Source organism: Aphelocoma coerulescens, chromosome 2 (genome assembly GCF_041296385.1).
Source record: "Aphelocoma coerulescens isolate FSJ_1873_10779 chromosome 2, UR_Acoe_1.0, whole genome shotgun sequence".
Taxonomy (NCBI): domain Eukaryota; kingdom Metazoa; phylum Chordata; class Aves; order Passeriformes; family Corvidae; genus Aphelocoma; species Aphelocoma coerulescens.
Window position 1 is genome coordinate 143,845,435 of NC_091015.1, and position 288,358 is coordinate 144,133,792.

A 288,358-nucleotide genomic window follows, 5' to 3' on the forward strand; every position below is an offset into this window, starting at 1 on the left:
CAGCTACCTGAGAGGAGGTCATAGCCAGGTGGGGTTGGGCTCTTCTCCCAGATTACAAGTGACAGAACAAGAAGAAATGGCCTCAAGATGTGTCAGGGGAGGTTTAGATTGGATATAATGAAACATTTTCCCCAGAAAGGGTTATCAAGCACCAGAACAGGCTACCCAGGGAAGTGGTGGAGTCACCATCCTTGGAGGGATTTGAAAGACATGTGGATGTGGCATTTAGGAACATGGTTTAGTGGTGGACTTGGCAAGGCCAGGTTAATGGTTGGACTCGGTGATCTTAAGGGTATTTTCCAACCTATATTATGCCATTATTCTATGATTCCATGTTCCTGAATGCACCTAGGTGTGCTTTAAGTTTAGCACCTGCTTTGCATGGTCAGCAAACTGCTTCTGAAATTGGCAATTTTGTGCTTTCTGTTTCTCCTCTCATCCAGCTCCTGGATGAGTGCTGGCTGAGTGAGTACTTCACGTCTTTCTCACTCAGCTGTCTCATTTCTTTTCTATTCTTTTCTTTTCTTTTTCTCTACTTCTCCTTCAGTTGCTATCCAAGATTTCTAGTTGTGATTCCCCTGCTTCCTCTCCTGTCTTATATTCTCTGCCACAAGTATTGATTTTCTCTTCCTGTTTTCCTAAATCCTAGGCCCAGTGAGTCTCAAGTTATTCACACACTTGCAGTTAATGTGAAACATGAATATCTGACTCTCAAGGTCCTGTGCTCTGGAGTAGGCACTCAAGCAAACCCAAGGCTTTTGGATACATCCATCACTGTGCAAAATGAGGAACACACAGCTGCCCAGTTCCCATCAGCTCTGAAGTGTATTTATTTGCTTTAAAAGGCACAAAATCTTAGGGAGCTGAAATGGAAGAACAGCAGTGACATATAAAGAAAGAAAAATATTTGCTTCCTGTGCAGATTAGCTTCATCCAAGCTTAGACTTCAAAAAGATTTTGTAACTTTTAAACAAAGCAGTTCTCCTAATCACATGTCTCTTACAAAATGACAGCACCTAATCCACTGTAGACACCACCTTTAGACTGGTTTTGGTATAATTCACTCACTGTTCTGCTGAAGACATCTACTGTTGCAAGGAAAATACATTGTAAAATTATGCACAGCTTATAGTTTTGTTATATAATGCATGGCCTGGGGAACTATGATTTTTCTGTAAGTTACAAATAATCTTCCACTGTGAGAAGGTGATACCGTGTAGTCTATAAGGGAATACACATTCCTGGCAGTCAAGAGACATGGCAGTCCCAAAAAAGGGAGCAGAGTATGTGTTCCCCCACTGTGGAATGGTGCCAATGGTTCATGTCCAGCAGTGATATGGTATAATCACACAAAACATATAATAACAATGCATAAAACTCAACAGCCAGATTGACATGGAGAGCTTCTCAGTCAAATGGGAGGAATGAATTGTAGTGCTAAAGCAGAACAAGAGTGAGAGGCACTGCTGGCTGCAGAAGGTGAGCACTTAGGGATTTTCACACATAGAGCATTTAATTCAAGGTCTAGAGAGAGCTGCAGAGCTCTAGTTAAACCAGCTGACTGCTCAGAGGTAGGAACTCTTGTAGTGTTCATGCCACCAGCAACAGGGGCCTGCCTCCTCCTCCAGGAGCACATAGGACCACAAAGCACAGTGTCCTGCTTCTCAGGCAATCCTGTTGGGTGCAGTCCTTCTTTGCAGGGATCCTGCTCAATGTATACCAGGCAAATTTCTTGTTCCAGTGGTGCTGCTGTGATGACGTGCCAGTCTTGATCTTCTGAGTCATAAAAGCCAAATTCTATCATCTACATTAATGTTGTTTGTAACTAGTTTAAGTTTCCATCTTATGCTACTTTCCCTTATATAGATATTTTTCTTCCCTTGGTGTTTACTCTTTCTTGAGGTATTTTTAGAAACCTTTTGTATTCCTTTTCTCTTCCCTGCTAAGCAGGCGCCGGTCCCTCCTGTAGGATAGTCTCCATTAGTCTGATCATTGTCTCATTTGCTCCTGTTTCAATTAATCCTTCTTGACAGGGGATGCCCAGGAATGTACACAGTGTTTCAGATGGGATCTCACAGTGTGAGACACCAATATTCAGAATTTGCTGGCTTCACATATTTGTTTTTCTCAGGATTGTGTCACAGCAGTGGTTCACACTCATCTAACTCATACCACTGTAGTAGGCATTCCCCCAAGCCATTCCCATCTGCTGTTTCAGAATCAACAAAAAAAATTCTTGATCCCCAAGTGATTGTGCCCTTCACAGTATTAATGTTCAACACATTCCTACTACCTATTTTTCAAGGTCACCTTTTATTCCTTTGTGATACTCTAGATCTGCATTGTGCTGACAATTACAGTCTACTTATGTCTCTAGAAAAGGCCACAGGAAAAGATGCAGTATTTGCTGAAGTCTCAGAGGAAAATATTTAATTAGATGAAACCCAGTCTGATCTTTGATAGGCTCTAACAATGTACTTCAGCCCAGTAGTTTCCTTTTCAATATGATCTGCTTTACCTTCTCAATGTGAAAGCCTGGTGTAATTTTTGATCCCATTTCTATCCTCTACCTTCCTGAGTTATATTAAGCATTTTCCATTTGACAGGGTATCAAAATACCAGCTGACACTCAGTAGAATTAGATCAGTTGGGTTCTGGTTTTTTGGTTGGTTTTGGTTGTTGTTGGTTTTTTTTCCCCAGGGGAAATTCATTCTTCTATCAGCCTGAGATAATTAAACTTTGTAAACCCATGTGTCTTTCTTCCTGTTCAGCAATTATTTTTATATCTTTTATTATTCTTTCCTTTCAGTTATGCCTGTTCTTTAAACTCATGCCTATCCTTGAAGTCAGGAGTACTGGTCCTGCCCCAGTACACTATTTTTTCCTTCCTGAAACATCATATTTGCTATTCTCAACTCATAATTGCAACATTTTTAACTTGATACCACAACTGTGGCTACCAAAACTGCGGTTCACTTTAACTAATTCTTTTAGAATTTAGGAGACAGAAGCCCATTATTAGAGTACCTGAAGTTTTGTTTGCACCTCAAATGTTATAATTTCCTTTAATTGCCTTGCTTGTTTCCATACTTTATTTCATTTTTCTTATTGCAAACTAAGTCAGTGTATGAATCGAATTTTAAAGCTATTTAGTCCCTGCTCCGTTGTGGCTCCACTTCATCTTTCTGTGTTATTCTTCCTTATTATACTACTGAAAAAATATTTTATTTTTAATTTTCATTGCAACATCTAAAATTATTATAGTTTTTGGCTTATTCTTATTTTACATCTCCACATCCTGATGTACAAAACATGATTTTATTTGCTCATAAGAATTTGTTTGTATTCTTTAAGGACCATCGCTTTATATGCTCATAGTATTTGTTTGTATTCTGTAAGGACTATGCCTAATGTCTTCTTTGAGAGGATACTCAGCCAATTAAGTCTGGAGTGCTTCTCTATCTCTGTAAGTTTGTGTCTCCCTACAAGTAGCTTTTGTATTTTTGACTTAAAGAAGTACCAACATTAATCCTTATTCAGTTCTCTGAGTTTTTCAGTTCAGTCAGCTTCATCACTTTTTCTTTTTCTTAACCAAAGCACATGATTTAGGACTTGCAATTTTTGTTTATTGACCTATATTTGGCAGTCTTTCCAGAAAATATGAATGTTTAATATTATATCTGAAGTTATATTTTATAATCAGGCCTTTTATAATTTCCTCCTACTTACTGAAGTCAAGACTAAAATAGTATTGCTCTTGTTGGTTCATTAGCTTTTTGAAAGTATCTCCTGGCTAGTATATCTAGGAGCGGCTAACATCCAGTTCTTCAAGCTGAACTTGGGAACTTCATGATTGCATCAGTTTGAGTCACTACATCCTAAATACTGATTCAGTTTGATGACTAAGACATACACTGATGGTCTGCTCCCTGTTCTCAGCTCAGTTTCTGGAGATTGTATCTTTTCTGTCTTACTCTATTTTTAGTTGGTGTAATTGCTCTTCTGTTTTTCAGTGCAACCATATCCTCTTCATTGTTTTATTTCTGCTTTGTACTCCTGTATAAGCTTTTTCTTTTACTCTTCCTTCCTCACTGTTTTCTTCTCTTGATACCACACTTCTCCTGCTCCCTTTCACAGACCACCACACATGTTCTGTCCATATTCAGTGTTGCTGCTTGCCTGTGGGTGCTCTGTTCCATCAGCCACATCAGGTGGGGCTTCATGCATAGATAGTTGCTGTCAGGTAACTCCTCTTGCAACTTATGCCATCTTTGTCATCACATCCATTCCTGGAGACATCTCTGCATCTGCCTTAAAAAGTTAATTAAAATTGTGATCATTGAATTTCTTGATCCATTACATTTTTTTCACAGTCGTTGCAGGGAATTCTAAATACCCATTTTATAACCTTTATTCATTGTTTTCCTCTTGTTTGGCCCAGTCTAGTCAGCCAAAGAAAATCCTTTCCACTCCCTGTGTACTGCAGTTAAGTGGCATAATCCTAGAGCTGCCCTCAGTGTCCTCACATGTCCTGCAGGTAGCGACAGATCCTGAAATGTGAGGAGTTTCCTCCTTGTGACCTGTCCTGGTTCCAATGCAGCTGTTGTTTAATGCCATACCATTACCACAGCCAAGACACTTGACACCGTGCCCAGGCTAGAATGCTCCTGGCCCTGTGTTTAGAAAGCTAGAAACACTAAACAAAACATTATTTGGGGGGATGGGGAGTCATTACACTTATTCTGCCAAATCTTGGGGTCGCTGATGCTTTGCCATACATAACATCTATTGAGTTAACAACATTAAAGGCATACTTTTCCCACTCATTCTGTGAACAAGAAAATACCATTCCTTGCTGGTGCACCCAGAGATGTTCTGGAGCTTGCTAGTGAAAGGTGAAGTTCCTACTAAGATCAAATCCAGGCTTCTGTCATTGATGTAGAGAATGGGATTCTGCATTCTTAAGAAATTAGGTATTTCAAAGATGGCAGGAAGTACTATAATTTAAGTCATCTTTCAGGGAACACACCTGCATTTATCAGAGCAATGAATGGAAGAGCATATTCTACATCTCATACACATGCTTTGGTATCTTTAAATACCCAAATGTCTTGAAATGCTTCAGTAATGCTTCAACATTTTTCCATAGTGTTTTAGCATTAGATTTCTGTATAGTGACATAATACAATAATCGCTTATTTTCTTGAAAAACTAGAGTAATCTTTGTATTCCCTTTGCCCTGGGACATCTTTGTCAATCTGTCTATCTAATCTGAAATAAGTGACAGTATGGTGGTATAAGTGGTATGAGTGGTATTTCTGCATAGTGCCTTCCAAGACACAGTAGACATTCTTCTTCTGGATCATTGTTTTGATACTGGGAGCTTGGATGCTGCTCTAATCAATTAAAAATACAGTCTGCCTTCTTGATGTGTGTTACCAGTTCATCAAACACTTTTCAAGTGAGTAGCCCCTCTAGCTGTAGTCTCCAGAATGGAGATTAAATGTTTTGGGGAAGTCCATTTTGCCATGGAGCAGCCAAAGCAGATATCACCTCACCCCTACATGTTACACATTGAAACCCATCAGAACTCTTATTGTAGGAACAGATTCCTCTAACTGCAGTTAAATCTGGGCTATCAAAGCAGCAGGCAGGATGGTTATTGTTCTCCTCAGTGTTTAGATTTCTTTAATTTACCAGGGAAGTACATCAAAAAACATCAAAGCAGATTCTGAGTAAAGGGAAAATGCCAGTTCCAACGGTGAAAAAATGTGCAATTTACAGAGGTCATTCTGCTGGAATTATCCTAGCAAGAGAGTTCCAGTAAATCTCCTAGTACAGATCTGCTCTATCTTGGCAGACTAAAACAGCTACCTGGGATTTAAATTAAGACTTGAAGCCTGCTCTGCTACAATAAGGTGAGCTTTAATCCTGGAGGTGCAAATTGCATTAGAAATCCTGGAACATGGACAATTTCTGGTGGCCAGACATATGAACCAGAGGTCTGAATATCTATTGACTCGTGTAATACCTGAGATCAGACCAATCCACAAAGGCCTGCAGCACCCTGTTCCCTTCCAGACATCAGTGGCCCTGTATTCAGAAATCATCTTTGAGCTGCCTTCCTCACAAGATTTTACCTGATGACCACCATCCTTGGAAATGGATGGCTGCATGCAAGGGTTCCCCACTCCCCCTTAGAGCATCTGGTTCCATGCAGTGTTGGTCAGAATAATTTCAGGCTGATTTCTTCTACCTGGTGGTAAATCCTTAGTCTTCTAAATGTGGTTTTCAAATCTCTCTACATTGCTCTGTCAGCTAGTCCCGTGTGTTGGAAATCAATGTTAGGTAACACCACTGTCTTCTGAAACTTCATCAGTGTGATATGCTGTACACCCTAACCCTTGGCCAGGCTTGCTCAGGACAATGCCTCCATGTCTTCATTTTCCGGGGTGCTTCTTCCACTCTGAACTTACTGGATCCCCCTGAATCCCCAACAAAGCACTATTGATCAGCCACCATGCCAAGGAAATTTGTCAGGAACATTTGTGTTGTTTCTCTTCTAAAGCCCTTCATTTTTCAGCTGACATCTGAGTGTTAGAAGTCCTCAAAACAGAGGACTACTTGTCACTGTAACCTGAACCTGTTTTCAGCTAAGGCACTGATGCATGCTGTGTTTTCTTGCCTAGCACTACAAGGCTCCAGGAAAGACTGTCCCATTACACTGCTGAACCCTTTCTGTTTGCTCACGTCTCCTCGTTTTCCTCTCCCATTAGTCATCGTCATGTCTCTCTTTATATGACATCTCCCGTGGTCATGATGGCTTTATAGTTACACACTCCTTGAAGCCCAGAGGCTAGTGCCACAAGCTCCCACATTCACAAGCTAGGAAGGGTCTGCCCAGGCTTTGCAGCATGACCCAGGGTCTGTTGGAGACCTGCACTGTCCTGGCCCAGCACCCGAGTGCTCCTCAGAGCAGACTCACACTAGGCTTAGGTCTCATAGGCATCTGACCAGCCTGTTTACCCTGCTCCAAACACTCTCTTCCCCACCCTCCTGCTTTTAAGGATTCCTGACATTTTTGTTACTCCAGGCTGCTCTCCTTCTTTCCCATTGGATGCACCATGCTCAAGGCTCATTAAAGTTTTGAATCATGACCTACCCCTCAAATGTGGACCTGCCTTGTCCACAATTCCACCTTGGCTTTGGTCCCAGCTTGTTCTCTTGCAAGCCCTCTCTACTTCCATTACTTCTGCTTTCCTCCAATTTCAGCTGGTCCACTGTACATCCTTGGTAGCAGATATAAGTTGCAACATATTTGCCTGGCTTTTCAGGTCACCAGCCTCTGAAGGCATAGTCGTGCACCCTGGGAAACAGTAATGCAGTTATGGGCAGGTTGGTTATAGTCATTCTGCTGACAAAAAGTGGCACAGGTGGCATAAGAAACAGCATGATGATAGAGAACTGCTTTGTCTCCCGTACATGTTAGTTTTTTACTGGGATGTTTCTTGTGCAAGTGTTTTATGGAAACACTTCTTTGTTAAGACTACTTCCAACTAATATTTCCACATGCAAATCTGCACACTTTACAAGCCCCTTCAGACCATATTTGAGTTGTACCTTTTTCTATTCCTCCTGCCGTGTGCAAAGGGTGGCACCCTTTGATACCTCTGAGGGAGAGGGAAGCCCTGTTTTATACTGCAGTGTTAGAAAATGGGGCTTCACAGTGGGTGCTGGCAAAAACTCAATTTTCAGATGAATATTTTGTGTAGTTGCAGTGACGATAGTGGGTAATTTCTGAAGAGAAGCCATAGGTCTTACTGTGGGAATTTTTAACTCTCTGCACCATGGTAAAACACTGGTATGCAGTGCAGCAGAAAGCTAGCAGAGTTTGTTTAAGGGTCTCAGTAATATGAAAACTACTGACACTGGTTTAATAGCCACAGGCCTGTCTGAGGGGCTGAGAGATTTCTTAGCAGCAAATGAAACACTGCAAAAGGAAATGAATGTGCTTTGTGCGTATACAGGAATGCACATCAAAGGCAGACCAAGGCTGGGTGATAGGCCCTTGCAAATCAAACAGGCTCTGGAGATTGCTAGTATCAATAATATTTAATATGCAAGGTATCTTTCACTCCCAGTATTCTGGGAAAGTGGCTATTATCACAGCTCTGCTGTGATAACGCCTCCCTGAGCTTCTGGGAAAACAGCTCTTTCCTCTTCCCTGGAATCTGACCATCCTTTACATGGCACCCACTGAGTCACTTGGCATCTCAGTGTCTCTGGCCAAGCTCAGTGTCTCCCTCCCTCACTCCCCAGCACTAATGTTTTTCCGGGCAGGGCTCTTGTCTCTCTGGGGTGCTCTGCTGGGGTGCCTTGGGCCACCACTGCACTGCCACCATTGCTCATTGCTGCTTATGCCAGGAATTTGTTTAGTCTGTACAGAGCTGTCTTTGTCATCAGAGCTGGGGACATCATTCACACAAACAGCGTGGAAGGAGCTGGGTGGTGGCTGCAGCCTTGTGGGTGAGCTGCTGGCAGGTTCTGCCCAGTGAGGGCTCTCTGGGGGATGGCCACAGCCCCATGCAGGTGATGGAATTCCATGAGCTGACTTGAAAGGCACTTCTCATCGGGTCTGGCTTTTGCCAGGCATGCACCTGGCAGAGAAGGCACCTGCTTACAGCTTTCAGGAGCTAGGCCTTAAAAAATGACACACGTGGGCTGATGACTGCAAAGAAAAGTAATGATCACTACAAGGAGGGGACATAGTAACATGCCCTAGCTTGGGAATTCAGAGTCCTGCTGGCCCCAGGGCCATCTTCTTCTACACCATCATAGAGCTCTGGAAAGGCAAGAGACGTTAGCAAGTGACAAACCTACAAGCCCAGCATCCAGGTTGTTCCTAAAATACAAGGTATTTGGGACTAAATGACTTGTTAGTACAAAATGGTTTACTGATGCTCAAACCCACATAGCCAGCAGAATGAGCAGAAACAGTCACTGCCTATGGCTTCACATGTGTCCAATTCTTTTCCTTATTTTAACTAATTAGTTAAAATAATTCATTTAGCTTTCTTTTGGCCTCCAATCCCCTGATGTAAGCACATAGGAATATGCCCTGTTTCTCATACATTCACCCAGTCTGCTAGCCCACAATGACAGCTTGACTTACACAGAAATAATAAACCCCTCTTAGCTATGCCTCAGTTAAAAGAAGTGCACTGTGCATCATGGAAAAAAAAAAAAAGGAGCCCAGCAAAACACTTAACAACTGGGACCTAAGACAATAAACGTAAGGCTCTAAAAATTAGACTTGGCAAAACTCTAATGCAGATAAAATCAATAAGGAAAGGATAAGAATATATTAACACAAAATATTTCCTGGGGAAATGGAAAAAGTTTCTTAAGAGTAGATCTCAACATCAACAGAGTTATCCAAAGGGCAAGAAAAAAATCTGTAGTCTTTCAGATGTTGGCCAAAAATGAAAGAAAAACAGGCGCCTTCTGAGTCAGGTCTGGCAGCAGCAGCCACCAGTAAAAGGAGCTCAAGAGGGGTGGCAGCTGGAAATCACTCAGCTTCTGAAGCCCCTGTCACTTTGCTGCCTCTAATCCTTCTATGGCCACCAGATTCAGAAGGATGTAGTTGCAACCTGAAGTTCATCCTTCCAGGCAGGAGAGACAGTGATGGTTCCGAGGAGCTGCACAGCCTTCAGGCCTGCCCACTCATTCAGGGCTTCAACTGGGGTTCAGAGTATGCTTCTGCTCTCAGTTTTTGGTAGGTCTTGCTTGGTGCTGCCTTCCTGTTCCTTCCATCTGCTGATGCTCTCCCACCATTACCTCTGCTGGTAGCCCTTCACTGTCACACTGAATGTGTGAAAGCAGCACAGCACCAGCTGTGCCAGTCCCCACCTCTTGTTAGTCTGCTCAGCTGGATGGGACAAGTTATTTCAGAAGTTTTCTTGAGTTATAACTAAGGTAAATCCAGTCAGTAAATCTTTACTGGCATCACTCTGGTACTACTAGTCCTCCTCTGCCTTTCCACAATGGCTTTTCTGTGCTGAGTGAGCATAGACATGTCACTTTGCTGGGAAGGGACAAGCAGCACAGGTGAGCTCAGCTGCACTGCACAGAGGGATGGGATAAACTGTCTGTGAACCTCATGTGAGAAAATGTCTTGTGGATTCAGCTGTTGCATCACTTCTGCTTTGCCAAACAAAAGAACTAATTCAAAAGTAGGTAAGCAGTTCTGCAATGAAGGCCTCAGGGTGTGAAATCTTCAAAGAGGCTGTTTCTGGCAGGTGGAGAAAGAACAGGAGGTGTGTGCCTATGCTGACTGCCAGCAGCTGGACCGCAGCTCTTTTCACTTGGTGATGGGATTAATGCACCAGAGGGATCTGCCCTGGTCTCCATCTTCCAGCTTCTGTTCTTTCTGCTCACTTCTGAGAGCTAGGAATCATGTGATAGATCTACACCTCCCTAGAGGATTTTCATGTTAATGTTAGTCCTGAGGAATAGTGAACTGGAAAAGCAGATTGTGCAAACACATTTCTTGACCATATTCAGCATTATGGAATGGTTCAGGAATGGTGAGATGGTGCTTCCTTAACCCCCACTTTTGATACTAACGTCATAACCAGATGTAAGTGGGCAATAAAAGTTGTCATCTTTTTAGCTGCAAACGCATGGCACTTCTTCCCCTTGAGCTCATCTGTGGCAGAATATCTTTTTACAGCTGTACCCATCACCCATCTCTGGCCCCCAAGCTGTAAACAGAACAGGCTCAAGCAGTTTGTCTCCCTGTGCTGTACAGCCTTTCACTATCAGTGGAGGAACATGCTGTCCAGCAATGAGTTCAAAGAACTGCTGCTGGTTTGCCTCTAATCTTCTGTTTTTCTTTTGGAATATGCAATCAAAACTTGAAGCATTTTTCCTGGCTTATGGTCGTTAACATGTTCATGCTGTCCATCTTGCTCAATGTTTCCATGGTATTTTACTGCACTAATGGATGCTCACGTACATCATCGTAAGCCTTTGGTCACAGGCTGTGGTGCTTCCTTTTTCTGAGCTCTGTCCATAGAGGATCACACAATCACAGAACAATCTGAGCTGAAAGGATGGTTCCTTGCTGTGGCACAGACTTGTAGCTCTGGCACTTCGTCTGGCAATTCAAGCTGCAAATTTCTGAGTCCTCTGTTCAAGACCTAAAGTCAATCAAGAGGGAAGGAGAGCTTCTCTGAGTGGGTTAATGGCACTGGAATCATATTTAGTGACTGAGCACAAGGTCTCTGGTGTCTAGAAGCAGTGGATTACATCTGTGGATTACATTTGTTCCTTGCTCTAGTTGGTATAAGCAATTAGCTGATTTCAGCTCCCAGTTCTGGCAAATCTGTGGAAAATAACACTAGGAATAAATGTGTTTATATTTTTTAAAGTAAGGTCTTTTCAAACTTCTAGAGACGTGCATTTAGAATTAGCTGCTACACAGAGGGATTGGGAGAGCACCCATCTGCTTTCAACCAAAACCAGTCGCTCTTTATCAGCCAGTTTCCTAATCCCACCTAAATTCCCTCTCTGTTCCACATGGTGCTTGCCTACCCCAACAGCACAGCTCACTACAGAGCCATTTTTTGGGTGAAAACACATTTCCCTCTGCATTTCTCAGATCTGGGGGGAGTCTGTCCCCCCACACATGCTGGGATGGCTCCAGCCAGCCACATGGCACAGCCATCCCAGCCATGCTGCTGGCACACAGCCCTGCCCACCCATCCCCATCCCACCAGTGGCTGCCTTACCTTTATCCCCATTAACAGGCACAGCAGTAGCTACGTGTGGTAGATACAGCCTTGTATGTTTGATCGTGTGAGCAGGGCTGATGAATTCTCCTTCAAAACGTGGATTAAGGACACATTTTTCCCCCCCAAAAGCTGCTGTTCCGTGGCATTTGTTCTATAAACCCAGATAAAAATCTTGCTCTTACTTTTCAAGTTTATATTTACAAAAGGGTGGAAAAAGAGGCATAATGACAGTTTAATTAATGTATGCCATTAATCCTGGAGATAATCAAAAGCCTGATAAGTTTTTTAATCTTGTAAAAAAGAATTAGAAAGCACTGAAACATCTTTTGCTCTTTGTAAACCTTGTAATGAGATGCTGCATGCTTGGAGGAGGAGCCATGGCAAGGAGTAGTGCCAGAGGACATATTCTCAGCAGATTTCATCACTGAACTTCTTGTGTGATATTGTCCTTGGCAAAAACTGGAGTCCAAAACCATCAATGTTGTTTTCAAAATTTGTCCTTCTCCTATCAATGTATAAAGTTATTCTAAGAATTTGTGGGTATAAAGCTTTCGCTTCTCTACCATTTTCTTGTAAGTATCATGTATTTAAAGCACTACTTCAATTTCAATGCTTGCAGATTTTACTAATTTCTTCCTAGTTAATCCTGCAGGTGTGAAAATCATGCCAATATACAATATCTGTTATTCAAGCATTAAAAAAAAATGAATACAAGGCAATATTTCCAAAGTGTTAAAAAAAGTAATTATGCAGCCAACTTCAGAGAACTATTTTTTTTGGAAGTCTGTACAAAATTCTTGTTCCAATTCTGTCTATAGCTTTGCACTTTTATGTGTAAAGTGCAGTTTATGTGTTGTCAGTTATTACCAATAAGTGCCAATGAAACAACTTTGGAGGATGAAGTGACTTACAGACATTGTCCAGATTTTGAGGAGCTCAAAAAGAAGTGCTCATTCTTGAACTCAGAGCAAACGTGTAACATACAAGGGCAAAATGTCCTAATGTCTGCACTTCTGCAGGGACCTGGGAACTAGCTGGAGCTGGTGGGAACCATGGTGGGAAGGAATAATAATAAGTATTGCTCCTCTTCCTCTCCAGAGACCCAAAGAAAACTGAATTTGTCCTCTGGAAAGGAGGCCGGGGGCAGCAGTCTGCCGCAAGGGGGGGGGGGGGGGGGGTTAAGGCTGGGTGAGAACATTTGTCTGGCTCCCCAAAAAGACTGAACCAATGAAGGAGCCAGAGCAAGACTGGGTTAAATAAACCCTGAATGGCTGGGGGAGAAGTCCTGGCAGGCAGGCAGGAGAAGGGTGAAGAAAACGAGAATATTTGTGTCAGGGTTGGAAATTGAGGTTTCTTTCTTTTTTCTTTCTTCTTTTCTTTCTCCTTTTTTTTTTTTTAATTTTGTTTAGGGTTGAACTGTACAAGTAGCACTAAGAAGCAGTGGTTGCCCAGGCACAGGTTAGCCAGCAGCTGCACTGCTTGGGTATGCCCTTGCTAGCATGACCAGCCCAAGCCCCTTGAGCACTTTTGGCAAGTGGGCTGGGGAAGGGGGCAGAGGTGGGGTGAGGCAGTCGGGGTGCTGCAGGCCCTGGCTGTGCTCTGATGCAGGCAGAGGCATGGGCTGCCAAGGGGCCATTGCAGCAGCAAGGGTGAATGTGCTCAGCCCCTGCGGATGTCACCCCAGGGCAGATGCCAGAGAAAGAGCACCCCAAGGTGTTTTCCTTCAGACTCTCCTACCCCACGTGAACAACATTTAGTAAATACCTGCAGGAGCCCTGATTTCCAATGCACTGAGACTGAAAGGCTTCAAGACTGAAAGTGTGTTTAAGACCCTGAGGACGGGGAACTTTTTTGCTTGTCCGAGGAGCTCTGCTTTCCACCAGTCTATGAGCAGCTGGGAGAGGGTGCAGTGAATCTCCCCATGAGACACAAGAAACAGAGGCAATGTTAGTCTGGGGACAGGGACAAGGTCCTGCTGTCAAACCAGCCCTGAATGTAGGTAAATGAGGAAAGAAATTTTTTGACCCTCCTCCTGAAAAGAAATTGTTCAAAATAGAAGATGCACTTGAGTAAACTTAGCAAACAGAAAGATAGGTCAGGGAGATAGAGCAAAGTGGAACTTCTGCACATTTTCCCTGTCTTCAGATAAAGCTGTGTTGGTATACACAAGTACAACGACTCCTGAACTTTGGCTCCTTTATTTATAAAACAATATACTAATCTTAATCCCTGGACACACTGACGTAACTGAATGTCATACTTTCCAAATATAATTAATTGCATTCCCATCATAAAATAAATACATTCCAGCAGTGAGTCCCCCAGCAAATAACAGAGCTCCAACAGCTGGGGAAGCTGGGGAAAGAGGTACAACAATTGGGTTGTGTTGCTGAAGCCCAAAAGCCAAGTTTTTGCTGGCAGCATTCTAGGAAAACCTATTATAAATGAAATGCTACCAAAAATGTGCTCTTTTCTTTCTAGTTCTGTGCTGCATGCAAAAACCATTAAAAAATCCTGGGTAAACAAATATATTCTTTTCCATATGACCTTTTCTTGAATGTTTTCAAAAGTATATTGTCTTTTTGGTTTAACACAATATTTGTCAGCTTTTATTTATAGCTTAAAAGAAAAGCCTTCCTCAAACTGTCACCAAAAATGCCCTTCTATAGGCATGCTGTCAGGAGAAAGGCTTTCTTTCTCTGAGTGTCACCCTGGGTTCAAATACGTTTTACTGTAGCTAGGATAGAAGTGGCTCCAGCAATCATTGCATCTTGTATCAGCTAGACATTTATCACTCTGGCCTAAGAGCCGTTTTTAATCTGTATTATGTGAAAGTAAGGGTTAAATACAGTAGATAACCAAGCAGCAATGGTTTGCTCTCATGCACTCTCTCCTTTTTTATTTATTTTATAAAATAAGCAGGCACTAAAAACCTTTAAAGAACATTTTTATTCTTATCTAATGTGTAGGGGGCAAGAGCAATATTTGCAGCAGTATGATAAAACAGAATATTACCCAACTCCACATGACTCGGCATGGGGTTTTTTAACTTGGAAATTGTAATGAAAGGCCATGGTGCTTCACAAACTGGTTCTACTCTGTGGATATCAAAAACAAAAAATTGGAAAGTCACATTGCTAGTAGAAATTCAGCATAATTAAAGCAGGCATGACCCAGGGCAGATTACAAATTGCAGTAAGTTTGGAACCTCCTTTGCTGAGAGTCAGAGATTCCTACAATTTAATGGGGTATCTTCAAATGTAGCACAGGACTTTATTCCCCAATCTGATATTCAGTGACTTACTGAGTTGGAAAGACACAAATACGTGCAGGTTGACAAAAGGTAGTCCTCTGTAAAGTCCACATCTACTTCAGCTGTCAAAGGAAGAAGACTGGTGCCATGCATAGATCCCTGAAAGAGCTCAGCATTTCGTGTTGTCATGAGTTAACACTTCAGTCAAAGCTGACACGCTTATTAATGGCTGCTGCTGAAGGTTACATATGTTTCAGGCTTTGTGACTAAACAGTATTAGGTACAAAAGTGAGGCCAAACCCCTGGGAGTCAACTTTTGCATGTCTTTATCCTCAGTTTGTGATAGTATAGTTTGGGCTTCGGAAGCTTCAAAGTTCACTCATTCACAACCCAATGGGCAGTTTTGTCTCTTGATGAAACAGTCATTAAGCCAGTCTGTCAAGTTCAGCTTTATCTTTTGCATCTTTGTGATCACCCTTTTCATTTTTCTCTTTGTATTTCATGTGGCAAAACACAGCCCCTAAAATGACACCTGAAAAACAGAGAGTGTTTGTCTGTAAAGGGAAGAGAAAACTTTCTGAAAAGATGTACCAGCAAGGGCCATGACACTGCACTATAATACCCACAGTGCTTTACCTCTTGAACAGAAGCAAGCAGCTTTGAGGAAGGACCATGCAGCCTTGGACCAGGAGCATGGATCCAAAATGCTGCTGGGCGGGATCAGATGCCTTGGGGCTCAGTGGCCTTCCCCCAAGGAGAACTTTTCCTCTAGGATCTGACCAGATGGCAAAGTGTCTATTTTAGCCCCCCTCCCTTTAAGCAGTGATTTGTCATGTTTGTCATGTTTGTCTTGAGATGTAGCCCCTCTTTTATATATATATATACATATATATATATAATGTATAGCTTGATCTTTTAAAATCATAATGAGCTCGTTACACTGAACATAAATTTATTTCCTCTTTATCAGTGTTAGAATGAATATGAACCATGTAAACCTACAAAGCTGAAATAGGTGAATAAAATGATAACTAGAAGCTACAGGTACAGATATTTTAAGTAGGAAGCTCCACTATTTTCACTATAATCTGGACACCCAAGACAAAGCTCAAATCCCCTGAGTGGCAAAGGGCAGTAAGTAGCAATGAAGTAACAATATGCTACAAGTACAGCAGTTTCTTCTGTCCTAACTGGTTGTTGTGCCATTGGATGTTTTTCTTATGACCAAAAACTTAGAAGTTTGCAGCCACCATGATACACAATCATGGGATCTTCCCTCTTTCACTCATTCTGCAACATGCATGACAAATCTTCACCCAACAAGTGAACTAGTGTCGGAAATGCAGCAGCACCATCATATCTCAGCAATCTGGCTTCGAATCAACCAAGAAGAAGTGACTTACCAATGATGAGCAGGACCCCAACTAGAATCCCAATTGCCTGCCCAGGGGTTGGCCAGGAGTGCTCACGGTCTACTTCGATAAAACATGAATTTTCACTGGAACACTTGCAGATGCTTACTGCAAAAGGAAAAGCCATGAGGTTAGTGAGAAATTTAATAGTCACATTTGGTTATTTATAAATGTAACTGCTGTCTTGAAATTAATAGTTCTGTGCATAGAATACCTTTAAGATTCACTTTGTTTTCCAAAGAAGGTTTTCCATTGTCATTAAGTATTATTGGAACATTATACTCCTTCTCTTCAAAGTTAGCATGTTTTGGGGACAGGTAAGCGTGAGTAGCTGTAAGTAGGAAATGGGACATTCATGTCAGCACGAGAAAGAAATTGAGTTCAACATTCAGACCAGCTGCAAATGCTCTTTTTTTAAAGGCTGCTTTGCACATGACAGTAATTCCTGTTTTCCTCTATGTCTTCCAAGATCTCATTGGTTTGCAGATATTAAGTAAAAAGGGAACATCTAGAAGCCTAGTCTGGATTTCAGTATAATATGACTATAGAATTTCCTTCCTCATTTCTAGACCAGGCCAAATCTGATCTTGGAAATGTAGTAGGACACACCATCCTTCTAGTGACCTTACACTGTCACATCTAGGACTCTTTAAAAACTGGAAAAGGTAATAATAGCCATTGGAATCAGATCAAAGGTCTGTTGATGTAAGTATCTTGTCTCCAGAATAAATGGAGATTACAATGAAAAAGCAAGCATGTATTTTATTTTCTCCTAATGCCCTCTCACCCTTCAAACATTTTCAGCTCAGGGACTTCTTGAGTAAGATGTAATTTCTTGCTTTGCACTTGTAGAAAATTTCTGCATAGACAACACCCTGTTACAGCAAGTTCCCGAGTCAAATACCTCCTCATTCTATCTGCACTGGAAATAACTCCACAAGCTTCACTTGAGGGTCCCAGGTTTGTTTATTGGAAGAGAGAGCAAAGGATGAACCTTTGGCCACCCTGACCATAGCATTCATAATTTTATTTCTCTCTATTGTATTTTTTCCCTATTTTCTTCCAAGATAAAAGGTGGTAACTTACTTTGCTGCTACACTTTCTTACATCAAGCCACTCTATGACTCTAATTATCCTTGTCACGCTATATAAACTTGTTTCCAGGTTTACTGAATTTTTATGAAGATAGAGAGACTGGAGATCAAAATGTGAACAAATTATGGATTTATACAAGAGCAAAATGATGTCCTCAGATTTCTTCTCTGGTTGTTTCCCGGTAATTATCAATATTTGATCTGCTTTTCTGAACAGTGCTGATAAATTGATCTCACATTTCCCTGGAGCTGCTTACAGGTCTCCTTCCTGACTCATAATGGCCAGCTCAGCACCCATGATTTCAAAAGTGAATTTTGGATTCACTAGCACCTGCCAATTTTATTGTTCAACCAACTCAGTCTTGGAAGAATGTTCTGAAATTCTTCACACTTGGTTCCTACTCAAATAACTTTGTATAATGAGTAAACTGTGCCTCCTCATTGCATAGACATCTGTCTTGAGTTATGCAGATCCCAGCAAAAATCTTTTGAAAAAACACAGGTGAACTCCTTTCACTGCAAGAGCTGACCATTTACTCCAAGTCCTGAATTTTAAATTACTACTTATTCTTTCATAACTTTAAATTTGTGGTAACCCAGCTTTCTCTAGTGGGACAGTTCATTGAACATATTTTATTAATTCAGACAGACTCTTATCAGCCAAGCACATATTCATGTGCTTACTGTCCCCTTCAAAGAGCTCCATTCAGTTTGTGAGGCAGGACTTCCTTTTGCACATGAAATGTCAGAAATGTACATTTTGCAAACTGCTCTATTTCTTTTTCAGCAGTGATTTGTGTTCATTAAACACACATACATTTCATTCTTACATGCTTCTTCTCACAAAAATACTCATGAAATTATAGCCTGCAACATACAATGTTTTATCTCTTGCAAAAAATAATTAATTACTTTGGTGTTCTCAACAGCCTATTTTTTTTCTACATGGAACACTGGATATGCAATAGTAAGAGTGCAAAGGAATTCTGTAGTTCTTCTTATTTACCAGAGTAGCAAGTGAGTCCCATATCATTGTAAGAATGGCTGTATTAGCTTACCATTGAACGTTGAGATTGCCCAATTATTTCCTGTATTCATCTCATTTGCAAGGGAAAAAGTAAATTTTGAATAAAAGAAGTGTTCATCAGCATCAGTAGCTTGAATAAGAGTTCTCTCTCCTCCACTGACCGGGTAGCAGAAGAAAGCAGGATAATCCATAGCTAATTGTGGACGGTTGTCATTCACATCACGTAAGCGTAGAATCAAGAACACTTTGGATTTCTGAGCTACATTATCTGTCGAGTTTAAGAGAATGCAAAGTTACATGCACATCTTGGATTTACCCTCTGGGCTGTTTCATTTGCAGCTGTCATAGAAGTACACCGTGGGCAGTGAGAGGTGGTATTCTGTCTCAGGATGGCCTGAGGGATTTGTGGTAGCTGCCACTACTTTTTAACAAGCATGGCTTATTTATCACCAGTTCTTGCTAACTACAGAACACTAGCAAGGGAAAGGAGGCAGGTCGTATGTAGTAATCTGTCACATCCATCATGTCTGGCAACCAGTCACATCCAGTGACCAGCGCTCTTTGGAGCACTCTTAAGCATGAAATGCTTTGAGTTTTCCACCCCTCTTCTATATACAAGAAATGCAGGTCAAAATTGAAAGATCCTAATGGCTGGAACTAGAAGTCCTAATATATTTCAGACTTAATAAAGGATTAGTTTTAATTATAATAAAATGAAATTCTGTAGAAGGTATACAGGAATACAGTATCATACAGTCACCCCAGGACAGAAAGTTACAAACTACTCTCCAGGTATGTTTTCAGGAAGCCTAACCATGCCTAGGAGAAAGACTAAACTCTTCATAGCTGTAGAGAAAAAAGTGGCAGAAAATATTAATACTGAAAACAGTGAAGAAATTCTAATCTTCTCTTTCTGTCATGTGGCTCAAGAAAATATAAGACCACAGCCGACTTCATGAAAGCTATTTTAATCCTTGTTATCTACAGCATCAAGATTTCTTCAAGAAATTTAAAATCTTAAGAAATATATACTTCTAAGGATATATCACAGGATGTATATCCAAGATTACATGTTCCAGTACTTTTAATGAGTTTAGTCATGGTAGGTATGGTAATTTCTCATAAAAGAGTAAGGACAGGGGATTCCTCTGTGTGTATATTTAGTTGTTTCATCACTTACTTTGCTCTGATGCAACAACCTCTATTGAGTACATTTCTTCTTGTTCTCGATCCAAAAGGGAAGCAGTGTATACCTGCCCAGTGGCTGAATCAATTCTCAGCCATTTTCTCGCGTCACCTTCCAAGGAGTATCTTTGGAAAGATATAGGGGAAAAAAATCACATATACTATTCCAAATCAGGAAAAGATTCTGACAAAGAAAATACTTCTTTGTTGATTTTATGCAAGCAGCTTGATTACAGTTGTACTCCAAGAGAGGGTTCTTGAAAGACTCGCAGTACTATAGTGCTACAGCCAACCAGAAGAGATTGACAGAGGAAGAGAGGCCAAAATCATCCAGAATAAGCGTGAGAGCAGAACTATGGAAATGCTACCACTACTCCAGCCTGTGTACTTGCAACTCCACTTTCCTTTTAAGTGGGGAACCTGGGATGGCACTGAGCTTTTAGTCTAGAACTGTGATTTGTCCAAACCCCATGTCCATCTCACTCCATCACATTTCCCACATCTTGGTTTTGATTGGGGCACAAGCCAAGGGCTGGGGGACAGAGGGACCAGCCAGGCACCCTATTGTGGATCAAGAAGGCGCCAGGACCCCAAGGTGAGCTATGGTGATTATTTTCTGCCAGTGTGGAGCAGCCTGTAACTACCACTGGGGCAGCCTCGGAACAGAGAGTGCTTTAAGCATCACCACATAATTGCATTTATAACATTGTTTAAAAAATCACCAAGGTCTCTGGGTATTTACTTATACAAATTTAACCATGAACATATGACCAGTTAAAGCACAGGCACTTACTTGAGTAGAAGTGACCCGACCTTCTCATTCAATGTTTTTGTTCTTTCAGTACCCTTTACAGTAGAAACAGCATGCCTGTACATCTTCTATTTTTTATACTTTTTACTTTATGCCCTTTAACCTATTTTTAGCAGAAATGTGGTTTATGTATATCTGAATTCCTGTCATCTGTCTCTGTCATCATCCCCCAGAGCTTCTGGACTATGTGGCTGACTTTCAAACTGGTTTGACAGAAGGCCAAACATGATAAGTTCCCAAAAGTTAGGGACAAGTAGAAAGCCAGATGAGAAATCTCTGGGAATAAGAATCCACAGGAGGCCTAAGAGTCATATTGTGCAATTCCATTAACCACTTGATGTTTTGCTGAATTTTAGTTAAATTTCAAGAACTGTTTGTTTTGAGTTGGTCTGTTCAGCATTCCAGCTGGGAATTGTACAGCAAAAGTCACAAATAATTCTTCTATCTGACTCTACTGTGTAAGGTACATTTACACCATGCAACACAGCACAGGAGTTTTCTTGCACAGAGCTTTGCATCCACAATAGAAAGAGGTGTGTCATTTCTGACAGCTAGGAAAGAAAATGAATTAATTTTCAATTGTAGACTTGAGGTTGTGTATTTTGGCAGAGAAAAAGTTGAGGTTGTGTATTTTGGTGGTTTCCTGCATGACATGAAAAGCAGCAACTCTCCTGCTGGTTCAGGGGTACCCAGTATATGCTTCATTTTATTGTTAAAGGCGTTACTGATAGGGAAACCTTGCTATCCTCAGACCAGCTCTACCTTTTTCCTTGCGATATAAATTAGCCTCGCCCTTGTGGTTTCCTGTTTCAAGGCTGATGTTTATCACAGCACAGAGAGAAGTCTGGTCAGAAAAGCACTGCCCAGCAGTCTGCTGCAGGTGGATTGCTGGCCACCACCCCAACACATATCCACCTTCTACTAGGAGATAAGACTTCTGTAGAAAAAGTATTTTCCCACGTGCCAAGTATTGGGCATATTTTCCTTGCACCTCCTTTAGAACAATTTTTGAAACCCTAAATTCAATTAATTAATGACAGTCACTTTTTTTTACCGTACAGAATCCCCTTCAGGATCATAGGCCTCCACCGTCATGACCAGGGTATCGACAGGAATGTCTTCAGACACTTCTGTTCTGTAAACTGGCTTCAGGAAAACAGGTGGCTCATCCACATTTGTTACAAAAACTTTAAATGTGGTAAGAGAGCTTGAGTTGTACTCCACACTTGACACCAGCGGTTCAGGGTTTGTGGCGTTGATCACCAGGTTGTACACAGGCATTGTTTCAAAATCAGGAGCCTGGATGAATTAGAAAGAAAAGGGGTCTTGAAGCAATGGCCCTGCTGCTGTGGGGAGCTCCAATGAGAAATTACGAAGTCCCCCTCTTCTCAAGGAGGAGATTGCACCCCAGATACAGGCAAAATAAGTGGGAGTTGTCAGGAGAAAATGACACTCGGAATGGTAAATTTAAGTGAAACCATATGCCTGTTTAGAGGTCTCCTCAGCAACTGAATTTTCTAATAATGTTGCCACCTGCCCAACTAAGTTTAATAACAATATCCTGTTTACAGAAATAGTATTTATAGCTCTGTATGAGAAGGCCTCAAATGACCTCCGGGTGCCAAAAGTCATGCGAGGGTTGTCACACCACAGAGTTTCTCACAATTGCCTCCTTGGGAAAAAATGAGGCTGAGGCTGATCCTGAAGATGGTCCACCACACACTGCCTCTGCCTGTGCTTGAGCACACGAGCTGGATGCACATTATATGGCACCCCTTGAAAATGACTGATGGGTTTTCTGGACCCATAGTCCAAGCACCTTTGAGAAAGCTAATTTCAAAGGGAGAGCAATATTGCTATTGGAATTCATGGATGCAGCAGAAAGTGTTCCTTATATGCCTGTCTCCAGCATTCAGCATATGGGCTGTATCACCTACTGCAGCACACACTGTCCTTGGCTTTGTCACAGTAATGTTTCCCTCAGCAGGAACAAACTGCATCTCCATGCTGACATTGAGTCGTGCTGGCTGCACTTGTACTTCATTTTGCAAAGGCCACTAATGGCCAGAGCAACTGCAGGGAGGAGAATCTGACGCGTCACAGCCCACCACTACCACCACAGCCCCTGGAAGCATTAGCTGGCTTTCTCTTGTCCAGAAATGGTGCTGCAAAAGCACTCAATATCATTCTTTTTGTCTTTATGGTGCATAAAGACCTACTTCATTGGCCAGAACCTGCTCTGCTGGAGAAGCAGCCAGCAGCAGAGCCAGTGGAGGGAGCTGGTGGTAGTGGCGGATGGTGAAGGCACAGCAAAGGCAGGAGGATTGGTGTGTGCGAGCACTGCACAGGCACAGAGCCTGAGTCCAACAGTGGAGCCTCCTGCAGTCTGCACCATGCTTAGGGTGTTCCCACCCCACCACCAGCCAACACTCCTCCCCACAAATCATTACCAGGGCAGATACTGTGTATGACAAACAAGTGACACCAAAGGAGAAGAATAAAATCCATCTATTCACCTTGTTAATCTTGACGAAACCTCGGTTTGTTTCAGAGTCTGTCTCTATGATGAACGTGTTGTTTGGATCTCCTTCCTTCACTTGGTAAATGATGAGGGAGCTCCCTGTGGCAGGCTCATCTCCATCAGTAGCTTGAATTTCTAGTATCACAGTTCCTATTGGGATATTTTCTGCCACAGTCACATTGTTATACTGAAGAGAGAGAGGTCATTGAAACATGACATACCAAGCACCATTTGTGGATAAAAACTTCAGCACAACCACAAGCTTACGACCCACATACATGGATGTATTTTAATCCACAGCAGCTACATGAGGGAGGGAAGCTTTTTAGCCACACATTTATCATAGGTGATGGGATCAGTGGGATGAGATGGGATCATAGGTGATGGGATCACTAGTGCAGCACCAGTCCCAAATCTTTACATCCTCTCTCAAAACCAGCCCATGATCATGCAGCAGGGATAGTACAGCTCCTCTGCACCCCGTGAGCACCCTGGCCACTCACTGTTAAATATTTGATTGCTTCATGCACCAAGGGCTGTTGCCACATTGGCATCCCAGCTCTGCTAACTCTTTGATGTGTGCCCTCGCCCAGAAGCATCACCTTGAGACCAGGTCCTGGACCAAGACCTCGAGGTGAGATGGTGCAAAACCTGCTATGCAGGCACCTTGTCTGCATGTGACTGTGCTGCCATTTCCACCAACAGAGAGCTGAGCAATGCAGTCTGCAAAGCCCAAAAGCCAGCACAGCTTCCCCAAAAGGACACCTATGCCTGGTGGGCCAGGCAGTTCTCCTGAGCCCACCACCTACATGGCCTGCAGGACTGGTGGGAGCTGGGAGACCTCTGTGTAGGTACTTCAGCCACTCCAGTGTCTGTCAGGAGGCTTGGGCCATCTGGCAGAAGTCACGAAATGTCTGCAGGTCTCTGCCAGATGCCAGCACCTCCATCAGAGGAAAAGGCAAGAGCCTGACACCCATTCTGGAACCAGGTATGTTTTTGGGCATGGATCACAGGACCACTGTTTCTGGTCAAACAATGAAGGGATTTTAATTCCCACTCACCTTCTGGCTGTTTTGGATACACTAGTGCTGTGTTTGTAAAGGTGCTCGGGAGATGCCAGCTTTTTTCCATTTAGCTGTTTGATTAATTTTAAAGCCTTTTCTTCCCCCTTTCCCTTCAGAACTTGCATTTCTGGAATAAACTGCTTTAATAGAATAAGTTCTTTCTGTACACATAGTTTTCCATTGAGAAAATTACCTTAGATTTCATAATTAGCTGTTAGTCTGTCTCCTTGCTCACTGCCTAGATAGAGCTTATATGCAGACTTGCAGCAATATTCTGCCTTTATTTTCACTAGTAGTTACTCTGTTACTTGTTCTGTAAACAGCTAGTTTCCCATTGACATTCTATAGACATTGAAGGCATGCTCAAACACTTGTCAAAAGTTATTGGAACACCCAAAACGGTGTCAAAAGTACTCACATCTGATTTTTCAAAGATGGGAATTTGATCATTGATGTCGATGACATGTACTTCCACGTCACAGATTGTTTGGAATCCTGCACGGAAAGAGACAAACAATGTCACACCAGCCCTTCTGCTGAAAATAACTTTCCTCCAGATGGGTTCACTGTGAGCAAAAAGCAGCACTGCCAGATTGCCCAATCTAAGCACTGAGAGAAGAACTTACCTCAGATATCTCTTAGTCAGTGGCAACCTCACTCTCTATCTCACCATCGATCTTCCCAATTTCTTCAACACTGCCCCATCCTGTTTCATTTCCCTCACTTTTTAAAACCATATCCGTTTACCAGGATGATGATATCTGGGAACTGTGTTAGCCATCTCAGTGTCACTTTTCCATGTCAAAAAGTAAGCCCTGGGTTGTTATGCTACCTTGTCCTCTTGGCGGGTCATCAAGCAGCACCATCAGTTTTGCTAAAGGCAGACTTAAACTTCAGATCCATGTAAATCTAATCGCTACCTGAGCAGGGGCACCCATAGCAATGGCAGGTTGTGATTTTAAAAGCATAATATATCTGGTCATGTGCTATCCACATACATATGGATTTTAGTGCTTTATGAACATACTTCATGAGCTGAAATTTATGGAAAATTCTAAACAACATTGTTTGGGTGGGATTCAAATAAGCATCCAAAACAAACCACCAGCTTCTCCTTCTGCAAGGTTTTCCATCATCTGCCTAAATGATGCCATTTCTTTTACAGACATGTCACACTGCTTTTTTACATGCCTGTTCCTTCATGCACAAGTTTTGCCTGACTCTTGGGACTCCAGCACAAAGCTTTGAGCTTTGGTATGGAGTTCGATTTCCTTTCCATTCAGTGAATCACAAAGGACTCCTGGGAATTTACATAAGGGACAAGATTATTTTTGAAGTTCAATTTCAGCCTAATTTTCTCTTAATGTTTTAAAATATTATCTGGACTGTCTGAGCAGCTGTGTTTAATTTCTTGATTTTTTTTTTTTTTTTTCAGTGAAGTCCCTTTGAAAGACCTGGGGGAAAACCACAGTCATGATCTCTTCATTTTTTCCTCCCTGTGGAAGGAAATCTCTTACTGAAGTGCTTGTTAACAAGCTTCCCAGTCTAGCCACAGTCTGTCCTAGAGCTGGTTGTCTTCCATGCTTGCATTATGAATCATGGTTAATCTCCCTGCATCTCAAGAGCAGGGCAAGTACCATGCCAGAGCAAGACAGCTCTCAGTGCTACTGTCTGTTCAGCAAATCCTCCTTGTCTCCCCACATCCCTTGGACACTGAACACAAGTGATGCCAGTGTGAACAAAGTTATTCCAATGTATAACAGCAGGCTTTACATACCTGGATCTGACACCAGGACCTTCAAGGAATACTTGGCTGAATCACGCTTGCTTAAGGAACGGCCAGTTAAGTGCAAATTCCCAGTGTCTTGCTGAATATAGAAGAGATTATTTGCAGGAAATTCAGGTTCCTGACTTTGGATTTTGAACTGCAGACGAGAGTTAAGGGTGTCCTCCTCATCCATGTCCGTAGCAAACACGGTGCCAATATGACTTCCTGTAGCAGAGTAGAGATCAGAGTCAGACAGAATGCAGTGGTCCTGTTTCTCCACAGAAGTACACAGTGACAACTGCAATACCAGTGCAAAGAGTAGAGCATCAATAAAAATGAAGCTGCATGGAAAACACTGAAAAAGACACAATCATTTCACTTCTGGGAGTCTTTCCTTTAGCATCCCAACGTGCTGTTTTGAGGTCAGGGCAGTTCAAAAGACTGTAACAGCAAACTCGTCAGTCCTGAAACCAAATGACTGATATCAAGGCTTAGGACAGATTTTGGTAATGGTCCATTGAAGTCAAAGGCATTATACTGGAGGAGCAGCTGGCTGGGGAAAAATGGACTCATACCACTTTAAGAACAGTATTTCTTTCTATTAGTAATAAAAGGGATGTTTTTCTTTACACAGTCTAAGCAGTTATCCAAAACTGTGGTTGTGGGAAAATGCAGTTTTATGTTTTAAATGAAACAGCATTTTTAAAGTAGGTGTTTAGAGTCTGTCCTTCTCAGGTTATTGAAATCCTTTCCACATGAATTATTGAAAGAAAAACAGGGGGGTTATTTGCGCGGAAGAACATTTCTCTAGGGCAGCCACATTTTACTCTTTGGGATCAGAATGTCTAGCTTTATTCACACACAGCTGGAAACAACAACAGGACTGCAATGAGGTGTATAAATTAACAGAAGCTCTTTTCTTACCTCCAATTTCATTTTCTTGAACTTCAATTACGGTGAGGGCCTGCTGGCACACCGGGGGATTGTCATTGATGTCTTCCACAATAACTTGAATTTGCAAAGGCTTATCCACCAGTTCTCCCTTGCTATCTTTTGAGACCACGAAGAACGTATACTGCAACAAGAATATAACTATTAGATGGTTTGAACGTCCACTGTGACAGTATTTTACATTTAAGTATGTAACTATGGGAATATGAAATATCCTCTCATGAGTTTGTTCAGTATTTTCACTCTGATTAAATCAGAACTCTTCCATCACCCCTTACTTTTTGAGGCCTGAGTTCTCAAAAGATTTTAAAATTCCTTAATACTTCATGGTGTCCTTACTCTTGCAAAAATTTAGGACAACCAGGAATATCTCATTTTTGCCATTTTGCAAATTCATCTGTCACATACGGAGAGAGAATTTATCCAGCATATCTGGTCTCTGACCTATGCTGTGCTCAAATTTCCTCCAAAAACAAAAGGGAACAGAGGATTTTCTGTCTAAAAGACCCCTAGATGGGTAACTTCCAGGTAACTTTACAGTTGCAACTCCAAGTTAAATTCTGCTTCTGGTGTGTAAAGATACCTGAGGTCCCCGAGGTCTGAAGTAGATCTGAAACATTCAGATCTCCTGCACTCCACAAATCCCACTGCCTACCTCTTACTCGTGCACCTACAACCCTGCCATAGCTGACCCAGGTTGTACATTGTACGTATGCTGTGGGCAGTGTTTGCTACTGCCAGACCCACTGTAGGGTCAGAACCTGAAGGCTGTTTACAGTGTAGTAGTTGGATGAACTTTCACATCTATCACATCATTTCCAACCAAAAGTGACAAGCAACAAAGCTTTTATGTATTCTCCCCTTCCCCGTCCCCCTTCCTTTCTACTGAACTTTCTCATATTTACTCCCACACCAATAATTAGCTTTCTGCTATGATGTCTGCCATCAGTGAAGTTTTATGTGTTTACTTACAATATCCTTTTCTTCCCTGTCCAGTGGTTCAGTCACATAAATATCCCCATTATTACTGATGGAAAATGGGAGCCTCGGCAGCTTCTCTTTTTCAAAAATGCCATAGATTACATCTGGTTCATTTGACTGCACCTAAAAAAACCCCAAAAAATAAGTCAGCAAAGGAAGTCAGAAGTGTAGACTGAGATTTAACAGGGATCATTTCTGGACCAAAACCAGAAACAATCGCATTCCTGTTAGCTTCATAAACCAGAAAATTAACAGTTTGGCAGGCTCTTGGGATGAACTGCAGAAAATCAGACTGATAATCTGCCCCTGCTCTCTGAATTGTGTGGTGAAGCCACTTTACCACAGTTTCTCCATCTGTCCAGATGGGCTACAACACACATCTTTTTGTAAAAGGGTTTTGGGATATGGAGATAAATAGTGATTATGGGAAAAAAGCATTATTTGCATTTGAATATCTTGATACTAATTATTTCCATCTCCTTACACTGTCTGTTCCTGCCTCTTGTTTTGTTTTATGTAATTCAGAGAAGTGGAAAAACAAAACAACACTAAATTGGGAGGAGCTGTCAACTCCCTCCAGGACAGAGAGGCCCTGCAGAAAGACCTTGATAAATTATAGAGATGGGCAATCACCAGCTGTATGAAGTTTAACACAGGGAGGTGCCGGATTCTGCACCTGGGATGGGGCAACCCTGGATGTACAGACAGACTGGGGAATGAGAGTCTGGAAAGCAGTGCCGCAGGAAGGGACCTGGGGTCCTGGTTGGTGGCAAGCTGAATGTGAGTCAGCAGTGCCCTGGCAGCCAGGAGGGCCATCCATGTCCTGGGGTGCATCAGGCACAGCATCACCAGCTGGGCAAGGGAGGGGATTGTCCTGCTCTGCTCTGCACTGGGGTGGCCTCACCTTGGGTACTGCGTGAAGTTTTGGGGACAACAATATGAAAAAGACATTAAGCTATTAGAGAGTGTCCAAAGGAGGGCCACAAGGATGGTGAAGGGTTTGGAGAGGAAGCCTTAGCAAGAAGCAGCTGAGGACACTTGATTTGTTCAGCCTGGAGGAGACTGAGGGGAGACCTCAACACCCTCACCAGGGGAGGCAGAGGGGAGGGCGCTGATCTCTCCACTTTTATGACCAGTGACAGGGCTTGAGGAAGCTCAGTTGGGGGAGGACTATGTTAGATACCAAGAAAAGGTTTTTCACCCAGAGGGTCACTGGGCACTGGAACAGACTCCCCAGGGAAGTGGTCACAGTACCAAGCCTTCACGAGTTCAAGAAGCATTTGGACAATGCTCTCAGGCACATGGTGTGACTCTTGGGGTGTCCTGGACAGGGCCAGGAGTTGGATTCAATGATTCTGATGGGTCCCTTCCAATACAGCATATTCTATGGTTCTGTGATTCTCTGAAAACAAATACCTGCCACCTATCTGTACATAGGTATATGCACACTCTTTACATTCATCAAAGCTTGTGATGCAGGATCTCTTCTGGGGTGTTGCACATTTAAAATGAAATGAAGTACACAGACTGTCAGATTAATGAAGGAGTCAGTATTAACGTTTATATTCTATATAGCAGCAGCTGCATTTCATTTTCCCCTAGGCAGAATCAACTTGCCATTGGCTACCACACTAAATTTATATACAAGTCACTCCAAAATGGGTGCACCCTTCCACATTAGTCTTCTTTCCACCTGTTTTTGCTCTGGACTTCCTTGGGCTGTCACTGAGGCCAGTGGGAATAGCACCAAGCCAGTTACTCTTGTGAACAGGATCAATGGAATCCTGCCATGTTCAAGGGATGACAGCACTGGGGGTGTCATTGCCAAGGCATTTTTCAAAGTCAAGTATTTCTGAGAGGCTGTTGGCCTGTTAGTTAATATGTACTCATGTATACACTGCTATTGGTCTACAGTTATCAGCAAAATATTTTGTGCTTGAACTGTAAAAAGAGGAATACTGTGGGAATGCAGGATGTGAAGGAGGGTGTTTCGGTCTTTTCTAGGTACTTTTGATGTAGAAGTTGTGCTGCATGATACAAAACTGGTCACAGCAGGTGTCCCTGAGTGTGGGGGACTGCCTACAGCAGGGCTGTTGTGGAGCTGGTCCCCTGCCCCGCTCTTCTGTAGGTGGAAGAAGTAACCTCAAAATAAGCTCCAACAAACTCGTGGTTTGCTCAAAGCCTGGAGGAGCCGGGACTGGATTATGCTCCCAAACAAGATCAGTCACTCTAGTGTTCATATTGACTGTATCTCAGTGACCTTCAAACTATTAACTTTCCTACTAACAAAAAGTCAACAAGACCTCCACTAACAATCATTTCCACAGGATGCCATGTTAAAAAAAAATAACTGTGAGGTGTCAAAGTCCTTCTGAAGAACCTGGTGTTGAATGCAGTGAGGACACCTTCACAGTTAGGGGGGAGGAAACAATTGTGTGTCACAAGAAGTTGCTCAGGGAGTGTGGTCAAGGAACCTACCTTGCTGATATTGACAGGGTGGGCCTGGGTTGAGTTTTCTTTGATGTAGATGGTGGGGGGAGCTTTCCACAGGCTCTCCCTCACAGTGATGATCACATCAACACTGCTGGTGAAGGCATTTGTTGTCGTCCCTGCCATGTCCTTCACAGAGACAACAAGCGTGAAGGTGTCCTGCTTTTGAGGATCCAAGTAATAAGAGCCTAGAGACAGAGCAAAGGGTCAAGAGAAATGACACAGAGGCTGTGGGGGTTGTTCATCTGCCCATTGCCTCCAACATGCACTATGGTTCTTTAACTGCTTCAGACTGACTCCTTAGATGGTCCTTTGTGACAAATCTCAGCAAACCACTTCCTCTGGCTCCTCTGGACAATGCTGCATAGCATCATGTGGATGTAATCATATGGGGCCTCTGTGCTGTGGTCTCATTTTGTGCAGACACATCACTGAACAGCCCTCGCCCCACTTAGGCACTTGTTCAGCCCAGCAGAGTAGATGGGTGTTTCTAAATCACTGCAATTTAGTTGGGATCACATGGCCAGCTGAGTTTTCTCTGCATTTTTCATGTTACTGCTTTTGGGTTTCCAGATTTCAAGGCAGAGAACTAATTCCAAGATATTTCACAGTGAAGGCCAGAGGATCTGTCTCTCTTCTCAGTGTACTTTTAAATCTCAATCTCCATTTCTGCTAGCTTCCCTTGAATTTGGTGAGACAAAAAACAAGTTCCCCAAAACCAGGGCTTTAGTGGAGAGTGTCCCACTGACCACATTTATTCAGAAGGTGGCATCAGACCTGTGTTGTTGTTTTGTTGCTATGCACACCCCAGAACTCATGCTTGCTCTTTGCAAGCAAGAATCTTTTTACATACCTGTCTTGCTTGGTGAGATTTCTCCAGTTACACTATCAATCTGGAATAGCATTTCTTCATAAGGGTTGGGAAAATGATGCAGAATGCTGTATGACAGCTGTGCATGGGGAGTTGTAGGATCATCACGGTCAGTGGCATGGACGTGCATGAAGGGCTTGCCTGTTTGGGTTGGAGAAGTAACAGTGGTAAGAGAGGAGACTGAACCTCAACAGATAATCCATTCAAGCAGACCTCTCGAGCCAGGAAGGCAACTTATGGGGAGCTACCATTGTTCCATAATGCATCTCTCACGGGAAGCCATATGTAGAGGTTACACTGCTGTATGCCATCCCACAATCAACCCTCCACCAGCTCTGCTTAGTAGGATCACAATAGGTGTGAAGACCAGTTGAAGAAGAAGGTGACAGAGTTAAACCAGCAGAGAGCTATCTGTCACACAAGAGTGCCTGAACCCAGAATTAAGATCACTGGTGTCTCTCTTTAAGGCCACTTTGCAGTTCTTACACAAATCAGTTTAATCCAAAGCACCTTGATAAAAGTGACATACAGCCTGCGACACAGATATAATTAAAGAACAATCATACAGTGAAAAGAAAGTGGAAATACACGATAATGTAACTCAACTTTTACCTTTTGAGCACCAGTGCAACATTCAAAATCTTTTTGACTTGGATGCAGTTGAGAATACTGTAATGTGTTTCAGAATTATTTTCTGACCCCATGGAGGTTTATATGCACATTCTTTAGGAAAAGTTTCTTCTTGAGTCCATAGTTACAGTGATAACAGCTGTACGAGTCCTTAGTTTAATTTCCAAGACGTCTCAAACTGCTCTTTGATACTTGCATGACTCCTGGACTGTATCACTGCAATCCATGATCTAAGACTTCTAAATGCTAAGGTTCAGCCCATGTTCTAAGAAGCATCAGTCATGGTGAGCACATACCCCATATCTACCCTGGCACTTTATTTCACAGATATGTAAAGATTCACATAGTCTTAGCATTCCTTTTCTGTACAGTGTTTGATAGCCTTTAAATTTTAAATGCCTTGTAGCATAAGGGAGTTGTTTTCAGTGCAACGGAGAGAGCAGCAATATTTACCTGTTAAGTGATACTTGCAAAAAGTACTAAAAAATATTTCTGATTGCACTCATCCATTTACACCACGTAGTGGTCACCTCTTTGCCCTTTCATTATATTATAGAGGCTTTCATCCTGATTTTGTACAGTCCTATGGGAAGGAAAACGGATCATTTTCCATCTTATATAGCACCCGCTTTACCTTCCTGCCTAATTTACCTACCTCCCTATCACCTATAATATTATTATAATATTTAATTATGGTGACAATTACCTGGGCGGGAGTTCTGCCTCACTACTCCAGAGTACCTTGTCTGGTCAAATTCTGGTGGGTTGTCATTGATATCCTCCACATATATTGTAACAGCATTTGGACCTTTAACTACGGTTCCACTTTCATCCAGACTTTCCACCTGATTTGAAAAAAAAAGAACAGCAAAGAAATATTTTCATGCAGATAAGTTAAAAGGCATAAATTAATATCAGGATGTCAAATGCCAGGTCATTCTCACTGTGATTGAAGTCTGGTGAGAGCCATCACTGGGTAGTTCCACATACAAGGACAAATTTGCCACTGTAGCTCCCTGACAAAATTTTGCCACAGTATATAATGCCAAAAAAAAAAAAACACCACCAAAAAAAAAAAAAAAACAAACAAACAAACAAAAAAAAAAACCCACTCCTGCTTCTGATGATGACACCTTTCAGAGGACAATTTCCCACTTCCAGTTTCAGCAGACTACTTGTATTTTTGCACAGCTTAGAATTGATGTTTTTCTTTAAACAGAAATATATACTTTCTAACAAACAAGGAGAAAACCCAACATGATATAGCATTTGTAACTAATTGCTATTATATATCAGGTAAATACCTTGCTATAAGGGTTAGTAAAGAAAAATCAATTCTTATTTCTAATTACTTTTTTTCCAAACAATTCAACTCATTTTACAGCCTTCTTTAAAGCACCAAGTGTATATCTGTCACACTTCATTTTGTTTGCACATAGTAGATAAAATAATGATTATTTATGCATAACCAAGCATAATTTTTTTGTTTTGTCATCACTTCTTGTTTATAAATGATCCACATGCTTAGGGTTATTAACTTCTGGGTCTAGAAAATTGTCCTCTCTAATTCCAATCCAAGGGTGCTTTAGAGCTGAGACCATGAAACCATGAAACCTGACGTGTTAGACTTTAGAAAGACAGCTAAGTCTAGCTAAAAGAATCATCATGTACTTTGTCTGTTCAGATATTGATCCTCTCATGATCATCTACTTCTCAGCTGCTAGTGCCTCAGAAAAAGCCAATACCATTTTGGACATAATTTAAGAGCACAAGGCTGTACTGAGACCCAAAGACTGCCTATCCACTGCCCCATTCTCAATAGTGTTTACACCAGTGAGATGCTCATGAAAAGGTTATAATAGCGCACAAAGTTCTTTCGTCCCTTAGAGTCTAACATCTGCCAAACATCTTTCTGCTGTTATCTGACAGAGGTTAGATCTGTGCCTCTCTGCCTAAATGTCTTTTACTCACACTGTTTCACAGAGTTACAGAATATTGTGAGTTGGAAGTGACCCACAAGGATCATCAAGTCCAACCCTGACATGAATGGCCCATACAGGGATCAAACCATTATTAGCACCATGCTCTAACCAACTGAGCTAATCTCAGTTTGTCACCAGATATATTACAAGCTTTCTATATGATTACATTAGTTTATTTTTCCACTCCAGACATGGAATTCACCTTATCAGTCTTCAGGAATAACAAGAGAAACTCATTCATAAGGCTAGATTTTACTTCAATCAAGTATTCCCATCATATAAGGAGAGGTAAAGGGTTGGTGTTGGCATCACAATTTTTGTTTTCTCAACATCGCCTTCCTCTGCAAAGGAGCATTTTCCTGTTCAGTCTTTCAGAACTACAAAACCGTATGTCTTCCAGCAAATCTCGATATTAAAAATTTTGCCTGTAAACTTAGGCAAAACAAAGGATTCAAAATTTCAACAGGTTTCTATTAATATCAGGTTTACCAAAAGAGAGTGAATGTGAATACTTCTCCCTTCCTATTTTTCATTGAGTTTTTACCTGCAGCTTGTGCACTTGCTTGGTCTCCCAGTCCAGAGACCCATTGATATACAGGATGCCTGACTTCGGCTCGATGTCAATAATTCCAGCTTTTTCACCAGATATTCTGAAACTCACAGCAGGTGGCTCAAGTGTGAACTACAATGGCAAAAAAAAAACAGAGGGAGAAATCATCTTTTTTTTCAGCATTTTCACCATAATAAAAATAATTTCATGCCTTTGTGACTTTTAAAATCTATTGCAAACAGTGTGCTTGGCTGGGAGAATGATATTCCAAGAGTCTGCTCAAACAAATCTGCTCTTGTCTGATCCTCAACAGAGGAGTTTTCACATTATTTCCTGAATGCTGCAAGAAATCCCAACTGCAGCTTGTTTCCAAAGCAAACGTCTGCTTAGGACAGGGCTTTGTCTGAGCACAGGAATGGAAAAAAATGACACACATCCTCCATTTGCCTGGGAGCTGGATCTGTCCTTCTGTGGTTATGGCTTTGGGAGGAAAAGCTCAGAGTCAAAGGAAAATGATGACACAAGTTACATGGAAAGAAATTCTCTAGGAATGCTGATTTTATTAATCCCTGTCTTAGAATATTCTCTTAAAAATGTGTTTGGGGGGGGTTGTCTCCTGCTCCTTGCATGTAGACTCTTGAATTCCCAGAGAGAGGAATTAAAAATTAATTTCAGATCCTCTCAGGGGACTGTTCTTCCCACCAACACAGAGGACTACGCTCCGTATGTGGTCTCTGTGTGCAGGCTATGGGGTTTTTGACCGGGGTGGATAACATGAGACACTTGATTACCTGGTGAAGGATGCGTGGACCCCCTCCTTCTTGAACAGTGAAGCCCATGTCCTTCAGAGGCCCACTTACAAGCAGGCCCTCCAGATTAAGCCACATAGCCTGTGGGAGAGAGAGGGGGATGAAGGGAAGTAGATGAGGGATGTCTGCCATCACCACACACAAACAGCAGCTCTCCACCACTGAGCCTCCTGCAAGTTATTTTGCTATAGAAGAATGGTAGAGACTTACAGGTTTGCACTGAACATCTCCAGGTTCTTTAGTGTACGTAATTTTTAAAAGAAGTTTGATTTATTAATTAATTTGAGAACAAAGACTTGTGCCCTGACCTTTTCTGACCACTACATAATTAAATGAGATTGGATCTGCCTTCAAGAGCAAACAGAAGAATAAAATAGATGAATGTAGACTAAGAGCAAAAAGGGAATTCATAAAATTATTGCTGGATCACCTCTGTGTCCCCAGCAGGACCATCCACATCCCATCCAGAAGCCACAAAGTCCTGTGACAACAAGTGTATCTGGAAACTGAACATCACACCTGGGGATGGGGAGGAGCTGTGGCTCACCTTTTGTAATTTCCCCAGTAAATTCAAATCTTTTTTTTGTATGGGAATGAGGTGGCCCTCCCTGGTTCCCCTATGCCACTCCCCATGCCACAGCCATCTGGGCAAGCCAACTTGAGCCCTGTGCCTTCACATCAATTGCAAGTGAATGCAAACCACAAAGAGAACAAACATGTCCTTCTGATCTTTGGCTTTTACCTGATGGCAAAAATGTCATACAAATCTGTCTCAGCCTCTGTTCTCTTCCTAATGGCTAGCTGTGTCTTAACATAATGGTTTTTTCTGCCAAATTTTTATGAGTTTTATTATCACACACTCCCCAATGCCCATAGACCTCCACACTCCTGCCCTAATATTTCAGGGCTGTTCTTGCTTCCAAACAGAAAAGCAAAGCAAAAATCAGCCTCTCAGGGCAGCATTTGCACACAAGAAAATTCACACTGTTGTTCAGATAATTGATCTATTTCTTCAAAGGCCAGACCAAGCTCCCCCAAATTCCCTCTCTTAACCTCCTATCTTGACAACACTGAGGAGCTGCCTGTCAGAACTAGGGCTCCATTATTTGTCTGCACAGGTAAAATTTCTTTTCTCCCACAGTAAAAATTAATTTATTTTGCTTTACAAATTTAGAGTATCATTGCCACCCTGTCCATCACCCCACAGAGTTGAGTGTGTGCTCTCTGCTGCGTGCATTTTCCTCTGGATTTGATCCTGTTGCTGCTGGGACAGCCATTCAATGTCTCACAGAAAAGCACAGTCCGCATATTACCAAGGGAAAGCTTAATTCTGGCTATGACAAAAACACAGCTAAGTTCAGCACAATTTACCCTAAAGCACTGCTCTGTGTGTGTGTGTCACAAGTGGTGTTTCAATAATTCCACATTCCTCCTAATAATAGCCAGAGATACTGCCTCCCTCGCCTACAAGGCTTTGTGACTCCTTTTGAAAACAGGAAAAGCAGAGAGCTGGGGAAGGAGAGGGAGAGGTGCTAGTGAACACTAGTGTCAGCAGAAGAGTATCAAGAAATGCCATCTGATAGTTATGCATCCAGGAAAATTCACTTTGCAGCTACCTTTTAATATTTTGCCAAATGCTGACTGCTGGCCTCTGCCAGGACCCTGAATCTGACCTGCTATGGCTATTCCCATGTCACACAGGTTGGCACAGCCTGGCTCCTGGAGGCTTCTCCCAGGGCCATTTTGTGGACAGATTTTTCTTTATCATGTTCCCTGCCATGGAGGAGCAAAGGCTGATGCTATAAAACCCAGCAAGTTCAAAGTGCAGCCTATGAAACAAGTCAATGATATCACTTCTGTTGATTAAAATTACTTTATGTGGACCATAAATATCTCCAAACATATTTCTACAGCATGAATCACTACTCAGGAGTTGAAGGGGGAAGAGGCTTTACCTCTTGGCCCATATCCATTGGCATCCGTTCTGAAGACGGCTATAATTCCTGCAGTGGCTTCATGGGGGGCCAGCACTGCCACAAGCAGCCGCTTGTGATATGGGAAGTGAAAAGGAGGTGCTCACTCACCCCTCAAGGTCTCCATATTCTGAGACATTTTTTACTGAACTTGAATTTGACTCATTTTTTCAATCTTTTCTGTTAATTTCAATTGTGAAGTAGAAGTCACCACTGCTATAGCCTTTACAAACATCAGTAAACCTATTGAATTTAATACATAAGGTCCATAAAGAGTATAATTAATATATTTCAGTTCCAGAAAATCCTTTGAAAAGGGATTCACATAGACCAAATAATGAGGATACATATTTAATACGAAGTTTATAAACTATGAGCGGTTATGTGTCTTAGAATACATTTAATATGTCAGCACATGTATGGATTATAATGCAGAACACATGATACTCATGTCTTCACAATTTGGTGATTTGTGGCAGTATTTTTAAATCTTTAATATTGGAAACAGTGATATCTAAAGAGGAAGCAGAAGCAGACACAATAAGGAAAATGGTGACTTCTAGGATTTTTGAAGTTTTTTTCCCTAATGACTGAGATGTCTTCTTAGCTTCCTGTGGGGTCACACACATGTGGCGGGGACACACTCCCACACTCAGAGTTACAGCTGCTCTGCTGGCACCACTGCCAGCCTGACCTGCGGGCTGGCACACCCCATGGAGCTCAGAGGCTCGCAGGCAACCTTTGCCGTTTGCTCACAGATAAACAAAGGAAACTCACCGAGTGAATGAGAAGCAGAAATTGAAGTCCACACAGCTTAAGCATACTGGAATATGCTTTGCTTCAGCTCCTGCAAAGAGATGACAGTCACTTTAACCCCATAGAGTTGGCCCAGTTGATTTGCAAACTAAGGCAACAGCTGAGTTTTCCTGAAGCTGCAGGGAGAGAGCTGAGGAGTGAGCCCCGAAGGAGCAGGTGCAGCTCTGCCCGTCAGAGGCGAGACCACTGGTGCCCCTGGAAGGCTGTGACCATCAGGTCTGCGCCTAACAGCGCGAGAGATGCAACACGAGAGCCCCAAAGAGTTGTCAAAGATTGAACCCAGCACAAAAACTCAAGCCGTGCAACCACACTGTTACAATGATTCTGTCACGCAAACGCATTTTCATTTCTGCTGTACTGAAAGCAATGAGGCATTCACAGGAAATGCTATAACCACTGGACAAAAGTCTTGCAGAGACTATCCTGAGGTCTCTGTCTTCTGGTTCTAAAAAACTGTTTCCTGCAGACTGCAGAGGCAAAGGAAGTCTAAGGCGTCTGCACCCCCTAAAACAACATGGCTACTGGAAACAAAATTTCCAAGTCCAAGGAGCACTCTCTGCCTCAAATTTCAAAGAAATGTTGAGCACACACTTCTGCAATTTGTGTTACATCCTCCTGAAAACTAGATGGCTTTCTCAAAATTAAATCCTATTTCCTCACTGCTTCTAGATTTTAACAAAGAGCATGAGGCCAGTTCTGGAAAGAGGTGAAGCTGGCGTATTGTGCTACTATCTTCAGTGGTGCTTCATGTTATATGGCTCAAACCTACAGGTATCCTTCCACAGCTCTGTCCCATGGAGGCCCCCAAGGCCACACAGTGTGGAGGCACAGCTCCCTCTACATGCCTTCCTGCTTGTGCTTCCCATCACACCATTTTCCACCCTCCTTTTCTTTCCTCGATAGCTGAACGAAAAGGGAACCTGTAAATACAGAAATTGCTACCCACACTGCTGTTCTCTCCAGCACACATTCGTTCTAGGACGTGCCACAGGACTTTATCATCCAAATCCCATTCTGAGCTGGGTAATATTGTGTGTGCAATTACACCCTTTGAAAGTACTGGGCTCTTTCCTTGGGCTGGAGCTGTCTGTGTGGGTACTGGAAGAAAATAGTATGATACACTTTTGAAACCAGAAGTGATCAGGAAAATCATTAAATTTTTCAGGAGCCAAAGGCTGAAATTGAGCACCCTGTAGCTGCTTGGCTGTGATGCCTCCTTAACAGGTCCTTCATAGCCTCCCTGAAGCCAGAGGAAGTGGCACAGGCAGGGCAGAGAGAGGGAGAAGACACTTTGAACTTCCTGAAAGGTAACTGAACCAAAACTCTTGCTGATATTCTGGCAACACAGTCAATGAAAATTCTTTTAGTTATCTGCCTGTACAACAGCCTCTCCCCTCCCCTCCCCTCCTGCTGCTCTCTTCTGAGTATATTGGCCAGTTTCAGCTGCACTTAATAGCCAGGTGAGAAGTTAAAAAAACTCATTCCTTATTAATTTGGGGGGACAGGTGGGACAGAGTACCCAAGGTGTGCCCTCTCCATCCTGTAAGGCTGCAGTCTGTGCCCAGGGCCTCCCTGCAGGGTTTTTTCTGCCCCTCTGGAGGAGGCACAGCTGGAGGTGCCCCTTTGCCAGCCAGTGGTGCAGGAACACCAGGAAGCTGAAAATACTGGGGGAGGCCATCAAAAGGGAGGAAAAATCGTACGGGGTGGTCTGGGATACCAAACCCTGCATTCAGGGAAAAGAGAAGGAGCAAGACCTACTATGGAGAGGAGGAAGTTTCAGGAAGGGACACATCCAGCCCTACTTTAGGGGACAGAAAATGCTGGAAAATTAATTCCTAAATGTGGCTTTGTCATGGCCAGGTTATCCTGTCCAGATCTGACTACCAAATGCAGCAGTGGAAATGTAACCATTTCACAGTTTGCATGACAAGTGCTTTTGATGTTCCTTTCTCTTTAAGCATAAACATCATTTCCTTATGTCATGCCATTTGTGGTGCCTGTTGCAAGTCTTGATCAGTCCTTGAACATTAATTTTTGGCTGGAAATGCTTACGAAGTCTCATGAAGCATCTCACTGCCAAGGACCAAAGCCCCAAAATCCGTACTCCTCTGTCACTCAGAATAGATTTCCAGTATACATAGATTCATACAAAAGTTTTCAGCAATAAGAAGTTTCAGGATTAGAATAGCATCAGCTTAACTAAAAGCAGCTTGAGATCTGGCTGAGGACTGGAGCCATATTTTCTCCTTCATTTCTTAGTTTCATCTCAGTGCTATATCCCTAATAATCCCTCACGGTTCCCATGACTGAAGAAAAATCTCTAGGATAACCATCATACAAATATTCCAGCGACTTTCAATAATAAACATTCAGAGAACAAAGAATATTCCCGGAGGTTAAAGATCAGTAACAATCACGAGTATTTGGTTCCATGGAAAAAAATATTATTTTCTTTAGTTGATTGATTTCAGATGTTCAAATTCAGCAAAGAGAAAACAGAGGAAATTGATCCAAATCAAATATAAACCAGATTAAGCCTTAGCACAGCAGTCATCCATTTTACAGGGACAGCTGACACTGCCTGAAAATCCTTTAGCAAAACCCTTGCTTTTAAAATCTTTCTGTTAGATCATCCCTTACCTGTAACATGAAAAGCTTATTTTGCTCTAAAAATGCTTCTTTCTTTCAGCTGTGGGAATCACCTTTGCACAGGTTGGTGATGTCTGTCTATGCTTATCCAGTTTATAGTCCCTCAGACTTGCCCTCAGAGATTCGGCAGCTCAAACATTAACTGCATGGACAATTATTGATTCTAATGACTAGGTGTGGTATGAAACAGCAGCCCTGTAAGGAAGCAATGTAGCTCCAAGGTAATTTACAGTCTTCAATATTTTTATGTCCTTTGTGATTTTCTTTCTGATTTAATTTTTTTCAGTCGGGCTGTGAGAAGAGAACAAGCAGGGAACAGGTTGGAGCCACAGGTGAAATATAGTCTTTCTGTAGGAGAGCAGGTGGAGAGGAGAGGGCATGGGCCTTGGGTGGAGAGCATGTTTGCTACTTGCTTAGTTGCAGGAATAATTCACATTCAGAAGACAAGAATCTGGACATAAAGGTGGCTTGTTTTCACAGCAGATCCTTTCATGTGAAGGACCCAGCCTAGTTATGACAATACGTCTTCAGTCCTCAACTTGGAAAGTTCAAATTCTCTCTGAGCTCTGCTAAAAATTTACTTTGGGTAACTTTGGGCAAATCACTCTCTCGGCTCTTTTCCAAGTACTTATCTCATAATGGATGCAATCATTCCTTTCCTTTGTGTGACATCTTTCATGTCAGTTTATGTTTGCAGCCTTTCAAGGGAACTAGTCCCCACTAGTCTCTGCATTATGACACCTGCAGTAAAGGGAACTGAAATCAATTGGGCTGTAAAGGATGATGGTAAAACAAATGATAATAAAATATATTTGGAAAAAAAAAGTTTTTTAAAAAATTACAGTCTTTTAAGTGCTATGCTTTCTGTATCTCACTTTTAAATAAAATCATACTTATTTCAGAAGTTTTGAACAGGTTTATTTTATTGTCTTGAGTAATGTTACCTTTCATCCAGGTTCTAACTCCTGCTTTCAGTTTCCTCGGTCTGTCAGATTGCTCTTGAACACTGTTGAATTATTTGTGCAGCACACTATTTTCTGAATTATGCATCTAAAGAAAGAAGTGTTTAGAATTGATCGCAGGTTGAATGTGTACAGTTCTGGGAAAAGTTAGACCTTCTGTTTGTGTTTCAGATCACACTTCTCCCTCAAAATCAGTGTTTGTTTCTCCAGGAAAAAGCCTCTAGGCTATGCTTTCAGCATGCTTTAAAACATAAGTGTTCTTCGTTCACTCATGCACTCAGAGTGATTTGGACTTTCTCAAAGCTGTCTGCTAGCAGTGAGCTATCTTTACAGCACAGCTCAAAACCAGTTTTGAATAAAGCACTAAAACTCGTTGTTGATGATTTCAGAATAAATATAATAAGGAGAGGGAAATTGACTTTCTTGGAAATATGTTGATTTTAAGTGACCTACATGCAGTTTAACTGTGTGCTAGTTGGATATGAATGAGCAGTACTTTCAACATGAAGTGGTAATTTTAAAACAGCAAGACTTCATGTGGCAGAACCGAATTCACATACACAAAATCCTAATGACATTTTTAGCCCTCCTTCACATGACAAGTGCAGAGTAACCAAGTCATGATGTCAGAAGTTCAGTCCATATAAACAAGTCAAGCATTTGTCTTTCAAGTGCTAGTGTCTCTGCTCGTAAGTTCAATTACTGGGCAGTGCAGTGTATTACTTGAAGTACAAATACACAAACGTAAGGTACCTAATATGCTTAATTGAATGTCCCTATTATTTAAAGTCAGAGGTGAGTGTGTCATACCCAGTAAATTTCTCTGGCTGAAAGAGTTTCCCAGGAACAGAGCAACTGCTTACATGTTGTACCCACACAGGAGAAAAAAAAAATCTCCCATGTCAAATGCATTACAAAGTCCAGAAGCACTTAAGGCTTTACAACAGTCATAACATTGTGCCCCAGATAAAATCACAAGAAACTCAGCAGTGAAACTGGGTCCTTGAGCCAGCTGTTTCTCTGAGTAAATCCGATGAAAAAAAGCGAAACGTCCAGGTGTTTATTGTGTGAATCATTGTTCAATGAGTCAGTTTTTCCAGAAAAAACTCTGCTCACATCATTAGTCACATCCTTTTCACCCTTCCCATTTATCAGCTTGGTCATTTCTTCCTCGCTCCTTTTTAATTTTTTCTTTTTGTCTATTTACTTTTACTCCTGGTTTCAACTCAGCTGATATCTCTCCATGTACTCCTTTCACGTCCCAAACTAGCTGGAGCTGCTTGATGTCAGCTTCTTTCCCTTTCTTTTTGTTTAGAAAATATTTCTTTTATGGATCTACTAGGGTATGATAATTTCACAACATAATTAATGTGTGTCAAAATGAGCTAGTACCACTGGAGGCAAAAGAAGCGTAGAAAAGTAACATTTAAAAGAAACTCAAGTTTCTATTGACCTAATTCCTTTACTTCTCATGAGGCAGAGCCACCTATACCTGCAACCTCCCTGATGGTAAAAAATGCAAATAATGACCAGTCTTAGTTTCCATAGCTAGTCCACTGTGGTACTTTCAGCAGCTGCTCATTCACATGGATGCCCTCTGTACACTGCTCAGCCACTCCACCTTTGCTGATGACCTGTGCCCCCATATTCTCCCAGGTGAGACTTTACCACACTGCTGAGGAAAAGTTCCTACAAAAAGTATCTCCCAAACAATGTACCTCTTACCAAAGCACTTATCATGTATTTTCATGTTATCTTCATTGCACTGATAGTTGCACTGACATAATTATGATTTTGTCTGTATATGCCTACTCTATATAGTCAGTTTAGTGGTGTAACCTACTTATGATTGTCTGAGCTTCTTTGTGAGACTGAGAACACTGAGCTCTGATTTAGCAAAGATTAGCTCTGATTTAGTTTATTCTTACTAACCTTCCTAACACCCTTTTTGCATTGGGATGTATGTCATTCAGTCCATTTATAGAGAGACGTGGTCATTCCTGTTAATGCTTTTCTTTGGCTTGTTTCTTATGAAATTCTTCCTATCAGTAATCTTATTTTATGGAAGTCTGCTTTTTCCAAGTCCACTATATTTTTTGTACTTTTCCCTCTTTTCCTTTGTGAGGACCGTGGATTCTCATCATGGTATAATTACCAGATATTTATATCATTGTTATCTCTTGTACCCAGCACTTTAAAATAAGTACATGCATCCCCATCAACATTTCACTTTTTTCCTGACAGTTCTATTTTCCTGACAATTCTTTCTGAAACACTTTACCCTTCTATACAAACAATTCAGTCTCAAATTATTAAGTCAAATCTCTGTAGCTCTCATAGCCTTGAGAACATATTAAGTGTTAAAGGACCCCATATCCCTTCCATATAAGGTGTTCCTCAAACCTTCCTTTGACATCTCTCACTCTCTTTTGGTAACTTTGCCCTTTCTACTCTTGATACCCCAGTTCACACTGATAATTTGTCTTTATACAATGGTGTGAGAATTGTGCTGGGGAGAGTGTACCTAGACAAAGAAGCACAAACCAAGAAAAGCAGATGAGCACATTTTTGTGAGCCAAAACAAAACATTTTTGTCTCCAAAACAAGAGACATCATGGTAAAGGACATAAAGGGGAGAGGTAAACCATGTAGGTATCTGTTGGGACAGGACTAAAGCATGGCACTGATTGTTTAGCTAGTTTCAAATAAAAAAGGGAAGGCAGAGGTATCCAGTAGTTCACAGTACTAATGCTTGATGGCCAGAGTGGGAGAAGCTACATCATTTGTGCGGCCCTGTTCTCCTGTCCAGGAGATATGGCTTTCTAACTGGCCTGGGTGTGCTGTGCCTTGGATGTTGAAACCTTACTTGAATCATCCCTGTTCCCAGAATATGCTCTTTGGTTTTGACCTGCTTATCTTAATTCTCAGTCGGATCAGTTCTCCTGTCTGAAGTGGCAGAAAACAAATGACAGGAGCTAAGGAGAGGTACCTATAAAGGTTCCCCCACAATGTCTTAGAGGCAGAAACACTTCCTGCTTGCTTCCTTCCTTGGAGCAGTCATTATGAATTGCCCATCTGCTGGAAGACATGGACTCCGTTCTTTCTCAGGGAAGTTAACAAACCGTTTTCACCCCACTGAGGAGCACGGTCTTTGTCTGTTGGTGCTCTCCTATATCTCCAGCTTCTGTGTATCCTCAGAGTACTCCATGTCCATTATATTGATGTAATTCTCCTAGCCAGTGTTGTGTCTCAGCCTAGCCCCCACCTCCAGCAGCCCTTTACCCACATGGTACCTCATTCTTGGCTTGTAGCGACAGTGATGCTGCCTTGCAGCTCACCAGAGCTTGGACAGATGTCTCCTAAACTGGTTCCATTTGTTGCTGGGTGTGGCTACCCTCAAAGCAGGAGGAAGCTGAATCAGCAGCATATCTGACTGATGAACAGTGCTCACCTTCATTCCTGTAGGATCTCCTCAAAGGTCTTGGTCAGCCCCATCCCTGCAGAAGTTGCCTCACACATGTGGCACTCTCAGCCTCTGTCCCCAGGCGTGGCAGGGTGACCTCTCCACTGCACATGGGCAGACCATACTGGCTTGCCTTCTGCACCACTGACACAAGAGGCCTGCTGAGAAGTTCCACGATTTGCTGCTGCCGGGTCCTGGCCCCTGTTAGGTGCTGAGCTAACACTGTTGAACTCTGCAGCTACTAAACTTGCACAGGTCAACATGATAGATTTTAGTTTTCCTTTTTCTTCTTGCAAGCAATGACATAATAGAACCAAGTGGCTCTTCTGGAATAAACAATGCATATTCTAGAGATTACTTGTGTTTACTCTACATGCAAGACCTCCAAAGAAGATTAAAAGTTGAGCTCCATACTGTAGCATGGAGATATTCCCTTCCTTTCAGGATGACGGTGTCCTGTAACTAATTCTCATTACGTCTGAGGGTGGCATATGCATTAAAAGTTATAAACTGCATATTTCAAAATTACATTTTTTTCCTCTTAAATGAAGAAGAAACAATTTTTTACCTCTTGCATTTGTAACTCAATACCTATATAGACATGACCAAAATTGCACAGCTCAAAATATATAACACTGTGTAAAATCTAAAAATGAAATGCAAGTCTTCTCTCATCTATAGTCTTTTTACAAAGCATGATAGTATTACGACATGAAATAACCATCAAGCTGGCAGACTGATGCTTCTTTTTTTTTATTCACACACATATGTAAATGCAGATGGTCTTAGAGGAGTCTATCATCTGGATGTATGTGCCCACCTGTAGGAAACTGAAATAGGCACAAACTAGTATCTAGGGCCTTGTTTATCACTGTGATCACAGATTCTGTTGCCTGAACTATTACATATAGCAGTCACTGCATGAAAATCAGAAATAAGCTCAGGAGCAGAGCCCAGATGCCAAGATTCCTCCTTCAAACTGAAGCAGGACTTAGGTGCTCTTCATTCTCTTTCTCTTATCAGAAATCACAGTCAGGAAATCCCCTCACATCTTGGGCAGGATCCATGGCTCTGGCTCCCAGGTGTACGGACAAACACTTTCCTGCAGACATCCAAGCCCCAGAGCTGGGGCAGGTGCTCAAAGTCAGCCCTGTGCTTAGCCTTCTCTTGAAGGGAAGTCCCTAGTACTGCAGCTCTCTGCTTCACCTCCTCACCTTCTGGATTTGCCCTCCTGAGTGTTTTTGCTGGCCCTGTTAGCTGGGTCAGGAATAAAGGCTAAGAGCTTTGGGAATGAATTTTGCTCTGTGCTTGAGAAAAAAAGCCCAGCACTGTTTCAACTTTTTGTTATATCTTGTTCTCAATTTCTTAATTAAAAACTAGTATTATAATACACATTTTGTGAATATGATATATGAAATATGTTAATGGTGCCTAACTTACAAAGTAAAGGCAAACTGAAATTCAGTGGACCATATAGACAAATCTCAAGTGCCTGGGAAGTCCCATGTCCCTCAGCTCAGACCCTGGAAAACTGTCCTTTGAATGAAAACAATTTTCAAAAACCAGCACAGATGACTGGAAACTGATGCTCTTTGTGTCCCTCCCTCCCAACCTCCCAGCTGTAACTACAGAATGATTTTCTGGTACTACCTGATTCTCCCTTTGCCATGACTGTGTAAAACCAGCAACATGATGGAATATCGGTCCAGCACCCTCATCTCAAGTCTGATGACTCCTCTAAAGGGCAGGATTTATTGTTGCCATGCTGGTACAAACCTCACCAATGCAGAGCTTGACCAGTGAAGACAAAACTAGTCAAGGTTTATAGTTTATGACCAACCAGCTTGTTGTCCTGGGATAGGTTAAAGAAAGATGTTCTTTCCCTGAGCAGGGATAAGTCAATTGTGGCTCATTTTCCCCTTGGTTTTAGCTCTTCCCCATGCAGACAGTATTCATACTGACACTGCTTTACATCACAGGGTGGAACTTTTAGAGCCTGATAAGATACCAAGTGTTCCCTTGAGCACAGCACTTCTCATAAATATTTGTACCAGCAAATGTAATAGCAAGAAGAGCAGCGAACTTCAGCTCATCAGGAATTCTTACTGATAGCTGAGTTCCCAGAGTACATTTCCCTAAATGATGTCTGCATTTCCAACACTTAATTAGCTTCCTTGAAGCCTTTGACAAGGGTAGGAATAGATAGCAAGGGACTGTATATTTGCATTAACATGCAATGAAGGTACTTTATGTCTAAATATCAAACTTGGGGTTCATTTTAGCACACATTCTTTTCAGAGGAGCTTCCAGGTGGCCCTAAGTGTGATCCCTGATGGAAAAATTGCCACAAATCAGTTGTGTTACCTCTCATCTCAGCAGGACCATGAGGTCTGGTTGCAGCTGTGCCTTCCACTGAAAGTATTACAAACTTCCAAAGAAGTGACAAAATTGGAGTTGAACTTTCTAGGGTTCTGGCAATTTCACTTCAGAGTCAAATTTCACTTCAAATTACATGGCTCACCTGATAAAACTGAATTGATGTTGAGACTGACCTTTAGCTATTGGAAGGAATTCTAAATGCATTAGAAGCCAAGCCAAGCATAAAGAATCTCACTTATTTCAGTTACCTACTTTGGTAATCAAGACCTAGTCACATGGACGAGCCATTAGAGGATGAGGCCTATGGTCTGCAAGAGAGAAGGGTGCACATTTTGTGTTGCAACCACCTACAGTGAACACTATTTAAAGTACTAATTCCTGTGCTTAGAATAGAAAATATCAAAATATCAAAAATACCACATAATTTTAACTTCTGCCAGCGATGGATGATCAGCTTTTGTTGGCACGCCATACACAAGCTAGGACCTCAAGGGACTGTTCCTGTGACTAAATAACTGTGGTATTGGGCTATCAGTGTATGTACTTAGTGTTCACTTCTGTACTTCCAAAGATTGCAGTGCAACCATTTTAGTTCTTTCTCTGTCTCCCTTGTGACTTATACAGAAATTCCTCCCTGAACATACACCTCTGCTTGACATTTATGGAAACTCCATGACTTTATGCCGTCTCTCATATCCTACCTTAAAGCCTCAAGTGTGCATCTGTCTCATTACCTTTCAAGTTATAAGGACAGTCATCAGGGTAAATTCATCCGTTCAGAGATATCTCTGCCTTTTTGCATCTCAAAGTCAGTGCAGCCAGAGAATGAGCCAGTGCCTTTAACAGTGCCCTTGAGAGGAGGTGCTGTAGTGCTGGCCTTGGCTGCTGGTACCAATATCCGTCTTAGACCACAAAGATCCAAGCCCAGCTAAGCTGAAACTAAATGCTGTTCATTCAAGGGTTAGTCTAATGCTCAAAGACAACAGGACAGACTTCCTCTCGAGGAGCCCAAACACGAGCTCAAAGGTTTCACTCAGAGAGAGAGACACAAAGCCACTTCCTTTTACCATCGACTCCAGCAAGGTCTTGTGTTTGGCTGGGCTCAGGTGAGAGCAGCGCCTCGTGTCTGCTCTCAGGTTTGCATTTCCTTCCTGTAGGTACTGCCCAGACCATATCACCAGCACAAGTACAGCAGGGCAGGGCTGAGCAAACAAGAGTGCTGGCGCCCAGCAACCTCAGTGCTGCGGGTCGGATTCTCCTCCCAGTCCAAAGGGAGACTAGCACACTTTGCAGCACATCTATAAAATAAAAACCAGCCTGATGAAGAACACTTTGTCTGAGCTTCTTTGTCTTAATGTTGTCACAATCCGCTAATGCAAGCGGGGGTTGTGATGGTTCATTTATCGATCTCAGAGTGTAAAAGGACACAAGGGATTTCAGTTTTAATCAAAACAGCGCACCTTTATTAAGTGCCCACAACACAGTAATGCAATAGAGGAGAGAAAGAGAGAGTGAGAGAGAGAGAGAGAGAAACAAAGTAGAGAGGAAGAAAAGGAGGTGGGGCAATAGCTACCAAGGGATGAGATGAAGTCCTTGTGGTCTTCTGCCAATACATTCGTCTTCTTTCCGTGGGGAGATCTCGGGCTCAGTTATTTCAGAAAGTCCCTTTATAGTCCTTTTCAGAAGCGAGGGGCAACTGGCCAAGAGGTTGGGAAATCTACAGCCGTTGTTATGGGGTCCGTTGTTTTGGGAAACAGGTACAGGACAGACATACAAGACAGGTGTACAGGACAGGTCATTCTGCTTCAGTGCAGTCCTTCCCGCCTGGGCAGCAAGAACGGCACAGTCCATTGTTACCTGCACTAATTTTCCTCAGGAATGCATACCAGTTCCCAGTGGGCACACCAGCAGGCAACACTTGGCAGACACCCCACCTCAGCCAGGCCAGGACTCCTGTGTTCAGTCTCTGTACTCAGCGGTGATTGTGAGGCAGATGAGGGATCTTCGGACCGTCTCTTACAAATGTGTCTTCTCTAAGTGCTGAATGGACACAGCAGTTCGCGGGATATCAAATAAGTTGCATCAATTACTGGTTAGTAATACATTTACATTTAGATACTGCATTATAGGAGTTCCAAGTATACTGTAGTCTTGGATTAATCCATTTCTGCAAGATCTCTAAGAAAAACCATCTCCTTTCCATAAAAGTGTTGCTGCCATCAATTCCAGGAATTCAAAAACAGTAATTCAGGCCCCAAAATACCATGGTGGTCTTAAAAACGTCTCAATAACAACAACAATGTGAATTAATTAATTAATTAATTAATGTCTTTTTATTCACCTTTGGCTGTGTGACTCGTAATGTTTCACTATAGTTATGGAGATTAGAGGGAGTTTTTGAACAGAAACCTTCTCACATAGTCATAAATTTGTAGAAGCTATCAAACAAAAATGATTGTTTCAACACAGTGTGCTTAGAAAATAAAAATATAACTTTGTCTGAACTTCCTATGTACTTTTCAAATTAATTACTGAGCTATTTGGAACTACAGAGATATTTATCTCCTATCCTTAACTAATCTAAAGCATAAAGAGCTTATTATCAGTCTCAGGACTTTGAGTTATGTTCACGAAACAGTAGTTCTGGTAGTAAGTTTTTGTGAATGACTTGCTGGAAAGTTAAATAGGACAATGAACAGCTAATGCAGAAAGAGAAGCAATACATTTCCAATGTCTTTGATGTTCATGCAACCTACTGTGACTAGGTCACAGAGGGGAGAGATGGGATGAGTACAGGATTTTGCTCTTTGTGGTACCTGTCTACATTCTTTTTATAAAACTGTCTACATTCTTTTTATAAAACTATAGAGAGGTTTTTGTTCTTTGTTGCCCAAAATGTGTTTAGCTACATTCCTATTTATTTTTAAAAGATTTTACTTTTACTTCAGTCCTTATATTTCTGTGTTTTATAGTTCTTTGTTGATTTTCTCTTAGAATCACAGAATCACAGAATTGGTAAGGCTGGAAGGGACCAGACCGCAGTGGGTTATCTGGTCCAACCTCCTTGCTCACCTACAGTGAGGGAGACTCCACAAGGTCTCTGGGCAATCTGTTCCAGTGCATGGTCGCTCACACAGCAAAGAAGTTCTTCCTCATGTTCAGGTGGAGCTTCCTGTGCATCAGTTTCTGCCCATTGCCTCTTGTCCTATTGCTTGGCACCACTGACAAGAGCCGGGCTCCATCCTCTTGACACCCTCCCTTCAAATGCTGATAGACATTGATGAGGTCCCCTCTCAGTTGTCTCTTCTTGAGGCTGAAAAGGCCCAAACCTCTCTGTCAAGAGTTTTAAGAAAGATGTTCCAGTCCCTTAACCATCTTTGCAGCCATTGGCTGGACCTGGAGTCTTGATCTATTTGCATCTTTTGATTATGGTGTTTCACGACTTATAAAAAAGTGTCTAATATTTTTAAGAGGTGTGTCCATCTCTTTTGCCCTTGCGGTGGTGGTGTAGGGGGGCAGGAATTCCCCAGTCTCATTCACTGCTCAGGCACTCCCAGGTGGATGCTGGTGTGTACCTTGCTCACCCCAGCCAGCTTTGCTGGAGGGAGGGTGTTCCCATTAACACTCAGCTGCAATGGAATCAACTGCAAGATCACCTTGGCCAGACATTGATTCTTTTGTTCATTCTCTCTTTAACCGTAGTTCTGTTTTAAAAGTATATTTTTATTAAGAATTGGATTTTCTTTACATAAAAAAATGCAAATTGTTTTAGCTCAGAAAGAAAGAGAGAAGTACAAGTCTAGTAATGCATTTGATATTCTGGCTATTTTTAAAAGCCGCCTTGACAGAAGTAGCAGGTTTTGACAACGATGTAGCATTTCAGGTAAAAATAAATGCTGAACTTGTGTGTGCATAGATCTACTACTAAATATGGGATTTTTAGAGTTAATTCCTACAAAGTACTAATTACTCTTAGAATTGGTAACTTCATGTCTCTGCAAGCTTTTACTGAATTCAACTTGGTGAGAATGACAGAAACAAATTTATTTTCTTCATTTTGCTTTTGTTCTTTATTTTTGGCTGTTTAAGGAGTCCTGTTTTAAATATGCCACATTTGCAGACTTCTTGCTACTCTTTAAGAGCGAATGTCAGTTGCAATGGGCTTAGGTTTGTTTTTATTTGCTTTTTGCTACTGTGGAAGTTATGTGTCCATATTTTCATGTACATCTGTTCTAGGTTGCCTACAGAAAGAAAGTCAATTTGTTGAGTAAGCACAAGTATTTGACGTAGTAGAAATGCTGCAAAGGACACATGTAAGGGAATGTTGTATAAATGTTAAATAAATCCTGTTTAAATAGCATATCTTTATTGTCTATTATAAATAATAAAGATTTTATTCATATAATATATATATTCATATGTTCTTAATTTATTTTTACATGTTTGCTCTTTATCTCATATGTGTAATACAAACACTTCATATCTTTAGCATAATTCCATGTACCTGTAGCACTGTTCTAAGTTTTTATTACTAATTTTTACCCAGTCTGAAAGAAAATTGAATATTTTATCAGAGGTCTTCCAGAAATACATTTTTGTGCCATTGGGGATCTCTGTAGGTGACTTTTGCTTCAGCAGTCAGTTTCCAGCTGAGTCTGTTGAGGAACACATTCAATGCAGGCAGTTAGGGCAGGGGACCTGTGGTCAGCCAGGTGACCGGACACTCAGAGAGACTCAGAGACAGCAGGAGTCTAGGGCTCAGCAAGGAAGAACCCAGAGTAGCACCCACATAGACTGACAGGGTATAAAAGCCCAGGGTTTTCTTTGTTCAGGGTCCCTCTGACCCTGAACAGCTCTGTTACTCTGTTGTACCACTATTAAATTACTTAAAGAGATCAGAGGTCTGAGACGCTGCTATGGGAGATCCAGAATCAAGCTGCTAAGGAAATCTGGTCTGGCTGCATGAGAGTGGGATGTGCAGGGAGTCAGAGGTGCACCCTTTGGGTCACTGGAGCCGCCTGCTGTGAAGGGGCTTCGGTCCCAGCACTGAAAATCTCTGGTGGTGGGTGTGTGACTGCCAGAGTGGCATCTCAGTGGTCTGGCAGGAAAGTTTCCTTAACAAGCTCCTGGAGCCAGGGGGCTGTAATCAGACCAGCTGATGGCAGCTGGGCAGCTGGGCAGCACCACTGGCTTCATGGGTTTGCTGATAACTTTTGATACAAAGGCCTGTTGCAAAATAACAAAGATGGCAATGGAGAGAGCAGCATTAGAGCTACTGACACAGCCTGGGAGGGCAGGACCTCGGCAGGCAGAGCAGGGGCACAGTGCTGCATGGTCTTCCAGGGGATGTTCAGAGGTGCTGTGCTGGGGAGCTTCTGCTGTGCCAAAATCCATGCAGGTCTGGGGATCTACACAGTAGAAACACTGCAGTATTTTCTTATTTAAAAATATAATTTTTAAATTTAAAAATTTAATTTTCTTTAGCTAGACTGTTATTTACCATAGATTTTAGCATGCGTGTAAACATTTGACTATGGTATTTTATTTCTGTAAATGTGGTTAATATTTCTGAAACTGCTTTAAATACATATTGCATGTGGTGTTTTATTTCTGTAAATGTGGTTAATATTTCTGAAACTGCTTCAAATACATATTGCATGCAGACAACAATGTGACTTCTGAAGACAAGTGCAATTTTTAATCTCATGTTTCAAGGTCAAAATCTCAACACTATATAACTCTATGTCTTATGTGCATTCACTTGCCATCATGCTAAATTGGTTTTTTAATTAGAGAGGGAAGAGTTTTTTGATTTACTTGTAGTGCAGGAAACACTGGCAAAGACTTTGCCAAGGATAGACAGAATCACTGCAGTAATTGCACAGTGGCAGAGCCTGAACATTGTCTGAGACTACAGTTCTGCAGATGGGTTTCCTTACTCTACCATGTAGCATACATCACTCTAAAGTGTTGTAACCAAGATCTAACTCCCACAGGTGGACTGGGAACAAGGATTTTCCCTCTGGAAACTGGAATTGTCACTGATAGCTTGTACTTCAGAAGCATTGCAGCAGGTGCCATCCGCCAGGGATACAGATGTTCTGCACAGAACCTGTGGCACTCATAGAAAATCCTACTTTCCAGGGCATAGTATTTAAGTCTTTTTGTGGATCTGAAGCACTCTGGTCATTTGTCTCTCCTGTTTAAATAGAAATTCTCAATCACTACACTGGTGAAATACTGCAGGTAGAAATTGTAAAAGTAGTGGCCTTCAGATGTGGAGCTGAACCATAAATAAAGTTTGTCTGGACCTCTGCCAGCAGCAGGTCTGTAAGTCTTTAGCCTTCGCATGGCAGAGCCCATGTTTCTTACCATCCTCATGTCCCTGCAGAGCAAATGCACTGTGCTCCACACGTGGCTGGCAGGGCTGGAGGTCACCTACTTCTTCCTGAGGAACATGCTTCCCAAAACACAGCAGGCAGTGTTGAGTCCTTCACTGGCATTCAAAATGGCATCTTTCCACCACATATGGTAGGAAGGCAGTACTGCTCTCAGCATGAAGAGGGCATGAAGAGATGCATGGTTGTTAAGCAGACTGTCTATAATTGGATCTGAAGTTAAGGAAGGGACTACAACTAAAATTAAGACATCATCCCTAGCACTGAAGTTGCCGTAAGCTCAGAGGGATCTCCTTCCAACCAAATTCTATTCATGAAATTACTTTTTCAGAGAAAATGTGAGTCAGCTAGTGGATCTACATGCTATTACATGGTTTGTAGCTCTTTTTAATTGCTTTTGGTAATCTGGACCACAAGTTATTGAAGAAGTTGCCTTCACAAACTAAATGGAAAATTACAGTTGCACAGAAATTTTATTTTTCTTCATCCAATATACCTCCACTTCTGAGAGTTTAGAGAAAAGTCTGTGCTTATTCTCAATAAGATATCTTGTTTCTATGTGTGCCAAAGTGCAGAGCATTTTCAGGCCCCCACCCATGGGAGATAAGAGCACACCTTAAAGGAAGTGGCAGATGGACCAAGTGAAACCATGATGTATTTCCTTCTCATGGGGGAGAATGACATAACTTCTTACTCACAAGCAAAACAACAAATCCTTTTTTGGCACCCAGTGCTTTCTTGATGCAATAAAAAGGATGCTGTCTGGTCCTCAGAACACCATTAGTGTGAGTAAGATCAGCCAGACTACTTGCTTGAGCAAAAATCTGCAAGCATATTTGCTGCAGGCATCTGTCTTCCTCCTCTTTGTATGATGCAACCCCAAACACTGGCAGGGGTAACAGAGCTGCCCTTTTCCAACTTGTCACCTCTTTTCAGGTTTCCATATAAGATACTTATCTACAAGAAGGTCTTGATCTGATAATACTTATGAAGAAAAGTCTTGCTGCACTCAGCATATAGAAGCTGTATCCTGTAACCAAACCTATGTATTTAAATCCCTACTTAGGACGAAAGCTGTGCATTATAAATTGGTAATTTTCAAAATATTGCACGAAAGAGATGCTTAATTCATTTAAATGGAGTGTAGTTAACATAAAAACTATTTATGATGATGAAGGATCTCATAAAACCGAGTGAGTAGAAAGATGGCAGGTAAAGAGTCACAGCTCACTGTGGTCTGAATATGGTGTGTAATGGCAGCCAAGCATGACAACAAACATGGGACTTAGTCAAAAAGTGGACTGAAAGCAGGAAAGAAAATTATGTTTTTTCACTTTCTAATAGAGGAAAAAGAATTATGTTTTATCACTCTCTAAAACTTATCATCTAGAGCAAAATGAACTGCAGCCTCTCTCTCTCTCTTGCAGAGCATTAAAGAAGGAACAGTGAAAGGAAACACAGTTAACTGGTTGGAGCAGCTGCCTTAAGGGAAATACTAACAGGTCTTGGACTTTTCAGTGTGAAGAGGAGAAGGCTGAGGAGGAAATGGCAGATAATTTCAGTTTCACAAAGCTAGTGGGGAAAGTGAGTGAAAAACTGCTGCTCACAAGGTCCCATAGGTGATACTCTAAACAGCATCTCCTGTTGCTGCTTTGCCCTCTTTTCTCAGAGACAGAACAGAGCTGGAAGAACCACAAGCCCAAAGCAGCAGAGTATTTCTTCTCTCTGGGTCCATAGACTGTTTTTTGATAATTATCCACAGCCAGTCTGAAGTCCATAAACCAAGGAATATGAATTTGCTTTGCCAAGCTGCACTGGCAACCTCTGCTCCCAGGGCTTCATCAGCTGGGCACACCATCCCAGACACAGCAGAGATGCCAGTAGAGCTGCTTCTGTCAAAGTCCATGTGCCACACATCCTGGTGGGGCTGGGCAACTTCCGAATACTACTGCTGGCAAAAATCCTACCATGGGTGCAAAGGGAGCATCCCAGCTCCAGTGGCTTACTGCTGAAATGCAGCCATTTGTGACACAAGATTACATCAAGACTAGGAGGAAAACCTTAAAGCACAGATGTTTGAAAATAAAGTTAAAAAGTGACTAAATTGGCATTGTGGCGTCAAAGCTTGAGGGCATCCCACTGGGCACCACTCAGGGATTCAAGTTGTGTAGAGGGGAATACATCCTGAGCAATGTGAGAGCAAAGCTGTGAATTGTAGAAGTACACGTGTTACTGGAAGCCACAGATGGACACAAAAATAGTCGCCTGGCCATGCCAAAGTTACTGCAGTCCACTCTGAGCTCAGTGGAAGTTAGACCACTAAGCAATTCAGTGAAACACACACAGCATCAGAGCGTGGGTGCAAAGCTCAGCGGAACTGGAGGTCCTTCCTCCAGAGGAGCAGCCACCAAGCTCCCCCTCACCCCTGCATGGGAGGGCTGCCTGTCCAGTGCCTTCCCATTGCTCCCCCTGCCTCCCACTGCTCACCACACCTCAGGTGGGCAGTGCCAAGTCTGGTTCAGGACATGGCAAGCCTGGGACACCACACTAAGTGCAGGGGGGGAAGGAAGGCTAGTCCCTGCATGCAGTGACTGCAGATGCAGGAGATGAAGTCAGGCATCCTCCAGTGTACCCATGTGACAGTCTGCATTTTCTCATTGAAAATTCCCACCTGCCTTTCTCCTGTTGGCCCAAAGAGCAGTCAAAGCTCTGCTCTGGGCAATCTGTGTCTAACAGGAGGCTTTTGAGTGCACACATGCAGAGTATCAGAAACAACTCCTATTTTGAAAGTAATTGCATTTTTAAATGAATCATGCATAAATTTCAATACTTGGAGGAAGTGTGTTACACTAATCATTTTGTCAGCAAATTATTAACCATGTTCCAGGTGGCACTGTAAAACAAACCACACAGAACCTGTGTGCTCTCTTGTGGGTGTGTTGTCCCCACTGTCTGACAGCAGGGAACTTGTTGCAGCAAAATTGCTAAAATCACAAGTAATTTGCACACTGAATTTCAGTGGCTCTAGGCAAAAAAACCCCCGTGACCTTGATGATCTCACATTTATGACTACAGAGGACAAATGCAGAAGTATTTGCAGACCCATGTGTGACGTGATCACTGAGGGAGGAGTGGGGCTTGCTGCAACATCTATGGGAGACTTCTGGAGTGACAATACCAGGAGGGGTGGGCGGGGAGGTTGTCAGGTTGCACACTATCAGCATGGGTTCTCTGGTTGTGACATATGGTGGGATTCACCCTTTTTCCTGCAGCCATCCCTACCCTGCATTGCATCCCTATATCTGGCCCGTGGTCCCTCCTGGAAGCGATGTCAGAAACAAGGCTTCTTCACACCTCTCTGGAGCATAGTGAAGAGAATAACACTGTGTTCCCTTTTTTTTTAACTGCAGGGGGTTACATTTAGAGACTTAGAAGTTACTCTATAAACTTCCCACAGAGCCTGCCGCCTTTAAAAGTGCTGGTGGTGTATGACCAACAATGTGACATTTTAGCAAGATTTTAACACAACATGTGTTAAAATGTGTGTCTTGGGTGCTACTGCAAACCTACTGTTGCATGGGTCCTACAAGTGAAAAAACACAAAAGAGTGTTTTGTCCTGCCCTCTCTGTCCTGTGCTACCACACTGAACCAGAACCGGTGGGGACTGCAGGCAAGACAGACAGGTCTCATTAAATATTATTTAACGCACCTGGAAGACGTACCTGATAAAAGCTACACCTCAGCCCACAGCATTTGCCCTCCTAACAGAGCAAGGAGATAGTCGAGGAAAGGGAGCCAGAGGAGGACCAGCCCCACATCTCACACCGGCATTTATCTCCTGTGCTTGTGAGGCAGACACAGGAATGATTTTCATGTTGCATTCAGCTCCACAGTCTTCAGAGGTGTTGCAAGAAATGAGTTGAAGGGTCCACTTTTTGAGATTCAATAGTTTATTAGTCCAGGGATTTCATCAGTACATTGTCTCTTCTCTGGGTGCCACAGCTTTTTCTAAAAAGCCTTACCAGGGAGAAAGAAGAGCTGTAGCAGATTGTAAAGACGCAGAGCTCATCTGCTTCCTTCCTCTGCAGCAGCCTTCTGTAGATCCCGTTAGCATCACCAGCACTGCTGCTGTCAGGAGCCCTTTCTCCCATTTGTATCTGAATCCCAAACAGCCCAAGAGAGAGAACTCAGGTCTTTAAAGCTTTCCGAGGGGTTGATGTTGAAAGGCTTGTATATGTGAGGGTCAAATCCACAGTACATCCATTGATTTTATTGAAAATATCTTTGTTTTACTTGACTAAATTTTATCAATAATTCTCCCAAATCCAAAATCCTGTAGCACCATGCAAATCCACATAGTGCCATAGTAACCAATGAGTGTGTTTTCTCCCAAAGCATACGTAAACTTTTCTTCATGCAGTTCATCTGTCACTGTTAAAGATTAAAGAGCTGGACATGCTCTGTAATTCCTCTTACAAATCTGATCTATCGTCTTGAAGAGAGCTTTTTATAACAGCTATTACACTATAACTGGCATTTTGTGTGTTCTTAGACTTCTTTTTTCTGTATTTATTTTATTTTATTTGGACACTGTGAGTTTTGCTGTTTTGGCCTTGGTGCACTCAGTGCTGTGACTCACGTATTCCACAGCCGCTGCCAGATCTCCGGATCCAACATTATAATTATCACATTAGGATCTGTCATTGTAGCCCTGACTTAATAAATAGCAGAACAGTGATTAGAATCGCTGATTGATCCATTCCACAGTTTTGGACACTCACATCTGAGATGAAAAGAGGGACTGTTAAAGATATTAAAGACTTGAAATGTCAGTATTCCAGATTAAATTAGTATTAATCAGTCATTCCAGGTACACTAGCTTTTATATATAGTAAGAATTGCTGTATTTGGTAATCTGGTGATGATCAGCTAAAACCATGACTCAAATTAATCTCATGTGCTGCAAGGGAAAGCCCCAGCCTTTCCTCCATGCCCAGCTTGCTGGAGCCATTAAAATCAGAGCAAATTATTTGGGTTCCTTCAGGTGAAACTCACAGTGCCATTCAGGAGAGCATGTCAGGCACTGCAGTCCCAGGTGGACATTCAATCCACAGGACCAGACTAGACCACATTCAACACAAGAAAAGCCCTGAAACGTGCAAAGTATAAATGCTCAGCACCAGCTCTCTCACTGCACATCCACAGGTCAGAAGTAAAACACCCTGATGGTGTCTGAGCTACAGCTCCATGGAGGGGATGCGGCTGCTTGTGGATTTTCACCCTACAGCTTCCCCATGCTCTGCCTGGAAACTTAGGGCAAGCATGGAGCCTGCAGGTGAACCAAAAGGGCCAGTGAGAGATTGACTGAGGCATGTAAGGTGGAGGCATATATTTAAATTGTAGTTGTCCAAAGGCAGTACTATGCTGTTCAGAGACCAGCAGCAGCCCCAGAAGATAGAATTGCAGTGATGTCTGCTTGCTGTGAACAGGAAAAGTCAGGTGACATGCCATGCCCACTGCACAGCTCCTTGTGGCAGCTTGTGACATCTCGGGGGAATGGGCCCACCTCACTGGTTTTTTTTCTTTGAAAAACCGTAAGCTTTAGAAAGAAATTTTGTTATCCTGGAAGGAGTGGAAGGAGATAAGCAGGGATATGAAAATTTACTAGGCAAATCCAAATTTCTATCATACCTTCTATGTATCCAGTGATGCTATGAACATGGATGGCTTTTATTCCTAAAGGCTGTATGATCAACATGGACATTTTACATTTCTTCAAAACCTGCTTGGTTGAGATTTGTAGCTTGACAGATATAGAATAGACTAAGGAAATGTGCTGGTTGCATAGAGCTATACTTTCAGTTCATAAATATAAACTCAAAAATTACTTTAATTTGTGCAATTTTGTTTTCATTTTTGAATGGGGCAAAGGTTTGGACAGTTTAAAAGTTCTGAAAACTAAATTCTCTAGACTGCTCGGGGTTGACGTGAGGTTGTGTGCTGACAGCTCAAAAGCATTCATCCAAAACCCAGCAGCATCAATCTTGTCTGTGCTCACTTCAAAAGGTCTCTTTTTTCTGTTCTTGTCAATACTTTATTCTAGATCAGAAATTCCCTTCCAGGGCGATCTTAATACCAAACAAGCATTGAGTCATTCTGCAATGTGATGCTTTACCCCTAGAGAACTGCTAGAAGTCAGCCCCTGAGCAGAGGAAATTGTGGGCAGACACTGACCCTGTTCCCTCCTTTCCAGTGCATGGAAACTGTGGTGCATGAAAACTGTGCAGCCCAAAATGGAGACTCCAACTTTCACCTTATTAGTGTTGCATCTTTTTGCCTTCATCATCTGGGAAGATGAGCTGCCAGGCTGGAGATTTGGCTTTTCTGAGTCATATGTGAGCAAAAATATAATGACTGTACCTCTGACCAGCACAGTCAAGAGGAAAATAGTACAATTATGGCCAACAGTAAGTGTGGATTAGGGCACACCATGCCAACCACCTGCTTTCTGTCCCTGAATGTATGATTTCACTTCTCTTCATCTCCAAAATTGGGGTAACAGTGCTCATCTACATTTCTAAAGTGTTTCCAGGCTAAAGGCCAAACACCTTTACTAGGAGTGATTTATTTTTAACTCTGTCACCACAACCCCATTTGTGTATGTGAGGGATGCTGTGCTCTCGTATCTTTGAGGCTCCTGGTGCTTCCTGCCTTGAGATCCTAGGTTTCTATGCAGCCTGTGTTCAGGGATATAAGGAATCCTCACTGTACTTGTCAAGCAGCAAACTTGCCCAGCATGCGCAATCTTTTCTCACCTTGAAAACATTCTTAGGGATTTCCTACTGAGACTCAAAGGCAGTCATATATTTTATTTATTTTATTACAAGGCATGTAAGTAAAAACTTGCATATCTGAAAAAAAGATATTAGATAGAAAATGGTAATAAAATTAACATTATTATCTTAAGAAAATTGGTAATAAATACATTTCCCCTCGACATTAAAATGCTTGTTATTTTGCACAAAAATAAATACAGCATAGCTCTGGCATAGAGAAAGGCCAAGGATGGATACAAGAAGTCCATGTGGTGTCATAAAAAAGCTCAGGTGATTTTTAAAGGTTTGGCAGCCTGCACTTGATGCACTTTGATACAACTTGCACTTCAATTTTAATTTCACTATGATTTTTAAACGGTCCCATAATATGAAAAGATGAGAGGAAAATTTGTTTGACTATAAGATTTTTCCTTTAAATATTTTCAAAGTAAGAGATGTGTAAACTCACTGAAACTAATCCTCAAAATAAAGAAAAAATACCAAACAGGTGTCTTTGTGGTTATTTTACAAAAATGCATTTTTTTTCAGCTGTGGGTGCTCAAGCCTGACCAGCCAACTGACACAGGACCAATCTCCAGTCAGTTCCTCAATTCTTTACACAGTTTAAAAAAAAGAAATATTAATAACAAGGAGAAATGCAAAGACAGTAGTATTCACTTCCCAAGTCACGGCATTTGAGGTTCTTACACTATTATCCAAAGGTGAGAGGAGAAAGAACAGGTGTATTCCAGAACAGTTCCCAGCATAATTTTGGGTCATTCTGGTCTATACTTTTCTTTTAAAACTACTGACAAAAAAAAAAAAAAAAAAAAAAAAAAAAAGGAAGAGAGACATTTCCATGCACTGTGCTGTTCTTATGCCAGCACATATCACAAGCACAACTGTGAACCTAAGTCACTGATAGCCCAATCTAATATAGATTGATTGATTGTCCCATGACAAAGTTAGATAATGTCCACAAAATGCCACAAGCTCTGGCAGAGTCCAGTGTTCCTAAAGTACTGATAGGTCATGGCAAGACTTGGACTTGAGTTTGAAGGCCATGTTCTTGTTGTTCTTGGCAACTATTTTGCCCCAGAACCGCCTGGCTTTCTTGGGGATGCTCTCTCTCCGTTTCTGTAGTGCCAGTCGCTTCTCGTTCTTTTCCTTGCTGTCCCTCCGGAGCCGGACTTGCCGCACGATGCCTTCAAACAGCTCTTTCACGTTGTGCTGCACAGCTGCTGAGGTCTCAATGAACTTGCAGTCAAACACGACAGCACAGGCTCGCCCCTCTGCAAAATTGCAAAGTGGACACGTTACATGGGGTCACAAGCCCCAGGGAGGAGGGAAGAAGAGACAAGACAAGCTGCCATGTGCGGGGGAGTCAGAGCCACCAGGGAATTCCTCAAGCCTAATATAGGCACAGATAAGTCTTTAATTACCTGATGCTGCCTGCTAGCCCATGATCCATCTGCTCTGTGTCACAGCCCCTTTCCGGGGGGGGGGGGGGGGGGGGGGGGGGGGCGTTAATCCCCTCCAAGTAAAGCCCAGCCCACGCTGCTGGCTGCAAAGGTAGCAGGGAATGGCAGACTTGAGCTGAGACACTGAAGGCTGGGAGGCCAGCAATGCCTCAGTACCACCTGGCCATCTTCGATGCAGACTCCCTCAAGGTGCACTGAAGGGTGATAATGGCCCTCTCCAGGCATATAGCACAGCACTGGAAGCAGGGCACATTCCTCCTTCATGGGCCATGGGTGTAAATCAGAGCCTTGGAACTGTAGTAATATCAGTGAGAACAGACACATGTACAAAACCCTAGACCTGTGTCTATGGCTTTAGGGGTACATCTGAAACCACAGTTCTTACCCCAAGTTACATAAGCCTAAGCTAAACCTGACAGGTGTCTTTCACACACAAGCCAATTTATTGTCTTCTGGCTTGCTGTGAATTCATTGCCAGGGCCACTACAGTGACATGAATTCACCTGCCATCTTTCTAAAGAACTTTCAAGCTGGGCAAAGAGGAATGAGAAGGCAACCCTGGGCTCCCTATGAGCCCCTCAGTTCAAGCCCTTTACTTGGGGCAACTGTGACACGAGCCAGAGGAACTGTGCACATCCACAGAGAAAGGAAGAAAAAGTCTAGCTCAGCTGGGAAACAGAAGAGCAGAACAGCTGCAGAGAGAAGGAAATGCTGAGCAGAAGAACCCATGTTTCTAATGGGCCAAGAGAAGAACATCAAATGCACTGCTATGTGTTATGGTGTGCCACCTCAGCCTTAGGGAAGACTCTCCAAGAAGAGATTTTACTGATTGAGGATGTTGAGAGCCAGAAACAATGTTCCCAACAGTCTCTCCATTCCTATTTATGGGCTTAGTGGTTATTGATTTGTGTGTAGCCAAGGGAAGGCTGATTTAGCATCCCAAAGCAAGGCAGTAAGGAGACCTCTTCTGAAAGGCTGCACAGTTCCTGCCCAGACTAGCAAAATAAAGACTGGGAGGGAATTTTAATTCATCAGGGAGGACAGAGAACTGGTTATAAAGAAGAGAATTTTTGGCAGCAGAATAAAGGGGGATAAACTCGTTATGCATAAACATGCACTGGGAATCCAAAGTGTTTTCAGCTACCAGAGAAATCACATCTTGCAGTGGTCTTACACTAGGAGCTGGAAGGGAAGAAGTCCCATTTATGATGGTACTTAATAGATACAGAAATGGGATTATCTGACATATAACAGTATTACTAAGGAAGGCTTAAGGACCTGGCAGACCCTTCCCAGTACTCTGCCCTCTGTTCCAGTCCTCTGTTGTTTATTGCTCTTTTATTGCCCAGTCCTAATCACAGTGCACTCCCTCAGCCAGAGCACTGCAGTTTGTCCAAAAGCTACTAGATGACTTTTAATGTTTATGTTAGGTTTATGCTCATCATTTCCTTACCTGCCACTGACACTTCACGGCACCTGACAAGGTCACTTTTGTTGCCAACCAAAATAATGGGGATATCTTCTTTCTGGCGTGCCCTGCGGAGCTGTATTCTGAGTTCAGAGGCCTTCTCAAAGCTTGCTCGGTCTGTGATGGAGTAGACAATCAAGTAGGCGTCTCCCACTTGCATGCAGTGGTCTCGAATCCATTCTCCCTCACGCTGTTCAAATTAAATGGTCAGACATCATTATGCCCAGAGCAGGTTTTACTTAGAAAGTAAAACATTAGAGAATCCAAATGCATTCCTGCTGTAAACTGTAATGGGTATGGTTTGAATCACAGTTATACTACAAGTAATTCCAATGTGGTGATGGTATGAATACTTCACCACAAAGGAGGGCAAAAACTCACCCAGATAATTTATTGTGCTGGCTTTAGGCTGGAATGAACATGGTCTGGGGAGAAAGCTTGAATGTTTTGTTTTATCATTAAAAAATGAAGACTTGCACTTCTCAGGCTCACAGTGCAGAGCCATTAGGCATACTTGCCTTGATGTGGGGTAGGGTTACTCCTATATCTTCCCTGATTCTGCTGTACGGAAAACACCTATTTCTTTCCTAAAGGAAACTTACTTTTTATATTAGCAGTTATTCATATACACTTTCCTGTCAGCATTTGATAAAAACAAATTAAAGTACCTTATTATCCCACATGTCGAGCAGTATAACAGTTGCACTTTCCCCATCCACCATCAGGGTTCTTTCATACGTGTCTTCTGGAAAGAAAAGCAGAAATGTTGGTAATATATTATTTTGTGTCATCATGTACGCTACAAAAATCCAAGTTGTTGAATGTGGGTGATTTGTTCACAGAGTTATTGAGCCAAATTTTAGGGCAGCTCACATCTAGTTCTTTCCTCATTTCCATCAGCACTGAACCTGCATTCTGTTCGTTATTGGCTGCCTTACTTTCCATGATAGATGAAGGATGCTGAAAGATCAGGAAACAAAATGTTCATTATTTTGGCTGATACTCTCTTTATCTTATGTGGGAGAGAGAAAATAGAACCAGTGGAAGAAATAACCAAAGGCTGAACATTTGCCCCATGGGAGCAGCAGAATCCAGCAAGGCTGAGTAATGGAAAATATTTGCTTTCACTTTAGCATGGACAATTTACGGGTGAACAGTCACTGCTGCTGAGAGCAATACAGAGAACAGCCTACCAAGTGAGGAAGACAGGGTGTTGTGGGACAACAGCTGCTGAGTTTGAGAGAGACCGAAACTTCTGTTGCGCACTCGTTTCTCTCCCATTACAGTTTCCCACATCACTTTTGATGTTAAATAGCAGAAAAATGAAAAAAACACAGAAGGTCTGTTATTTTGTACTGCAGCCATAAAAATTCATACCTCGATTATAAATGCCATGCAGCAAAATTCTGCCTAGATCTAAGGGGGCTGTTGCCACTCTGAATTTTGATCAACCCTTGCTGTGAAACCTCAGTCTAGCTTCTGCTTCAAATACCAATCTTTCTTCTTTTCCCCAAAGCTGGGGATATTTGGATGAGCAATGAGGGGTTTGGACCCGTTTCTAATCTTGCAGTAGTGGTCAGTGAAAAAAAGCTGGTCTTTGGGTAGTGCAGCATTTAAAGGATCTGTCCCAACCATGCTTGAAGATAGGGCTGTGTCTAACCTGTGCCTCATAAGACTTCTGCTCAGCACTGATGAAGTGTACTTTCCCCTAAACAGTAATCAGAGCCTTTCCTCAAAGCTAGGAGTCTACATCCCAGCAAAAATATGAGCCAAAAATATTACACATGTAAAATAAAGTCAAATGGAGCCCATGCTTAAAATGTCGAGACTAAAAAGACAGAGCTAACTCTAGGAATAGTTTCCCTTGAGGTCCCAAGAGTATGAACTTGTGTTCATAAGTTAGCTTCAACTTACAGTCAGTAGCAAAGCTTCTCCATACAAGCAGCTGTACTCCTCTGCAAGTTGGCTACCCTGAAACTATCCTCTCATGTAATAAAATTTCCAGTGTGTAGGATGAAGCTCCAGTTTGTAAAGCTAAAGTAAATAGTTTCTTTGAGTGACTGAGCATCTGTGTGAGAACAAGCTCCATGCACACCAGAGGACAAAATCCAGAAGACTCCTTCTGCACTGCATTACATATAGAAAAGCTACAAATGCATAATCACACTCCTTGAAAATACTATGCCTAAATAGTCATATTCAGCACTGATTTGCACCTTGGTCAGTCCTAAGGAACTTCTGTAGAATATAAAACACAAGCGCTTAGTTCATTTCATGCTTTTTTCCAAGCTGACACTAAAAAAGGAGAAAAATAACAGCAAGACTTACAATTACCTCTGCAGAGCTGGCCTTGAAAATCTGTCACTGCTATACTCCAAGCAATGCTGCTGGGAGTGTGATGGAAAGAGGAAACCGCACGGCTTCACATGCAGGAAAAGAAAACTGCCTGACAAAGGTGTGCAAAGCAAATCAGCTGCACTTTCTGATGGCTTGTCCAAGGATCCTACTCTACTTCACTCGTTTAGCACTAGGAAAACTTTTATCAGAGATACTCCAGGCTGAGGAGCCGTTAGAACTATGGAAAAAGTTGATGACAGAAGCTGAAGGCAGAGCACATCTAAATCAGTGAAATCCCCTAAAGGCACAAATCTCTGTGTCCCCTTGAGACAGCAAGCAAAGAAAATGTGGGTCCAACCTTCCTGGTACTGGGCTTTTTAAAATCCTGGGCAAAACTTCCCCTAACTGCAGAGTTAGAAGCCTATGCCCCAGAGAAGGTTGGAAGAGAAGCCCAGAAATTCTCTGTTGCAGCACTGCCACCATCACACCAAGGGAATACAGGCAGGAGACAGAAGGGATATGGGAGAGACAAAGAAAGTCCTGCATACTGACAAACGCAGGCAGCAAACTGCATGTCCCCTGAAAGCAACAGCATCCTTAGAGACACAGCAGATTTCTGTGGCAGCACAAACCTTCCACATCAACATCTTGCACACAACATAGCTCAGGAATTGGTGCCACAGCTTCACCTTCTGCGTGATCTGATCTTTGGGATTAAAGAACCCTTTGCAATCCTAAACAAAGCTGGGGAGGATATCAAGGGGGGAAGCTACAGCTTGTGCCTTTCCCCCCGATGGGCAACAGGAATTTTCCTACTCTGTTGAAAGACCTTTATCTTTTTTCCTCCTGAAGGAGCCCATACTCTGCAAGTAACATGAAACAAGGTTTTTACTCAAAATTTTATATGTTTCACTCAAACTCCATCCAGCCTGCACTAAGGCAGTATGTTCATACAGAAAGGCTGAGATGACTTCTAATGGCAAATATTTTGGAGGCAACTTTTTCTTTATATATCATTTTAAAGTATTTAATTCTTGTAAATCATGAGGACCTTCAGTTGTTTTCTCTCCCACAAGTAAAACTGGAGTCAGCCCTGTGATGCCAGTGGTGACACAAATATTGGACCAGCATGAAAGCTGAAGCAGACTCTTGTATTGCATCATCACAGGCAGGAATGAGGCAGTTTCCAACAGGTATTTTGGAATGAAATAGCATGGGAATCTGAATTGCTCTCTTTCAGTGGCTTTCAAGCATTGTTGGAGAGTATCTTACTCATCTTATTTTGCTTTTGTGTTCTCCTAAAGCGATGCTTGAGTTCAATCAATCAGTTTTGATGACCAGACCCAAATGCTTGCTACTCTGGTTTACACTAAATGGCCTCTCTCTTTTTCTGTGGCAATTACTACAGGAAGAGCTGACTGCAAGTGAACACCAACACCCCAGGACATAATTACCTACCTCCCAGCACCTCACAGTCACTGTCAATGCTGTCGTGCACCCCTGCAAAGATGTTGGCCAGCGAGGACTTCCCTACTCCTTGCTCCCCGATCAGCACCACCCGGTAGCAGCTGCTGCCAGACTCGGAGGAGATGACAGAGTCGGATGACTCCGAGGACCAGCTCCTTCTGTAATATTCATCAGGACTGATGGTGTATCGTTTCTGTGGGTTGTACTCATTGGAGTCTTTCTGGACCAGCAGATTCTTTCCATCAGCAGGGATGCTCCATCGCTGCTGCTGCTGCTGGTGCAGACTGCTGTTGTGGGTGCGACGCATGGTAACGTTGTTGAGAGTCATTTTTAACCCCTAGTGAGAAATAGGGAAATCACAAATGTTATCCACAAAATATTTAGAAATGCTTTCTTACTAGCTGCAAGGCAGCACATCATGCTCCTCTGTAGGGACCTAATATGTGAGAAAAGAAAAATTAATGTTTCTGCACTCTTTTGTACTTGGTGGTACACAAAGAAATATTTCTCATTAGTAAGACTTATCCCATTTCCTAGGGATAATACCACCCTCACAGGCTAAATCCTATCTTGTCTAGCCTTTACAAGCTCAGGGCTGTGCTAGGTGCAGCCCAGTCCTGGAAAGAGGGAGACATTGCTGTGTCCCAGGAGAAGGAAGCGACAGTACTCACCACACCTGTCCTGTCCTGCACAGCAGCTGCAGCCCTGCCGAGAGACTGCCTGTGCTACAGGAACGTTCACCATCTTTTGGCTTGACTGGGGACAAGCAGAGGCACTGCTCTCAGTTGCCTCCAACTGCCAGTGCAGCTGGATGTGCAGCATCTTTCTCATTGTCTCAGTTAAGAGTTGAAACTCTTGGGAAAGCAATAAGGCACCACTCACTGCAGTCTTAGACAACCCTGGTATGAAATATTATGCAAGAAAGTCTTGCTGTGATGGGGTGGATTTGGGTCTGGTCTTGTCTGTGGTCAGGTAAAAAAGAATGGTTTTGCCTCAGACAGTGACTTTTTGGCTGGAAAGAGGGAGGACATTGTGAAGTCCAACAGCTTTCCTAAGGAGGTACTGGTTTATAGCTTCTACAGGAGATACCACCGGGAGAAAAGGCTCATTAATTTATAGATATTAAATCAATAACTTCATTACTGCACAATTAATTAGATAGCTTCACTCTTCTTACATAAGCATGGCTCTTAATTACATTTTACTCAGCAAACTCTATTTTGCCTTGCTTGGAGGCACAGAACAGTGATGTCATTCTCACAGGCCAACAGCTACCATTTTTAGGAAAGTACTTTGATGCATTCCAGCTCCCAAAGTGACCGTTATTTAGACATTTTTCTTTTTTGCCCTATATCTGATGTTTCTTGGCTCTTGCCTCCATATCAGTAAATAGGGTAATTGCCCATAAAATTCACCCAACCACTTTCAAAGCTCAGTAATAGGTGGTGAACAATAAAAAGTACAGTAGAAAAACACATACAAATTGTTATTCTTCCTTATAAAAAACTGTCTGAAAACCTCTGTGAGTAAATGCCCAGCAGGACATTGGACAAATATATAGAAAAAGCACTGTGTGAACTTACTGCAGCATACATAATATTTTCTCTGTGATGTGCAGTACTTTGGGGCAAAATGAGATCATTTGCATGGTCCTAGTCACAGTAACTTTGTCATCTACAGATACATCTAAAGAAGAAATCATGCACTAAGCAAAGGCTGCTTCACAAGCAAAATTAAATATTTACTGTGGTTGAATTTTAAAATGCACTTTTTCCTTGCAGTACCCATTGAAAAGACCAGATGAAAAAAGCCAGCTCTGATTCAGTCAGAGAGTAACTCACAACCTGCAACAAGCAGTCACTCACAAAGCCATAATAAACACAAACATTTTACAATTTAGCCTCTAACAAATTGTCATCCTTCATCAAACAAAGCCAAACGAGTCCCTGTCACACACTGCACTCCAAGTTCAAGCTGCTTTTGATACCCCATACTGCATTTAGCTACCCAATTCTCTAGCACCTCCAGTAAAAGACTGGGTCCAAATCCACTCTTACTTGTGCCAGGCTCCTGCAGCCAGTCCAGTCCTTTGCTCCCACTGCCCTTCTCTCTCGGTGGGCTGTGACACACTGAGAAGCTCTGCTGAAGTAAATCCTCTCCTGCTTTGGGGCTGCCTCTTTAATTCTTTCTCAGCAAACCTGGTTTATATTAAGCCCATCTGATCAGAGACAGGGCTTTTCCGTGACGTGGCTGGCCTTTCCATGAAACAGCCAGCCCCCAGCTGGGAGGAAGCAGACATGCAGAAGAGAAAAAACTTGCAAACAATCTCAAAAGACTTACTCAAAATCATGTGATTGTTTTAATGTGGCCAGTAAAATAAACACTTTTGGTTCTTGCGTGATGAAAACAGGAAAGTGGAACAAAAATAAATAATACATGACATTTAGCCTCAGACAGCCTTTAATTCAAATGTTATCAAAATTAATGATGATTTTAAAATTACCTAAGTTTATTTAATGCATGAAATTCTGTAAATGTATTATGTATCTGTTCTCTGTCTGCAAAACACACTTAACCCCCTGCTGGACAAAACATTTCTCTGGAATAAAATATTTGAATATTATTTTGAAATTTTCTTAGGAGTAGGAATATTATTCTAGGGGCTTTGTTAGGGTTTTGTTTGTTTCTTTGTTTCTAAAGCTCCAGTATTTACAAACCTGTTTTTTTCTGTCAGCCTCCAAGTGACTCTACCCAGTCTCCTGAACTGCATAACCAGATCTCTCTCAGTTCTGATTCAATATTTTGCTACCAAGGGCTTGAAAAGACATCCAGCTATGAATTCAGCCTTACTACAGCTGGATGTTGGCAAAGATACATCAGAACACACAAAGTCTGCACAAAGTCACCCAGTGTTAATGCTGTGCACGGGAGCAATCACTATATTGTGTACATGCCACAAGCCCAGGGTCTGGTCCTTAAATTTTGATAGGCTCATAGCTGATTGACAGAAGAAATTTGGCCAGAAGGAAAAAAAATACAAACCTGTTGAAACTGGTAACAACATATTTCTTCATTTAAAAAGAAAGAGTAAGAAACTGTGACAGAACTGTCTGCCAGGGCTACCACAACTTTTATGTAAGCATACATAAACTCTGTACTCACCTCCCAATTATCCAGACTCTGTATTAAATAAAATGAAGTCCTACATCTTTTTTTTATATTTACATATTTACATTTTATATTTACATTTATATTTACAATCTCCTAGTCTCTGAATTTAATAGGACTAGTTCTTATCCTAGAAAGTCTGAACAACTTTGGTTTTAAACAGGGGAAAGAATTTTTTCCATGCTACAGGCAAGCAAATCTTTAACTGACGATGTACCTTTATTGAAGGGAACACTGATACGCAGAAAACATCTCTCATTAACATTGCAATTGAAGTTTCCTGCTTTGTTTTCTCTTTGACTTTATTGCATTCCTGTGTCTTTTGTGAGGATTTTCAGGGACCTCCTGAGCCATTCTCAAGTTTTAAAAGTCAGGAGCTTTTCACAAAGTAATAGGCACTCATCAATGTACATGGAAATTATGCAGCTCTACCAAGCGTAGAATTGAGCAAAAATATGCCCTGATTTTTCTTCACCTGTGTTTCAGTGCTTGGCAGCAGCTAAACTGGCCCCAGGTCCTGCATTTTCGCCTCACCTGTCTCTTACACATCAGTCTCTGGGCCTCTGCTGCTGAGTGATAATCCCAAAGAGTACAAAGTGCCCCATCCCTCTGTGTAGGATGTACAGAGGGGATTGTAGTACTTACTGCACAAAATGTAATTACATCTTTCTCTGGGAGGGTTTGTGGCATGGACAGAACGTTGCAAAACTGCTTTTCCTGTTGGCATTCTCAACTGAAGTTGCTCATTTTTTTGAAACATGCTGGAAACCATGAAGGTGGGTGGTTGGTTGGAGTACTATGCTCTGCACCTCAGGTTTGCTTAGCTCTCTATAAGTTGTCTGTAATTTGTCACCTCTGAGAAAAAAAGCAAAACCTGTCCACTGCAGGACTGGAGAGATTTATGGCCAGAGCGATTTCAGCAGAACTGCAGGCTCTAATGTCTCACCCAAATGTTTAACATATATCATAGCAGAAAGTGCAGACAGAAGAAATAAACCAAAGTCAGAAAAGCCTTTGTGTTTAGTTATAGTTACTGTTAGATTAGGAATTGCTAGATGTCATCTTTCATATCCTCTTTGTAAAATTCAAGGCAGACAAAGAAAACACATCTCTTCAGAACTGCACAATATATCTCTTCCATAAAGCCATCCAGAAGGGTTGTTCCAAATATGGCATGAAGCACTTGTACTTGGGGAACTTGCACGTGTGTTTTGCTTTGTACTTTGCTTTGTCTCTTCTGAGCCTACTCTGGTTTTCCAACTGGACAATTAACTCTCCAGGTCCCATTCTGCACTACGCATCCACAGGATGGAGCATTGCTGTTCCTCAGGGAATGCCATCAGCACTCATGAACTTCACTCACTCTATCTGTGGGAGAAACACTTTCTTACTTGTTTTAAAGCTGGGGAGAGATGCAGCCTTTTTAGCCTCCAGGTACTTACTTACAAGGGATAACAGCAGGTTGATTATTGAAATATATTAACTGAGTCCTTCTCAGGGACAAAAACAATCCCATAGGTTGATGGAGACTGGTGCAATCCTGGTTTGTTCAGGCCTTTTGCACTTTTTGCTGGTCAACGCTTCTGCAAGTCTTGTGCCTGCCCAAGACACAGGCACGAGAAGAGACAAACCATAAGGCCAGTGCTGTCGCAAAGCACACGAGTGCTTGAACATCACTGCCTGATGCAATATTAAAATTCAGAGGCATTGTTTTTCATCCTTCTCATCCACTCTCTGTTTCATTAATCACATCTTAAAGGAATTCTCCCTGCAGCCAGGATGAAGTAAACATTGCAGAGTAACAGCTTTGCAATCCTTCCCTAGCCAATTACAATTAGACCAGGTGATGCTCAGAGCAATTAGGCAGAAATTTTCCATTGGATATAAAAGCAGGGCTTTTTAGCTGACACCTAATTAGCCAGTTTGTATTTATATATATGATGGCAAAAGTAGCTCCTTAAACCACCTGGCGAAGGGTTGTCCATAGAGAGGACATAAATTGTCTTGGAGTGGGAGGGAAATTCAAGGGAGGAAAAAAAAAAAAAAGCAGGAAAACAGAATTCAAATTTCTTTCAATGAAAACTGAATGCAGCATGTCTGAAAGTGCAGTTTCTCCCTATACATTCAGCAGAGGAGTTCACCTTCATTTCTCTGCTCAGAAGACCTGACTTAGTAGACTTTGTTCCCAACAGTGAGTTGCCTGCACAGGCAATGAATGAGGTCTGCCTGCCTTACTCTCCTCCAGACTGTTGTGGCATTTCACATTTTGCTCTGCTTCTCACATCTGGCAGTGCTGGCAGGCCCCTGGCTATTCTCAGCCCTACCAACAACAGCAGCTATGGACAGAAATTAATTTGGGTGCTGGGCTGGATAGTGCTGGACACATTGGGGGTGCCCACAGTAACTGCATGCCCTAGGGAAGCTGTTCCATTGTCACCATTCATTCCTAATACACAAAGAGCCACAGGCAGCTTGGTGAGCAAATGTAGAACAAAAGGCAAAAATAGATGTGGGATGAAACAGCTTTGGGCCCACAGCAATGGGGCCGCTATATTGTTTACACCAACTCTGCCCACAGCTTTGCCTATCCCAATTCATATCCAATGACTGGGTACGAAGTTTCATACTGACTGAGAAAGGTACAAGGGATCAAACACTGAGACTGGGATGTACAAGGTAGGGAAATGAAGGGTTATGTGCCTAAGGTAAATTACTGAGGGTCTTAAGAGGGGGACAGGGCAGAGAAAGACACTGAGAAATTAAGGAATAATAAAACATTGAATTAATTTTAAGGGAAACAATCAGGAGCACCTGAAAGTGCCACCATCCAATCTAAAAAATAGCCATTGCACTTTTCAGTGGAGTAGATTTGGTAGACACTGTTCCCAGCAGTTGCTTGCAGGGAGTACTAAATTTGTTCCACCATCTTCTTTCCCTCCACATGACAGCAGCATTTTTACAATGCTTTAACTGAGCACTAAAAGCAGAACATGATCATTTGGTGATGAGCACAAGGATAGGGAAGGAGCACTGATCTGCACTCCTTGTGCACAAGTTAGCTGTAAAAGCCAGAATTAGAGCTCTCAGGGAAGAGGATTGCCTTTAATCAGCTGACTCATTGGAGAACCCCTTCTTAGTCTATTACTTGCAGATAATCTGGATTCTGATGCACCAAAAGGAAGGCGTGTTCTATATCTGTGTACTGCTTTGATGTCTATAATGGGGGTCCAAAGGTATTTTCCTCATTAACGCATTAAGCCAGCACTTAGCACTGAGTTGAAGACTCAGCAGAAAATGAGAAATGAGCAGCCAGGGGAAGAAATGCAGTTCAGTCCATAATAAAATACAAGTTACTTTTTAGTCTAGTTAACTGAAAAGAAATTAAAACAACTGTCATCTTTGAGGGCAGAAAAAAGAGCAAAGATAAAGAGCAAATGGCAAAACTGTATTGTTTCAGTAAGAGTTACTTAGCAAAAGGATTGCCTATTTCCCACTCTTGCACTCAATGACTGTAATGAATTCTGCCAGTAATTGTCCAGGGATTGGGATTAAGTCATATATGACAGAAATAAATGTGCTTTTTAATGCAAATTTTAAAAAATCATACTAATAATAGTAGGGTGTGAGTTAGCCATAAATGTTCTTCGAATACAGAGCTAAAAAAAACCTTCAGATGAATGGCACCAGCACAGAAAATTTTTTGCCGTATGCCACAGTCCTTGGTGCAATCAGGTTCAGGAGCCATTGTCTCCTTTGCAGCTACAGAAGTCACAGGATTTTATAGATTGATTTTATACCTCTAAGTGAAGATGGTAATTTAACAACAGGCAACTGCTGCATCAGCAAACCATAGGTTAGAAACTTCAGTAGAACAATGATCTGGTTCTGATCTTCAGAACTGTTGAAGGGAGATCCAGAAAAAGGTCTTTTGCTCCAAATGCAATTTCTTCTTCACTGTGGTGTCCAAGACTTTTACACTGAGTGCAGCCAACAATAATTATCAATACTCAGGCATACTCACACAGAAATACAAAGGAAGCCCTCAAAACCCTGTAAATAGAAGCAAATCCACTTTGAAAATATTCCACGTGGTGGCCAGATCTTGACTTTCAGGTCCTGATTGCATTTCTCTACACAACAAGCCATCCTGGGATGGCAAGAGAGCATCACTGAGCTCTCTAACCCCCCATTGGCTTGCAAAACACCTTCTGTTTTGCATCATCAAAAAGTGTTTTGGACTCGTTGGCTGAGTGGAGGAGTTCTGTTGTTGGGTCGGGGCTGACATGGGGTCCTGAGCAAGGTGGAGGAGCCCTGGGAGGGTGGGCAGGGCTGTGGGTGTCTTCAGGACCCCAACCCCCACTTGGTGCACTCCTTGAGGAAAGGTGGTGGCACATGATTGAGGCAGAGCTGAGTCTGCTTGGGCTGGTTTCAGTCCAGGTCACATCAGGGCTGTTACTCTCGTTTGCACCAGGAGAAAAGTGACATACTAAAATGCATGTCACACAAAACACATGGCAGTGGCGAAAGCAGCTCTTCTTCCAAAACATTGGGTCACAGCTGGGTGCCATCTTCTTCCCCAGCTCTCTTTGCTGTGCAGCCAACCAGCAGTAACAAAACCACAGCTAAATATGGTCTTCTTGGGAGCTCTCATCTCTCCCCGTTTACAGTATAGCCCACCCAATGTCCCTGGTTCAGCATTCAGCTGCCTGCTCGCCACACTAGCACCTAGTAAAGTGATGCTTCATGTGATTGCTCAGTGATTCACTGCCTTGTTTGGATTTTCTGGCTCCTGGGCTCATGTTTGTCAGCAAAACACACACTCTCCAGCGTCGGGCTTTAAGCGGATTGGAGCCATACAAAATGCCTTTGAGCAAGATGCTCTACACAGTCAGGCGTAAATAATGTCTATTTAATTGAACAACTGCACCTCTTTTATTTACATGGCTTTACCCTTACGTCATTCATCATGTACTTTCCACTTTCCAAACTGTAAGATGCAATAATGAACATATAACTGAAGAGAAGTTGTTTATTTTCTTTTTGAAGATCTAATTCTTCATCCCTGTTGTACTGTGTTCATGGCAGGACAAATGATCACTGAGGCCTGCAGGTAGGCTTCACTTCACCTCATTTAAACTGCTCGCCTTGTTTCCCAGAGCGAAGCAGACAGGGTTAACCAAGTAGCTCCAGGGTGATTCATCTAACACAGGTTACATGAATCATGGAGATGCCTCTCTCCCCACTGACAACAGAGGGGAGATGAGGCTCTCTGCACTAATGCTGGTTTTAAACTGCACTGTCTGAAAGCTATACTGACAGTCAAGTGAAAGGAAGAAATCCCTAGTGGCCTAAAGGCTAATTTTTATGATGATTTTTACTGATGTCCTTTTCAGGTGGGCAGTAAGACAAGGTTTAAGATTTAGTCATTAAGCATGGTTAGAACTTTTCTGCTCTAGTACAGGAGGTGCATAAATACACAAGCAACTTGGCTATAAAACGGGAGAAACCCGTACATGTGCTATGTTCACCACAGATGGCAACAGGGGTCTTTTCCCAGTAGCTGCTGAGACGCTTCTGGGGAGGAATTACTTCTGCTGCTGTCCACACTGACCAAGCACCAACTGCTGTTTCTTCACAGCCTCAGACATATGGCGACATGGCTTGTGGAATTTTCTGCCCTGCTTCTGCAAGCCAGTGCATGCTATCAGTGCATCGCTACAGACATGTCCTGCTCCATCCAGCCAGTCTCCTGAAAAAGGGAGATCACAGCCAGCAAGTTTTTCAGGGAACATACTCAATAAAACAGCAGCAGTTACAACGCTGTCACCTTCAATCTTACTCCACAAAGCCAGTTCTTTTGCACTGAAGGCTCTTGCATTCTGTAGGAGCCAGAAATGGATGGCACAGCTGCAGCAGGATCTTCCTGAGCCCTCTACCTGGGACACACACATGCAAACACATATGATGATGCTCAAGCTGCTGGGTGATCTCCTACAACCAACACTAGTTTGCCTTTTTCTTTCTCTCTATTGTTTCAATCAAATTTATTCATTTTGAAAGCAGGTAGTAAACAGAGGAGCTGGGCATAGAAAAAAAAGCCATCATTAATAACTCTAATCAACCATTTCGATGTCTAGCAGAACTTCCAATAATTTCACTGCATTGTGCTCCAGTGCAAATCATGTTTCTGCAAAATGTACATCTCTGTGATAATGCGTGCAACAACACCATCCTACTCAGCAGTGGACTCTGCAAGGTCTCTGACGTGTTTTTCCTCCTTCACAGTGGAGGAAAATAATAATAATAATTAATAATTAACACATCATTTAATACTTTCTGAGCATTTGTTACACTAAAATTTCCGATGAATAAGGGAGGACTTGTTCTCATCATCTCACTGAGTGTGACACTGATTAAAAGATGTGACTTGAAAAAAAAATGAGTCAGATGTGTGTCAAGCCCATTTCTCAGATGAACTGCTCTGAACTGAGTACCTGACATGCCTTGTTCCCATGAAGTACAAAATTAGAGAAAATGGTAGGAAAAAGTTTTGATTCCTTGAGCCTGTGGACATAGATAAAGCTCTGTTTTTCACAAATCCTCTGTGTTGGAAGTTTAATCAACCGTCGGGCTGGCAGTTTTAGAAGCTAAAAGCAAAATAGATAATTCAAAGTCAGAAGCTCAAGGAATGTATTTCTAGCATGACTTATAAACTACATCTGATTGTTGCTGCTCTACAAATCTCAGTCCTACAAGCTCTCATTTGGAGCTGAGTGAGTGAGGTGGCTGCACGGCCCCACTGTCCCTCCCACCACACTGTGCCCTCTCTGCAGCCCTGGTCTGATAGATTTTAAACAATTCTGTCACATTGCAAAGTAAGACCCACAAACATGAACTGAGATGATAAAACATATCAGAGTGAACAAAGAGAGAAGCAAGGGGGAACAATACAGACACGTCCCATTGCAAAAGGCAGAAAAAATATTTTGATCTCCTAGTTACAAGCCCACTCCTGGTTGACTTCTGACCCAAGACTGCTGCTGGCAATTACATCACCACTGCTGGCCAGTACAATGCTGCCTCCAGTAGCTCTTTGCCTCGTTAGCAGGGTATGCTGAAGAGCAACTTCAGCTCAGTGAGTCAGTGGAGGGAAATGGGCTCCTTCAGCAGGGAGAGCAGAGCAGCTAAGGTAGGATTTGGCACTGGATTGCCTCCCACACTCTCCCTCACTCACAGCTTAAGGAAAAGATGAAGATGAAATGAGAAGCACCCTTAGGGGACAAAATGTTCTTTCGTTAGAGGATCACATGGAAAAACTGTCTGACAGCATACCTGAACATCTTCAAATATCTGCTCCTATGAAATACCTCTTTCTTCTCTCACACTGGTGTATATCAGAAGCCACCCTTAAAATTAGTCAGTCAGGCATAACTGAGATTTTAAAATATGTCCAAATTATGGAAAGGCAAAACAGCAGTAAAAGTCCACATGTTCCAGAGGGGATGAAGACCCTGTGTCCCATATACCTGCACATTTCTGGTTCAACAGTATTGCGCAACGCCTGTGCCTGGATGCTTCTCACATTTCTCACAAAGAGCAGAATGTATCTACTGCCTTCACTACCCTGGACTCTCTCTGCTGTCTTCACGTGCCTCATAGGAGGCTCAACATCACCACTGGGTTATTTTCTGATTAACCACATGGTTAGTATTGTCCTTATACATTGCATGTAGCTTGTTAACTTGTTAACCTTCTAGCTCAATAAAAAATAAAGGAAAAACTGATGAGAGAAAGAGAACAAGAGACAGAGCATCAGAGAGACATGTCCTACCCTCAGAATAGACTTCTTGAGACCATGTAGGTTCAAGAAGTGTCCCTCATTTGCAGATATTATATCATTTGCAAAGTGTCATTCACAATTTTTACATTGCCAGGATCCCAGGAAAATGCTCTGTTTGGAAGCCCTTGGACTCCCAGTTCCCAGTGTCTCGGTCTTTTATTGCTTACAGTCTTTTATTGACTATACTAAGGAACCAACCCTTCTCTGAGCAAAAGGACTAGGAGAGACCTAAGTGCTGCACCACTTCAGCTTTCCAAATGCTCCTCAACCATCAGCAACATAATAGTCCCTTTTCACCTAGCATACAGACAGGGGAGGTATTTCTTCATCTTCCTGATAAACCAGAATTTTCCTCATGGGTGCCCTTGCACTGGCTGACACCAAAATCCTTGCAGCTCTACCTGAAGTGAGCATCAGCTACTCTGTTCACATCAGGGGCTGTGGAGCAAATGTAAAAAGTCATGTGTGGGCTTGTTCAAATTCAACAGAAAAGGGACCCTGCACATTTGATCAGCTTCAGGCTGAAAGTCAGTGGAATTGAGATAAAGTGGGGATGAGGATATAGATATGAGGACAGCCTGCATCAATAGCATTTTATCAGTGATGAGAGTTGAGACAAGATGAGGTTATTTCTCCCTCACCCAGGAAGCTGTCAAGATTTGGAGGTATCAAACACAAAGTGCAACTTTCTGTGAAGGACATGCCTGGCTTGCATGCGACTGGGTTTTGGATTGTTTTTTTCCCATGTCTGAAGAACACTGGAAAACATTTTGCACAGTGAGGAGAAAAGTTCCTGAATTTTAGAAAAGTGCAGTAAAAAAGTCATGGAAGTGAAAGGGCAGATACTTAACAGACAACATGTGAGAAGTGAATTATTTCATGGGTTGCTCCACGTCTTGAACATGCTTGGCAACACTCTGCTATTGGCCTTACCAGTGTAATTTCACCTCCGGACCATACCAGTGTTTTCTCAGTGGCAGCTGCATGTATCACCGGTCCCTGCTGAAGATGCTTCTCCACCTTCACCAGTTCAGCACCCAATACTGGGAGCTGCCTTGTCCTGGTCCTGGCTTGGTCTAGAAGTAATGGAAGTAGCAATCACATATCATTTAAAAAAAAATATATCAATCCAGTGACAGCCATAGCCATGTGTGAAGACTAACAGCCACACCAGCTCTCTGCATTCTGTAGCAATGCAAAAGACAGACCAAACCCAACCTCAGACACAAGAAAGTAAGATATAGTGTCTTTCAGAGTCAAATGCAATGCACTGTCTCTAATATTAATTACTAATTACGTTAGACCTGCACAAATCACCTGGTAGTAACCTTTTTATTTATTTAAAGTCTGCGTCATTACTTTAGTTATTGCCTTTCCATGATGCACTTGTGGAGTGTATACTTCCCTGCAAATGGAGCAGCAAGTTCCCAAAACCCACCTGTTTAAATACACAAACTCTCCTATATGCATTTGAGGGAAAAGTGATTTATCAAACACCAACACAGAGAAAATTCCTGAGCAGGTTGAACAGACCCTCCTGCTTGCTGTCACCTTGCCAGCTGCAGTGCAGGGAAGGAGCTGCCAAATTCAAAGCTTCATGAAAACACTCACAGCTGCCACAGGAGCTGCCTCCTGCAGGGCTCAGGCAAGCCAGGTACTTCAGCTGCCACCCTGAACAAGCAACAGGTCGCAGCTGAGCCAGGCCAGCCCAGAAAATTTGGGGGTCATCATCACATCATTACATATTCTAGGCAATGTGGCTGTAAGTGACAGAAAACCTAAAAAAGCTCAGTCCAAGCTTTTATTTAATGCAGCAAATCTGAAACATCTTAACGATATAAATAACCCCTGCTAATACTTGGTGTTACCCAACAGCTGAATTAGGTTATACTATTTTTTGGTTTAATTGGGGATAGCCCAATATATAAATAGATTGTTGTTATGTTTAGTTGGGAACAAGGATTAGAGACTGGCTTAATACAGAAGTAGATCCTGATTTCCACTTTGGAAATAGAAAGAGATTAACTTGACAATAACAACAGAGCTCACACACAGTGACGGATCAGCGCATCATGGATCCCTGCACTCAGGGATGTTTGTCAGCCACAGTGGCCTGACACATCTGCTGCTTGTGTCACTTCCTGTGCTAAAAAAGGGCATCACTTAAGTGTTGCAAGACAGGTAAATACTCCTGAAGATGAAGATTGATTATTACTGACCCTGAGGGCATATGCCAGGTGTCAGAAGGCACCTGCTGTACTCTTTGTGCTGCCTTTCATTTGCAAGGTACTCCCTTCACAGCAGCAGCACTTGGTTTTCAGTGGTTGCACGGTGCAGTTTTATTCACAGTCATCTGGAGCAGATCTCTGTATCATTATGTCTTTGGCTTTAAATCAGTAAAATGGCACAGGCATAACACAGTTCTTGTGAGGAGTATTGGAAAAAGCACTTAAATTATTTAAAGAAATCATAACTGATGCAGAAAATATTGCTTAAATAGTAATTTGCGTCTAACTGTTTAAAAGAGGACTTCTGAAACAGCTACAAAGCTGGAGACTGAAACAATTGGAAACAACATCATTATTAGTTGACATACACCATCAGAGACCAAGCTGCAATGTGCCAAGCACTATACAAACATATATCAAAAATATAACCATTGTCCCAGACAACTGTCAGCCTCATTATTAAACTAGAGGCATGGGAAACAGAAGGAAACAGAGAGAGCACTGGTCAATAGGAAAGGCAATGGCCAGAGCAAATCAACATCACAACAGGCATCAAATATATGCAGAATAATCAATTAATTTTATGTAAACCTTAACTGAGAATGAAATAGCTCCGTGATATATAGGGATCTTCTAGACACAAAGGACAGAAGACAAAAAGGTATGGAAGAATGAAAACTGTAGATAAATTCTCCTTCATTGCTACAGATAAGAGATTTTTTGGTGGGGAGCAGAGTTGGGTACATTTCATTACATAATTCTAAATAGCTTTGGGGCTTTTAGGACACCTTTACATTACCTATGGAATTTATCACCCAGTTTCAGGTTGTGTTTGTAATAACAAAACATTTGGCCTCAGACTGAGTCATGCTTGGATTTCTCAAAAACAAAAATCACAGAAAAGAACACCTTGCCACTATTTAGGTTTTGTCCTTTTTTTATTTAAAAAAAAATGTTTAGAACACCTTAATCTAAGCTTCCAGAAGCTAACAATAATTTCTTGATGCCCTTGTACTTTAATACTTTCTTCAATTCCTTTCTTAAATCTTGTACCATAGAAAAAGGAGTGTCAGAAAACTAGTTTCTTACCAAGCCTATTGAGCTGGGCACAAAAACCTGTGCCTGGAAACATAAAATCTTTTCTATTAAAAGACCAAAGACTTTCCTATGTAAGAACACAATGAAACATAAAAACAACCACAATGGAAAAAATGGAATAGATTTACAGTTTTAAAATAGCATTCATGATACAAAAGTTCATGGGTCTATTTAAATTTCAACAAAAAAGTTGGGGTTTTTTTTCATTACTGTAAAATGCATTCATTGTGGGTTTTAAACGCCTTGATTTAGTAGTTGAAGGCAATTTTTATTAATAGCACATGTAATCCCAATACAAGAGATTCCTGTGGCAGATTTGTTGGCTCCTTAAACAGACACCCTTGGCATCAGTAGAAAAAAGGGCTGCGTAAGAACTGCTGGCAAGGGGGGATCCCCATGGCAGCAGGGTCCCTGCTGGCAGTGCCACCTCACTGCTCTCCCACAGGCAGGGTAGGCTGGAAACTTCCTGAGGACAAGGCATGAACGTGGATCCTCTCCCATCTGGAAGGAGATTCCACACAGAGATACTCATGAGCCACGAGGCTCCCTGGCTCTAAAACACCCGGGGCCGTGCTCCTCAAGAGGACAGACTCAGCCATCAGGAGGCAGAGCGAGTGCAACGCTCAGAGGAATGTGAGGAAGGAGAGGCCACCTTGTTGGCTGTCACTGGCTGTAGCTGACAGCTTTAATTTCTTTTGGGTAAACCCCATTTATTCTAAGAACTCTGACATACAGCACATGTTGGCAGAATAGGACTGACACCATCACTGCAGTCCCTCTGGTTACTATGTATGGATTCAATTTATGGCAGCCTTTTCGTGGAAATAGCTCTTGTGAGCCAAGCAAGAAGTGAAAACCTACTCTTGCCACCTTCTTGGGAAGGCAAATAGCCACCAGGAAAACCCTCTGTCCAGTAGAGCTTGACATTATGGTAAAGGTATAATCAAAATAAATGTGCCACAATCCACCTTATCAGAAGCCCTGTGAGATGTGTTTCCTGAACTTACAGATCCTCAAACTCCCACTCTCAGAGAAAGCTACCTTCCACTGCATGGCCACCAAAACAGCAAACCAGCTCAGGAACTGCAGTGGGCAGCCAAGGGTACTCACACCTCCAAGGCAGCTCACCTTTCAAAAACAATGACAGGATTTCCTTAGAGAGCCCTGAGGTTAAAAGGTAGCCATTAGTCCAAGAGGCATCAGAAAACTCTTGGGTAAAATCTTTAGAAGGGCAAGGAAGAGTGAAAAAGCAAAGGGAAGGTTTTAAGAAGAGCATCACACAATCACAGAGCAGGGGTGAAAGAGAGCCCAGAGTTACAATGACACATCTGTCCATCTGACTCTCCTTTGAAAGAATTTAAGGAATGCCAAAAATTGGTTGGATACTGTACTAAAGGCTTACTTTTCCTCTTGTTATAAATTCGATGCTGGTGATTTTTGGCCCTAAGAGATGAATTCCAAGCTGTCCTGAAGGTAAAAAGGCAAGAGCTGTCATTACCAGTGGAGTCTCTAAAATGAGCTGCATAAAGACTAAGACTAACAGATGATAAATTCCAACTGCTGATGCTCCCAGTTCACAGAACAGAGTTGTCATGAGCTACAACAGCTTTCAGGAGAGGGGAGAGAGATGCCAGGATTGCAGAACCCCCTTACATCAATAATTTTATATAGTTTCCAGTGGAAACATTTTGGCACATCTACCCTTGAAAATGTCCATTAAAGCCTTGTATGAAATACATTTACACTTTTCAAACTTTCTTTTCTTTATATATTCTCCTAATATCTTGATAATTGCCAGTGACCTAACTCCAAGGTCATTCCAGTGTTCCATAAATCAGCAAGCAGTGGGAGTGAGGGAGTTTTTCTGGTGCTGTTATCACAAAGAGAATTCAAGGTAACTGCAACTCCCTGGCAGGGATCTGAATTAATGTGGAATGCTTCTACTGACACTCGCTGCCCGGGCATCCTCTGCTCCTTACCAGCACAGCTACCTTCTCTGCTCATGGTATATATTGACATAGGCAGTTCTTGCTCCTGAAAAGCCAGTTCTTAAAACGTGCTTTGGAGCACTTGAAGGCACAGGATGTCCTTGTGACAGAGGGGGCTTGGGGAGAAGACACCCTGCAGCCAGGTCTGCAGCAATGTGACAGATGCAGGAAAGCAGTGACAGCACAGGGAGCCCCAGGGGCTTGCTTGGCAAACAGGGGAGATGCAAGAAGGAAAAAAAAAGCAAACAACTAATGAAAAAGGCACTTGCTGGAAACTAAGCATTGCTAAGCATGGCACAGCATGGAAGGCAGTCCCTCCTCAGCCAGTGCAAGAACTGGGCAGGGTCAGGGAGGGCCCTACAGCCAGAGCACACAGCAGGGATCTTATAGACATGATAAAAGCTGAATGCATGACAGATAAGGCCTGCTGGTAGAATAAAAGATCCACAGTGTCATGAGCATGACACTATACTAAATGTGTGCATCATTCTCCAAAGCTTTTCCAAAAATGACAAATTATCTCAATGCAGATGTTTCTTTATGTATTATTCCCTTTTCATAAGTCTACTTTTCCTCTTACAGGCATTTTCTGGCACTTAGGTAAATGATTAAGTAGATTGCAGAACTGTCAAAGGCCCAGGCAGTTGTCATGATAATAGGGATAGCAGATACTACATATTCTTTCGTCACACAGGCCGTCCTCATGGACCTCGCTGGTGAGATGAGTGTAAAAAGAATTACTACACAATAAAGCTAACTGTAAAAAAAAGAAAAAAAGGAGGATGACAGAAGATCAGAATAAATTATGTGGGATATCAATAAAATGTCACAACAGAAACATGTGTTTCTGTGTTTGTCTTTTTATCAACAAACATTTTTACAGGCAGTGGAATGTTGCATCCCCTGACTGCTTCTGAACCAGTGCTTGAGCACATGGGCATTGCATGAATTTACACGTGCAGTGGTGAATGTGTGAAACAAGATTTACACACAGAGCTACACTACTGTATGCTTTTTTTTTTTTCCATAGTGCTAAAAGATGAGCAGAAGAATCTGTTGGCATTTTAAAACAAGTAAAATGAGACATGTAAGTGAGCTCGCAGATCTAAAAGCTACAACTGTGGGCCAGAGGCTAGAACATATGCAAAAATATTTATGTATTCATGTAGACACAATCAAGTTTCCATTCTAGCTTTTTCTAAGTCAGAAAATAAAGGATTTCAACCAATTATATAGACATTTAAATAGTTGTGCACTTTATAGCTTTCCATTTTGTGTGGTCTTGCTTTATTTCATGTGTGCCATTTACCACCTCCTCTTGCCAATGGTTTGGAACCCAGTTCTAGGAGCTTTCTATTAGTTCACTGCTGCAGTAGACACCAAGCAACAATGTTGGCTGTAACAGCACGTACACTCTAGTCATGATTCATTATTTTTGGTTCCTAAGAGTATACATGATCCTAATCAAATTCATCTGTAAGTGAGTCAAGTGTGCTTGATTAATGCTAACGAGGAAAATCTGAGGGTAGATAGGCATGTAATTTCTGCTTCATTTAAAAAACACATTGGAAACTGAAAACCTATATTGGTGCAAAACCTATTTCTAAAACATTAGCTATATTTTGTATTTGTGCATCTGTCATCTGTAAGTACTGACAGGTTAGGAGCACAGTTTCTCCATTGCTGCTGCAATGTGATTTTTCTTGTGGGGATGTACATGTGCCTAGTTTTGCAGCCACATCACAGTTTGTCCCTGAGGCCATGAAACATTTATAGGGATCCTTCCATGTATTTAAATTGCAGCAAGCAGAACAGTCCCACATTCTGAAAAATTCAATTTAGACATTATGCCCCCACAGATTTCAGTAGAGGGAACCTAAATAACTTGCAGAATTGGGGCCACCATCGCTCACGCAAGAGGTGCAAAGTAAAAAACAGTTTGTAACCATCTGCATTAAAAGTCACCATTAACGGTGACTAATAGACCTCAGCAGCAGCACTGCTCAGAGTTCCACAAGCCCCAGATGTGCCATGACCCTGCCATGCCAGCTGATGTCTGCTAACACAGGTGGGCATGCAGAAATAAGCCCAGTAAGTAACCACGGGTATTAAATAGAAGCTTGTACAGTAACAACTCCCTTATGCAAACCTTTGCTAGAAGCTGCAGTGCCCAGAGAGATGTGCCAGCACCAGTGGGGAAATGTGTTAGTCTGGCATCAGCATAACCATCTGTTCCTGGAAGTGCACGTGTGACTCCACAGCCTGATTTACCGTCACTCCAGTGCCTGCTCTGCAGGTCTGTGACTGCTCTGTCAAAGTATTCCAGTAACCCTGTTCTTTATAAATAGCAGACAGTGTCGCTGCAGCTGCAAAACAGCTCATCACAGGAACAACAAACACTCTGCTACTCCAGTGCTGCAGAGCAGTGAGAGCAGCAGCTGGGACATGATCTTGCAGTGCCTGGGCTCAAACCCCTTGGAGGGAACAAAACAAAACCTGCTCGGCCTTGCCCCATCTCAGCTTTAGGCAGGGAGTGTTCTGCACTGAGGCTGGTGAGGAAGCGTGCAGCATATAGGAAGTTACTAGGGTCACATCTAGAACCTGTAACCTATACATTACTGTGAGTACAGAAAAGGCAATGACTGTATCTGTCCTCATGTCTAGCACAGGTGCAAGGGAGAAAAATGTGTGCGTGAATTCTTTAAGTGCAATACAAGTGGGAATTTGGGTGACCAAGAATAGCAAAACAAGTTACCAAACCCCACTAGAATGACAGGACACCTGAGGGGTTATAGGCATATAGGATTTTGCCTTAGGAATGTTTTCAGGTTCTTAAAATTCTGCACTATGCCCTCAGGTGCCACTGCTGTGGCCAAGATTATCATAACTCTTCTGCTGCGCATCACAGACTGGTCACTGTCTTGACAGCCTGGTCCCTTAGGGACTCCTAACACATACCTGAAGTATTCAGCAACACCCATTTAGCAAAAAACAAACAAAAAACCCCACTCCAAACAGTAGTAATTTCTGTCCTGAAATTAATTCCAACAGGGTTTTCATAGCAGCCTTGTGGACACAGCACTCATGCAGGAAAGGGAGAGCAGTACATATTCCTCTCTTTCCCTGGAAGGGACTCAGAGCCAAATACACCCTGGGCTGCTGCTGCACTGTACCCCCAAGGAAATGAACAGACCCCAAGAGGAAGCTCAAGCCCACCCTCCCAAGCTGAACCTTTTGACCACTACACTACATTCCTGCTTTTATATATTAGAATGTTTCCATGAAGGTTATCAGCCCCATGTGTGAGTTTTGGTAAGCAGCTGCTCTCGGTCACCTGCAATTCTTCTATAAACAGGGGCGTCAGGCATGCTCCTGAGAAGAGGAAGCTGCAGAGCTGAATTCCTTCAGAATATGGAGCTCCCCTATGGAACAATGGCGAAAGGAACTGACTATTGACCAAAAGGTTGCCTTATCTTCCATGCAGGTCCCTCTTTTCATGGCTGAGAGAAAGACAAAGATAACAGAACAGGGTGCATGCAGGCATTAGGTGTGATTTTGTGGTTGTTCTAGTAAGGCTAGGCCTCCGTGCTCCCCCTACACTGCAGCAGAAGAGCTCACATGCTCATATTTGGATCCAGCCTCCTCCCTTTCTTGCACTCCCAACAGGTGCTGGACATGCTGCTGTGATTGCATCCACTGAGCTCTTCAGGCACCAGACAATACTGGTGGGGGATTCTGAGCCCCAGTCTCACACAGCACTCACCAGGCATCAGTTCTGAGAAGCCTTAGAGAACTAGAGCACTCATCCCTGGTTAGGGGCATATTGAATACAGGACCCTTGGGGCCAGCTGTCTTGAAGTTACTTATGCAGGGTCCCCTGCAAAGGGCTTTTGGAATCTGAACATTGTGCCTGCCTTCCTTCTACACTCTTCTCAAAGAGCTGAGCAAATATCTGACTTCAGCTGAGGGGAAACAAAATATTTTTGTTTGGATAGTACCTCCAAGGGAATGAATGCTTGGAGACAACTAGCAGCAAGCTTGCTTGTCCAATGAATTTAATGTCAAAAATTGTAGAGGGATTCCTTGTGGAACAGGGGCATATGATACCCCAGGACAGTCTGGGCAGTCTGGGCACCCCAGGGTTGCTAGGGAAGAACCCCTGAAGGGGGCCTCAGGCTGCAGACAGGCTTGAAGGCACCTGGCAGCAGGCAGCCTTGAAAATCCTTGGCAAAGTTACACACTGGTCAGCTCCCCCACTGCTTAGAGGTCATCTCGTGGGAATAGAGTGTGAATCTTTGCAAAGTAGATATAAGTGAGTGTAAGTAAACAATAAAGCAGAGCACGATGCTTGAATCATATGGGTGTTTGTGTCGTGACTCCAGCCGGCTCCCCTGCGCTCAGAACCCCCTCCCCGCTAAAAAAAATCATTTAAAAGCTGTGTGGATTCAATCCTCTGTGTGTGTCTTGTCTACTACAGCTTGAAGCTTTGGGCACTCATCATTGTCTAGTTGAAGAGGCTGCTCCGAGCTCCATTAGGTTTTATCACTCTCTTTATGGATTTTCTGTTTTGTCTCCTGACTTACTGTTATCCCATCTCCTTCCCATCTACTGCCTTAAACTGTATGGGTGGAACTACATCAGAAAGACCATCTGGGCCGCTCAACCAGCTACAGTAAAGGAGACACAACCTGAGGTAGCATCCCCTGCCCTTGCAAGGGGCAAGCCAAATCTCTTACTTGTGCACTAAGAAAGTTTAGGATGTTGCTTCAAAACTGGACCAAAAATCTATGAGCTAAGTATCAGCCTTTTTAACCCATTTAGTGGAACAGGGAAATTTTTTGGTACGGCAGTCTCAGCTGTTTCAGTGTTGCTGCTGCCCATAACAATGTGGACAGAGGAGCAGCCTAGAGCAGACAGAGCCTCTTGTGGGCCTCACAGTTTAAATTTTTCCCTGCGAAGTATTTTGCAATGACTAACTTTTGCCACAACTGCCTTAATGTGTGTTTCTATATGCAAATCTGTCAGCCTGACAAGAGTCCATCACAGCTTTTGGCTTTGAAAACCTCTCTTCTATATCAGCAATGACAGCAAACAGAAGGCACAACCATCCTGATTAATTAATCTCCACACAGCACCTCCTAGCAACCCAAGGCTGTTATGCTAACACTTCTAGCTGGAGCTTGTAAGTGTATAACTTAACCCCATGGGAATGCACTATCTCACTCTCATGAGCTCAGAATGCTTTAAAGAAAACATTACCTACCTCAACGCTTTCTCTGAGATGCCATCAGAGGCTGGACAGACAGCATGACCAACAGACAGTCACAGCAGGCAGGAAGAGAAGGTCTGATACTAAAACATGTAGTTAATTAGCAACTCTTCCATTCTCCCAAAAGGCTGATGAAGCCACACACTCAGGATTTAGCTCTGTGTCCACTACAGCAAACGACAAGGAATTCCAGAGATTATTGGCCTTTTTGCAAGGCATCTAAACCAGTGCATTTGTGTCAGTGAGTTTGCACAGCATTAAGTGCTGATAAACAACTGGAGACATGCTCATCCAGGATGCAGGGCAATTCACAACTTCCATGGATCTTTGTCACTCTGACATACATTATCTGTGTGAGACGAGTCATCAGGCTGCATATTCCAACAGCACTGGAGCTTTCACCACTGAAGCTTCTCAGATGCATTGGTGAGGGCAATGTCACATCCCACCACTTCCTGCAATATTACATTAAATCCCTCTCCCTGACTTGGCATCAACAGGTTTTTAAGGTGCTGCTTCAGAATGTCTGTAACCTCGTGTTTTTAAAATACATCTTTTACTAGAAAACATTAGTTAAGTAAAGTTAGCAGAGAGGGGCATCTCAGCCATCCCGAAGTAAGAGAAGAAAAGTATCTGTCTCCAGCGTTTACACTTGAGACAAACCACTCCGCCAGCAATGCTGTTGATTTACCTCCAGTAACTGCTTTACACTGGAATGCACATCCACCTGCATTGCTGCCCCAGCTACAGGAGGTCAGTTTACATGTTCCTTGCTGAAATTAATTAACATGAGGAGCAGAAATTTATATAGTAATTAATTAGTTTTCAGCATGCCACATTACCAGAAAGCCCAAGAAATGTTTATAACCAGTGAATCTCCATGAAATAAGAGTATACACAGAGACCACTTGAGATTAAGACTGCTGCCTGGCATCACATATTGGAGCATGAAGTTGCACCTGATAGACTGGGACAACTTTAACAGCTGTAGATTAGCTCTGTGAGCCCAGAGTGGATAAAGGGGTGTCACAGGAATCCTCACTCATATTACCACTGGTTATAAATGGATGTTTCTGTTCAAACACTTGCAAGTAATTTTTAAATTCTAGAAATCTGGTTTTTTTTGTTTTGCATTTAAACATAATAAAATGCATTTTATTGTCACTGAGCTCTTCTCTGGTAATGAAAGGCATGTCAAAGTGATCTGGGAAATGCTGGCACTCCTCCCTCCAGGCAGCACTGCACTACCTACTTAGGAGACTGGCATGGTTCCTCACCAGTCTTGTCTCCTCTGAGCAGCACATCACATCAGTAGCTATAACGTCATCTTCTCTTCAGGTCTCCTCTCACACACATTTCTAGCACCACAAATGTGTGTCTCCCCTCCTAAAAAAGGCAGAGAGACCCTTTATTGAGGACAGCCAGCCAAAAGATTGAGGAAAGTTGTTCTTTCTCAAGTCCAACCACTCACAGCAGCATTAGGTGGAAAACTCAGGGTGGGAGTGGGAAGACATTGGGGAGGGTTTTCACAGGGACTCAGTGGGGTGTCAGAAAGCAGCAGCCACTGCACCTGGGCTGGGGTCACACCAGCAGCATCCCCACACAGCCTCCCAGTCCACAGCCATGGCCACAGTGTGCTGGGACAGTCCTCAGAAGCTGGGCTGGAGGACAAGGGACTGCTGCCCTTGCTCCAAGGCAGTGCACGATCAGAACTTCTTATCAGCACAACTCACCAGCACAGCTGTTGTTCATTGCAAATCACATACTGAATTCTTTCAATCAGACTCCCTAAGGACAAAGGTCCATATGTTTCCTGGCCTGACAAATCATTGTGGGAAGCTGGAGGAGGGGGGAGAAATTACTTTGAATATTGCCTGATTGAAAGAGAGCCATTACCCTTCCTACCCTGCCTTACTCTGCCATGCCCAGGGCTGACATGGGTCTGTCTCCATACCCTGACCTGGGTGCGGATCCTTGCTGGCCATGGCCACAAGCCAGAGAGGGAACTGGAGAGTGTCAAAGGAGCTCAGCACTGAGAGTGCTTTATTTCCAGTCTAAGAGGAACACTTTCTCACGGTAACTTCTCATCTTCCTTCCCAGATCCTGATTTTTTGCTTCCTGACCTATTTCCTTGTAAGAAAGGAGAAAGGAGAGAGAAAGGGCTCCTATTGCAGATGTTCTGCATGGCTCAGTAGAAGCCTGTAGTGGGTCCAGACAGCTCCTGCCTCTCTGGCAACCACCCTCAGCCACACCAAAAAAAGGACCTGCTGTTGACAGCTGCTGGTAGCAGCCAGGGGCTGGACATTGGGCAATTAATTTTTAACTTTTCATTAAATTAGTCTGTGCATCAGCCCCATTGGCAGAGACTGTCTAAAAATTGTACTCATTCAAACACAAGCTCTCATCAGTCCCAGCTCCAGGGAGCTCAGCAAGTTCTCACGGGCTTGGGCAAAGCAGAGCAGCACACAGCTTTGGCTAATAATGAACAACCTCTGCAAGGGATTTCTGGTCACCAGAAGTTATCCACCCAGCATATTGCCAAATGGAATGGAAATAGCACCTACTTTGATAGGCAATTATCACTGATGCAAGAGAATGTTTCCCCACATTTTACCAGAATTTTCTCTGTGGCCTTTCTCAGGTGGTTCTTCCTTGGTTCTTAAAAATGCACTTCAGATGTCGTCACACTGGAATAAACCCAGGCAGTTTTGGTCTGGATGCTGTAGAAGGTATATCTTAGTGGAACATGTACTGACCACATGATGAGCATCTGGAGGTAGAATAAAGTGCTCACATCTGAAGAGACTAAACAAGCAAGACACAGTAGTTTCAGATACCTTCCACAGTAGGTCAGCCCCTGTATCTTGAATTCTGTTCTATTTGCAGCGGAGCACTTCTAAGGTGCAATGGCTCACAGGTAACAGGGAAAAACAGCAGGAGAATGCCAGCCTTGCTTGAACTGACTCTGGGCATATTCATGATTCAACAAAAAAAACAAAAGGCCAAACCTGAAGCATTGATCCTCTTCTGCTCAGTTCTTATCCAAGGATTTCAGGAGAAGCGTGGCCTGAAAGAAGTTTTGTGTGTGGTCTCAAGATTTTATTGCCTAACTGTAATGCAGTAAGAATTAATTACGTCCCACGGGACTCTGACTCTCCCAAATGAAACTCCAAGATCCTGGATCCTGATAGAATGATGCAAAGTGGCCAAATTTAGTAATGAATAGAGTTAGGACCTTCCATGGTCTTAACCATCACTGAGGGAAGGTTTGAAGGTTTTAATCTCATGATGGAACAACCTCTTCAAACTATTATAAGACGTTAATTTAAAGAAGTGCTCAGGCTGTCTTAAATCACTTACAAGGTCCCACTGACTTCTGCTGGCCCTAGAAATGAAAGGAACAGAGCAGTTCTATGCAGTCATTTCTACTTTTTCCTCTTGGCTTATAACCAAACCTTGGAGAAGGATGCCAGCATCAGCCAGATATGCAGAGACACAGATGCTCTGAAACTCAGCATTATGGCATCAGGCTTTTTAGTGTTCTCCCCATGTTCAGAAACCACAGCCCCAAGCCAGGTGCACAGGCATACTCTGCAATGCCTGGGGAGAGCTGAGTACCTCAGCTGGGTCCACAAATGCCTAGAGCAGCAGGAGAAAGGAAAGACATGAGGGCCAATCATGGTGCCAAGTCTTTGACAACTAAACACCGACCTGAGATTATCCTCAGGGAATTTATTCATTCAGGTAGGTGTTTAGTGTGTTTGGCTGTCTCACAGCTCAGCCTGCAGCTGCAGAGCGGTTTCAGGGCTGAGTTTTTCAGTGCCTAAGGCAGCACTACGGCAGTACTTAGGTACCCAAATTCCTTTGCTTCTGTAACCCACAGTGTCTGCACTTGTTTTCTGGAGCTGTCAGGTGCCCATGGGCAGGTGTCAGCTGCAGCTTTGAATTACAAACTCTGGTCGTTCCCATCAGTTATCAACCTGCACGGCTGGACTATTCCTCGCCGAGAGGTATGATCCCATCATAACTCAGGACAGAGCCAGTCACCAGACCAAGGTATCGAGATACCTCACTGATTTCAATGCAGAAACCAAGAGATTGTGCCTTACTGCTGCCTGGAAGGAGCGATCAGATTCACACAAAGTCTGCTTTGTAGCAAAGTCACCTTCCTGGTAACAGGTGCTCCTGATGCATGATTGATCTTTTGTCACCTTTGCTTTTGTGTGTTCCCCGGGCCAGACCCCGTAACCCGGCATTCCCCGGCCAAGGCTCTGAAGCCTCCTCGCTCGCAGCGCTGGGACCGACGGACCGTGAGCAGCTGCTGCCACCCTCAGGTCACCTTCTCAGGAAACCTCGCTTTCTGCCTTTGCTGAAGGCTCTCTAAAACGAAAGGAAATGAAAAGTGAACACCAGAGCTGCCGTATGATAGGACTGTCACAACTTGGCTTGTTGGCATTGCTTCCTGTGGATGCGCCAACAGGTTTAATCTAATATGTTCTATGTAAGAGCAGGAGCAGAGGCATCTCTGACATAAAAGGGCAGAGCAGGAGGACCAGCAGGGCCACAGTCAGAGAATCATAGAATTCTTTGGGTCGGAAAGACCTCCAAGATCATAAATTCCAACTATTAATCTGGCACTGCCAAGTACACCAATAGTCATGTCCCCGAGTGCCACTCCATCACTTTTCCAGGCAGACTGTTCCAGAGTTTGAGTCCCCTCATGGCTGAGTTTCAGGTCCAGGAATGGAGCTGCAGTGTAGACCTGCAGCCAGGGAACAGCACACAGTCCCTCTCTGCTGCATGATGCCTCAGCTCCCCCAAAGCCCTCCCAGCCCAGCACACCTGGGCAGCCAGCCAGGCAACGGCATCCAGCCTGTGGGAACACATAGTTCAAAACAAGCTGTGCCTGCCCCTGGAGCGTGATATCTGCAAGGACTGGAACTGCAAGAGGGAAACTGGAAACCAGAACTCAAGAAGGAGGTGGCCTCAAGTCACCTTAATTCCCCACCACCAATGCCCCAGGTAAATCCTCAGCTGAAATTAGACACCCACACCCTTACACTTCTCTTACCCAGCAGCAATTTTGCATTTGCAGCTAGAACCCCTGCAGCAGCCAAAGCTGGACAAAACCACAGCATCAAGCAATCTTAATTGCTTTTTAACAAGTGTTTTGCTTGCATTTATGCTACCAGGTACCACCTACATCACCTTGTACCAGCTGAGGGGCATAGGCCTTGACACAAATGAGATGAGAGAGCAACAGGGAAGAAAACTGCCAGCACTGCAAGGCAGGGTATCACCCCAAAGGCAAGCCATAGCTCCTTGCTTCCAGAGCTGCTGCACTGCAGCAGGAGTGATGAGCTTGGTGGAGAGAATTTGGCTTATGGCTTATTGGCTTATGTCCTTTGCAGCCAGGGGCTTGGCTTTTACTGCCTAGCCAGTAAAACAAAAAACAACTTGAAGATGGGCAAAATCTTTGGTCTTATTGCTCTCCTGATATACCTGTGGTCTTTTCAGCACTGTGAAAAAAACACCTCTGTAATTCTCCTAGGGAGAGGAAAAGAAATTGGCTGAGGATAACTTTCTGCACATCTCAGTGCAGAACTAAATAAGCCGTGTCCTGGGGGAAATTTTATGTCCTCTGGATGATGTATGCTCAAGGTGAATGCTGGTGATTAAGATTTCTCTTGGAAACTTCTTTCCAGAGGTTGCTTGCATGCCGATGTAGAGGGAAAGCAGAAATTATTTTCCAAACAAGTTTTGTTCATAGGAGTGTCAAGTTCAGCAATATTTTCATCTCCAGCATGTTCTTCCCTTCTAATAATTGTCTGTTGGATTCTGAGACCATCAAGATAATTTCTGGGCTGTGTTTAGATTTCAAATCAAAGGTGAGATTTCAGAACTTGCAACACTTTAGGAGTTTCTTCAACAGTTTCTCAGACCATTAAAGCTTGCAACATCTTTGGGAGGAGATACACAGATTGCTACTGCTTTTGAGTTACGGTTTTCTTTATTGTACAGCTATGAAAAACAACACAGTTTGTCAATGGCTAGACAAAGAGTAGAGTCATTGCTAAAACCATCTTGAGGAAAGCTGGTGCTACAATTTCAAGTGGCTCTCAGGTTTAGGCAATCTTCCACTCTGCATCTGCACGGCGCAGGCTCCTTGGTTAACTCTGGCTTCTGGGAGCTGCCAACACACAGTAAAAGACCTCACAACTCTTTCCAGGCTGCTGATTTCATACTGGTCATATTGAGTGTTCCTCCACAAAGCAGGATTCCTGAATTCTTTCATCACATCAGGTTTTAAAATCTCACTGTTCCTGAGCAGATTCTTTTAGTCTACATCTATCAGAGGTTTCAGATCCCAAGGAGCTCTTGAGAACAGTCAGTGACCACTAGCCAGTCACAGGCCTCGCAGATCTGTATGTCCTCCATATTCCTAATACAGTCCAGGAGATTACTGACATTGGAAGGAGCCTTTGGAAGTCCTCTAGTTTAACCCTCTACTGAGAAAAGGACCAACTTCAATATTAGACCAGGTTACTTGGGATTTTGTTTCAGACTGGTTTTGAAAACCGCTAAGGACAGAACTTCCACAGCTTTCTGGGAGGCCTCTTTCAATGTTAATCTCTTCTGCTGTGTGGAGTGGTGGTTATTAATTATTATTATTATTATTATTATTATTATTATTATTATTATTATATCCAGTCAGATTTTCTCCTTCTACAGTCAATAACTGTCTCCTCTCACTCTTTTGCTGTGCACCTCTGATAAAAGTTCAGATCCACCTTCTCACAAAACCCAAGGTCGGATTACTGATTTCCCCCATATACAGCCAAGTGTTGCACAGAATTTGGCCAATTTATCTTCACACCACTGCTATCTGATTTAGAGTTCCTAACTGCACTTATGAGGTGGAGCACAGATAATAAAGACAGCAATTAAAAGTCAAAGGATCACAGAATAAGCTGAGTTGGAAGTGAGCATCGAGATCAACGAGTCCAACTCCCAGCCCTGCACAGGACCATCCCCAAGAGTCACACCTTGTACCTGAGAGTGTTTTCCACTTTTTGAACTCCAGGCTTGGTGCTGTGACCACTTCCCTGGGGAGCCTTTTCCAGTGCCCAACCACCCTCTGGGTAAAGAACCTCTTCCTAATACCAACCTAGACCTCCCCTGACTCAGTTTCAGGCCATTCCCTCGGATCCTGTCACTGGTCACCAGACAGATCAGTGTCTGTCCCTCCTCTTCCCCTCGTGAGGAAGTTGCAGACTGCAATGAGGTCTCCCCACAGTCTCCTCTTCTCCAGGCTGAACAGACCAAGTGCTCTCAGCTTCTCCTCATACAGCTTCCCCTCAAGGCCCTTCACCATCTTTGTTGCACTCCTTTGGATGCTCTCTAGTACTTTACTATCTTTCTTACATTGTGGTGACCAAGACTTTGGCTAATTTGGAATGACCACTATGAAATTATACAGGATTTCTGTATATGTAGAAAATACCAATTATATCCACATCAGCTGCAACACAACTTATTCCCAGGTTGCTGTCCATCCTCTTAGCTGGATGAAGCAAAGAAATAGAATACGTGTTCACACAAGGCGTCACTCTGATGCCTATGTACAAGGGCATTAAATGTCCACAAGGCAACACTAATCCTGAACATCCGCGGCTTGCAAAACAGTATCTGTGTCCTTTAAGAGGTCATGCTGCAACGAAGGTTGCAAACTTTTTCAGCTGGAGTATACTTTCAAATTGCCAGTGATTCACAAATCAATAGCAAAGAAGTCAATGACTCCAAAAGCTTACAGACATGAGCTGAGAGGAAACAATTGCTTTGACAGGGGCTCCACAGATGTATTGAGTTCGAGTAGGAAGATTTTGGCAGCAGGGGGGTTCTGTGAGAAGCTGCTTAAAGCTTCCTCCATGTCTGATAGAGCCAATGCCAGCTGGCTCCAAGACAGACCCACAGCTGGCCAGGGCTCAGTCACTCAGGAATGGTGGTGAGACCTCTGGGACAATGTGTTTAAGGGGGGGGCAGAAAGGAAGGGTCTGGAAATGTGGAACAGCAGCTGGAGGAGAGGAGTGAGAGCATGTGAGAGAAACAGTGGCAGAGAGGATGAGGACGAGGTGTTCCAGGTGCCAGAGCTGAGGTTCCCCTGCAACCCATGGTACAGAGCATGGAGGACCACAGTGGAGCAGAGATCCACCTGCAGCCCCTGGAGGACCCCACGCCAGAGCAGGTTGATACCTGAAGGAGGCTGTGACCCCATGGAAAGCCCACGTTGGAGCAGCGCCCTGGCAGGACCTGTGGCCCCATGGAGAGAGAGCCCATGTGGAACAGGTTTGCTGGCAGGACTTGTGACCCTGCAGGAGACCAACACTGGAGCAGTCTGTTCCTGAAGGACTGTACCCCATGGAAGGGACCCACGCTGAAGCACTTTATGAAGAACTGCAGCCTATGGGAAGGACTCACACTGGAGAATTTTGTGGAGGACTGTCTCTCGTGGGTGAGACCCCACGCTGAAACAGGAGTAGAGTGTGAGTGTGCCCCTGAAAAAGGAGCGGCAGAGACAACCTGTGATGAACTGACTGCAATCCTCATTCCCTGTCCTCCTGCACTGCTGGGAGGGAGGAGGGAGAGAAAACTGGGGGTGAAGTTGAGCCCAGGAGAACTGAGTGTGTGGAAAGTTGTTTTATTTCTCATGATCCTATTTGGAATTTGAATAGCAATAAATTAAATTGATTTCCCCGAGTCAAGTATGTTTTGCCCATGATGGCAGTGAGTGATTTCTCCCTGTCCTTATCTCAACTTGTGAACATTTTGTCATATTTTCACACCCCTGTCCAGGTGAGGAGGGGAGTGACAGAGCAGCTTTGGTGCGCCCCTGGTGTCCAGTCAGGGTTAACCAACCACAGTGAGCATTTGCTGAAAGCAGAATGGTGAGACCAGGAATCATGGAGTCCTTTACAGCACCTGCAGGAAAGCACTCTCATTCATTTCACCGAACTCAATCCTTCTTTCTGCTTAGTAGCAGTATCTGGCTCCCAACCTTGATTTTTTTTTTACTTTCATCCCCACACATCCTGCTCAGTCAGCAGGACACCATTTAAGCCTTTGTTTGCCCAGTCTTGGTCCTCCCTCCTATCATCTCCTTGCTTTTCTTAGTCCCCTCTACTTTCTTTTCTCTCTCCATGACAATCCTGATCTTACAGGTTTCCTTATCCCATACCACCTTGGCTGTAGTGTTACTGCAGCGAGTGACATGGTTCTTTTTTCCTCCTGGAGGTGCATGGGGTGGCTGATTTAGGACATGGACGAGACAGTTCCTTGCTGTCAACTGCAGCACTCTGCCCTGCCCAGCAGAGAACAACTGGAATCAAGAATTGCAGAAAGAGTCTCTTGAAACAACTCTGGTCAGACTGCATTTAGTCACTCTGTGGGACATGGACCATTCAGGGCCTGATCACTGGTAAAAGCTCTGAGGGAATGCAGATTGCTCGAACTGGTAACACTTTGCAGTTCTGAGTCTCATAAAAGCCTAGGGTAGAAGAAATCGGGACATTTTAGCTGCTCAAAAGAAAGAATATTCCTACTGCCTGTTTTTTTGCAAATATTTATAAACTGGTGCAGAAACTAAAGGGAACAGTGAAAAACATGCTAGTGCAGAAGCCATGCCTTTTCCTCCTATTTTTTCCCACCTCTATTTTAAGTTCTAATCCAAAATATGAAGGCAAGAAGGCATTTCAGCAGAAGGGCTTCCAGTTCTGGAATAAGGACAAAACAAAGTGTTTTCTCCTACTCAGTCTTAGGAACAGATCAGATATTTTTGCTGTAGGTTTTGATGCAACACAAACATAAATCAGCCTGGCAGAACAAAACTGATGCGGGAAAAATTTAGTCCAAAGAGGAAAAGTAGCAAAGGAAAGAGGAAAGTGGTGCATAGCAGGAAGTGTTGGCCAGCTTTTGCATTAGGAAGTACTGTTAACCCCTTCTACATTTGTAGTACATGTATCAAATGTGACATTAGCATGAATAACACACAAAGGTTCATCTACTTAACTCATTGCTTTGGGAATTGAATTTAGATCTCAGATCTGCAAAGTTTTGCATAAGCCCTGATGCCTGCACAGCTCTCTGTTGACTCAGTGAGGCTGTGGAGACCTGTCTGCCCAAACCACCTACAGGATGAAAACCCCATCAAAGGCAACATGTTCCAGGTGGAGGGAGGAAATTTCAGACTGCACTTCTATTGTTGGGCAAATGTATCCCTCAAAAGGAACCTTGAAAAGTCAAGGGTCAAGTGGGAACTCATGCTCTGGAAAACTGAAACCTGGGCCAAGGTAGTGATATGTGAAGAGAAGGAAAAGATCTATGACTAACTGACAGAAAACACCCAAAAAGCTAGTTCACAGGGGTGCAGGCTTTTGTCAGAGTGCCTGACATTTTGCCTACTTGGAAGGAAATTAATTAGAGGAGAATGAAGAGCATATGTTGTCAAGTGGGTGTAAATCAAACTAAGCAAACAAAGGAGTACAGGGAGAACTCAAGATGACATCAAGGCTGAGATAGAAGAAAAGGCTGGAAGCAGCAACAGCCACAGAGGCTTTTAGATGGACACATTTCCTTCAAATCGGCTTGTATTTCCACATGTTGATGAAAAGCTGGGAGAAAGGTAGCAGCAACCAATGTACCTGAGAAGGGACATTTCTAGCACAATACTCTCAAGTTGGCTGCAGTGTTCAGGATTACTTACCTGGTCCCAACTGGTGCTGCTTGTGCCAACACATACGGCCTCTCAAGAGTGGAACACTGCATCACACATTCGTAGTCCTGTGAGTAGCTATGCCTACAAAAGCATTCTTGCTTTAGTACTAAGGAAAAGCACACAAGGCCTCATTAAAAACCATTTTCAATTCAGCTTATTCTTTAGTTACTCTATAAAGCCCAAAGTGGTTTTTCTCATTGTTCTTTATAGCCTTCCCAGATCTTCTAGCCACAAACACATAATTTATTTAAGCCACACATAAACAATCATGATTTACGTCAACTTTTCATTCAGTGGAAAGCACATGAAAGAACTACTTTCCTTCTGTGTGTTACTTGCCTGCAAGGGCTGGAGCATGCCTTCCCAAATTCCTGGTGGTAACCCCAAGCAGTTGTCAAAGCTTGTTCCATATTTGGCATTTTAAGAACTTCCCATGAGTTTTTTCCATTACAGAATCATTCAGTCACTGTTTGACACCTCTCTGTACCAGATGACAAGTGAAAGAACTTTATGACCTCAGAAAAAGGCAGACCCTTAACTGGACTTGATGTCAACCTCTTGTCAGAGTGCAAGACACATCTATGGGAGTTGCCATACAAACCTGTATGACACCCAAGTGAATGGAGTTATAATTCAGTTTGCTATTCTGCAAGTGAATAATCATAAGGGGTCACCATCTCAATGACGAGAAAACCTGTGCCAAGATGGCTGAAAGCTGAATCAACAAAAACAGTCATATGAAACCAGTTAAAAAAAACTTTGCTGCAGTATACAGAAATAAATAAAACACCACTCCTTCTACTTTTTAAAATCAGGGTTGGTCTCAGGCAGGAACATGCAGTACACTTGTCTCTCTGGCAGCATGCCCTGTAACAGAAGTAATTGAAATTCTCCAAAATCCCCTCCTCCCATCTAAGACCTGGCAAGGAATAAACACAATATTGATTACTGTATCTGAGGACTGGCTTACAGGTCTCCCTGCCCAGTGTGATTGAGAGACCTGCAGTAGCCATTCTAAGATTAGCAGACCATTCTCTAAAGAGCAAGCCTTCCTGATCTCTCTTCTGACGGGGTGAGCACTCCTCTCTGTACCACTGGTGCAAACCAGCTCAAATCAGTGCTATTCCAGGGAGTGCCCTACAACAGTCTCAGCTCAGATGGAGCACACCCTGACCTGATAACCCTCAACACCTTGTCCTTGCTAAGCGAAATCCTCACAGCAAATGGGCACCGCAGCAGCTGGATAAACAAGGCCACCACACCACCACACACCTGGTGAAGAACAGGCTCTTTAGCAGCCAGCCTAAAATGTTAAAGATTTAAACTCTACCTATTAGCATAATTCTAATTATTACCAAGAACACAACATGCATGCCAAAAAGATGTTCAGAATTTATGACTTTCTCAATAATTCTCTCACTTCGGTCTTCATTATTTCCTGGTGTCATCCAGCATTAGAGTCAAAGGCAACTCAAAAAACCCTCTGAAATAAATATGGATGACAAATAGAGGTCAGTGCACATGGCTTTCAAGTACCAAAACTGCATTAAAATGCATGGAAAATGTCTGATGATGGGTTAGGATGGGCTGTGACTTCAGTGACAGTCTAGGGAAAGATGGAGTAATAACAATAAGACAGACAATAATTTTAAATGTTTTCTTAATTTTGGTTGGGCTTTTAGGCTCTGTTGCTACAGATACCAAATATCATCATGTGACACAATGCAGGATTATGACAATGGAGCCCTCTTCTTGCTCAAGGTCTTTAAAATTCTGTAAGTTTGCAGTATTTCTGAAAATTATCCATTCTTCTGCTCTTGTAGGCCTTTCAAAGTACTTTGCTTAAAAACTACAAGCTGATTTTGAATGTTTGTGTCTTCAAAGAAGTGAAATAAAGTAATTAAAGAATATAACATAAAAATGCTCAGTACTTCAGTGTTTGGCAAAATGCACCCTTAAAGGAGTTAACAAAATGAAGATAATCCCATACTATGTATGTCTGAGAAATAAAGTTTATTTTCCCAAGTAAAAGCGATAGGAGAATTTCAGAATATTTTGACACAGTATCAAGACATTGCCTCAGATTTTTGGACATTAGTAGCTATTGCTCTGAAGTTCATTAAATTGTGAATTCAAGGGAAAAAAACATCTACCTTGTTATAAAGCTGCATTTATACAGATAGATAACTTCTCATTGTTATAGCAAAAATCCAACCAGAGTCTTGTTAACAAGACATGGATATACATGCATATACATGCATACAGCATTGACTAATTTATAAAATTTGGCTGAAGAGTTGCCAGCTTTACAAGCCATAAATCATTATGATCAAATGAAAACTACAAACCAAAGTAGACTTACAGTAGGAATGTGCATAAAAACAATCTTATTAGTTATGATAACACAGGAACAGAACACTGGAAAGCAAAGTTAGTTTTAAAAATCTGTATTACAATTACAGCAAGTATGATTAACTTAGTAATAACTGTAACTCTGTGTAAACACCAAGAATCACATTTACCCAGAAATCTCAAGGGAAACACACAAAACAGAACTGGGCAAAAAGAACAATAGGTAACTGCACACCAGTTGTTTACAAGGCCTATGACAAGGACGATGCAAGTGGTAGAGAAAGACACTTAAGTCTCATTAGGTGGGGAAGTAGAATTGGTTACATTCTGAAAAATGAAAGAAACATTCTCTTTTATCCTTTCAAGGAAAGGATCAGCAAGAGTCTGATGTTGCCCAGAGAAATGCTTCCACTGCATCAACTGTGACATGGAAAGTGGTTTCTTTGAATTAGGCTTCCCATGGTTTTGTTCAAGCTGGCAGCTTCTAGATATGGGAGGCTTTTCTGAGGAAGTATCTGAAAAAAATGATGCAGTAGACTAATCAGAGAAAACTAGGACAGAAAATTTCAGTGTGAATCAATAAGACAGTTGGTGATAACAAATGAGCACATATAATCGTTCTGTATCAACAAAACCCAAACATATATCCACAGTAAGAGGGGGAAGGCTGTTTCTTGCTCAGTGATTGAGGTTATCAAAATCACCATATGCTAGCATAAAGACAAATCCTTTTATACATGGATGGGAAAGAAAATATCTTATCTGGCAATTTCCTTTCTTCTGTCTTCCTAATTCTGTGACATTTGGCCTGCTCCCATTCTTTAAGTAAATCTGAATCTAGATGTATGTTGCAGCAAAATTCACTCTAGCTTCAATGTTTTCCCAGAGGAATCACTCCAGCCAGCTAAGAATAGTTTGAGTAGCAGTTTAATTGACTCAGCACACTAGATCTGTACACTCTGTACATCCAGATTATGCCAAGTTGTTCAGTATACACAATACTGTATATCACAGTAAGGAAAAGACTATTGCTGTGAAGCACAGAGAGATTAATTCATTTTTAACGTAGGATCCTAAAGCTCCAAACAGTATCAGGTCATTGCAGTGCACATCACACATTGATGGTTTTATGATTCATCTGATGCATGGGATACATGAAGAAATAATTTTGTATGGAAAAAAATTACATCATTACTGTTACTAGTCTCAAATTTGTCACCAATTATTTTCATAGCAGTATTATGTGCTTTTTAGGAAAGACCAGTGATGTGAGCAGCATGACTCAGAGTATTCCTGAGTTCTTTAAAGTTTCTGAGAGCCCATAAAGACTCATATACACAAAACTTTCCTTTTGACTGACATATGACATTTGAAGTAGATTTGAAATATATTTTTTTACTGGCCAGAAGAAAATTTAGAATGGATGCATTTACAGACTCTGCCTTCCTAACTCCTAAAGTACACTATGATCAAGTAGAACAATAGGCTTACAGCTTTGTAGCTGATCTGAAGGCCAGCAGAATAGCAAGCAACCCATCAGTATGATCCATGCACAGGAAATTTCCTCCTTTCAAGTTTTCTAAAGAAGACCCTAGTGTGAATGGACCACAGGAGATGATAGTTGTGAGACCTGTATTACATTGTTTGGCTCCTTTTTAGTTTATCTTTTGAATCATACTTGCTAGATATGGAGGAGACAAATCAGTGAAATTCTTGGCTTTTCTGTGCAGCAGAATCTACCCCCAGTAACCTGGAATCTGGTTCCTTGATGCAGTAATTTGACAGTTTTCTGTTCTAAGGAAAGGCAAAGAGACCTTTGCAGAGGTATCTGCATTCTGGGGTGATCAAACATGAGACCATGACTCAGAACAATTTGACTGGGGAGGCAGTGAGACAGCTTGTCCTCTGCTCTTTAGGAAACCAAACCTTCCCCTCACTCTATCATTACCACCACTTAAGTCTAATAATGGCCTTCAGGCTTTTCCTTGATTTACTGCCAAAGGGTTTTGTTCACTGGGACCAGGACCTACCCTTGAAAAAGTCACAGAATCCAAGAGGCCAATGTTGTGGTTGAATTGATGGAACCAATGTGTGTTCAAAGCATAAGGTAAGAAGTCAAGATGTTAAGACAATTGCAAGCTGCTAAATAAAAATATAAGCACCAGTGTTCATCACAGCAGAAACACAAATATTCTCTGGATTTCTGCACTCCAGGAGCCACACCTGCCTCACTGCATACAACTGGGAAAATGTGGCTAACATTTAACACAAAAGGTGCCTTTCCCACACAGATCCTGTAATAGTACCTAAGTGGAGGATGGCAAATTTAGAAGATTACTTATGCAGAAACAGAATGTCTAATTTTTCAATCATTAAAGAAAGATACAAAGATGATTTAATCAGCATATGGAGCAAAAATAAAGGAGATAATCAAATTCTTATGGCTACAGAAGCCCTGTACTATCACTAGCCATGTCCTCCCCATTTTGGGTAGATTAATATGAGAAAAAAGCACAAGTCTAACCTATTACCTGGGAACATGCAAACCATCAAGCAAAATAGTACTGGGTCTGCATTACTTCTTTCCTTGCTCCTGTCTATTGAGAATACACACTCTTGCACCCACTTCTTGAGTTCTTTTTATTGAGGTTTCTGTGTGCATTTAGACTACATCAGTATTGGTACCACACTATCACACCTGTAAATAGTGTACGTGGATATTTCATGCCCTAAAAAAGAAATATATCCAGGCAATAGACACTCTTTCCTTCAAGAAATTAGGTGAGCTATAAAAATCAAAATGGATAAGATGCAAACATAACTTATGATCATTTATTTTTTTTAATCCTGTTCCTAACTTAAACCTATATACCTGTACACAGCAAGGTATGAAAACAACTTTGATATGCCAAAAGAACAGGAGACAGGTTCCTACAGAAAGGAGAGATGTGAATATTTGCTACTTGGCTTTACAACTGCCAGGAAGTCTTCCAGCATGTCTCAACTATTTTAATCATCGTGCATCAGCTTTAGTTAACAGCTCAGAAATGAAGGCTTATATACAGAGAGTTGGCACAGACTTTCACCTGGTATAGCTGTCCTCAGATAAACTGCTTTATAACTTGACTGGGTAACCTTACCAGGTTTTCATTACTGTCCTTGAATATTTTGAAGCAAAATACCATATTGTGCCATTTGGTTGTAACAAATCATTAGTTGACTTGTACATAGCTAATTCAAGGACTTAAGAGGCATTATAAATGAACTAGTTGTTACTGCAAGGAATTAATCTTTCTTCTCCTCATTTCATGAAGGACTCCTATGGATTAGATAAATCAGCCACTACATGGAAGATTCCATAATGAACCCCTCCAATCCTCTTTTACTGAGCATCAAAGTTTTCTCCAGAGATAGACCATATATTAAGAATGGATTCCTCAGCAGTGGCTAGAGATAATGAAAAACAAACTCACTGTGATGGTCAATCTTTCCCATACAGTCACACTCAAGCAAGTCATGAGTAACACAGCTGGAATCTTCATGAAGAGTAAAGAGATTTTTAAGCTCCTCAATAGAAAAATGTGTGTGTTCAGATGTCTTGGAAAGGTCTACAACTGCCCCAGAAAGGTCTTGTTTGCTGATCTGTCTTTGATAAATCTTTTCTTCTATTGAGCCTGTATTGAAAAGAAAAACAGATAAACTGGGGTAATTTTTGACCAGTATTTACAAAGAACCCAAATCCATTTCGTCACAACAATATACATAGGAGATGTTAAATCACTATTTTCAGTTATTTAAGAAAAAGCAAACCAAAGGCAAGTGAATCAATGTGATGTCTCCATCTAAACTGAACTCAGAACAAACATATATTTTTAAAGAACAAATAATATGTATTTTTAAAGAACAAATTATTTCCAAAAACACTCTCCCCCCTTTCTTTTATGGACAAAATGTCAACATCTGTCTCACTCTGAGTAAGTTGAGTACCATCTCTCACCTGTGGTTAGCAGCCTGTAGATATGAACAGTATGTTTCTGACCATCTCTCCAGACTCTAGCCATTGCCTGAGAAAAGCAAGATGAAGAGCATTAACAGCCTGCTATACAAGGATACTTTAACTAAAGCTTGTAGCCTTCACTGACTGAATTACTAGTTCTGCTCACTTGTTCAGAATTGTCTGGATAATGCATTCCTCAATAACTCTCTGTGATTGTGTAAGTTTCCTGGTATTAATTGTAAACTGTTTTGAAAATATAATTTACTTTCTGCCATTTATGCTTCTCTACCTTTCTGTATACTAAAGTAGGAAAGTAGGTGTTTCAATTGTGTAAGTTTTCTGGTATTAATTGTAAACTGTTTTGAAAATATAATTTACTTTCTGCCATTTATGCTTCCCTACCTTTCCGTATACTAAAGTAGGAAAGTAGGTGTTTCAATTATTTCCTGAAAGAAATCCCCTCTTCATGTTTGTTTTCCAACCATTAACAACTATTTAATATTTCAGAAATATTGATCATTCTCCCCCATCTCCAAAATTGGTTTTTTTGCTACAATACATCTTTAAAAGTGACTTTCACATTTCTTTTGAAATTCTAAAAATGGTTGTTTGCGCCTCCTTTATTTCTTAAACAAACAAAATGTAAAACTGAGTGCTGCTATATGATCTCTTTTTTCTGAAAATGTATGGGTTACACCCACATACTCGGTACAAACACACACAACACAGTTTGCAGTCCCTGGCAAGCTGCAGCAATTCTGTCTGATTTAGCAGACTTTTTCAAGCAACAAGACAAGTGACCACATGAGGGTACTGATTCACCCTGGGAAGAGGAGCAAGGCCAAGAATCAGAGTTTATTTCAGGTATTAAGGACACAGCATTACTCTACAATAAAAAGTTTCTTACTGAGTTCAAAAAAAGATCTTTTAATTGTTATTTTTAAGGACTATTTTAACTGAAGACTCTTACGCCAACTAAACAATCCCTTGAGGCCAACAGTGCCTTTACAAGAATAGCGCAACATTGGCTTTCTTTTCTTTCTTTTGGCATCACTGCCATGTGATTTTCTCATTCTTGCCATTCTGATCAGAGTCTCTCCCTTTTTCTCAGGGATTGCAAATCAACAGCAACATTTGCTATGCAATCTAATCCCATTTTCCTTTTCCTTTTAGAAACACAGCAACTTTCCAGATAAAAAAGACATCAGGAGACAAAGAAGATAAGTGACTCACTCCTCCAAAGAAACCAGAATTTAATCTTTTTATTTTTTACTGCAAGAGAGCTTCTAATGATCCCAAGATATATAATAAGACAGAGAAATATTTCTTCTTTTCTTAGAAAGTTTTCCCTCGTTATTGTACTTGTCCAGATACCGTGTGATAATTGGTAGCAGTAAGACATGCAAAGCCAGGCAGTTCAAAATCAGTCAAGAGTTCATTTGGTGCCCATCCCAACCCACATGTACACAGTTGTTACCAGACCTGAATATCTGTAGCTGGATTCCAATCGATATCATACAGGATCAAATGAGATGCTCCAACCAGGTTCAGTCCTACTCCACCAGCCTTTGAACTCAGCAAAAAGATAAAAGCTGGGCTGAATTTACTGTTAAAAGTATCGACAATATGTTGTCTCTGGGAGACAGGAGTATGTCCATCAAGTCTAGTATAGGAGTATCCATAATGTTTGCATACGTCTTGTAATACGTTTAATGTCTGAGTGTAATTGGATACCAACACGACTCTGTCAAACAGTAGAACAAAGTCATCATTCTAAACCTTGGTAAAATTAAAGTTCAATAACAAATTACTGAAGACATCTAAGAAAATAAAAGTGAAAAATTGTACATCAACCCGAAGTTACTTTTTCTATTAAATAAAACATTTCCTATTAATTAGAAGCACATACCAGATCTGGATGCCTTATACCTACTGTCAAGCATTCAAATGTTAAATAATTAATGCCTCCCTTTGCAACAGAATTTGGCATAATGCACAGATTGCAGGCATTCAGAACCAATCACAAAGATAGATTTTTTTTAAATCTCTGTTTATACAAAATAACTGTTGTTAAGACAGCATTTGCAGAGGATGCTGTAGGAGCTAATAAATAACATATAAATATCTCTACTTACTGATAAAGCTACTATGAATTTCTACAGAAAAATTTAGAAAATTCTAACAAAAATCATAGTGAAAGTCGAGTAGGAAAGCAGAGATTCTTTCCTACATTTTATGGCTGAAAAGAATGGGGATGAAGACTAATGAAAGATAGACACTGGGTTTTTTTAGAAAACAAAATCAGTCTGATCCCTTACACTAATGGCCCAAGCTATGTTGGTCTATTTTCTCTGAAATTTTGCCTAAATAGGTTTCAAAGGTCTGAAAATCTAGAATTCCTATCCTCCCAGATACTGAGGATGATTCTACTCAGTAGACAAATCTTTCGAATTTAAGCCATAAGTAAAAGAATAGGGCATTTTCTGCCAGATCTCGTTTGGAGGTCTTTTGTAATCTAAACTGAATGTAATACATTTCATTATTTTTTAAAAATAATTTTTATTAAAAACAAGTTCTGAAGAACTAGACTAATAATTTCAGGGGAAAATGAAAATATTAACATTTCAGAAGTGGCTTAGAATATTTTTTATTAGTACACTTTACAACTGAACTACATCCATGACTTGTTTGTAAAGACTTTGCAAGACTTTTTTTTTTGTCAATCAACACAACATTCACACCTTTGTTTTCACTCAAAAATAGAATATAAATTTCAGATTAGGACTGGAATTGAGTCTGTATATTGCAAGAACTATTTAGTACCAATGAAAGCAGAGAAACCAAAGAAAAATAAACAAGAACTGCACTGAATTAAAGCAACAAAACTTAAAGGCGTGAAGTAATGCCTCAACTCAACAGTTCCTAAAGCACTGCTACAGGGAGATGCGCATTTTTCTGACACCCCTGGTTTCACTGACCTACACAAAACAAGGCCAGTACATTTATCTATTCAGCTGACATTGGTTTCAATGGATGCTAAGTATATAAAACTCCAGCAACAGGCTCAACTTTCTGATTTGCAAAAAGAGAATATCTTCATATTCCATTCCATCAGTGTCAAGAGAGCTGCTGTTACTTCCCACTACTGAATTACAGTGTGTGCTATTTAAGCATGAGTTGAAATAAAAGTTAAAAGTTAAATACTTCTGGAATAGCTGGGCTTTAAGGCATGAGTCCATAAAAAATTGTCCTGGGACACCGGGTCATGTGAGATTCCCACAAATCAGCAATCGCACAGAAATTAATCATGTGCATCCTATTACCCCATAATAAACAGAAGTTTTCCTACGTGTCAGTGGCATTTACCACAGGGGAAATTTGGGCATGTTCATCTGTTGAGAGTGGCTGCCCTGAACTTTAGAAAAGGCAGCAAGCAGTGAGCAGTTAAGCATAACTAAAGAGGAAATAACTTACAATCTAGTAATGAAAATATTTTAGTGCAATTTAATAGATTAACAACTTACAATATAGTAATGAAAATATTTTAGTGCAATTTAATAGATTAACACATCTTCTCAAGAAGATACAAAGCATTGGAAAGCCTCTGCAAGTACAGGATGCAGCACAAGGGCTGTAGCAAACTATCTTACTTGCTTTACAGTGTAAAAAATACAAGTATCTCTATCTGGAAAAAATACGAAGAGCATCTTTAAAAATTATGTCAAATTCTAGTTCATAATTTAACAAGAAAGCCAGGAGTACAATGCATAAATTAACTTGGCACCCCTGCAAACAGCTGCAATACCTGTATTTTGAATGTTACACCCCCATGTATTTGAAAAGCAAATCAATATCCAGAAGGTCACTCCCATTACCTCCCTTCTACCTTTCTTTCACACTTGCCTTTCAGAAGAGTTGAGCTCATGGATTGCTGCTAACAACTTCACCAGCACCTGCAATTTTCCTGAATCAGTTTCAGAGAAAGTGTCCAAAGTGTAACCTTGTGGGAAGACATCTATTACACCTTCATAGAGGCTGGACTCATCATAGTCCTCAGACATAGGATCATGGCTTTTTTCCTATTGAAAATAAAAGGATTAAAATTCCATATCCCCTCTAACATAATTTTTTCAAAGATTGCTATATTTTTATCACAAAGACAAAAGGAGGCATAAAAAGTTGCCACAAAGCAATATATTATGTCAGCATGAGCATGACAACCTCCCAACACTGGATTGAAAGTAAAGTTTTAAAACAGTTATAGTGTTTATTTTAGCTTACACCCTTGTCCTGGGGTGACTCAGTCACCCTCTAATCTAAGACATTGTTTGCAGCTAAGTAGAAAGTTGAAATACTTAAAACTGAAAAATGGGTACACCTTCTCTACTTGAACAACCACACAAATGTATTTCCCCAGTGAAGACATATCTAAACCTTGGGAATGAGAAGGAAATCAATACACTGTTTATTCTTTCTAAATCCCATAGTATCTTATTATGAAACTTCCCAATCATTCACTCTGTTTAGGAAAATATTGTCATTAAGATTCAGTTATACCACGGGAAATGAAGAAAAGCTAGCAAGCAAAACCAATAAAATAGCAGAAATACAGGTAATATTTTGCTGTACTTAGAAAATCAATGTTCCACAAGGAGGAAAAAGCCAGACTACTCAAATGCCAAAACCACAATAAATGACTTGCACATACAGTCCTTTCCATCCCTATATTTAACACAGGCTTGTGTTTTTGCATATGAAAAGTTTCTAATGCTTATAATACTATGAAGTAAAGGCAATGAACTTTACTTGTCAGTGTTGAAAGTCACAGGGATACTGCACTGTGGATATTCCACCAAAGTGATGAAGTACGTCTTTTAAGAAAGATTTACATTTCCACTCACTTTACTTGGACATCAGCTAGAGGCCATAGAAGTTACTATTACCAAGTTCTAACTATCATACTAATTACCTATAGGAATAAGAACATTTCTACATATACAGTCCCAGAAGAAGTGGTAATGGAGATATCTAGTATCACAGACGTCTCGAGCCTGCAGCTCCCAGTGTCATTAAGTTTGAAAAAGTGAAATTATCATGTGGACAGGGAGGTTTCAGAGAAACCAGTAGACGAAGTACATACAGTAATCTCTAGTTAACAGTGTTCTTTGTAGAAATCACACTTATATGTATTTTTACAAATATTCAGAGTCAAGGTTAAGAGGGAAAATACATTAAGAAAGAGAAAACAGCATAAGGCAATAGGAAACTGGTGAGATACCTTCCCTGACTACACTAAGATTTATTAACATTTGTGCTTTTGAAAGCAGACTTCCTAGAGCAAGTTGTATATGAGAGTATGGAAATGACCTTAAGCAACATGCACATTGACCATAACACAGTTTTAGTGACCTGTGTCTGCTGAAATGGCTAATTGCAGGCACACACCCCCATGCAAATATATACCTTTATAGCTTTAAAGAGAAGACATGGATGATTGCAAAGTTTTTTCAAAGCACCTATACACATTAGGTGAGGACTATTTTCTAGTCTGCCTTGTAGACAGGATGTAATAACATGAGAGCTAAGCAGTTTTCGATACAGTTCAAGCTGCAGCGCTGTTGGTCGGCAGAAGATTATGCTCTCCTTTTTGGGGGGCAGAAATTTGTTTATAACCTCCTGTGTTCTTCTTAGGATAAAGAGTCTAGTGAGGCGTGTGAGCTCTGCTGCTCTTTTTACTCCTAATTCCTTTTCCTCCTAAAAGAACAAAGCACAAAATTAATTATAATCTTGTATTTCATCAGAACAATGTTCTGTATAATTTTAATTTAATATTTAAGTAACGTTTTAAAAGTATGATAGCACTTTTTGACATGGGACTGTAACGACCAATTCTTCTTCAATCAGTACCACTGCATTAGCTTAGTTCTGTGTCTGGTTTCTAAAGTCTTAAACAAAGGAAAATAATGTCCCAGACGACATCCACGGCTTGAATTATATTCTAGAATTTCTCGACATGCAGTGAACGCATGCAGACCTCGCAGTACTGCAGAGAAACTAAGAATGAATGAAGTATTGTCACATGGCAATGCACACGGCATTTCCAGGAATGCAGGTGCTGGAAGCACAATTGTTGACTGATAATTAATAGGCAGCCAAAATGAGGTGATTTTAAAATGTGTGTACTCCTGCTCCCTTTGGAAAACAAGTGACTTTATGTCAAATAGGAAGGTGAAGAGCTTCAGCTACTATTAGCAGTCCCGAGCTTCACTTTACTCTAGAGAATGCAAATTTCACTTTACTATGAATTTTCTTCTATAACTGAAGTTTTAACCAAATACCTCTGTTGCTGAAGGTTCTCTAGATCTGACAATTGGTTCCTCATATATCTTTCTATACGTGGATAGAGAACCGAGTATTCCTGGATTCACAAACTCTATTAATGCATAAAATTCTTGCAAGTCATTTTGGATCGGAGTACCTTGAAAAAGAAAAAAAAAATTCTGGAATTGGTAATTTTTTCTTTAAACTGATGGAAGTACATTGAATGCAGGGTTTAATGTTGAGAATGCATCTTGAAAACAGATGTTTTGTTTCAATGTGAATTACTCTGAGTCCTGAATTGATCTAAAACTTTACCAGGAACAACAAGATAATGTACTCCTAACTAAACAGACTGCACATCTAATTGTTCTGACAAAAGAATTTTAAAAGTCAAGTTCTAAATCAATTTTATTAAATAACTACAAATGAAAACACTGAGTGCATACAGAGTCCTGACTCCCTTACAGAAGATCCAAGCTCCTTGCTTGCCCCTGAAGACTGACAAATTTTGCTTTTATGTAAAAAAAGATTGGGAATAACCTGTTTTTACAAGACCTGAGATTTCTTCATTTAATACCCATTTCAAAAATTCCCACTGATCTCCTGCTGAATATCTTTGTCTTTTACCCCAACCTAGCACTATCAACATAAAAAAATATTCAAAGTAACTATAGATACTAACCAGTAAGGATAATTCTCCTCTCACAAGACAGACTAGTAAGGGCTGTAGTTGTCTTAATAGTGCTATTTTTCAGACGATGTCCTTCGTCACAGATTAGGAGGTTAAATTCTACAGCCTGAATTTGATCCAAAGATCGCAGCAGCATCTCGTAACTGATTATCATAACTGAATAAAGTGGAGAACCGATGAATTCTTCTACTTTGTGGTCCTGCAGGCATAGAGGAAAATACATCATCCAACTATTTCTTTGGAGATCACATCCTTAAAAATCATCACGTTCCTTAAAAATCCAGTAACTATAGAAATTTCTTCTTGCATGACACAAGGTATTTACTATCTCCTTCATGACTTCAGATTATTGATTCTTTCCTAATTTGCAAAGGAAATCTGATATAGCAATTTAGAGTTTTACCACCTCATTAAGAGAAAATTTATTATTCTTTTAAGCCTTCAAATCCTCGGAGACAGATTACCATGAAGGTGAAAAGCAGGGAGCTCCTGTGACAGCTTCCCAGTGCCGGCATTTGGGTGAGCTTCAAATGAATAATTAAAGCCAAGATAATGGAGGGACACAGGTAGCTCCTTGTACATTCACTTTGGATCTCAGCCTGGTATTGTCCAGTAGGAAGTTACCACATTGTACCAGAATTCCCTTTGTAGTTTTTAATTGAATATTACATTATTGAATATATTATATTGCTATTATTTAACCTAATGAATAGGTTCTAGGTATCAGACTGTAGAAGAGCAAAGTTCAGGTTGCTCAGAGCTCAGTTGGGAAGGATTCTGCAGGAAGCTTTCATGGAGGCCAAAGGAACTCACAAGTGCTGGGAGTTTTGCAAGAATGCAAAAGGTCATCCCCTTTAAAGATAAGAGAAACAGGTGAAGCAAGAGACCCCCTTTTCTTAACTGCTTGCTTCTGAGTCAAAATCAAAAGCAAAGTGCACCAGTGATGGAAATGTGGGTAAGTACCTCTTGAGACCTACAAGGGCATTGCCAGGGCCTGCAGAGATGCAGGCAGAAAAGCAAAAGCTCAGATAGAAATTAATTTAGCCAGAGACATCAAAAACTGCAAGAAACGGCTCTTCAGGTATATAAAAAACAAGCAGAAACAGAAGGTAAATATTGGCCCACCGATAAACAGGAGAGGTGAATTAGTCACAGCACCTTCTTTATCTCTGTCTTCACCAGCAGTGCTGGGTTCCCTGCCCAGGGAACAAAAATCCAGGCTGATGCAAATACAGACCCACCAGCGTCAGTGAAGAGTGGGGGGTGAGCTATTATAGGAGCTTGACCCCTATGGATTAATGGGCCCTGGCATTGCCCAGTGGTGTTAAGAGAGCTGACTGACATCATTGCAAGGCCACTCTGCATAACCTTTGGAGAAGTCAGAGGAGAGCAGGGAATGTCCCAGAGGACTGGAAGGATAATATCACCCCCATCTACAAGTAGGGCTTAAAGGAGGAACTTAAAGTTATAGAATGAATCTTTATGGGAGCTCTCACTGATGCCTTTTCCTGGTCTTTAAAATCAAGAGTCAAACATGGTTAAAAGGGAAAAAGGGATTTTACCTTGGTATTTATTTTAAGGATCCTTAGGTGCACTATGTCCAGGTTGAATGCACCGAAACACACACCGCAATGCACACCCACAATAGATCTGGTGTAACATTATAGGTCTTAATTAGCATATCTATCAAAGATTCCCCAATGACAGGCTCGAGTGAGCCCCTCCTCCCCAAGGAACCTTCCTCTGGATGGTTCTATTTTGTGTTCTGGAGAGGACCGTGGGGTCTGGGGCACACTGATCCCTAACTACGAAACTTCTAAAATGTTTCGTCTCTTAGCTTGACAAACAAGTCCAAGAATGTAGGCAAAAGCACTAAAGAATACAGAAGTTGTAAAAAGGTATAAAAGGGGTTTAAAGGAAAAGGCAAAAAATCATCATGGCATCATCACAATTCAGATGGAGCACAGGACTGGGAAAAGCCAACACGAACTCAGTAAGGACAATTTGAGCTTGACAACCCTGACCACCCTCTGTGACAAAGTAACCTGCTTGGTCGATGTGGGGTGGGCAGTGGACATTGCCTGCCTGGATTTCTCCAAGGCTTTCAGTATGGTTTCCCACAGCCTCCTCCTGGAGATACAGATGGGCTGTGGTGTGGATGAGTGCTCTGTGTAGTGGTGGGAACTGGCTGACAGGCAGCACCCAGAGGGTGCTGGTCAATGGCTCCTTTTCAAATGGTCAGCGTGGCACGAGTGGGGTCCCCCAGGGACCGATGCTGGGCCCAGCGCTGTTTAATATCTTCATAAGTGATCGGGAAGATGGGATTGTGTACTACTTGATGAAGTTTCCCAATGACACCAAACTGAGTGGGAAAGTGGACACTTTGGAAGAGAGAGCCATCCTGCAGGAAGATTTGGATAGGCTGGAGAGTGGCTAACAGGAATCTGATGAAGTCCAGCAAGGGCAAGCGTAAGGTCTTGCACCCATAAGGGAAAACATAACCCAGGTGTGCAGCACGGGCCGGGATCTACCCAGCGGGGGGGGCACCTCTGTGGAAGGGATCTGGGGATTCAGGTGGACAATCAGATCAATAGGAGCAAACAGTGCTGTGCTGGCACAGAAAGCCAATGGGATGTTGGGCTGCATCCACAGGGGCATGACCAGCAGAGATCAAGAAGTCATTATCCCACTCTGCTCAGTGCTCATCAGGCCACGCTGGAATACTGTGTTCAGTTTTGGTCCCTGCAGTGCAGAAAAGATGTGGACAGGCTGGAGAAGGTCTGGAGAAGAGCCACAGACTGGGAAGCCTGTCCCAGGGGCAAAGGCTGAGAGAACTGGGTTTGTTCAGCCTTGAGAAAAGAAGACTTAGGGGAGACCTTATAACCTTTAAAGTGAAGATGGAGACTCCCTTTTTACAAGAAGTCACATGGAAAAGACAAGGGATAATGGGTACAAGTCACTCCTGAGGAAGTTCCAATTGCACATGAGGAAAATTTTTCACAATGAGAACAATCAGCTGTTGGAATAATCTCCCCAGGGAAGTGGTAGAGATTTGGCTGGACAGAATGCTGGGCCATCTTGTCTAGACAGTGTTTTTACCAAGAAATGTTGAATCACATGATCCTTGAGGTCCCTTTCAATGGGGTATTCCACAATTATTCTATAATTAATTTTGTTACTAGCCCTTAACATTGATGGGTTGGCCAACAGGTAAGCTCCCCTGGACTCAGAAAATAAGAGTCCATAAGGAGCCCCAGAAAACATGTCTGTCTACTGGTATATTTCTAATCCTTCTATTACCAGTCAGAAAATGACTGCAACTATCTCCACTCTTATATACCCCTCAAGCCTTTTTCCTTCAACAGACACCAAGAATTTTCATGTCTGCTGAAGGAAATGCACACACTAAATACTGTAATGGGACAGTGAGCTTCCTCCAAGAAGGTTTCCAGAAATAGCTACATTTCTGTGTAGACTTGTAAATGTACTAGGATTGTTTACCTGTCTTGCAATTATGCATAAAAATGGAAAAACCTACTGTGGGCATGTCCCTTACCTTTCCACATGGCTCCAGATGCTAATTTCCTGAATGCTTCTTCCTATGTCCTAGCAGTGTTCACTAACTAAGCAAGCTATGGGTGCAGCTGACAAGCTGAAGAACCTCTTTAATTGTGAAAGCAAATCAATCTAGAGCCTTAGAAGGTATTTTTATTTCCAAACAAGATCAGTTACCAAACACAGACAACTAAGTCTGGAGCCAGATGGTGTAATACATTGTAAAAGCAGCACCACTTAATTATCACAGCCTTTAGAGCCTCCTAGCAGATGATTCAGATGAATCTATGGGATGAGTCCAGCACATTAATCTCACAAAGTACCATGCAGTAGATCAGTCCTCCACATGCTGCTCACAAAGAGGCCCAGCGTATCAGAGGAAGCAAGGATTACTAAGGACCAGGTAACAAGGACAAGCACCCATTTTCCCCAGGTGTTTGGAACTAGACTTGAGCTTTCCTGTTCTTTACAGGACTGTAGTTAACCGCTTGTTTTCTTGTTGTATTTTTACTGCCATTTTCAAAACAGGAGCAGAAAATTTCCCAACACAGGAACAGAGAGACAGAGGAGCTCTGTAGGGAAGACCCAATGTTGCCCCAGCCCAGTATACAGGCTCCACATTGCAGCCTTGAAGACAGAGGCAATGCCTCTCTGAGTTTCTCTTGGGATGGTCTAGCATCAGAAGATGCCCAGGGTTCAGAAATCATTTTCTTTTTCCTACATTTTCAAGCTGTGAGCTGAGACTATGGGGAAAGTGCTGAGGCACTGGGGAACAGCCTCCATCATCTCTCCCCTGGTAAAAGATCAAGTGTTCAGGACAGTTTGAACTCCTTAAAAAAAAAAAGCAGGAGAGTCCTGACTTATTACAAGCCTCCTGCAGCCAAATATAATGTATTTCCTTCTGCATGTAACAACAGCAGTTGATGATGGATGAAAAATTAAAATAAATTTACAAGCTAATTTCAAGTAATTAATTCATACTCTTAACTGGCTGCAAGATATGTCTATATTATAGACTCCATTTTAACAATTACCCCAAGTGACTTGACAGGTTTAAGCAAGTTGCCTGGAGCCATGTATGGAGCAATTGTCAATCAGTATTAGAAGTCCATAATGTCCCAGACTTACTCTTTGAACAGACCTTTCTTTGCACTAGCTCAAATCCAATGTAGCTGGTGAAGTGTAAATTCAAAAATGCTGAATCATAAAGCAATATAAACCTATAATTAATTATTTTTCCAGATATTTTAACTTAAAAACTGAATCAAAACAACTCCAGTAAGAAGTGATAACTCTGCAGACAGATAAAGGAATTATTCTCTCAAACACATCTCAAATGCTGAGAATATGAACTAACAAGACCTAAAAGCAACCTTTGTGGGGATGCCTGCATTTTAAAAGCAATGTTCTCTACATGGCATTTGCATTTTAACATAATTAAATTGTAATCACATTTTAAAAGCAGATCATATCCTGGTGTTTTAAAAAGTCTATTACTGAAGGATTAGGATCAGTTTGTGGTGTTTCAGCATGAAAGTGAGGAAAACATTTTAAAAAGTCTGCCAGTTCTTTGAATGCATTCCTTATAGACAAGAACAGAAAAAAATGTTTGAGACAAGTTCTTCCTTTTAAGTTATACTGGAGAAGTAACAGTATGGTAATTGCTGTTTTTCCAGAGAAGACAGACAGTAAATTATTTTGAAATACCTCATTATACCCCAGGCAAGTCATACTGTGTCTTCCTTTTGCATGACAATGTATTCCGTGCTATTTGGGAACACAATCTTTAAAGCTGCTGAGTGTCCCCAACCAAATAGGTCCAATGAGATGAGTTCTAAGTAAGAGTATTAAAGTTATTTAAAATTAAAGAAAATGAAAGCTACTATCATTTTGGGGCATAGTAACTGTCATCAAATTCAGGCTTTCTCCTCCCAACATTACTCATAAAAACTGCAAGAAAACACTCAATTATCTCTAACTACCCTTTTAGGTTAAAATGTTGCCATATTATATTTTGCCTTGTATCCATTTCTTCTAGGAAATTTCACATCTCCCATCCTAACCTATACTATATTACAGTTCCTGACAAGTCAGTTTGCTTCATTTCCACAACCTGAAACAAGTTACTAAGAAAAGCAAATGATGCAAAATACACCTATTACACATGCATTGTCTTCAGTGGAAGATCAGCAGTTTCAAGAGTCTGGCAATAATGAGTCAAATTTGAAGAAATAGTTATTGTTACAAAATTTTGTACAGTCTACCAAGAAGGAAACTTCCATTGAAAACTTCTGTTTCATCTGAAATACTCATTCTTCCATACAGACAATAAGCATAATGCAAGAAACTAAAGGCAAATCTGGCTGATGTAAGGATTGGATAACCTTTAGAATAAAGTACTATTTGTTTCATCAGTCTACCTGTATGGAATTATTAGATTAAAAATAATTTTGGAATATAAGTATCTTTATCTTTGTTGCAAGCACCAATGCAGGTACTGTAAGCTCTCCACTTCCTTTGAATTCGTGAATGTTAACACCAGCAGGAACAGCTTCACTATAGGAGAGGACAGGGATCAGCATCATCCTGCTTCTTAGTAAGATTTGTACTTGTCTGCATTCTTCTAGAGATGAGAGATAGTCTCATTACCTAACACTGAGACTCTAGGCTTGGTAACTCATGAGACTTTAAATCATCCCAACAGAGATCTAATTCTTGACAGTGACAGTAATGGGAATAACCTCCTGAAGTACCCCAAAATAGGCAGCCAAAACAAAACAGAAGTTTTCAGTACAGAACAAAAGCAACTACCACAGAAACAGAGTACAAGGTAGATGCTTTGATATGTAAAGCAGGGAAGGTGTGCACTTTGAGAGACAACAGAAAACTCCTTAAACTGAAGAGATACAGGGAGGAGCATGACACCTTTTACAACTTCACAGGTGAAACCAGAGGAAAGGTAAGACAGACATATGCTGCCTGTGAGCTTGAGTTATGACTGACCGCAAAATACCCGTATGGACAACTATGTGAAGAAGAAATAATGTACTACAAATAAATATTAACAGAGAATTACTAGGCTTGGTCTCTAGTTTATAAAAAAAAAAAAAAAAATCGTAATTCCTTTTGGAAATAAATCTTACCTGATCAACTGTAAAGACTTTGATCCTTTCACTTCCCAACCATTTCTGAAATTCCTTTTTCCAGTTTTTCACCAGACTCCCAGGGGTGACCACCAGTGCTCGCTTTAGCACAGGTTTGCATCCATAGGGCCCTTGACGGAGAAGAGTCCAGACAAGTGCAATGCATTGCAGTGTTTTTCCTAAGCCCATCTCATCAGCAAGAATAGCTCCAAATCTGCCACTAACTCTGTAAGATGTAATGAGGCAGTGGTAACATTTTAAAAGACATATTTATAATTATTCACAATTGGTTTAGGGATTTGCTTCTGCAGTTGTTCTATGAAGTATAAAGAACCTATTTATACTTATTACGGTACTGTAATAAGTATACTGTAGGTTTTTATTCAGTTATACTACAAGATCTTAGAATGAAAATTCTCATTTTCCACAGTAACTCATTAGTCCTCTAAAACTAAAGTTTAAATCTGCTTTTAGAACTAAAATTATTATCCAATACCTTAAGGAATCTATTACACTATAATTTATACTTTTGAAAACAATGATGTATTTTTTTCAACAGGTTGAAATAACATCCTTTTTATTCTAAATGCCTGAATTATAAATTACATTCATAATTTTGAATTATATGAAATATAAATCCTAGAAAGCAGTGTTCTTCAGCATGACTTTGATTATATCTGTGTTTATAAAACTTGGTATGTAGAAATGACTGGCCTTTTGGTGCACTAGCTTCTCATGACATCTGGCAAAATCATGGTAAGTGTGATGGTACATTTAGGTCAGAAAAAACTTGCACAGCCTCTTTTGGGAGAAAATTACTAACATCAATCAACTGAACAATTGTTCAAAACTTCCCAAGATGTCACATTTCAAACATGGGCATGAAAATACTATAGGTATTAAAAGCCAAAAGGATAATTATTACCTTACCTCATTCCCATTACACATTCATATAAAAATATAATTCCTTCTTTCTGATGTTGGCGGAGATTATTTGCAATGTAAGGATCTACAACTACATCCACCACAGGTAAAACAGCCTTATTGAACATCCACTGATGACTTGAATTTGGTCGTGGCATAACTAGAGAATCTTGAAGTTCAAAGCATAATGAAGTATTACACAAAAGCATTACTTTTAGTCTGTTAGCAAAATCTGTTAGGGTTAAAGTCAATGATCTAATGACTGTTAAAAATCCTGTTTAATATATCGACCATTCTCAGACTGAAAATGCATTTATAAGTACCTAGACTGTCTTCTACATAAAAACATTTTTTTAAAGAGATTTTCCAAATAGTTTGCATTCTTCTCAAAGGTAAAGGTGATAAACTGAGAAATATGAGGGGGTTTTTTCTGATGAGGTGAAACCGCCTACCCAATAAAAGTTGCATGATGACTTTGAATTCAGAGTTAAACTAGAAAAAGTTCCAAAATACTTCTGAATTGAAAGTCTAAGAAAAAACCATAAACAATGACCTACAAAAAATCTAAATACTGCATTTAAAGGGGATATTCTTGTAGCTGCCCAGAAAGACTTCTCTGTCCAAGAAACAGAGAAGACAAGAAACAAGGCACTGATTTGCTGAAGAAAAATAAGGAAGGATTGAGCATGAGCTGACAAAGACTGACACAGTGCAGGAATAAAAGAAGTTGACAGGTTTGACATACAGAGGCAAAGAGAGAATGAAGTGTTGAGCAACATCTGAGTAATAGTTTTGCTTGCCATAATCTGTTTACAAACATCATAGTTTTGCTAGACAATGTTCATACTGGGTTGCTTCTGCTGCTGCTACATACCTTCACTGAAAAATTGTATTGTCAGAGGACAGGATGAGAAAGCAATTTATAGCTTCTGGTATTTTTATGTCACTAGAGTAGATCTATACTGATAATTTATTCATGGGAATAGGTTGGTTGAAGGCTTGTATCAGTCAGGAAGATTTTGTTTCCTACTGACAAAGGGTTGAGTTCTGATGGATTAAATCAAACTGCATGTGTATATATTTAAGAGCCAGTGGTGACAAAAAGATAACCTGACAAAAATTTGGATGAAAATGAGGAAGAAACAAGGCTTGGATAAACACTGGACTAAAAGCTTAGAGATTGTATGTGGAACACGTAGTTCTGCATCTTTGTCACTGTGCTCTGTTCTGCCGGCTTTCCGTTTTGTAGAAGGCGTATTTTAATCAACTGTAATCATAGACTTCAACATGAAAACCTCTGACTGTTTCAATATCAAGGTCCTGGTCTTGTAAAGTATCCCAGTAACTTCTGCAAGAGGTTATGCAATCAGGCATTAAATAATGTGATTCTCCTGTGTAAGCAAACCTGAAGACTGAGAGAATCCAACCTATTGATGTGTTGAGGGCTCCCAAAATCTGATAGGAGGTATTCAAATTCACCAGAAGTCAGAGAAGACAACTAGAATAAAATGCAACTTTTTAACAAACTAGTGCAGAAACTGTAAACAAGCTAATTTATGTGCTGAATAAACTGGCTTTTTTTTTGTAAGAATGTTAATGCAGCATCATCTTGCAACCACAGGAAAGAACATTCTTAGATAAAATGTAATCAAGTTAAATTAAGACCAGAAGCTGGTGTTAATCAGGATGCCCTACAAAAGGGCCAGTGATATCACTAATTACCACTTGATTAAGATTTCATTGTTTATTTACATAGCAGCTAGGTAACAGCTTCAAAGAGTCCCATAGTATCAGGATATGAGGTAAGAACTAGGATGGAGGTATTACAGTAAGAATGTAGAAAAAAAGTATATTTTTTTAAATAAGAATGGCTCTGCTTAGCAATGTTTTTTACACTCATTATCTTCCATCTGAAAGATAGATCCACCAGCAGAATACAGTTCCTAAATGGTTTGTAGACAAAAGAATACTTTTGCTTAGATAATCAACACCACTTCCTGCACCTATCAAATGTTTATGGGGTCCCTCTTACACAACTGCTTAACCAGCCTGTTCCTACACAGTATGTGAACTCTCATGGCTCTTCAGCACACCATACTTCTAGCACTATAAAACTAAACATTTATTCCAAAACATATCTGGTTGAGTTTGAGTACTGTAGTTACACTCCCTGGCTGAGATGGATCAGGAATTGTTAGACGCAATTCTCTGAAAGTGGCGTAGCTTTTCTATTACTAATCCTCCTCTGCAATTACTGTGCTGCCCCAGTGGGAAGCTGGAACTCATGTAGAACTTCTAGCATGTGTCAGATTGTTTCTCTGATCAATAAACTCATTTTCCTTGGCAAAACTCTCAGAAACTGCTCTAACGTGTTTCCACAGCCATCTGTAACAACTAAGAAAAACTTTATGCAGCGCAGAGTATTTTACTTGTTAGAAACACACGTGACAAAACCCTAACATGACTGAACACTAGTACTGTATGTCAGGAAGTCTTCAGTAATACATGGAATTACACATTTAATTTTTTTTGAGAGTCAGAGGATGTTTAAAGAAACTTTAAAATTTCAATCTTACTTGGCGCATTTGGATCATGGCGAGGTTTGCAGCTTTGAGAATCTTTGAGCATATTCTCTTTAGTACTGGGTTGACAGACATTTTTGAATGGTTTACAGAATGGTTTTGTAATAGTTTCAGATAATGCAGTTGGGACTGTGTCATGAGTCCCTATTCCAGCCTGAAAACACCTGCCACTGCTGAAATCATCTGCTGAAATTACACCCATCACTTCAATTTCTTTTCCGCCAACCATCAGTGTTTGACCTTCATTGAGACTTTCTAGCTCTTTAGCTTTATATCCAGTACCTAAAAGAGCATAAAAATTAAATAATTAGGACAACACAGCAAGTACTACTTCCTTAACACTAGTACTCATCTGCAGGAAGGAAAAACTGTGCAAAGGTATCTGAAACATACGATTGTTACACATAAAGCCTTTCCCTCCTTAACAGAGTGACATGTGAGTGCTAACAATCAGAATTAGATAGCAGAGTATATGAGCAAATACGTGGTCATCCTCATCACCAACTAAGTCTACTGAATGTCAAACAACTGCTCAAGAGACCTTTTAAAAATTAGCCCCACATTGTAAAATCCAGCAGTTTGCCTTACTAACCATCCTAGGTCCTTTTCCCTTTCTTTCATGCCCCCAAAAGAACTCTCCTAACCCCTCTTGCTATTGATCTAAACAGGGTACTCTACTTTAAAAATAATTCTAAATTAGTTTTTTTACACTTCAAGATTCAGATGCATCTGAAATCTTCACTTCTACATATGCTCTGGAACATGCTCTGATTATTGCCAAGATTTATAAGTTCAATAGTTGTTGGGCTCAGTCAGGTGGGCATTCTCAGAGCAGCTACAAATACTACTGGTCTCATTACAAAATACAGCTACAGCTGCCACTTCCTTTTAACCAACAATGTAGGAAAGAGTGGGGGCTCCTTGTTTTAAAGAGCAGTCTACTGGTTGAAGCTCTCACACAAGAAACAGAGGACATATATAATTTATTTTATTAACTCAGAGATGTCAAAGCCACATCACTTCAGAATTCTTTATCTCAATTGTTGTATTTGTGTAAATTTAGATAAACAGGCTTGAATCCTTAGTCAGGCCAAAACAAACAAACAAAAAAGGCATGACTGTGTAGACCAGCAGTTAAATCACTCAGCTGTGAAGAAAGAAGCAAGGCCTCCCAAGGCACATTTTATCCAACAAACACCACATTTAAAGACTCCTGGAAGCTGTTTGCAAAGCTCAGGTCTGCCACTTCAAGGAATGTGAAAGGTTGGAAGGTGAAGGTCTGGGTTTGAATTCCTTTAAGAGGAAAAAATTACTGAGGTATTTCACAGCCTAAGCAAGTGCTGAAAAATAGTCTGGCCTAAAGGGACTTTTCTTTCTTTTTTTCCTCTGAAAGTATTCAGAAAACACATAGTGAACCTTGTTTGGTTCTTGAAAGAACACTTGCTTTCAGGAAAGAGCTGAAGATGCCTGAACACAAGAGAATACACGTGTCTTCCTGAACAGGGTGCTTGGGGAGGGCATTTATGATCTCCTTTGCTCTGCATTTTTGTTTTCTGTTATTACCTCTACATAGCTTCAGGCTGAACATACTGAATACAGGTGTATCCCTGTGCAGATTCTGGTCAGAAGAGTCTAATTCTAAGACAGGATGGGCTTTAAGGGTAGATGGAAACTGGGAAGGCAAAAAGCAAACCTAAAAAGCTCAACTGTTTATGCAGCTGCCAGAAATAACCATTTCTGTAACATACAGCAATTTACAAGACAGCACGTCCTAAATTCTTTGCAATGCATTATTAAGGAATTAGGACATTGCAGGGGAGAACAGAAAGATGTTCTGCTGCCTCAAAAATGAGCTATAATCTGTGCTGATTTTAGGTTCCCTTGTGCCATCCTTGATCCAGCCCTGGTAAGCCTAAGGAAAAAGAAAAATCTTCCTTTGCCTTTTTCTTCCCATTTAAAAATAATAATCCTGGAGCCTCATACACATTCACTATAAACTTCCCAGTATTATATACAATTTTGGAGGTAAGCACCACTACCTTTCCTTCTCACTCAGTGAGCCAAATAATTGTAGAAATTTAAAACTCACACTGCTTAAATTGGTCAATTTATTATTTTCTTAGAATCAATAAGAATTGAAAGCAACTCTGAATGGGCAAGTTAGCACTAATGACATTGGTATTGTTGTGCTCTCTAACACCATCAAACATGGTAAAAAAACTTTTACCAGAGAAAATCACAATGTTCATTTTTCTATTGTGTTTGCTGCTAATTCAAGACGACAGGACTTGAAAAAACACAAGAACAACAGGGTGGTGGCTGATGCATTCCAGGCATTACTCTCTTTCACTCTGCCTTTTTCAAAAACAAGCAAGTCTGTACATATATTGCTTTGCTATAAATAAATTCAAATTAACTTCTAAGTCACAGACTGATTTGCAAATCAAAACTGCCTGGTCCTAACAAGGCTCACAATGTCACAATTGTAACAAAAGAGCAGAGAAGCCATCTCTGACCTAAAATAAATCACATTATGCTTTGCAGAAACATTGTCCAATCCTACTCCCTTACAGAATATCTTTGGCTCCATTAGCAAAGTTAATTCTTGCTTTGCTTTCAGTAAAAAATTACTGCTTCAATTTGATGGCAGCCTATGGTTTGCAAGTCTTATTTTTAACTCTGATATCAACCCAAACTATGTCTTACAGCAGCAGCTGCTGCTAAAACTACAAGACTAAAAATTGCTACACAGTTGACTTTGGCTGGGCTGGAAATGTTGCTGTTTGCCTGTCTTTCCAACAAAGGTAATATTTTTAGCTGTTTGACTGGCTGAAATGTAGAGATCCAACCTCTGAAATTCCTGATCGCCCTACTGGTGACTGGAATATCTACAAGAAACTTAACCTGTATCTTTTCCCCAGATTTTAACTCCTTCATTTCTGCATTATGTGAGCAACTTAAATCAACTACTCATCCCTCATTTGGCATTTCTGAATTAGTACAGCCATTGATTTCCAGATCCTCTCTTTGGACTAGCATTTGGTGTTTCTGTGAATAATGTTATTCAGCCTGCTACAGCCTCCCCCATGCATCTGCCTTATATGTAATAAATATAAAGCTTTCTTGAAGTCTTCCCCCACCCCACCGCCCCCCCCCCCAAAAAAAAGACAAAGCAAACCCAAAATCTCTACTGTTTTTTCATCCTGTGGTCAACATTGGTTTGAAGAACTAAAATATCTAAAAAGCTGGGTCTCTGTTATTCAAAGCACAGCAATTTTCTGCCAGGTGTTCCCTTGAGCAAATATGCAATTCTACAGTACCTCTGCCAATGTCTTTGCCTTCCATATCTTTCAATATTACTGACTTTCCTTTTATCATAAGAATAGCATCGCCTTCCCACTTCTTGTGCTTTTTCTTTGATGCCTTACACCACACGACACTGAAATATTTCACAAGGCAGTCAGGTGCTTCCTGAGCTGCTTCTTCCTTTGCTGTCCCTGATGTTGGCAAATACAGTGCATCTAAAAGGGAAATAAAATAACAAAGAATGTCTCAGGTTCTCCTGATAAAGCATACAGTCTTTTGCATTTCAAAAAAATCAAGGACAATCTAGACATTTCATCTTATCTAAACAAAGTGGTATATTTCTTGTCCTTATCCTAAGTTTGGATTGAGACAGAACAGCACATAAGGACTCATCCTGAAAAAAAAAGCAAAAACCAAACCAACAATCATTGTTTCAGAGAGTATGTACTTCCAGGGAAGTCAGATTACTTGTTGCACTAGTAAATGAGCTCCTAATTTGACATACATACAAGATGATAAGAATGGAAAAAGAATAAAAGGAAAGGCTGGAAAAAAAAGCAAAAGGGAAATGACCACAAGAGAAAATGAAAACAGGGTCCTCATGAGATGGTGCTGGGCAATGTTCTGGAAGCAAGGACAGGAACAAAGAACTCAGAAAAGGGAACAAAGGAGTCCAGGAAACAGATCTGGAGCTGAAGTCATCTGTACTAAGTGGCAGAATAACCATAATTGTAATAACACAAAATATAACTTCAACTCCTTTCCTTGCACCCTTCAAAAATAAGTAGTCGTGAAAATCTTGAAACACCATCTCTTGAGTACGCACCACACTCAAACACGTTACTAGGCTTAGATTGATTTAGATTTGTCAGCAGTTACCTAATCATAAGTGTCATGGGTGTAAATACTAATAGGCAATATTTAGGTTAATAAGGTTAAGAAATGATAATAGAACAGACAGCAATTGATTATAACATCTATTAAGAATAAACACAGGCTTTCAGAGTTAGCAATCTGAGATAAGCAGTGGTAGAGAAGTCACCAGCATTACCTAAAGGAGTATCTGTAGCATTCCTTTTCAGCACATGCACAGCTTCAAAGGGAGAATCAGACTAATTTTCATTAAAATACCCTTGCATGCTGGTTAAAAGCTTAAATCGGTTTGCTCCTTTGATTCCATCTGGGATTCAACACTATACAAATCTGTTACAGAAAAATGCTTAGGCCAGAGAGTAACCTTTCCAAAATTTCCAAGTGTGCTGGTATTTAAAGGAGAAGCAGCAAAAGGAAATCCTTGCTCACAGTAATGGTGCAATAAAGAAGCAGCTTTACCACTTCTACACCAGTTTACATATTCTTAAAACTGCAAAATACTCGTAAGGTACACACCTAAAATGAGTGCAATTTTTCAGACTAGTATTTACTAAAAAGGTATTATCTAAATGAAAAATGCTGTATTTATTGAATTGAATTTTCTTTCCAAAACACTCTAAAAGTTGTATTGCTGTATAGAACTCTATGTTAACTCAGTGCCTAAAGCAAATAGGATTTTCCATACATAGATGTTTCTTCAGTGCATTAGCCAACATCTGTAGTTTCATGCAGCAGATGTGTCCCCATCTCCAAGGAGTAACAGAGCAGCTACTGAACACTGGCACTTCACAGAAGGATAAGAATATGGAACAGAGTAACCCTTTTTGAAATGTAGGGAATTCTTTGTAAATCCTAGTAAATGAACTAGACAGTATCAAAAAAATCCTTGCAGCTCTGTAAAAAAGTTAAAAGGCTCTATTGGATCTTCAGTAATCACAAGTGATAAGATTTAGAGAAGTGAAAGAAAGGGGGTAAGAGAGAAAACCTGTACCTTGCAAAAATATAAAAGATTAATTTCATTCTATATTGAGCTTCTAATTGCAAATTGATTCAACCGATAAATACAAGATGGTTTTCTTTTTGTTTTTCAAACTGATTCTCTTAGTTTAATTAACTACTTTCCTTATATTAAAATTTCAAACTATTACTGCAAGAACTGGAGATTTCACTGCAGAATTTTCTTCTTCTCTCTTGAAGGATGGCCATCCATAAACAAATGACCACCTCTTTGTCTCCTCCACTGACCTCCTGCATGAGTTTGGTGACCCCTGAGATCTGTTTTATGGTCATTGCTCTTTTACTCAAATCGTCCTGCATGGTATTATCTGAATCACCAGTAGATTAACTTTCAAGTCAATAATAAGGCTTCAGTAATAAGTCTTTTCTTATCCTTACTTCATTTAAAATAATTAGAAAATCAATAATTTAGAAACAAAAGTGGAAATTGCTAGCCTTTTGTAATACTGACTTTTGCTGGAAAAGATTTCCAAAGCAACCTGTCCCCCATAACAAGCAAACTGAGCACCAATATTCCATGCAATACTACCATGTTCCTATGGGGAAAATGTAAAATTATAGCCTCTGCAATGTTCAGATATCTTCCCTCAATTTGTCTTCTGAATTACCACAACTTCTGTTTATAGAAATATTCAATAACAATTTGTTTCTCTACTACATAAATGATCTTCTTTTTACCAACAACTACAGTATAGCTTCAGATAAAAGTGTGGTTTTTTTAATTAAACATTTTAAAGTAAAAATAATTGCATACTCTCAAAATTATTTTCCATATAATTTCCTTGCATAGAAAACCTAAACCTGTTCAGCAACAATGCCAATTAGGCACTTGCATTCAACCTTATTATCTTATCAGTTTTGTTTGTATTCAGCTTCACACCTATTTAACTTTAAAGATTACTCCAGTGCAATAGCAGAATATTTAAATTCAATAAATACAGTGTCATGAGCTTTTCAGGAATTGAAACGAGACTGGTATATTATGCACAGGAACTAAGTTCAGTGTTTGATATAGGGGTACAGAGAGCAGTGGATTCAACAGAAACCCCTTGCTGCTCAGAGATCATAGACAGTATCTGAAACAGAGTTGGATCTGCTCAGACCCTGGAAGATAAATTGCAACTGTACCCTCTGAGCTCTGCTGTTAATCAGTTTGGAGTGAAAATAATAAGTAACAGCAACTTTGCATACACCACAGTACGAGAAACATCAGGAAATCATGCCCACTCATTTCACTCCCAAGCAGTCAACAGCCCAGCCTGGCAGTAAGGTTTGCTTAACCATGAAGAAACCGTAGCAAGCAGAATGGCTCTCCTCCCAAATGAAGGGCTTGGGAACTTTAAGGACGTGGCTAACAAGGATTTGAAAAGCTTCCACAAATAAAGCTTTCTCTCTCTTGTTGAGAAAACAAGGGCTTAGGTTTCAAGATATAAACCATAGCCTAGCTGATACAAGGAAAAGTTTCAGCAGCCTCAAGAAGGTGATGATTTACAGAAATCGGGACAGGATCCAGGAGAGGGGATGGGGAGCATTCCAATGGCAAACTAGTTTAACCAGTTTCTGATGAGCTGGATTTAGAGAAAATGCATCGATTAAGAGCGTTGGGTTACTCCCAATGCAGCAAGAAAGTAGCTGCATTATGCAAGACTACCCAAGGTAACTCAAGCGTTCATTGTCAGGGCACTGTGGGCTGTAGCACTGCAAGTACACGCGCGCTGCCGGGAGGAGTGAGCGGCATGCTCCAGTGAGCTGGGCACCGGCACCTTGGCCTGGGTGTGGTTTAATGGATGGCTTAACCCCATCCAACTCCAGGCTGCTGCCAAAGCCCATGAGCTCACCTTTCCTTCCCTCTCTCGCTCTGCTTCTCATCCACCAGCTGCAAGAAAGCCAGCTCAGTGAATCCCATCAGCAACTACAGTCAATATAGAGAAGGGGTATGTGCAGTTTGGACCAAGGAGACTGGGAGGCTGCCCATTTTTTTGTAGCAGCTCCATACTTGAATTTCCACAGTGTAAGCACGTATGAAACAACAGGTGAGTTTTCCCTCAACTGCTCTGAATCTTCTCAATAAAATGTACTGTCACAATGCAAAATTACAAAAAAGTTGCGCTCTATAGCACTAAGAAATAATTAAGAAATAGAGAGAGGCAAATAAAAAAATCCGAACTGCAGTAAAAGGAGGCTGGGATTTGAATGAATCACAGCCCAAACTCAATGGCAGTGCTCTGCTGCCGTGTCTGCAGTGACTCCACTCAGGTGCCATCAGTCTGGTCTATGGAGCCAGCACCATCTCTTTCTTCTTTCGATTAGACGAACTAATCGAAAAGTTCCTTAATTAAATTAATTCATAACTTTTGAGAAGAGAGGTTTACATAGCAGTTAAATGTCTAGGTGCCTATGAAAGATCTATATGTCACACACTCCTAAGATATCCCAGGAATATTTAAAGAAATATGAGTCAGATAGCATCATCTTTCACTTGCAAAGCAATTTAAGTCTAATGATAAACTTAATACTATGCTAACATGTAAATGTATATTAGTGTGCCTCCAAGATGGAAATACATGTAATAACTCTTCCCACAGCACTTCTGTGAGACTTCAGGAGGAGTACAAACAGAAGGAGTCACGCTAACTTGCCCTAAATCCACAGGAATCAATGACAGCTGGGATTCCGTTTCAGAGTCATTTGATTACAACCCAGTGCTTTGTACCTCTCTTTCCAAGACAAAATATATTTGTAATTAATTTTGCATGTATCAGCATAGATAGTAAACTCACCTAAAGACTGGTATTTCAAGCAGGAATATTTTCTCTGGAAAACACATCATTGTTCGAAATCCAAAATTATTTTTAAACAAAAATGCAAATTATAAAAAATTTTTAACATTTTTAAACTTCTGTGTCAAAGTCTCTTAATAATCTGAAATGCCAATCAAACTAGCCTCTGGATTCCTGACCATGCAATACTACAGGGATTTCCTTCAGTAGATTTTATTTTACACAGCTAATAACTTTGCCAGGCCTTCATCAGTCCATAGTACACCTTCCATGCTAGCTGTCTCAGTTGAAGCACATAAATTCACACACATTCACAATGTCCATAAAAACTGGCAGTGAAAGAAAATCACTGCTTATATGAAAGAAAACACAGATTAATCCAGTTTTAGCCACAATGAACTCTTACACCTTGTAGAAGCTCTATTAACTCAATACTCTGGAGAAGAATCTAAAAATCTGGGGAGGAGATAACACTTTTTTTTTTTTGCTAAGGTAAAACTTTTCCATTCCTGAAAGCTAAAAGCTCTTAGAAGTAGATACAGTTTGCACATTCTCTGCAGCTTAATTTCCTGAGGATTACACACTGGACATGCTCTAACTGAGGCCGAGAATAGGCTTCTCTTTATTCACAGTTTTCACTGCTCAGACCAAAGTTGGGCTTTTTCCATAGTTCCAGCAGGGAATTTTTCCACGGCCCTCTCCTTCAGACCATCATCCCCTCTTCCTGGCACCAAACACGTAAGGATGGCAGAGGGGACAAGGACCAGCTACAAGGAAGAACAATTTGGGAGATGAAACCTGAAAAGAAATACTATTGCTGGAAAGGAAGGCTGATGTTAAACCAGTGGAAAATTGACAACTGAGTAAAAGACTGAAGTCTGAGCTGGAAGCTGAGTATGTAGGGAAATGCTAGAAACCAGACAGGGAGTAAAAGAGTAGGAAGACAACATGATATGTTAGGAGGAGAGTTGGGGAGAACCACTCAGGCAGACTGGGACTGGGGTCCAATATAAGAGTCAAGGACCAGAGAGAGAGTTGGAATTTTCTGAGTAGGAGCTGGTGCAAAACAAAACTTACTGCCTCTCATCTCTGACCCTCAAAATGCAAGATTCACTAAGAAAATGTACAGCTGGAAAACACTGAGGGAAATCACAGGACAACTTGGGAGGAAGAAATGAGAACAGGAGCTGATTAGGCAATGACAGGAAAAATAGAAGTAGAAAATGACAGCAGTAGAAACCAACTAAAGACAACATGATACTTCAACATAAAAAATGGCAAGCAGTTGAGCACAGACGGGCACTGACCGCACAAAGACATGAAGCGCACTCAAATAAACACAACATCCTTGTAAACAGGGCCCATTTCTCTTTCCAATCATTTAACTTTTCCCCTAACTCAAATTTTAAAACTGCCAAGGTGGTCTTAAAGGTAGTCAGCTTAAAAATACTGTAATTGTTCCACTATTCTATATAATTTTACAGACTCGGGTTTGGTAGGTGCTCTACAGGTGAATAGGGCTGCAATGGAAGATTTAGGTGCAGCGTAAGAGATGGAGGTAATTAAGCTCCTGAACTGGATCCATTTCACAGATTATTCCCTGCAAGACAAACCCAAATCCATTCTGAGTTTAGGACCAGCAGAAGACCTTGAATCAGACAAATAACTTCTAGTGGACAAGTTCACAAAGGCAAAGCAGGAGCTAAAGCTTGAATCATTGTATCACTTTCCTTAAAGTCCCCTCGATACATCCTGCTCTTCAACTGAAAATTTTTCAGTCTTTTAATTTCTTTGCTGTCAGCAAGCATGTGCAAAACTCACTGGGCAAAAAACACTGCATGCTGTGATATTAATGGTCTACACTGAATTTGGTGATGTCTTCATGCAGTAGTTTGCTTTATCACTCCAAAGGGGAGAGATAAGGTTTTCAACCCTGATTGTCTTACATAGATGAAAACATCAAATAAATGGACTAATCTGTTTAGAAATATTAATTTGCTACAAAACCCAAGACAGCATCTAGAACCCTGTGGTACAAAACTATGCTACCTACCTGCCCACCGCCCCTATGAACCATCTTCCATCAAGTGAATAGTTTTAAGGTTAAGAAGTCAAACAAAGTCTGAAGATGTCAAAAATAAGGTATTCCAGTGACCTGATCTGCCCCACTGTGCATATACATTCATGATAAAATCTTTAGAGAAAACCTGCTGCACTACACTGCCATGGGACCTCTTGCTCATTCAGTGCAGAGAATTGAACTGCTGGAAAGGTAGGAAAAGAGGCAGGAAAAAAGGCTGTTGCTGCCTCTGCCACCCCTGCATTGCTTTATTGTAAACTGCAAAAGGTGTGGGATGGAGGAAGCTGCAAGGACAGATAGTCCGATCTTGTGGTTAGATAAGCTGAATAATGCCCTGGAGAACTGGACTTTACTTGCATGTCTTCTGGAGCTCCTCTGTGATGTAAAGAAAGTCATTTAACCCCAACTTTCAGTAATAAACATTTGTCTGAGTGAGCGCCTGACTTGTGATTCAGTCTCATTTGTATTAATAGTGAACACTCATGGGTGTAACTGGAAGCTGTGGTTGGGAAAGATTAAGTGTACAGTATCCTAAAGCACTGAGACAATGCAGTCCTCAGTGATTCAGTCTGCACCTTCCATAAAAGTGGGGCTTTTTGGTGTTAATTCTCTCTGTGCCTCACCTCGCGCTTTATCTCCTAGAAAGTGGAGATTACACCAACTTTTTGTCTCACAAGGATGTTGCGAAATGTAATTACATCTTGGAGGCACTCAGATATTATCACAATGAGCAGCAGAGGAAAAAAATTAGCTAATTAATTCAAAATAGTTTGAAAAATGTGCTGAGAACAAGGCGTAGCTCTATAACTGAACAAAGAGGTGGAAAGAAAATACTGAATAGTGACTCACTGAGTCGACACAGTCCATTCTGTGAACTGGCAAGGGAGCCTACAGAAATACAACCCTTAATCATGTACTTAATGACTGTACCCAACAGAATGTAAAAACTGGGTTCAGGTTGTGCTATTTGTGAGTTTTTGAACACTTGAGTAAGTAACCTTTATTTTCAAATAGGAACATTCTGTATACAATAACAGAGCTGGTAGATGTATTTAATTCGAACAAGTAGGAACAATCCTCCCATCACCATTTAATGAAACATTTACCTCTTAAGGGTATCAGCTGTAGAGGAGGGAGGATGGAGAGCACATACTTTCAAAATTACAGCTCCATGGCAGAAAACTATTCTTCCTAAAACTCTCAGCTGTCTAAAAATCCAACTGACTCCAGCTTTCACTGTAAAAATTTAATGAACTAAGCTGAAAGCTTCTATCAGGTCCACAGAAATAGATGTGCAAGTCCTATTATCAAAGGAAAAAGCAGCATCATTGAGAATTCTGAAAAGCTGCAGGCATCATTTGGTGCAGTGAGCCAGATCAGCTCGGTAAAACATTGGAACCACTCAAATGCCATCCAAATCGACTGTTTACTACACTCTTAATGTTGTCATCCACACTAAAAGTTGTTTTGATTAATTTGTCAAGTAAAGGGGTTTTTACTTCAAAAAATAAATGCAGAAGTGATACCCAAAAGCAAAATTTATTCTTGGGTTCTGCAAATATTGAATGTTATTGCAATAAATTATAGTGTCTATGTGATATGAAAAGATTCCAAATATTTAAATTACCAAAAAACCCAAATTACTAAAAAATAGTTAATAGATTATTACACAATCACAGGCTAATTGTAGTCTTCTCAAAAAGCAATCATATTTTGAAGCAGTTTGCAGAGATGTTAAGTGTTCATCCTTTTGTGTTTAAATGTAAATGGAAGGTACTCAGCTAAACCCATATGTGCTACTTTGAAAATACATGGTTTGGTATTCTCTTAAGCATTTCTTATTACTTCTATCATCTTTTTTTTAGAAAAATAAACTATTTCTGTACTGTACCAAATCTCTGTTTCTAAAATGCAAAGACCTAGATCTGTAACAAAAAGCAAGCAGGCAGAAAGGAATTTCTTAAGATTACATATCCTTCGTATTAACATCTGTTTTAACACATATTGGAAGGAAAACACTTTTGATGTCCTGTTTGTGTTTGTTAATGGCCATCTTTGATTTCCCTGGATTATAGTAAAGAGTCCTTAAAATACAAGTAATCAATAAAACCTATGCCCACTGACATAAGCACGAAACACAACATATTCCTATCCTAAATTATTTAAACAGGACTGTTTAAAATTTATGACATTACCCTGGGAAAAGGCACACAAAGGATGAGTCATATTTTTTAGAATTTTCATGTGTTATGCAGCAATGATTACTTGCAGAGTGGCTGACGAAATATTTGGAAAGGGAAAAAGTAATCTTTCCAAATCAAGTTATATAACTTTGATTTACATAAATGTAATCCATTCAGTAGTCCAACCAGAAAAGTAATATTTATGGCCCAAACACAAAAACCTAGGGCTTTAGTTGTAATTCTTACTAGGAAAGCAAAATAGAACCAGGAAGATGAAGGAGGGAAGAGAAGAAATTCATCATTATGGAGGTATGAGGTGTTTACTGTGCTGCCTTTTCTGGCTCTGGATGTAAGAAAACTCAATACGACTTAAATTGCATAGAAATTCCAATGCAAATTAATAAGATGATTCCATGCAGGAAGCCTTAAATTCATGATCCCTTTAACAGAGCCTACTTTATGTCAACCCTGCCTATTTTTGGTCCTGAGCTGACCACTTATATAAGGAAACGCTAGAAGACATGGAGATGTGGCAGCTTTCCATCAGCAGACCGGCTCTACTTGCTATTCCCAAAGTACTGCTTTGACCCTTGGTGTCACTGGAAAGCCTCTGCAGCACGTGCAGCTCTTCTTACCAACTGCCCCATGTGTATCTCGTTGGGTATATGTGTGCCATGAACATACGTGCATGGGCACGCTCATGAGAGAAGGATGAGATTCAGAAAAAGATTAAATTTATCTCTATTTCATCTGAAAACAACCTTTAGAAGTGCCCACTGGATCTTCAGAGCTAAAGTATCTGAAACTCTCCAAGTATATTTAACTTCTGCACTGCTGAAAAACATCTTCAGTGCCATCTCAAAGTTCACTTAGGAATTGTGTATTTTCCAAACTCAAGTAAAGCAAATTAGCACATAGCGTTACATAACAAAAACTATTATGAAACGAATAGATTTTATCTAGCAGAAATAATTAGAACAGCAAAGGCTAAATTCCCTAAACGAACTTAGTTCAGTCCTTTTCTGCACACACACTATGCAGCACTCTGAATCACAGAGCTATATACCATATTTTCCAGGCTATTGCTGGTCTTTCTGCAAAAGAGATGGGCCATTACCTATCCAGCTGGACAGTCCAACAGCTCTGAAATCCTTATCGCCCCAAAAGAAGGACACTTGTGCTTGAGATCCTTACTGCCATCTGCCACTCTCTGGATCTAAACAAAGTGGCTTCCTCACTGAGGCTGTCTGTCCCTTTACTGGCAAAACTACAGACACATTTTCTTGCTTCCATTCAGGGTGTGCACAGCTGAGAACTCCCTGATCCACTCTCAGGAGTGCAATGTGCTCAGGCAGGACAGGCCTTCCTAAGAATCAGTTGTTATGGACTACACCCAAAGTGCAACAAACTTGTTCTGAAAATGAGCACCTTCTGCGTTTGCTAATTAATTACAAATTAAGCCAAATTGAGTGAGGTTTTACAGGAATGGCCAAAGACCAGTTTGATGCCAAGTTTCAAGTACTTTTCCAAAAGCACAGGGAAACTGGAACACTACAAAGGAAAGATGATAAAAATACAGTATATGCTAAACAGAGTATTCTCCCTGCAATTTGTTTCACAGGAAAAAGATGAGTCATAAACAAACACAAACACATACACAGAACACAGACATTACAGCCCAAGAGGAGGTAACACAGCATAAAGTAGCTTGGCCACACTGATAGTTAATGCTACTAAGGTCATCTTGTCACGTACAACCTACTACCAAAGCCTCCTTACAACGCAAAGCAACGCAAACATCACTTGGGTGAAACCTTCAGAGTTTAAAAGTCGATTTTTTGGCGGGGTGGCATACAGCACAGTCCGAAACAAATGCTGTGTTACAATAGAGAACATGGCAACAGCAATAGTAATATACATACTGGTTTTAGTCCTGTATCTCTGTTATGCACCACACATAAATGTTTTGACTTCACAAATGGTATTCTTAATAGTACCAACAAGTGGCCTATGTAAAATTTACCTGCAAACTGCTGCTGAGTTACGATCAATTACTTCTTTCATGTGACATCTTCAGTGATTAATAACAAATACAACTCAACACTACTGCAAGTTTTTAGCTGATGCAATGCAGGACACAAACAATACTGTAGCAACTAACCACAGGCAGTCCAACATCCCTTCTCCCCATCCCCAAATTAGATAAACATTTTGTCCAACTGCTTCTGTTAAATGAAAGTTAAAAAAAAAATTAAAAAACAGTCATTTATAAACTGGTTTACTTATTTCAAGCATGCAGACAGTTCCAAACTTTGAAAATGCATAAATTTTGAGACAGCAGTAGCAATACAGACAAGGCTCTTACAACAACATACAAAGCAAGCAAATGGCACACAGAATACTGTAAACTAAATGACTGAGCCTTAACCAAACTGGGTCCTGAAGTCAAACAAATCTGGACGGCCAATGTAAGCCAATGTAAGCCACTGCAATTACCTTTTCATGATATTTATGTAAAATTATGCTAATTATTGTGCCTACCTATAAATGAAAATCAAGAGCCAAAAGGAAATTGCCAGGGAACAATGACTTCTTTTCAAAAAAAAATATATAATTGCATATGTAAAATACAAAAAAATCAGTAGCATTTTTCAAGTCTGCAGTTTTGTTAAAGAGCAAATAGAAATCATAAATTATGTGGAGTAACTGCTGATTAAGCATTCAATTAAAATTATATGGTATTTTTCTTGTGTGAGTAATTCAGAGTCAAACAAGGTGTTATACTAAAGAGATATTTGAACACATCAACAAATCATTCTGTGTAATCACTAGGATAAAACAGTGTGAAAATCCCATAGCATGGAAGAAAGGCAGGGGCAGTGGGGAATGCCAATGCCTACAGATGGCTGAGATTTCCTTGGGTTCTCTGACGCTCACCCACCTCCCCACGTACATGAATCAAAAGCAAGGTTTTCAATCATCTTACCACTGAACGACTGCAGGTTTTATAAGGACGAATTCACATTTTGTTAGTTAGCATTCAGTGGAACTTCAGGAAACTGTATCTTTATTATGGAGAAAACTTTACCCAAACAAACTGGGTGCCAGTTAGGAGCAACCATCACTACACGCAGGTTGACACCAAGGCAAACACGTTTGGTTTTAGCAGAGATAAAACACAGAAACACGGGTCACCGAATGATTGAAATTTAGTCCTGTGTTATACAGTCTGCTAATTGACATTAACTACTGTAAAGAGCACTTTTTTTTTTTTTTTTTTTTTTAATCTAAGATACAGACAGTAAGATTTCTTAAATGACTTAAGACCTGGATATTTAATACAGAGTAATAGCCTTACTTGTTAGGAATACACACTGAGAAGCTATATTTAATGCATTTTAATGCTAAAAGTGTTCTTTTTAGAGGCTTCTTTATATTTTCATATGCAAAATGGAAAAGTAATCAACATCTTAGGAAAAAAACATTTTATCATCTTCTTGAGTAACCTTTTTAATATTTAACTGAAGTTAAAATTGACATGGAAGCATCCTAAGCACTTAAAAATAAGACATAGGAAATGTCTTAGCCAGGCAGCCCGGGTATCACAATTCCTTGTTTCTTACTCCCACTCAGAAACAACTCTCATTTGATTATAAGGAACTTAATGGCTTTGACTATTGGAAATCCAGTAAGCACAAGTCTGCCCAATAAAGACAGTATGCAAGCTCAAGTTTATGCATTTTCATTGTAAGGAGGGGGAGGGGCAGAAATCCCAAGTCAGAAAATGTGTAGAAATATAAATGAAAAGAATGAATTTAAGCTAGTGAGGTGGAAGATGTTAGAAAACAGGGGTATGACAAATACAATTAGCTACAAGCAATCTCTCCTGGTCTTGGAGTATTCTCTCTTACCATTTTTACCTGATAAGCATTCTGATCTGAGGCAAGCATTCCACAGGAGTCAAAAGCTTACAGGGTGAAGCAAGAACAAAAAAAGCAAGATAATTAGGTAGCAGAGATGAAATTATAGACTGATTGTTAGAAAATTACTTGGATTGATGAAATTACTCAAGATGCCATCACAATTATCACAAAGTTATCATAGTTACAGTTTTTCATTCTAATACTAAACATAAATCCATTAGATGTTTGGAATTAAATTACTCCTACAGCCTGTTTATTGCCGTTATCTTAGTAGAAGGACATGAACATATGGTAGAAATTTGTCCTTGCCTAAAATTACTCTGCTTGTACTCTGTACATTATAAACATGCAGACAGGGAATGGCACTGCCAGATGCAGTGAAGGGAATAAGAGGATAAGAATGAGGGTGAAGGAGGGAAGGGCTTCCTACCATCCCTTTCACACATGCTAGTACAGTATCATTTGCTAGAACAGTAAAAATTCATAGCACTTCATGGTCCAGAAGGACCAGCCACAGCTGTGGTGCATATACCCAACATTAGGAATACATGGAAAAAAAACAGGAACAGGCACGGAGAAGTGAGAAGTCTGACTCAGAAAGATAACCTGATACTGTAAAGCAGATGTGGAGTGAGAAAGAAATGCAAATCCACCAACACAGAGAGGTATAGTATATAGGCAGCATCACACTGCACTGAGAGAGCAATACAATGGTACTGAGGGAGGAAACACTTCTCTAGTGAAAGGAAATAAACACCATCGCATTAGTAAAGAAAGGAGCAAGCTTCATGGACACTCAACAGATGCCTCCCCTTTTCCCAAGCTCCCCAAAAGTCAAAAGAAACAAAACTGAGAACACAGCAAATGAGAAGCATAAGACCTCTGAACTAGAGGTGCTGCTTGCAGGTAAGAATAAAAGTCTTCCACTAAAAAGTGACACAAAGTCAGAACAATGAAACATGGAACACCCACTATAAGGGGACAGTGTATTTTATTTCTTTACTCATTTGCATCTTTCCCCTTCCAACGTCAAGAACACAAGGGAGACTTTGCTCGACGCAGAGTCCTATTTTTGTAACTAACTTGTCTGCCAGTTCAGAAATTACTAAAAGCTTTCCAAGACTGGAAATTCATCTAGTCCTAATCCTCGAAATAAAAATACCATGCCAGTAGAAACCCTGGAAGTCACCTCTTCATCTAGCATCAAAAGAAAACATTCTAAAGTCTCTAGAGTATTTTGGTGGCCAGTGTTAAGAGTACCTATAATTCAAAACCACTGCAAGACAATGAGCCGTACGGGAATTATTTTCTGAACTACTAAAAACTTGTTCATTTGCATGACACATAAGAACAGAAATAAGACATAGAAATTAATTCCTTACCACTGGAAACCAGAATTCTGATTTTTAACTGAAAAGATAAGATCATACATTTCCAAATTACAAGACAAGGGCAGATAATTTTGTGCGGTTTCCTATTTCTGAGAAGCAGAACAAATAAAATCCTTACTTGTTTATTAAAAGCCAGCATTTTGATTCTTGTAAACTCAAAGAAGTATCTCCTTGAAGCATTTCCAGCTACACAAAAACAGATCAATGTCCTTGAACTAAGAAACACAGCAGAAAGCCAAGGACCGTACAGGAAAAAAGGCCACTTATCCAGGCACCATCATTTTCAGTACACACAAAGATTCCCGAAACACTTACAGTACTCTCAAGAAACGAACTGAAAAAGTATTGGGGAACTCCACATTGCCAACATTTGTTTTCACTGTTCTATACTTTCCCTCAGTTTGTAAACAAAAGACTTGCTTCCTTTACTTTTCCTACCTGAAACCTGTTAAAGTTATCCTGGGCCCTGACAGTCAAGATTATTATATCACAAAATTTAACTACCATTCTTTAAGCTCCATGAGCTCCTCAGCTACACTCACATGCTTCCAGTCTTCAGTTTTCAGTAAGTACCTACCCCCATGGTACTTGATTTACTCAGAAGACCAACAAGGAGGCGTGAGACTTACCTCATTGAGAGTCTGCTGATGCAGACCAGTGCCCCATGCTTGCATGCAGAGGTTTGTGGGAGTGGAGAAAGAAGCAAATTCAGGAAAACAGTGGTGACAGGAGAGGAAGAAATAGTCTCCTTCCTATTGCTTTTGTTCATTCTGTTGTTGGGGCCCTCTGAGATGGGAGGCACTGGAGGAATTACATTTCCTTTGTTCTCTCTTTTTCCTTGATGCTGTCCTTCATTTCCTTTTCTTGCTGTAGAGGTTAGAGGAAGGGGAAAGCATTGTTACAGGGAATAAGGAGATGGAGGTCTAAGGCAGTTGTGGATCCATTCACAACAGGCAGGAGACTAAGAATTATGAAGAAATTAATCATCTGGGACTGATATTTTCCACATATTTTTCTTCCAGTTATGAACGTTGATCATTACTACAGAGGAAACAGCTGCTACCAGGACAGACAGAAGAATCAATTTTGTTTTCATTTGGGGCTTTTTATTTGAAATGAATCGAAGTATTGGAACAACAGCATCTATAAAAGGGACCCAGAATAACACAATCTTCTGTTGACTTCAAGTCACAAGTTACTTACATACAGAAACTGTTTTATTTCGGTAGCTTATAGTCATAGTGATATTGATCAAAGGCACCTGCAACTGTCTTGGTTGCACATGCACTGTAGTAATTATGCATGCAAATGAGCAAAGTAGATATTCATGTGGTTGATCACCAGTATAATTACTATAACTGAATACACAATCATGGTAACTGTACACACAAATTACACATGCATGCAGTTTTAAAAACCAAGTGTTGCATTCATTGTCTCTATTTTGATAACATCCTACGGAAACACTTCTCCACTGGAAACAATTAAAAAGTATTAACTTTTAAAAAGATGTACATTTAATCAACTGTCTACTGAACATTAAAAAAATATAACAATCCAGTAATTTTGTTTTCCAAGCTGACGTATCAGCAAAATGTCACTATTGTCATAAGATTTAACAACTTGAGTAAAACATTTAAACATAGCCTCTTATTTCTCCTTCTTATATGCATTTATTAACCTGCAACTGCATTAAGATATTAAAGGTGATTATTTGAAAAAATAATGCATATGATCAAAATTTTTAACAAGAGCTGAGCTAAATTTCCATTAGCTCATTACAACTCTAGAGATAAGTGGAAATATTTTTAAAGTTTGGATTTTTATCAATCTAAACACTTAAACGTACAGGATTTCATTATACTTTAGACCAGAAGAGTTGGTGCATTCAAACCCATACAAGGTAATTTTCTAAGGTACTTAAACAACATATGCTTTCATGTCTCAAGCCCAGATTTTGATCCATCCATATTAACATAAGAAACGATTCTGCATTTATTATTAAGTACTTCAAAGAATATGACAGAAGTAATAAAATATTTAGATATTGCTGTACTCTGGCAGATCACGGCGTAGTCGTATAGCCTTCAGCTTCTCTACTTTGATTTTTGTTCGCAATAGTTCTTCTTCCAGTTGCTGCTTTCTTTTCAAACCATCCCTTTTTTCTTGGACATAAAGACCAATTTTTCTTTGGTTTTCTAATATTATTTGATGCTCTTCTTTCAGCATTTGTAACATCTGTGGATCATAACCACACATCGGTCTAAAGCGTTCTCCAACCTCAAGCCTAAAAAACTCATCTCTTCTTGGTACAGGGGAAGGAGACATCATCACTCTCATATCAACTGAAGACACTGATGTTGAAGGAGACCTTTCCATAATATGCACCAGCTGGTGTTCTTCCTCTTGTTCTAAGTTCTCATTTTGCTGTGAGTCTATAATCAAAGAAGGAGGAGGTTTGACATCCTCTTCCGACTGCAAGTCCATCATGACTGTCGCAGGATGGTGATCCAACATTGCCTGTGGTGAACTGGTACCAGCAATTGTTTCTTTATCGATACTAGCACTAGAACACACAAAATCATATTTAAATAATCCATTAAAAACTATTTTAAAAGGCATAGCTGTAAGTAACCAAAGCTTCATTTGAATACTACTCTGCTATCTACGCCTGGGACTCTTATTTCATTACCTGAACACCACTTGTGCCTCTCTTTCTTTCCACCACAGACACAGCCCTGTCTTACTCCAATTTTATTGCTCTAAAGGCAGTACACTCAACAGAGAACTCATCTGGTAGGTCCCTCTGACACTGAAGAAGCAAGAAGAGCTATTAGTGACAAGTGAAAATATAAAAAAAAAGCAGCACCAAGTCATGCAAGTAACAGAGGACAGAGTTTATATAATATAAAAGGTGATTTTAAAGGGACATTAATTTAGAAGGAGTAGACTATGGCAGAAACATTTCCATATCCTTAACTGATCAATCTCCCCGTTTTAATGTGCTCCCTGTTTCTGATTCATGCACCCAAGTATTTGGGGTTTTTTTCAATGTAAAATAATCACTAAATAAAATTACACAAAGAGCCTTGGGAAAAGAAACCAGAGCCTTAAAGACAACCCTTGCCAGTAGATTTGGGAACCAAGCTAATCCTTGCTCCTTCTCTTTGAATCGTTGATCTTAGCATTTCTTCTGAAGCTTCAATACACAGAAATGCTTCCATTAAGAACAGCCTATAGTTCTGTGCATTTCTTTTTGAAAGAACAACACCCATTTGACTCATTTGTCTTTCTGTAAATCCCTGAATCAGCAGCATCTCAAATCATGATTTGACATTGCATTGGCTTTGATGATGATAATGGCTCAAGCTGTTCCTGACACTTGTCTACCACCAGTTGTGTTTGAAACCCTACACTTCTGCACATCACTCCTGTATTCAGGTAATGCATTTTTAAGCCAGATCAGCTTCTTGATCTATTACTGTACAGATCTACAAAGAATACTTGCAGCATGACTGGGAAGGCAGTATAGAGTTACATGGGAACAGGAATATATTAACTTAGGATCGACAGCCAAGTCAGTGCACCCTCATGGCTGGGACTGTCCAAAACAGAAGCTCTAACTGGTGGTTGCAGACTCAAGACATTTCCAAACCCTTCAAGACTACTGCTAGCAGTCAAAGGCAGCAAGTGGATCCATGATTAACCTAACATTCACAGATGCTCCCCAACTCTGAAGGACTTGAGTCGCTGTCTTAAATTTGAGGGTGAGCAATGCAGTTTTTCTACACCTTAAAATACCTTCAGAGCCCTATATGCCACACACTGAGAAACTATCTGATTATTAAAACACCATACTGGTTAGTAAGAGATGTGGGTTCAAATTCCCAGAAGCAAAGAGAAATTTAATTTTTACATCCTGTTCTCATGTAAATGCACTAACTCCTTAATGCAAAGGTGGCATGATCATAATTTCTGGATGTCCCATGGTCTTCTAAACTCTTGCTTTAAAAGAAAAAAGCAATCACAGTTGCAATTTCTGAAGGACCCTGACCTAGCCTGCCATCCATTAACATGAAAATGCATTTTCTATAATAAAAGCATGAAAGCTTCTCAATACTCAGTTGTAAAAATGCTCATCAGGGTCAGAGCAATGTATTTTCCAAAAATAAAGCCTGTCAACCACACAAACTATTTAAACTGAAGATTCTTTTCAAAAAAAACACCATCCATCTGAAGCACGTATTGAAAACTGACCTTTCATTAATCCCCTGAAGAAAACACCAAGATAATCTTAATTCTATTGACTGTTACCTGAGCTGCCTATGAAGTATCAATTATATCACCTTACTCACTTCTACCTCATGCGACAAAGCTTCACTTTTTCCTATATGCTTCTTTCTCACATTGTTTTAGTCCTCTCAGCATCAGAAGCATTATCCTGCACACAAATTTTCACTTGTTTTCCCCAGTGCTGAGTGTAATTCTGGGTTTCCCCCCTCTTCACAACCACAGCTTCTAATAAAGCTTCTCTCCTCATTTGCTGGCTCCTGGCCAGCTTCTAGCCTGAGAAAAGTGGAAACAACCAGCAGGAGAAGCAGGTCATTCTGACAAAAGGAAACGGAGAGAGAGCAGAAAGAGAAAGTGAATGAGGTTAAATAGAAGAAAGATTTTGTCTAGCATAGGCTAGAGCCTCCCAACAGTGAAAAAAAAATCCATCTCAGTGTAATCCACACAGAACTAGAAAAATGACCAGATCTCCAGGTAACTCTGATGAGGCTTGTTTTTTTTTTTCCCTTAGTCAGCCTCTTAAGAGGAAAACAATTAGACAGCAGAGAAAGAAGGAATTGAGAAACAAAAGAGCTGCCTGTATGGTGGTTACTAATGTTGTTTCTGACAACTTGACTGAAAGAAAGACAAACAACAGTTACCACAATTGGGGCATGGTGTTTATAACCCTGCAGGCACCCATGATTCACCAGGTTTTGTTTAATCACAGCGAGCTAGAAATTGCTTAAAGGTGCGATTAACAATTTGGGCTCGTTATAAGCCGTATTTCCCTCCTCCAAAACCTAAGTCATATCCTGGTGAGCTAAAACCCAACACTGGGTTTATAAAGTTAGGGTAAAATGCAACTCAGAGAACTATCAAGTAATTATGTATTTGGGCAGGGGAAAAAAAAAAAATCTTTTAAATTGTATTCTTTTCCTTCAGCCCACAGTGTAGTGGCTGTTCCTAGGAACAACCATTTTGGGTAAGCAGTAAGCAAGTCAGTGTTCCCAGACCCATAAAAAACTGCAAAAAATGTTTAAATTACAGGAGACAAACTATGGAGATCATTAGCTCTTAATCATTCACTAAAAGCGTCAGTTCTTTTTATAAGCCAATCTGCAAACTAAAGTTCTCACACTATTTTTTTTTCCCCCTCCTTACAAAAGTTGGTAGTCAAGACACTGCAACCTTTATTAGCGCAATTAAAAGCCTCATTTTGTTCCAGAGAATTCTTTGGAATGGTTCCTTCAGGGGCATTCACCAGGAGCAGCAGCACAGCCCAGTTGCTTTAAACTTCTTTACGCAAAGGACCCACAACAGAATATTTTTAGAGCATCTGGCATGTTGGGATTTAGACAATTGTTACCATTCAGTTCAACCAGTGGCACCATGAATCCAATTCAGCAAGTGTGCGCATGCCAGCTTTTCTTAGAGTGTTGCGCTGCTGCACTCACTATCAGTATATCTGATTAAAACACGGAAAGTTCGCTTCCCATTAATCTGCTTGGGAAAATAAGGAAAATCAGAGCTTTCTCAAGGTTGCTGGGGAGTTATTTGACTTCCCTCCCCCACTCTCTAGCTTAGTTTTTGTATCTGGAGGAACCAAAACCTGACCCAGGCATTTTTTGATCCCTCAAGGACCAATACAGAACCAGCAGAGTGTTACAAGTCAGATATGAGGGGCATTAGCCAGCTGTGGGAGAAAGCCTGCACAGTGCCTGCCTGTATTATGTCTGGCTCAAATCTAGACAGTGTGTCTCACTTTACTGAGCAGTTAAAAAAAAAGAAACCTTGCAAAAAAAAAAGAAAACTTCTAGTGCTGTACCTCTCAGTTTCTCTCTGTATTTAAACTACCTCACGTACGACACAGAACTGCTTGGAGTTTAGACTGCAATTAGCTTTGCTCCAGCTTCAGGGAACCACCGTCAATGCAAGAAAAGTATAATTTAAAAAAACATTTGCACTCACAAAGCCACTGCAGTGTGGATAATCAATTTTTTTTCTTTAAAGGGTTGGGATTAGCTAAAACATAACATGCAAACACCAAAGTAAATGAGAGAAAAAAGGTGAATAACGTTTCTTAGCTCTGTGAACTAACTTTATTAAAAATCCTATATAAACTGGTAACAGTTCCATATGTTGCAAAATGACTGCAGTATTACCTTAAATGGAGGAGAATAGCCATCACTTTGCCAGTGTTTGAATAATCTGCCTATTAAAAGGTAGGGGAGGGGTAGAGGTTGGAGCTACTATTTCTCTTTGATTCTCTCTTAACCCTCACTTTCCAGAGTATGACAAAGACTCTGAAACAAGCTTTGAAAGAGCTGAAAAAAAATAATGCAATGCTAAGTCACCATAAAGCTTCTCATAAAACAAAAGCAGTATTATTTTTGTCATTGTTTCCCATTTGGGAATTTCTCTGATAAACACTTCCTTTAGGTGCCTGAGCACAAGCAAAAGCGTTACAAAGTAGATAGGAGGCGCCATAATTTTCATTCAGTAACAAAATAAAAAGAATTGTCTCACCTTTGAACACCGCTCCTGTCTCTTAAACACACATTGGAAATCTGTGGAATCATCTCCACAACTTTCTTGGTTGGCTCGGAAATGCTGCTTTTACAATCTGAGTGAGTCTCCTTTTGCTGCAATAGCTCCTGTTTGGCATATTCTTTGAGCCTCTTGTACAGCGTGCGCAGGCCCTGTGCAGTACGAGGAGGGCGATCTACTCCGATGGCATTGTAGTTATCAGCTATGATATCCCAGCATTTGTTTTTTTCCACTATTACAGAATGCTTATTGGTATGTTCCTCGAGAATTTTAACATACGGCTTCACGAGTTTTAGCAAATCAAGCTTTTCAGATAAGGTAAAATTAGAAGATCTGGCCTTCCCAACCATTGTTATCTTTGAATTAAGGAAGCCGTTCCTGGAGCCACCATGCAGTCCCTAGCTCTGCTCAGCTCTTTTTCACAAACAGAAAAAGATCAGGCTTAACTAGGCTAGTCTCATTTAGGCCCACGCCTACAAGGGAGGGTTTATTAAAATTCCTTCAGCTTAAGCTGACGCAGGTTCAGGAAATCTGCTTAAGCCAAGCCTGACCTACATAAGGCTTCAGACTGAAGAAGGCGAGAAGAAACAAGCAAAATACACTTTTGTATGAAGAGACCAGACATACGCAGGATTTAAAAACATAAAGGTTTAAAGATTAGCACGTTACCCAGCTAAAAATTACCTAATTTAGCTGGAGTAACAAGCTCTGACACATCTCCCCAGCTCCCTCACACAATATCAAACTGAAACCGTGCTGGAGATGATTTTACGTGTAACGACGTCTCCCCCAAAAAAGCAACAACTGCTTTGTGCGAGGCAGGGCGCGTTACGGGGAGCGGGAGGCGAGAGGCGGCGGCGCGTGTGGAGAGAGCCCCGGCAGAGCCCCCGGCGCCATTTGCATAGAGCTGGTCCTGCTGTCAGTCACTGCGGGGCGGCATCTCCCCCAGCCGGCTGGTTACGCTCGGACTTCGCCGCAAAGCTCGGCTTCTCCCGCACTTGGCAGCCGGCGACAGCCACCGGCACGGGGGCTTCTTAAAGAACCCGCTGCGCTCCCCAGCCGAGCTCCGGCACCGGCAGGAGCGGCATGAACGCCTCGGTGCGAGCGGGCCCTGAGCGCCGCCACGCCGGCCCTGAGGCGGCTCCCGGGCGAACCCCGGCATCGCCCCTCGGCCGGGGCTGCGAGGCGGCACCGCGAGGGCTGGGGCTGCCCGCAGTCGTGACAGATTTACCGAGTGCGTTACAGCGTGTGGATACTGGGGTTTTCATAATATCCACCAGCAAACAACCGACTTTTATTATATTTATCCAGGCGTTTTTTCAGGATTAAAAAAATCTGATTTTTATTAACAAGATGTGCCTCCATTTCTAATGTTTGCTCAACAACCTATCACCTTAAAGCAAACCTTCACATAAAAACGCGTGCAAGGCTTTAAATTTCTGTGGTCTAAACTAGAGCAACAAAACGGAGAAAGAGAAAAACCAGCAGATAGAAGGAAAGGTGTTCTCAAGTACAAAAAGCAAAAACTAAGTTTCAAAAATGACGTACTCCACTGAAAGGGTCCGGAGGGTGGAAACAAACACCACTTTAAATAGTGGCAACAGCTTCCTAAGCTTAACATGTCCAGCCTTGAAAACAAGGGAGCCTAGAGCAGGGGCAAGGAAAGAGAAATAATTATAGCTTGAAATATCCTAAGGCTATGAAGATCTAGGTATAAACTTGTTTGCTGTAAGGGGAAAAAACGCAAAGCAGACACAAGCCGCATTCAAAACAAGAAATTCACACTAAACAAAGGGAGACTTTTAACTGCTAAGAATCAATTAGCATTTAGAACAACAAGCACTTTTGGAACCATTTCTAAGACTTGGCTCGTCAGTACCACCTAACAAAATTGTGACCAGTCCACTTCACTGACATTGCTTTCAAGCCAAGATTAAATAAAGCATTTTATAGTCTGAAGCCTATTACATTTGAATTTGAGAAACAAAATACTCTTGTGGTTAGAAGCACTGTATGAAAACCATTACTTATAAACACCTAATCCTTCCCTATTTCCCCTCACTTTGCACTTTACTAATATTAAGAATATAAAGCTGGTGGTTAGAGTTTTGGGTTTTTTATTTTATGTTCTTAGTTGTTCTTCAGTAACTGAAAAAAAACCCTGGATGTGCTTCACATAGTTTAGGCTCTGGCAGTATCAGCATTGAGGGGTCACAGGCGAGCCTACACTGTACTCTCCACTGCTGAAGCAGTTGTGCAATGCCCACCCAGGCTCCTGACTTTTTAGTGACAAAAATAAGTCAGTGATTAAAGGCTCCTCCCCACAGACACAAAGAGCACAGATGAAGTGTCGGGCAGAGGTAACCCCAAGAACCCAAATGAAAGAAACCAAGCCCTCCAGTCCAGGCCCCGGGGGTGAGAGAGAGACAGAGTCTACAGGAGAGGCTCTCTGTAGACCACCTTGCAGACTGAAGGAGGGGGTTACTGCCCACTAGGTATGGGACTCATTGCGAGATGCCAGAGAGAGTATTTTGGGATTGCAGAAGGCGGTACAAGATATTTAGAGGAAGAACTGATGGCAGGACAAGGAACAGTGAACCATGAAAGTGGTTTGGGAAAGAAAAAGCATAGGAGGATACTGGGCGGGGGGAAAAGGGCTAAGAGGGGCCAGGTGCATGTAAACAGGGGGCTGCCCAGTATGGTTGTTCAGCCATGCCCTGGGCCTGATCACTGCAGATTGTCCTATCTGCTTGTTAAACTACATTTGTAACTGCTTTCCTGGGTGAGGGGAAATCTCCATTGGGTGTGACCATGTACAAAAACACAGATGTCAGCAACTGGAGTTGTACCACAGGTCACGGGCTCAGGGTGCTTGAGGCACCAGAAAGCAGAGGCCAGAGCCCAGGCACACTGCCTGGATACCTGTGTCAGTGTGCGACCTCTGGCAAACTCCAAGCCAGGCTAGCCAGGCAGAAGGCTTGGGAGCCGAGCAACAATGAGTCTGGACCAGACACTGCAGAGACCAGAAGGTCTGAGATTTGGCTATTGGAGGGACACCAGGACACCTGGGGACAGGCCACTGGTCAGACCAGCTGCCAGAGAGACCCAGTGTGCGTTTGTGAGTCAGCTGGAAGACCAGGGGATCCAGGGACCAGTAACTGATCAGAATAAGAATTGCTGGAGGATCCATGTTGTATACATAAGCATTTGCCATAAACAAGCTTTTTTCACAGTCAGCCAGTGAATGGAAAGGCTGAGGCCATTGAAGCTGCTTGTGCTTGCGTGAGTGCTGAACTTTCTGATGTCTGGCTGTATATACATATATAGTGTGCACATGTGCCTCTTGAGAATACATCCTTGTGGTCCTGGCCACGAGGAGCTGCTGCAGCAGTTTCCTCTATAATGGGATACCAGATGCAGCAACTCCTAATATTAGACTTACCTAGACTTGTATTATGCTATTACCTTCTTAGTGCTTAATGTTGCTAGAGAGACTTAAGTTTCCACACTAATGTAATTATAGCAAAATAGTGTTATAAAGTTTTCTTTTGAGCAAGTGCCTGATGGAATGCCTGAATTACATATTGTTCTGCATGAGTGTAAAATAACCCTTGTAAAAAACGAAGCTGGCTACCTACTAAGATTTTTTTCCTCCCATTTTTTTTTTCCCTTTTTAAAACAGCTCTGCTCATCCGCCTAAGGTCATATCAGTACTTGGATGAGAAATCAGAAAATGTGAAAAGCTTGGATATTAATGATACATACAGACATCTTTGAGCGAAAACAATAGGTGTAGCTCCAAGTCAATTACAAAAACCAAAAATGTTGCCACAATCCACCCTTCATTCTACACCTTCCACCAACACTTACGCAACACAGTGCACAGCCAGTTCAGCAAGATGATCTAGGTACAGAATAATCTATTTATTTTGCAAGCATAATAATTTAGTATTAATTTAATAATTGGTTTAAGTCAACATAAATGTGGCACATTGTCAAAACAATAATTTCTACCTCCCCCCAACTGTGTCATGTTCCTGCCCCTTCACTGTGCTGATATGAACACTCACAAATCTGGACAACTCATACTAATCATTTTTTTCTGAGCTGGGTTAGTTTTAATGACCAGCAGTTCCCTAATCCAGTATGCCACAGGACAAATAACTCACAAAAAGAAATATATTGAGAAAGCTTCTTCAGACTCTATCTGGATCATTATAGGGTGAACTGCAAACCATATCCCTAGAGACTTGTATTACCACAACTGAGGGGACAGCAAACCACAGGTAGCAGGAAAGAAATTCTGGTCACCACTGAAGAAAATAAACATGCATGCACACCTCACATCACTTCACTGCCTTCTATACCTCCTGTTTTTGCTGTGAAAAAGTCTAGAATTAATACCAGAAAATTATACAAACAGTGCATCCCAGAGAACTATTGAGAACAGCTATAATACAGTCAGGAATTAAAGTAGCCAAATCACTATGAATTGCTGAAAAAGCTCAATGGCCACAAGCTTTACAAGTGATAGGTTTGTATCACAGCCACTGACTGCATCAAGTGGCCCATGTAAATTTAGGCACAGTATAAGACAGAATACCCTGAAGTGGAGAATGACTTAAATCACGGGAGCTTTTTGGAGGGAGAGGGAGGATCCTTTGTCACACAGGACTGAGGAAGAATCTCTCCACAACAGACTTAAAAATAAGGTACATGAGACAAAGGAAAAAAGACATCTGAGAGAACTGAGGATGCCCTAAGAATGTGTCTGGAAAGATGCAGTCTGGAACAGAGAGCAAACATGAATGTTGAAAGGAATGACACCAGCATAAGTGATTCAGGCTGGGACCTTCTAGTGCAAAAAATATCAAGTCAACAGATTGCTAAAACCTGTGAAGGTGCTCTGCCCACAAAGTGGTACCCCCAGGATAAGTCTGAAGGACTTCTGTTCTTATTTAGTAATAGGCAAGCAAATCAGCTCTGCAGAGACCTGGGGTTAGCATTTACAATCACCTAGGAGCCTGAAAATCCTCAAGAACAAGAGGATGGTTGCAAGATTTGAATCAAAGCTAAAATGGAACCCTGGTACCCATGTGCTTAGAAAGAAATGTAGAAAGATTCAGCAGCTAGGATGGGGTATGTTACACACCACTGAATATAGCGGGCTATTATGGCAGTAGAAACATTTGGCAAGTATCAAGGCAGTTGCTCACTCTTGCAAATGACTTTGGCAGCTGCATAAGACGAGAGTGTCTATAGGTAGTAAGGGCTGCAAAACTTCCATTAGCTCATCATATAGTCCTCTGCTGACATGACAGCAAGACAGTGCCAAGTCACTCGATCTGCCTGCCTTTAAGAGCCTGCTTGAGCAAAGGGTGGGTGAGAAAACTTTCAGCTCCAAAGGTTTCTCATAGGGACAGTTGTTTCATGGGAGATCTCTAAAGCTAAGGGGTGCAGGCATTATTCACTAAGGAAAGGGTTGAAAAAGACAAAGTTTTGTGAACCAAAAGTTTTGTGAACCAAACTTCACCTGGAAGTTACAGTGCTTAAATACATTCACACCAGACTCTTTAGAAATAATACTTTTAGGTCATTCATGTTTCAAATGGCTTTCTCATGTCACTTGATTTTTTTTTCTCATCTTCATCAGCACTTTCACCATCAGCTTTATACTTTATTGTTCTTATCTTTACTGTACCTGGATCTCTCAGACCACTCCTTTCCTTTCTCCTGCACAATTATTTCTAAACCTCTGTTCTGCATTGGAGGTGAGACAAATAAGGGAAAATTTTACCTCTTCTTTTTCCTGCATCTATTTTTGTGATCAGCTTCTAGCATGTAATAACTTCCAACCCCTAATAGTTCTTTCAACTGCTGCAAGCACACGAACACACAGAAGTTAACAATGCAATAATTACCTTTACACAGCTCTCTTTAAACTTAGCCTGAATTACATCCAGCCTGCTCCAGAGCTCTTAACAGCTAAAATTCCAAGCATAAAAGATAAATACAATTCTGTCCCCTCTGCTGATATAAGGCATTCTCTCAACATCTAGCCCACTGAAATGGGGAATATATGAGTTAGCCAATTAAAATGCCCCCCATGCCAAATTTTAAAGAATTTATCTTCATCTCAGTGTGACATTCCAAGACCCACACATTCAGATCACTAACCATCCTTCAAACTAAGTTTGGCTTAAAGCTACAGGACTCTAAATTATAATACTATGTGACTGTACAGCTCCATGAATTAGCTCTTCACTTTGTAAGTTGTGTCCTTAAAAGCAGAAAAGTAAGAACCCCATTCTTTACAAATTAAGAACTGTGTCCATTCCTGGTGCATGCTTATACCTCTCTGATCCTCTCTTCCAACAAGCTTTTTGATGACTAATCAGAAGCAGCTGAGAAATACAAAAAGGTTTGAAAGTCTGATTTTCTCAGGATATTTTCCCTAAATTCTCACATCTTCACTAGCAAGATAACCCCTAGGAAAAGAATTAGTATAACAGAAGCCAAGTTTCTGCAATTCTCCTGTTTTGTTCATAGAGAGATTAAAATTTTGGAGGTTATGCTTTTACATACTATCCTGAAAATACTACCCTGTGCACTATTCCCTGCATTTGACAGAGGAACAGCTTTCTCCATTCTTCTAATCTTGCTCAGCAGATATTTTGAAGCCAGTGAGATAACCATCTTATCACTATCTTGTTGGCTCAAGGAAAGTCATATTGTGACAAAGCTTCTGTTCCAGGGAAAACTTAAGGCCCAAAGCCGGGACTGCACTCTAGTTAGGCTGGCATGGCAACAGAGGGGATCCAAACAATGAGCACAGCCACAGAAAGATTTGACAAGTAGCTTCGAAGGCATCCAGGCCTAGTTTGTCATAATACTCATGACAGCTCAAAATAACCTCCCAGTTCCCTTCACTAAGGTATTTCTTATCCCTCCACCTGATAGCTGCGTTCCCTCACCTTCCCTTAAGCCCACCTTCATAGCTATTGGAGACGAGAGCTGGGAATATACACATGCACCAACCCTGAACAATCCAAACTAGGACTTTCCAAAGGATGGGAGAAAGGAAAATAAAAACACACATGAGAAAACGTGAATAGCCGTGTCTTTCTCTTTAGCCCATCTTACATTCACATAGCCTGATAACCGATTTTGAAAATTTAAAAAAAAAAAAAAAAGGAAGAAGAAACTATGTATACTGCTCCCCCCAGAATGAATGAGGGAATAGGAGGAATTATTACTGATAAACCTGAATCCTTTAAGATAGTCTCTATGAAGAGTATTTTCCAAGTTCCTTATTTTTAAAGTCATAGTATTAGGTAATTTCTTTTTCTGTATATTGCAGACTATATTCTGTGTGTTTCATGCAACTCTAGGAGCTAAACTGTAATAAATACATTGGGATAGTAAGTTCATTTCCCAACACATCCCCTGCCAGCCCTTGGAAAGGGGTGTTTGCTTTATATCTGCAGTTTCAAAAGTAGACCTCTCTTTCTGCATGAGTGTTTAAGCCTTTCTGCTTGATTGTTTATAAATTTTTATTTTCAATAACTTAATAACTTCAAAAGAAAATGCATGAAAGATTATCATCTGTACACGGAGCACAGCTTTCTTCAATAATGGATATATCACTACTCAAAAGTAAAGAACCTGACAATTTATGTTTTTCATTGTAAAGAAGAGCCACAGTTCCATTTAATAGACAAGCTACTACTGCAAAACTTTCATTTTAATCCCTCCAACTTCTTTGGGAAATGTTGAATATCTTATATTGAATATAATTATTTTTCTTTATTTTCTGATCATGTAATACCCTTCTGATTTCTGGTTTCCTTCCCCTCTCCTTCATCATCTTCATTAGCTCAAATACAAAGCACACTTAAGTGGGGCAAATGAAAAGTACATTTCTCTGCCAATTCACTGCTCTTTTCTCCAATGTGTGAATATCTTGGTTATACCATCTATACTTACATAAAGCCTAGTTATTCACATGGCAGCAAGATATGATCATACCAAATTATAAATTAGGTTGTACTAACTGTGGAAATATCCCACTAGAATTAAGCAAGTTTGCATTTGCATCAGTGTTGCAGATGGCTGCCCCATCCAGGAAAGCAGTTTTGCAGTTGCTGAACATTATATGAGATGTTGCCTTTGGTGGTGAAGCTGCTGTAAAGTTCCTTCTTTCCATCTCACTCTTGGCTGCTAATTCTACTAGCCTCATGTATCTCAGCACTCAGCTGGGGGGCATCCCAAATTCAAGATGAATAAACACCGTTAGGAATGTGACAACAGCCCAGGAGAACACCAAGTGTGCACAATCAGCTGGGGAAACGCTAGGGAAGGCCTTAAGACAGCAGCAGAGTAGAAGACATCATTTACACTGCAAGGAAGAGCACCAAGTAAAAGGTGTTGTCTTGAGGAGATGTCAAAGAATCCCAAAGCTACAGACCAGAAAATACAAGACCCACTGTGACTGATGGACAGATGAACACTTCTGGAACCAGCATGCAATCAGGTACGGACAATTTATCTTATTATGTGTTTAGATCAATCCAGTTTTATTAACCAGTCCCCATCTCTTGAGATCAAACAGCCACAGATGACACCTAAACAGTAAAGAAACTATCCTGAATTGAAAATAAACTTGTCTATAAATTTGTCTATTCATTATTATAAACTATTCTGTGTAGAACATTGGAGGGAGAATGAGGACATTTTAAATCATAAAGATCTAGCAACGTAATTTGATACTATTTTGAATAAGAAATTATAACAAAATTTATAGACTTGTAAAATCTTACTTGCAAACAACCAGTAATAAATTACTTACACTCAGGCATCCAGTCACATCTTAGCTGTTCTAAGGGGTGCTTGGTAATTATTAAGAACTACACACGATTATGGAGTATCTTTTACCCAAAGATTTAACTGCTTTACCAGCTGTTTATAAAAACATTTGATGGGCACACAGAACTGCAGCTACACATGCAGCTCCACCACTAAAATAGACTGACTGAAATATCTCTTCTAGTTCATCTGTGAAGTACAACAACAGAAATTAAATTAATACTTGTACTTTTGCAGATATCCAAGTAATTCTAGGAATAATCTGGTTCATTATGAGATGCCAGGCATGAATGTTTTTAGTTGTGTTACTAGAAACCATAAGTAGGCAGTTAAACTGAAATTGGACAATATGAAAATCCTGAAAATAAAATTTTTTAATCCCCTGATTAAAAGTGATAGGTAATTGATTGCTACTATCATAAATGAACAGTGGATTTTCTCTTAATATTCATATTAATTGGTTAAAAGGATTTTATTCATATCAAGTGATAAGAGGTATCAGACAGACCTGTAACAATGGTCTAGGAAGATGAAGGAACAACATTATGAAAAATTAAGCTTAAGTGTACAAAGCATCCAAACCTTACAGACGAATGTAGTCAATAAACATTAATATTCCAGAGAAGATAGAGAAAATATATTCAAAACTATATGCAAATAATAAGTACAATTAATACCATCAGCATGAAAAACATTCAGAAACATCTGCTTAGAGATATAGGGTGAGCACATTAACCCTGTAATGAAATACAATTACAATTTGTCCTCAGTGTTAGCTCAAAGATAGTATCTGAGAGTATGACTTCTGGCAAAGTTCCTCTTGGAAGATGCATTAGCAGATGCTACTGATGGATGAAAGACAAGGTACTCTTGAACCAAAAACCAACCAAAGAGGAGGTGAACGGTAACAGAATAGAACTCTGTATCCAGTTTTTCTGTTCACCTACATCCAGTTCAAACAGTGAAATCTCAGTCTAACTGGAATGTTGCATCTAAGTGTTCAGGTGAAAGAGCTATTCATTTCCACACACTATATAGTAACCTGAAGGGCAAAACACAGTAACATTCTTCTACATTAAAAGTACCAACAGAAAGCAAGCTGTAAACTCAAATAATAAACATAAATCAAATTATGTATGCTTTTATATAAATGAAATAAATATATATTAAAATCATTAAATTGAAGGCAATGTGGGTAAAAACCTCAGTTCTTGCAAATCCCACTCACTAGTAACACTGAGGAGATACAAAGTATAGTTTAGGGATCTGCCTATTCATTGTTTCTTCAAATTAGCTGTATTTTCAATTGTTATTGCTAATAGAACCTCAGAATGTCACGATGACAAGTAGAAACCGAGCACTTGAGAGGTGCAATAATATCCTTCAAAACACATTTATGGTTTTGTTTTCAGTTACTGGTAAATAGTTTAGGAATGCCTAAATAATTTTCATTTTTAAAGAGCATGCACACTTAGCTGATAGAATTCTTTGGAGGCATGTGAGAAAAAGTATTAATGACATTGTCAAATAAATCACTTCTCTCCCAAAGATCCATTGTGTCAACAAGTACTATATTCTGAATACAAAACAAAGGAATCAAAGAGCTTGCCATGTTCTTTGCCTCTTAAAAACAAGCAAAATAATAAAGCAGTAGTAAAGTTCATTTTCCTAAAAAGATATGTAACATTATTTTCCAGTATTCAGAACTTACAATCACAAGTCATAAACTGTCCAATGAACATGTTCAATATCTTACAGTTCAAACACTTAAAATTACAACACTATGTGTACGTTTCATTCAACTGTTGCTACAAACTTATTAAATGTCTCTGGAAATACCTCATCTCACAGAATTTCAGAGTCTCTTACAGTTCATTTTTATTAATGACATTTTAGGGAAGAAGTTTTTTGAAAAGAAGCTTAGAAAAACAAGTATTTTTTTAAGCCAGATATGCTATAATTTTTAGATTTATTCCACCTAATCAAATCCTTACTCGTCTGCTCCAATAAATGGGCACCATGTGTCAGATAACTGAGTTTTTTTGAAAGAATGCACAGGATTTTCAGGGCTGGGTTTCAGAAAGATTAGGCCTATGAACAGTGCAGTTGTCCAGTGGTTCACAGGTGTTTCAAAAGAATTTCAAAGGAACCTGAGGTATTTATTTACACATTCCACTGCTGCACTGGAAACCCAAACACAGCAGCTTTGAGTGTGATATAAAACTATCAAACTGTTTATCATCTGCATTAAATGAAAAGGAGGCAATAAACTGAAATAATGCATACACATCAATCTTAAAATTATTTTAATGCCCCTTTAACAGAGAAGTATGACGCTCCAGAGACTGATAGTCAAATATAATTCCATTAATAATAAAACCCCAAACTGACTCTGGCTTTTGCAACTGGTTTCCATTACTTCTGAATTTCATACCAAAGCCAGCTTTAACAAAACAATTTAACTTCGCACTACAAAGAAGGTTATGATTTATATAATCAATGTAATTGCAACATTAGCTGTAATGAATAGCAGACAAGTGACGTAAAGGGCAGAAACTGTCTTGGAAAATCTAAGTTATTAAGAAATTACTTAAGATTTAAGGAAGCCTCAATACAGGATTGTTTTCTCACTACAATGCTTGCATCACCAATGAACCTGAAGACCATAACTAACATTGACATTAGACTTACTTCCTTTATACCACATTTCAGGACAGCTTTTCAAAGCCTTGCAGGGTTAGCCCCATTCTGCAGGCATAGAAAGGCCTTTGGCACAAAATGCCTTGCTCAGAAAGGCAGCAGCACATCAAAAGAAGTAGCTCACCCAGTTTCACTCTACAAAGTTTTGGTTATTTTTCTAAAGTCATCACAGAGGACCCACACCAGCTGCACCAGAATTCACCATACTGAAAAGACATTTAATATCTTTTCCACTTCTCAACATTTTTTTGCTGGAATGACTGCTGACTTCCCAGATTTTTTAGAAATCTTTCAAGTGCATGGCTAAGCAGAACGAGCAGATACAAATTTTTGCAGATCTACCTTATAAGGAAGTATGACCTATAGGGAAGCATGACCACAGACACTGAAAATTTTCTTCAAGTGTAAGCTTCATCAGAACAACTGGAAGTTTCAGCATGCAGCAGATAAACACAAAAGCTGTAAGACTTAAAGACATACAAGGAAGCTGAATTTCCCCACATTAGCTCTGCCAGAGTTCATACACTCTGGGTCACATACCATGCCAGTGGCAACATCCTATCACAGCTATCACCCCCCCATTTTCTGGGGCTGAAACCCAGGAAGAAGAGTCAGTGGGAAAGGCTCTCCGAAGCACCTTACAGAATGGAGGGGGTTTCTGCCTACCAGGGCCTGGAATTTGTGCAATCTCCAGATGCTAGAAGGGGCTTTGATGGAGAAAAAAAGAAACAAAAACCACAAAGACATGCAAAAGTGAGAGATAAAGATGGTTCAGGGAAGAACAAGCACACAACAATAAAAGGAAAAAGGCAGCCACTTTTAAACAGATGAAAGTCAGTAAGCTTCCTCAGCAAGGCACTGCATCCTGTTGCCAGAGCAAGTCCCATCTTCTTACTAAACTACATTTCTAAATATTTTCCCAGGTGAAAGCTGGAGCTGGACCACACATAGGTCATAGGGCTCAGGTACCTGATATGCCAGCAAGCAGAGAGGCCAGAGACCAAGGACACTGACTGGATATACTGTGTGAGATTGCTAATAAATACCAACATGGACTAGCTGGCAAGTAGCATAAGAGGCTTGGGAGCTGAATATTGGAGCAGCCATGAGTCTGGGCCAGATACTGTAGAGACCAGAGGGTCTGAGAGTTGGCTACTGAAGGGACCAAGAAGTCCATGCAAGTCACTCGAGAGACCAGGACACCTTGGGGGTTGGCTCCTGGTAAGTTCAGTTACCAGTCAGATGTGTTTGTACACGTGCATCACTTGGGCACAAGGCAACTGGGAGATCACTGAAGCCAGGAGTCCACCACTAAGTAGACCAAGTGGCTAAGACAAGTTTCTGGCAGGGCCTGTAGCATTCTTGTACCTGTGGGAGTGCAAATCTGCAAACCAGCAACTGGAGTGGGAGCTGTGGGCCTCTGTGGCTCATGTGCCCACAGCTGGGGTGTCCAGCAAATCAAGGAGCCAGCTACTGAACAGACTGAGTGCATAAGGTCAGTTACTGGAGGAATCTGAAGTCTTTGTGTGCATGTGTATTTATATCTAGATACAAGTGTAATCATTTGTTTTTCCACAAACAGGCTTTTACCCCAAGCAGCCAGAGAAGGGAACAGGATGTGTCCATGGGCACTGCTTTTGCAGTGCTGTGTTCCCTGTCTGTGTTGGCCTATGTTACCAGTCGTGTGTGTGTGTGTGTATAGGACATACGTAAGCCTATTGGGAATAATTCCCTTTTGGAAATTAGCCTCACTATTGGCTGGACCTGGGGACAGGGAGCTGTATCAGTTTTGCTTCAATCAGGCTTCAAGATTTAAGATGTCTTAAAATAAACAAAATAAAATATGACTTTGTTAAAGCCTTCCAACAATTCAAGGTGGTAAGTGGCCCTAAAATGCTCTTTTAAAACTTCACTTACTACACAAAGTATTATTAATTACATGAACCTTAAACCATCATTATCAGTGTAATTAATTATGAGGAAACAACAGTGAAATAACTGTAAGACAGGTATTTAGAATGCCTGAGCTGGCTCCAAAAGGAGCAATTTTCATCCATCAATGAACCCAGTTCAAGTGCAAGGCTTCCAAGATGTAGTTGGCTCCTGAGGTCATACACTTGGATTCATACAACACAGAACTGTGCTGTATCTGTAGTCAGGGCACACCAGCACTGGGAAATGAAGACACTCAACCCCACAATGTTGTTCAGGTCCATCCAAGTGCACTTGCTACAGTTCAGACACTTCAATGTCTTTGCAGTGCTTACTACCCTGGTTTTTCGGAGGCATTTATTACCAGGGCACAGCTGATGAAGTGCACACCCACAAATGAGCAGAGCCAGTTCTGCACTGCGGCTAAAGTTGGCTTGAGCCTTAAGTGCCCACTGGAGACACTGAAGAAAAGAAATCCTCATGAATTCTGAAAAAAACCTGAATTCATTCAAAATGGTTAGCCTTCTCTGTATGAGGCCACCAAGTTTTCCAAATTACAAAACTTTCCCACTATTTAAGGTATCATAATTCTTGTATGGCCTTCAACTGTAGATTAGTGAGTTGACTATAAGGCTCTTCTGGAAGACACAAACCTGAATAGCAACACTATTAACTGGCTTCCAAAACACCTTGGTTCTTTCCTTTTATATTAAAAAAGTCATTTAACACTTGTTTCTTTTACTCTATCCAGTAGAACACCAAATAATGCCACCATTACACAGCCCTTGTAATAGTACTTCACAAAAGTTTAGTATATGCAGTCTATCATTCATAAGCTTTAAAATTCTCTTATCATACATGGTAGTAAAAAAGAAAGAGCATCTTACCAGCTTTGGGCACATTTAGCATTTTCATTTCTGCCTTGCTACACTTGTCAACACTGAAACATGCTTTTGTCTTTACTTTTCCAGTTGACTCCAAAGACTGTGTAAAATTTTCATTTTGATTCTGGACATTTATTTTAGAAAGCAATGAAGCATCTCCCTCTTTCTCTTCTATCTGCAAAAGAGAAATAAGTTTACAATAGCATTTTCTTCATGCAGGTGAAGAGAAATAGAGAAAAGAGCAACAAGAAGGGATCTCAAGACATACTAATTGTCATTATCAAACTTGCTACATAAATATATACATCTCTACAAAACTGTATGCATCACAACAAAAAGTATGTGCACACAATACCAAACACCTATGTAAACAGTTTATGAATTTAATTTAATACAAGTCTTCTGTAGATAAATAAAAATTGTGATGCTTTTCTGTGTCAAAGGTTTCAGAGAAAGTTCCTTTGCAGCAGAACTGCAACCCAACAGACTGAGACTTTAGTACAAGTATCCTGGGTTCTTAACTGCTTTTACAAAAAATAAAATCCAATAAAACCCATGCCAAGATGCAATCCCCACCTCCTTTACACTTGAGAATAGCATTTGGGCTCAATACTGATTAATTTTATTTATTTGAAAAACATTTTTCTGCAACCACTTGAGAGTTAGAGAAACCTAACCTGAGAAGCAAGATCAAAGGTACTGAGAGCAAAGCTATCAAAGTTTTTTTCTGAATATATAATTTAACCAGAGATTGTTTGTGGTGAGCTCAGATGTTATCTTTTAATCACAATACTGTACAAAATACTTTTTAGTGCACTGTTTGGTTTACCTCCTTTAACTTCATTTCTTGGTCCATCTCCTTAGTTTCATTCTTGAGACAAACAGGAATACACTTCCCTGGTGGTATAAACCTTGGCTTTTTGCCTGCATTTCCTACGACTTGACTTGGAGCTGCAGATCGCCTCATATTTAACTGTACTGTTCTGGAGGGTGGACAGGAAGGAAGGAAGCAGATAAAGACAACTATAGTCAGGATAGGCTTTAAAGATAAAAATATATCCATAGATGACAACATAAGCACTACTTCAAAATATAAGAGAGCACAAAAGATCTTCAAATAACAATATTAATTCACAAGCATAATAAAATTTAAGAAAAAGTAGTATTGTTGCAATGCTTTGTTTAAGTACTAAGAAGGATCAACTACAGCAAATGCTGCAGCTGAACATCTCATTTTTCATTTTAAAAGCCGCTAATGCAGTTCCAATAGCAATAAATGCTCTGGAGATGCACAGTATAGGGCTACTTAACAAACACCAGTTTATAAAAATAATTTTAAGCAAAACTTACTATTCTAAACACTTGAAACATAATTTTGAAAAGCCCATTATTAGTGTACAATGAACAATGAATGTTGAAGGTATGTCTCATACCTGGGAACAGCCTTTTACATTAAACAGTCAATTACATTGGTCATTCAGGTTCACCATAATAAGATTAACATTCAGCAGAAAATTATCTCAGAATTACAGTGGATATTATTGCTCCATGTTATGTCCACTTGAACAGTGGAAGGAATGTATTAGATGTTTTCCCTCAAAATGTAAGACCATTATTCCCCTGAACAACCTTAAAACAAAACCAAACATATGCCAATGTTAATATGATAAAGCTTACTTTGCAACCACTAAAATAACGAGGTATAATCTTAACGCTTCAAAGTAATAGACAGGAATCAAACAAAAGAAGAAAACTCCAATAGAATAACACAGCAGCTAAAATGAAGAAGGCAAGCACAACTTACAGTACAATTACAGGTTTAATTCTCCATTTACACATGTTTATTTTAAATGATCCCCCCAACTACTAGGTTAAAAATAAACCATAATACAGATTGCAGAATCAAACTTCTGCACTATCTCAAAAGCACATTTGCATCCTGCTGCAAAAGCCAGTGTATTTCTGCACCTTTTTTGGTGCTACTCTGCACTCCAGTGGCTTCCTGCAGCACAACCACCGTTCTTGCCAAGGTCTGCACCAAAGCAGTTCGCAAACACACAGGCAGTGGTAGCAGGAGTACTGCTCTCTCCCCAATATGAGTACAAATAGTGTATGTGTGATGCTGTTATTAGACATAAATCTCAGGGGCAAAATGGCCTCAACTGTTGTCACTTCCACTGTGGCTGTTATTAAAAATACAAGGAAAGAAGCCTCTGACTGTGTCTACAGCAGTGCACTTAAGTTAGGCCTACCTGACAACAGTGATAGCATATGAATTTTAGTTAACCCTATGCAGTAAGGGAGTAGCTTGGTTATTATAACAGGAGTATCTGTAGCGTGGAAAGTCACGGTGAACACTGCAAAGGTGTCAAGAACCTTCTGGGGGAGCAGACTGCAAGTGCCAGTGCTGAGCAGAGGTGCCATGCGAACAGTGCCAGCTTCAGGTGCCATGTGAACCTGGAACGAGTTCTCTACCCAACCTACACTACACAAGAGACACTTGGGAAGACAAGACAGGACACCCCATGGCTCTGCATGAGGACTGTGCATAGCATGGCTACAGTGCTACACTAACCCTGCCCACTGCACTTCTGGTTCTGTGGAACGGGAAAGCTGCACAATTTATAAACTGCATCTATCCGTGATTAAAGTGCTCTGGTTTCCAAATCCATTTAGACATTGCACTGTCATTTGGTCTTAAACCACAAAAACAGACTCATTAGGAGATTTGAAAATTACTAAGACATTTGAAGACACTACCCTTGGTAACTCAGTAACTTCACTGTTACCAGTATTATCTACTTGCAACTACAAAGACCCTTATGGGTTTGAGGGTTTTAAAATGAAATATTGCATTCAGAAATACATCTTTGTCTTTAAAATAACAGCTTTCATAAAATGTAACAAAAACATGTTTAAAAAATAATAGCCAAAAGGTTTACATTTTGTCCCTTTACTCCTACACAATAGAAATAGAACATCGTGGATGTACAACAAACCACTGATGCCACATCTTTTAGATGAGATCAGAGCAGGTGTAGCAAGGGCAAGGAATAGCTCCACATTACAACTAAATGAACGAACATGCAAATACGCCCTTAGAGACAGCACCGATACACCTGAGAACCTTGCACTTCCCTTACCATTAGGTCTGGCTGCAGGGAAACAGCTGCAAGCAATGCAAAAAGCACTGCTCCTAGCTTTTATTAGCAACCAGGCCTGGTCAAACGCAGTGCACCATGAAACCACAGCCCAAACCGTCTCATGGGTGCAGCTGGTTTGTCAGACATTGAATTCGGTTGTACTTTTGTCCTTAAGGGTACACTAATAGCTGCATTAAAAATGAAATACACATACGAAAAATGCTTCAAAGTTTTACACATCCAGCTCAACACGGTGCGCAGGGAGCTCTGCTAAAGGCAGCTACAATACCCGTATCTCGGCCCAAACTTAACACGCTGCTCCTTGGGTGTTTGAAGAGGCACTGCCGGCACAGATGGAGCGGCAGAACAGGGGCTGTGGGCAACTACAGACACATGACACAGCATCAGCTTTTACTCTGTTAAATTGCAGGCAGAGAGTACACCGCCTTGAACATCAATATTACTGAAAAATCGCTTCAGATCAGAAGAAGCTGCAAGGAATTTTTACAAGAGCATGTAGTTACAGGACAAGGAGGAATGGCTTCAAACTGAAACAGAGAGGATTTATATTAAATATAAGGAAGAAATTCTTCACTGTGAGGATGTTAAGACACTGGAACAGGTTGCCCAGAGAACTTGCGGATGCCCCATCGCTCAAGGCCAGGTTGGATGAAGCTCTGAGCAACCTGATCTAGTGAAAGATGTCCCCGCCCACGACAGGGGGGTTGGAACTAGATAATTTTTAAGATCTTTCCCAGGGTCATTTCCACCGGGACCCCTGTCCGTAGCTCCCGTACCTGCAGTCCCGCCGCCGGTCCGTCCCGCCTCTGCACTCAATTGTCCCGCCGCGCTCTCCCGGCAGCCCCCCGGGCCGCACCGCGCATGCGCCCTGCGCAGCCTTCCCTTCCCACCCAGCGCGCGTGCGCCGGCGTTGTGCGCGCGGGCCGTCCCGCTGGAAGGGAGCGGGAACCGCCCCTCCCGCCCTCGGGAAGCGCTGCTGTGCGCGTGCGCACTGCCGCCCTGCGGCGCCTCCGCCACACACAACATGGCGGAGCGGCTGCCTGCCGCACCGCCGTCAAGCGAGAGCGGCCGTAAAGGGAGCCTCGGCTGCGCGACAGCGAGCGGCGGCGGGCGGGGTGAGTGAGCGGGGCCGCGGCCCCGAGCGGGCCGGGGGCGAGGGGCGGGCGGGGGCAGCGGGGCCGGAGCGGGGCTGGGCCCGGGGCGGGGGCGCTGCGCGGGGTTTGTCCGTAGCGTCCCTCAGGGCCCCGTGCCGGGCTGGCGGCGGTATCGCTGGCGTGTGGGGAAGGGAGCGGTAAGGGTGTGTGCAGCTGTAAGGGTGCTTGTCGCTGCTTGAGGCCGCGCAGGTGCTGTTCCTTGGTGTCGGGTCGCTTCTCAAGATGTTTCCAGGCCCGTTCTGTGCCCTGTGACCAGGATCGTTGTCTCTCCCTGAAGCGCCTTCCCAGGCCGGACCCGGAGGCCTTTCCCCTTCCACCTGTACAAAATTCCCCTCCCACAGCTGCGAGGGGAATTCCCTCTGCCCCGGTCGTGGCTCGGGGTAGCAAAGCCCGGCCCTGCGCAGCCTCGGAGGCGGTCACAGAATTAATTAGGTTGGAAAAAGACTTCTGAGATCATCAAGCCCATTCCAATGTCTGACCACCCTTTCCGTGAAGAAATTCTTCCCGATGTCCAACCTGAAAGCCAACCCCCCGGCACAGCTTGAGGCGATGTCCTCTCATCCTGTCGCTGGTGGCCTGGGAGAAGAGACCAACCCTCACCTGGCTACAGCATCCTTTCAGGCGGACTGATAAGGTTCCGCTCTGAGCCTCTTCTTCTCCAGGCTAAACAACCCCAGCTCCCTCAGCTGCTCCTCATAGGACTTGTGCTCCAGATTCTTCACCAGCTTCATTGTCCTTCTCTGGACTCTGGTCTGTGAAAGGCAGGTCATGGATGGCACTGTTCTGAGTAGGTTTTGCAGGACAGCAAGTGTGGTATAAAAATGTTCTTTGCCAAAATAGTTATAGTAGTTATGTAGTTCCTGGTAGAGGCCTTAAATTGTCTCATAAGTTTTTTTGAAAAAAATCAGCTGTCTGCATCAGTGTAGGGTGGTATTGCTGTCCATTTATTCTTACCCTCCTCTGTTCCTTTTCTTTTACACGAATGTTCATCAGGCTCCCCAGTCTGGGGAGCTGAGCTGAAGGAGTAGCTCTATAGCATCCTTGACCCCAGACTGCTGCTGTCTTCCTTCCCTTTCTGCCCTGGCTGCAGTTTCTTATCCCTGGTCATGCCCTGCTTATACAGTCCCTAGAGCTTTTGCTGAGCCATCTACAAGAAATTCTAGCCTAGCAAATCGAATCAGGGAGTAGTTGGCTGTATGGTAAGTTACATGAGCCAGTTCAGGAAAGGGGCAAATTAAATGTTCTGACTGATTCAAAGGAGGAGGTAAAAGGGATCACATTAATTAGTGGATAGATAGGCTTGGGCTACTGTAAGAAAACTTCCAAAGGTAATTTTTTTTTTCCAAATTCAGTCTTAAAACAGGTCAGTTACCCAGAGTGATCCATCAAGTGCCAGAGAAACCACTTGTACCATCACAGTTGAAGGGGTGAGTCTGCCCCTTTGGGCATTAATGCTGGCTTGAAGTGGCTTACAGTGCCAGTGTGGCATAAAACACACTAAAATACTGCTTCTGTATAGCAGGATTTAAAGTACAGTGTGTCTCTGTGAAAATAAAGGCTGAAGGAATGTCATCTCTCAATGTCACCTCATTCCTGCACTCTGCATAGATTGTTCCTCCAGCGTTTTGGAAGATGCTGTCTTAACCATGCACATTTGTAGTTCTGTCATGGTTCACTCCAGCCCTTCAAACAGTTATGCTTTGTTTTGTCACATGGAAAAGAAGCATTTTTTAAAAATCAAAAGCTACTGTAGATGAAAAAATGAAGGTCACTAATTCCATTTCAGTGTCCTGACTTTCACAGCTTTGATTAGCGCCAGGCATTTAGCAAGCTATGGGATGATGTTGTTTTTAGGAACTATATCCAACCTGTATTCTCCCTGTTATCATATCCACACCAAATCTCTGTTTGAGGGCAGTGAAGTCCACAGCTCAAGGCTGGTTTTGGGTGTGCATCTGCCTGGCAAACAACATGGGATGACAACTATTGAAAAATTGCTTGATATCTGTGAAGTCTGGAGGAGATTTTTTGCTTGTCCAGAACTGCAGGGAAAAATAAAACATGAAACAATAAAAAGCAAATAGCATGTCATAGTTTGTGTGCTTTCTCTCCCAAACAAAGAAATCCCTGCACAATGGTACCCTTACACTGCACACCCTCCCTTGTGCACTCTTCACACGGCCCTTTTAGTCCAGTGGTGGTTTTTGGTGTGGGGTCTTCTAAGAGCTTATTGGATTCTCTCTCCATCTCTGTGCAGGCAAGCCATTAACTCTTCTTATCTTGAGTTGCAGCTTCTGCTGATGACCATGAGCTCCTTATCTTCTTGTTTGTGCTGCTTGTGCACCTGCTCCCCCATAGAGTATGGGAAAGTAAAATAAAGTCCTAGACTTAGGATAAACATTACTTAGCAACAACTAAAACATTGGTGTGTTGGCAACATTCTTCTCATTCTAAAGGCAAAACACAGCTCTGTACCAGCTACTGGGAAAATTGCTAAGGAAATTAACTCAGTTCCAGCCAAAAGCATGTCTAGGCAAAAGACCACAGCTTTCAGCCTAAGGCTTACAGCAACCTACGTATGCTAAGCAAGTAGATAGAAGCAAACAGCATTTTAAATCACACAGCATTATAATGCTAAGTGACTCGTTCTATTTAGAAGTTACTTGCTTAAGCTAAGCAACTAGTATCTCTCAACAAAATAATGTAATTTCTATGTGTAATCAAAAAGGGAGTATGACAGTTGGTGGATTGTAGTAGAATTGGGAAAATTGGTTTTGAGACCAAATGGAGGAGATTGTTCAGGGGATAAGCAGAATGTGAAACTTACCTCATTTTGTGAGGATGCTGAGTAAAGTGATGCTGCGTTCCCGTGCCGGCTAACACGATGTCCCGGGCACCGAGCAATCTTCTGCCTGCCTCGAGCGGGGGTGGACGGAGACCGACCGTGGCGCGGGAGGGAGGGCCAGCAAAGCACCTGCTTGGGTTCGCCCTGCCCACCGGTGTCGAAGGCCCGCAAGGAGGTAGGAAAAAAGCGGAGGGACTCCTTCGTGGAGGAAGGCGTTTACCGCAGGGAAAAATCTACAGAGCTAAGCCAAGGCTGTGTGGCTTGCAGCGAGTCCTGTACTTCCACGGTCTGGGTGTGGAAAACACACAGTAACCAATGGAACATCAGCCAGGGGTGTTACCGAGGCGTGGAGAAGGAATTACAGCAAATGGGAGAAGGGGTAGGCGGGGAGGAATAACAAGGACCAATTAACAACCGAAGAGCATAGAACTCTCTGGAAATACAACCAAGTATGAGAAATAAGGGGAGGGGAGGGCTGCGGCCAATGGTAAAGGACGGATGTATGTATTTTTCACAGCCATTTGAATGCTCAGGGCTTTTGGGCTGTGGCAGCATCAGACCAGTGGACCTTTGGATCTACTTGACCCAGCTGACCCTGGCTTTGGCCATGGTTCACCACAACAAAGTGATCTGTGCTGCTAGAGTGCATGACATTCTTCAGATGCTCTCCCTTGGCTTATCTCTTGACTAAGGTGCATCTTTTGAAGTTGACAAGAAGATGACAAGAAGATGACCAGAACATCTCTGGTTCTTCAAGTCAGGAAACTTCTACTGAAAAAGTCTGGGACTTCAGTAACAGCTGTTGTCATAGGTCCCAGACCCATGGCCACAAGGGTTCTGGCACTGTGTTGTGCTGCTCCAACACAAGTCTTGAAAACATGCGGAAGAATCCCCCGTGATTGTATTTTTTAAATATTTTATTTTCACTCTTCGTTTGAACTCCAGTTTGGCTGGGGGTTTATACATCCATATATATGTATATTTATATACAAAGGCATACGTATATGATATATATTATTTTTGTTGTTGTTGCACTTCATTTTGCTCTTAAACAGAAATAAAGTTTTTGTTTCCCATTTGATAAAAATACTCTTCCCTGCATTCTGTTAGTCTTCAAACTTGCTAAAATATGCCAAAGAGTGTCTTGAAGACTTGGTCCTCAGGGACTAGCAGTGTTTGTGCAAAATGTAGCTCACAGCACCACAATTCCAATAGAACAGAAACTCTAGGACAGTAAAAATACTGGGTTTTGTTCTCTTATCTGTCCTTTAAAGTTTTCTAAAAGCAGAATCCTCTGGAATCCACCAAACCAAATCAAAGTGTTAGGCTTACAGTTCATATTATCAAATCTATATATGCTGATTAAGTCCTCCAGCATAAATATACTGTATGTTTCGATGTTTTCATCAACACTGAGAAATAATACTTCACATTCTCCATACTGATGGTTAGCATTGTTCTCTGCTTTTTAAACTTTCCCTTGTAGCCCCTGCTGTCCTTACAGTCACAGCTTTGTGCCAAGATAATTTTGTTCGTGCTGAACTAGCAAAGTCCTGAGTTTCCTGTCTTTGCAGTAAACCTGTAAAAACATACACAAAACAACGGTGTAAAAAGAATTGTTTGACATCTCTGTGATATGGTATTTTCTTAAGCAGATTCTTTTAAGACACAGTATGTCCATGTGGCTGAAGGAACAGCATATCCCTGATACCTGTAAATTTAGCTTCCCTGTGTTGGTGACAATGTAGCCACAGAAGCACAGAGCGAAATGCAGTCTGTAAAATCTGCTAGGGATGTGGTCAGGAATCTATGTGGAGTGCACTCCCTGCTTCTCTAGCAAACCTGTCAGTAGGTCACATGGCCAGTAGGTGTCCCAGCTAATCTGAAGCTAGCTCAAGCATCTCTGCAAGCCGTGGTATTGGCTGCGTCATAAACATGCCAGTAAAAACAAAACTTGGTATGGAAACCTTGCAGCAGATTATGTGTTTTGTATTTGGGTTACGTGCATGCTTGCTTGTGTTATGTATGCTTTTATTACAGCTTCTATTAACTTCACTCTTAGCAAATACCCTTTTAACACAAGCACGTTTCATAATCAGTGAAGATACTCTGATACTTAGATATATAAGAACTTCTAAATTCCAGATTTATGTTTTATTTGTGAAGAGGAATTGCAAAATTCTTTTTTCCCTTCAGGGTAAAACTTATTATTTCTTAGAGATCCTTGCAATTGCCAGATATCAACTTAAGGGACTTAAGCAATGACATTTTTTATAATAGTTTAAGTGAGCAACCTTAGTTATGCTACATATCATATGCTACATACAGCAATTATATTTGCCAATACAACAAACTTGACTGTAATAGTTTTGTTTTAAAAATGAACTGCCTGTCATGACCAGATAAAAACAGGTTAGATAAGGAAATTCCGTCTTTTTGAGGAATATAATTTTTACCAGATTTCAGTTGCTACTTTTCAATAGTACTGAATTCTGTTGTCTTCAGTCTTACAAAAAAACTGGCTTCAAAATTGATCATCAGCAGGGTGTTCAGTTTTGTGATAAATATCTGCATCAGTAGTAATTGAAACAGAGACTGGTGTTTATTTTCACCCTAATCTAGCCAATTTTCCTGTTTTGAATTGTAGGTTTTCAGTGGCTTGGTTTGGAAAACGAGGTTTAATGGTTAGGACAGCATCTCTTCAGTAGCTGGCTTGTTAGACATAGGACTCAGTAACTTACGAAACACTACTGAGCCTTACTCTTGCTAATGTTTTTCACAGGCATAATAAAGCAGTGAAGAGAAACTGAAGGAAGTATTACATGCCTTACTGATCAGAAAACTGTTTCTGAAGTATTTGGGCAAACCACATATATATGTAGTAAAATCTACAAAGGTAAGATCTCTTCCTTTTCTCTTTTATTTAGAAAACCTCACAACTAATGAAAACCTCTTTCACGAGTCTCAATGGCTTTACAAAAGTAACTTCGTATGTTAAGGAGCAAGGTGGAGCCTTAAACTTACTCTTTTAAGTGAGTTCTGTGGAGTCTTACCAAATTCCACAAGGCCTTTTACAGTAGGATTTGGATGAAGGCAGATTGCCCATTAGTTCTTCTTCACAAGGCTTTCAAATCCATTTAAAAGCTTCTCACTTTTATAAAATAGATCATGTAGGAGAAGACAGTAGCTCTTCATGATTTCAAGGTTAGCTGAAGTTTTGGCTTCCTTAACTTCCTGAGTATTAAGTATGTCTTTAGGAATGTGGAGATTTCATGTTGTTGCCTCTGAAATGGAGGTCTAAGTGAGAAGAGAATCCTTTTTTCAGTGTGAGAGCAACATCTTATGTGATGTGCAGTTCATAAATCCAGGATCTGCTAGCTGAAAGCGCCACAGCTTTCAGCTTGGTAAGAACACTGTTTTGTAAGTTTGTTAGGCATTACATGAAAGTATTAAAATGGAAAGCAAACATTTGCATTTGAAGTTCTGTGATGTTTCTGCTTCAGGTAGAATTCATGTAAATAGAAACTGTATGTTTCACAGTGGCTGCTACAATTATGTTTAATAACAGACTTCAGACTATCTTGATAGAAAATTGTGATTCTGACATCCAACAGTACAATTCTCACATTCCCACTTAAATCAGAAAGTCTCCTAAGTATGTGTTTGTTTGCATTCACACATGTACTTCTTTATTCACATTAAGGTCTCCATGTTTTTAGAATTGCTTTCAGGCTTCTTTGTGGATCTACCCATGCAGATTCAGCACAAAGACTGCTTTATTTCTGTGTTTGGGGTTTTTGAATAGGTTGAAGGTGTGGAGAGCATGGGTTATGATATTGAGCGCTTTGTGGGCTATGTTAATGAAGGGCTGTTGTGCTCCATCTGCCGAGATGTGTTAGAAGATCCACTGCAGGCTCCTTGTGAGCACGCTTTCTGCACTGCCTGTATCCATGGCTGGCTTGTTCATCACAGTAACTGCCCTGAAGACAGACAAGTGATTGATGTGTCTTTGCTACGACCTCTCTACAGGTATCCAGTAATCTTGCTGTGTGTTGAAATTGCATTAATTTAGGATTTCTCAGTTTTGCTTGCACAGCTTCATCTCCTGTCGATACTGTCACTCAAGACTGTCTTTATCCAGTATGCCCATGGCAGACACCAACTACTTGCATGAAAGCATTAGCATTTTCTATTTATTATAACTTAACTTTTAGGGTGTTAGGATTTCAAAACTGAAAGAACACTTAATTTGTTCTCCACCTTTTTATATCTTGAATGCTGATTCTAGATACCTGTCTGGATATTATTCTGAATGTTCTTTACAGCATCAAAACTTTTCCATACATGATTTTAGAGAAAGTCAGCAAAGCAACTCTGGATGACAGTCACTACACACTCTATATCTCTTTTCAGTCTTAGCTAGATGCTGTAGTGGGGTTTGTAATTAACAATTCCTAGAGATATGAACCAAATTTCTGACCTTCAAATTCTTTAAAATAGGTCTTTAGACATAGGGAATGTCTGTTGTGAGCCACCTTGTCCTGTAAAGCAGGCTGTTTTCCCAAGTGCCTTCTATAACTGGTCAGGCAGTTGAACCAGATGATTGTTGTTGGTCCTTTCCAAACAAACTGTTCTATTTTAAACTGTTAATTCCTGCTAGTGTCAGCACAAAACAGTTTCGACAGTAGACGCTGCTTGCTGTTTAACACCTGCATTGTCTAATCTTGCTCAGATAAATAGTTACATTGCATTTAAAGCCTCCAGCTACAGTAAATTTAACTTCATTAGTACTCACAGCATAATTTTTCATTAGTGAGATTTTACTATCTGGAAGTTAGCTATGGCATAGACAGAGCTCTAGAGTTTAATTTTTAGATTGTTTTGTTTGTACTCACTGTAGTCCTCTAGTCTGGCGTGTTTAGAAACACAGAACTTAAATGACAGTGAGTAGTCCTGGTGTTTGGTATTGATAGTATCTGCTGAGCCAGTAAAAGGTCACAATTAAAAATTATTCAAAAATAAAGATTTCATTTGCACATTTAAATTTGGAGACTGGCTTTTCCATTAACATTGTTTCTTTCAGGCTGTTTTTTTCTGATATGGTCACTTGAATTCTTAAAAAAAGAAATTAAGATAGTCATAATTTTTCCTAATGGAGATTAGAATCTTGCTCTTTTTTTCCCAAAAGTTGAAAATAAAAGTTTTTCAGTAATGTTCCCAGAGTTAAGAACAAATTCTTTTCTTTGCCTGTAGATATATGAAAAATGATTTAAACCGTCTTCAGCTACATTGCAGAAACAGGGATTATGGCTGTGAAATGGTTTGTTCTCTGGAGTCCATAGACAGGCATGAAAGGGAGTGTGAGTACAGTCAGATACCTTGCTCCAATGCTGGTGAGTAACATTCAAAGAAGTTGAGTCCTTTATATTTAAAAAACATGTTTGTCATCTTCCTGTCAACAGAACTACAATAATAGCCATTATTTTCTAACAGAAATTCAAAGCTTTGGCATGATCTGCTCTTTACAGCAGTGTTTTTGAACAAAATATAGTACCAGTTTATGGCAGTTGTGATGATTAGCAACTGTTTCTTATCCAAAAACTAACCAAAATGAATATGATGAACTTCAAATGTATAAAAATGTAGTAGTGCATTAGTTTTGCTTTCTGTCAAGTTATGAGTTTGTTTCCCAGTTCTGACTGCATGTTCTGATGCTTGAATGAATGCAGTAGCCCCTGCAGAAGACTTAGGGGTCATAATTTATAAAACACCTGGTTGCCTGGTGCATGTGTAGCTGCCAACTCTGTGTCATGGTTTTAACAAGAATGTATCTTGGAAGTCAGAATTATTCTAAGCTAAATTCCGGTTAGAGTTGTTCATGTTGAGGTTTTTATTTAAAACAAGGCTGCACCTCCTGAGAAAGAAACATGCCTCTAAAGAGGAACGTACTGTTACAATTTCCCAGTTGATTTCATTTGAAATGTTGTATGATCCTAGATAAAGTTAATTGCTAATTAATGATGCTAAGGGCATAGTTGAGTCTGCCGTTGTAATTAATTATGAGATGATTAAGGTGTTAGAATTGCTCTACTGGAAGTTATAATTTCTCTCAGAAGTAAGTGACTTCTGCAGATGCTTGATTCATGTGTTCTACTTCCTACAGAAACTGTAGTGTTTTATAGAGTTACCACGCTGGGTGTCTGGTGTTTGGGGTGTGAAGGCTCTTACATCTCTTGAACTCTCTCCCAAGAATACCTGGAATATATTTTGAGTACCACAATAACAAATCATTATATTTATTAGTAAAGCTTTTCTAGAGAACTCTTTTGTCATTTTCTGGCATGGTTTGTTGGGAAGTTTCAATACTCCATTGTTTCAGTTTCCTTAAGTTGATATTCTCTTCAAATTAAATGCAAGGGTGTAGTGCAACAAAGAGTGCCTCAAAGATTAAACTACAAACTTCATAAATTTGACTTCGTAAGTTAAGACTACAAACTTCAAGTTTAGAGTTAAATGTAGCAATAGTTTATATAGTGTTTGTTTTTTATTCTTTATATTTTACTTTTAATCACCGCAGGACTGCAAAGTTGGTATCCTAGAATTTCTGTGGAAATGTTTCTATCTTTGTATGAGTTATTAAACGTTCATAAATAAATGTTCCAACTTATTTATGTGGTCTAGTACATTATGGACAAGACCATCAAATTGTCTGGAAAACAAGTTTGCATTCCATCCCACCCACATCTGTCCTTACTACATCTTTGAACTTTTCCCTAAGTTTGATAGTGTAATATTTTTTTACCCATGTGCATTCTTTATCAATTCCAGTCATTGCAATCTATGTCGGAAGCACAGACAAGCTGCTAGTGTCTTAGCTTGGCATCAGGATTGTCATTACTGAAGTTAATTTAATGCCAGACCAGCAATATAAGACTTTATAGAAAATAGCTCCTTCCAACCTTTCAGTATTTTCAGTTAATGGATAAGTATCTTAATGAGACTTTTAACAGCGTTGTATTAGTAGCTATGTATGTGTAACTGTCATATTTCATATTCTAACGAAATCACTTTTCCCAGCTTCCTTTCTGGAGTGGTTTTGTTTGGAATGACTCAAAATGCTTTTGTTGTAAATGACTGTCTTGCCTTGCTCTTCCTTGCTCAGGTTGTACGGTGCAGATTGAGCGGCGTAACATGGACGGGCACCTGGCGGTGTGCGAGTACCGGAGCCGGGAGTGCCCCAATGGCTGTGGTTACACCATTCTCAGCGCAGAGGACACGCAGCACAACTGTGTGGCAGAGCTAAGAACTGAGCTGGAACTACTTCGGTACAAACCTTCTGTTCCTCTCCTGTTTGTGTTGGGCTGGGCTTAAAATCGCTGCATGAAGCACTTTAAAATACTAGCACTGGATTCTGGTATGTGTTAAATGGTCCATTAATTACTTGATGCTAATGGACCAGAATTTTATTGTGTGTCAGCATAGACTTTAAATTGTTGCTGTTTTGAGTCTTTTGTTGTTGGGGGTTTTTTTGTCCAAGTTACTATAAATCTTAAAATACCCTTGCTTGCAGTTGAACAGAACTGTGAGCTTACTATGTAAAATGACAAAAAACCTAAGAAAACTGAAGTTGGCAATTTAATGTTTCTATTGGCCTGTTGTTGACACAAAGTCACATTATTTAATAATTGTATTTAGTTTATGTTTTTGCAGATAGAGAAGATAAAAATCTGTAATTATTTTGGCAGATACAGGTAGATTCAACTGCTGAAGATCTAATTTTGATTTTTTTATAAGTCCTGGTAGATTAATAACAGTCAGTGAATATGGCTCTTCTTCCCAGCATCCTTGTTTTCCTCTTATGTATGTTTCTGTAGCTTTCCCTTTTCATTATACTTCAGTTGGACTTTTTTTTCGCCTCATGCTCCTTCCTATTTGTATCTTTCAGCTCCTAAGTGTTGTGCTTTTGAACACTGCTGTGAAGTCAGGCTCAAATGTGGTTTAAATGCATTGAGACACAAGGGATTCTACTACCTGGTTTCTGAACTCAAAAGGTTAATGTAGTGCCAGCTGGTTTTGGCTGTGGAGCTGTGTGAGTGACTAGGCTATAACAGTTTACTGCATACTGTCATTTTACTGCATGGTGTCCACCGTAAAAGTGAGCACAGATTGCACAGAACCATGGAATCATTTAGTTTGGAAAAGAGCTCTAAGATCATTGAGTCCAGCAATTAATCCAGCACTGCCAGGCCCACCACTAAGCTGTGCCTATAAGTGCCTACCATGTCCACAGACCCAGGCTGTCTCACTTCCTTACCTGTTTAGTAGTTCTATAGGATTCAGACTTTTTATCTTGGCCGCCTCTATTTCATAACACTTAGCAAGCACATACTGTAGGCAAACAGCAGAAAATCACCTAAAGTCATAAATACACATTCTTGAGCTCATGGAATTACTTGAGGAATATGATATGATTGTCCCTCTATAGGCTCTTCATGGGCACTTCAGTGCCCCTGGGCACAAGGCACTTCTTTATGCCAGTTTTTTTTTTAATTAATAAGTCATGCTTCTACAGGGGCATCTGTAGAGCTTGATGGGAATCAGATCAGGCTGTTTGGCTGCAAGAAGGCTTTCTGGAATTTGAAAATCATTCTTTTCTCTGCTTACAAGACCTAACAAGGAGAAATAAACTTTTTAGGTCAGAAATGATCTGCAGAGTGGAGGAGGCAAAACATGAGATGGAGTCAAGGTTAGATTCACAGAGAAGGCATATGGTCCAAAAAGAAAGTATTCTGCAAAATGAAATTGAAGAACTAAAGGTAAATACAAACCTTTTTTTTTCTCTCTCTCTCTCTTAACAGTCTAGCTGTTTGCTTTTCCCAGTAGCAGTTTCTTATTTTGTAAATAAAGTCTCATACGGAGGAAAATGGTATTAAGTATGGGAAGCAAACCAGCAAAGCTTTGCTAGGTTAGTCAGCTCTATGGAGAAGCAGGCTGGATGCTGTATTGCTGGGGTTTATCTGCTTCAGGTTCACTGGAGCTCACCTGGGTACTCCATCAGTGTCTGTGCATGCGTAACATCGTCAGCAGATCAGTCTGAAACTGATTTCAGTGTCTAAATGTAGAGTATACATCACAAACTGGATGTAATTAAACATCCAGCTCCATTTTTAATTGCTGTCCAAAGTGCTTAGTCCAGAGCTGACACAGAGCCCTACTGCCAACAGTGGTGTTTGCACTGTGGTCAGAAGGTTGGAAAGGTGCACAGTAAACTTCATCAGGCAACAAGAAAGGCTGTCTTATCCTCTTAGTCATCCTGTTTTTATTATATCACAGAACAATGATTTTTAAAGCAGTGGATGTGCTTTATAGTTTACATTTTTATTTTTACTGGATTTGACATTAAATCCTTGCAGAATGTATCTGAACATAACCAGAACCACATTTTGTTTGGATTCTTGAAATAGAAAATAAAAGCAGCAGAGGGTAAATTGACTGTTTCTTATCATACGTTGTAAGAAACTTTTTGTAAAACACGTTGGAATCTTTGGAACAAGACTGTTCCAGAAGGTGAATGCTGGATTGTGTCTCAAATTGTTTACATTTGCTATCAAAAAATTATTTCCGTGTTCTTTATTCTTAAGACTCCATTGCCCTACGTGCATGGCCAGTTCAACTTCATTGCACCATCATTAGAAGAGGGTTTGTTTCTTGCAGTGAATTTGTATTTGCATTTCAGAGTCAGATGTCACGAATGATGTCAGATGTGCGGTCTCTGATGGCTGCGGAGAGACAGCACCGGCAAGAGCTGGAGCAGGCAGAGCTGGAAAAACGGGAGTTAATGGAGCTGCTGAAGGGGCTGCAGAAGGACTGTCGATTAACTACTACAGAGGGAAGCAGGAAGTCAAATTTCCGTCCTTTGACACGACTAGAAAGTGTGAAAAGAAAACCTAGGGAAGTTACAGTTATCTAAATAGTACTAAGCTCAAAAAGCATTTTCTTCAAATACTGTCTTCTGGCAAACTACTTCCTTTGAACGATTGGTAAACTTTATATAATTTCTGATTTACTTGTTTTCTTTTAAAGTCTAAATTACAACTGTATTTCCTTTGGGGCCATAAAAACAAACAGAAGAATTTTTTTCTGAGGGAATACTGATCATTAAAACCAGTAATTGGAAGATGTATTTTTAGCTAATGTTTTTTTAAGATGGGGAAGGAGACTTGATTCATTCTCTCTTTACTGTATCACTTACAGGAATCTTTCAAGCCTGAAAGCTACAGCCTTTTAAAGTCAAAGATATGGACTATTATAGACCAGGAAGAAAACAACATTTAAATACCTATGTTTCAAACAAAAAAGCAAATGTGACCACTTGGGATGTACTTAATTTTGGGAAAAGTGAATAGTAGAATTAGTAAGTCAGTAATAGAAGTTAATAAGATTTTGTTTGTTTGTAGTCTGTAGAAGGTCTTATTTCAAAGGTTGAAAGCAAGCACTTTAAATTGTAATTCTTCTGCTATGTAAAGCTTCGGGTGAGATTGACTGTTGCTTTAGAGCTTCTTCTCATTTCCCAGGCTGATACACACTTAAGAGACTAATGCTAAAGCCCAAGGTAGTAGAATGATCTAAAACCTTTTAAACAGATGTGTGAATAACTTTGAGTTTGTGGGAATGGATTTTCTTCTTATTTAAAAATTTGAAGCTTTTATATGTGAAAATATCAGGAATTTCTACAGGATCTTTTAAGCATAAGACCAGTCCATTTGGTACTCAATGTCTTTAAAGCATATATAAATACTTAGAGTATCTTTTATTTTCTTGTGGCAGGTTTAAGGCTACTTGATATGCACAAGAGATAAATATTTGCACAGTCACTGGGGCTTCAGACATCTGTGTTAGTGCTCAAGCACTAACACAGGGCTGCAGGGAGTGCCAGAGCCTGGCACTGGCATCTGAGAGTAACAGAACACCTGGGTGAGTGCGAGCAGGTCAATGATCTGCTCTGCTTAGTGCTACAACTCAAAGAGGAGGTGGAAGGGTTAAGGGATGTTAGAGCATCTGAGGAAGAGATTGACTGGTAGAGCCATACTCTGCCTCTCCTGAGGCAAATGTACCAGTCACATGCACCTCGGAAAGTGGAGGATCGCTAGAGGTGAACCTAGGGTGGCAGGCCTGTGATGGGGGCAAAAGCATTGGCCCGGCTAAAGTGCATCTACACCAATGCACCATGTGGGCAGCAAGCAGGAGGAGCTGGAAGCCATTGTCCAGCAGGAAGGTTTTGATGTTGTCACCATCACAGAAATATGGTGGGATGACTCGCATGACTGGAGTGCTGCAATGGCTGGATATAAGCACTTTAGAAGAGACAGGTAAAGCAGGAGAGGTGGTTGGATAGCACTGTACAGTGGGGAGTGTTTTGATTGGATTGAAATTGATGATGAAGATGACAAGGTTGAGTGCCTCTGGTAAAGATCAGGGTGAAGGTCAGCAGGGCAGACATCATGGTGGGAGTCTGTTAGAGACCACCCAGCCAGTCCAGGCTGATGACACGTTCTACAAGCAGCTGGCAGAAGCCTCACAGTCACCAGCCTTTGTACTCAGGGGTGACTTCAACTTGCCAGATGTCTGCTGGAAATACAGCAGAGAGGAAGCAGCCTGGGAGGTTCCTGGAATGTGTGGAAGACATCTTTCTAACTAACACAACTGGTAGATGAGCCTAACAGAGGAGGGGCCCTGTTGTTTGTGGGCAAAGAAGGACTGGTGGGTGATGAGATGGTCAGTGGCCATCTTGGGCAGGGTGACCATAAACTGTTAGGGCTTTCTGTACTGGGTGAAGTGAGGAGGGGCACCAGCAGAATTTCCACCTTGGACTTTGGCAAGCAGACTTTGGCCTGTCTAGGGCATTCATTGACCAAGTCCCTTGGAAGTCAGTCCGGAAGGGCGAAGGAGTACAGGAAGGTGGATCTGCTTTAAAAAGGAATTATTAAATATTCAGGAACAGACTGTCACCATGTATAGAAAAACAAGTTGTCAGGGAAAAAGACCAGTGTGGTTAAACAGAGAGCTTAAGATGGAATTTAGGGGAAATAAAAGAGAATATATCACCTCTGGAAGGAAGGTCAGGTAACTTGGGAGGACTGTAAGGATGTCACAAGGTCATGTAGGAAGAAGATTAAAAGGGACAAAGCCCAACTAGAACTTGATTTGGCCACTACAGTGAAAGACAACAAAAAAAGTTTCTATTAATATTTTGACAGTGAAAGGAGGGTCAAGGAGTGGCTCTGCCATTAGTTGAATCCAGAGGGTGGTGTAGTGACAGGGGTTGAAGAAAAGGCAGAGGTACTTAATGCCTTCTTTGCCTCGGTCTTCAATATCAGGATCAGTTATCCTCAGGATGCCCAGCTCCCTGAGATGGAAGTTGTTGATGGGCAGATGAGTGAAACCCCCATAATCCAGGAGGAGATGGTTAGTGACCTCCTCTGCCAGTTAGACACTCACAGGTCTATGGGCCCTGATGGGATCCACCCCAGAGTAATGAGGGAACTGGCAAAAGTATTTGCCAAAACACTTTCAATCATCTATCAGCAGTCCTGCTCAACTGGAGAAGTTCCATCTGACTGGAGATTAGCAAATGTAACACCCATTTACAAGAATGGTTGGAAGGATGACCAGGGGAACTACAGGCCTGTCAGCCTGACTTTGGCTCGGGGCAAGGTTCTGGAAGAGAACATGCCATTACATGGCACGTGCAGGACAACCAAGGGATCAAGCCAGGCTTTAAGAAAGGCAGGTCCTGCTTGACTGATCTGATCTGCTACGACTAAGTGACCTGCTGAGAAGGTGAGGGAGAGGCTGTGGATGTTGTTTATCTAGACTTCAGGGAAGCATTTCACACCATCTTCCACAGCATCCTCCCAGAAAAACTGGCTACCTGGGGCTTGGATGGGTGGACTCTCCAATGGATAAAAAATTGGCTGGTTGTTAGGCCCAGAGAGTGGTGGGGAATGGAGCTAAATCCAGTTGGCAGCTGGTCACTGGTGGTGTTCACCAGGGCTCAGTATTTGGGCCAGTTCTGTTTAACACCATTATTAATGATCTGGTCTTGGGGATTGAGTATGCCCTGAGTAAATTTGCAGACACCACCAAGTTGGATGGGATGTTGATCTGTTTAAGGGTAGAAAGGCTCTGCAGACAGACCTGGACAGAGTCGATGAATGTGCGAAGGACAGCTGCACAAGGTTCAGTAAGGCAAAGTGCTGGGTCCTGCACTTGGGTTGCAGCAACCCCATGCAGTGCTACAGGCTGGGGGCAGAGTGGCTCGAGAGCTGTTCAGCAGAAAGGGACTTGGGGGTGCTGGTTGACAGCTGGCCTAATATGAGCCAACGTGTGGCCAGGTGGCTAAGAACACCAATGGCATCCTGGCCTGTATCAGAAATAGTGTGGCAGTGATTGTCCCTCTATATTTGGCACTGGTGAGGCCACACCTTGAATGCTGTGTCCAGTTTTGGCCCCTCACTTTAAAAAGGGCATTGAAATGCTTAAGCATGTCCAGCAAAGGGCAACAAAGCTCATGAAAGGTCTAAAAAGCTTGTCTAATGAGGAACAGCTGAGAGGGCTGGGTTGGTTTAGCCTAGAGAAGAGGAGACTCAAAGGGGGACCTCTTCACTCTCTACAACTCCCTGAAAGGAGGTGTAACCAGGTGGGGACTGGTCTCTACTACTGTGCCTACAGTGAGAGGACAAGAGGAAATGGCCTTAAGCTGAGACAGGGGAGATGCAGATTAGATGTTAGAAAAAAAATTTTCACTGTGAGGGTGGTCAAGCATTCCAATAGGGTGCCCAGGGAGCTGGTGGAGTCACCATCCCTGGAGGTGTTCAAGAGCTGTCAGGATCCGGGGCTGGGAAATGGTTTAGTGGTTTTGGGGTTACAGGGGTAGTTCTGGGTTGACAGTTGAACTTGGTCTCTTCCACCCTTGATGATTCTATGACTCAAAGTTTGCAATAGAATTTTTTAACAGACTCACAAATCAAGGAGGCATTTATCTGTAAGCACTGCATGAGAAATCTGTATAGTTCAAAGACTTTCTCCAAACTTCTTACACAGCCTGTTCATGTTCTTTTCAGTGCTATAACTAAGCCATATTCTCAGCTCATCAGTGGACTAACTATAGAGGTATCTAGCCTTCTGTTTACTGAATGTGTTAAATCAGTTTTGAAGGCTCAGGAAAATGTGTGCAGGTTCAACAACCTGAATATGTTAGTTTTATAGTTTAGAAAGCAACTGCATTACTGTGCATGCCTTGCTGTCACTCAGAGCAATGCTTTTATAGCTAATAGCATAACCAAAGAGAGAGGCAGCAATCTTCTTTAGCACATAGTCTACATTATGAAGACTTGTGGTCAGAGCTGTCTGAATTTCAGGCATTAATAAATCCTTCTAACTTGCTGTTTCTATAGTACCACTGAGGCAGATGTGCACATATTCAGGTCTTAGTATTTAAAAACTGGTCTTGTGTATTTAAAAACTGACATAAATAGCTCTTCTGTAAAAGTGGGGTTTTTTCAGGGAAAAAAACACATTCAAAGCAATTTAGAGTATTTGGGACACTACAGCAGTCTCACCAGTTCATGGCATAGCACATCTCTTAAGCAGCCATATTTAATAATCTCAAACAGTAAACCAGTAGCTATAATTTGGGAAGACCTTCATTCACACTAAATGTTCAGTGGTCAGTTCACTTACATCAGTGTGTGTATTAAAGCAATAGGTAGAAAGTAAGAATGCTGTTACTCTCGTGTTCTAAACAAGCAAGCTGTGAGTGTCTGTGCTCTGCGTGACATTATTGCAGCATTCACGCTAATTTTCAAGCTTTTTGGCAACATCAGATTTCATGCTATTAGATTTAGTTAGTGCTTTTCTGTGTATCGTAACTGTGTGGTGGTGATGTGACTTTATCTACTTTGCCTAATGTAAAGAAGAAAATCACTTCAAAATCCTTTAGAACTCAATGAACTGGATCATCTTTCCTGAGTCAGAGGGCAGTAACCCAATCTTTTCTGTTCCGACCACAGAAGAAAGCAAGTTATTAGCTCTGTGCTTTCCCCATAATGGGATCTCTGCATTTGTTTGCTTTAGAAACTTCACCCACTTATTTATGACTAAATTCCTCCTAGCATGGGAAATAGGGTTTATTTAATGTTTACTTAAGTGTTTGGTCTGCTGCCTTTTCCCTAAGTGCTGGACATGAAACTGTGTGAGAAAACGTGTCCTGGGTGGTAAGGAAGGACTTTCTGCTGTGCAATCAAGCTCTGACAGTCTGAACTTCCAGTGTGGAAATGTGGCCCACTGGCTGCTGGAATGGGCTGTCACTATGGGTTTCCTGTAGCAGCAAAGAAGCCCTTTCAGAGATGTTTTAAATAGGCACACAGTAGCTAATGGCATCAGGTCTCTCTGGTGGCTCTAAGCTTTATGCCATTCCTCTGGGTTGATAACGGTTCTGCACTTCAGATTTTCCTCTGCTAATGAACTTCTCACAGGGTGGCATTGCTGAAGTATCGTCATCATTTGACCTGTCTTACAACTGACTAGACTGACATTAAATAGCCCGTTACATTAATATTTCATCTACTTCTTGCTTTTCCAGTGTCATGTATTATGCAGCTCTTAATAGCAGTTGGCAGAAGCAAGGGATTTTTTTTCTTTCTTTCAAATAGTCTGTTAATCCTTTCCACAAAAACTATGACTCCAAATATTGTACTAGACCTGACATAAGTTAAAGACATTCACTTGGAAATGCTACTTCCTTAGTCATGATCATACTTTAGAATTATATGAGAGACACTGCTAAAAGTGCATTACAGGAGGGTTCCAGCACAGAATTACTGGTATTACTATTCTCATACTAAATCACACTTTAATCAGTTCCATTTCCTCACAAGTGGAACTGCTACTCAAGTGGACCAGTAACTGTGCAAATTGTTGTATTTTGAGTTGCTGCTTCTAGCTCTTTGCAGCTGGAAGAGGGAGAGCAAAGAGAGAGAACACATAAATGTGGTGTGACTGTTCCCTCAGGCCAAAAGCAGTGATGCGGCTGCACCAGCCTGTGGCACCAGGCTTACCAGTGTGAGCTGCCAGCGTGTGGCAGGGAGTTAACATGGCATTAGAATTAAAAGGAGATTAAGTCTTTATCCAGTTAGGTGGGTACACAATGTCAGAGTACCAAGCCTGGGAGATTCACAAACTTGCTCTGAGAGAGCAAGTGGTTAAGTAAAGTACATGGAACTTTCATGTACAAGAGTTTCTTGTCAGCATAGAAGGGAAGGGAATTGCACAGTCAAGCAAAATACCTGCTATAGTGATGTATTTTGACTGGCCAAAAGTGGTTTTATCTGAAATGTTCTTAGGTGTTTGTATGAAGTAACGTATTAATAGACCCCAGTTGCAAACAGTTCCTGATTTACAGAAATGGGTAGCCTTGCAAATGAAATTTTCCATGTGCTGTTCTCTTGGATGTTTCTGGCATGGTGCTTCTCTACAGCCACTTTCCTTAGAAGTGCTGGGTAGTATTGACAGGAGCAATACTAGCCTTGCCTTTCCCCCGTACTGTTGTCAGATGGAGTACGGTAGGTCAGGGAGATTTTACCACGTAGAAGATGCCTTTATAAACACCTACAATTCTATGCAACTTTCTATTAACTGAGTAAACACTGAACTGTCTTCCAGCATTATGGGTCGCTGCCAGTCTATTTATGTTTTCTACCTTTATATGCACAAGGATAAACCAGCGCTTAACAGATCTTAATCTCTAGGCTGTATAAGAAACAGTAACACTTTGTATCACTTTGAAGTACACTTTGTATAAAAGTTGAACTAATAAAGGGTCTACATCATAATTAACACACTTCGGTTCGCTTCATTCTGTACAGAAGTTTGAGTACCCTCTTTCTCAGATGGAATGGCAACATTTAGGTACACTGGCCTGCAGAGCACAGGAGTCATGAATGCTCTACAGTTACAGGTTTGGTGCCCTGGAGCAGGTAAGGCTGCATTTTCCCTTGTAGAGGGAGCAGTAAACAAAGCAGGTGTTCAGTCAAACTATCCCTTCTCCAGGATTTCCCTCCTGCCTCATAGATGGGAGTTTCTGAATGGGATGAGCAGCTGCTTGGAAGGCAAAACACTGGCAAAAGTTGAGAATTCCTGGAGTATGGCACTCCAGTCCTGCACAGACAACAGGAAAATGATGGGGCAAGAAGGGAAAAATTCATTCTCTGTCCATCAACTGCAGGGATCTCATCCCTAATGCAAGTTTTTATGGCCACTACAAAAACCCAGGTGGGATATGAACATGTAAGAAGAGCAAAACAACAGAGCTGTTGTATTTGCTTAAACATGAGCAATCTGGACACGGGGCACTCAAGCAGGAATTTGCTGCATGCAGGCCTCAGCCTTCACCATCTAGACACATTCTGTTACCCGATGGAGGAGCTACGCAGCAGGGAGCTGAAAGCTAACATGGCACAACTAGAGACCAGCCCAGGAGCTGGCAGATAACCTGTTTATCTCCTACACCTTTCCATCTGCACCTGGCCCTCAGCCACATTACAGACTGCATTGCAGCTAAAGATTATGGAAGCAAAAAAACCCACACACAACTTGTCTCACCCTTATGCCATACACAAACTGTGCTTTTGTCTGTCCATGCTGCATTGGAGATCTCTTCTGCCTCACTTGCCCTCCTGCCACTGTTCTGCTCATCAAGTAAGCACAGGAGTCTCTAAAGTTAGCCACTTCCTGGTGCTCCAGTCAGGAAACAAAACCTGAAAATTTCTTTTTTTAGCCAGAGTATCAAAAGCAAAATTAAACACTTTAAAGTGTTATTTACTCACAGTAGCAATCCTATTTTAAAGGGCAAACCAAGTAACACCTGAGTTTTAAACAGCATTATTTCATGCTGAATTTATCCATGAAAGGAACCACTTTGCATTGAACAGTCACAGAACTAAATTCATTAATTAAAAAAAAACAAAATAAACATGATACACACACTTCTTTTTTCAAATTTAACTAAATTTACAGAGCTTTCATACACCAATGTAACCAACCCTTTATTTCCTCCTAGTTTGAAAATTACTAATGTGACATGCTGTGTATTTTAAACTCTGAAGAACCAGTACTGTGAATATTTACATATTTATTCCATGCTTGACACTTTCCTTTACGTTTCATTTCAAATTCCCTGACAGAAACCAAATGATTTATATCCCTGCTAGTTTTGAAAACAGTAAAATTTCTAAAAAAATAAAACCACCTTAAACACATGGTATAAAGGAGTGAGTCAGCTTTAAAAATATTTATGCAGTGCTCCTTAAAAAAATAGCATTAATAACAGTAATGCCTGTGAAAGCTCCACCCATTTTATTAATTACAATTATTAGTAAAATTACATCTCCCTGTTATTTTACCATTCAGAAAATTTTTGGCTTCCAATCTAAATCTGTCCATGTTATTTTAAATAAGGTTAAACCCTTTATGAACCGATATTGTTCCCTGTAGGTGCACCCAGTCAATTCATGGAAGTTTCCCACTTTCATAGGTTATTCAAATCACCTCCCAAGCAATGGGACACTGTCTCAGAGTCTCCACACAGAAAAAATACAGCTAATAGAGGCCTTCGATGTATCAAACGAAAAACCTATTCAATTTAGTCAGGCAGTATAAAGCTAAAAAAATTTCAATTTAACATAATACCATAATTCAGAAACACTTAAAATAGGGTGTTAAAGTTCATGAGTCTAGGCAGACAAAGTAAGTCAAAATCACATAAAACAAGAACTGTGCCGTATTTAAGTAGAGTAAGACCCCTCCAAAGCACTTCTGTAATGTCAACAGACCAAAGCATAAGGGAAAAGCAAGCTAAGTCTGACAGTGGAGCTCATTTGCAAAGATTGCATATGGCCTTTAGGCAAGACTACCACACCCCACCCAAAAATGCAATGACTACTGAGCAGCTGTTCATTCTATGAAACCCATGGAGCCCAACGGAATGCAAACACATAAATCCTTACTTCACTGAATTCAGTATTAAAATAAATTTAGAACTGAATCTAGTCATGACATTTCTTTATGAATTCCTACTCCTCAAAGTTTTTCTTTTTGCACTGTATCTCAGTCTAATTGTAGGAACAAAAATCCAACCCAACTCTTCATAGAGAAGGTTTAACATCACTACCTCACTACACGGTTGCTAAGGTTACACACCTGTGTCTCTGCCCTCTCCTCAGCTGTGTTGGGCAGAGGAGAGGCAGGCAGCAAATTATCTCCAGATTCTCTAATGATATGAGTATCTTGCTTTTTAACTGAAAGTATACAGTGCTTTCCAGTGAATAATTCTTGTGCTCCTTCTGCATGAGCTGGAGTTGTATCGTAAGCGACGGAATGTTGACTTATTCTCCCAGAAGTTAGTGAGAGATTTCATTCAAATTTTACCTGGTGTGGGACTTAGAAGTTTCTAATCTCATTACCCAAGATGTACAACAAAACCTACATAAATTACATTTCCATTTGTATTCTTTAACAGATTAATTAATTTCAGTCATTCTTCTATCATCAGCTATTTCACCTGATGGCCGATACACTTCATTCATTAATAACCCAGACTGGCTAACAAAATAACAAAGGAAAGAAAGGGCTAAAGGCTCTAAACCTGAGAGAAAAGAACAAAATTGCCTTACATACACATTTTTTAATTTTCTTGCAGTAATAAGTCACACACAAAACACTTGCACCTTTCTTTTGGCACAATTAATATTTAAGAAGTCCTTCAAGTCTTAACTCAAAGAGCTGCTTTACTGAGTATTGTCTACTGAAATCCACCAAAAAATTGAAACATTCTTTCAAAAGGAACAAAAAATTTACAGTTGTACACAAAAAGTCTTGAATTTTATTGAAATTTCAAGTCTTGTATCAAACAAAAGCTTTTTCTTCAGACAAAAATATTCTCTTGGTGTCCTCCAGATACCAGAAACTCTTAATTGGTCCATTAGTGACGCTGCTTTCTTTGTCATCTTCACAGAAGTCCACAAGGTTGAGCTCTTCCACCATTAGGTCTTATTTTATCGTGTGAAGGAACGTACATGACGACCTCTTCCACTGCCTCCACTAACAAACTTTCCTCTTGAGCCACCACTGCTACTACTATTAGCACTTGTCCAAGACGGTCCAATTCCTCCGCGGCCTCTGGAAGCACGATCGCGAGGACTCGGTCGGTAGCCTTAAAGCAAAGAAAAGTATACTCAGTTGGAAAAAAAAAAAAAAAGCCCTAGGCGGAGAAGCTGCTGCGAAAGCGTAAGAAACAAAAAGAGGATGAGATACAAACAGCGTCTGTTTCCTCCTTCTAATTTTCACTTTTCTTTTAGGCAAGCACTGCTGCTTTAATTGCGCTACGATTACCATGGAGGTACGAAGACAACCGAATGACAAAAGTCTGAGTGCAAAATTAAGATTCTGCGATCAAGTGTTCAATTCAGCAAGTTTTATGGGTTACAGGGCAGTTCGTATGAAAGCACGTATTTGACACAGTCTCAGTGACAACTGTTCATATATGCTTAAAACATTTGCTGAATTTCAAGGTGTCTGCAGCATCCTTGCATGGTTTCATTTGTAAAGCAAAAATGAAATTCAAGGAATTCTCTATAGTTCGATGCCCATATGAATACCATGTACCTGCTGAACTTAATGGTCTCAGTGGTGGCAGTGGACCCCTGTTAAAATTGCTTTGACCACCTCTACTGTCATTGTAGGTTCCCCTGGGCGTACTCTGTGCACTCCAGCTTGAGCCTCGAGCGCCCTCACGACGACTGTAATTTCCTAGATAGGGAGAGAAAAACCAACACACTGTTGAGCAAACATCACTGGGTTTGGGTTTTTTTCCATTTCAATCTTCACAGTACTCAGGGTGGTAACATAATATTTACACAGTTTAAATAGATAAAGATACTCTGTATCAACATACCCACAGCATTCCAACTTGAAGTCTACAAATTACTCCATTCTGCACAGAATCGGGGGAACAGATCTATTTATCAGGCAAGGACTCAAGTTTAAAAGAATTCACATTATCTAGTGTATTAACACAGATTATACTTTCAGATTTTGTGGTGAAGTAAATCCTAGTATTTGTAAGTTTATCAATGGAAGCCTTTTCTGTTTCTACTTTGCAAGGACTTGCCCTAATTATGGGATGGAAGGAAAAGGAATGCAATCTTGTCTATGTATGAAAGAAACTTAACACTCTGTAGGCTACAATCTCCAGGTTCACTGAAAATTTCATCTTATTCTTGTCAGGATCTTCCATCTTTTTATTCCAAAGCCTCCTTTTAACCCAGATATGTACTGTGTTGCTTGATTTCAGGAACTACCATGTCACAAAAGGCAGGGAAGCACTCCAACAGTTTCTACAACAGATGACTCCTTTTGTAAAAGAGAGGCAGAGAGGCAGCATGGGAATTCACAGCCTTGTTTCAATTGCACAGCTTTGGAGGTTCTCACCTTCAAGAGAACCTTTCCTAGTGCTAAACAACTCATTCCAACAACACTGCTTCAGGAAGATCTCACACTGGGGATGATGAACTGCTAGGAAATTGGGTTAGTATTACTGAAGCAATTTTAGCATGCATTTACTCCAGTTCTAATACAGGAACCAACATACCTTTTGAAGCAGGTGGTGTAAAGAACCTGTTCTGACTGTGAAAAGCTCCTCGTCCTCCACGATTCCCTGAGAACCCACCACGCGAAGAAATCTTCTGTGACACTTTTGGTGGCCTTTTGGCTGGTGGTATCCCATCTGGAGCAACCACTTCTTTGCTCTCTGCAGCAACAAAATCATCCACATGCATGGAGGGTGGCCTGCTTGTGTTCTGCTTCCTCTGACGGAAGATATCGTGTGGTCGAATTCCTTGTCCAAATCCTCCCCTTCCTCTTCCTCTGGGTGGTGGCACAACATGAGCTCTCTTTGCAGGCTCTATGTACTCAGATTTCCCACTGTCATGACAAACCATGAGTTAGTTAGTTAATGTAACACTGTACTAGTGATGGTCAGGCATTCTCCGTATTGGAGATGCAATTTGAAAGGTATTTGACATTTTGACAACATACAAATCAATGCTGAAGACACTGTTAACTCATTAAACTCATTTTACCTTGAAGTTATGAAGGTCTCATGCTTGTGCTTGCCGAGCTTGAACCCTTTTGTGGTTTTTGTGCGTCCAGGAGATGATGGTTCTGACAAAAATGACCTCTCCAATTCAGCTTGCAAGTCAAAGTCACTGCAGCCCTTCTCTGACAGTTCAATTAAGTCAACTTTTACCTTCAATGAGAGAATTTAGTTTTATCAAAACAGTCATTACTAGCACCTCCAAAAAACAAAAAGAGCAGCAGTAACAAAACAAAAAAAGCAGCAGAGCTGCAGCAAAATTATCTTGACAGATCTCAACGCAAAAGGAGTGAAGGGCATAGCTCTCAAATATGAACATCTGTCTTGTCATTTAATGACCTGCAGTGGGATAATGCTCTTGCTTAAGTTACAGCCCTATAAATTTATAAATGTCACTTGTATACAGGCATCAACCATTCTGGTTTTGCTTAAGAAATTAAAACACAACTATATTGCACATTAATTAAAAGAGTACAACTAAAAAAAGAATAAAGGCAATGAAGTCAACAGAAACTGATTATTTCTCACACAAGAAATTAAGACACTCCCAATTCCTTAGTTTTAAAAAACCAAGAATGCAAATGTATTTTTCACTATTAGCTTTAAAGTTTAGATAATAAAAGTTTCAAAAACTGTGAAAAGCTTTTGTTCACGTAGTTTCATTTACTACTGCCATGTTTCCCACTTCTGTCACATCACAGCAAATATTTAAATTTTAAAAAGCATAGCTACCAGGCTTTTGTGGATATTACTGCAATAACAGCAGACAAGCAAGGAGAAGAAATTAAATCACATTCTTTTCCACATTTAATACAAATTGATGAAAAGCCTCAACAGCAGTGCAAAAGCAGTTTGGGACTGACACAGAAACTGTTCCCCTAGCGTACTGCAAAAGGTCCTGATTTTGTAGCTGCTTCCAAGTCAACCTGAAGGCATTTGATAGCCCCTTTACCAAATGCCAACCTCTCTGTCTGGGTCAATTTAGAAAGGTGAGCTCAGGAAAACAAACCATTTGGCCACATGAATTTCTGATGCTACTGGTTCAGATTACCCCTCATTCTTAAATCCACTTCAGATATGTTAATGAAGCCTTTTACCATATCCAAGTCAGTGTCTATTTCTTCAGCCTGAAAGGGTGAGAACCACATGGACTTCAGCTGGTCATCCATGACATCTGCCAACACGTATGTAGTCCTACAACAAAACAATGCCCAAGGCCTGTTTGGTTATGAACCACAACCAACTGCAAGTGTACACAGCACCACAGAACCTGGGGTGAACATTGCTGCCTTACCCTTGATGCTTACATGACATTCAATACATTGGGCCTAGTGGGTAGTAGTGACAACAGTGCTGTTTAGATCCTGTTTTTAATATAGTTAATTTATGTATGCATAAATTACTCCATTTTCTTAAGTAAATCACAGGTAAGCTGACACACTTAACCATTTTACCTGTTGTTAAACAAATTCTGAAGAGAGTCTGGTGCAGAAAGAGTAGGCTCAACATCTTGGTCACTCAGTGGACAAGAATCACCTGCTGATTCCAACATCTGCCTCACTCCAACAATGTTGTCCAGTAAGGATTCAAGGCCATCATCTTCCTTAGAACGATCCTATGTCAACACAGAACAAGTCTGAACTTTTTCCCCTCCTCAGAGAAGGAAGTACGCTCTGCTTATTTATAAAAAAAGGGGGAAGGTACTATACAGTCTATCCAGCCACAAATAGTGAAACCAAGACACCCAAGTACACAAACAACAGCAGAGAGCTCCTGGATGTGATATTATACCACGTCACCACACACACATTCTAGGCTTCATTCCCAGTTGATGCAATATCCGTTATAACAGTCCCAAGGAAGACACTGCCCCAGGTTTTATTTAAGAAGCTCTCTGTTAAAGCATTCCAATGTCCTGTGTCTGCTGTTTCTCATTCAAAACAATTGTGGCTTTTAATCTCTTACCATAGATGTAGGCAGCCAGGGAAGGGACAGGAAGGAATATAGCACTGGAAAGGCATTTGTGATCAATAGGCTGTGAAGCAGCTGTTTCATGGACTGTATTAAAGTAGCCATCTATTGCATGGCTGCCATCAGTTACACAGAATCAGATTTGAATATTAGTTTGCAGTTTTAATCACAAAAAGTTGGATGCATTGAATTCTGCGTGTCCTCTAGTCCAATCCCCACCCTCACTCCTTGAAGCAGGACTATCATCAAAGCCAGATCAGGTCAGCCATAACTTTATCCAGCCATGTCTAAAAAAAGCGCCAGTGACGGAGAGCCCACAGCCACACTGACCTGTTCGGTGCTTCACTTCTCTCTCAGTCATTAACTTTTTTTTCCCCAATGTCAACCTGAACATCAGAAGCCACAATCTGGGGGCATTGCCCCTTGATTTATCATCTGGAATTACCAAAGGAAGTTTGATTCCACCATCTTTGTTACTATCTCCCCAAATAGCTGTGGGAAACTCTGAAATAGCTCCTGCGCCCTCTTAACCAGGCTAAACAAGCCCAGCTTCTTCCTTCTCTTTCTCTGTAGCACATGAGCTGTAGGTCCCTGACCACCCTGGTAGAACCCTCTCCGATCTCCCCAGGACTCTCTAGAACTTGTGAGAGGGCAAAGCTGGCTAAAGGTGAACACAACACTCTACATGAGAGGTCAGCAGCATCCCGTGGAGGGAGACAGTAAGGCCCCTGGAAGTGCTGACCATGCTCCTTCCAGGATGGCTCAGAACACACTCACTTGTTTCTAGTGACCGTGCACTGGCAGCCCACATTCAACCTATCAACCAACATAACCACCCAGCCCTTTTCAGCCCCGCCTGCAACAAGCCATGGGACTATCCTCCTTTCACTGCAGACATTTGCATTTTTCCTAAGAAGCCACACAAACTTTCTGCTAAATCAATCCTAAAATGTTTACTGAGATCTCCCTGGATTGAGGCTTTGCTGTATGTCAGATTAGTCACCCCCCCATCCTACAAATTCACTGAAGATGTATCCATTGTTCAGGCTTCTGATGAAAACATCCAACAATATCCAGCCCCCAGTATTAATTTCACTTGTTACCACCAGTCAATAGTAACATCAAGCCACTGCTAAGCCAGGGCTCCTGTTGTTTATTACATTAATAATCTGCTTCACCACTACCCTACACCCTCTGCTGTAGGCATTTGCTGCCTTCCATGACACCATTAACTGCCTCGGATCTTAGGACGTGCATACAGAAAACTGCAACATCAACCTAGTTATTTGAATTCTTTTACCATAACATGTTTCTCCAGATCAAGAAGCAGGTTTTCTGGGGTTTCTTCTTTGTTCTGCAGTAGATGTTTTAACTCTGCAGTGGTAAGACCCAGCGTTCTGCCTGGATGGGATCCATCTGTTTCCATAAGGCTTCCATCATCTCCACAACATCCCTGAAATATTTGACAGTTGGGGAATAAGTATACAAATGTTGTATTTGTGGACTGCAAACCCCTTTGAATTCAAAAACACATTAGAGCAAATCTAATAAAATGAGTTACCTCTTGATTTAAAAACATATGATGTAAATTATTTAAACAAAGTACATTTCAACAGGCAAGTTTATATACTGCATCAAGATGAAAGCAACACTTTCCTGTAAAAGATGAGGTCTGTATCACAGAATTAACAAGTATTTTATAGTCCTTTCTATACTACATATCAATATAGCAACTCTCTAACAGGATGCTGTGAATCTAAAACTGGGACACCACAGCATACTATTCACTTAGGAAATCAGTATGAACCGATACACCCTTCTTCCCACTGAAAAACCCTCTTACTAACTAAACATACATTCTGCCCAGCTCTCACAGATTTCATTAAAAACTAAATAAAGATGGCACTGACACTACTGATGGAAAAGCCTTACCCAGCAACCTGCAGAATCAACTGCTTTCTGAAATAATTGTTCCTGAACATGTCTCACACCGCAGGTTTCAGAGAAGTGCAGCTGAGTTTCAGTACTCAATACATATTCACTTACCAGCGTATCAGAGTTTAGAATCTGTCGCATAAAATCCAAAAATGAAGAGGCGAGTTCACCCGTGTCTTTGCTGAAACTAGTTATTACTCGCTTTAATACAGTGTACAGAGCATTGCTGTGTTTTCTTAGAGAGCTGTTTGAAAAACAAAGAGAGAAAATACTTTATGAGTACATACATTGTTACCATTCCACCATAACTAGTTACAAGAAAAATAAACTTGGCAAATTTTACAATTATCAAGTTGATCTTTGATTACAAAGCTGGAGCTTCACTATTTTCTCTGTAGTAGACTCCCATTTTCACCAGTACCCTCTTCATTTATTTCAGACTGCACATACACAGCTATATAGACTACCTCCAAAACATTCAAAAAATTATAATTTCATCTTCAGCAGAAAAGGGACTGAAGTACAGAAATACAGAAATATGTGTTTGCACAAGAACCTTATGTATGAAGCAGGACCATGCTTGCAGCTACAAATTCACTGCAACCCATGATGCCTAACTGCAGAAAACAAACTGTAAAGGCAACATGAACACAGAAATAGCAAGGCTGTGCACTGAAGCTGATATCTGAACATATGGGATCATAGAAGCTGACATCTGGACACATGGGATCATAGAAAGAACAGCATCTGTAACTTGCTAATTTTTCATTGGTGGTTGTATGGCTTCTTGCATCCAACAGCACTACTTAAAGTGCTTTGAACAACACTGTATTGACAAGGCTCCTTTTTCTCTCTGTGATCCTCACCTTTTTGACTCTGCACCTCTACTTCAGCAAACAGAAACAGGTCCAAATATAGAATAAAGAATCCAGTGTCAAAACAACACAATATGGTCCAATGCATGTATGTATATGTTCTGTTCCAAGTGAGTGGAGTTAACAAAATAGTTTGGAAAAAAACAAACTCATTTCTAAGGCCTTAATTGTCTGGAGGTCAGAACACTCGGGGAAGTACAAACTGAATCCCCTAAAAATAGAGGAATTACAGACAGTTCTCCAATGTTCCAGATGAGAGCTCTCTGAGTGTCTCAAAAAGGAAAGAACAAGAGCACTATATCTCATTCGAATCCTCCAGGCTTGGAGTGGGAAACAGACTGTACCAACCTTTTTTCAGTGCTTTGCTTCTCGAAACAAAGCGCTTCTGTGTGCATACTGCAGAAATTACTCAGAGTGTGAAGGAAGACCAAAATACTGAGTAAAACACTGAGGTCCCAAAGAGAAACAAAAGCTTAGGTGCCTTATCCTCAACATTTTCTACTAAGCATGTAGGAAATTATTTCGCACAACAGAAGTTTTTAAACAATTTTAAGCTGTCAGTGATATCATAAAATACCATACCTCTTCAAGTGGTAGAAGCCATAGTCATGCTCTGTAAGGAACATCATTGTTCGGATGCATGTCAGCAGACAACTGTAACTGCTCTCAGAATTCATTAATGTTTCCATCAGACAGTCACAAATTAAGGGCATCAGCTCTTTGCTTGGTAAGGAGTTGGAAAGCTGCTCTAATTCAGACACAGAGCCTTCTGATGAACTTGGTAAAATAAGTGCAATATCCTAAAAGAATGATTATTACACACATAGTAAAAATGTATTCTGTATGCCTGCAGTAATAAGTATAAACCATACATGAAGTCAAAAGCACTGGGTTCTTTCACTATCCCTTTATCATCTTATTCCAGTATTTCAGTTATTACTGCCCAGCAAAATACTAATCTAGAGAATTCTTTTCATGCAGTTCTGTTAAGGGTTACAAACCATTATTTATTTCTAAAACATAAAAGATTCAAATTCTGAAATATTGTAGCAGAGCCACAAACAAAAACCAAACAGTCATTGGGTAACATACACAGTTTCCTGCCTAGGTAGTCAATGTGTCCCTCAATCTCAAAACACTGGTCAAAACACAGGAAGAGGCTGAAGTCCCTTGGCTGGTTCAGCCCACAGAAGAGAAGGCTGAAGGGTGACCTCACAGTAATCTACAAGTGCCTCAAGGGGAGCAGCAGCAGGGCAGGTGCTCTCCTCCCTCTGGTGACCAGCGACAGGACACAAGGAAATGGAATGAAGCTGCATCAAGGGACGTTCAGGTTGGACATTAGGAAAAGGTTCTTCACTGAGAAGTTGGTCGGTCACTGGAACAGGGTCCTCAGTGACGTGGTTAGGCACCAAGCCTGTCAGAGTTCAGAGAGCACCTGGATGACACTCTTAGTCATGGTTTAGTTTTAGATATTACTGCAAAGGGCAGGGAGCTGGATTTGGTGATCCTTATGGGTCCCTTCCAATTTGAGATATTATTTGATTCTGTGGTTCTGTGAAAATTAAGAGGCTGCAGACACCACCTAGGAAGTTTAGCACCTACTGTCACTTCCATATTTTACATTAAATAAAACAAGACTGGTTTTCACAATGAACTTGTATGGGCAGAGAGATCTTGTTTATATGCAAATGACTGATTATCTCTACTGACCAACAACATCCAAACTTCTTCTGTGTAACTGGGTAAGCACTAGATCAAATAAATACATGCACTAGTGACACAAATAATGACATGCAAATCTGTGCACACGTTCATGAGAAACTACCAAGGCTAGTCTATAAATCAATTTTCAACTAACATTTCTTACCTTGCTCTAGAGAAACTTCTGCCTTTTTATAATGGAGGAGTTTTATGGTACCAGCATAGCACACACATCTTTATATTTGGAATACATTTTCAAGAGGTTTCAGTTAGACCACTAAGAGATACATATACTTTTAACTAGGTAAGAAGTGAACAGTGACAACTCAAGTTTTGTCAGTGGCCCACATGGAGAAATTACATCCATCTCTCAGCTGATAGGAGAGGCAATCTTTGTGCCATTCAGTTTCTGGTGCCTGATGAGCTACCAGAACAGTGGAAGACAAGTCATGAAATGGAAAGTATTTACACTCAAGACCAAGAAGGCAGCAAATCTGCCAAAGCAGCCAACCATGCACACTTTTTCGTGTTTTAACAACGCTGGTTATTTTTAATTTTGGGAAAAAAAGGTACTTAAGAAACAATCTCATTTAATTTGTCTGCTACAATAATCAACACACATTATGCATTAAATATAGAAAATACCTGATCACAGAGGGACTGCAAAAGGGAAGTTACATATTCAGCGCACTGTTGATGAGTGACATTGTCCCCAGCTGATCGCATCAAAGCCAAGAGCTCCTGGAAAACCTCTGCATATTTTTCATCTCCTTTATTAGTTCCATTGATAAGATGCAAAATAGCCAATTTACAAGCTTTATGTGAAGCCAGGGCATCCAATAAAGCGAGCAATCGAGTGGTCTGTCCAGTGTACTGTTTCTCTTTATCTTCTGTGTTGCTGAAAGGATATCAGTGCACTGTGAAAAAGCTGTTTTAAAGTGATCTAAGAAACTATAAAAACAACCATCACAGGAGTCATATAATTCTGCATTTTAGAAAAAATCCACCTAGTCTGCATACTTAAGCTTACAGCTCCATTTACTTTTTGCAAACTCCTCAACTTTCACTAAAGAATTTCTGGTCACATCATAAATTAATCAATCTACTATGCATTTAACACACTGTAGGGCATCTAATTGAATAAGATAAATATGCTTTTATATAAACAGTATCTCCGTGGACAATGGTGCTTTTAGAGGAAGAGCACTCATTGTTTCAAAACCCTCTGAATCTCTATTATTCAACTTCTTCCAGTTTACAAACATCTACACATATATAATCCCAGTATAGCAAACCTTACTGGCCTACTTTTCTTATTTGTGTCGTACAGGTCCTAAAAGCACTTCATAGGCAAGATGAGGCTTTGCAAGGCCAGCCTGAAGAAAACCTTCCTAAAATACTTACCACAAACATACAACATAAAACTGTCTACATCACAACTTAAAGGATGAGCTGGTTCTCTGGCAACCTTAAGTATTATCAGGACCCAGCATATAGCACCGGACTGAGAATTCATTCAGCCCATAATGAATAGTATTTCCGAAAGTATTTTCCTCCTGCAAAATCCACTCCACAGAAGCAAGGTGAATTTAACAGTTCATAAACGAAATCTTTGCAAGAGAAAACAAAAATACCTTTGCAGGTCTTCTACAATTAGATCCAATACCGTCCTCATGATGAGGAGAGCAGTAGGTGAAGCCAAGTCACACAGCTGAACACAAATACGCCTCAACATATGCTGAATGGGCTGGCAAGATGAACCGGAGAAGGATCGAACGATCTCCTGTATCAGCTTGGCCTGCACGTGGAGGTGCATACTCCACAGCTTCCTGGTGTTGAGTGCCACTGCAATATCATGGGCTTCTATTACCTGCAGGAATAGAAGGGCAGCAGGGTTTTTCCTGTCAATTTTTATGGTAAAACCTGAATTCTATCACAACGTATAAACAAAAACTAAGTATGAGTACCGTCCTCATTAAAAACATGGAATGCCATTTTCACTGTCACCAAATGACAGGACATGATGCCAGTAAATCAGATATTCCTTCAGGAGCATGGGTTGTCACACACCTTCTATGCTTACTTATTAAACATCACAAATCCAAGATCCATGACAAAAGAAAGAAGAGCCTTAATATACCAAGTTCAGCATTCGGAGTTAAATTAAAAGCTTTCAGAGACAGTCTAGATAATCTCACAAGGGACAAAAGAACAACATATGACTGCTAACTTAAGAAAATGCCAAATAATACCAATTTTGTTTCTGCTGAAAAAGACTTATCTATAAAGAATCTGTATGAGCACAAATGCTTTACAAGAACTTTAATTCATCCTTTCCCAAATCTGTTTTTTCCACCACTACAAAAATGGTCAAAGGATTATAAACAATAAAAATTCTTTAAAAACTAAATACATCTAAATTATACCTGAGTAGTTTGCATCGGCAGTGGAAGAGGCAACAATTCTGAAAGCAGTATAAGTCCAGAGAAAAAGCCTTCAGGAATTCTCAAAATTGAAGAGAGAACTTCCTTCAGCATTAAAGACCAAGTATTGTTCGCCAAAGTTTCCTCAGAAATGGTAAGTTTTTCATTAACACCCTGTGTAAAAGTCAGTAAGATATCAACAATGTCATTCTGGATTTTTTGTTCATCGCTATCTAAGCGGCCTGAGAGAGGAATAGAGCAGAGGAGCATGTGTAAAGAAACGAGTGCTGCAGGAACACGCATGTCCTTGAATTCAAAGGATCCACCCCTCAGCAGTTCTGTTAGCATTGTTTTAAGGAGAGTAAGTGTGCAGCGGGCCATAGAAATAGTAGTAACTCTGTGCAGCGTGGTGCCCATGTTGACGTGGAGTCGCCAAGGCTGAATAAGGATGCTGTTCAGCTTCTGTAACACCCGGATGAAGGTGTCCATTCCCTCGGAAGAGAAGAGCTGAATAACAGCAAGGTTCCATTTAAGGTCTTTCTGTTGACCTGTACAGAACAGAAATAACATTTCTGCATGTCTAATTTCTCCTGGGAAATCACAGTTACACTTTAGCCAGGTTTAAGTAGAAGACTCAAAGAACTAAGGTTTGTACTTTAACCTGTATAAATATCAGCCGTACCTTCTACCAGCGGCGGTGGACATGCAATATGACAAAGAACACGAAGTGCAGTAGGAAGACCAACTCCATCTGGGGTCATCAAACTGTCAATATTCTTTTAGGGGAAAAGAAAAAAAAAAAAGGGAAGAGCCTGTATTACAAGGAAGGACTTTATGAGTATATTGCTACCTTAGTATTCAAATTCTGTATTTAGTTACTGTAAGTATATCACAAAATTTAAGTTTAATTATTTCGCCTATTGGAAAGTAGTCATATATAAGGCAGAAACAAAAAAAAGAGGATCAACATTAGCATTGTGATTTACAGGAAGCTAAAAGATTTAAATATTAGACCTTTGCATTGTACATTTACATTTATTGAAACAAAATCTAACGTAACAATGCAAGACCCAGCTTAGATCATAAGCTATAAAAAACCCCATCTATTTTGGATAACAGTATGTATTTTTAAATATCATGTTAGTACAAATCTAAGACAAAATACCAGACTACAAAAGGTCTAAGCTTATAGAACATAAGTAAAAGATAGCATCTACTCGTATTTTACTGACCTGTTTGATATATTCAATAAGATTTGGAATACAATTTATTTCAAATCTAAGATTTTTCAAAGGTTCAAGCCACTTGCTGAGCTCTAGGGAAAAAAAAAAAGACTTAAGTCAGTGAATTCATGATCATAAAACCTTTTTCAATCAAAATGCACCTAATTTACACAATAGGTACTACAGCCAAATGTGAAATGTGTGAGGTACACTACCTCTGTAGCCAGCTGAAAAGCATCAACAAAAATAAAAGTTTAGAACAGGCAATATATGCACGCAGACAAAATTTGGCTCAAGTCAATCTGAAGACTCAATTAATTTTCATCTCACTATCTACATTATCTGTAATTAAACATTTTTTATGAAAGACACTAAGGGGCACTGTCAGCTAAAGAAAAGAACCCAAACACATTCCCCTTAATGTACAGAATAGGTTTTTTACAAACTGAGTACAAAACTTCTATTAAATGCCCACATGGAGCCAATCTCTGCTCTGTACTCCACTCATGCTAGAAGTCCTTATAGATTATTGGTCTCTCTCTTAGTCCAGAATAACCTGAAAGTCTCAGGTTTTTGGAACAAGAGATTTGAAGATTTAAAAACCATTGTTCCGGAAAGTATTTAAAAGAACATGAAGATCAAGTGGATATGAACTGATGACTCAGACTGTTTTCACAATTTGGTTTAATAAACTAGCTCTGCTTCTCATAAAGCAGTCTGATGATCAGGCAAGGAGTAAAATAAGACATGGCAGAGGAGAGATTTAAACTAAAACTTTGAAGAATTCTGACTTATTCCAGTGCATTTAAGTTTTGGAAGAAATTATTGGTACGTCTACACAAGTAACCAGTGCAGAGCACAGCTTTGGACATCAGAGTTCCAACATTCAGATGTCAGAATAGGCCTCAGCAGGATTTTTCTGAGTGACCCAGGTCTGATCTGAAAGTCAACACAAGCTGACACCAAGACAGAGCTTGGATGTCAAAAGATGTAGTAACAGGGTAACATGGACCACCATGCCTGTTGGCCTAGGTGCCTTAAAACAGTCCCAGGATTATTTATTAGTAAAGACCCTGTCAAACTACATCACTGTCCTGGTTCCAGCTGGGATAGAGCTTGTTTTCCTCCTAGTAGCTGGTACAGTGCTGTGGTTTGGATTCAGCATGAGAACAACATTGATAGCACACTGATGTTTTGGTTGTTGCTAAGTAGTGCTTACTCTAAGTCAAGCACTTTCCAGTGTCTCATGCTCTGTGAATGAGGAGCTGCACAAGAAGCTGGGAGGGAGCACAGCCAGGAGAGCAGACCCAAACTGGCCAAAGGGATATTCCATACCACAGGATATCATGTTCAGTATGAAAACTGGGAGAGTTGCCTGGAAGGGGCTCATCACTGCTCAGTAAGGGGCTGGGCATTGATCAGCAGGTGGTGGGAAATTGCTTTATGTATCACTTGTTTTCTTGGATTTTATCTCTTCTCTCCTTTTTACTACAATTATTATTGTTGTTATCATTAGTATTATTAGTATATAATATATATCATTATGTTAATAGTATTATTATATGTTACTCCTTTTTAATTATTTAACTTCTTATCTCAATCCTTGAGTTTTACTTGTTTTTCCCTGATTCTCCTCCTCATCCAACTGGGAGTGGGTGGGGGAATGAGCAACAGTGGTGTAGTACGTAGTTTCCAGTGGGGATTAAACCACAACAATAACAAGAGTGAACAAAAATAAGATTTGGCTCACTGACTAGCTAGTCCACTTTTACAGAAATTTGCTCTCCTATTATCAACACAGTTTGAATAACTTCAAACTTCCTCTAATTATCCAAAATTCATGGTAGCTATTTTACTGCAAAATAATTTAAGTATAAATAATTTCCTATTTAACTCTCATTAAGAGAAAAAAAATTACGTATTATCTCAGTGACCCAACTGATCAGATGCAACTGGAAAAGTAATTTCATTATCCAAACCAGACAACTGTGAAGCACCAATTATCCACATAAAAAAGATTTCTTCTATACATTCAAACAACTCAGTTGATAATTACACATACTGTACCTTGCAACTTGGTGTTATTTTCGTCTGCTTTACAAAGCTTCAGCAAAGGCGCTGAGTGCTGTTCCAGCATTTGGACATCACTGGAAGACTGTACCACCAGCAAAACAAGGATGCAGGCATAATTATAAGCAACTGACTTCTTAGACTTTGAGTCTCTGAAACAACAATAAGGAATGTCTTTAGATCTCAGCTAATACAACTGGATATCTGTTAGATTTTCATATTTGACCCCTAAAAATCTACGTACAGAACTTTTACCTTCAACAAGGATTGCCCCACATAATTATCAATGAAAGAAACCCAAACAGTTTCCTCCTATGCTTTTTGGTGAGTGAACACTTTCTGCTACATTATACACATTCATATTTACTTCAGCATCAACAAACCATGAGATACAGCCAAGTGGCATGCAAATATTTTTCTGTAACTTCATCTGTTTCACAAATCATTTTAAAATCACTGCTATCTAAAGCAGTACAACTGCCTGTCCAGAGAAAACAATGACTGTATTTAACATTTACAAGAACTTGAAGAATTGAGAGATCCCCACCCCAGAGTAGTGTATACTCTGTGTACCCAGTCAAGCCTTTTGTTTGTTTCACAGGTAATATTTTATGCTTGAATGAAAACTGCCTACTTACTGATTTTTTCATATAACCAAAAGTCTGCCCTACATATATTACAAGAACTTTGTTGATGACCTACACAGATTTGGGGTATTAAATACTTGATTACAAATGACAGGCCTGATTTTGTATTACATTCTTCTACTTAAAAGTTGTTTTGGTTTTAAATAAAAACATCATGATCTAAAAGAAAAATATTTTAGATGTACTGAATTATTTATAAAAGATAGATACTTTTAAAATGAAAAAAAGGACAGGAAATAAATAAATGCATACATTACCCTAAAGCCTCTTTGGAATAGTACTCCATTAAAGTAATAAGACTTTGGAGATTTTTTTCCAGACTGAATACATGAGCTACAGCAGATCTTCCTACAGGGTTAAAGGTGATCAAGTAAAGGTTGTGAAGTGTTCCCAACAGATCTGAGTGGTCAGTCTCCTCACTGGCTGTGCATCGCTGGAAGTGGCAGAACAATTCTGAAATGCACTGTAACGTCTGGGTTGAATGCAGGAGCCACAGGGCAAAAGTATCCTCGTTGGCACCATCTGACTGCAGACCTTCCTCTTGATCTGGATCAGAAAACTGACAAAGTGCTCTAACCAACAAGTTTGTTGCTTCGTGCTCAGAAATAAAGAAAAGAAGACCCTTCTGTGACTGTGCCAGGAAACGCAATATATCTCGGATAGCTTGAAGCACACCTGGATGTGCACCTGTCACTGGAAGAGACAGTAGCAAAGTAATGCATTCCAAGAAGTGGTGACTATGAAGATATCTGAAAAAAAAAATCAAACCAAAACCAGGAAAATAATCAGCAATGCTACAAATATTTGCACACACTGCACAATAACATTATATAAAACTACATACCTCCTAGCTTCAGTACCTATTGCTCTGTGGACTACAAGAAATAATAACTAATTATGAAGTAGTACAAAATTTAAACCTTACAAAACATAATTGCTATATTATTTACAAGAAATAAATCCTAGAATTCTGATCTTCATAAAAAAACCCCCCAAAAAAACAACCTCAACCCTAGATACACACAAAACAGGACATTATATTTTATTAAATCTGCTGCATCTGAATTGTCATCAATGCCAGATCCAATGTTTTAAATGTGCTAGGAAATCAATCATTATAGCATATCTAGCAGTGATTTTTGAAGACTCTTTGTGTGTAGATACTTGTATTCAGCCATGACCAACACCACTATTACCAAAGACATCTGTCAGCATTTAGAGAAATGCTTTCCGGACAGAAACTTGTGAACAGAGAAAGAACCCATGGGATGTTTTAACTGGCTGAAGGCAGGCAGGCCTCAGCTCCTCTGCCTGTGCTGTGTAACAGTGAGCTACGCTGACACAACCGCATGACTTCTGAGTCTGGCTTGCATCTTGCCACCTAATCATGAAGACTTGAGGGATTTCAGACCTATTTTATCCATACACATAGACATGCTCCAAAATGACAAATGACATACCCTAGGTTTACAACCATTTTCAAATTGGACAGCACCTAGCACAACTGGACAGCATCTATGAATGCGACTGAAGGGCAAGCATGTTACCAGTAATAAGGAGATGTTGACTTCTGGCTAGGTGCATTCCAGGTTGATCAAAAGCCAACAAAATAACAGGTACATTAACTTATTGAACTCTCTCAGACTTCAAATGCACAATCTAGAATCTTCCAATAAAGAATTAAGTGAAATATCTAGCAAAGTGTTATTCAACAAAGTCACCCTTGAAATACATCTCTACAAAGCTGGAGGAAATACACTCTAGAAATTGAATTTGCAACTGCCGTACCTAAACAGGACAGGGTAAGGATCATCCCTTTCTGGAGGGCCTGTAATGCGTGCCATGGTTGGGAAAGATTTCACAGGTGGCTGAATCATTGTATGAGGAGCAGTTTCCATCAAATGGAAGATCTCTTCAAGAAGACTAACAAGTTTTTCCATCTCTCCTTCACTTATATTAGAAGATTCCAAAAGATGATCCATGTCCATAGGAGCCTCCACATCATTTTCATATTCTTGGTTGGTCCTTTCAAGTCCTGCCAAGTCCTGGTCCTGCTCTGGCTCCGTGTGGTTAGGAAGAGGAGGAGTGTTCTCTGCTAACTGGTCAACCACCTTTTTAATGTCTGACAGAATCTCGTAGAAGTGACATTTCTGGAGAATTGCAGAACCAGCTGTAACAACTCGCACAGTCTGATCTAACAGTATGAGTTCCAGGAGTTTCTGATAACCACTTTTCTCATGTACATCTGCACCGCCTCTTAGAAACATTTCCATTCCCTCAGTCATACTAATGACACTATCCAAAGCTTTAAAAGCATTAAGTTTAAGGGAGGATGATACATGATCTGCAAACAACAGTTCAAACAACACATTAATAACTCCTGCCTGCAAGAGTGCCGTTATTCCTTGAGTCCCACATTCTCCTAATGAAGATACCAATTTTGTCCCAGCTTTGAGTTGTCGAACGTTCAAAGCAATGGGCTGTTTGAGAGCCACCTGAAGGTTTAAAGCCTGCAGGGTCCAGTCTACTAGCTGGGTAATATAGTCTTGCTTTGTGTCTTTCACCAGCAGGTAGCTCAATTCTTTTACTATTAAACTTGGAATTTCTTCTAATGCAGTGACCCACTTTGCACCCCTTTCCTCTTGATATAATTCCAACAGTTCAGTTAATTTAACTGAGCCTTCTACTGCCCCTGAATTTTCTTTTTCTGGGTCTTGGTCCTTTATTTTAGCAACTTCATTTTCAAACACAGTCCTGTAAGGGCAGCTGAAGTATAAAAGTGGTCCAAGCTCCTTTTCAAAAGGTTCATATGTCACAGGAGGCACAGATGCCAGATCCTCGGGAGTATATTCAATATCAAAGCTTGGATATTTAAATGTTTCACGTTCCAGATCAGCAATTACATCTTCATCACTTGAAATCTGCTCATAGCCATCATCTCCTAAAAAGAGAAAGATTAAGTTACCAAATCAGCTATGAATAAACCAGATCATAACTTCAGAGAATATCTTCCAAATACAAAGTAATGATTTATTTTATACAAATATTACTAGCTAGAGATCACACTCTAACATACAAAAAGCCTTTTCTTTCAAGATATGAGTGAAAGCCCCATCTGACAGGGTTTTTTTTAAGTAATAATGGAGTCATTTAAAAGAATATATAAAGCAAAAAGTTTAACTAGAGTACACATTACTACAAGTATATTGTCCAATTTTCCTCCTGTGATTGCATCTATCATAAAACTTCCAGCTCGAAATTTTTGCATAGACATGGGTGGGATCTTTAAGTAATACAAGAAGATGGCAACTAACTTTATTACACAAACAATTTCATTTGGTTTTTAATTAAATAATCTTTCACCCCTTTCCTACATTTTTAAACAAAATGTAACAAGACTGAATGTTCATTCTCACCTATACAACTGTATCTATTTTCCTCTATTTATAGAAAGTTTTCCTATAAAACAATAAATATTCCACAGCAAAATACTGTTCTTGAGAGAGGTCAGGACCACAGATAAGGCAATGTTGCAATAACCAAGGGAAAAATATTCAGTTCCCTTTGCACATATTCATCATGAAGGTGCTGCCATCAAAATTTCATAAACCTCAATTTTTTTTCTAAACTCTTTACAACTTACCATCACCTTCTTCCTCCTCTTCACCCTCTTCTTCATCTTCATCATCTTCCTCCTCCTCCTCTTCTTCCTCATCAGCAATACTCTCTACTGTATGACCATCATCATCATCATCGTCGTCGTCGTCCTCATCCTCCTCCTCCTCAACGTCCACATCATCATCATCTTCCCCTTCCTCTGGTTGATCTTCCTCTACTTCTCCATCATCAGAATACTGGCTTTCTTGATGAATGGATGTTCGATCAGGAGAAATCGGCTCAAAGTAATCCTCCCTATGGTCCACATCATCTTCTTTTTCCCCAACCACTAAAAATAGATACAAAGTTTCAGAAATAAGAGGACTTGACTGAAATCCAAAGACATTAAACAGGACTGGCCCTATGAGTGGACCCCATCTGGTCCCATACACTTGGGCTGACCATTCCCTCCTTGATTATTGAGGGTTCATTCTCCTCCCTGTGTCTGTCTTCCAGCCCAGGGTACCTGGAGAATAATTGATCTTCCAACTAAAGACTGAGGCAAAGAAGTCATTAACTACCTCAGCCTTTTCCACATCCTTGGTCACCATGTACACCCCTGCATCCAGTAAAGGAGATTCTCCTCAGCCCTCCTTTTTTTTTGCTAACGTATTTATAGAAATATTTTTATTGTCTTTAATAGCAGTATATATGTTTTAGGTTTCTGTATCACATATACCAGAGATGCAAAAAAAGCATCTTGAAAATCTTCAGGTGATTTGATTGAACACAATCACTTAGTACAGCAAGACTATGCATATGTAGAGTTCCTGGCACTTTTAACCAATACAGAGACTGGGTAACTTGGCAGATGCTGCAGAGTAACGGAGAAGGACAACGGACACCAGAGTCAACAGAACACTTATATAAAACATGAGCAGCATGTTCAACAGTGCATTGATCAACAGCCAATATTCTCAATCTACTATCTTTTAAAATGATGCAATTTAACAGCCAAAACTTTTCTTTTCCAAATCCCTTTCCTAAAACCGAATCTGTCCAGCAGAAGTAACAGCAGACAGGAAACTTCACACTGGGAAGGAACACAGAATTCTGCCTCCTTTAAGCAGTGATGTGCAGCAAATAAAACACAGTCTGTTCTCATTCTACCTGACACTGGCATAGGTTCATCCTCATCATCATCAGGAGGAGGAGGGCCTGGAGGTGTCCTTGGTCCCCTAGGTTGTGGTCTTGGAGGACTGCCATTGAATTGGTCTTCTTTCTCTCCATCAACTATATTTATTGGGAAAATAAAAACTTGCATTTAATGAAACCACAGGAATAAAAGCAGAAAATTTTGGAGTTTCAGTGCTACTTTTGACTAGGGAACACCATTCCCCAGCTTTTATTTTATCTTTATTCTGCATTATGTGAGACAACTTTCCAAAGTCACTTTTGATGAAGTAATTTTTGATGTAAACAAGAACTACATCAATAAACAAGCTTATTAACACTACTGATTTTTTAATATAATGCTTGTTTAAAACTTACATGAGTAATTGCCAATTTTGGTTTTGACACTACTCATATTGTAACTCTATCAATAATATCTGAATTGCTTCTAAAAAAAGTTTACATTTTACTCAACTGGTTTTTACAACTGTTTTTTACTACACATAGCATTCAAATTTTGAAGTCTTCTAGCCATACTTTGAACAATAGTTCTAATTTTAAATCTAAAACCAAAATTGAAGCAGAAACTAGACCATGGATTCTATTCATGGCCGTTCCAAAACCAGTGCTGAGCACTCTTTTGTAATTTACTTTATACAAGTCAGATAAGCAAAGTTAACTACCACTGTGAAATGTTCTTATTATGATTTTAATACTATTCTAATCACTTTTTTTTAATATTCCAATCATCTACATTTTGATGAGTTCACACAAGTTAAACTGCATTTTGACTATCCAAAGTAACGAGCAACAGATCAAATGAACCACTCTCATAAAAACACTGGATGAGACCCTACTTAAAATCATTCAATATAAATCTAGAAGACCATATGAAACTAAAGACACAATAAAAAAAATGAAAGCCACTGTAATCTAAAATGTGGAAGAATTGGGGATTTGATTTTCAGATGGGATACTGTAACACTGATTTTTAAAAGAAAAAAGTCTCCGTCTTCCCCCAAGGCTCACCATGTTTTGGATTTCTTTTCAATCCAGGCTGTTGCTGGGGAGGTGGAGGTGGAGGGGGTGGTGGAGGAGGTGACTCTCTCTCATGAGTAATTACCCTGTCAACTGAGCCATATATTGCCAAAGTCAGACAGTTGTACCACCCTCTAAGAACCAATCCATCCGTGTTGACCTGTTTGTTTTTAGAAAAAAAGTAAAAGCACTTAAAGACAACTTCAAAAGAGTTACTCTAGTATCACTGCATCAATATCTGCATAAAAGCCAAAAGAAAAATCCAACATTAAAATACCTCTTTACCCCACATTTTGAAGTGAGAAAACTTTAAACACATCAATCATTGCAACATATAATCTTTCTCTAAAAGCATTAAATTCCTTGCACTATAACTACTGCCTAGATAGATCCCTAATCTACTACAGCCTATTAATGGAAAAAAAAAAAACCCAAAACAAAAAATCACAAGACTCGAAAATAAAGAGTATCTAAACTACAGGCAGGTTTTAGGAGAAGGTTTGAAAAAACAAACGCTTTACACAGTGCTAACACACCACATGCAACCATATTTATACCTAAAAGACAGATATGCAGGGAAAGAAGAGGTTTAAATCACACTGTATTACCTTTGCATTGGGCCTGAAAATAATTGAAGTGTTTTCATCATATTCAAGGCTGTTAAATAAAAGAAACAAAGTCATGCTTCATTAATATAAAGCATGTTTACAGAAATAAAACACAGCACTACTAATCACACAAGCCAACAATAAAACACTGGACAAATACATACTATTAAAAGCAAGAGTGCAAAATCACTTATTTCTACAGAATTCTTTGCAATAATATATATGGGCTCTGTAAAGCTTTTCTTAAATTTTAAGCATAAACCTCTGTCCTTCCAAACAGATGGGAGGAAAAGAATAAGAACACAAACTAGCAAAGTTCAAATCAAATATGAAAGTCATGGGAGATACAGGATTGTCTACTGTGCATTTTCTGCACTATAAAAATTTTCAGGAAGAAAAGGTAGATAATGAAGTCACACACTAATCTTGAAAGAACTTACCTTCCCAGCCGATCAAAAACAGGGGCACTTGGTTTGCTGACATTGTTGAAAAACAAGTCCAGTTGAAATGAATGGGGGGACGTCTCTCTAGAAACAGATTAGAAGTAAAATTGAATTAGATGGGTTCCTTATCAGAGGAAGCAGGACTACAGAGGGAAAAAAAATAATAAAAAACCACAACAAAATTATACTGTTTAACTAACTCCTCAAAATAATTACAAGTTCAGCAAACACATAAATGCATTTTACGTTTTTATGTAGGAAGGTCTATTGAGATACAAAAGTTCAAGAAAAAAATAACAGGAAGATTTTCCTGAATCTGATACCTGGTATCTTTCACTTACCCATAAGCCCTGTTGTCAGGCAAACTTGTGTGAGCTCTCACTCCTGGAGGAATGACACGGACTTCATTTATGTAAACCACACACGGAAAACGAACCACATCAATATTGGTACTTTGCTACAAAACAAAGAATAAGCAAAGTCTAGGAAATGTAAAACATGAACAACACCATGTACTTGTGTTCTCTACTAATGGAACTAAGGTTGCAATCTTAATAATAAAATTCAATTCTGTAAAATGCTAAACACTGATAAACACAGAAAAATCAGACAGAATGTTAAGACAGAAAAAAATGTCTTTCAATATAATGTGGGCATTTTTCATATATTTAACACTATTTTTTCATAGAAAATGTTACTGGTTTACTTACTTAATTTACTACCTTTATTTGAAAGAATCTTTTAAACAGTAACAGGTTGTTTTCACCAGACAGAAGGTATATGTGGTGTAATTCTAAACATTAGCAAATATCATATTTCAAATATAATATTAGAAATTATAATGGTACTGTAAGCCTATTTTGCTAGATCTGTACAAAAAAACCCATATGCTGTGTATTTTTCCAATTTTGCAACACCTGAAAACCTTTAGCAAATATCATTTCTGCTTACCACACAAAACCAGCAAGTATAAAGAATTCTTATACACTCCAAAAAGATGTTTGAGCAAACTAGGAAATTATTAAAGTTACAGTGGCTTTCCATGTAGCAGCTACCAAACAATTAATGCTGGAAGTCTCTCACTAAACTCACCACATTAGGTCTTACTGCATTTATCCATCATGTTTACCACATATATGCTCATAAAACAGTACACATATATAACTTTATGTTCAGCTGTAAACATATAAAGACTTTCTTAGCAGAATCATGTTTCCAATTAGCAAACTGAATTAGCAGACTTATAGGAAAAAAAAAAATCCCAAACCACTCATCTAAGTGTCTACTAACACAACTAAAAATGAAAATTAAAAACCAGGTTGATCTGCAGTGGAAATGTATCTCTTTCACCACAGAAAGCAAATGAAACCAGCAGAAAGCAAGGAAATACTAAAATTTTTAGAAAGCTAGTAAGCAATGAAACAGATAAAGTGGAGTTTTAAAAGCAGTTTTTAAGATATGGTTTTGGGCACGTATGACTGTCTACGAACAAGAAACATCTATACAAACATTTTTTAGCACACAATGCAAGACCTTGGCCTATGGGCTGATGTGTTAGAAGCTGGATAGTGGAATCAAAGGAATCCAACTAGGACAGGAGCACAGACACAGGAACAGGGTGAGTGCAGGCTGTACAGAGTGAGGGCTGTGGGAGATCATCTGTGCCTTTAAAAAAGATCTGAGTCATGCAGGAGACTCGGATTTCTGGAGGAAGGGCTGCTGCTGGGAACCCTCATCCCCAAGAGCATTGCACAAATAAAGACAAGTTCCTCTTTAAATGATACAGGATTATGCCCTGACAGCCATGCATCAACATCACCAAAACAGCAAGTGAATTCAATTCACTTTTCCTACTAAACTTTAAGAAAGACCCTCAACAGTAGTGAAACTGCATAGCTAAGCCAAATAAATAATTTTATTCAAAAACGCTGCAGTAGTTTTCAGGAACTGTAAGTTCCAGTGCAACACTCACAATCCACATAGCGGAAAAATTAGCATAACATAAAGGCTTTCAAGAAACACATAAAATACATAAGGTTCAGCTTTGGATAATGTCACTGGCAAGAACAAAAGTGACAGAAAATGATTAAAAAAGAACAGGATTAAAAATGTTCAAGAAGAGAATATAATGTCCCGGAGAGGAACAAGAGTGGCTACTGCTTCTACCCAGGGGAACAGCAGTGGCTAGCATTCCCTGCTTAACATTGTCTCAAATAGCGGAATTAAAAATATATTTGGGCCTAGCTGATCCGGACAGCTAGAGACTCCTGAATAACTTTTCAATCACATTTAATTGCAGCATGAGCTCAAAATACTCCCTTTTCTTTCCCTAATGTCTATCCATGAACACAGTTGAGTTATTCTATGGCTCTGTAAGATCCTTCTCATGTTCCCGTACACAACCACTTTTCCCCTAATAGTCCCATTCTTCCTCCCTGAACAGCACATCCAGCAGAGCCCCGGGCAAACCTGCTGCAAAGCCAGCAGTTTCAAAGATGCTCAAGATCCCAACAGCCTCAAAGGGGAATATTTGCACGATCTACCACTGCCAAAAAAGCTTGAAATACTCATTCTGTGCGCGAGGCACGTAAAGGGAATAAATCTAAGGGAATATCTCACAAACACACAAATATTCCTCCTCATCAGCAGCTACACAAGAGCATCAGGAATCTCACAACCGGCACGGCACGGTCCTCTAGTCGACTTCTTTCATTATCGCCTCCTCGAAGCACGTTTACCTTCTTTGTTCCCTTCTCGCCTCTGCTCCCCATCACCTCTAAATCCTCGCTCCTTTCCCACCACCCTCCGCCCCCTGGCAGCAGGGCCAAGGGCTACCACGACAGCGGCTCGAGCAAGGCTTCGTGTCAGGCGAGGCGGGGAGGAGGCGGCAGCCGCCCCTTGACGGCACCTGCCCCGGGGCTGCTCCTGCCCGACCGCCACCGGGGCCCGCCCCAGAAGGGATTCCGCGCCCCGGGGGAGGCCCCGACGCGAGCAAGGGGGCGTCGGCAGTAGCCCAGGAGAAGGGAGAAGAGGGAAAGGGAGGTGAGAGGAGCGGCGGACTCAAGCCCCGTTTTACCTCCGCGCTCTGATGCTTGAACGTGTCCAGGAACAGCAGCTCGGTCGCAGCATCCGCCGCCATCTTGGCCGGGCCGCGGGAGACGCGCTTCCGGCGCGCGCGCGAGCGCTTCCGGGCCGCGAGGGGCGGGGGCGGCGAGGCTGAGGGCGGGGGCGGGGCCAGAGCGCGGGAGGCGGGGCGGGGGCCAGGCCGGGGCGGTGCCGCCGCCCGCAGCGGAGCGAGGGGCGGGGGAGCCCGGGTGCCTCGGCACTGACGGAGTTACAGAGTGAGTTAGGTTGGAAAAAACCTCTGAGATCGTCGAGTCCAACCTTTCACCTACTAAAACTCGGGCCGCAGTCGGGGTTGTGAGCAGCGGGGCGGTACCCCCGCTCGCCACAGACCCCAGTCCCCGCTGGGCGTCACCGCAGTCTGCAGCGAGCCTTTGCCTCCGCTCGGTTTCACAAGCTCGGTGCTGGCTAATTTCAGCCCCACCTGAGAAATTTCCTTTGGAGCCTTTCCCGTGCTTAAAACAAACGCTTTTCAGGTGTAAGAAGTTGTCCCTTCTCTCAAGTTTGTGTAGCACAGCTCCTTTCAACCTTTTCTCGGCGCCAGATGTACCCGTTTAGCATCCATTGCCTTTCTGCAACAGCGATCAAGTTGTACAAGCACTGGGGACACCAGGAAACCAAAGCCAGCCTGTGGCCAGGAGAATGATGTGGAATTAGTCTTACGCAAGCGGTGTTGGTTACACAAGTTTTCTGTACGAGGTCTATGACAGCAAAGCTGCACCATGTGCCTTTGGAGGAAGCTGTAAAAAGATGTGTTACATCTCTAGATTGAAGCTTCAGCCAAATACCTGCGCTTTCCTTAACGGTGATTGTTATGCCTTGCTGTCTTCATCTTGTGTCTGAAGCAGCTGCTTAATGAAATACACTGGTTTATGTGTGTATTAGGACTTCACAAGCCCCTTTTCTGTTTCAGTAGCTGAGCTTGCTGCTCTCTCAGCACTCCAAACTTTCACTTACACCAGGAGCTGCAGCCCTCTAGGTTGTACTCCACATGAAAATGTTGCATCACTTTAAACAAGGCTGTGGTTCAATATATCCATTTGCAGTGGTGAAACTAGTTCAGGAAGTTCCTGTCCCCACAGCACGTGTTGGAGAGCTGGGCCACAACATGCAATTCCCCAACCAGTTCTACTGGCACACCCGAAGAGGTATTTTGTGGCAGTGCAGGGAGACTCATCAACTAGAATTTCTTCTAGGTTCGCTGAAAACATGGTTCTGCCCCATACTATTTGAACATTTGAACAGATGTAGTTAAAGCACAAATCCTTTTAAAGAAATATTTCAGAATTTGAAAACCAAGGAGCATCCTTGGCCATGCTGGCAGATTTGCCTACTGTCATTCTTGCCCCAGCCTGGATCTCTCTCTCATCCTGATGAATTACCAGATCTAAACTTCTGAAGTAAAATACAATATCTTTATGTAGAAAAAAACCCTACCCTTTATATGTATTTTACTGAAGTAGCACAAAGCCTTTTGACACTTGGCATAGCTGGTTTTGATTATGTTTATGGGCTTTTTGGAGACTTCAGTAGGGCAGTAGCTTTGCAGATCTACTCCAAACATGGGCATCATCGTGTGTGCCGTTGTGCCAGAGGAGCCCAGTCGCAGTCAGATGACTTCTCTCCTGGGGTAGCCTGGAACAGTATTGCAACCAGGTCATCCAGTCAGAGTCATTTAAGTAACTGGCAGGGGAATTCCAGCCCTGCGTTTTCATCTGCAGTGACTCCCTCACTGCTGGTAACAGCTGCAGCTCTGCATGTGAACAGAATCAGCTTTGCAGGATTAAATTCAGATGGCTCTGAATGCAATGTCATTGACTTCAGCACATGGCTGGACTTACAGGTCAGGCATTTCCTTGCTGCGAGGTAGAACAGCAGTGTTTGAATGTCACACACAGTTGCACAACATCAAGAAGCAATTTGGGTATTTTGGAGGGTATTTTCTCCACTGATGAAAGTGGAGAAAACAGAATTTGTTTAGGAACAGCAGTAATCTTAGAGACATTAAAAATATGATGGCAAACATGAACACATTCAAAAAAAAAATGATACAGCTGATTATCCAATTTCAGTTGTAAGAAGTTGATATTCTGGAAGGAAACTGGGGAAAAGTTATACAGGTGGGATACTTGTCACAGGCCAAAGGTCTGTGCAGGAAAGGATAACAGAGTTGCAGGTGGTATTGGGGTGAAGACCCTCCTGTAGAGGAATAGAGCAGGGCAGGAGATGCACAACTGGCAGAAAAAATCTGGATTTATTGAGAAGTGCAAAGTCACCGGTTTGTTCAAACAAACTGTGAGGAAGGGGATCAATGGGTGAGAGAAGGAAGCTTCAGAAAAATGGGGGAAATAAATAAGAGGGCATGTGAGTTTCTTGCAGTGTTTGAGGGTGGGATGTTAGGACCAGCTCCTTGGCAAGAAGAATGGTGTGAGTAGTTCCAGAACTGTCCTGTTACAGAAAGTGGAAAAAAAGGACATGTGGTAGGAAATCACCAGAACTAATACAAAAATGACAGAAAAACAGTTACATTGAGATTAGCAAAAGGGCTGGGCAGACAGACAGCAGGCAGGAAAGAAAAGGAATGCCAGAGAGGAGATGAGGACAGCAACAGTGTCCTGGGAGGAGCCTTGAGAGGTCACCTTGCTTCAAAGCACCCTAGTGCTTTCCTGTAGATAACAACACTGATGTCATCTGGAAGGTGACACTTCATGCAAAGACTATGCTTAACCAGTCCCAGGACTAAGAATGACCAGGGCCAAGCAACTGGAATGGGAGTACACAAATGCCAAGTGTCTGGGCAACACAACACAGGAACCTGACCAACTGGTGCATGTTGTCAGACCAGATGCTGCAAGCATGCAAGAAAGAGGATGGAATGGGAAATGTGACTGGACAACAGATGTTTTAGGGAATGTGTTAGCCAAGAAAGAGAAAAATAAAAGGTAATGGCACTACAGTAGCAATTAGTGACAAGCAGCTTCATAAGCAAATTAATAAATAAAACAAGGATTAGCCAGTAACCCAAAAGACATAATGGGAATTAAAAATACTTTCAGGGTACAGTTTCACCTTTGAAAGGGGTTACTATACATAATGCAGCCTGCTCTAGCATTAATTTGGGGGGTCTCATGCTCCTAGATGGAAAGAGACAAGATAGGATGAGACAATAAGGCAGAAAAGAGAAGAATAAAAGAAGTGCCTAAGCCAGAACACAACAAATCACAAGTAAAGGAACAGGTGCCCATCCAAAAACCATTCTCACAAAGACAAGGGCTGCATCTCAAAAGCCAAGCTGGCACTGAGGAAGAAACTGCCTAGGACAGATGATTAAGTTTCACTGAAAGACGAGCAGCCAACCAAGCCAGAACTCTCTGTCTGGCATGCTCTGCTGTGAAGTAATTTCAGAAACGTACTTCTGGATTTTTGTACTAAAGTATAAATGTTTTTCTAAGAAGTTGCAGTAAACTAAGACCTGAAAGGGAAACTGCACAAAGAAATCCTATGCCGTTGAATTCTTCTGCTCCAGGCTAAGAAGAGGTCACAAAGCAAAGTCCCTGTGTGAGGACCAACCCCACTCCTCAGATGCTGAGTACAGATCACCTGCAGCCACTGCTGAGGACATACACCCCAGACCTCCACAAATGTTTTACTCAATGCATCAAAAGTCGGAAGACAAATGCACAAAGAAAACCAGGTGCTCTAACTCTCCAATGAATAGGGCACAATTAGCTTAGGTGTTTCCTGATACCAGATTCACATGGCAAATTTCAGCTGCTGCCTTAAAAAACTAGAGGGATTAATTTGACATTTTAACCCCTCAAATTGCAGTCTCTGCTACCAGTGAAAGTTTTGAAATCTTGGACCAGAGAGAGTGAAAATTACTCCAGCCATTGTGTGTCATGCTTGAATTTGGTGTCAGTCCCCACAAGGAGAACCAGGCTGCACTACACCACAGTAGGGCAGGAAGAGGATGCCAGGCACTATGTGGACGTGTCAGTGGCCGACAGGATCCCCAGCAGTGGTGAAACACATCTGCTCCCTTCCTGACAAACAAATGTGCAGGTGTTAATAAAAGGTGGTGCAAGCTGTGAACCTGCACCAGCATAAGGAATGGTGATGAAGAAACACACAAGGGGCACCATCATCAAAATGTCCAGCACACAACTGAAAACCAGGTTACACGATGGGTGAGCAACTGGCTCGCAGGTCAGGTACAAAGAGTTATAGTGAACGGGGTAACATCAGGCTGGCAATCTGTCACTAGTGGGGTTCCACAAGGCTCCATCCTTGGCCCAGTTCTTTTCAATGTCTTCATTAAAGGCTTGGATGTGGGACTCAAAGGCATACTAAGTAAATTTGCTGACAACACCAATTTGGGAGGAGCTGTTGACTCCATGGAGGGCAAAGAAGCCCTGCAAAGGGACGTTGGCAAATTAAGAGAGATGAGCAATCACCAACTGTATGAAGTTGTCTTGGGATGACTGTGATGTGTATCCCCTATCGCTGCCCCATGCCCAGAAATCAATTATTTTTTTTGCCTTTCTATGCCTTTACACTGAGCCTGAGAGGGGGAAGGAAAAACTGAGCAAAACTTTTTCAAAGCAGTTTGTTTTCATGTTCCAAGGTCACACAAATATAGAGACCCTTTTTTTAAGTGCGGCAGGAGAGGGAGAGGGAAGGCAAACACCCGGCTTGCTCTTCTTTCCAGCCAGCTTTCAGCAGTTTTTTTTCCTCAGCTCCTTTTCTTCTGGAGAGTTGAACTTTTGTTTTTCCTGGGACTTCATTTTTTTTCCTTTTCTCTCTGCTGGACTGTTTCAACATCAGAATACATTTGGAGGACTTTCCACCGAGGCCTTGGCCCTGGATGTGGGCCCACCACCCCATCCCATCTCCAAGGAGGGAGAGAGATCTATGGAAGGACTCTGAAATTTTCCCAGGTTTCTCTCAGCAGAGAGGGAGGTTTTATTATTTAGCATTATTATCCTTTTCCCGTGTGTTTGTTAAATAAATAGTTTTTATCTCTTTCACCTTCCTTCAAGGAAAATTTATTTTTCCCGAACCTGGTGGGGAGGGATGGTTGTGACCTGCCTTCTCTCAGAGCATATATTTCTAGATTTCGCCAAACCAGCACAGAATTTTAACAAAAGGCAGGTGCTGGATTCTGCATCTGGGATGGGGCAACCCTGGATGTACAGACAGACTGGGGAACAAGAGCACAGAAAGGGACCTGGGGGTCCTGGTCTATGGCAAGCTGAATGTGAGTCAGCAGTGCCCTGGCAGCCAGGAGGGCCATCCATGTCCTGGGGGGCATCAGGCACAGCATCACCAGCTGGGCAAGGGAGGGGATTGTCCTGCTCTGCTCTGCTCTGCACTGCACTGGGGTGGCCTCATCTTGGGTACTGCGTGAAGTTTTGGTCACCGCAATAAAAGAAAGATACAAACCTCTTTAGAGAGTGTCCAAAGGAGGGCCATGAGGATGGTGAAAGGCCTTGAGGAGAAACCTTATTAGGAGTACAGGAGCAGACTGAGGCAAGACCTTATTACTGTCTCAACATCCTCACAAGGGGCAAGTACAGCTCTCTTCAGTCTTGTGACCAGTGACAGAACTTGAGGAAACAGCATGAAGCTGAGTCAGGAGAGGTTTATGTTAGATATCAAGAAAAGATTTTTCACCCAGAGGGTCACTGGGCACTGGAACAGACTCCCCAGGGAAGTGGTCACAGTACCAAGCCTTCATGAGTTCAAGCACTTGGACAATGCTCTTAGGCACATGGTGTGACTCTTGGGGTGTCCTGCACAGGGCCAGGAGTTGGATTCAGTGATCCTGATGGGTCCCCTCTAACTCATTATATTCCATCATTCTGTGATCTCAGTAAAAATTTCAAGAAGCAGCATCTCAATGAAGTTGTAAATTAACAACTGTGGTCTTAAAGAGTCAAGTGTATTACAGGATTTCCCTGCAGAAAGTTAGTGTTGTTCACCCTGCTTTCTGTGATTTGTCACCAAAAAAAAAAAAAAAAAAAAAAAAAAAAAAAAAAAAAAAAGTGTTTGAGCATTATGCATTTAAAATAGAGATTTTAAAATAGAGATTTCACCGTGAAACCAGAGGTTGTCACAAGGGCCAAAATCATCAGCTCATCGAGGGAAGGCTGCAACGACCAAACCAGCCAGCTGTTAACACACACGACTTGATCCGCCGTGCCAGAGCCGTACAGAAGCTGCGATGCCGCTGCCTTTAGGACGACAGAGGAAAAGGCTTCACCGCCCTGAGCCCCTGGTCTGCCTCGGCAGGAGCAGCTCCCGGGGGCAACCGGCCCTCACGCCGCCACATCGCTCCCAGGCACCACACTCGGCCCCCGACAAAAGCGGGGCACCCACCGGGGCTGTCACAAGCGGCGTGGCCATCTCCCCTCGTCTTCCGTCCGGGGGACAGCGCTGCCCGCGGACGCAGAGCCGAGCTGCCCTCTGCGACAGGTCCCGGCAGGATCGGGCGACCCCGCCCCGTCGCTGAGGAGTTGCACCTTCCCGGTGCAGCGCGCCTCGACGGCGGAAGCCGCAGCCCGGCGGGGTCCGGGCCGCCGTCGGGGCACGCTGAGGCTCCTCAAGGGCCCGGGGCTGCTGCTCCTCCACCGCCGCGCCCCCGCGACCCGTCCGCAATCCCGGCCCCCCGCTCCGGCTGCCGCCCCCGCCGCGCTGCCACGTCCCCGCCCGGCGGGGCCAATGGGCGGCGGCGCCAGGTGTGTGTTACCTGCACCACGTGGGCCGGGGGTGGGCAGGTGGTGCCGCGGCCCCGCGCAGAAAAGCTCGCAGCCATTGCGCCCTTCCCAGGGCTGCAGCTGGTGTGGGAACGGCTGCCACCCACCTCGGGGGAAAGGGGGGAGCCGTGCGCCTCCCCCACGCCGGGTCCTTGGGGAGTGAGGCTGCAGGTGGGGGTTCTGCCGCTTGGGTCTCACTTGGAAGCGTCTGGGGCAAGAAAAGTTTCCGGCTTCTTCTCTTCCCCCCCCCTCCTTTCGTTCCTCCTTTTTCTTTCTCCCCTTTTGATCCTCTCTGCTGGTCCGGTGGCACCATGACGGCGTCTCCCGACTACCTGGTGATTCTCTTCGTAACCACGGCGGGCACCAACGGGGCAAGGTTGGGCTCAGACGAGCGAGAGCTGCTCCAGCTCCTGTGGAAAGTGGTCGACCTGAGGAGTAAGGAGGTACTTTCACCCGACGGGGGAGCACCCCGACCTGCTGCTCCCTTTGGCGCCTGCCATGCTGGATGCTGGCAGGGTGGTCTCGGTGCTGGGCTGGTAACGGGTGCCCCAGGCTGGAGCAAGTTCTGGTGGAGGGTAGGGGCTGGTGCTGCAGGTGGGGACCTCTAGCCGGGAGAGCTGACTCACCCCCTCCTCTGCTTTCTCTGGAGCTGGGGCGCCTGCATGACGTGCTGGTCCGGCCTGAGCACCCAGAGCTGACGGCTGAGTGCCAGGAGATCACCCAAGTGGATGTGGAGAGCCTGGCACTGGCTCCACCGCTGGAGCAGGCATTGAGACAGGTGACACCCCATAACTGGCTGCAAAGTGCTGGTTTCCTTTGGGAGTTCCCCCGTGGGGTAGAGGTGGTATCATCATCTGCTTATCCCCACCATCAGAGCAGTGGAGCCTGGCACAGGAGCACCACATGTGTGGGTCAGGAAGCCTATATGTGTAGGGCTTTGTGGGAATTTCTCCCTTGCCTTTTGCTTATTTGCCTTGGGAGGAACTGAACCCCAAGAGAGGAAGTTTAGGGTCAGCTATTTCCCTGCTCTGCTCTCCTGCCAGGCTGGACCCTGAATGAGTCTCAGCTGGAGCTGGGAAGTGTTGGAAGAAGCCAGCCTTAGGTGTCCCCTGAAAAGGCTAGGTGGTGGCAAGGCCCTGTTAAGGCTTGTGCTCATCAGTCCTGGGAAGGTGATGATGCTGAATCCTCTAGAGTAATGAGCAGGTGTGTGTGATTCCCACTAAGGGCAGGGCTGAAAGCCTGTCTTCTTTTTGACATGCTTAAGTGCCCAGTCTGAAAAGCTCTTCTGCCCCACTACTGCCTCAGCTCTCTGCAATCAGCTCTGTCTCATTGCAGTACTCTTGCAAATATCGAAAAGGTTTTTTTTCTATGATGTGGGCTGTGTAGCCATATCTCATTAGAAGGGGGAAAAGGGGTGGTTTCCTTCCAAAGATATTTATAATGGAAGTTAATATGCTCTTAGTTAGTAAGAAACAAATCTACAGAAGTGAAGGAGTAGGCTTGTATGGAAAGGAATTCCAGCTCCATATTCTGTCTGCCCAGGAGTAACATGTTATCAACTGATGACACTGCCTAGTGGAGCCACTCTGATCTTTGTAACATGTATGTCTTGTTCCTGCCAACAGTTTAATCAGTCCGTGAGCAATGAGCTGAACATTGGTGTGGGTACTTCTTTCTGTTTCTGTACTGATGGACAGTTGCACATTAGGCAGGTTCTTCACCCTGAAGCTTCCAAAAAGGTATGTAGTTGTAGCTTGTTTGACTCTTAATGTGTTTTTTACAATTTCTTGCAAAACAAATCAACTTCTCTTTAGTATGAGCGTACCTCCACACAACCATAGCACAAATATCACTCATATGTTAACGCGCTTACCAGGCTGAAGAGACTGTGTGGAAGGCATATGCAGTGCCCTGTCCTTATGTAGTCTTGAGATGCCTTTTTAAGTTAAATCAGAAGGAAGATGCTCTTAAATGTTTGAGAAAGGAGCAATGTATTGACAGTACTTGTAGCTTCTACAGGGTTAACAGATGGGATTTGGGATTGTTGCTAAATAACTAACCACCTTAATCATAAACTGTCTTTTGAAATTTTACATTCATGCTTAGCTACAGCAACTTTCAATCTTTATGTATTCAGTTGATGCTCCAAGGGCGGTGTTTGTATTTGTAAGGAGCTGAACAGTAGTTTCAGGCAGGCTATGAGTGATGATTAGTCCCATAGTCTAGAGTTTTCTATAGCTTCAGAGTTGCCAAATCACTAACAGTGTTGTGAAGTCCTGCCTGCTTTTTGTTAGTGATAGGGTTGCAGCAACATGTGAGTCTCTCTAGTTCTGAAATAACTGGCTCAATATTAATAACACCTCATTTTGTGGTTTGGTATGAACATGCATTGCTCTGTAACTGAGTTGTTCTGCTCCTCTCATTGTATCTGACTTCTGTGCAATTTGCTGCTTCATCTTTGAAGGGACACTGCTGCAAGTCGATGCTGTTCCAGAAGTGATACTGAATGAGCTTGGTTGTAATACTTGTTTGTGCTTTAAGTATTTGTGGCTTTGAAGGCTTAGAAGAGAAACAGTGAGCATGATTCACAGTGAAGAGACAGTTCTTACATATGTAGTTTGTCTTCTATGATATGTATTATGAGAAAACATGGAAACAGATTTTTAAGACTTTCTTCTTGGCTAATAAAGTAAAACTTGTCATCCACTTAAACTATGTGGATAAAAGAAGGAACACATCCTACAATTATTTAAGCTGGTTTGATGTCAGGGATCCTTTATCTATATCATCACAAGGTCACAGACAGGAATCAAGTGTTCATCAAAATCTTCTGTTGCTGTTTTGTTAAGAATTGTCCATTTGACATTTGTTCTATGCTGCCTGTAGATTAAGTAAACCACACGCTTATGAGACTTGTAATAGTTTTTTAATGAATACCCTAATGCAGGGATCAGAGTGTGGGATCACTAAAATCCAGATAGAAATATATATCTTTTCAAGAGCCTAGTGATTTCTGCCTAAAATATCCATTCTGAAGCCATCTAGCAGCTCCTGGTATTCAGAGAATGAATTAACATCAGCCATTCCAAAAGAACATAAATGAAGTGTGGAACTTCATTTCACGTCAAGGAAGAAAATCATGCTAAAACTAGAGCAGGAAATGTTGGCAAGCCCATCTGCATTTTCATAAGTCTTTAAAGAATATCGTTTGCTTAATACACCTGTCCATATGCTAAGATAAGCTGTAATGTTTTCAAAGCAGAACTTGTTTTGGAGCCTCAACTTTTTTCTTTGGGCTCCCTAAATGGGCTTTCACATAGCCTGCTATCTGTTATAATGCCAATGCTAAGTAGTTGTTATATCCCAGAAGGGACTTACATGTCTTGCAGGCAGCAAACAGCCAAAAGGAATATGAAGTATTCTGTCAGGGGTAAATAGCTTGCATTGGTTCAACAGCTACCCCCAAGACTTTTCTGTGTCTTCTCCTTTCCACTCCCCAAAAAATTAAAAGCATGTGGTAGATGTAGTGGTGGGGCAAGAAGGGTTTCATTGACTCCTGGTGGGTTACATAACTTGCTTCTGGTTTTATATGCTGCAGTTAAAGCAGTTACCATGCATAGGCTGACAAGCTCTGCACCATGTCAAGGCCTCATCTGCACAGTCAGATTTTTTTTGTTGGTTTTTGTTTGTTGGGAATAAATATTTGAAGTGTGACTATTCTCTGAAAACAGCCTTTTATATAAATTAAAATATCTGCTACTCTTGCAAAGTTTGGTTGGTTTTACAGACTGACCTGACTACCCTCTGGCTTTATACTGTTAAAATTGCAATCAAGAGTTGATGATAAATGTTGCAATAGGAGGTATTTACTCTGCTACATATGTATTGGATTTGAAGCTCTACTAATAATGGCAAATGTTTCTCTGGCAGTGCAAAAGCACGTTTCTCTTATTAAACAATATGAAGAGAAAGCTGTTTAGGCAAAAAAGTTTATGAACGTACTTACCTGGCTAAGAAGTGCTAGGTGAGTTTCTCTCAGCAAAGGCTGTTTGTGTTTCCTATCTATTCTACAGAAATTGTTAGAAAGCTTGGTATCTAGACACAAAGTAGATTAAACTCACACTGACAGTGGTTACTTTGTTCCTTTTACAGAATATTTTACTGCCTGAATGCTTCTACTCGTTTTTTGACTTGAGGAAAGAGTTCAAGAAGTGTTGCCCTGGCTCACCTGAAGTTAGCAAACTCGATGTTGCAGCCATGACAGAATGTATCCTTTTAACAGTGACTGTATCTCTGCTGCTGTTATAGTCTTGGCTGAATTTTAGGACAGAGGTGCATGAGTAATGCTTGCAACACATGTTTAGGGGTGGTATAACTTTAATGAGTAACTCGGAGCTGTACTGAGTTTTCTCACAAAGATAAAGATAAACATGTATGAGGGTGAATACTGCCATGGAGAAAATCCTGTATTTCTTCTTGACTTCTGTATGTTTTCTTTACTACCTTTATAGTTGTCTCTCTTTAAACTTCACAGTTTAGTGTAACCAGCACATTTTTTCAAATTGCTGTTGTGAATTGTAATATTAAAGTTTGAGGTTTGAGTTTCATTGCATCAGTTAGATTTTTATTTTGTTTTTAGGCAGGAGCAAATGTTGGGAGACCACCTTAATTTTCACAAGAAGAAATGGTTATTCTTGCTGTGACCTTGTAGTGAATATGTAACACAGGAATGAACCTAAGGCAGGGATGCTGTTGGCACATGTGGTATTCAGTCTCCTAGAAGGTGCACATGCTGCACCTCACAGGGTGAGGCTTGGCTGGCACCAAGATGCAGCCATTAGTATGTTTCCATTTTCAGTGATAGGGATGTCTAAAATTACCTTCTGAATAGTCTGAAATGGTCTGTAACCCCATCCTGTCTGGCTCTTTCCTAGTCTGAGCTTGAAAGCTGAAGCTGTGATTTGGCCGTGCCTTCTTCCTTCCTTCCCTGGCAGTCTCCCCTCTTGCTGCGTGCTTCAGTCCTCATCCCAAACATATTCTTGGACACAGAATTACTGAGCTATTGAAGTAGTGGTCACAAAATTCAGGTATCAAGGAGGAATAAAGGAATTTGAGAGGTTTGTTATTGGTGGTTGATGTTGCTGCTATTGTCTTTATTAACTTTTCCTCTGACTTGCTTATTGTGTCCATAGAGTAGTTGCCATTAAGAGTTGATGTCTGTGGCTTCAGAATTATTTTGGCCTTTCACTGCAGGACTAGTATTCCCTGGGCTTTGTACCTGTCGGGGGCATAAAATACACATGTGGGGTGGATTTTTGTGTTTAACCATTCTGCTCTGCTTTATCTGCAAATTAAGATTAATCTCTGCTAGTGAAGGGGCAAAAATTACTTCTCTCCCTACTTTGATGGAAAGCAGTACACTTAGAGTAGGAGTCTGAATCTTTACATAGAGAAGAAATGTTGTGGTGCATAGAAACTGGATGATGGAGACTTCTTAAAGTTATGGTCAAAAACTTAATACCTTGTTTAGGGAATGCTTTGACGTGATCTGGAGAAATTAAAGACAATTAATGACTTCAGCTGTTTCAGAGAGTTGCCCTTGGTTTCTCCTTATGTGACTATTTGGGGTATGTCCTTCCACTGTGGAAGGAGTTGTATGGCTGTAGCTACCTGGAGCATCGCTGGTCAGCTAAGGCATGGTGATGGACTGTGTATTCCCTGCCTGCCGGGAGAGGGGGACAGACCACCCTGTGTTACCTGACTGTCAGGAAGTCCCTAAAGAGTCATGCTGCCTGAGAGTAGTTTTGGCAGTTGCCAATAATATTTTCTCCAAGTTCCTGGGGGTTCCTAGTCAGTCTATCCAAATACACTCAGCTTGAGTCTGAGGTCTGGATAAGACATGCTTTTTAAGGTATATAAACCTTAACTGCATTCTGGTCTTATAAAAATTTTTGTGGCTTGTTTTGTAACTGCTGAGGCTCTTATTTATATACTTGCTATGTTCATGCAACATGGCTGAAATCAACTCTCTCTCTCTATTATTGTGTGGGAGCTGAGAATGTGGAGACCAAAGAGGGTAAAACAATTTTTGTTCCTCTTTCATTGACAAATATGATAATTTTCTTTCTCCTCACTTGCTGAAATGTATCAACTTCATCTCCTCGGTGTCAGAAGGTGTACAGGTTAATTGCACCTGGAGACCATGGGCATGTATGTGATGTTTGGGATAAAAAGACTGCTTAAAGAGGTGCTGAGTCTAAAGACTATTTCCAGAAGTTGTGTGCAGAGTTGTTCAGTATTTTTCCTTCATGTGTGGGTATGCTGGGGTGAGGGACACAAAAACAAATCAGAAGCAAGTGCAGTAGGTTGAAATGAAGGTCATAGAATCTGACCAAGCTCTTTTTATTCTTGTAGAAAGTGCAGTTTCTTGGCCTTATAGCTAAAGAGGGTGTATGAGGGGAATCTTCCATGATTTTGGCCACAGAAACTATACTGTGCCAGATACATTAGCATTTGATGAGGATAGAATGTTTAAGTATGGAGCTAAGGTGCTGATTACATGTTCAAGAGACCTGCATTTACAGACTGGTAGAAGCAGGAGTAGAATGACTTTTGGGCACATCCCTTCATGTACTTACATCTCCATTTTTCTGTGTGTAAGCTGGTTGTGATGAGTAAGAGGAAACTTCTATGATATGAAATAGTTAGGAGAAAGCTGGGTATTAATCTACAGTCATTTAAGTTATTAAAGTCTTCAAAAGCTTTTGTTTTGATGGGTCATTTTTGACTAAACAACAAATTACAGACAAATGGGGAATGTATATTACTGTTCCTAGCTGTCAGGGGAGATGACTTCCTACTGCACAGTCAATTCCAGACATATATTTCAGTATACAGCACACTGGATTTTTGGTGCTTGGCTATGTATTTCCTGCAGACAAGGCAAGCACAATCTTGAAAAAGAGCATAGAGATAATAGACTGAATAACTGGCTGGGTTATTCTTCCTTTAGAATGTACTTGTGGACTTACTCTCTCAGGAGGCTGCTTGAAATTTGTGTACAGCAATGAAACCATGCCAAACCCAAGAGCTCAGGTGGAAGCTTTACAAATCTTTACTCCCAACTCCCACAAGAAGTTATACATTTCATGTACAAACAGCCACTGGTTCCTTTTAGTTCAAGGTAAAGCAATGTTTAAAATACTGTGAAATTCAAGGGACCAAGGCAGAACTGAGACTAGTTGTAATTATCTCTGAGCACTACTGCTGCCTAACTCATGGTGTCAAAACAGTTCTTGTGTATGAGACAGTTTTCTGGCAGACTTTGTCAGAATTGTGTAAGTAATGACAGCAGGACAATTATGAGAAATTTTGAGTAACAAAACTTGAGAGAAGCGATCATGTTCCAGCAGAGAAAAGAACTTGGGTCTGTTGATTTTTTTTTTTTTATGTGTAAGCATACAAAAGGAGAAGGGTTGTTCTTGCACCCTCTGTACCTCCCATACTTGCTGTACTTCTTGATTTGCAAAGCTTGCTGAGCCAGTTTTCACCTTGTGAGTGCCTTCAGGGTGGAGTGAATAAAGCTTGCATGACTATTCGTATTAGATTTGCAGAAGACTCATCCTTTGCCTCAAGATTGGGTGTGCAGAAGCCATTAAATGGCAAGTAGCTCTTGCTTCCTCCAGTATCTGGCTTGCTCCACTCACTTCTGAACTGGATTTGTGAGAATAACTTCTTACTAGGAGTATTTGCCAGTGTTGTCAGTAGAAACTCAGGGGCACTTCAGAACAGCTTGTTTGATGTGCTGGATATTGTAGTACTGAAATTTTGTTTGTTGGGGCTTAATTGTTTGATTTGTTTTTGTTTTTTTACCTGGGTGTCTTGGAAACAATAATGTGGAGCACAATTATTACCAATAGTGCTTAACTCTGGCAATAAAAAGCCTGTATTTGGGTATTAGTTGAGAATCTTGGATTTGCTATTTGTATCTCCTGTGATAGTACTCAGGAACTGGGTAATATTATATTATCTTTATGCAAAGCATTATGTAGAAAGATGTAATCTTCTGTCTGAAGGAACTTAAATAAGAAACAAAGCAGAGGGGAAAGGATCAGTGTAGAGCAAAATTGCAATGCTGTTTCATGTCATCTCAGGTTAAGTTAGTCATTCAATAAGGAAGGAGTTAAGAGACAGAAATGGAAGAGAGAGTGGGAAGGAATAAATCTTGGCAGGCACTGGCAGTGAGTGAAGCTGTGGTTGTGAATCTGAGGAAATTATTTAGAAATTTCTTCCGTGTTAGAGAGGCCACCCTAATATAGAATATGTCTTCCTTCCTGCTCTCTTTAACTTGCTGAGTGTTGCAGGAGGTGGTACAATAGCTGCACACCAAGGTTAGGTAGTTCCTTGTTTCCCATCCTGCCTTATTTGGGACTGTCTCTTGCTTAATTAGGAACATACATGTAGATGCTACTGCATGTAGTAACTTTAGACAGCCAGGTCTGGTTTCTAACACTTCTTTAAATGTGAAATTGGATTATCCATTGCAATTGTCTTTCTCCAGTTGCCAGGAGAGGCATCCTTTTAATGTAAATGTACAGAGACACATGTGTGGTCTCCTATCCCTTTATAGAACAAGTGGTGGGTGTTATAGACTATTTCATTAATATTTTTTCCCAGGTACCATAATTTCTGGCGCCTCTGTCCATAGGAGTCTACCTCTATGTAGTCAATCTTGTTCATTAGAGTACAGATTTTCACTTAGTAGTATTAACATGCTCTTTACATGTGCAGAACTATCCATTTTTTTATCCAATCTTGCCTAAAAGCTGTGCTTTTAACTAATCACAGGTGAAGATGTGAGGTTATGCCTGCAAAAATATTGATGACTTTCTTCTTCCCCTCCTCTGTGTTTGTATTATTCTAGAGTTGGCACAACTGACTCCCTGTGTCTGACAACTGGTACTAGCTTCTCTTAGCACTAGAGCATTTTTAGGAACTACTTCTCCCATGGATCAGTGTCTTCAGAGAACATTTTCACCAAAGAAAATTATTGTGGGGTGGGGTAGTTGTTTGTTTTCCTTGTGTGATGGCCTCTCTTCAAATTCCCAGCCCTTTCACACTGCTGCATTCCCCTCTCTGAATGCTGATCACTTGTAGGGATCTTTGGCTCAGCACAAAGGAAATATTGAAATGTCTTTTCAGTTCTGACAGCACAGTCTAACAGCCAAGCACATGTGTATGCATGTCCCCTGCTGGAATAGCTATTGAAACTCCTGCCCAATTTCTCTTGACTTTTGACAGAGGAAACACATTTCCAAAATCTTCATAAAAATTGGTCAGGAAAGACCAGGGTTCCAACACCAGCACCATAAGCAGCTTCTGGTTCCCTGTATGAACAGCAGAGGCTCTGCACAAGCCCAGTGCAGAGCTGCTAGAATGCTACAGGGGGAATGCTGTCAGGAAAGGGAGAAGCACTACTCTACTCTGATACACAAGGTGCCCAGAAACATCTGTGTGGTGCTGCTTAGGCACCCTCTCTGTGAGGGAGGCTGTTTGTGGGTTATTTTTCTTTCCAGCCCCCCTTTCCCTGGGGCAGAGGAGGAGGAGGTGAGCTTGAGTTTAAAGCTTAGGAGAGACTGTGATTAAGAAATTTTTTGTTGTCATAAATAGTTGTAATCTCTTAAACCATGCTTTGGGGTTGCTCAGGATTTTTGGCTTGGTTTTTAAGAAAACTATTTAATGTTCCCAGTACTTTATCCCAAAGAAGGTTCCAGGAGGGGGAGGGTAAAGGCAGTGACTAGCAAACTATTTATAGTCAAGCAGTTGGAGGGGAGGAATCACTGGTTTAAGTATTCTGGTTTTTAAACTATGATAATTCACTTAAGCTTCACATGTTCTTCTAAGACTAAGCATCATCCTCTCACATTCCATACTTCAATGCACACTTAAAACTAACAAAGCCTCAAAATCAAATTAGCCTCAAGTGTATTGTGTTGGCACAGCAGGTTTCCTTTCCTTGCTGTGGAAGAGGAATGCATTAATTCAGTTGGAGTTATTTTTCATCTTTTAACAAGACAACTATTAAACAATTTTTTAAAAAATTTTTGGAGAACTGACTTGCAATCATCCTACAAATAATAGGGAAGACTTTAGCTCACAGAGAAATTTGTGCTGGCTCACCTGATGATGATACAACAAAGCTGCTGTGAGGTGTTTGTTTCTAACAGAAACTCTTCTGTTCCCTGCACTTCATTTAGGCATCTGACAACTCAAATGTTGCTCAGCTCTAGGTGGAAAAACCTGGTTTCCTCTTAAAAGAGGAAAGCTATCTTGGCTATCTTGGACTACAAAGCAACTTTTGAGCATCATATAATGCAGACTGGAGGATTTGAAATGTGTTAATGTGGTCTGGGGGGAATGTGGGCAAATAATTGGTGCACTTGACTGTTTTCAATGTATTGCGTTACTGTACCTTCCTGTATGGATGGGTCTTGTTTAAGAATCTCTCATTTTTGCTCTGAAGTCTTGATGCAAACTGATAAGGCAAGTAAAAATGCAGTGCTTATTCCCAGATTTCCTTATTTCTTCTGTTCTTGATTTTTTTTTTTTACCCTTCAGTCCTCAAAGAAAATGAGTGAAAAAGACCTTTTTAAAAATTTGCTTCATAAATAATGGAGTAGGGTTGCAAGTAATCTTACAGTCCTGTAGCCTGGTGTTGGAGAGGGGCAAATATGATGGAAAGCAGGAAATACCATAGTCAACTCTGTTTAAAGTTGTCTGAAAAAAGATGGTATATGCAACTTAAATCAGCCTCCCCTTATGAATGTGGGGGTTTTTTTTGGATTTTCTATGGCCTGTCTTTCTAGGACAGGATGCTTCCTGCTCTATATTGCAGTCATTTCCAAAATCCTTCAGACTGAATCTGTGGGTTGTGGGGCTCTGTTTTACCTCTTGACAAAATATATGAGTGGTATACTCTAACCAGGTTCTCAAAATGCTTCTGTGTAACGGCACAAAACTTGAGTTATAACTTCTAATAGGCAACATTTAGATGAGGTGTCATTTATTAATTTTGTTGAAGTGGTAAGATACTTATTCTACTTTGGCACTTACTTGGTCAAAAAGCATGTGGTATATCCCTCTATTTCTGGAGCTTTTAGTTGATTGATTGCTTCTTCTCCTTCCCCAAATTTTTCCCTAAAAATTAAAGAGGATGTTAATTAAACAGGACAGGGCTTTGGTCTCTTCCACATGCAGAAGTGTATCTGTCAAACATACATAATTCATCGACATATTAAATATGTGTCCTTATTATGGGGTCTCATGCTCACAGACACTTTCTGGAGTGACCTTACACTCCCACAGGTGGCAGTAGCTAGAGGCCAAGGCAGAGCAGCTAATGTATCCCAGCAGGAAAATGGATTAAACCTTCCCCTGAGAACCAACATACCATCAAGGATAACATGAAAGTGTTGCTCTAGCAGGAAACCAATTAGAAATCAGTTTGGTGATGATTGACTTAACTCCAGCATAAAGATTTAAATCTTGACAAGAACAGTCCAGTGTTTCCCTATGGAGCCTCTCAAGTTGAAGATATGGGGAATATTATTTTAACATTATTATCTGAACCATACAGTAAGTGATTGTAATGAATGTGTTTTCTCTGTTCCTTCTTTGGTTTTGTTGCCTGTCCTGTATGTCGACAAAATAGGAAATAACTTGTGCTGTATTCCATAGATCACCGATTTTCAGATCCAGAAAGAGTGAACTACAAATTTGAAAGTGGGCCTTGGTAAGTACTTCCTCCCTCTTCTTGTTGCACATATTTTAACCCCCACTACTTTTTGTCTAAAGTTACTATTTAGATAAGCTGTACTTCTCTCTATTCCTAACCTGAAAATAGCTGTTACCATTATTTTTATTTACCTTCCCACTGCTATGGGAATTTATTAGATCCTTCAAGTGGGAAAGGAATTTATGATCAGATACAAGCATGTTTTCTTGTTAGGCTTCAGTGTTGCCTGTTAGCTGCTGATAGTTCTGTGTTCTGCTAATATGTGCTTATAATGGGTGCTAAGTGTGTTGTGCTATTAACAAAGAATGTAAGCAATGTTTCAGAAATAGCCCTATTAGTTACTAATTCTTGCACTCTTCCTGCAATTTACTACGCAGGTACTGCATATACGTAATTTTTTTTTTAGTAGTGAAGAAACACTTTCATAAAGATATTGTGCCAGAAACACAGTGCTACCACTCAGTTGTTTAAACTGTGGTGATTCTTATTCCCAAATAGGTTTTAAACATAAAGCTTTATCTGCTTTTGTTGCCTGCTTAGTTTTTAGGTTTTTTTAAATTTAACTGTGCTTTTTCTACGTATAAACTTTCTCAGATTTTTCTCAGTGGTTTTCTTGATGAACCCTCTGCAATATCACAAGATAATGGTGTTAAACTGACCTTATTTATATTCCCATCTTGCACAAACACTTACTTCCCTCTTTCAGATTAAGGATCTGTCATAATGGTAGATGATGCTTATACTTTTGAAGCAAAAGAAGTGAGAAAAAATGCAACATTGGCAGAAAGTATCCAGAGAGATTAGCTCTCTCTAATATGTTCAGCATTGTTCTAAGCTTTTTTCTTTTCACTAACAAAATTCTGGGATGAGGTGGAAGATTCACATTTTATTTTAGATAATGAGAAGTACAGAACTAGGAGGCAAGGGGGAGCAGTTTGAGACAGACAACTACAGAAAGGCCACCTGAGAAATTAAAATGTGAGTGAGAAACATGACCCTTCGGGCATACCATAGCCCTTTTGTGTGAGGAGTCCTCTACTACTGAACAACACTTCATCTACTTAATCAATCACATAAGCTCTTCCATGCAAAAAAAGCTGCTCTTGAAATAGCCAGAAAGGCAGGCTTGGGTAGCTGTGAATGTTTTGTTGTACTTGTCACTTTCAAGAAATAAGAGAACAAAAGACTGTGGTAATGACCAGTTAAACCTGGCTTTCTGTGGCTAAACTATTCCCATGCTAAGCAGGCAATGTAGCCTTTAGCTATATTAGTAGTGCAGTGATGGCCTGAACCTGCAACGTTAAGGCTCTTCGGGCCAGAGTCCTGTGTGTGCTGAGTACAGCCCTGAACAGATTTGGTCTTGGCTTGTGACTGGTTCTTACACACTGTCATAGTAGAAATGAGCACTAATCTCTGTTACATCTAATTGTTCTGCTTCAATTTCTACCTAGCTAGATTAGAACAGCAAGTACTTGATTTTTATACCTGTAACCCTCTTCAGATAATGGAGAAGCCCAAATGATGTCAGGAGAGGGAAGTAAACTGGGAATATGATTAAAGAAATGACAGCTCAAAGAGCAAATGTGGTAAAGCAGGAAAGGGGAACTTGGAAAGGGGCAGCTTAACAAAGCAAACTTTCCCTTGGAGAGAATTGTAGAGTAGCTTTCAGTTGCTGTGTGTCTTTGGATGGTGGTGGCACTTGGGCCTCACTGCCTTGGCAGGGCCATCCAGCAGACATGGAGCAGGGACAGAAGCCTGTGCCTGGAGTACAAATGACATGCAGACAGGGTAGTGTGTGGCAGATACTAGAGGCAGATGTCTCTGCATTACTTCCTCTTTCTGTGCCTGCAGCAGCAAGATGGAACTTGTGGATGACAATGCTGTTATCCGAGCAAGAGGATTGCCGTGGCAGTCATCTGACCAGGACATAGCGAGATTCTTCAAAGGTCTAAATATTGCCAAGTTAGTAGCTAAGAACTTACTTGTACATTTGTAGCTCTTCAGCTGTGTAGGTCATGGAGTTTCATCTCTTGATTTAAATCTTGCAGAGGAGGTGCTGCACTCTGTCTCAATGCCCAAGGTAGGAGGAATGGGGAGGCTCTTGTGAGGTTCGTAAGCGAAGAGCATAGAGATCTAGCGCTACAAAGGCACAAGCATCACATGGGGAATCGATACATAGAGGTGCGTGACATGATGGGCTTTGAAATCCTCTTCTCAAAAGGAATGCAAATTACATACCAATCGTGTTCCTTTTTTTTCCTTTAGGTATACAAGGCAACAGGTGAAGACTTCCTTAAAATTGCAGGAGGTAATTTTTAGGGGATCAAAAAGGATTTTGATTTGTTCCATCAGCATCTCTAACTTTTGGCTGCAAACTGCTCCTGCTGAATGTGGCCCTTTTTTCTGTCTTTGAACAAGCAGTTGGGTGGTGTACTGATTACTATGTATTCTGCTAGCAGCAGTCCAAGATGTTCCATGATTTATCTGTCCACCCCTCTCTTCCATATTCTTGCTTTTTTCAAGCAGACTGTCAATCAAGATTTGATTGGGCAAAGTGCCCTTGTATATGAATGTCATTGTTAGGTGATCTTCATAATAGTGGGAATCTAAATGTTATTGATTGCTGAAAAAATGAAACCAAAGTACTTTTCAAAACAATGTCACTGCTCTTGCTGTGGAGGCTTGCATGTAAAAACAAACATATCACAGTGTAAATACAAGGGATTTATAGAACTGATTTTCTTCAAATCAAATCTTTGCCTCAGACTTAATGGGAAGGCTTTAGGGGAAATGCTTATTTAAAGGGAATCTTGAAATATTTGCTGATAATTGAAAAGCTGCAAAATTTACTCTTCAAACTCTCTCTTGATCTGTTTTCCTCCCCTTTATGTCTGCAAGCATACAAAATTTGAATTATGAACCAATAAGCTGTTTTTTCTGCAATGCTTCTTTAAGGTCCTTGTTGCTTCCAGGCAGAGATTTGGGCTGGGATTTGCAAATGACTCGCTATCTGAGATTGGAGCTTCAGAGTGGGAGAGGCTGTTAAGCTGTCACCTACGTAGCTAACTGATAGGCTTGGTAGTAGTTACACCATTCAAAGTAAAGACGTTGCATAGTGACATTTGTGAAGGATGGTGTGTGCCTGGTACAACCAAACCTTGCAGAATAAGAGAGCTGTAAGTGAAAGGACTGTATTAAGATATGAATTGTTAGCAGGTGCCTTTGAATAAGGTAGTGTTATGAGCATCACTGGTCTTCTAAAGGTACAGAAAATAGAATTGGCAGACTTTGACAGTTCTGTCGGGGTAGGATGAAAACCCTGAGCTGTCTTCAACATGCCCTTCCAACTTTCCTTCCCAGCACAATTATTTGGGTACTTAGTTGCCTTATATTATGGTTTCAGAGCATGCCAAGGGTATTCTGAAATTAGAAAGACAAGGGGCACAGTAGCACGGGTACTGCTCACAAAGAGATTGACAGACTGCTTTTCTTGAGCTTTGAATGTTGCAAGTACTTCCTATTTTTCATTTGAATAAAGATTAATCTCATCTAAATGATGGAGTAACAATATTATACTTTAATGGGATGTGTCCTAAACTAGATACATTGTATATCAGAGAGTCATCTTTCCTGACTTTAGAGGCAAAAATTGTTCTACCTGCCCAAAAACTGCCTGCGGAGAGGATGTAGCTATGCTCATGATTTTACATGGTTGTCTGAAGTACTTCTGTACTTTTTCTTGTTAAAGGTACTTCCAATGAGGTTGCACAGTTCTTGTCTAAAGAAAACCAAGTGATTGTCAGGATGCGAGGTCTTCCTTTCAATGTAACAACAGAAGAAGTGCTGACTTTCTTTGGCCAGCACTGCCCTGTAACAGGAGGAAAGGAGGGAGTCCTGTTTGTCACTTACCCTGACAGCAGGCCAACAGGGGATGCCTTTGTCTTGTTTGCTTGTGAGGAATATGCACAAAATGCACTGAAAAAGCACAAGGATTTGCTGGGGAAAAGGTACATTGAACTCTTCCGGAGCACTGCAGCAGAAGTTCAGCAGGTAGGTGTAAGCCTTTCAGACATTGTCCTCTTGTAGTCCAAACTTCTGTGCTGTCAGTAGAGGAAGCAAATAATGCTTGGCCATGACTTGAAAACTTCTATCTTTTCTCAGTCTTGACTCTTGCTGGAATGAGTACTGTCTGAATTTCCATGAGACTTTGCTCCCTAGAAATGTAAGATCTTGTGGTATAGGGATGTTCTCAATAATACACAAATCTTTGGGGTTTTGGCTTCTGGTAGCTTTGTAAAATGTTGATGTGGGTCTAGTGCTTTACACTACATATTCTGAATTTGACTAAGTCCAATGATGATCTATTCAGGAGTGTTTAGCAACAAATCTTGATCTAAAAGATTTATCTTTAGTCATTGACACAAAAAAGCAAAGGCTTTTGATGTAGTTGTCCTCTCCTGTGTAATGTATCTGAAGAATTCTACAAATTGTCTTTAAGGGCAGATCTCTGCCATCTCCTGCAAGCACAGGCTACCTAGCAGAACTTTGAAACTAGGCCTGAAGAGTCTGACTTAACAGGGCTTGGCGGACCATTAATTGCAGCTAAGCTGTCAGGGAAAGGAAGTAGAGCTGAGAGGACTGTTTAAGTCTGCAAAAAAGATTTGCAGAGCTTCAGATAACGCAAATAACTTCTACACATGATTCTAAAAGGTATCATGTATGATGCAAATCCTAGCCATGTCATTGTAACCAAGAAGTGTTGCAGCTCTGCTCTCCCCAATATGTAGAGATTTTCATGCCTTGTTTAAAAGGTGACACTACTGATGAGAAGGCAGAGCTGCAGTGCTCATTCTTGTCATTGCATTTTTCTCAAGTACTCTCATATGTATCATTGTTTAGTAAAACCTTCTGATAGCTGTATAAGTGCAAATTAATATTAATCTTTCTCAGAAAGTTCAGGAGTAGTGACTGAGTATTGAAGGAACTTTTCACTGGACAGGGTTTTTGCAGTTACTATTATTAACAAGAAATCTCAAAGTGTAGCTGTCACAGGTACTGTGACTCAGTAATGCTACTAATGTTTCTTGAACGGACTATGGCAGGCATGGTTAGGTATGTGTGGTAGTGAAATGTGCTTCTAGTTCCCAAACTCTCCTAAAGTTTTGCAGAGCTATTTTTGGGTAGAAGTGTCATCGTGACTCTGTAGATAGTAGAACGTTTTAGGATAGTTTCACAATAAAAATACTGTAGATATACAAGTTTCACATTCTAAAATGTCTACTGAGTGTTGCATTATCTGTTCAAGTAAGTTTCCCAAAACAAAACTGTTTTTTAAGAAAAAAAATCCTAAGGTTTTTTAAAGCAATAGAATGACTATTTATCATAGAATGACTATAAAAGTGTGCTAGATTCTGAGCTTAAACCACAACACAGTTAGAACCACAATATCTTAGAATTCAGATATTTTACAGTTAATATTTGGATCTAGCTCATTAGGTTCTTAAAATATGCCCAGAGTGAAAACAGGTGGCACTGGGGTTACATTTACTTCTTCTGAGTTGAAGAATGAGTAAGGAGGCTTCTGTAATCTGTTTTTGTTTTGCACAGGTGCTGAACAGGTACTCTTCCACACCTCTCATTCCTCTCCCAACACCTCCAATTCTTCCAGTATTACCTCAACAATTTGTACCTCCCACTAACATCAGAGACTGCATACGTTTACGTGGTCTTCCCTATGCTGCTACTATAGAGGACATTCTGGAGTTCCTGGGAGAGTTTTCTACAGATATTCGGACCCATGGAGTTCACATGGTACTAAATCACCAGGTTGGTAGGCCACACGTTTCTAGCTGCTCCACCAAATGCTTGTATATATGAGTAGTCCTGATGATGATATCCATAGGGAAGCACCTTTGGGATTAGCACTAATGGTGTTAATGGGCCTCCAGCTCTCTTCTGAAGGTGTACTGGCAATAGATGACTTGAACCCTGCTGTGTCAGCTGCTGCATTTGCTGTAGAGTGGTTTCTTTCACCAAGACCCATGTGCTGAAAGCTAAGCCATAGTCTTGGAGGGGTTGGTGCTCCCAGAACAGCAGCCAGTGGTCCTGACCCCAGGCTTGAACTGAAGAGTCTTGCTCAACAGCATGCATGATTCCTCTTGTACCAGATGAGGAGTGCCTTCAAAACACAAGTGTGGGCAATGTTAGCTCTCAAAGAAGTGGTATGTCCCTGCTTTGCTGAACAATGTGCCGCAAGTATATCTGAGGACAAATGTGCCTGCAGCCTTCTAGAGACAGGAATTCCCATGTCAAAAGTCAGAAACCGAAGCTTTGGGTTTCCTGTGTTGTTGCTTTCTTTAAAGAGCCACAGCTAAGCACCAAGATTAACAGCTCATTGATGTGTATGAAGGGTCACATCTTTGCCATTGTTTTCTGGAAGCAGTTTCTACCAAAACCTTTAGAGAAAGGACTGTGCATTCTTGTGATCTTTATCTTTGTATTCTTGTGACTTCAGGGGGAGGAGTCCTTTAACTCTATGGAGATGCTCTGAGTGGTTCAACTGAACAAACTGATTATTGCTGTATAAAAATGATGGTTCTAAAATTGTTTCAGCTTAGGCCTAATGTCAACCAAAACTAAAAAATACTTCCTGATCCCGAAGTAGGACTTCTGTGTTTCAGGAATATGGGGATGGAAAAGAGACTGTAGTTATTTTAGTACCTGTCAATCTAAAGACATCCTGTGTCTGTGAGGACTTGATCTAGCCAAGGCTAAAAATCTGTAATGAATGTGCAGTGCTGGGAGAGACTAAGAAAAGGTGCAGATATTAAAGCATAAATAATGATTTACAGTAGTATCAGCCCTTGACAGCACTAATGAAAGAACCTGGATGAAGAAATTCATGTGTGCATATAACCCTAAGGGCTGTCTGCCACCCTTGCCCTGCCCAAAGCTATCAGACTTTTTTTTTCCCTCCCTAAATACTGCTTTTGCCTGACTACTAGATTTTTATTATTCTCTGTGTTCCCAGGTTTCAACCCTCTTATAATAAACGACTGTGTGTAAAGGATGCTGATAAAGTTGTTGTTGTCCCCTCCAAAATGAGAACTGGCCCAGAACTTGAGTTAGACTGGCTTCAGATCTCTCTCTAGTTTTGGCTACTTCAAATCAGCATCTGCATGTGGCTAAAATAACTCCTCCCAGTGGTGAATCCCACTCATTTACAGATATAAAGATGTCTTTTTTTTTTTTCTCTGCAAGCTTATATCAAGTGTTAGGCTAGCTATTACCCTACTAAAACATCCCAGCCCATGTTGGTCTTCAGAAAATAAAATTTAATACAAATTGTTTAACAATGAGCACTTGACTGTATTTATCCTTGAATTTTAAGAATTGCAGGTAATAAATGGGGTCTAGATCTTCCAATACTGCATTTGTAGTAAATTTGTAAGAGCAGGTATTAAAGCACCACAGTATTCCCAAATTAGTCTCTCCCATAGGTGTCTTTTTTTTTTTTTTAGATATAGAAGTAACAAGTTACAATGTAGCTTAATCAAAACAGGTGAGTAAATACAATCAATTTATCACAAAAGGGAAAAACTTTGGAGAGGAGAGCTTAAACATGCTGATGAGTGCTCAGGATGACTGACTGTATTTGACTTTGGAGATGAATGTATTTGTGACTGAAGAGACTGCTTATAGCAGCACAGATTATTGCTATGCTGCTCCTTCATGGAACCTACAGAAACATTTTTTTTTTTTGCCTTGTTTGTAGGGACGTCCATCAGGAGATGCTTTCATTCAGATGAAATCTGCAGATCGAGCTTTCCTGGCTGCACAGAAGTGTCATAAGAAGACTATGAAGGACAGATATGTTGAAGTCTTTCAATGTTCTGCTGAAGAGATGAACTTTGTATTAATGGGGGGCACTTTAAATCGAAATGGCTTGTCCCCACCACCATGTAAGTTACCATGTAAGTTTTGCTTGGGTCTTGCCACTACACTCTACTCTACACTGTGTGCGGGTAGGTATCGGAGCTGCTTTGTTGACTCTGATCCTGGTTCTTGGAAAGCATTGTGAGAAGGGGGTGTTAAAATAAGGTCTTTTTGTCTTAAATCATCACCAGCTTGCAATCATTATTTTTCCCTTTGGTTCTGAATTATTGTGACTGAAGAACTACTTTTGCTTTTCCAGTGGCAAATTTTCCCTCCCTTCCCTGGAACTTTAATTGGTTGATGTGAGTGATGATTCTGAAAAGTAATTTTTAAGCCCTGTCTAGACCTTAAAGAACTGTTTTGCATTTAAACTGATCTGTACTTATATTTTTTCACCATGGTGAACATGTCAAGTAAAAGACCTTCCTTTTTCACATCCAAAACTTAGTTTGAGAAACCATAGGTAATGCTCCCCTTTGAGACTTAATCACAGATTCTGCCTTTTGAACTGCAACTGACTGAACTCTTCCTTTGATTTATGTTGTTCATATGGAATTGGGATTGCCTTTGTGGGAGTGAAATACATGTGGCTTCTGCCTCAGAATTGCAGAATGTGTATTTCCTTTTAAATTTGGATTCTCAGAGCTTCTAGGATGAACACTGACTTCTACACAAACTTCTGGGAGAAATGCTTTAAGAGCTTAAGGGCTAACTTACTAAGCAAGCATATGTGCCACATGAATCTGAGCCTATGGGAAAAATAATACTTTGCTGCTACAATCATGAATGGCAAGGTAGTCAAGTAGTAGCTTTCTCTCTCTCTCTCTGTAAGTGTATTTTTTTTTTGGTGGTGGACTTTTTAAGAAATGTCCTCTACATGCTAGGCAGAGCTGCCAATACAGCAGCAAAATTTCTGGGAGTAGTTTCTTTGAGTGCAAGTAGACTTTCAGCTAACCCTTGGGAGAGTTTTTTTCTTTCAATGAAAGTATCTTGAGCAGGGGTCAGCAGTAGATAGTCCTCTGTGTGATGGCTGTTCCAGAGGGGTTGGAATCTTCTGAGAGCTCCTAGGACAGGTTTTTTAATGTTAACACTTCAAGCTGCAAAGTCATGACTTTTCTCACTCTGCTGTTGATCAATTAAGGGATAAGGAATACCAGCATGAAAGTCTCCTCTCTTTTGTTGAACATCAGACAGATCTTTATTATGGAAGTTTTTTTCTTAGTGAGGGGAAGTCTCATAGCTCTTGAATGCAGACTTCATTAAAGTCTGAGCCTAGACAAGTAGGCTGACCTATGTATCAGGAAGAGACCCTATTCCCAGTGCAAGAGGTGGCTTTTTGTGTATTTTTGACTTCACTTTTGGCTGGAGGCTGGGCACAACACTTTGTAGTCAAACTCTCCCATTGGTGGCTCAGATTTATTTTCTGCAGTGAACAAGGATAAGAAGCTTGTGAAGGTTCTTGATGTACTGTGGAGTTCTGTATGTATGGTCTTCATTAGCTCTGGAATTTCAGAGGTCCTAATCTATTTTCCATTTGCTCCTTGTAGGCCTTTCACCTCCTGCCTACTCCTTTCCAGCTCCTGCTGCAGTTGTGCCAACAGAAGCTGCTCTGTATCAGCCATCCATGCTTCTGAACCCACGAACACTCCAGCCCTCCACAGCCTACTACCCTGCTGGGCCTCAGCTCTTCATGAACTACACAGCGTATTACCCCAGGTAAAGCAGAGGAGAACCCAAACAGCAACAAAGAAGTCTTTTTTTTTCTTTTTTTTTTTTTCCTTAATTGTCTCCAGCAAATGCACAACGCTCACAAAAGAACATTGTCTGCTCTGCTAAGGACTTGTGATACCACGAACACCTTGTTTGGTATCTTGTTCAGGGAAACAATTTCAGGATAACTAGGGATTTTCCAAGTTTTAAAGTATTGCAGGTAGCAATGTTTGGGGAGCAGGGGGTTTGGTTAGTGTATTTGGGGCTTTTTGGGAGGGGTTTTGTTTTTGGTTTTTTTTAACCTAGGACACATGTTTAAGTGGGATATTTTTTATTATTTTTGTTCCACTTAACATTCCTCTTAAACTTATTAGTTTTCTTTGTTATGCTCTCAGTGGGAATTGATGTGTGCAGTACTCCTTCTCATGTCTGTAAAGAAACCCTTGGCTCCTCTTTAGAATGGGTGGACTGGGGTCTGCCTTAACAGCTTCTGAAATACTGCCTCTTTGTTTTTCTAACAAAGTAACTTTTGACCTTTATGGCAAAAACTGTTTACTTTTATAAATAAGTATTGTATTGAATGCATATGTAAAGCATGTAGAGGCATATATTCTTCCTGTCCTCATAAACACCTCTCACGAAGGGATTTTTGTTCTTCTAAGTATATTAGCTGTCTTCTACAGAAAAAAATCTCTGGATACCTCTTGCCCTCTGCAGTCATAAGGCCTTGGAAAGAGCCATGTTCCCTTTAAGTCACAAAGCATTTCTCAGCTGTTAGGAAATCTGCTAAACAACTCAAGATTTTCTCTCTGCAGCAGGGACTAAATAGCTACTTAGGAAGTTGTTAAGAAATATGAACTCTTCAATACCTGTAAGATAACAAAGGTTTTCTTATTACTTTACCTATATGTCTGTGAACTGCCTGTTGTGGTTTTTTATTAAAAGGTTTCCTTCACATGTGAGCTATTTTCTATAATGCCTTCAATATCTGTTTTATGGTATGATAATATTACCAAACTCAGCCTTGTTAATGTAAGATTAAGAAAAATAAAATTCCAAACTTGCACTGGCAATATAAAACAAGTTTCTCAATAACAGTTCTGTATTTCATGGAAACATAGTAGTAGTAATAGTCTGTAGTGACTGACGTGTTTTACTTCTTAAAATAAGAATAGGCTGGCCACTGCAAGCTGAGTGTCAGGCCCTAGAGATTTCTCACTGAATGAGATCCCACATGAGTCCCATCACTGGCTGCTTGGGCTGTGGGCATGTATATTGGTCACAGATTGATCAATCCCAAGTCCCAAAATATCATTTTTATATTCTTGTCTAACTGGTAGTTGTTTACTGTTCTTAGGAAACCATTATTACATAGCTTCTCTGCCAATTACAAATACTGCCCTTTTAAGGAAAATAAGGAAAAATTTCTGGAGTCAAGTTGGCTTCTTTCTTTTTTGTGAGATTTGGTGTTTAGGTATTGCTTTTCCATCCAGAGGAAATGTTTGATCTACAGACGATTTGTATATATGCCAATAGATGTAGTGATTCTTTGTAGCTGACATTTTGGGTTGTATTTTTTTCTTCTAAAAAATTATTACTGCTTTTCAGGCAAGTTCCTATGCTTTGTCCAGGATGCAAAAAAACAATTGGGTCCATTTGAAGAAGCAATCAGAACTCTCTTAAATGTAGTCTTCTGGTTCTGAAGTTTAATTTAAAAATTAAGTATGTGGAGCAGGAAAGAATGGGGTATCCTCTGTACTAAATTTTGCATTTAAAAGCATGTCTGTGGAAAAGCAATATAGAGCTGGTAGGTAATGATCAGACAATGGTTCATAAATCTAACTAGTGAATATTTATGGAAATAAGGAAAGTTTCTTTGAGCTGCTGCCAAAAGCTTGTACCACTTGTGTTTTGCAAGGTCAAGTTGCATTATAATAGTCCAACTCTATTTTCCACACTGTAATCAACTTAGATGGTGGAAGGGAGGGAGACTTTTTTTGGTCTTCAGTATTTATCACAAGTCCTGAAACTCTGAGACTTGTCTTAATGCTCTTACAGCTTTGGTGATGAAACCAATGGTGTAAAGAAATGGATGCCTTCTAAACTATTAAAATAGCTTCAGTGAACTCTTAATGCAAAGGAGGGAGAGCAAGTTATTCGGGATCTGTCAGTCTTTGATATCTCTGTTCAGCTTGTAATTGTATCTGGCAACATGTTCTGACAGCAAATCAGTGGTCTTACTCTCTGTCTAGTCCCAGGCTTTTAAGAAAGAACAATAGGATTCATGGGAGGGAGGAGTTTTCCTTTGTCTAATCCTAGGTGTACTAGGTGCTGTATGTACACTGGAAATAATAACTGCACTACTTGGCAGTTGCTAACACATCCTATAGAAACTTACCATATAAAAACTTGAAAGCTAGTGCTACAGTGTAAAGTTTTAAAACAAAGTTGAATCTTATTGTATTTATTGAGTTCTAATGCAATTTTTATTGTTTTTAAGTGGTGCTTTTAAAGCCTCAAAAGTATCTGTCAAAATCCATACATGTGGTAATACATTTTATGCTTTTTACTTTTTAAAAAAAATATTTTAAATAGCATAGTGGAAAGAGGAGCTCCTTAACTGTAGGACTTATAGCCAAAACATGATATGGAAACTGAAAACTGATGTGGGTTCAAACAAACTGGATAAATTCCATGGCAGGAAATTCATTGTGAGTTAGTGAATACACAGAAACCACACCTGGCTCAGGAAGTCCTTGAACTCAAAATAACTGGCAGAGTGTTCTTGTGTTCTGTGTCCTATGGTAAATTCTTGTTCTGTTGAACCAAGGTGGGTAGGTAAAGTTGCTTGTTAGCACCTTTGCTGGACTTCTCTTGAGAGATACAGGTACTGCTTGAGAGCGTGGGTCTTATCTGGTATGCTTGCCTGAGAGTGGCTAGGTTTGGGTTTTCTCCCTGTTGTGCCAGTGTGTACAGTTCTCTCCATTGGAGTGGTTTGAGCTAAAAGGTCTTTGTGATAAAGGCGTGAGTCTGACATGTGCTGCACAAGGAATTACAGGATAATGTCTTAGTGTTCTCATCTGTCTGCTTATGTCTCTTCCTGCTATGGATTAGGTATGGGTTTTCTCATTATAAACTAATCAACTTGTAGATAGCAACATACATATAGCATTAATATTTATGTATGAATACATGCTGAAGTATGTATGTATAAAAGTAAAATGACCAATCTGAGCAATAATCAGGCTTAGAAAAAAGTCTCACTTCTCTGTGAAGAATCAGATTCTCCAAAATGACCATCATGTAAAACAAGTGACTCTTTTTTCTAACCTTGATTGTTGCTCAGATCCTTATTGGAACCATGATTAAGTTACAGGGAGTTTAAAACTGGTAAACTTAGGGACAAGTGGGCTCGTTTAGGAGTGATACCATTCAGAGCTGCTGCCAGCAGCTTTGTTTACATATCTCTGTGTCTGGCTAACCAGCATCACTTGACAGAACTGGGTTAGGAAACAACCATATGTGTATTTAGCCTGGGCGCTCTGTCACAGATGGAGAACAGCAGCAGCCAGAAACAAAACCTCTTTTAGTTGTACTCACAGCATCATATCAACACTCTAGACCACAGCTCTTAAGCTCTTGCAATTTTGTTTTTATTATTATTTTTATACTAAGTATGTCAGCTTGGATTGCATGAAATCACATCTGCAGTGATGGGCTCACCGGACATCAAAGCCTACTAGTGGCTTTTAATTGCTGTCCAGCAAATGGAGTTCAAATGTTTTAAATCAAGTGTCAGAATCTGGGACTCTTCATTACCTGTCCTTACTCCATTGAGCTGCTCTCCATCATGAATTTGTCAAAATAACCTCAACTCTTTAGTTAATGTCACAAACTTCTCACCAGAATGATTGTTTGGGGGGCACTTAATGATTCACTTTTCTAAGTAAATGTAGCTTGCCAAGGATTAGAACATCAGGGATGCCTTTAACTACTACTATATTTCATTGGAGCAGGAGTGCATTAGCAGGGAAGACTAGTTGTTGCATGCCTCCATAGGCTGTCATTATCCCTTCATTTGTAGGTTTTAATTAGTAAAACTGCCATAGTGTCTGAAAAGCAGCAGAATGATAATGCTCTGATCAACAGCTATCTGGATACCAGGATAGTAAAATTATTTAAATTAAAAAAGCAAACAAAACAAACCTCACCTTTCTTCAAAGCTGATAAGCCTGTTAAAATGTTGTTGCTGGTAGTGATGTCCAAGTTCTACTCAGCCCACCATACAAAATGCTGCCATGGAGGCTGGGGGAGGCTTCTTCCTTTTGTTTCCTTAACAAACTCCATGACTTGATTTTCAGGTAGCAGCTCTTACTGTTATCTTCCGACTGTTCCTCTGCTGACTAGTAAAACATTTGGGTTTGTATGAGGGATTAATTGTTACTACAACATTGTGCAAGCTTGCTGCAGAGATCAGTTTGAGTAGTTTTTTCTTTTGCCTATTTACAACATAGTTCAGTGGTGGGAGAGAAGATCCACCTGTTGTGCCTGAAGGTGTGTGTGTGTCATCCGTGCAGGTGGCTTCTTTAAAAAATTTGCAGTGATCTCAGGTTATTCAGGGCACCAAGATACATTGCTGGATGCTTCACTTTACTCAGAAGCAGCCTTCTACAGGGGTGTGTTGAAAGTCCCAGCACTACCCAGGGCAGACTATTGCAGTCTTCCGTGGCAGAAAGTGTTTCTGGATCCATTCCCCTTGCTTACTGTTGTTGTCCTACCATGATCTTATACAGCTGGGGAGTTGATTTCAGTAGGCAGACAGAGTAGGCAGCAGGTTATCTGGCTAAATGTGGGGAAGGCGTCTGTACTGAAGGAGCTTTTGATGTTTCCAGGGACAGAGCTGGTTGATCTTGGAATAGTGCTTCTTAAAGCTGAGAACTCTTTTTTTTAATTAAAAAAAAGTCACATAAATTAATTTTTTAATTTAAAAAAAAGGCCTTTCTTATTGGGGACACCACCTGTGATATTCCTCCATGATTTACTAATCATTGGGATCTAAATGTTCCAGTTGGATTAACAGGTGACCGGATGGTTTAGTGCTCCTACTTCTGCTATTTGTCAAGTTATGCAGCCTTTCTTTCTTTAAATGTGGATAAACATTCCAATCTTGGAACATGAAAATTTTTCTGGCTGTGTAAATACTTTTGGTAATAACATGTCTCGTTAGTTTTTGTGAGCAAAGTACACCATGTCAAAACTTTCAACTTTGGTGGTTATACCACAAAATTTACTACTAATTTTTGTATGAACCACTTCTAAAAAATCTTTATATTGAAGCTGCATTTCCCCACGGGCTGCTTTCCAGCAGGGAACATTATAGGCATTATGTGGCAAGCTTGTGTATATGTGCACATTATAGTCATGTCCTGTACCAGCCAAGGAGTACTTGAAAATCCCTATGAGTTTCTGAAAAGATCTGCTTTTCACTGAAGTCTGGGCTCATCTGTCAATTTTTTTGAATTTTTCTGAGGGCTACTTGGTAGTGTGCACCCTTTACTTTTTCATTCCTCCTGCTGGCTTCAATCTGAGGAACTGACTTTGGGATGCTGCAGAAATGCTCTGGGTCTGCTGAACTTCCTAGACCTAGCACAAAGGGACAATAACTTAATCTTGAAACACTAGTGGATGAGTCTGACACATTCTCTTTTACTGCTAGTGTTACTCTGATTATTAGAGTAAGGGATATGAAATAAGACTAACCTGCAATCAGGACCTGTCTTACAGTCCTGAAATAAATAGAAGCTGTTAATCAGTAGCTTGATCAAAGGATATTGTCAGTATCTGTTGTCACAAATCAGAAAATGCTTAATACTTCACAAACAAAATCTTCCAGGACTACAGATTAAAAATGTCGTAGGAAAAATAGGGATAGAAAATCTACAGGGAGAGAACTGAAACCTCTAGCTGGTGTGTATGCACATACTTGTTCCTATGCAAATAGTGCTGGGTATGTTTGTGGTTCTCTTGATTGACCTGCAGGATACTTGGCAGAGATCTGAAAACCTGCTTGGCTATGTATGCTGACTGCTTCCAACTCACACCCACTTGTAATATAAACCACAGCTTCCTTCTGGATATTGGTTTCTGTTAAGCAAATGTATAATGGAAAAATTTGTTAGGAAATCAGGAGAGACAGTGATCCTCAATGTTTCCACATACTATTTTAGTGATGAATGTTTGGGATCCCTTGAGGTGTATAAATGCTGCTTGAATGCCAACATCAGCCTTCAGAACGTGTGGAAACTTCTTCTTGCATCCAAAACTGATTTCTGAAACATAATTGTGTTTTATTTTGAGATTCTTTGGCGAATACAACAATTTCAGAAATATTGATTGGAAAAAATCCAATCCACCTGTTGATTAGATCTGAGAAGAAGGATCAATTCATAAAGAAAAAAGGTTTGCAATGCTTCATATCATATTTGATTTCAAGAACTAGATGGATATAAAGAGTTTAAGCTCTTGCACTGCATCCATTATATAGTGATATACACCTACTAAGAACAATTGTAGAAATTCTGTCTGACCTGCTGTAAAACATGCAAGTATTTGTTCCTGAGGTTTGTTTGATTTGAGAATACAGGCTGGAATACTTGTCTTGTATGCCTGCCTGGACACTTTCCACTGCATTTTCATGTGTCTTCTATTTACTGTTTTTCCACCTGGAGACACAACCACTCTGAGTCATTTGCTACTGTTCCTCTAGGAGGTTGTCACTCCTCAGGCTGGGCGAACATAGAATTGGCTGGGAACAGTCCATATGTTATCTTCTCTTAGGAAGTCAGAGCAGGTAGCACCCTTAGCCTTTGAGTAAGGCTATGAAAGACCTGGAAAAGAATATCAAAGCTTCTAACATCTACAGATTAAATATTTCAGGCATAAGAAAATACTTTCTTTATTACTCCTGAAGAAATTTTATTATTGTAGCATTAATATTGCTTTAGATCAAGACAAGCCCGTCCCTTTGTGGCACTAACCTTTAACACCTGGCAGTTGCCATTGACCACAAAAGATGCTGTGTCTAAAGAGTCCATGAAACACAAGTAAATGGAAGCAAATACTGCCTTGCTGGCAGCTGTGGAGAGTTCCATCCCCAGATGTATTTGGCAGATACTGACCTGGAGCTTGCATCCAAGCTGTGGATGGGCATATCTGCCATGGATTCATATCCTTATTCTATAGCTACATTCAAAATAAGTTTGAAGACAGCATGTGCTGGCTAAAAATTCTAAAGCTGAATGGTGCATTGGTGGGGGAAGACTTATTTTCAGCTTCATTAGTGTCATAAGCTGACCTCTGGATCTTATGTTTGAGAATCTGAGTAGTACAAAGGAATATTGACTGTGGTAGTAGTTTTTTTAGGGATTAGTATGACTATTAATATAAAAGAAGGCATGCAGGAAATGATTAGTGTGAAGTGTTGTGATAAGTTTGTATGAAGATGCTACTCTACAGCATAAGGTCCTACCTTCCTACAGCTGTTTTTCTGATAATAGGCTCAAAATTGACAAAAATGATTACAGGTGTTGTCCTTGGCACCAGACTATCTGTGCTATCTAATGGAGCCACCAGTGAAGATGTTGTCACAAAAGGTACCCAGGAATGCAGTTCTGGGGATAAACAAACATTTTAAGCAGTTCCTATGGAAAAAGGAAAAGCAGCTCTCTTTCTAGATGTGGAGAGCTGGTCACTGTAGAAGCAGTAAACCTCAGTCAATTTCATTTACCTCCTGAAGCACCTTTGAGGAGGGTTCTCTGAAGGGAGGCTATAAACATCTATATATTGTGTCCAGGAATGGCTTGCCTGCTGGATTTGCTTGTTATCTGCTGTGATGAAACAATCCCCTTCCATACTGTGCTGCTTAAAGATGACTCAGGGCTTTGCAAATAGTGGGAACTTGGTACGGGCAAGACTGAAAACTGGTGAGAGCATATGCTTGGGGGCAAATGTGCCTACTAGACTTGGAAGCTACAGAGGCACTCAAGAAGATGAGCTTTAATTTAGAGAGGTGGAATATAGGCTAACACTGTAGGACTCATGTGCAGGGAGGACTCTTCCACAAGGCATCTTGGGACAGTAGCCTTTGGGCTAAGCCTGGTCTTCACGAATACCAGTTTAGCTAAGGACTGAAACACTGATGTAAGAACGCAAAGGGAAGGCTGATAGAGCTCAGTAGAAATTTTCTCATGATATTTTCATAGCCTTGACCTGGGAGAAGAGAAGTGGAAGTGGTCTGGGAGCTACCTCTCTAGTGTGGTTTGGAGAGGTTATCCCAGTTCTAAGGAATAGCATTGGAATGGTGATGGAAATGGGTAGGTGCTTGATGCCATGCTGAGGAGATAAAGCAAAATTATTAAGGTAGCTTTGAGCAAGAAGTATGAGCTCTTGGAGGAGCAAGTTCTTAATATATTTTTTCTTTCATAAAATTATAGAATAAGTAGGAGAAGCCAGTGATGTCCTTCAGTGTTAGGACAAATTTAGGGGTAAGTGGTCTATGCAAATCTATCTAGTAGTGAATTTTTAACTTTTCCTTTAGAGACTTTGGGAGTGTGTGGCTGTGCAGGAGGTGTTTGTCTCCAGAGACACTGTCTTGAGATCACTCCGTTGGGGCTGCCAGAGTCTGGAGACAGTGGTCTTCAACAAGATCCTGTGTCCCCATGTGTTGTGCTCTTAGGGAAAGCTGATTACCCCAGTGTAGTTTCTGTTGTTGAATTGCTCTTAATGCCACAGCGATGGGAGCATTATGAATGTCTAATTATGCAGCCTGAACTTTGATATCTGCCCAGCATTTTAAGACAGGTTAAGGTTGCATAGCCAGCTGCTGGCTCTCTTCTGCACTAGTTTGGCTTCTGATTGCTTCTATTTTAACTTGTGTTTGTAGTATGCAGCAGAGGATGGACTTGTACACACAAATGATGCGGCCAGGACAGTGTCCAAAGAATGGATTTGCATTTAAAGGCCCCAGCAGTTAGACTTCCTTAGAGAAGGTAAGGATAACAAACCCTAGGAGATGGGGTTTGGAGGTATCATAGTGTTTGATTCAGATAACCACCATACTCAACATGATTTGTCATTTGCTGCCCTGGGAATCTAGCTCTTTGCTATGTCCAGAATCTCACACTGCAATGTATAAAACCCTATCAAAACCATAATTTAAAGGATTTTGACTACTCCAGTCATCTTAAGGGCTGGTGCTTTGCATGTTTCCCAGGGCTTCAAATGCATGCTTCTTCGAGCTTTAATAGCAGTACTGAGAGCCTGCAGGAAGCTTCTCAGAGTCAGTTCTCTCTGTGGAGCAAAGTGTGGAGATGATGTTAGTCTCCTAGCAATGCACTAGGATGAGGCATTGCTTAGACAGAATGAGCCACTTTCTTAGGTAACTACAGAATCCAATGTCGAAGCTTCAAGCTGATGTAGAATTGCAGCACTGAAATAGTTTGTATAATGGCAGCTACTCTCTTGCGCTTTTTTGTGAGCTTTCTGATCAGGTCACTTCAGCCTTTCAGGTTTGGTTTACTTGATCTTCTGTATAGGAGCAGTCAAAGGGTGAAGTCACCCTGAAAGCATTTGTGCAGAAAAATGAAGTTGAACTGCAAAGCACTGTATTGATGGCTGGACTGTGTGACTTATGTCGTAGTCTGAGGAAGATATAGAAGTATATTTGCAAACAATGCTTCTGTAATCTCTAGTTTTTGAGAAATACATAGTCAAAGAACTGATAAGATTTCTTGCATGCCCTTTTCTTTCTTATATTCCTTTTTTCAGCTTCCCTTCTGAAAAATAGCAGCAAAACTGTCCACTTTTTCTACTTTCCTCTGCTTTTAGCAGACACAATTTAGCCCGGGGTCTAATCTACTTCTGGGCAAAATCTTTACCTGAAGCATCACCTTGCTGTCATCTGCTCCAAGTATGCTACATTTGCACATGTGAAAGTGGCCATCTCAGCTTGCTGGCCAATGAGCTGGCCTTTGGCTGAATTGATAAAGCTAAATCCCATCCCTGCACTGACAGTCTGAGCCATAGTTAGCTGCTTAGTAGGCCCCTGGCCTAAATTATGCTACATCACTTCCCATCCATCTACAGTGTTGCCATACAGTGACTAGGTCAGGAAGCTGATCCAGCTGGAAAAACTCACGGGGTTTGTCTTTCAGTCTGTTTTCAGCCAGTTTACAGCTTAGCAGTGTGAGTACCTGTGTTGGTCCAGAAACAGGAAGGTAGAAGTGGCCAAAGCAGGCACTGAGAGATGTTAATGGCATTGTGATGTTGGAATTGATTGTAAATCTTGACCTCAAAAGGTAAAAAATCATGGAATAGTGAATAAATTCTGGTATACTCTCAGTGAAGCACTCTTAATTTTAATAGAAAATGTAATTGAAATTGTGTATGTATGGTGAAAACTAAAGCTTTTGGTTCTTCTGTAAAGATTTTATATTTAGGAAATCAAGAAATTAATAATTGCTTTTATCATGGTGTTCAGTGACTTGCACAACTCTTTCATGCAGATTCCTCCACCCTTTCTGATGTTTTGAACAAACACAGCGAGCCTAGATGGAGATTTTGATTGTTTCCAGCTTTGCCACTTCTCAAGGCAATTGTGCTCAAGAGAAAAACCACCAGAACTCTAGAAATGACCAGATGGATCTCTTACTGTTTTAAAGCTCATGCACAATTTTCAGAAATGTGCACACAGGCCACTAAGCCCTTCACTGAGAGCACAGGTGCTGAGATCATGCAAGTCCTTGAGGGTTTCTGCTTGATAAAAAAAGTATTAAGCTGCTCTTAACACAAAAATAGCTAAGCCTGAACCTACAAAGTCTGATCTTTCATTCTTTGAAATAGCAAAAAAAAGTCTTTTTTTACATAATTTTGCACACAGTTTATTTTTTTCTTTTTAATTAAAGTGTTTTACAACCTCTACTTTTGCATTTGACATTTTAATAAAAAAAAACTTTTGTCTTGTATATATTTGTCTAATCTCTGCAGAAGAAGCCACTGTGAACTTTATATGCAGGCATATTTTACACAGTGCAGAAATAATTAGGAATGTAAAAAGGATTATCTGAGAAAAAAATGCTGTAACTTTGTAAAAATGTGTGGGATGTTAAATGCTTTGTCTCTGATTCTTATCTTGTATGCTTTTCCTATGCACTCAGGTATTTAAATTTTAAAAGGCTTACAAGAGTAGGCATCTTCAAACTTGATTAGACTGCTTACTCAGAACATGAGAAATGCAGTTAACCTCTCTCCTGTGGTACTATTTTTATATTTCCACTTTGTGCTCTTCCCACCCTTCTTGCTGTTTGTCTTCCATGCAAGAAAAGTAATTGTGACCTGTAGTTAAGACCTTGTGCCTTGTCTGCTTTAAGGGAGGGTCAGTCAGGGCTGGTAGTTTGGTCTCTCTGGACTAGAGCAAGTAACCCAGCAGCACAATTGTCACTCTTACCAGAGAAATCAGATTATATAAGTGTTCTTAAATGACTGATGGCTTCTAGCAGCACTGGGTCTCCCTGCCTGCCCTGGGACTGGGCTTCAGGCACAGGAGTAGATCACTACATCCTTTCCATAGCAATTATAGTCCTCATTTGTACTGAAGAAAGGGGGAAGGAAACCCTGAATTAAAGAGAGGTGAGGCTAAAAGTTGCAAACTGGACAGGTTCTTTGGTGCATTCAAAATAAATATTGCAGAACTGAGGAATATAAGCACTTTAGGTAGGTGGTGCTGTAGGAGTATTCAGTTACCATGAGCCCAAATCCACAACAGTGCCTTGGTATCCCTGAAAGTAAGTACAAGGGAAGAAAGAACAAAAGGCGGTGGTGGGGTGACAAAGTAAAAAAAGTCTTTCAGACAAGGCAAGTGATAATCTCATTTCTAGTATCTAATTAAAAAAACTCAACCTTCCCCCCCTTTTATTCCTCCTTGTTTCTTGCTTTTTGTGGGTGCAATCCTCCCCCACTCATTACAGCCATAGTAATCTAGATTTACATTTTATCCTGGAAAACTTCATACTGTTACAGTCTAAAGTATTTGACAGGGCCTTTCTTTTAAAATCACTGTTCTGTAAACATGAGTACATTGAACACAATTGATGCAAAGTATTTTTAAATGGTATTTCCAACTTTTCCTTCTGAGAAGATGGTTCTGCCTTTAATTATGTAGCACAATTATAAATTAGTAGTTATGCATAAGGAAAATTAGCCTATATAAGCCACTAGGGAAGTGATGGGGGAATAGAATCTTCGCCTATTAACTCTGCAGGAATATCCCAAGTGTGCAAATAGAGATAGACAATGAGTGGATGGGAAGCAGTAGGCCAGAAAAAGTTTGGAAATACAAATCACAAACTGAATGCAAAAATAATTAAATGCTTTTGCAAAAACAAACTTCATGTTGGGTTGCACAAATGGGCTTCTTGTTTGGGATGCCTTTGTATTTTTCTAAGTATTCTCAACAGTGTAACTGTAAAACTTCAGCAAAAACTTATGGCCAACAATTTGCTCAAAAACTGTAGAGTGAACAGAGACTGTTCAAACAGCTCCCAGAGGCCTGCTGCAGGCATAGGCATTGCTTAGTTTGGTGAAAGGAGGCTGGGGAAAGGTATGAGAACAGTACATTAACAAACATGGCTATGAAGAGAGAAGGAATAAATTCTTCCTATGGTGCATGGGACCAGGAGCGAGGGATGGAGTTACAAGCAGGTTTTCAGAACAAACCTTGTCCTATGAGCAGTAGTTAAATACTGATCTGAACTCCCTTGGGAGGCTGCACAATCTCCACCCTGGTAGTCTTTTGGGAGTGGTTGGCCAAGCACTCATCAGAGATGGCACTGGTATAACTGGTCGCAGTGTCAGGCACAGATGTGGACAAGATGTCCTCTTCAGATGTTCATCTTTGTGAGGACACTGTTTTTTTCTTAGGACCCTGGCCTCAGATGTTATAAAGTTAGCTGTACATCTTGGCCCCCAACTCAGATCATATAGATTTTGCTATTTTTCACAAGCTCTCTTCTATCTAGGAATCTTTGGATTGTATATTTTCAGAACTAATCCTTTATATTCCTTTTCAATATGTCTCTGTTTAAATTTATTACAATGTTAAATATCATTTAACCTAAAGCTGAATAGAATATTATTCCTCCATTATAATGTATGTTTTAGAAAACAAATAAACTAGAAATGAGAAGTTTCCTACAAACAGGGGAAATCTGTATGTTCTGTTTTCTGTCTGCAAAATTAGTTGGTGAATCTCACAGTTTTGCTATCACTTAATATCTCCATTATCTCAGTTAGGCAGGTTCTCAGCTAGAGGCAGTTTTATTTATTTAAGCAGGAAAGCCTGAGACTCCGTCAGTAAAGATGAAAGTCCAATTCCACAATGTAACTTTCTTGAGGTTAAGAGTATTGATTGAACTTGAGATGTGAATCTATTGCTCATGTGTTTGAATGTGTAAAGAATTTGTAATATGAAGGTAACTGGGATTAATCTGAAAAAATATGTGAAAATATATTATACTTTCATAAAGACTATATTTAAATTTATTGTGTTACATGGAGTAAGTTTTTCTTTCTTCTCTTTTTCTATGCTCCCCCCTCTGTCCTGTTCTGCTTTCCCCAGAGTGACCTCCTTGGGCTCTCTGGAGCTGGGATTAGAGTAGATTTGGGCTGTGCCCCTCACTGAGGGAGAGAAGGGGATGAAAGGAGACCTAGAGCACCAAGCATCCTGGGCAAATGTCAAAGTCCTGCCCCAGGAGAGAGGACAACAAAGGGCAGGAGTAGTCCTCTCCCCAGCATTTCCCACCCAGACATTTCCATGTCCCTTTCTGGTGCTGTGCTCAGGGAAGAAGCCTGTGTTTGCTGGGCTTGCCACCCCCTCAAAACAACCGGTTATTTCAGCTGTGCTCAGACAGGCATGGTCAGCTTGTGGAGCCATATTAACTCCTTGTTTTGTTGTTGTTTAATCGTTAATCACTTGAATGGAGATGTAAACAACTGTGCTTTCTTGTATCCTCACCCAGAAAGGAGCCAAGTGATCCTTTTACACACCACAGGTCACAGATGGGCTACCTGGCAAACAAGTCTGGGCTGTCAGAGCAAGTGTAAGCAAGATGAGTTTGCTTTCACCCACCTTTGCTGCCTCTGCCCTGCTTGGTTTGAGAAGCTGATGGAAGGTCATGATGTACTAAAGAAAACAAAGGAAAAAAATTGTTTTCATGGTGTAAATGGAGCGTGGCCATAAAAACTGTTCTCCTGTGGCTGTTGCATGTTATGTGGCAGTTCCTTGGTGCATCTCCCCAGGGAATGTAGTTCTGGTCTGCCCTGGGAGCTCCTGCAATGAGACACTCCAGTAACAGAGTCGCAGCAAACCCTGCTGAAAGGACATACAGCCAAAGCCCTGCCTACAGAACCAAGCTGGGAAACAGCTGAAAAAGCACTGTGGCTGCACTGAGAAAAGTTATTAAATACCAACCCCCCTTCTTCATTTACTCATGTGAGACATGTGGCTGCACACATCAGCCTGGCTGTGCCCAAGGGAGGTGACTGATTGCGTGGCTATAGCTGAGCAAAGAGCCCACATGAACTCCAGTAAATCCTACCCTGACTGGCTCTCAATGCCGATGCTAAACTGCCTGAAACACAGAAATATACTACCTCATACCCAAACTTTGGGGGGTTTTTTCAACTTTATCTCTTCAGTTAATGAAAGATATCACTTCTGCCTACAGGCTATGCCTCTATTCATATCCTGGGGCCATACAAGAGCAATCCCATTTGAAGATCCCTTCCCTTCTCACCAGCCATGCTTGCACCCAGCCCTGTGCCACCACATGCCACCTTGGGTCCTGGGCATGGCACTGAGGGTCCGAGGGCATCCTTGGGTGTAGAGAAGCAGCGGAGATCTTTAATAACTCTATAGCTGGCTATTAACACAGGTTGGAGTTGGATCAACAGTGGTGACCACACACACAAGGGAGCCCCAGTGCCGAGCCAGGAATGAGCGGTGCAGAACTAAGGAGAACCATCAACAACACAGGTCTGTCACTAGAGCATCACAGGGTCCCAGGCAATGAAACAGCCTGAATGGACTCAGGGGAAATTTATGGCAGTCCAGCTGGAGGCTCTCACCCTGATGACAGCACTAGCACATCAAATCGTCCCACACTCAATGAAGACTTCCCGTCATGGGCGAATGGGGGGAAGAAGCTTATCCCACCCAGTCTTGTTGCACCATGTAAGAGAAATCAAATGCAGGAGTGGTTTGGACCTCAAAAACTACAAGCCTTGTCTGCCCAAGCAATTAGTTACTAATCTCATGCTGATTTGTGAGCCTGACTGGTGATAAAAGAATGGACCTGGGCTCACCACACTCAGGGAGCCTGGAGGGGGAGTGCTGAGGCCCAGCTGTGAATTGCTGCTGGTGTTTGGGGGGTTTGGGCAGGAGCTGAAGCTGTGTGAACTCTGCTGCAGCCAGATCCAGGATGGGGAGGGACAGAGGGAGAATGTGAGGGAGGAGAGTCCTCTCTCACATGGCTGCAGTCACATTTAAGTGCACTTAGCAGTGAGAGCCCACCATAATAGCACAGGAATGAAATGGGAATGTACAGAAGTGAGTGCAGAGAAAATTAAAGATGGCCTACATTAATCAGCAAGGCTGGTTTGCTTTTTAGAGAGCTGCTACACATTGGTGCCTGCAGAGAGAATCTATCCATCATTGTATAAAGAAGCATTGGCAGCAGAATGGGATTTTGTGAGTGCTTGCTCTGAGATCTCTAACACCAAATCCCATGTCTTGTATCCATCCATGCACATGGGCAGTTGCATGGGCTGCTACAATCTAGAGGCTGCTGGCTCTGTCCATGCTGTCCGTGTGTCCCTCACCTGCTCCTCTGGCTTCCGGGAAACAAAGGATCACCCGTGGCTTTGCTTAGCTTCCAGACTCAGCCCCTACATCAAAGCTAGCATGAGGTTACAGAGGTGTCTGTGCTGCCAGCTCCCCAGCAGTACCAGCTTTCCACAGGCAGCAGCAGCATCTGGCACGTGCTCACCACATGAAAAGGCACATCAGCGCTTCACCTACATTTTTGGAAGACTGATGTGTAACTTGGAGTGCAAGATTCAGGCCCAATACAGAACAAAGCAACCCATTTATTAAAAAGTTTCAGCCCATGCAAGTCTGCCTTTGGGTGAAGTGGGAAGGGATGTTACATGGAAAAAATGTCACTTACTTATAAGCTATCACAAAGTAAGCACAAAGTGACAGAGTGACATTACTAGAGCGCTCCACTGCTTGTGAGCCATCCCTGAAATACAGTTACAACCAGATGGAAAAAACTAGTAAGGCAGAGTTGAGACACGAGCTTTAACCCTTGATCCTTTTTCAGACAGCAACTGCAAACATAGTATGGAATGGCACAAGATGTTCATTACTTCTTTCTGACTTCAGGTTCAAGGAGAGTGCACCCAAAGTTTCAAACCCGACCTGATCTCCAAGTCTCAGGCAGGCTGCGTCCCCTTTCCATGCATGGTCACCAACTGCAGCTGCTCTGCAGGTTCAGAAACACCCTCACTGGTGCCTGGTGAAGGGTTCTGACTGTTCAGGTACCTTGGGTGGTGGCTGTGTGGGTACCCAGGGTTACAACCACCTGGGGAGCTCACGGGCTGTGGCAGCCCTTGGTCTGCAATGCCACTGGAGCATCACACAACATCACTGTGGATGTCCTTCCCCCCACTGCTCTCCAAGCAGGATCAAAAAGGTGAAACAAGGTAAAAATAAATAAATAGTGACAATGTAAAACTGGGTGCTGTGCTTAGCCTCAGGGCGGTAACAGCATATTTGATTACTCAGATCTCCATCCTTTGTCAGGAAAAAAGAGGAAAACAATATTTGGGAAAAGCTGGGAGCCTCTGGCACAGCCACCCCATCTTTATGGGCAGCATGCTGCTGGGCAGAATTAAACCATCCACCCAGCACTGTGTGTCAAGTGGGAAAAACTGCTTGAAACCAAGCTCTTGGCCACAAAGGGTTTGAGAATAAACTCCACTTCTGGCCTATTGTGCAGGTGATTTTCTCCCCCTCCCAACTCATTATAAAACCTATGAGCTGTGACCAGCTTTTTTGATGCTACAAGCAAGTAATTTTGCTGTTGACATGTCTGTCTGTGGCACAGTGAGACCTGGCATCGCCTCCACCAGCTGAGGCTGTGGCCACAGAGAGCACTTCCCAGCCCAAGAAGATGGAGCCTGGTAGGTGGAAATACAAAGAGGCAGTGTCTTCCAAATTTGTCTCTGTGTGTGCTCTGGGATAAATGTATAGCAGCTGAACCAACTGGAAGGAAGGACATTTCTGGTTTACTTAAATGAGCAAACTGAGCAACCAAATGCAAGAATAAAGAATAAAGAATAAAGAATAAAGAATAAAGAATAAAGAATAAAGAATAAAGAATAAAGAATAAAGAATAAAGAATAAAGAATAGTTGCTGCTTGTCCAGGAGACAATTTCAGAGCTGGGGGCTGGTTTGTGGATGGGCCACTTTCTCCTGCTCCTGTCCATGAGCAAACCACTGTACTGTCTCTTGATACATAGGTGACTCGAACTGATACCAGTGGTGATCATACACTTGCACCGGAGGGGAAACTGAGCTTTCCTGGATGGCAGACGCTGGCTCTCCCCGCAGTGCACACCAGGATCACCTGACAAATCCCACCCGGCTGATGCACAACACACTTTGGGTACTGACAGATTTACAGAAAGCTGCTTAGGGTAGAAGGCAGCTACACAGCAGCTGTAAAAGGTGCCTGCACATTCTTATTTTGTTGTGTTCAGCTCAACTGAACTAATAAGACAAAAGGCAATTTCAAAGCACCTTGTAGATTGCCTTGTCCAAGAGCCTCTTAAAAGCTCACACAATTAAAGTGCATTTGATCTAAAAATATGGCAGCAGTTGTATAATAGCTATAATGTTTTAACCCAGGAGAATCAGCTCTGTTAAGTGTATCACTTTACAACTGCTGGCACCTGGGAATAGTGTCTGTGTTTCTGGGTCAGTCTTTCAGATCCCAGTTTGTCAGACTAAAAGGGACTGAACCTCTTCTACCTAAAACGTAACAGCTCTCTCTGTACTGCACACTCCACTAAATCTAATGGCCAGCAACAGTGCAAAAGTCACGGGTGCAGCTGGTGAGAGAGCTGGCGTCTGTGATTTAGTCCATCCTGAAATCAGTCTCTGGCACCCCATTTCACTACAATTTGTGTGCTATGGAAGTGTTTCTGCTGCTGATTGATTTCTGTTTCAAAGCTGACAGTGCTCACTCTGTTTCCCCCACCCCAGGCTGCAGAGCTTACCCTGGTCCCACTCTCTGGAGACTCCACGACAGCAGAGTGTGAGCAACCCCTGGTCTCAGGGAACCTGAGTTTCACCTTACTCTTTGCTAGCCTAGTGGTCTCTCTCTTGGGTTTAGCACAAGATGGCTAATGAGCATTATCTGTAATCGAGGGAAAGTGCAAACAGCTTTTATCTCCACAAAGCCAGGCAGTGTGTCCCCCCACTGGCTTGGGGTCAACAGCATCTGCCTGAGAGGTTAAAAACTACCAGCCTCTTATCTGCAAAACCTATTGCAACACTGAGACCTGACATATCTTGTTTTCTGGCTTTCAAGACAAAGGCCGAGGCTCAGGTCGACACTTTCAAGTTTCATTTTGCCAATCGGGAGTTTGCAGGGCTTTGTGTGTACCATCCCTGGCCAAACAGCCACATCGAGGGGCTGCTGTTATCACAAAAGTGAAACCTGTTTAAACTGTCATCCTGCTATCAAGTATTCCAGCCCTGCTATATCCAAGGAGAAGCAGGTAGTCAGTTCAAGGGCTGGAGCTGTTTGCTTGATAAATATTGAGCAAGGAGTATCGCAACACTGCAAAAGGTCCTTAAAAATGTTCAGAGGATGAAAATTGCCAGCACTGTTGTGATTTTGAAGCTCAAATAATAAATGATTCAACAACTGTACAGTTACCATGGGGATGAATTCTCATTGAGCCTAAAATTACCAAGCTGCTGACAAGGACCTATTTTTAGTATCAGCAGATGTGTATCTTTAAGAACATCAGCACAGACCTACTACTGTGTGTTTGTGTATGCACGCCTGCTCGCCTGTAATTGAGTTTTCTCATGCTAATAATAAAAGCAAAAACAAGTAAATGTCTGACCACTGCAACAGACAATGAAGTGATTTAGACTGGGGGTGGTAAGTGGAAGTTGCAATTAATACCTGATAAATAAAGCATGCAAAGAGGCCAGATTGCCAGTATGTAACCGAACTAGTAAGCAGAGCCCTATCATTACTGTCAGCTAGCATGCTGCAGTAATGGAGCGTCTATTTTTGGTGTCTGTGAGTATCTAATGGGAAGCACTCATCTGCCCTGTCAGAGCCCCACGACACAGGAAAGCGGAGGCTCAAAGCCGACACGAGCTGCTGGCACAGATCCTGAATCCCCACACTCAAAAGACGGAGTTTGTAAGCGCTCTCCCTCTACTTCGCACTTGAGGGAGGTGCGAGGATAACCGCGCAAGGAAGTCCCCAGCCTAGGCGAGGTGTGAATCCCCGCCGAGCGGCGACGCAGCGCAGCCGGTGCGGTGCCAAGGCGCGGAGCGCTCGCAGCCGGCGGCGCGGCTCTCCCGCTGCTGACTCACCGCAGCAGCCCGGCTCGGGTGCCGCCAGCTCGGGAGCGGAAAGGCTCCTGCACCGCTGACTTTCACTGACTTTTCCTCATTAACTCTAATAGGACGGGCTAGAGACCTGCCTTTTTTAATGGCCTCATTTTGCTGAGGGAGAGGCCAGAGGGTGGCTATAATGACATCTCATTTGGTGATAAAAGGATCGGTTTGTTTTTGCCAAACACGTAGCAGGATAGACATATCTCTGCTCGCCTCTTGGCACGCCAGTGCAGTACGTATACATGCAAAAGGGGTTTGCTAGCAAACCAGCCAAGCAAAAATCAAAAGCAGTACATTGCAGCCAGATAGGATAATAGGGTATTACAGGAGACAGTTCAGCAGTTTTGTTAAAAAAACCAAACAAGCTCTTCTAGTTTCTGAAAGGCAGGCATGAAGACAAGGGAGAGGACTGTAGTGGTTCAGAGCAGGCAGCAGTGCTCCTGCCTGCACTGCCATGTGAGGCTCTGGTCACGCCTCCCACAGACAGCAACAGAGAATAATGGCATTTCAGATAAGATAGAGAAGAATTAAGGATCAAGAAAAGCCCTTGTGCTGAGACACATTTGGAAAAAAACGTGAACCGTCTACTCCAGAGTAAATTATGCAAAGGAGTCTGATTAAACCATCCATCATTCCCCATTTTTGATATTTAACTGGGAAAGAATGGTTAGTTCCTCAGAGTTGGCTCTTGGAGGTGTGTTGGCCATATACACTCTGCTCTGGGAGTGTACATGCATCTGTTACAAATGTTTGACTCTGCTAAAAAATACCACCGTGTTCTGCCCCTATAGAAAACTACACACACACACCCCCTCCCTTTTTTTTTTTTTCTTAATATTTGACCATAGCTAACTTAAACCTTGGGGGAGTATGGTGTTACTTCTAAGAAGCCATCCCTGCTGAACCTAGCCAACCAATATTTCAGGTGAGGTTCAGAAATGCTCCCATTCAGAAAACCTGAACAACTTGGCCATACTGCTGGAGACAAAAGTGAGAGCTTCAGGAGATCTGGACAGCTGAACTGCCTGGGCTGGCCATGCCCTGTTAAGATCATACATGTGGGCTTTCTTCTGAACTTCCTAATGCCCTTGCCAAAAGAAGAATAGGAGGTATATGCTGGGGAGCAGAGGTGTATGGGGCACACAGGTATGTCTGAGAGGTGGTCTCAGGCTCATGGCTTATCTGAAGTAAAGGATGTGAATTTAACTATGTACCAAACAGAAACTTGACCTCACATTCAATTTTTATCTTGAACAACCAAAATTGGAGAGGTTTTGTTGTGCAGACACAGTAATCAGAAACACCCACACAGGCACCCATACAATTTCTGAGAAATCACTGGTTCACAGGAAACTGCTTCCTGATAGAGAAGGTGTTGTCAGCTCTTGTCAAGTCCCAAGGCACTGGGTTTTATTGAGACAAGAGCTGCATCTATGAACACAATCCTAAGAGCACAGGGGACTGGGGTCCTTCAAATCCAGGAAAGGTCTTTTTTCTTGGCCTCTTAGGAATAACCCTTGCCCTTGGGCACACATGAACATTGCACTGTTTTGTTTCCTCTTGAGTCCCAAGGTATGATCCAAATGATCCAGATGTGAGCCATGGAGGAAAGTAAGATAAGAATGCCCAAACCACAAAGATGACATCTGCCATCCTTTCTGTCCTTTTCATCTATCTTTTCTACTGCTGGGAAGAAAGTGTGTGTGTCTGCCTGAGCAGTATCAGCTGAACAGTGGATGTCCTCCTTGTCACAGATGAGCAATCGGTGCCTGGGGGAAGGATGTTATTGCTTTTGAAGCCTCACAGATTTCAGTGAGAAATACCAGAATCTAGACATAGAAGAAACTGAGGAGAATGGTCTTTTCAACCGTAGGACCCTAAATGAGAGTAGTACTCAAGGTGAATCAAGGTGAATGAATGGCAGGGAAAAGCCTTGAAATGACATGCTTGCTAAGGACTACATTCACATAGCCTGGATTCCTTATTCCTAGTTGAGATTTAGGGAAACACTGGGTGAATTCCATGCACTGCATTAGAAGGGAATATTTTGCTGCAAGCAAATGTGCCAACTTTGTGGGATCACAGGATAATGCAGGTCAGAAGGATCTCTCAAGAAATCTCCAGCCCAAAAACCTGTCTGAAGCAGGGACAGCTCTGAAATCAGACCATGTTACTCAGTGTTTTACCCAGTCTGATCAAACCCACCAAGGATAGAGACCACAACTTCTCAGCAACCTGTTCCAATATCTGGCTGTCTTCATGGGGAAGAGGTTTATCCTTATATCCAGGACATAAGGATGTGGTAAATTAAATAATCAGCTTTGCTGTGCCTCAGAGACATTACCAAATACAGTGTGAGTGTTAACAACTGAGTAACAGCAGTTATTCAAGGGAAGAGGTTGATTCCAGGAACACCCAGGACCATGAATTTCAGCTGTGAGCTATAAATGACAACATAAGTGCTGAAGTCTTTGGTACTGACAGTTTTGTCATCGTTGTTGAATGTACAGTCAAAAGAGCAGCAAGCCAATAGATGCTACTTATACTTAATTTCGTTCACTGTGATACGAGTTGGGGTGTAGTAGCAACTAACTAACTTAAAGAAAAAAAGGAAAAGGCAACTTGAAGAGGAAGGTGTAACTGCTACACCTCCAGTGCTTTCAAAAACACTTTGCAACAACCACGGAGTCAATAACCACGCGGGTGCTGTTTTATAGCCACGACTATGGAAATCAGATGTGGGCAGTGCTGTACTTCTCCCACTTCCCCATAGAGGCCAAGGCTTCTAAGTGGAGCAATAGACAAAAGGTTCAGATCTCAAGTGCTGGGGTGTTGAGTACTGATGCAGGGCAAGCCCCCAAACTATGTCTGTCCTGCCACCTATCCTGCAAACCAACAATCCCAGAGTCAATCAGTGACAGGAAAAGGGTAAAATCCCAGCAAGACCCAGGCGAACAGCACACCAGAACAGAAAGAACAGTCAGTGCTGCCCACAGTCAGTGTCCACATTTCCACACCCTACTCAAGCCTGTCTTAGTTTTCTCTGCCATGCTACTGTTTGCCAGGCTACTTCCATCAGGAAGTTTGTTTCTACCTACAGTTCTTCAGAGGGGTCTCTAAGAATCTTTCCTGTCCTGACAGGGCTCCATAATATGCTCTCAAAGTTCTAGTAACCACTTTCTCTAGGAGTTAGTAAGGGGAATTGAGGCTTATGTACCCTTTTGGGTTTCAGTGTAGATCCCTTGATCTAGAGTGTCTAAAATCATTTTTCCCCAGAGTTGTTCCCATTCTTGTGTTGGTTCCTCACCTCCCCAGTTTAAAACTTTCTAAAGTTTATGAACTTAAAAGTAGTGACTCCTGGATAACACAATTTCAACTTCTATGTGTCTGCAACCACGTTTAAAACTACTGAAGCCAAAATAATTGATACTTTTAATAACAGATAAACTAAAGCCATTGCAAGAATAAGGAAGATCTGTATTATACTGGCTGCAAACTTCAAGTCACTCCTGCACGAAGACATCCTTCAGAGTTATTCAGCATTGATATATACCTTACAATAAGGATTTTTGTTTTGTTCAGGAAGAAGAAGGTAAACCAAAACCCATTTGAAATTCTATTTCTTACAATAATTTGGTAGTTCTGGCAGGGTCTGATCCGCTTTTTCTAAGATAAGACCTGTTCAGGAGCAGCTATCAAGGCAATGCACACACAAGACATAGGCAGTATTGCACTAAAGACACATTTGCCTTAACTTTTACAACAAGACAAAAAGCAAAACTATATTCTTACATGGTATTTACTATATTTTTTTCTGAAAATTTAATTTTAAATCTAATTAATAGCACATGTCATTTTATAAGTCTATATTTATTCTTAGTGTCAATAAAACATCTGCACATCTGACCCTGAACACAAGTACTGTTTCAGCAAGTCACATCCGATCCATGCTTGTGTGTGCACATGCACAGCACCCAGGCTGAGCATGTTTGCTCTTTAGCCCCAAAGCATCTGTTTCACTGCAGATTGGAGAACAGGATCACCACGAACCAAATGTGCCATAAAGGCTTTCCAGGAAAACAAGGGGAAAAGTGAACATCAGGGCTGTGAGTCACTTCTAAACCCCTACTGAGGTAGGCAGTTTGATTTCCAGAGGTTCTTGACATCTGTGGCCTCTCTTAAAAGGAAAAAATTGAAAAGTGAAAAGGTGGGAGAAGAACAGAAGAAGAGGTCTATACAGATGCAGGTGTGGAAATTTATGTCTCTTATTTCCATCCTGCTACCAGTCTGGCACACTCCAGGCTGACTTACCCCTTTTTTATGGGAATAAGTTTTCTGTGTCCTGTGATCCAGAATCCAGCCACAGTTCAGGTCAGAGCTGACAGCAGCTGAGGGAGTTTGCATTGGAGGCATTGGAGGAAAGCAGCTGTCAAAGCAGCCTGGCGAAAGCTAATGACAGAGCAGAACAGCAAGATGGAAAACATAAATGTCTGGTTTTTTACCTTCCAAAACAATGTAGAGATGAGATATCACACCAGTGGGGCATACCCGTGCACTGATAGATAGGTATTGTCAGAACAGCAACTGCCAGTGCTGCTTGCTACCAACAGGAGAGGATTACGTATCCCACTCATCTTCCACTTTTCAGGAGAAGCTGGGGATGTATGTACACGCATTCAGTCACCTGCTTCAGCCCTGTGTGGTTTCCTCTGGAACACTAAGTTAGTCTTGTAAACAAGAAAAGGCATTGCAATGTGGATTTAAGAACACTAATAACCTAAATTTGCACTTTAACTGCGAGCCCATGCTTCTGTAGATTTAAGCCTTGAAACTAGGACAATTGTTGTGATGTGGGTAGAATAAGCCCCAATCTCTTATGGTAAAATGCTTAGAGCAGTAAATATTTACTATTAAGCCAGCCAGGATCCATTTCCTCTAATTAAAACATTTTCATCCTGGTGCTGTTTCATCTTTTACCACCAAATGAAAAATGTATTTAAGTCAGAGCTGCTCCGGAAAGTGATCCCATAGAGCTGGAAGACTACAACTTCTCTGGGCTGTAAAATCAATCAGACATCACCTCCTGAGGGGCAGCTGGTGATACAAGCCCCATAGTGTGCCAGGGAGCAGTGAAGTTCCTTGGATGAGGACTGAAGTACCTACATGGGAGGAAAATGAGAGCAGGTCCATTTATTCTCGAATTTACCACTTGGCTTCCAAGCTCAAAGTTCCAGCAAGATTTTTTTTCCCCTAGCTTTGAAATTGTTGCTGCTATAAAATATGTACTTGGGGCTGGAACTGCACATATTAAACTTCTTCATATAGCTCAGGATCTTAGAGCCTATCCTTAGAACCTCTTCATGAATGAAGTCCTGCCAAGTTAGTAATTACAAGGAGGACATAGAGACAAGATGTTTTTCACAATTTCTTTTGATTGCTCATGTCCTGCCTAATGCCTGCAGTGATGAAGAGCACCCTTAGCTGGCTGTATTACTCTACCAGACACCACTATATTATATAATGGGAAGCAAAAATAATACAATTCAGATACAGGATATTGCATAAGAAACAGCTAATGCTGCACGCCTCTGAATTTATGGTGCTTGATTTCCTGTAGCTTCCTCTGTTGTGGAGTTTACAGTGTTTACTAATGCAGCTTGGGCACACTGCAGCCTTCCTCTCTCTATGGGCACCAGTTCTTTTCCAGCAGCTGCCTTTTGCCAAGGAAATTGCATAATGGCAGTTCTGCAGCTTTGACAAAGGTGACTGAGGTTGGTCACACAGCTAAAACATAATTTTTGGAAGAGAAAAAGTGAACCAAACTCATTGACTCAAGAAATGAGTTTGCTGATGTAATTTTTGTGTTCCCCCAAAGGCATTTATGTAGTCATTGTACCACTTTAAGTGGTATTTCCCAGCTACTTCTAAAAAAAGCCAAAACAAGAAATGTAACCAAACAACAATAATAAAACAAAACAAAACAAACAAACACCCCAAAACAAACAAACAAAAAACCCAAACCAAAACAAAAAGAAACCAAACCAGGAGAAAATTCCCACAAAAGTTGAAAATAATTTTGCTGTTAACTTCATCTGTTCATTTCATTGCAGCTAGGATTTTCCCTCCAGTTTTTGCCCTATGTTGTACAAACTAAGATGAAGGACACTAATAACTTGCCCTCCAACTCCCACTGCAAGGTTTATAAGGAGTTAACCAGATCGTGGTCACCAAGAATTGACTGAAATACAATATTTGGAAGTCAAGTGAACGAGCACATCAAAAGTACCCATCAAAAAGCAACTGAAGAGAAAAAAGCTACTTAATACTTGGGAAGAGTAATATGACATGGACAAAAGATGTAAAAGTGAAATACTTCAACCACAAGCTGAAAAAAATGGCCTGGGCAAGGCAGGGCATGCACGGTGAAGAGAGGATAATCATGGGGCCAGGGATTAGGAGGGAATGAGAAATGCTTTTTTAGATGGATATGTAGGAGAAGTCACCAGCACTGGGACTGGCCCCAGCTGACCAGAACTTAAATTGTGCATTAACCAGCACACATCCTTCTTCTCCCTTATGCCTTCCATGAGATGTGCTTGCTATTTGCTTAAAAGGCTTCTTTTAAACCCCATTTTAAGGACTTAGGGTGGAGTCCCTACTTCCCCACTATGTTTATCATGCCAAGTACCATGCCAACATAATTTTTATAGCAGATTCTAAGTGCGGGTACAATACACAATAGTGAGCTACAAGGGAGACAGGTCACACAAGGGAAATAGCAGACAAAAATCATTGTACCTGCCAGACTTCTGGTTAAATTGAGTTACTTTTAAGAGCTCAGGGAACACGGGAGTACAAAGAGCAAGATATAACTAGGATGCAAAGCTGAATTTTGGGCAAAGAGTCAGGAAAACAGTTGTCCAATCACCTAGAGAAAACTCAGGAGGAGTTAAGCAGCAATGTAGACTACAAATGAAAAAACTGTAGCAGCCTAGTGCCATGCTAGTGCAACACCAGAGAGGAACATTGAAAGATGAGGTTGTGAGTCTTCAGTGCATTTGTTTACAATATTACTTAAAATCAAATTTACCCTCAAAATATAACCCCCTTTAGATATAATGAAATTAAATTTCTTCCCCAATGCACTGGAATGTCACTTGTTACAAAAATCTAAATGCTTTATTTTTGGTTCTACAGCTCATGTCATCCACTGTAAAATCTGTGTGTTTTGAACAATTATTTTTCTTCACAATATGGAAAAAAAAAAGAGCTAAAACCTAGCTAAAAGCCTATAATGAAAACATAATTTTAGTCCAAATTTAAAACTGTAAGTAAACTATATTTTCACTTATGAATGAAGAAAGTTTAAGCATACTGTGAAGGCCAAATGTATTTCTGTTTTGCTTCTCTAGAAACCAACAACTGGTACTTGAAGTCTGGCACAGACAATATACATACTAAAGAAACCCCACCTCTGAAACACAGACACAGAAAACTTAGGAAGTTATTTCCCAGATCAACACTTTTTATCTTGTTTGGGAAACAAAGTAAATGATGACTTTATATCACAGTTTGTATGCTTGCATAGCATAGCACAAGGCAAAGAAAAGGAGAATTTGCAATGAATCAACAGAAACCTTCTGGCAATACTTCAACTGGTCCAACATTTTTTAAAACATGTCTTCCAAAACCAAAATGAGCCATGTTTGATCCGTTCCCTTATGAAGAAGTGACATGTTCTATATTTTGAAGAAGACAAAGACTTATATGGAAGATGTGACGAGAAAGGCTGCTGGCATGAGCTTAGGACATTCACATTATAATGACGAAGATGTGTCGGTGAGTTATGCAAGTTATCTGAAACAAGTGCCAAAATTCCTTTTACCAAATCATCACACTCTGCATAACACTTAGCTTACTATAACCCTTTTCATATATACATCTCTCAGCCTTGCACAAAGGAGAAGGTAAAAGCTATTTTAGAAGTAATTTAGGAAGCTTAAAAACCAGCCAGTCACAGTGAAATTTATTAGCATCTTTTCTACGCCTCACTTCAACTGCCACTTTATTGAAAAGTGTTATTCTAGTAAAATCCTTAAAAGGAATGTCTTGAGGCTTTCAGTGACTACAAAGGACACTTGTAAAGTTAGCTGTTCTCATTAGTATACAGGGGCTAGGATTTGGGGAGGAGGAGGGGCGGGGGGAAGGAAAGGAGATGCAAAATCAATGCATAATTATCAATGGCAAAAAGTTCAAGTCAAACTCGACAGCTTTCAGAATTCCAGCTGACCCCCACCCATATACTTTTAACTATAGTTAACCATTCAGGTTCCACTGGCTATGTCCAGATTTTAGCTTGTTTCCTCCAGTTTTTTAAGTAATTAAACTACCCATCCCAGGGTTCAAATTCAGTGTCTGCACAGCAAATACCTACCTCCTTGGGCATCTAAAGGACAAATACAAGAATAACGAGATTTTCACTTGTGGCTAGTGGTTATATTCTTTGTATCTACTATTGAACTTTTTTCCTGGAGAAAGAAAGAAACAAGAAAATTGCAAATAAAAATTCATTTGAAGGATAACCTACACACTACGTCATTGTACTAGAGGTTAAGAACTAATGGCAGATTCGAATCTTTTCCAAGTTGTGCAAAATGCCACAAAAGCAGCCCAAGTTATGAGAAAAAGGACTTCAGATGTTAGTAATTAAGGAGGTTCTAAAATGCGCTGAACTTCGTTTTTTGCATTTTACATGCTTTGATATGGAAAAACTGCATTCTACTTATAAATTAGTCAAGATAAAGCTAATAATAACATCACATACTGGTCCTAGTGCATGAGGAATTCAGTGAGACATCATAAAAACCTTCAGCATCAGTTTCTAGTAGTAGCTGTGGCAGAGAAAGAAATCTAAAATATTTTGTGGATTTAATGTATTCATGAAAGAACTAATCACACAAGTAAACGTAGCTGCTCAAATTGCTCTCTTGCACAAAGGCAAACATCTTCCATTTTCTTTCATGTGGGATTGCTACCTTCTTCAAAGGAGAAGCTTTTACCTCAAATTGAGTGGGGGTTGGGAGATTGTTAAGCTCCAGTCTGTGTGTTCAGTTCTGATCTTGAAGCTCAATGACTCCTAAAAACCCAACACAGGATTTTACAAAGGAAACTATTCAAAATAGGTATTGGAACTTAACGACCAGCATCAGAATATCTAATTCTGGCTTACAGAATTTTAATTTTTTTTTTATTGCTGCCTAGATGTCTTGTCTCCTTTCTAGAGTCTTTCTTTCCCCTCTATACTCAGAGAAAGAAAAAAAAAACCTGAGAACAACCCAAACAAGTGACCAACACAAGCCCTGTTCCTTCCCCAGTACAAAATACCTAATTTTCGTTTCAGTACGATTTGACTTATAAATTCCAACAGCCACATTTCTCGGCTGCTCGAAGGGGCGTCTCACGGCTTACAAATGAACGCTGCTGGCAAACAAAGGGGCTCAGTTGCATCTCCGTGCATTAATAACCGGTGTCCCACTGCATCAGACTATGCGGATTGTTGTGGGGATTTTTTTTTTTTTTTTGCTTGCAAAATGGAGATCTTACAACGGAAAGAAGATCAAGGGGGTACGTGCCTCCCGGGGCATCATCCACACAGTTTTGTTCTCATGAATCAGAATTCATTTCCCCTTAACAATGAGACACAGACCCAAAAATAAAAACAAGACCACGTTTATTCAATACAGACAGGTTAATTAAGACAGTAAGTCCTGTAAATCAGGAACACATTTCAAACGCTCCGGTACGAAGTGCATATATTTAAAATCAACAGCTGCATCTTGTACTTGAGCCATTGAGTTTGTCGGGGAAGGGTGGATTCAGGGTTTTTCTTTTTGGTAGAAAAAACTTGTTTCGGCTACCTTGCGTGAACAATGCATCTCAGGCTCCATTCACTCATTTCTAAAGTCCAGCTGCCTTCCAGCTTTGATATTCACATTTTTAAAAACTGCTTCATACAGTCACAACGAGAAATAATAACAATAAACGTTAAAATAACAACAAATAAACCCCCAACAAAAAAAACCAAACCAGCCCGGGAGGGGAAAGGAAACACCTCCCGCCGGGGTCAGCGAGGATTATTGCAAATGGCTCCTGGGAGACGGAGGAGCTCCGCGGCAGCGGGGGACCGGCGGCGGGGGGGGGTCCGCGGCCCCGGCCGGGCTGCCCCGGCGGGGGGAGGAGAAGGAGGAGCTCCCGGGGAAGGCAGAGGGGGGGGGGCACAACAACAACTCGGGGCGGGCGGCGTGCGCGGCCTCGCCGGCTGGGGCTCGGTGGGGTCCGCGCCGCGGGTGACCTTGGGGCGGGGGGGTTCGGGCACCCTCCCCGCCCCAACCGGCCCCGGCTAGGGGGGCCCCGCCGCCGGGACGCACTTACATCCTGGCGGAGCCCGCACCGCGCTCCCGCAGCCCGCCCGGCGGGGGCTCCGCTCCGCCGCCGCCGCCAGCGGCCGCGCTCCTTCGTCCCGGTCACCGCCGCCGCTCGTCCCCGCCGGCTACTGCAGGGGCTGCACCGCCGCCGCCGCCTCGCCGTCCGCGCCGCCGCTCCCCGCCGAGGCGCTGCCGCTGGAGGCCGCGGATGCCGCCGCCGCCGCCGCCGCCGCCGCCAGCTGCAGCCGCCGGACGGCTTCTTTGATGAGGTTGCCGGAAAGGATGAGCTGCTGCAGGAGCCGGTGTGGGTCCTCCTCCTCCGCCGGCCCGTCGCCCGGCCCCGGCGGAGGCTGCTTCCTCCGACGGGCGGCGCTCCGCAGCCAGCCCCGTCCGCACAGCTGCTTGGTCACCCGCTGCTGGCCGCTCCGGTCCGGCCGCGGGGGCTCGACGTGCTGCGAGTGATCTTGCGGCGGGGCCGGTCCCCGCGGCGCCAGCAGCCCGGCGCCGGCCCCGCCGCCGCTGCAGCACCGCGGCGAGTAGGGGGCGGCGCGGTCGCGGGCGCTGCCCGGCCCCAGGTGCTTGGGGGCGCGGGGCGGCGGCGGCGCCCGCTGGGCGCTCAACTGCAGCACCTCGCCCAGCTTGGCCACCAGCGCGTCCACCTCCTTGGAGCCCGCCTGTCCCACGGCGACCGGGCGCTCCAGCAGCAGGAAGCGCTCGCCCGGGCGGCACGGCATCTCTGCCGGGTCCCTGCCGTGCCGCAGCCGCCGCAGCGGGACCGGGGCCGCCGCCCGCCCGCCGCCCCGCGCGCGCGCGAGCACACGCGGCTCCGGCGCTGCGGTCGCGGCTGGAGCTCGGCCCGCTGGCGTTGGTTTGTAAACAATGGGTGACGCGCGCGCCCGGGCGCCTCCCACTGCGCCGGCCGAGGGGGGGAGGGAGGGACGGCCCTCCGGACCAACCGCTCGCCGGCCGCTCCCGGGGCCGGCGCCCCGTGCAGAGAGGGCTCGGCCAATAGCGCGGGGGCGGCTCCCGCCGCCGGGCGCCGCCGGCCGGGCGAGGCCGCCCCGCGACCACCGAGCGCGACGCTCCCTGTTCAGTCCTCTTCCCCCCCCCGGTCTGCGCGCCGCGTGGACCGGCCCGCTTTCAAACCCCGCACCTCGGGTCTCGGGGGCGGGGCCGCAGTGATTGGCAGGAGGGGGCGGGGCGGGCGGCGCGGCGGAGGGTCCCGCACCGCCCCGTCGCCTTGGGACGATCGCTTGGAGGGGTCACGGGGGACCGCGGGGAGGGCGAGCGGCGCCCGGTGACCGCCCCGTGACCGCCCGGTGACCGCCCGGTGACCGCCCGGCCGGTGCCGCCCCCGCCCCGCCGTTAACGGCCCGCGGGGCGCCGGTGCGAGCGCGCGCCGGTGCCCCCGTGAGCGCCAGGCGGTTGCGCGCGTGCGGCTCTTCCGCAGCACCGCGCGCCTGGAAGCGAGAGCTGGCGCTTCCCAGCGGAGCGCGACCGGCCCGCACCGGCCTCTTCGGGAGCGGCCGCGGCGTTGCCATCCCCATTAGCCAGTGTAGTCGCCCGCAAGGTTCCGTGTTGGGATCGCGGCGCGTTCGTACCGCAGCGCCCGGTCTGACCGCTTGGTTCGCGCTCGCCGGTCGTCTCTGCCCTGATTGCTATGCCCGCTGTGTGCCCGCACCCGGCAGCGCGTTGGTTTGGGGTTTAATTCCTTGACATATAAATGCCTTTGGAGTCTTTTTTGTCATCACTAGAATTAGCAGACGTGAAGCAACTCTGTGCAGGTGTTCTGCCGGGGTTTCTCTCAGCCTGCAGCTTACTTCATGACCTGCACCAAGGCTCTGCCCTATCTCTTCATGTCCCAGTCCTATTCCTTCCCTTGTTTCCGTCACTGCATCATTTAAGCAAGTGTTGAAGTTTCTATGGTGAGCCTTAAATAAGGCTCTCTGGGTGTTGGAACTCTGGGGACATAGTCCAGAGTACGTTCATTCACGTGACAGGGCATGCGGTCGGCTCTGGTGGGAACAGCCTCTAAAGTGTGAGTTGCTCATACACATAACTGCTATCACCACTGTGCCCTTGATTAATCAGTAAGCGGTTGGCAAAGGAGAGGGCATGTCCTTTAGTCCGTTTGTCCATGTTCTCCTGAGTTACTTCCACTTGCTATATAAAGCAAGAGACCCTGTGCATAAGTGCACGTGTTTGTGAACATGCCTGCTATCTGCACATGTTAATGGTCACTCCAGCCTAGGTTTCCAAGCCCATTACTACATCCCCTGCCTGGATTTATATGACCTGGACATAAATCATGCCACTTAATTGCTTTTTATTTATTCATGTACATACTGAAGGTACTGATACTTTCTTATTTTCAGCACCTTCTTGGTAACTGGCAATTAAAACTCAGATCGCATTGTTCTACAGATGATGAAAAAGTGAGATTTTGTTGCACACCCCCACCCCCCATATTTTTAAGACAACACTTCCACCTTTATTCCTTATTTATGCGGTATCTATTCAAAATGAATAGAAGCAGGCCTACATAGATGCAGTGGATGGATCTACTTCGACTCCAAGGGAGATCTATATTCAGATCACTTCTGAGTAGGTAATCTGGTATTCTATACAAGCAAAACTGCAATAAACCAGTACAGCTTATTCCAGCCTTTTCTTCTCCCACAAAAGCAAAATAAGCTATACCAGCAAAAGCTCAGTGCTGCTTGTGATTACATCTACACCTGGGGCTTTCATGAGCCCAGCAATGATAATCGCAAATCGTGCTTCATTGCATCCCTAACCAACGGCAGCGCTGGGAAAAGCTTGCAGGATAGTGCAGATCAGTGCCACAGATAGGGAGCTCAGAGCGCAGTCATTAGCAGAATCCTGATGTCCTCAGATCTTTTTAAATGCCAAATTTTAGTGATGACTGGTTGACAATGGACTGAGTATCTGCTGCAGATTTTAGGACTAAATACACTGAAAATGTTTACACTGAATGCTACTGATCAGGATTAATAGGTTTACCAGCTGAACAAAGTGAGATTTGTTCTCCTAGACAAATTGGGAACCTCAGCCACTACTTTGGTACTATCTGCTCTTTTCACTGGATGATGAGAGAAAAACTAAAATGCTGGAGAAGACAGTGTATCCTATATTTGAAGTTCTCTCTCAAAGATTTGTTTATGTGGGAAAACTGTACCAAAGAGGGCTCAATATGAATTTACATCATAGTTATATCTGCGGAGTGGATCTCAGTATGTCAGCACCCAGAGACCTTTCCGGGATTAAACCCCAGTCCATGCCAGGGGCAGGTCTAAGATGTCTGCAGCCATTATCGGATGTTTCTGGCAGAAATACTACAGCAGTTCACGAAGAGGTGTTTGCTAGTGCCTCTCCTTAGAAATGAGAACAACTTCAACAGTGGGTTTTGCAATAAAGGGGCTGTCATAGGTGTCCTGATGCAGAGTTTGTGAGCATAAGTGACTGAGTTGACTGCCAGGTCAGCCCCAAAGAAGCTGGGGCCTCATCAGTTGTAACCATCAGGTCATTTGGCCAAGTCCCAAGTAAGCTAAAGCTTACTCACTGTATTCTCATTTAAATTGGGAGAATCACAGCCTGGTTATCACACTTGGTCTTCTACCACTGGTGATGAGTTCTGCAGTATTGCTTTTAATTTAGCAGTTTACCACAGTAAGTGCAATTAAAAAAAATCCCTAAAACCCTAAAGCCCAGAACATTAAGGATTGGGGGAGGTTCTTTTTAAAATAAAAATAAAAGGAGTTGCAAAACTGTTGACAAAATTTTTCTGACCTTTGACAGTATTTTGCTGAGCAGAAATTTGACAGTGACCGTTGCTGCTATTTGTTTTTTTCTGGATGCATTTCTGTGTATGGTCTGTTTCCCTTCTGAGTGACAAAATTCTCATGGCAACTTGATGTCTAAGTCATTCTATTAGCAAGACATTACAGCTGAGAACGGTGATTGGTCCTTTTTTGTGATTATTGTTCACTTGCATTCTCACTTTATCCATTCAAATGTTTAGAAAACAGTCTTTAATATATTTTTAGTAAAACTTGTCTTTCAGGTATTCCTAGCAGAGGACAAAATCTGAGTTTCATAAACAAGTACTAATTATATTAATTATATGTCCATCTATAAAATTTTGACATAATTTTATTGTGCTTCCTGAGGATACATTTTAATTTCAGAATATAAAGGTCAGTTTATATATCTTACCTTTTGTACTGATCCTAACAATATGGACAGCTGGGTGTGAATTCTGAGCTCTAAACCTATTAAAGACAAAGAAAGAAAACCCTTAAATCCTTTGAAGTCTGCAATCCAGTGTTATCTCAGTCCTTTGACTACATGCATGTGTTCAGAATCATGCACATGTTCTAATGTGTTATGGAGACCCTGTAACCCAGTCAATGTGAAAAATATAAATAATACTTAATTTGTGCAGGTGTTTACATTTCAAACCCTTTTGCTGGAGCTGCATGATCTGTGATCTCAGACTTTGGCATGTGTAGAAATGAATCAGGTTGATAAATTGGTGATAGAGACTATGTAGTGTTGCATCACAATGTTAAAGTATTTATAGTGTTGTTTACAAAACAGCAAGATGGCTTTGAACTGGGTGAACCCAGTGACTAGGAGGTCCTTTCCAGTTCTCCTCCAGGCGTTTCTCACGTCCTTTATTTTCTACAGAAACTTCTGTCATATTTATTAAATATGCAGAGCTTCTCTTCATAACAGTAGTGTCAATGAAGGATGCTTGTGCAAAGTAAATTAATTTCCTCTGCACACTTCAAATGCAGAATGGGGAAAGGCCAGAACACCATCCAAATAAGACAAGTTTAGATTCCCCAATAATTGTTTTGTAATCTGCATTTATAATAAATTTCCAAGAACAAAAGACATTCCTCTAGAAACAGTTGAGGTTGCTAAGTGACACAAATGTATTTACTGTGTCATAACTTGCAAATGCCAAGCACATTTAAACAAGAGATTTAACAAGCAGCAGTGTCATGAATCTTACCTTGACTCCCAGGGTAAATGTAAACCTGTTGGCCAACAGCTTTACACAGTTTTGGATGCCCAGTCTGAGACCTTAATGGAAACAGGAAACATTAGTTGTTTTAGAAAATAAAGACTTTCACTCTTAAGGAATTGAAATATGCATACTTTGTCCCAATAGATATTTGGGATTTGTTTCTTTCATGTATTGTTTCTGTTTATCCTCATTCAATTACCTAAGAATTTGCAGGTAGGGATACTGCTTCCTAACAAGTCTGGGAACTACATTGTAAGTCGTGAGGCTGAATTACTTCTTTTTGCTGAAGTTATCACTGTTTCTTATATCTTTTAGACACAAAAAACCCTCTCCAGTCCTTTGGGGAAAGCAAAAGGCTGGCACCTTCTTTTGTCTTCTCACCTTCTTCTAGTGTCTGACACACCAAACTGCTGTATTTCAGCTTGTCCAAGCAATCAGAACACATGGCCCATTTGGAGGGGCCACAGCAACATTCCTTTGGCCTGATAAGTTGATCCTTCTCTTTCCCTAAGCTGCAAAACCTCTTCTTCCTCCTCTGATACACACAAGGTGCAGTCGATGCCCTGTGCCTGGCACAAATGTGCAGAAGTGGACAGTGGGCAGGAATTGCTTCCAGGGAGTGCATTGAGCTACCTGGTCATTAGGAGCTGCCAGGTTGCCTTGCACAACAGCCTCTGCTAGTTTAGGAATGAGACAGGAGGCGTGGGAAAGGAGCCTACAGACGTCTCAGGGATGCACTAAACTACGGGGCAACCAAGTCTTTGTTTGTTTATTCAAATAATTGACTCACTTCCAGCTTTCCTAATAACTGGAATGCATTTTAATGGTAACCTATATTGTAAGTAGTGAGCCAGTGTAATCTGTCGTGTCGGCTCTTATAGGTTTTCCATATATGCAATTCCTGAGAATAATTTCCATTTGTTCAATCTTTTCAAATATTGAAATATAGGAAGCAGAGATGAAAACAATATATTGAACCACTCCTAAAATGTCATTAAATGGACTTTAGGAACATCTCTTAAAAAATATCAGATTCAAGAGAAAAGCCCTTTCACCTTTTGTCAAAATACCCTGCACATTTCTGTATGTCCTGACAAAATCCCTGTGCTTGTTGCTATACCTTCAATTGGTAATTGTTTGTTAACCAGACATCTCTTGACAGTTCTGTTAAAACAAGCCTATCTACAGTGAATACTGAAAAGCCGTGATCAATAAACTAATATATAATGATTACAAGTAATGTGTCTCACTCAGCATGTAGGGCAAAAATGAAGAAGAAGCCTCCTGTCTAATTGTATTTGAAGTAGACTTGTCTAAAATTAAGGGAGCACTTGTCCCACAAGGACTGCAGCCAATTCCACTGAATCAATGGAACCTGGGCAGGACTGCCAGCTTTCCTTATTGAAATTCCTCTCTCAAACTTACTTTTGACATTAAACCATTAGAAAAAGATGACTGTTACTTAAAAAGAAAAATGAAAACCAGGCACCACCTGAGATCTGACAACTCCTTCTTGTTTTAAGTCTGAACTGTGCTGTTTGTGCAATTTAGGCCTTGGATTTGCTCCTCACAGAAACATGATCAACCTTCAGGTAAGAAACCTCTTGGAGCAGCTGCTGTGGTTATAGATGTGGTCACATTTCCTTCTTTTGCTCCCTGACCACAGCTCACCTTTTTTTTTTTTTTTTTTTTTGTGGTGTTACTCATCTCATCGTGAATTCCTCAGTTTTTCTTCTTAATCTAATCCTGCAGAGCACTGTGATGTGCACTTGTGGTACTCAGTATGATATTTAATCTGCCCTTTTTCTCTGTGAGAGAGATTAGTAAAAATTTTAAAACCAACAAACTTCATATCCATTTTTCTCAAGTCTTATTAGCCCCTCAGAACAAGACAGGTAGATCTAGCTTCTTGAAACACCTTTCCTTCTTCTCTTTAAAACAATTTTGTCCATGATAGCCTGATTCCACTGCACATGCCCCTTTCTTTTTCATCTAAAATAGTCCTTTTGATGTGATTGCAGTACTTTTTCTTTTTTTTCTCCAGTAAATTCTAAATCTCCAAACACATTTCATAGAATCATGTAATGGTGTGGGTTGGAACAGACCTTAAAGATCATTGAATTCCAAACCCTCTGCTGTGGGCAGGAACACCTCCCACTAGACCTGGTTGCTCAGAGTTCCATCCATCCTGGCCTTGAACACTTACAAGGATGGGGCATCCACAACTTCTCTGGGCAGCCTGTTCCAGTGCCTCACCACCCTCACAGTAAAGAATTTCTTCCTAATATCTAATCTAAACCTGCCACTTTCAGTTTAAAGCCATTCCCCCTTGTTCTGTCCCTGCATACCCTGGTCAAAAGTCCCTCTCCAGCCTTCTTGTAGGCCCCTTTGGGGTACTGGAAGGCAACTCTCTTAGCCTGTCCTCACAAGACAGGTACTCCAGCCCTCCAGTCATCTTTGTGACCCTCCTCTGGACTTGCTTCAACAGGTCTACATCCTTCTTGTGTTGGGGGACCCAGAGCTGGATGCCATACTCAAGGTGGGGTCTCACGGGAGTGGAGTAGAGGGGCAAAGTCACCTTCCTTGACCTGCTGGTCAGAGTGTGAAGAAGAGGCTTATTTTGAGGGGCTTGCGGTTTTTTGTTACTCTATCTGCCTATTTTATCTTCCAATCATCTATTAGGTTAGACTGATTTTCCCTTTTTAAAATCAAGTCTATATATTTAGACAGTGAATTTCCAATAGCAAACAACACCCATAAATTATTACACAGTAATAATTCTCATCACATTAGCAACTGTGTTTTCCTGTATATTTTGTTTAGGGCTAAATTCACCCTCAGTGGATAGTGAAAAACAGCCCTTTATGTTGTAAACCTTTCAGCACATAATGTTCATCATAATAGATTTCATTATATCCTTGGGTGCTATTATACATGCATAATTTAGAGTAGGTATCACAGGTCATGTCACTTGCCTCCTTCTGGTGTAGGTCTCTCAAGACTTTTGTATAAAAAACCTCTTTGGCTCACAATAAGATACATGGAGATACAATACATGGAGAATGTTCCTCCCTCATTCAATTTTCCTTTCTCCAGGGTCTTGCTGAACCACCACAGTTCACAGCCAAGGGCACACACATAAACTGGTCATGATTTTAAATTATAGAATCATAGAACACAGGTTTGAAAGAACTGACCTCAAGAAACATTTCATCCAACCTTTCTTGGTAAAAACACAGTCTAGACAAGATGGCCCAGCACACTGGCAGCCAAATCACAGGAGTGTAGAGTATTGAGGAATCCATAACTTCCCTGGAGAGATTGTTCCAATGGCTGATTGTTCTCATTGTGAAGAAGTTTCCTTGTGTGAGCACTTGGAACTTCCCCAGGAGTAACCTGTACCCATTATCCCTTGTCTTTTTCATGTGACTCCTTGTAAAAAGGGAGTCTCTGTCTTCTCTGTTGCCACCCATCAAATAGTGGAGCATGGTGATGAGGTCTCCCCTAAGCCTTCTTCTCAAGGTTGAACAAACCCAGTTCTCTCAGCCTTTGCCCCTGGGGCAGGCTTCACAGTCCTTTGATCATCTTTGTGGCTCTTCTCTGGACCTTCTCCAGCCTGTCCACATCTTTTCTGCACAGCAGGGACCAAAACTGAACACAGTATTCCAGTGTGGCCTGATGAGCGCTGAGCAGAGTGGGATAATGACTTCTTGATCTCTGCTGGTGATGAATTTGTGGATGCATCAGCCTGGATTTTTGTCCCCATGCCTGGGGGCCCAGCAGTGCTGATGCAGACAGAGGTGAAGGAAGTGTTTAGAACCTCTGCCTTTTCATCATTGTCAGTGACAAATTTACTTCTCTTATCCGTAGGACAGTATTTTCTTTCTCTTTCAGGTAGTTGTTTATGTACCTGAATAACTGTTTTTTGTAGTTTTGAGCAGACTCAGAAGCATGCATTTAAGCCAAATTTTAATTTTCCTTTATAGCAAGACTTGGATTTGTGGCAGTTCTGTAGCTGCAGAGGAGCAGACTGAGTTGCCCCTGAAGCAGGAGAACTGGGTAGTGCTGAAGTGGTGGGGAGAAGCTCTTTCACCCATCTCAGTCAGAGCTTTGCCTTCCCCTTGGGGTTGGAGGGGGTTGTGCTCAGATTGAGTGGAGACCTGTAGGATGAAGATTTACAGGTAAAGCCTTAGGGGAGACACTTCTTTTTTGCGTGATCTGATTTGTTCTTATTGGACTCCCACTGTTGTTTTAGGTGGATGTGCTCTTCTACTTTTGAAAACATTCAACACTTTGGAATAATTCCCTCTCTTTCTTCTGTATAGCATCTCTTAAACTAAGAGCAGCAAACCAAAATTCCTGCCAATTATGAAGAAAGTTTTTCTACACTTTAGAGCCAAATAGCAATAGCTTTCCTGTCTCACTCTGTGTTTCCTCTTCCCCATATCACCTGCTACAAGACAACTATCATTGCCACTGGACATTTTGATTCCTGCATTGCATCCTTTTGGCTGAAAGATGTGACTGTACTTCAAAGGAGCGAGTTTGTGGGGATTCAAGTGGGTTTTTTTGTCAGGGAAATTATGACTAGCCCTCCCCAATACTCCCTGAGCACTGACTGCATTTTTTGGGGATTTAGAAGTGTTCTATGTGCTCTTGCAGTAGCTGCCTGAAGCCTCTTGCTAGTTTATGAAGGGGCATTTGAGGCCTCTGCCCCCTGGAGCATGTCTTTATACCTTCCCTTGTGCCTCCTGCAATAGTCACAGCTTCACAATGCCACATGTTTAGTAACAATATTGCTTTAAGTTTTCTGACCCTGCATGCCCACTGCCATGCCCATGTGGGAGCCCTCATTGCTGTGCTAGGAGAGGTGTGCTGTGCCACACCAGGAGCCACTGAGCTGTTCTTTGGAAATGTATCCTTTTTAGGACTCTGAAAATATTTTGGATCAGCAGAAATGAGCAATACAGGGGCAGAGGAGGGCAGGACTGAGGAAGGATGTTGAAATGGGAGCACTAAAAGTAGGTTTTACCCATAAAAAATTTCACACCATGAAACCATGCTCCAGGATTTCTGCCAGCCTTAAAGGTTTTTAGCAGTACCACAAGCTGGTGGTGCTATTCATTCTGTTGCAGGCATGAGCAGGAGCCCTCTGTCAATAAGGAAGGAGGAATGGGAAGGCATTGGAAGAATAATATCATTCAAATAGTGCAAAAATGTCCTCATAGTACAAAGTAGCTGACGAGACAGACACTTCAATATCAGCCTTTATCCTCCTGTTAAACTGGCTGCCTCAAATCTAAAACAACCACAGGCTTGGGTTTCATATCTTTCTGTGTAGAAAGGATTCCAGTTATGCCTGGAATAACTTACAACTCAGGTAACTTTGCAGTGAAATTGAGCCCAAAGAGCTTATAAACAGAATCCTTGATTGCAAAATTGATTTTAAACTGCATAAAGTAGTTCTCTTTGCACTATTCTATTTTAGCAAGGAAGACAGAATCCCAAAGGTCAACATTTCTAAGGCAATTTGTCCAAGAAAGAAGCCTCTTTTCAGTTCATGAACCACTTTATAAAGAACTTCATATTATTAACTTTCACTATAACTTTCCTATAAAATACATCTCCAGCTAGGAAGTCATCACTTAGATTATGTACCATTGACATTATGAGTTCATATATTTTAGAAGTTCCCTCCCTTACTTTTCACAAATTTACCTTCATGATCCATTTCCAAATGGCCCCTGCTTTAAGTTTGTGTTTCTTACTGAATGTCAAGCTGCAATAAGAATACTCTTCACCGCATTTACCAAAATTCGTTGGTGTTGCAGCCTGCTGGGTTTTATTACTTTCCTTTAACGTTCATTTGAATAAGATAGTAAATTGGGCAAAACAGTACTAAAGCCAGAAGTTGCAACATGGTTTATGAAGACACAAATTTATAAATGAGCAACAAATTCAGGAACCAGGGAAACTAGATATCATCTGTCTACATGCTTGAGTCTACCTTTCTTCTACTTTAAAATCACACCTGATCTGAAAGACACCCACACAGCAGAGAAAAAATAATTTAAAAATACCAAAACAGAAAACAGCCATGGCAGTTCCAGCTTAGTGATTGTTTTCTTCCTCATAGCTTTCTTACTCTTCACATTTATGCAGATTCTTATCAGCACTGGGCATTGCAGTCTGCTACAGCAAATTGTGGTACATCGGAGTAGGAGTTGCACCGCAGAAAATAAAATGTTAATGATGATGATCGAAGTTTTCCTGGGATTCCCATATGCACTCATTATCACTGCTGCCATCATTCACTCTCTGTGCTGTATTCATTGAAGGTTCTGCAACTGAAGTAGGTAGGATATTAAACTGAAATAATTTCTTAAAAAGAATGTGAATCTAAATTCCTCTTCCTTCACAAAATAATTCTGAAAGAATGGTGCAGTCCCAAAATCTCAAAAGAAAACTCCTCTAAGATACCAAAGAGGAAGTTGGTTGCATTGCTCAATAAGAAACCCCTTGAAAATGACAAGCAGAAGGGAGTGACCACATGAATGTTTCCTGTGCTGAGGTATCCTGGCTTTCACAGGGGTGTTGTAAGGTGACTTGTGTAACTTGTGGGTAGTCTGGATGGCACCTAATCGTGGAGGTGGCATTTGATAATGACCAAACCTGACTAAGCCAACCTAATGCCAAGCTGCCTCTGAAAGCCCTTCCCCTTTCTGTGTTTCTAACACATCCTTTGTGCTGTCCCTGGTGCTCTTTGGAGGGTCCGGACAGCAAAAAACTAGGCCTGCAAAAAAGCATCGATTTGTGTATCAGTTTAGCATTCTGCACTGGATTATTTATGGTTTGATGTACATCCCTAGCAAAGAGCTTGCAGAAAGAATGGCTGGCAGGCAGGAGAGGGAGTGGGACTTCTTCTTTCAGCTATTAAGTCTGGTATAACTGAATCACAAACTTGCAGGTGAAGTCTCCCCAGTACACTGACTTTGGCAGTGAAGCTCTTCCCAACAATGCCTGCCATGCTCCAGGCCTGGCTGACTGCTCCTGCCTGTGTGCTGAAATTCATCACCTCCTCAGGTGAGTCTGTAAAATCAATCTCTGTAGAGCTACACTATAAACTGGGCTGTGGCTCAAGGTACATAACTTCTGACACAACAGCAGGAGCAGGGTGCTGTGGTGTAACACCAGGAGTGAGTAGCTGGAGGCATATGGCAGGAACTTTACCCATGTGGTTGCTGGAGCCAGTGTCTCATGAAACTACAGTTGGAGTGGTCTCAGTGGATCACATTCCTTGAGTTTAACAGCACCTGCAATTCCTCTGAGCTTTTTAATTAAAGAAGATGCTCTGTGTGGCAGCTACAGTAGTGGATTCAGTGTTTTGCACAGAAAACGATCTGCTGGGGGTACAAATTAACACATAGCAATTATGGTGTGTCATTGTGGGCTTGGATATGACATGATAGTTATACATAATTCTTGCAGCGTAGATAGGCATGGCAGAGAGGACGCTACTACAACAGCAGTGCAGTTACTGGGGTTTACTGGTGCCTCAGATCTCCTTTGCAGAATGGACCCATGCAGATCTGCTCAATATTGAATCATTAGCTCATGTTACAGACCTTCAAAATCCATTGCTTTTACCATGATTTAGGAATAAAAAGAAATCCGATTTCTTCCATGCTGGCAACAAACCGTAGATTATGGTGGGGATAAAAAACACCTTAAGAGTGTCTGTATTTAGACTTGAACCAAAGTGCCTGAAGGTGTGGTCTTCATGGGCAGTCTATGTATTCCACTGGGAGTTTCCATGCAGTCAAGTCTCCAAAAAAAGTGTGATTCTATATGCAACCATATGACTTGCAGAAGTGGTGTCAGAGGCAAGGACGAGTTACCATAAAGAGCTATCTCTGTTGTGGCTGGTGTAAGGGATGAGTAAACTTTTTGGACTTCCTGTCTGAGAAAACATTGTAAAATATTTTACTTACAATACATTTCCTTCTTGGAAAGTGTGTCAAAGTTCGACCTGATTGTCCACTATTTTGAGTGAACTCGTTCTTTCATCCTTGGCTTTTTGAATTGCCCAGCTCACAAGGGATGCCTTCTCTTATTACAGCCAAGACAAAATGTGTGATGGATTTTAGCAGATCCCCTCCTGCCCCTGACAGTATGCAAAGGAGGCTAATACTGCTTGTAAAAAAATTATTAAGAACTTAATGCACACAGTTTCTCATTCTGATAATAAGGCAAAGCCAAATACGATGGAAAGCATTTTCCCTCTGAACAGATTTGTTGTATATATATTACTGTTTGCAGCAGCAAAGATGCCATTGTAATGTAAAAATGTCAATCCTCCAGTTGAACTTCATAATTTCTGTAATGTGGAATATTTGAAGCCATAGCCATGTTAAATACAATTAGATGCAACCAATGGTTGTAAACCACAGAACAATTAGGTTGAATTTGTAGTTGCAGTTATCTGATTACATAAAAAAAAATGCTGAAGAATTGTAAAACTCTCAAATATTTATTCAGCAAAAAAGCTGAATCCTGTAGACTCTTCCTTCACCATGCACATGTGCATGTTTCTTATATGTTATTTAATGTGTACTGCTTTTTATAGCATAGTTTGTGTAATTTGTTACTTTGATTTACTGTATTATTTCCTGAGTATGGAACAATCCTGAAGTAAGTGCCATTTTGTGGGTAGCAAAGTATTTGAGTGCAGCTCACCACGTCCAATGTGTCAGCTAGATCTATTGCACAACTATTAATGGCATATTCAGAAGAACTCTTACACTAATATTGAAATTCTTTTAAGACCATATTTAGCTTTGGCAAATGTTTCCCACGTGTCTTTGAGTGGCAGTCCATCTTTGATGTTTATATTTGCCATCTGGAGATGTCAGCTTTGTGCAACAGAAGTATGAAATGGTGTAAGTAAATCTCAAGAAGTGGAAAGAACATTTTAAAAGGTTTACAAACAAATGTAGCCATAAATAGTATAGAAAAATGAAAGTTTTATTCATGCATAATGGTGTGGATGTACCTTTTTGGCAAGTCACTCTACTGTCTGGAATTTTTTTAGATCTTATTGCTACAGATATCCCAAAAGGAATTGTACGGAAATTATATAAGAGAAAGAATATGTATATTGTAGTTTTTAGCTTGTTGATTTTATGCATGTGATCATATGTTCAGTATGATCAAGCTCACATTTCTTCCAGTATTTCTTATATAGAGGCAGATTTCCTGATTTTCATGGATTTTCCCACACAACTTTTGTGGAAAATATTTGAACAAAGGATGGACTACATGAAAAATTTAAAAAATCCTTGGTTCCTTGGACAGGCAGAGGCAAGAGTTATGCACTATGCTTATGGCTGTTGCCATTACACTTTGTACTTACAAGAATTTGAATGTAGAATCTGTTTTCCCTTGTACTCAGCTACAACTCAGATAAGCATCAGGAGAGATTAAATATAACCGTGTAAAGGACGTAACCTCCTGTTACGCTGCAGTAGGTTTGTTTTGCCACCAGCTACTGCAGGATAACATGAAATTCAGATCTTGGCAGGTAAAACACTTCCAGTTGAACTTCATAATTTCTTTAATGTGGAATATTTGAAGCCATACACGTGTTAAATAGAATTAGATGCAACCAACGGTTGTAAACCAGAGAACAATTAGAACTCAATCTCTAGATATGTGTTAAAGTTCTTTCCAGTTATTTATGTTGTTGAGATAGGCAGAGCCATATACACTACTCCGAAATGATATGCATTCATCTGTGTTTATATCACCAGGAAAGGCACTGCCATCTGCCCTTAGCAATTTTCTCTCTACTCTTTGCTCTTTGTAAGATGAGCCCAGCTTCAATGTCATGCTACGATTTATTGCTAGTGATCTGCTTCGAGTTGTTTTCTGGCCACCAGTGGTTTGTTTGGATTCCCTTTTTTCTTGTCTGTTGTCTAGTGCCACTGTGGGACTTAGACGTGTCGGACTTATTTTATATATCATTAGCTCAGCAGTGCAGGGGACAATTACTTTCTCATACAAAAGTCATTCTTTCTCAGAAGACACGTGTAAATCTTGGCTGTTGAGACAGTGCTTTTTGCAAATTTCCTTGAAAGCCGAATACTCAGGATTTCATTCTTCATTGCCTCACACCTCGTGCTGTCATTTAAACTCCTGACAAAGAACATCACTGAATCAGCGGCTCTGCACTCTGCATCTTCCAACCTTTGAGACTGCTGCTTTGTAATCTTAATGTCCTTGTACACAAGTCTTATTTACTTTTTTTAATGTCATCCCAAGTTCATTTCCTTTAATGATCAAAAGTCCATGGCACAGTTTAGCCCTGAAAATGACTGATACTACAGCCCTCGCTGCATTACTGAGTGTAACTAGGGCAGAGGCCAGCTGGGCAGCAGCCAGTGCCTGGCTCCAGCATTTGAGAGCTGGGAAGTTCTAAGGTAAAACATTATTGGACACACTTGAGAACTAGAGGCTGCAAATAGAATAAAGTAAATGAAAACATTCAGAAAAATGAGGGCTGCAAGAACTGGGCTCTTTCCAAATGCTCTTCATATTTTTTTTTACAAAGTCTTTGTTTCATTTGTAGGGTAATACAAG

General features: G+C 41.3%; 8 protein-coding genes and 1 long non-coding RNA gene across 19 annotated transcripts; 2 read left to right on the forward strand and 7 right to left on the reverse strand.

Annotated features, from left to right (window-relative positions):
• Window positions 1–14,691: 14,691 nt before the first annotated feature.
• On the reverse strand, window positions 14,692–40,704 carry CDH17 (cadherin 17). 2 transcript variants are annotated; one of them, XM_069006020.1, is made up of 18 exons: window positions 40,624–40,704; window positions 37,945–38,014; window positions 35,177–35,275; window positions 34,380–34,517; window positions 32,560–32,698; window positions 31,206–31,364; window positions 30,341–30,540; window positions 27,854–27,985; window positions 26,855–27,005; window positions 25,940–26,155; window positions 24,581–24,657; window positions 23,094–23,285; window positions 21,632–21,876; window positions 19,762–19,892; window positions 18,613–18,849; window positions 16,675–16,791; window positions 16,452–16,568; window positions 14,692–14,893 (listed from the first exon to the last, which is right to left on the reverse strand). In XM_069006020.1, the coding sequence occupies exons 2-18, from the start codon at window positions 37,987–37,989 to the stop codon at window positions 14,889–14,891; spliced, it is 2,400 nt and encodes a 799-aa protein (XP_068862121.1). In that variant the 5' UTR covers window positions 37,990–38,014; window positions 40,624–40,704; the 3' UTR covers window positions 14,692–14,888. The 2 variants fall into 2 exon arrangements, with proteins under 2 accessions (XP_068862121.1, XP_068862120.1); XM_069006019.1 differs by having other exon boundaries at window positions 14,692–15,580.
• A 20,002-nt stretch (window positions 40,705–60,706) lies between these two features.
• Window positions 60,707–69,601, reverse strand: GEM (GTP binding protein overexpressed in skeletal muscle). Its single transcript, XM_069005135.1, has 5 exons — window positions 69,461–69,601; window positions 67,395–67,740; window positions 64,268–64,344; window positions 63,585–63,789; window positions 60,707–61,942 (listed from the first exon to the last, which is right to left on the reverse strand). Exons 2-5 carry the CDS (start codon window positions 67,729–67,731, stop codon window positions 61,665–61,667), a joined length of 897 nt encoding a protein of 298 aa, XP_068861236.1. The 5' UTR covers window positions 67,732–67,740; window positions 69,461–69,601; the 3' UTR covers window positions 60,707–61,664.
• A 3,801-nt stretch (window positions 69,602–73,402) lies between these two features.
• On the reverse strand, window positions 73,403–80,030 carry LOC138105976 (uncharacterized). Its single transcript, XR_011148841.1, has 3 exons — window positions 79,850–80,030; window positions 79,345–79,487; window positions 73,403–77,218 (listed from the first exon to the last, which is right to left on the reverse strand). It is a non-coding gene; the product is annotated as an uncharacterized lncRNA (long non-coding RNA).
• A 21,731-nt stretch (window positions 80,031–101,761) lies between these two features.
• Window positions 101,762–170,257, reverse strand: RAD54B (RAD54 homolog B). Of its 5 annotated transcripts, none has more exons than XM_069005137.1 (15): window positions 169,229–170,255; window positions 162,913–163,066; window positions 162,087–162,258; window positions 126,651–126,851; window positions 123,325–123,612; window positions 120,755–120,917; window positions 119,825–120,050; window positions 113,118–113,325; window positions 112,453–112,592; window positions 111,578–111,868; window positions 110,018–110,193; window positions 107,597–107,858; window positions 106,115–106,181; window positions 105,591–105,791; window positions 101,762–102,632 (listed from the first exon to the last, which is right to left on the reverse strand). In XM_069005137.1, the coding sequence occupies exons 1-15, from the start codon at window positions 169,231–169,233 to the stop codon at window positions 102,406–102,408; spliced, it is 2,781 nt and encodes a 926-aa protein (XP_068861238.1). In that variant the 5' UTR covers window positions 169,234–170,255; the 3' UTR covers window positions 101,762–102,405. The 5 variants fall into 5 exon arrangements, with proteins under 5 accessions (XP_068861238.1, XP_068861239.1, XP_068861240.1 ...); XM_069005138.1 differs by lacking the exon at window positions 169,229–170,255 and adding an exon at window positions 166,024–166,120; XM_069005139.1 differs by lacking the exon at window positions 169,229–170,255 and adding an exon at window positions 165,227–165,243.
• On the reverse strand, window positions 141,975–148,140 carry FSBP (fibrinogen silencer binding protein). Its single transcript, XM_069005142.1, has 2 exons — window positions 147,682–148,140; window positions 141,975–143,449 (listed from the first exon to the last, which is right to left on the reverse strand). The coding sequence occupies exons 1-2, from the start codon at window positions 148,050–148,052 to the stop codon at window positions 142,924–142,926; spliced, it is 897 nt and encodes a 298-aa protein (XP_068861243.1). The 5' UTR covers window positions 148,053–148,140; the 3' UTR covers window positions 141,975–142,923.
• On the forward strand, window positions 166,253–186,142 carry LOC138105335 (RING finger protein 151-like). 3 transcript variants are annotated; one of them, XM_069005143.1, is made up of 8 exons: window positions 166,253–166,362; window positions 167,754–167,828; window positions 172,029–172,142; window positions 173,052–173,275; window positions 174,500–174,639; window positions 176,409–176,571; window positions 177,942–178,062; window positions 178,983–186,142. In XM_069005143.1, exons 4-8 carry the CDS (start codon window positions 173,070–173,072, stop codon window positions 179,214–179,216), a joined length of 864 nt encoding a protein of 287 aa, XP_068861244.1. In that variant the 5' UTR covers window positions 166,253–166,362; window positions 167,754–167,828; window positions 172,029–172,142; window positions 173,052–173,069; the 3' UTR covers window positions 179,217–186,142. The 3 variants fall into 3 exon arrangements, with proteins under 3 accessions (XP_068861244.1, XP_068861246.1, XP_068861245.1); XM_069005144.1 differs by lacking the exon at window positions 166,253–166,362 and adding an exon at window positions 166,485–167,188; XM_069005145.1 differs by lacking the exon at window positions 167,754–167,828.
• A 1,495-nt stretch (window positions 186,143–187,637) lies between these two features.
• Window positions 187,638–220,671, reverse strand: VIRMA (vir like m6A methyltransferase associated). Of its 2 annotated transcripts, none has more exons than XM_069005148.1 (24): window positions 220,379–220,671; window positions 211,502–211,617; window positions 211,158–211,244; window positions 210,718–210,766; window positions 210,101–210,269; window positions 209,069–209,191; window positions 207,945–208,247; window positions 206,090–207,242; window positions 204,559–205,050; window positions 203,652–203,806; window positions 201,594–201,676; window positions 201,044–201,137; window positions 200,365–200,909; window positions 199,573–199,808; window positions 198,584–198,836; window positions 196,820–197,037; window positions 195,474–195,606; window positions 194,728–194,880; window positions 192,911–193,071; window positions 192,554–192,650; window positions 191,443–191,609; window positions 190,953–191,284; window positions 189,968–190,111; window positions 187,638–189,515 (listed from the first exon to the last, which is right to left on the reverse strand). In XM_069005148.1, the coding sequence occupies exons 1-24, from the start codon at window positions 220,412–220,414 to the stop codon at window positions 189,358–189,360; spliced, it is 5,457 nt and encodes a 1,818-aa protein (XP_068861249.1). In that variant the 5' UTR covers window positions 220,415–220,671; the 3' UTR covers window positions 187,638–189,357. The 2 variants fall into 2 exon arrangements, with proteins under 2 accessions (XP_068861249.1, XP_068861248.1); XM_069005147.1 differs by lacking the exon at window positions 220,379–220,671 and adding an exon at window positions 214,237–214,319.
• Window positions 220,672–221,072: 401 nt separating this feature from the next.
• On the forward strand, window positions 221,073–256,073 carry ESRP1 (epithelial splicing regulatory protein 1). Of its 3 annotated transcripts, none has more exons than XM_069005150.1 (15): window positions 221,073–221,481; window positions 221,688–221,816; window positions 222,664–222,777; window positions 225,191–225,305; window positions 232,574–232,672; window positions 232,775–232,829; window positions 234,684–234,794; window positions 234,881–235,013; window positions 235,098–235,140; window positions 236,581–236,882; window positions 238,440–238,658; window positions 240,607–240,793; window positions 242,315–242,483; window positions 251,419–251,524; window positions 253,040–256,073. In XM_069005150.1, the coding sequence occupies exons 1-14, from the start codon at window positions 221,350–221,352 to the stop codon at window positions 251,507–251,509; spliced, it is 1,899 nt and encodes a 632-aa protein (XP_068861251.1). In that variant the 5' UTR covers window positions 221,073–221,349; the 3' UTR covers window positions 251,510–251,524; window positions 253,040–256,073. The 3 variants fall into 3 exon arrangements, with proteins under 3 accessions (XP_068861251.1, XP_068861250.1, XP_068861252.1); XM_069005149.1 differs by having other exon boundaries at window positions 221,075–221,481; window positions 240,607–240,805; XM_069005151.1 differs by lacking the exon at window positions 251,419–251,524 and having other exon boundaries at window positions 221,075–221,481; window positions 240,607–240,805.
• Window positions 256,074–271,953: 15,880 nt separating this feature from the next.
• Window positions 271,954–273,877, reverse strand: LOC138105338 (GSK-3-binding protein-like). Its single transcript, XM_069005152.1, has one exon. The coding sequence runs from the start codon at window positions 273,396–273,398 to the stop codon at window positions 272,790–272,792; it is 609 nt and encodes a 202-aa protein (XP_068861253.1). The 5' UTR covers window positions 273,399–273,877; the 3' UTR covers window positions 271,954–272,789.
• Window positions 273,878–288,358: the final 14,481 nt, after the last annotated feature.

What these genes read in the sequence shown, in the direction of transcription:
- LOC138105335 (XM_069005143.1), top strand. Translation starts at nt 173,070, where the DNA reads ATGGGTTATGATATTGAGCGCTTTGTGGGCTATGTTAATGAAGGGCTG. An exon ending in GATACCTTGCTCCAATGCTG is followed by an intron (nt 174,640 to 176,408) that starts GTGAGTAACATT and finishes TTCCTTGCTCAG; the next exon opens with GTTGTACGGTGCAGATTGAG. An exon ending in ACTGAGCTGGAACTACTTCG is followed by an intron (nt 176,572 to 177,941) that starts GTACAAACCTTC and finishes TAAACTTTTTAG; the next exon opens with GTCAGAAATGATCTGCAGAG.
- VIRMA (XM_069005147.1), bottom strand. Translation starts at nt 214,299, where the DNA reads ATGGCGGCGGATGCTGCGACCGAGCTGCTGTTCCTGGACACGTTCAAG. An exon ending in TATTCCAAAGAGGCTTTAGG is followed by an intron (nt 203,807 to 204,558) that starts GTAATGTATGCA and finishes TTGTTGTTTCAG; the next exon opens with AGACTCAAAGTCTAAGAAGT. An exon ending in CAGAATTTGTTTAACAACAG is followed by an intron (nt 192,651 to 192,910) that starts GTAAAATGGTTA and finishes GTTTTGTTGTAG; the next exon opens with GACTACATACGTGTTGGCAG.
- GEM (XM_069005135.1), bottom strand. Translation starts at nt 67,731, where the DNA reads ATGACTCTCAACAACGTTACCATGCGTCGCACCCACAACAGCAGTCTG. An exon ending in TCGACATGTGGGATAATAAG is followed by an intron (nt 63,790 to 64,267) that starts GTACTTTAATTT and finishes TAATTTGAACAG; the next exon opens with CGTGAGGGAGAATGGATTCG. An exon ending in CCGTGAAGTGTCAGTGGCAG is followed by an intron (nt 61,943 to 63,584) that starts GTAAGGAAATGA and finishes GCAATTTTGCAG; the next exon opens with AGGGGCGAGCCTGTGCTGTC.
- FSBP (XM_069005142.1), bottom strand. Translation starts at nt 148,052, where the DNA reads ATGGTTGGGAAGGCCAGATCTTCTAATTTTACCTTATCTGAAAAGCTT. An exon ending in GACAGGAGCGGTGTTCAAAG is followed by an intron (nt 143,450 to 147,681) that starts GTGAGACAATTC and finishes TGTGTGTTCTAG; the next exon opens with TGCTAGTATCGATAAAGAAA.
- LOC138105338 (XM_069005152.1), bottom strand. Translation starts at nt 273,398, where the DNA reads ATGCCGTGCCGCCCGGGCGAGCGCTTCCTGCTGCTGGAGCGCCCGGTC.
- CDH17 (XM_069006019.1), bottom strand. Translation starts at nt 37,989, where the DNA reads ATGCTTAAGCTGTGTGGACTTCAATTTCTGCTTCTCATTCACTCG. An exon ending in GGTCCTGGTGTCAGATCCAG is followed by an intron (nt 24,658 to 25,939) that starts GTATGTAAAGCC and finishes CTTTCCGTGCAG; the next exon opens with GATTCCAAACAATCTGTGAC. An exon ending in GGTTGTTGCATCAGAGCAAA is followed by an intron (nt 18,850 to 19,761) that starts GTAAGTGATGAA and finishes TAAACTCGACAG; the next exon opens with ATAATGTAGCTCAGAAATCC.
- ESRP1 (XM_069005149.1), top strand. Translation starts at nt 221,350, where the DNA reads ATGACGGCGTCTCCCGACTACCTGGTGATTCTCTTCGTAACCACGGCG. An exon ending in TGTTGCAGCCATGACAGAAT is followed by an intron (nt 225,306 to 232,573) that starts GTATCCTTTTAA and finishes TCCAGCATAAAG; the next exon opens with ATTTAAATCTTGACAAGAAC. An exon ending in CTGCAGCAGAAGTTCAGCAG is followed by an intron (nt 236,883 to 238,439) that starts GTAGGTGTAAGC and finishes TGTTTTGCACAG; the next exon opens with GTGCTGAACAGGTACTCTTC.
- RAD54B (XM_069005137.1), bottom strand. An exon ending in GCTAAATGTGCCCAAAGCTG is followed by an intron (nt 126,852 to 162,086) that starts GTAAGATGCTCT and finishes TTTCCCTTTTAG; the next exon opens with ATGCACTGTATTTGCCAACA. An exon ending in GGGAAAGATTGACCATCACA is followed by an intron (nt 102,633 to 105,590) that starts GTGAGTTTGTTT and finishes CATTTTTTTCAG; the next exon opens with ATACTTCCTCAGAAAAGCCT.